At 37.3% G+C, this 288,358-nt stretch overlaps 1 protein-coding gene across 1 annotated transcript; it reads left to right on the top strand.

Moving 5' to 3' along the window:
- Positions 1-48,930: 48,930 nt before the first annotated feature.
- On the top strand, positions 48,931-264,540 carry LOC122838891 (neuroligin-1-like). Its single transcript, XM_044129921.1, has 6 exons — positions 48,931-49,396; positions 78,876-79,836; positions 80,536-80,595; positions 161,674-161,733; positions 173,904-174,056; positions 264,371-264,540. The coding sequence occupies exons 2-6, from the start codon at positions 79,302-79,304 to the stop codon at positions 264,538-264,540; spliced, it is 978 nt and encodes a 325-aa protein (XP_043985856.1). The 5' UTR covers positions 48,931-49,396; positions 78,876-79,301.
- The last annotated feature ends 23,818 nt before the right edge of the window (positions 264,541-288,358 follow it).

Here is a 288,358-nt window from a genome sequence, read left to right as displayed (position 1 = left end):
ATCTTATCCCCTAATCTTACTTTGTTAGCAACAGTTTAAAAATCTGTCTCTGTCCTCTTCTTTGCAGTGAGAGGTGTGATTGACAGATCGGCCCACCAGGTCAGGTCAGCACGTTAACAGTTAACAATATTCACCCCACTGTTGCCAGCTCAGTGATTTTCTTGCTATATTTAGCAACATTTCAGACAAAAGAAAATTAATTTTGGCAGGTCAGGCTTTTTAAATATCAGTGCAGCCCTACACACATATTCATGACATTCAATGATTAAATACATTTTTCTTAAGCTTTAGTCCAATGGCTAAAAATGTAATTTATACCAGGTAAGTCTTTCTCCCCTGAGAATGTGGATTGGTACCGGAACCGGTTTGATTCTGTGCCTTCAAATGATTTTAACAGAAGTTTTTCATAACTTAGAAGTTGTGTAAAATAATGTTCATTTTAGCCACAAAATGATTATGCTCAGCAGCAAACAACATATGCCTAACTGCAGCATAGAGTAGCCCATCTATGTAGCTGCTATGTAGCCTGATGGAAAAACATTTTGCTAGACAGTGTCAAACATTGAGAAGTTTTAATTATTGTTATCAAACACTGCATTTTGAAGCCAAAATGCATCAGAAATATACAGAGCCAACCATGAGAATCAGCTCATTGAAAGTTTAAACTCAGTTTTACACAAACACAAAGACCATAGCATAAGATACATTAAAACAAACCTTTATCCCGGCTTTTTTCTATTCTTCCTCTTTCTTTTCTCCCGCCCTGAAGGATAAGTCCTTTTTTGAGACAGTGTTTTGATAACTTAACTTCTGATCGGAGTTTTGGACATTTGGATGAGCTCTGCACATTGTACAGCAGCTCATGTTACTTGCGAAGTGTGTGGTGCCTACTTACCAGGGGCCCCCAAGAGCAATTTATTTTTCTTTTTATCCATAAAATAATGATTTCTACATGCATTATCAAATATGTTATGATAAAAACAAATCACTTCATAATGAAATTTTGTGTTTTTGATATTATAATTACATAGAAATTATTACTTAAAAAAAAAAAAAAAAAAAAAAGAATCAACTCCACTGAGGAGGCCCCTTAGTAGCTTTGGGGCCCTAAGCAGCTGCTTAGTTTGCTTAGGCCTTGGGCCGGCCCTGCCTGTATGTGTTCTGCACGTAGGTCAAGTAAGTTGCTCCCACCATGACATCAAGCGTAGTGATATATTTATTGTTTTCTCCTCTCTTCCAACATCAACATGGATGAGTACATTTTTACATTTAAATAGTTTTCTAATGTGGATTTTCAATTGAAGCAGGACATAAGAAGGCCAACACCCGAGCTGAAACATTTGGTTCCAACTATGAAACAGAAGGAAACCCACTCTGTTCAAATGGGAAGAAAAAACTGGCTTTGTGGAAGTCATGCTAGAAACTGTCTTTTCTACTTTCCTTGCCATCTTTTCTCAATTTGAGTCAAGGACAGACTTGGCTTTGGATGAACGGATATTTTTGTGCAGAATGCTGTGCTTAAATAATCCTTTGCACCACCCAGCAATGCAGATGCAGAAATACATACGTTTCCATACATCAACATTCTCCATTGTTTTTGTGGGTGGATGTATTGGCATTAGCAGGTTTCTAATGGGCAAACACTGACAGGATTGGAGACATGGTTCCTGAAATGACACCAGCCATCTTTTGTTGTGCTAACAGCTCCTTGGAGTCCCATTTGCTGGCTGAGTGGGTCTCCCATTACACAAGGCAATTGCCAGGTGGGATGTCAAAGTGAAAGTGGGTGAAGGGATTATTGTCAGAGTTGATAGAGAATAAAATGGATACAGTCCTGCTCAGAGTTATAGGCATACTTAAGTAACGGAAAAAAGATTTTCAGAATTCAGTTGTGAAATTATTTGTTTTCCATTATTTTAGAATATTTCAACATTTAAATTCCCCCATAAACTTTGGATTTTGGAAGTTTAAATTCAGAAAAATGACAAAATGTGGTCCATATTTAACCACCTGTTAGAACCCAGCTCAACCAGGAGGAAGGAAAAGTAACATTAAAGAAACCCAGATGTTAAGGGTTTAACAGTTTAAGATTTATTGCTAGCGTTTAACAAAACAAAAACAAAAAGGTGAAAATCAACAATAATTAAAAGTTATTGGCTTGCAACCAAAAGTACTAAATAAAACATAAAATCCACAAAACAATTTGTTTGTAAACCAAAGATCTTAACGAAATAAATCTGGACCAAATGTCTAAAGTTAAAAAAAACAATCAAACTACAAAACTCTAGGAGGCTACTAGAAGTTTACATACAAAACTCCAGAGAGACAAACTATAGTAGCTGTCAAGAAAGTTGACAATGCTATTTACAGTAGTGAAATGCCCAGCAAAGCGGCAAGATGTCTTAACCTCTAGAACCCGACGGACCCACCGGTGGGTCCGTCGGGTTCTAGAGGTTAATAAAGAACCAGCTGCGCCTTCTCCTAGGAAGTTTTGGATTTTAAAAGGGAGGCCTCATCAGGTGGAACCAATGAGCTCTGCTGTAGGCCTCAGGGAGGGACACAGGAGGAGGAGGGCTGCGTCTAGTTCCCAAGGGAGTCAAATGGCAGGAAAGCTGCAGCCATACAGAAAAAGAGAAAAAAACCCAAAACATACAAGACCACTGGCCTAATAAAGCCTTTCAGTTCTCATTAACTAACATGCTTCATTAAATTTCATCTCCATCATGCATCTCCTGAGTTCCTGTCTACTGATTGGTCCATCATAACAGTTTCAAGATAAAGTGGGCAACCAATTCTAGTTTCTTCTTGATAATGGTAGCAACAAGAAAAATATAATTGCTGCAGACAAACTTAAATTCAAAATGAGATGATGTGAATTAAAAACTCAACAGCTTTGAAATCCCGATTTCTAACAGCAATTTGGACAATAATCTTATTGAATAGTTTAGCATCTCCTTTGAGGACTTGGTACTAAGAAGAATGAACTCTCTGACACGAAGGTTAGTGCTGATTAAGAAAAGCACCAGATACAACATTGGAAAGCTTCAGACTGACCTGAAGCAATCTGGAATGGTATTTTCAGCCTGCATCATATGTCACATGCTGAACCTAAGCTCCACTTAGGTGGAGCAGAAAAGAAAAACTAACTGCCATTTTCACAGAGTAAGCTGTTGACAGACATTGTAACGACTCACTGGAATCTGTATTGTTCAGGATCTAGGAAGCCAAAGAATGAAAACATAATCACCCCTTTGTTTGGGAGATGCTCATTTCTATTGACTTTCCCTAGGGAATTAAACAAAAAGGAGAAAAAATAAATAGTTTCTCTTGTGTTATTATTATGCAATAACAGGTGATGTATTTCAGAAGCACATAAAGTACACATACAATCTTTGTTCATAAAATGTCATGTTATCTGTAAAAAGATTAGATGCCACATCCCAGACAACATACCAAGTGTGTCTGAGATTCAAGAGTCCTGCTCAGATTTACCTGTAGCTAAAACTACAGGCAAATCATCTGAAAAAGTTTTATTTTGAAATAAGTCAAGGAAAGGCAATATTATTGGTATAGCACATTGTCAGCAACATTTCAAAGTGTTTCACATAATTAAAAGAAGAATAAAACAAGACAGGCAAAAAACATTTTATTGTAGTGGCAGATTAAGAGAAATCAATTACAAGTTGAGACAAAGATTACGCTATGATGTCTCAGTAATTTATGACAAGACTTGACAGGAGCAATATTTTAATTCACCTCAAGTGTGTATTTTTCTTGTGCGTGCAAAAAATGTACTATGTGCGCACTACTCAGTGACCACACTGTACTTTGATAAAAAGCAGTCCATTATTTTGCGCTCAGAGGGTCTCGGCTCTCGGCTTCCTGGAGACGTGGACCTTGTTGACTTTCAAAATGTTATTCAGTTGCTGAAGTTTGCCTGTTACGTATGTAATTAGCCAGTTTGATGCTGTGAAACTTATTGGATATTCCCTGCGCTGTAAATAATCATCCTTCACAGTGGAAAAAGAGTCAAACGAAGCAGCTAATATTAATTCAATATTTGGAAGCGTGACCAACATGAACTGTTGGCTTCGTTCTCTCCCTCCGCTGCCATTGCTGAAACTACAGGGAGAGTACAATTCTGAAACAGCACAGAAAATCAACATCATGATTCCTAACTTTTTCTGTTTGCTGATTGGCCTATTCCTTTTTTTTTTTTTTTTTTTTTTTTTTTATACCATTGTTGCCATTTGCTGTCAGTAGGTGTCAGAAGGTGCTCACTCGTTTTCAAACCGCAATTTTGAATATTTAAATATCAACAATTATATAAAAAATGAAAAACAAAACTTGCGGCATTTGTATCCAAGAAGGCAGACTGGCCTGCACTTTGTGTTTGGAACTGCGTTTCTCTCTTGCTGAGGGCCTGCATTTGTAAAGCATCACAATTTTCCTTCTCAGCGCGTAGCAGACACTCAGGGAAACACTTGTCATCGTCCCTACTGTTTCTACGCTGACTCTTGAAAACCTCTTTGAAAAAGCACACTTTTTTCTTACAGCTGTATTTATTTTTTTCATTTTATTCTTTTTAAACATTGGCAGCCTGAAGCTATGAATGCACACTTAGACCTCAGAACTTCCATCAGTGTGTCCTTTCCTCAGTAAACAATGAGGAATAAAAGGAAGCTTAATGAAAGCCTCCCTGGTGAAGACAGTTGCCATCTGAGGCAAACCTTTGTTGTTTTCCATCTCTTCAAATTATCCCACACAATGTGAACTAAAGTAAGAGTCCAGCTCCTATAATTCAGACTGATTGTTATTTATTTTCAGCTCACATATGGGAAGTTGAATAGAAACGGTGTACAAATTTTAAGGTATTTCTAAAAATTGTACACAAAAGGTACAGACACACATTTGTACAGATGTATAATTGTATAATCTCAAACCAGTTAGATCAGTGGTTCCCAAAATGTGGGGCGCACCCTCTAAGGGGGGCACCGTGCCATTGCAGAGGTGTGGGGGGTGCAGGAAGCGGTATGGATGAATGAAAAAAAACAAAACAGGTACATAATAGTGTTTTGCCGCTAAAGATGGTTTAGTGTGTTTTGCTGCAACCTGAAGTGCGAAATAAACTTCAGTGGCATTTGAAAACAAAATATGTGTACAGGTTTATGTCTGGTTGAACAATGTATGTGCCCAGTTGATTTTTTTTTCTTTTTTTGGGGGGGGATTTTATTGAAATCCATAGGGGGGGCAGAAAATCTTAGGGAACCACTAAGTTAGAGGATATTAAAAGTACAGACATGCTAATAATGCCGATTGATCACTTAATTTCTGACCTCGCTGTCACTTTTCCACTGAGGTGGCCAGAGATCAATACACCCATTGCCTGATATAAGAAGAAAGTGATGAGGAAAGAGAAGGCTGATGTTATGTGGGTGAAGGAGATACCCAAGGCTGACATGGCATATCTCATATCAAGATAATAAGTCAAGTGACCTTCTGACAGCTGTATGAATGGAAAATACCTTGAGAGACCAGAGGAAAAGAAATAAGGTCGATGGAAAGAACAGGAAATACAGAGGCAATTAGATGAAGACAAGGAGACAGCCATGAGGGAACAGAAGGCAGAAAGATAACTCAGGACCCACTGCATAGGCTATGGTATAACTAGACTGTGTAAGTTTAGATTTCTGTGGAACAATTCATATTACAACATTACATAAAAATTATGATGGATTACCCCTAAACAAACTTCTTACTTAATGGCTTCTGACTATGTTTGCGGGGCAGTCCAATACCTGTTTGTATATTCATGTCAAATCATTATAGTAGAGCCACCACAGACTGGTGGAGAAAAAAGATGTGCACTGCAACAAAAGAATAAGAATACAAGAATACACACCAAAGTAATGCAAGAATAAGGTAAGATCAGGTAATTTTTTTTATATAGCACATTTTCAGCAACAAGATAATTCAAAGGGCTTTATATGAATTAAAAAGGAATTACAAACAAAATGACAAACCAAAGGACAGAGCAAAAAAAGAAAGATAATCTAATTTTGATAATTCATTCCTGTTCTGAGTTGCTGAAGTAGTTCTTCTCGTTTATAAGTTTGTTGTAATCCCTGTTTTGGGTTGCTGAAGTAAAAGTGAGTACAGTAGGTATCATTCTAGACTGTATAAGTATGTACTAATTTTGTAAAAGTAATAAGTACTCTACATTTTCTAAGTAGTAATAAAATCTAAATCTTCTAAATGTTCCTGTTCTGGAAGTAGTTTTCCTGGATTCAAAGTTTGTTCTAAATCCTTTTCTGTGCAGCAAAAATAGGAGTCTAATGCATAGACTTGTATGGTTATAATGCATAACCATACAAAAAAATAATCTAAAATGTAAAATAAATATTCTCTGGGCTCTGTTAACTATATTCTACATTTGTAAAAGTAGTGAGTACGCCACAAATTCTAAACAAAAATAAAGACTACATGTGCTAGAGGTTTTTCTCAATCCTAAATTCATTCTAATTCCTTGTCTGAGTTGCAAAAATAGGAGTCTCTTTGCATAATAATCTAAAAAGTAATCTAAAAAGTAATTGAATAAAAATAAAAATAAGTAGGATGAAAAGACAACACTGGGTAGGATATGGCACATAAAGCAAGACAAAATCAAAGACATGCTGGCAAAGGCATTGAGGTCAAGGAGTGTGTGTTTGTAATTATGACGTGCTTGCAGATTAGCCCATGTCTCTCACAGCCTGTTCTCCCAAATAAGTCTCTGATAAAGGTGGAAAAAATCAAGAGAAGTTCCTCGAGAGTTCAGCCATAAGATTCCATGGCTGAAATGGAGTTTGTTTACAAAAACTCCTGGAGATTTGAGTTAGCCACCAAGGCAACAGGGAGCCAAATTCAGAATAACCAGAGAGATGATGTCTGTCTCTCTGGTCTTTAACCGGTCTTTAATCTTATAGTTCATCCCAACTATTCAAATTAGTGTGGCTGTTCCACTGAACCGAAACTAGCAACTTCTCTAAGATTCGCATCCAACTTGCATCTCTGTCCCACAACATACAGTCTGAGTGTTTGCTATCTTGGTCAAATCTGTCATAAATTTGTTGATAAGCCAGGTATCGACAAGCTCCAAACAGTAGAAATCCTGTTATGAATAAATCCAGGGTGAATCTATCAGGTACAGGACAAGAGAGCTCTCCTGTTCCCAGTCTTCTCGTTGAGAAAATTGTATTGAGAGACCAGTTAACCAGATCCATAATTTGTAGTTTTGAAGGATATGCAAAGAAAGGCTCCAAAAAGGCAACTCAAAAACAGAGCAAGCAGGGTGATAATGGGTAGGGAGAGGAGCAGAGAAAAAAAAGCATTCGCCTTTACCGAGAGCTAAGGAAATTTTTATTAATACTTGATAAGACAGATTAAGTGAAGCCTAAAGACCTGCCTGCTTGGTTTCACTTAGCAGTGTGGAAATATTTTAAAAATAATTTCCCGTCATTAGCTCCCTGTTAAACCGAGAATAGGTTTAAAAATCTGGTAGAAAACCAACACTAACTCTAGTACTAGCACTTCCATGCTGCCTGAGAGACAACAGCTTGGCAACTCCAGTTAACAACCTCATTCTATGGATTCTCCACATGGTAACAAACCAACAATCGTATAGCTCAAATACAGAAATTGTGGGATTGTTCCAAACCATGTCTCCAGACTCAGAGGTCTGTTTAGGGTCCAGTCTCCTGGTCTGGACATCAATGGGTGACAGGAGTGGCACTGATACTTCGGCAGCAGAGCTCCGTTAGTTTATAAAGAGCACACTGGCAGTAGCTGGGCGTAGGCTCTTTGTGCTGCCGAAGTACCAGTGCCACTCCTGTCACCCACTGATGTCCAGACCAGGAGACCGGACCCTAAACAGATGTTGTTGGACTGGACACAGAACTATAGAGATACTTACCTGATCACAAAGTCCGACCAGATGTATGTGACTGTCGTTGTACCATTTATAAACCTGACAGTAGAAGCACCAGCTCCTATGACCAACTAGGTCCTCTTCCTCTGTTTGGTCCTCATTATCTTCATCACCTCTACATTCCCATCAATTTCAATGTGCTCTGCCTCAAATTAAAAAGGCTGAATGATACTCATTAAAAATAGTTTTCATAAAACATTTGTCTAACTCCAGGGTATCATGAAATTATATCAATATGAGCTCCATTCTCTTGTCTTTCTACACTTCAAAACAGCATTCTTCAGTTCAAAGTTCTCAGAAATATAAGCTGCCTAGGTTTGCAAGGCAAATCACTGGGAATAGGACTTTAAAGCAACATGAGTGACTAAAAATGGATTGATAAAGATTCCACACTTTAACCTTTTGTAAGTGCTTCAAAATATGGTTGATATTTACTAATGTTCCTTAAACAAACTTTTGCAATGCAGTTACACACTAATTAAAAAAAGGTGGTTGGGTTGAAGTGTGGTGATCTGGTCAGCTGGCAGGTTAATTGCAAACACAACATGACAGAATTTTTGACCTTGAGAAACAAACATACCAGCAATGATTCATGCAGTCAAGTGAAAAATGAATGACAAAATCACATACATCTCTGCTTAAAGGTTTTCCCTGGTATAGAGTGAAACTGAAGGACCATGAGAGGCTGATGTGTTTACTCGGCCATAATTGATTTAATCAATCCTCTACTCTTCTGTTGTAAATTTTGTGATCCTGAGTGTTTCAGTTCTGAAATATACATTTTGCTGAAACTAGTCTACTAAACTCAGAGATTAACAGTGGTGTTGTCAGTCAGCACAGTTTTCGTGCCTTTTGCAATGTCCCTATATTCCTAACATGTTGTCCTAAACAGACAACACTTTAGGATAGATTCATAGTTTACCGGCAAAAGATTTTAAAGAAGATCCCACTATTGAAAAATCCCAAATATAGTTCTGATAATAAAATATGAACAAACTGAACTGATTCAAAATTGATTCCTTAAAACAGAAAAAATGCTTAGTTTTTAAAATCGTGCTTTGTCATATTTCAGCACTCGTAGTTCAGTCTTCATTGTTTCATTGTTTTGTTTTTTTATAGCAAATGATTAGGGCCAAATGATTATTGAGGTTGATACAGTTTCAGTCACGTCTCTTTTGTTTCGTCTTCTCTTTTGTCTCTGTACTTTAGCATACACATCAGCGAAGGCTCCAAGATAACACTTTTTTTTCAGCAAATTGACTTCTTTCTCTAGAGTTTAATTACTTTCAGTTCTCATAATGATAAAGTGACACCAAAAGTCTTAATCTAGCTAACAAGGAAGAAAACAAAAGAATGGTGGCTCAGCCTGCAGAAGGCTCGATGGCCCACTTTAGCATTCAGATTAGACCTTAGTAGGATTCTAAACTACATTATCCAGTTAATGAACAAAAGTATTAGACACTACACATGGGAAGGGTACAAGAACATGTACATGCAGGGGATTACAGTTGCATGTTTTCAGGGGTGTAGCTAGAATTTATTTGCAGGCTGCTTTAATACAGCCTGCAAATAATACAGCAACATTGCATGTAAGCTGGACCGGTGGGTTGATATTCTAACTACTTTAAGCAGGGATCTTAAAGTATCCCTAACCCTATATGCCAAAAATGAGCAAAAAGCACATGTATGTAGAGAAGTGGCTGAATTCTGCTCCACTTCCCACCCAGCATCTGAAGCCACTCGTTGATGTGACCAGAAACGTCCAGGAGAGGCTGACATCATAGAAGACAATAGTAATGTAGTGTATTGTTCCACAATGGAAAAATTTCTGTGCAACAGGAGCAAAGTGACAAGCAATAACAACAAATAGACTCACACATAGATAAATGAAGATATGCACCCTATCTATCTATCTATCTATCTATCTATCTATCTATCTATCTATCTATCTATCTATCTATCTATCTATCTATCTATCTATCTATCTATCTATCTATCTATCTATCTATCTATCTATCTATCTATCTATCTATCTATCTATCTATCTATCTATCTATCTATCTATCTATCTATCTATCTATCTATCTATCTATCTATCTATCTATCTATCTATCTATCTATCTATCTATCTATCTATCTATCTATCTATCTATCTATCTATCTATCTATCTATCTATCTATCTATCTATCTATCTATCTATCTATCTATCTATCTATCTATCTATCTATCTATCTATCTATCTATGCAAATCATGGTCAGTATAATTTTCAAGTCGTGAACTATTACAGTATAAATCAAATTTTACTGATCAAAGCGAGAACATGAGAACAGTATTTTTTTCAAAAATAAAAAACTCAAAATGGACTGTACCAAATTATTATGCACAGCAGATCATTTTATGGATTATAAAGAACTGCAAACAATCATTCTATGAATATGCAGCATTAAGTGGTCACATGTACTAAAATCAAAAGCTATTTCAATAAAAAACATATTAACAGACTGAATTACATGTTAACATAGGACCTTCTTTGATATCACAGCACAATTCATGATCCATTGAACTTATGAGTTTGTGGAAGGTTTCTGCTTGAATTTCATTGCAGGATGTCAGAATACCTTCCCAGAGCTGCTATTTTGATATGAACTGCATTCCATCCTTAGATCTTCTGCTTGAGGAAACCCCAAAGGTTCGCAACAGGTTTGAGGTCAGAGGAGGATGGTGACCACTCCATGAGTTTCTCCCCTTTCATGCCCGTAGAAGCCAATGACACATTGGTATTCCTTGCAGCATGTGATGGTGCATTGTCATGCATGAAGATTATTTTGCTACGGAAGAAACGGCTCTTTTTTTGAACCATGAAAGAAAGTGATCAGTCAGAAAGTCCATATACTTTGTAGCGGTCATTTTCACACCTTCAGAGACTCTGTAGGGACCAGCCCGCTCTCTCCTCATAATTATGGTCTATAAAATGACTCCACCACCTTCTTGCTGACATCACAGCCGTGTTGGGATGAAGTGGCAATCCACCACCTATCCACTACTGAGTCCATCTGGACTGTCCAGGGTTGCATAGCAGTCATCAGTGAACAAGTCTGTTTGAAAATTCATCTTCATGTACAGCTGGGCCCACTGCGACCGTTCCTGCTTGTGACAACTGGTTAGGGATGGCCGAAGAGTAGGTTCATGTACCGCAACCTCTGGAACTTCAAGCTAGAGGTTCCAGAGGCACCAGCAGCTTCAAATAACTGTTTTAAACAGCTGCTCTCTTAATCCAATCAGTTTGTCTAACAGAAACCTTCCTCATTATGTCTTTATCTGTACAAACCCGTCTTTGTTCTGAATCCCCCAAAAATTTCTTCACAATACGATAACGCTTCAGTTTTAGTTAAATATCTAATGTTTTTATATCTTGTCACTATCTGATGGTCAGCAGAGAGATCCTTTCTCTTTCCCATATTGCTTGAAACCTGTGGCCTGCTTAATAATGTGGAACATCCTTCTTTAGTAGATTTCCTTTAATTCAGTTCACCAGACAAACTAATCAACCCAGCTTTCTGAAATTAATTATAGTGATTCAAAGAGCCCTGACACACAATACCATCTGTAAATTTAATAGCAAAACAAAATTTTTTATCTTTATGACACTTAAATCCAATTTGCATAATAATTTGGAACAGGATGTATAGAGAGATTGATTGAGTTTTAAAAACGAATTTATTCACTCAGTGGTAGGTCATAGGAACATTCAACACAAATTAACGCATTCATAAATGAAAGTTCAGAATTATTTACAGTAAATAAGACACCTTGAATAACTTTTAAATAATATCTATATTCTAACATCACTCTTGCTCTAACCATACTCTTTACGCAATCAGTATTTTGTTCATTATTAATTTAGCACTTTCTACTCAAATATATTGCAAGCTTTGCTTGACCGAGAACAAAATTGAAGAACCATCCAATTTTCTTCTTTCTTTTGCCATATAAAAAACCAAAAATAAAAGACTGTTCTGTAAAACTTTCTCCAAATGATTTCCAAATATCTCTTAGTAATGTAAATAAATTCATTAATCGCAAACATTGTACAAAAAAATAAAAAGTAGTTTCTCTTAATAAACAAAAGGGACATTTATCTGAAACAGCAGGATTAATAATAGAAACAAAAGCATTAACCGCAATAATACAATACAAAATTCTCCATTGTAAATCACCAACAGTTTTAGTCAATGGTGGCTTATAAAGTAATCCCCAGGTTTCACTTCAAAATCAACTTTAAAAAAAATCTCTCCAAGGAGTATCTTTTTTATCTTTTAATTTTACTTTGTTTAAAGCCTTAACACATTTCATATATGATATCTTTCCATTCACAGAATCCAAAAGTGTCCATTCATTTTTTTTCTTTCTCTAAAAAAATCCAGTAACACTCAAGGTCTTTAATTTGTGGCTTAAAACACAATTTAATGAAGGGATCTGCTTTATCAGGTGTTAGGAGTCCATCAAACCATCCTTTTATGAGTCTTTTGTCGTTTTATAACAGTCGCTTAAATGTTGACAACATAATGTCTACAGTTCTTAAAGAGTGAATCTCCAATCTTCAAGCCAAAGAAACATCATCCATTTCAGTTTCAACAAGTTCAAGCAGATGTTTAAATGTAACCCCCCCCCTTTTCATCAACAGTTCAGAAATCATAGCCATATTGTTTGATTGATTTGATCCAGTAGGAAAACAAACAAGTGGAAAATTATAAGGGTTGAGAATTTTGCATTCTGGCACATTATTTTGAGGATCTGGAGCTGAAAATACCAACTTCATGATTAGTGAGCAGTCTGCTGCATGCCCTGATCCACAGCCTTCCTCCCAGTGGATCTGTAGAAATCAGAGTGATTGATTTGGGTGTGCATTATTGAAACTCATAATGATGGATATAGAGCATAATTGTATCTTGTATTACAGCCATTGTGCGCATTTGGTGAACATGGTCACCAGGAGAACATTCTGTTATATTTATTATTGATTTGTTTGTTTTTGGACTGTTTCTACAAGCAGAAGATGCCCAAATAGAAGTAATGTGAGTTTTCCATAATAGTGGACCTTTAAAGTAAAGTACACTTTTATGATTTTAGATGAGTTGTATTTTGAACCTCAAAAAGAAGCAACCTGTGGATTTTTCTAAGAACAAATCCATATTGACAAAATCACAACCTTCGAAAAGCTTTAGTGAGAGAAAACCTACACTGTAGTTGTTGTCAGACAGCCTTTAAAGAATTTGGTTAAACTCAGATGATGACATAATGTCTTCACATAATGTCACAAAACTTCACAGGTACACTTGTGAAGCTTTATCAGCTTCACAAGTTTAACCAAAGTCACATTTGTGAATGTATTTTGAGACAACAACTGAGACACTTCTTCCTTGTGTGAAATAAGAAATCACCACAAACTAGCTTGGAAGAGAATGGAGGACCTCTACAAGTCTACTTAACCCTTGTGTCCAAGTTTCAGATTCCCAAAGCTGCTATGTCCATTTGTTGTTGTATGCACAGCCTCTGAACGTCCAAAGCATTCAGGAGAGAGACAAGCACTATCCCCAGTGATGAGCATGTTCTGGTGCAAAATCTGTAAATTTAAACCCAAAACTGAAACAAAAGACCTCATGAAGATGGCATCGTAAGAACAAGATTCAATTGGCTGCAGTTGGGATAAGGACAAAATATTTTGAAGACCCTTCCTGTTGTTTGATTAATCTAAAAGTTAAGGATTTGGCCATAATGACCATTGTTACATTTGAAGGAAAAAGAAGAAAGCTTGTCGGTTTGACAGCACTGTCCTGACTGTGGAGTATGTTCTGTTGTGAGTGTTGTGCTACTGGTGTACTTCATAAAAAATGACTTAGAGGAAAGAACATCATGTGTAAATATTGAAGCCACTTTGTAAGAGTGGCTTCAATATTTAAATATACTATTTTAATATATAGTATTAAATACTTAAATACTTGACTTATTTAAATACCTTCAGCCTTAGACAGAAACAGTTCAGGTTAATTAACTCGTGTTCTGACTGTGTTTGGATCAAGTATTCGTATGTTGGTGAGTTTTCAAAAGGTAGTTTTCTTTAGAAGTTCAAGGTATTGTTTCTGACTTGTACTGAAAGGAGTTAAAACTTCCAATGGTCATAGACATACAAGGGCACTGAAAATGCCAACAGCAAGATTCAAATTCATGTTAGATTATTATTTTTCCATTAACAAGACTCTTAACATCACTAAAACATATGGGTTAAAACTTATTCACAATATAGTCAAGTTTCTGAACAATCTGAACCCAAAACACATCTAACAACCAAAAGGAAGGTTGAAAAAATGTATTTACAAAAACAAAAAGAATACTGCACACATAATCTGCTGTCTCAGGTCCTGGGTCTCTCTGCAACAGATAGAACAGGTTGCAGAGTTTCAACTGATAATAAAGAAAGTAGGTAGAAGGGATGACCAGGAAGAGAAGGGCCTTGTCTCTCTTCTCTGTAGTCAGAGGGTTGTAAGGCAGCCTTAGCCCACATGACGAGGGAAAGCCAGAGCTACAGGTTACACAGAATTGGGAAGCATCACACAACGTGACACAAGGTCTGCAGTATCTAATGATAAGGACCTGATTGATTCTGAGGAGAGAGAAGGATTACTATGTCCTCAGTCCAAAGCCGACTAGTCAGAAAGCGATCCAGGGTCATGCATTTGCAACATATTGGGTTCATATTGGGACATTGAACACAGTACTGTATCCAAACCGCCCTGGGTTTTGAGTCTGAATTTATATTAGACAGCAAACAATGTTGCCCTTTTTTTAAAGATGCAATTATTGAAACACGATAATGCCAAGGCTACACCCAATGGAGTCAATTTGTGAAGGAGTTTGGAAAGAGGACAGGCATACACAGGCATACATGTGAGTTACTGTGCAACAGCTGTATTTAGCAGCATAAATTACAAGAAGCCCTCCTGCTAGACAAGAGCCAAGTGAAAAGATTGATGGAGAGTGTGAGAAAGTGTGGAGGTGGCAAAGAGAACAGAGACAGCACAGATTCAAAGAAACTACACTTCAACCACAATGGAGCAGGAAAGAAAAGGTGGCATGTCAGTGGTGGGAAGATGAATCTCCTTATCAGAGCCTGTCTGTTGTTTCTACTTTTTTATCACTTTATATCTGTTTCATAATCTGTTACATAGTCTAGAAGAGTTATCTGTGGAAAAGGAGACTTGACTTAAAGTTGGATGGATTCATATTGTCCAAACATGTTCTTTTGTTCAAAGATTTACAACTACCATTGTTAGAATAATTATGTTTTGGTATCATTCTTACATAAGTAGCTACCAGTTTGCTTTTCATTCATAGGTTTTAGTGATTCATCTTCAGAGGTAAATGGACAGAACTCAGATAAATTGTGCGTACCAAGGAGAGTCTGAGTGCTTGGCAGTTGCTCTGTGGGCCATACCAGAACCAAACATTACCAAGGTCCTCCACTTTAATATTTGAAAATACCTGGATTTCCTCACAGTCAAGAAAATACTTGCCTTTCTTATCCTCACAGGATACCCCAGGTTTATTAACTACATGATGCTACAAAACTTTATGATACATTCTACCCCTGTGTAAAGCACAGGTGTTAGGCTGAAGTCAAGTTCTCCAGAATCCTGCTAAGAACCTAATTATTTGATTTGAGTGTCTTGAAGCAGAGGTGAGTCTAAAAATTGCCAGACATTAGACTTAAAGCCATACAGTTTTAAATGCTTTTTTAAAAGTCATCTGTAACTGTATTTTAGCAACATCCACAAGGCTGATTTAGAAATGTCGTCCTGCGAAAGAATTATCCGTGACACAGTAGGATGTTCTTTCTGGATCACCTTGAGACTGACAAGACTTGGATGTCACTGGTATTTGTCCTTCACTTTCTGTCTCTTGGTTACCTACAGTTTTTTTTGCAGAAAACCCCATTTAGGTGACAGTGCCAACCTCTAAAAGCAGTGTAAATTCTTATACATGCGTTCCAACTGACATGATTAATAGGGTAAGCTGTTTAGTAAACTATATGCTAAAACGGAGCAGATGACAAACTTAAATATGGGGAAAAAGTCAGCTGATAGTGCCATCTAAATGTTGCCTGTCTTTTTATTAAGTAGGAAAAATATTTTGTTTCTATTTTAAAATTTTTCAAAATGAATAAAACTGAGAACTCTGATAAGACGTCCAACATAAGCACAAATGGCAAATACAGTTAACATAGCCTGAGATTTAGAGTTTTGAGTTTAAAAGTGTTTATGTTATATATCTCCAGCCTTGGAGCACTATATTAGTAGTGTTCAGTAAATGGTTACCCAGAATTCCTCTCAAATAGACTTCTTAAATATACTGAGGCACAAAGCTGCCTTTCTGATGCTCTGCAGTACAATTTATCTTAACTTATCTCAATTGGGTTTAGGCTGGGTGATAGTAGCAGGCAGCTATCACTCTCCTCCTGGGTGAGATAGCCTTGAGGTTTTTTGGGGGGTCATTATTCCTTCATTAACCCCAAATGTTTCTTTTGCAGTAAAGTATACATTGCTGGGCACTTTCCATTGAAGGTCGTTTCATTACAACTTTCACTTGTGTCAAAAAAGGAACCTGAAATATGTGGAAATCACTTCATAAATGCTGACATTCTTCACCCAAAATTCAGTCATTTAAAACAATATGAGTTTCAATTAATTGCTAGAGCTACATTGTTGAACACACATTGTTGTTCTTAATTTTTTTTATTTGCTTATCTTGCTGTAATGTCAATGCAAACTGCAGCCATAAAATCTGAATTTTTTCTTAACTACCAAAAAGTGAAAGATTATAAAAGTTTTACTTTATTTTTTTGTATGTGTTCCACATTGTGGATTGCTGCACTGCCTTTCAGTTTCATTAAGAAAATGGACAGTGCATATAGACTTACATATAGGTGTATGTAAGGTTGCACATATGGGGATCATTCAACAACTATTTAAAGTTTCAATAGCTAAGGAGGCGAAATGTGTCTAATCACAAGATGTACAGAAACAGCTGTGCAACAACAGGTTTAGCATATTTATGAATAAATATTAAGTGCATAAGAAATTATTAACAAAATTAGTAATTCAGATCAAAAATGCCAAGTCGGGGTACCACTTGATTAGTATGAAACAATAGCCAAATGGTATTTAGTCTCAATTATTTCTTTAGGAATACAAAGCTGGAGAGGTATTTCTATTACAGAACAATAGATGAAGGTGTGAACTGCACACATAAACAGAATAAACAAGCAACTTCACTCCAAAATATAACAATACCAGTTAAAATACTTTAGTCCACCTAATCACTAAACTAGACACAAACTAAAAAGTGAAATGAAATTAAAAGAATAATGAGAACAAACTATGAATATGAAATGCTGAAAAAACACAAATAAAAAATAAAATGATGCAGCGATACCACCATTCTGGTTGACCATATATTTAAGAACCAAGGTTTTGGAATGAGGCCCATTTAAACTGTTCTGTTTGGCCAGTAGGAGCCACTGTACATCCTGCTTCCAGCTTTGGGATTATGCATTTAAAACGAAAAGCAAACGACCACAGAACATAACATGTAAAAAAAATTCCCTGCATGCAGTTCATTTTTACTGTGTTTTTTCAAAATTAAACATTCTCTCCAATGTACAGTTTTTTTGTCTCTTAGTATCTCATACACAATCTAAAAGTCTTATCTGGAGGGAGTAGTTCATTGCATTGAGGGTGGAGGTTACTGTCTGTAATCCCAACCCTGATTCAATCTCCACCCCCAAACAAATGAAGGACTGAATGAGAACCAGAATGTAAAACTAAGTATTGACTCAATGCCTTTGATCATTACTCAGCATTCTCATCTTGACTTATTGCAGTGCTTAATCCCTTCCATAGGGCATCGTATTTATTCTCAGGTAAATCAGTGTATGGAATTAGTTTATGCTTGCCTATGTGTCTATATAGAAATAGACACATAGGCAAGTTAAATACAGATGAGAAAACGCTTCAGCAAAACACTGCAGGGACCCAGAGCTTTCAGTAGAAGTGTGTGGGCATGTGTGCGTGTGTGTGTATGGAGGAGAGATACTCCAGCAGTATAAAATAGCCACACTTAGAGACCCAAATATTTTTTGTACCTAAATTATGCTTTTGTGTTTCACAATAAGGGTGAGAAGAAGTGTGTATGATAATAATATAATACGTTGCATATTTTTTCTGAGTGTGTGATTCAGTGATAGAGTATAAATGGTGCTTAACTAAATTTAAGAGGTTATCTTACTTTTCCTATTCTGTTGTACTCTGAGACTGGGTGCATTGCTGAAATGATCAAAATTAAAGGCAAAAGGAATTGTACATTTTGGATATAATTTTTCAGAAGTACTCTAACATTTAAACACAGAACGATTTGGACCAGCATTCTGTGGTCAGCTATAGTCTGGTACAAAAGCATTTCTAGCCCTTCACTTTTGTCAAATTTTGTGATGCTACAATGAAAATGTTTGGAATTAGGATGTTATGTGATAGATCAACAAAATGAGGAGACATTTATACTCAGTCCCACTGAGTCTATAGTTTGTAGCACCACCATTGGCTGCAGAAGTATTTTGGTGTATGTGTCTAACAGTTTTTAACGTTCAACACTACCATTTTCACATCATCTGGCAGACTTTTACAATTTGAAAGTGTGTAGGAAGTATGTTTTGTCATCCTAAAGGTCACAGAGCATTACATTTCTGTGCATTCCTTTATACCTCACAGCTGATTTCATAGATGGTGTTCTGTGTACAAAGACTATGCAAAGTCTACTGAAATCAAAGCTTAGTCAACTAAGGAGGAGAAGTATCTGCATCTAAAAACCTGCAATAATCCTAGTCTAGCAATATCAGTCACAGTTTTTATGGTTTTGCCCCTTTTACAGATGACTTTTTAAAATCGCAGTCATGCAAATTTGAATTATTGAGCAAATATCTTCGAAATAAGACAGTCTTGGTTTTCACCTCTAGGTAAATTAAATGTGCTTCTGTTTTAAAATAATAAAGAAAAAATAACATGATGACATCAGAAACAGCACTGAAAAGTGTCCTGAAGTTTTTTCAGGTTTCTGAAATGGTGCATTTTTTAATCTTAGTGAAGTATCTGTCTGTCCATCACACCATCCATGCAGGATGCATGTCGATCCATTCACCATTGTTCTTTGGTAAAAAATAACTAACGCACTCAAACTTAGACCATAAGGATCATGTAGTGTAGTTTAACATGCTTCTGCCATATTCATTTTCACTTTGATAAAGGAACCACTTTTACTAGCTCATCAAGGACACGAAAAGTAAATATATTATTGTAATCCAGAAGTACTTTGAGCTTCAGAATTGAGGAACATAACCTGCTCTACAGCACACACAAGAGCTTTTCTAAGACAGACTGGAGGAAACAAACAGCAGTTAGAGGGAGACTTTGGGAAACTGGGAACAGATTATCAGAACAAACCTCCTCTCCACATCATATTTATGATCTGCCTATTTGTACCAAACATGCAGGTGAAAACTGTTGATGTTACATCAAACCTAATCCTAAAAACAAATTTAAGTACCCAACTTCTCAAGCTTTGTACTTGGCTCAACAGCACCTTGCCCACTGACACAAAAAAACAAATGAATGATTGTGCATCTTACAGAAAAAAAGTCTGATGGAGACATTGTGTAACTCTGAAAACAAGATCATCGAATCCAAATAGATTTAAGATTTTTTTTTCAGTACAAAGTATAACCTGCTCTCATTTATCCTCTCCAAAATGGATTCATCTTTATTCTTTGTCTGGAAATGCCTGTTATCTGCTCCTCTGTGCAACCAGCGTCAGTGTCAGATTTCTCTGATCTTGCTCTAAATATGGGCTTTTAACACCTTTGAATCTTTTTCCACAGGATGTCGTCTTCTCAATTTGTCCGTGTAAATCGCACATTGAAGGCCTGAGAAAAAGTCCAAATTAGATTTTAATCCCTCTTACATAGTGTTGATCAGATTAGCTGATGAAAATTGTTCTCAGGCATATATCAATGCATATCCTCTCAGACACTTGGCAGGAGTAGCTGTAGAGGTTGTTTTTTTATTCTTGGCTTGGCTTTCCTGGTAGATGACAAGGAGACACGTTGACAGAGCCTTCTGAGAAAAGTTGGCCTCCATGCTTTTTATCAGCAGAGGGACACAATGAGTTCATCAAAGGCTCTAAACCTCACAACACAAAATTAAGTCATGGCATTTTCTCTTGGGAAAGGTTTATGTGTAATACATGAGCGCTACTGATCAGAAGCAATAGTTTACATTTCATGTAGGGAAGATGAAGCTAGAATTAGTGAGAACTGGTATAATTTAGCAAAAATTTCATAAAATTTTTACCTGCATAAATCAGCAGGTAATCAAGCATGTTTCTTACTAGTGCCGGTTCCTTAAATTTAATCAAGCAAACTCTGGATTGCTGGGTAGATAATTCACTTATTATGATTTGTAGCATCATATTTTACCTTAACTTTGCAAATATTAATGTTTTGCATAGTAAATCATTTTGGTTTAACTTGGTTTAACCTGTCTTGATACAGCATGCTGCTCTAAAGAAGGATTGAAGCTTTACTGATGCTTTGATGAGATTAAATTCCTTTCAAGACACATTTCATTCATTGTAGCATTGAAATTTATATATCATCACCACTATAAGGACTGAAACACATATGAGTGTAATTAATCATTTTACACTGTTTCCATTATGACAGATGAATATAGTGTCAGACAAAATCCACATTAATGTCAGCCCTGACATCAGCATCAAGCATCCTGCTCTAAATGCACCATTCAGAGCAGATATTAAAATGCATTCACAGTGATCACATGGATCCTAACTAACTGTTCTGTACCCAAAGAAACACAGATGACAGCTAAGACTTTATTATGGAGATTTTCTTCTAATACATAGTTTTTGATATGAAAAGGATGAGGATGAGGAGCGCAAATATATAGAGCAGGGGACACCAACACGGTGCCCGCAAGCACCTGGTCGCCCGAGGGGACCTTGTCAGTCACCTGCTGAGCAAGTTCTAAAAATAGCCATTGTCATTAGGGAGCGAAATTATTTAATTAAATGTTTTTATATTGAATTAATATAATTCAATATAATAAGCAATAACACTTGCTTATATGTAGATTTTTTCAAAAAAAGTTCATTATAAAAAATGTTTTACAATAAATTGCTTCATGCATAAAACTCTTTTCTACGGTTAAAGTTCAGAACTGCGCAGATGCCTGCCATATTTTATCGGAGGGCAGCAGCGCCTGCAGCTGTACGGCTGCTCCAACTCAGCCTACCTCAAGTTTTTCCTTGATGTAAAAAAAGAAAAGAATAATCTCTGAAATTTTTATTATTGAACCCTCTTTACAATTAACAAAATTGTGGAGAAAAAAAAGATCTTATGTGCCAAAACATCTTGTACGCAGGGCACGTCTGAGTCTGTGGGGGTGTGCACACCAAAGCTCAAACTTTATTGGTCAGTTTTCTTTTGTTTATTTGGCAGCTTGGCGCTTTTTCTATAAACTAAAAATGAATGAGCAGAGTTTGAACTTCCCGTAGTTCTAAGAGTGGTTTGGATCCTGGCGGAACTTTTTACCGTGTGGCGGGTCGCCGGTTTATGAGCTTCTTTGACGTTTCTCAAACTGGACAGCTGATGGACCATCCGTTAACTTCCTGAGCGTCACGCTAAGAGTGTCGGTTAAACAATTTAATCTAGTTGCAAACGTTCCCCAAAAAAGTAAAAATTAAGCAAACATTGCTTCACCTTCTCCTCCTTTGGACGTCTGACACCACCTGAACCTGGGAATCAACATCCTCCTCTTTCTGTGGATATACCGGGTAGGATTTGCTTCCATGTCTTTATTATTTAGCATCGTTTGTGTAAAAAAAAAAAAAAAAGGTCAGGAGCAGTGATAGTTTTGTACATACCTTCTGATCTGTTGGACATTTTTTTGACATCTGCTGGTGTCAGCAAACAGGTGACCTGTCAGCTTTTAAGCTTGCGAGACCACCAAAAAAAGCTAGTAAACTGGCGACCCGCCAGAACCGCACACACTATAAAAAGCTTAGGCGGGATCTTAGAACTATGGGAGGTTCAAACTCCACTCATCATTTTTAGCTCACAGAAAAAGCAAACTGACCAATAAGATTTAGGCTTTCGCTGCCCTTTGACCACCGCAGACTCACACTGATGTGGCTATGTACAAGATGTTTTGGCACAAAAGATCTTTTTCTTCTCTCCACAATTTTGTTAATAGTAAAGAGTGTTGGATAATAAAAAGGCTGAGCCAAGAAAATTTATGTCAAACAAGTAGCCCTTCGTGTTACTCTGGACCCGTGAAGTAGCTCCCAGTCTCAAAAAGGTTGGTGACCCCTGATATAGAGGAAGGTGAGAAACGAGTGTACTTTACACAGTGCTCTTTATTCATCAGTTAGCCTACTAATAATTAATTATTAGCAGTTTTTTGGTGATTTTTTTGGTGTACTAATATGAATATTATTAATTATTAATTATTGAGTATTATTGTTTAAATTATTATTTGCACAGGAAAACTTCAATGAAGTCATGGAACTAATCTTTTTGTTTCAGTTACAGCAACAAGTTCTTATCTGTATGATAATGTTCTAGTTTTATGTATTTCTTTTCTCAGCAAAGAAATTAACGGTCATTCCAAAAAGAGATCAAGCAAGAATTGGAACAAACTGCTTACCTAGTTATGGAGAATGTCCAAAAGAGAGGCTTGATTACTTGATTACTTGAGATTTTGTGTTTCTGTCCTGCACATTACCAAAAAGAAAGGTTGCATGGTAATGACTTGGGGCTGTGAGTGTGACTCTTAAGACTTGCAAGCAGTTTTCAGCTGGTGTTGTTCAATTAATTTGCTAAATATTCCTTTATGTACTCAAAGGACTCTATAAAAGTTTTGATTCTACACTAAGAAATTGTCCTGAGCTGGAGTTATATGAATATAGTGTACCAGCAATTTGCAAAGCAAATGTTAATAAATGTCCACTTGCAATCTGTGTGTAATTAATGTCTGATTCATGAATCCAACAGTCTCTGATTATGTAATCAGAGACTAGCCGCCCTTCAGACACATTCTGAGAGCAAAGAAGAGCTCAACAACTTCTTTTAAGCATGCTCAACTGCAAAACTACCGTATTTATTTAAAAATTCATTACAGGCCTGAGAAAATTGTCTTTCTAATGAAATGGTAATGAGCTTTAGTTGAAATGCTGGGATAAAAGCAGTTGGAGTTGTTTAACAAATTTCTGTCACACAAATATGCTGAGATGAAAGAGATCCTCTAAGATAATCTCAGTGAACATCACCTTTCACCCTAAGTGACTTACTATCTCTTTGGTACCCTATGATGATTTAGCATTTACCATATGATAGTAAGGACAAGAGAGAGCAGGATAAGCTGTTCCTCCTTCAGATGCCATAGCTTCCATCTAACGTCTTAATGTGGGTCGCAGTCGAGTCAGAGGTTTGTTTACTGTTTTCTGTGGCCCGTGTGTCACTTTCTGGTTTGCTCCAACACGATTCAGAGAAGCTGGACAGGTGGCCGGCAGACAATTCACTTTACTTGTATTAAATAAAGTGAATTATTTAATTCACTTGTAAAGTAATTCATTGCCAAGAATAAATTACTGTAAAGTAAGCCAAGAAGCCCTGCTGCAGCATAAATACAGTGAGCCCGAGCCAGCAGCACTTATGAATAATCTGGAGATTATTTGCCACATTGTTGGCTCCAACATGCACAACTAAAATCTCAACGTCTGGCTGATCAGTGGTTAGAGAGAGACCTTAGACAGTTAAATCAGATACAGTGTCACCAAAAAAATAAATCCCCCTTGTTTCTTGGGTTATTTCTGAATAATCTAGAGATTATTCTGAAAATCTATCTTTGTGTGTAAGAAGTCTACATACAGTGTAATACAGATTAGCTCTTTTACACAATGATAACCAGTGAATATCTAAATGAGAGAAAAAGCACTGGTGGAAGATAAGTTAGAAAAATAATATTTCAAAAAAGGACCTATCCTGCAGGGAGAGAGAAAAGAAAGACGAAGAATAGAAAAAAGCCAAAATGAAGAAATGTCTTAAAGCGTCATTAAACAGGAGTTTGAAAATATTGACCATGATTTTTAAAGCAGCAAAAAATTGTCCCTTCTCCTCTAGCCTACCTTCATTCTTCTCTTTGCTTCAGCTGGTGAACTGATAAATGTTGTATGGGAGTTTCCAGGCAGCTCCATCTCCTAATCCTCTAGTCAATATAACATTTCTCCATTTGGTGTTTTATCCTCATGATCTCTTTCTTTCCACCCTGAAAAACACAGTAAGACTCTGAAGTGAAGTCCTTCAAACATGACTCGCTCCTCTTATAGCATGCAATTGCTTTAGAAAAAAAAATCCCAGCTACTATTGAACTCACCACATCAAAGTCACTACATCAAAAGCATGTAAAGATAAGAAGCTGCATGGTAACTTGATGTTAGTGTAATAATTTATATTCTAATATTTATTTTTATTCAGTCATATTGAATGACATCACTATTAGGGGCATATATATTTTATAACTTGATCTCTTATGATTATTATTAATTAATATATTAATGTATTAACTAATATATTAATGTATTGTCATTATTTATGTCTTAGTAATAATACAACATTAATAATGTGGAGTTGTCTGGGAACCCTGAACCTTAGTAGAATTAAACCATGTCTAAACACAATATGTTAGACCATGTTTCCTTTCAGCCCAATATTGATATTAGTTATATCAAAGAAAGTTCTATATAACTAGTTTTACTCCATCCATCATATTGCTCATATTACTCCATATCATCAAGTGATGCAAGTCTTGAAAACATTTAACAAAAAGAAAATATTTAATCCTATGTATTGTAATAGTGTTCTAAAAGAGATGAGAAACTGAAAAAGTATTCTTGCAGACTTCAGTGGATTCAATTATGTGTGTTTCCTGGTGTGTTTTCTTTTCACTAATGTCTTTCTGGTGAATGTTGTCAAGTAAGGATGTACAGTGTCAGCATCATAATGTCTAACTACTCATGTTCTGCTACTCTCTTAAAGAATCCACTAACACATGCTCTGGAGAAAGTGTTTTATCCCAAATGGAGAATGTTTTTCTCTAATAGCATTTATTGTCAGAGTTACAGATCTCCTCCATTCACCATCTGTGTCTTGAGGTGTTGTAGTAGCTTTAAATAGTCATGTGTTCCTTTCAAACATGTAGCTTTTTGGCCAAAACCAATAATAAAAGCATTTGAAAAGTGAAACAAAGCCAGTATGTCAATCAGCTGCATCCCTTCACTTCCGGGAGGCCACCAATTGGACATCTGCGTTGTCTTCTGGGAGGCAATCGGGGATGGGCACCAAACTCACTCATGTTTGCATGATTAAATTTATGAAGCCAGGCGTAGGAACTGGTATCCAGACAGTCATCCCAAAATTCTAGAAAAAAACATTGTAAACAAAAAAAATTAAAATATGAACAAGCACTGGGATCCTGTTTCCATAAAGCAAGCCAAAGTGGAGTGGCTCTCAGATAAAGTTTTTTTATTTTTTAATTTTACAATATTTATTCTACATTAATCTGATTAAAGACTATTAACTATTAAGAAAAGTTCATGTTTTAGGAGTTTCCTTTGACTAAAATGCAATGCAATCTGACCTTTTGTTCCAAGAAAATAGCATAGAATAAATTGTTCCTAAAAAACAATGTTCCCTCTTGGGCAGCACTGAAATGAATTGATTTAAATTTATTCCATTACAAGACTGACTATAGTATGAACAAAAGATGGGAAAAGAAGCACCTGGAAAATTGACTCTTTCTCAATATCTGTAGGTCTAATGTCTTTCTGTTAAACACAGAAACTCATCTTTCCCTCTCTGATTGATTTTTAAGGCTAAATGACTTCTTCAATGCGAGTCTGTAAAAATGTGTCTGACTGTATCTGCCATCAGAACAATGAGGCTGACGCACCACTGCTTATCGTTTCCTTGTGTTAGAACTGTTACATTCTGTTGTTATGTAAGTTATCTCCTAACATTAAGGGGAAGGACACTTCCATTGAGAGGAGTCATGACTGAAAATAAACAAGCATAAAACCATTTACTCTAGAAAGGATTCAACAAAGAAGCTCTTGGCTTCATAGATCATTATGGAAACCATTTAGAGAAAGAACGAGCTCAAGTGCAATTATATAAAAGACTGCTGGTCACCTATAGAACAAAGTTAAGATTCTTTTTTCATAGCTTGATCTTTTTTCACATGCTGAGAAACAAAAAAATTTCACACATCAGCTTTTCTCCTGATATAGACATTTCAAAGATATTTGTTAAAGCGGAAGTATTATGTAAAATCCACATTTCCGAGTTTTATGTAATGTTATAATGGCATTCCCTCATCAAAAACATACATTATATATATATATATATATATATATATATATATATATATATATATATATATATATATATATATATATATATATATATATATATATATATATATATATATATATATAGTATTTTTAGAACAACTGAAGTTAATATAGTTACTTGATTCTCCTATAACATGGTTCTACAGTATGTGATAGGAAAAGACATAATACTGGCCCTTTAACGACTTGGTTTGGGCTGAACTGTTTGCAGTGTGCTGCTTATAGATGAATTTCCACTTTAGCTCTTTTTTGTTCTGATCATTAGGTGTTAAGATCTTGTTTTTTATTTGTTTGTGCTTTGATCACATGTGATTTCTTAATACTTAAAAGGTCTTGCTATTTTCATTTCTTTTTTTCTGTGTTCACTATTGCTAGGAATGTGTTGCCACACTAGTTCATTACTCTCTATTTGCTTAGGTTAATAATATTTTAGGTTTTTGTGCATTTGGGTTTACTTCTCTTTGACCTGTACTACTATTTGCTTCTTGGTTTGTAGTTTCTTTGTGTGTACTTTGTGTCAATAATTCATCTTCTGTCAGTCTATCTGTTGGATCCCTCTTCTCAGCTGTTTCTAGATCTCTATGTTACTAACATGCAAACACTGTTTTTGTCCTCAGTAGTGACAGGAATTTCATCTCTGTTCAGAGACCCAGCTCATTTGTGACTCAGCTGCCAAAGGAGAGCTGGTGTCCTAACTACCTATGCTGCCCATCAATCCATCCTACCTTGTGGTAAAGCACATGTACACATAGCTACTACTTACACAGCAGATTTCTTATCCATGCGTCTTACCTGTGGAAGCTTTGTGTCATCTGTTTTACTTTTTTGAAGATTACAGAAAGCTTTAATTTATTTTATACCTGCCTTTCATTAAGCTGCTGTATTACTTCATGTTTTAAGTTTACAGAACAGGCAGCTTGTAAACATATTTGTAAACCTCTTTAGTTTGCCCTCTGCTATATGATACTACTGTAAACAAGTCATTGTTTCAACTACGTTAATCAGGACAAAATACATTGTTATGGTGGGCTATTTTGTCCCATACTTTAAAATAGTTTAGTTTAACAACATTTACTTTTTTATTAAATCGTGCTAAATAGAGCATGTTGGTAGTGATATTATGTGAGATTGAAGCTGTATACTAAAAGTGTAGTATTAGTGTATATCAAGCACATCCTATCCCTATCTTATTTATTTATTTATTTATTTATGTAGGGGAAAAGGCTGTCCCATTCCATTCGTAAGCATTCCTGCTACAATTTTCATAATGCACTCAGTAATATGTGATGATGATGATTGCAATTCAATATGTTGTGAAGAAACAGAGCATGAATTGAACAGCAAAAGAAAAGTATCCTGAGATTTCAGTTTTTGTAACTTGGAGCCACATAAATCCCACAGAATCAATTAAACATAGTCTGTCTGATAACATAAATCAGACAGGGAGAGATGGTCTGTGGAGTGATTAAAGCAAAAGTGAAACTTTTTCTGAAGAAATATGCTAAGAATACTGATTTATTACAATAAGTAAAATCTGGATTATTACTTTTGTTGTTTTAGCTACTTTTTTCTGCTGTTGGTTCCTGAAGAGTGCAGTTTAGCACAATAATTAGGAAAATTACTCCACAAACCTGGAGTGCTAAAGCAGTCTGTTCGATGAGAGAACATTTTGTTGTTACAGTATTTTTGCTTGTGGGGCTCTGACTGTAACCAGCTAACCAGATGTATTGTCTGAAATACAGTGATGGTCTTTTAATGGACTTTTATTTTCACTTATATCACTATGAAAATAAATGTCACAAATGATCACCATAAAATGTATCTACATCAGTCATCTGTAATGTCTGTTAATCCATATATGTTTGAAGCCACTCTGCTGTTTGACTTTGCCCATGATGACAGCCAGTGGCTCACGTAATATCCTCATTTAAACGAGGTGCTCTGCACCACTGCTGCACCTTTAATCAAATGCATGGCCAATCTTTGTAAATTGTGTGCAACATACTAATTTACTGCACATACATTTTTAAAAATATTTTATTTTGGAAACAATTATTTTTCCAACAATGGTTAGGCTCTATAATCATTGCTGCTCCCAAGACACTCAATACTTGTTTACATAATATCAATGAACAAGAACATCTGAAGATTTTGTCAGTGCTTCAATACTTCCCCCTCTATCATTACCCACTTTCCTGTCTGACTACTGCCAAAGGCCACTAGAGCCAATAAAACCTTTAAATTAACATGAAATTGTCTGACATGTTGATGCACCTGCTTCTGCTCTAAGCTTGCAAATATATTTATTTTAAAAAGTCTTGTAAACTGGGCTGTGTAGAGTGACAAATATGTCACATTTGTAATGAAAAAAACTATTGCAGACAAAATAAAATACTAACAAATATCTCAGGGCTATGTGCAGCCGGTTCTGGTGCTGCTAAGAACTTATGCAAGCCTGTGATAACCATTACCACACCCAGTGCTGTACACACTGCGATGAAGCCCACCATTCTGACAGCTTTGCAACTTTGTGTGAAAAACTCCCAAAACCAGCTACTACACCACACACACAATTTTACAGTGTGGCTACAAGTCCCACACAAGTTCCTGTCCCCTGTTGTTGCCTCTTCTGCCAAATCCAGTAATTATGATACCATCTCCAGACGTTCTTGTTGTGGAGCAACACTGCCTTGTGCAACTGTCACCAAAAGGTATGACTGAAACACCAGGACTGGTGGATCTTAATAAACAGCTGATTCATATTTGTGTATCCACTGAAAAATATTTTTCATACTGCTGAATAAAACCAGCCAATGAATCACAGTGCACATAGGTGCCATAATCATCAGCCAACTTCGCTTTGCTTTGTTGTGGGAAGATTTGGACAGTATACTATTCATTTTCTCTTGTGTCACTTTCCAAAAAGTAAAAGTTAAAATGTCTTACTCTTGAGCATGAGGGGTGATCACTAATGAGAAGCATGCACCACACTGTGATGTTTGTGCTATGGTGTATTCCAACTGTTTGCACATTACTGTGTCAAAAACCTTGTAGCTCAACTCAAGCTTCACACTGTGAACATAATTACATTCATGTCCCATATGAATTTGTGATTATAAATCTGGAAAAAGACTTTTATTCATGGTGTATGCCAATAGGACTCATACCTCTGACAGACTGAAATTCTAAATTATTTCCTTTTAGTTCAGAAGTTTTCTTCTGGTATGAAATGTGAGCATTTCTCATAAGATAAATACCAATTTAGAAACAAATCAACTTTTTATGGTTAGAAAGACATTAGGTTGTCAAAAGCTCTGTTTGCTCTACTTTGTACCCAATAGAAAAACCTTTATTACCATTTTTGCAATTAAAACCTTTACATAATCTTAATTTTCTGTGTAGATTCTCTAATGGATTGTATTCACGACTCTGGCTGAATAGCTCCAGCCCCAGAACACTATGAAGACTTCCAATCAGAAATAACATACTATGGAAATAAAATTAATTTAAATCTATCATTTTGTGGGGCAAAACAATGTCTTTAAAAACAAATTTCTAAAAATTTTGTTTTGTTCCCAAGATTGAATTGAATTTTATGATAAATTCAATATGTAAAGTTGACAGATCTGAAACATTAAATTGACATGTTTTCTTTATGCAAATTGCCTCAAGGTAATATATATTGTAATATATGTTGTACATTAGCCCTATAGAAGTACATTGAATTTAATTCACTTTTAGGTTAATTTGGGCTGGAATTAAAAATTGTTCTGGGACTGTTTAGTTTTTTGAGTGTGGTGGAATGTCTTAAAAATACATCTCAAATTTTCAGCTGATAATGTTAGAGCATGATTAGGAAAAAAACAAACAAACACATGAGGCAAACATATTAACCAAAACCTTGTCGTCAATTACCGGTACACTGAATCAAAATGACATATGATGATGCATTAAAATGTAGACTTTTCACAACCAGTACTCACTGATTTCACTCTCAAATATAAAAGCAACACTCAATTATAAACTATATCAAAAGAAATCAATATAATTAAAGAACAGCAATCAAAAGATATTGTCAACCTTGGCAGCATCATCTTGCAGTGCAAGACATACCTTATTTATTATGCAGGCAATGTCCAACCTTAACATGCCCATTGCCAGTATTGTACCCAGGGGACATACCGCTAACTCTAGGCTGCCCCAACATCACAGACTCCTTGTGAAATGGAGAAGTTGCAGAGGTCATAGCCTTGCTGTCAGGAGTCAGGGATGAGAGCAGGACAATGAAAGACAGAGAGAGAAGAGAGAAGAAAGAAGAAAGTACAAAGATGGCTGACTTAGTTCCACAGAAACCAGATATAATGTGTCAGAAGGGTAGATGTCTTCTCCTTCTTGGAAATACTGGAGACAAATGGAAAATTGAGAGAGTGACAGACAGACATGACAGAATTAAAGAACAATACATAAAAAGAAAACCAGAGAGAAGAAAGTTCAGTTCCATTAGCCTGGAGAATACATGAGTGTAACTGCTTCTCCTTTAGACAGGAAACAGAAGCAGAGGAAAAATAAAGCAAAGGCCACTCATCTGACTTTCCTGGTCATTACTTTCTGGAGTCAGTAGCAAACCGTGTGGGGGACATTAAAGCTTCTGTACTTAAAACTAAACATGATGAGAGGCCTCACAATTATCATCACCTAATGCCACTGCTGACCAGAAGTTGTTTTATGTGGTGCTGGTGAAGATCCTCCATGTTATAAAAATAGTTCATCAACATCAGGCTTCTTTAGAACATGTTAACAAACTGTTTTGGTAAACTGAGTGTGTTTGATAAGGGATTGTTGATGGAACTGATGATACTTTTAACCATTTGTTTTCTGATTATATCTGCTGTGTTTTTGTATTTCTACAAGATGTGTTTTTCCAATAAAGAAGTTTCCAGATAGTGCTTAGATGTTTCCACAGCTGTGATAGCAGAAGAAACCTGAAGACATCTTGAGTAAAATGCTTAACCTAGAAATTGTCTTAAAGAACTGACATGTATGAAATGTAGTTGTAACCTTGTTTGACCCTGCCCCCATGAGTAACTGACAAAGAAGAATTAGAACAGAGGTGGCCAATGTCGGGCCTCAAGGGCCAGCATCCTGCATGTTTTAATTCTCTCCCTCAGCATGTCAATGTTCATCATAGTCCTTCTAATGAGCCGTCATTTGATGCAGGTGCAACAGTTTTGCTAACCATAAAACTTTGATGATGGGTTTTATGGTTAGCAAAACCATAAAACTCATGGTTTTATGGTTTTATGATTTTTTGGACATGTCTGACAGAAATGACATTTCTGTCAGATATTTTAGAAATGTCTATCTGATTTATTTCAGACAGACATTTCACCAACAAAACATAATAATAATAAAGACTTTCATGTTTCTAAGTGTAAATACAATACCTTACTATCAAATTTACTTACTCACATACATGTAAATACACCACTTTGGTGACTGGAAGTATGAAAAGGAGTATGTTGAAATTTAACTTATTTAATCATGCCCCTTTTCCATTTATTAATTCATAGCATAAGTAGTCTTCCTTTACAAAGACTAGTAGACTGTACAAATTAAAAGTAAAAAAATCTTAAGTTAATAGAAACAAGGCAATTTTGAAAAAAACAAACAAACAAACAAACATGTTTTTAAATAAAACATTTTTGCTCTGGGATATTTTTTTTCTTTTAATCCATCAGAAGTAGATGTATTTCACAAAACTGCAATGGAACAGATTTTACCTCTTGGCAAAAATGACAAAGAAAACAGGAAGTGGTGGGAGGATGATGTTTTACTTTTGTTTTTTTCAGACTATATCCAGCTGGCTCCACCAAAGCTCTCACAGTTTATTACAGGTTGTGTCATTTGAATGGGTTGAATCCATTGCTCTTCTGTAAAATCTCTCACTACAATTTCTCCAAAATACCGCATATATAGCCGCTCCCAAGTAGGCAGGACTTGTTGCTCCTATGCCTGAAAAAGACGCAGACTTATCCTCTGATTGGCTGATAGAGGATTAGCACTAGCACCAGGGCTGAATTATGAATATATCTCATGTTACTGTTTACATTTGTCACTGCCATGCTTTTTAAAGAATTCTTGTTTGGACAAACTTATGTGCATGTGATTTTAATTTTATTTATTGCATAATGAAAATACAGTTATGGCAAAGTTGCTTTTTGAAAAATCAGGAGAACATAGACAAAGGCTTGTGCACATTTCTTATGGAGACACAGTTGATGTGTGTGCTATTTGGTTATTTCTGGTCTCTATGTTGACTACTGCTTTGTAAATATACAAATCAACCTGAGCAGAAGTTGCTAACCCTATTGCCCATTTTGTTTTTTGTTGTTTAACCTTTCCTGGGTTGTGATTGGTGTTCTGGGTCTGACTCACACTAAATTCTTTTCAATACCAGGTGGAACCACAGTCTGACTTCATCATCAGAGTCTTGGTTAAGAATATTTGAAAACAAACTAAGTTGGACATAATTCATAACTTTTCCTTTCTAAATGTTACCTTTGATATTATCATTGTGCTGTACACTGCAATCCCATCCTTGTCAATAAGCTCCATGAGGGAGTAAGAGAAGATGTCCAAGCTTATTTACTTTGACTCTCCATGAAGTTTCAGGGTCAACCATTAATATGCCTAAAAGTGGTTTAGCCCCCGGTGAAAAATATTGAAGTCAGTTACAACAAAAGCAGCAAAGAAAAGTCACAGCCAAGGACACACAGGCTGGAGCTCTGCACAGACGCAAGAGGAGAAAAATGTTAGATTATCTGTGAATGTGAATTGTAACTCTGACATTTGATAGAGACTAAAAACTGATCCATATTTTTGCTTGAGGGACTTGTGACACAAAATGATTAAAAGGTCCGGAAAATGATTAAATCAAAATTATTCTGCCGTATTCAGTCAAGTCCACATTTACACCTTCTTTCACACATGCCTACACAAGGTCACTTGCAGTTGTGCACACCTGTCCTTCTGCACAGCAATGCCGTGGGTTCAGAAAATGTGTGGGTGTTTAATGGCTCAAGAGTCAGAACAGTCTGGACAGTTGAAAAGAAGTAGTTTCTACCTGAGAAGGTTTTTAGTCAGTGAGGAGCAAATTACATCTCTGAAAAATGATCTTATCTTATAAGTTATATTTTATTTATGTATTAAAAGAGTGGCAAGAGAACATTTACAAGATGTTTTTTATAGTTAGATACATTATATAGTTAGATACATTTGATTAACATCAACAGCCGCTTTGGATTAACAACCAACATCAACAGTGTGGCTGTTGATTAATATCAACTGCCGCAATGTGCAACAGTGGCTTTTGCTCTTCTCGCTTCACAGTGGATGGTGACTGTTGACAGTGCATGCTATGTCTGGTAAGCTTGATTTTGATGCACCAGTTCAGCGTTGAGCTGGAGGAACAACTCCACAGTTGAGTGCATATGGAACATGCTGCTGGTGTATCAACTATGGTTTTAACTTGTAAATATGACAGTAGCAGTTATCTAAAGGTAGCTCTGACAGATAGACAAAGCTGTCTACACATGCTAACGAAGAAGCACAGATTGTCAAAACAATAGGCCAGACCATTGTACAAATGAGCAATAAATTTATCAACAATAACGGTGAATGGGACATCGCCATGGGATGAGCAGCAGTAAGTAGAAATGAATTATTTACCTGTGGAGAAGTTTAGGAAACTTAGGACAATGTTTGGAAGGTAAGGTGGGAGGAGGTGAACAACGACAGCTGTCATGGCTTTGGAAATGTTTGGGAGCTGAAAAGGGACAAGTCCTGATGCAGCAGAGGGGTAAAGTTACTGAGAAAACTGCTGCTATAAAAATTCATGCTTAGAAAGCAAGAACGTATATCCCAAAGAAAAAGAGACTTCATCTGAAGCTCAGTTAAGCATTTTCTATAAAATTACACAAGTAACTGATTTTTTATGGGCAATGTCTGTTATTGTTTTTTTTTTTTTTTTTTTTTTTTTTTTTTTTTGTTCTAGTATGAGAAAGTGTTATTAATTAATAATAATAGCAGCCTCCCAGATTTACGTTGTCTTATTCAGCTCATTAAAATGAACTAAGATGAGATGGCAACTAACCAGTCAAAAAAACTAATCTGTACAGTTGTGGTCAGCATTTAAACCATATTAACAGGCTGGAAGTCATTCAAATCTCCTCACTTATGACAACATTCTCCTTAGACAAACAGGTATACTTGTCCTGTTAGATCTTCATGCTACATTCGGCACTGCTCATCGCAATATTTTACAGAAGCTTGGTAATTCTACAGCTGGTAGATCACCTTTAAGACAGACTCCAGTTTGTTCATTCATGTTGACTTCTCTTTTTCTTTTTTTTCATGAAAATGTCCCATAACACAATAAGCCTACTTTGATGCTTTCTGTTCCAAGAATATGATTTTGACACTATTTAAACCGCAAATGTTTGGATAGTTACTGCATGAACAATTATGTTTCAGCTGCCAGCAATTTACGTAGCCTCTAAAGCCCCCTTCTTAACACTAGAACAGAATTCAGACCTGAGCCCTGCTCAGAACCTTTGGGATATTGGTAAAGGCTTTATGCAGTGGTCATCATCAGTTCAAGACCTTATATTGAAACACAGTTCTCAGGATGGAAATAAATCTGGTGATGCTGCAGAAGCTGGAAACAATGGGACAGCAAATTTGTGCAATAGTTAAAGCTAAAGGAGGTTTCATAAAATAATGTGTGATCTTTTTATCGTACTAATATACAATTTATTATGATAGTGTATGAATTGTGTGGCCACAATATACTTGAAGATGTCATAAAAAACAGATCCAAAAGCGCCGACTGGTCACTACAAGCCGACATGTTAAAAAGTAAACTGAAATAAGATGTTTAACAAAAAGGACTGATTTATGTTCTCCATTGTCCTGAACATCATTCAGCTTCCCATCAAGAGCCTGAAACACCAGCCACAAAAACAGCAGCAAAGCGAGGAGAATGAGTGAGAAAACTGCTGTTTTTTGATGTCTCACATTTTTTTTTAAAAACACTGAGAAACTATTTCTTTGTTGCATCACAGTTATGTCAATATTTTAACACACACTGTTTTAAACTCTGAGATTCACCAGCAGTTTCCCAAAGCATAAACAGCTGTTTAGTTTAGAAGAATTACAGGTGGAGAGTCCAGGCCTTAATCAGGATGACAGTCTAGTGGAGGGTAAGGTGTAGCGTTGTACTGCTCTGGGAGCCAAAAATTTAAAAATGACCAATATCCACGTTGTATGCACACCATGTCTTTAACATAGATAGTTATGTGACTCTAATGCCCAAATGCAATTTTATTGTTTTGGTTAACAGAGTGACTGCATTTACTAACATGCCACAGTGCACCATCTGGAAAGAATTCATAGCATTTAGCTTTTTCTACATTTTATATAATAAACTTTTCCACACTGAAATTTTATGGAGGCCTTAATCTTCAACAGGGTCATCACAGGTTCATGTCCCGGCCCAATGACGTTTGCTGCATGTCTTCCCCTCACAACTTGCCTTCCTGTGTGACAACATACTCCTCTTCGTCAAGGCTGAGAAGTGTTCATTACCTCTCTTGGGTTTGTGTTTGAGGGCTGTAAATGTTTTCTCTGCTGTAAATACCTTGAGGAGTAGCAACACTTCTACTGATAAATAATGCACCACAGACATGAAGCACTATCCATTTAATGAACATGAGTGCATATGTGGTGTGCGCAGGGCTGTGCAGAGACCTTTGGAGGGAGAGGGGCTCAAATTTTAAAAAGGGGCACATTGAACAAAAACATCGTACAACATAGCAACAACCCATATTAATCAAGAATCTAATCGAATCCTACTATATCATTGCCATCATGCGGGGAAATGCAAAGCAAATATAGTCTATATTTTCCCCAACAGGTAGAAAGTTTCTATTTCTGCTGCTGACAGTCCTGGAGGACTGAGTTGATCTGAGACTGTAGCTGTTAAACAGACCACAGATGTGGTATTTTTGAGGGCCATGCACATGACGTGCATATTGCCTGTATTTGTGTGCATTCTGGGAAATGATACAACTAAGGAACAGCTTATTCTCAAGAGCTGAGAAATCTATCTTTCCACCTTCCATCGTCCCCCCTGCAGATACACTCACACACATTTACTGCACCCTAACAACTGATACAGACTTTATTTATCTATATGTCACTGAGGGTACAGTTCCAATTTCATTATGTTCTACAAACATAATGCCAAATAAAAAAATGTATTTCTTATGTCTATACCCCATAGGTACTGGAGGGGCTGATCGAAGCGTCAGATAAAAATTATTAACATTTGAAAGGCCAAAAAAAGAACAGTGCACATGTCCTTGATGCTGTGACCATCAATAGAGCATAATTATGGAATAAGTGAGCTGGAATTGACAGGGCTACCTAACATACCTGAGTTAGTATCAGAACCTTCATTTTCCTGGTGCTCTAAGGAAAGAATTATGTCAAGGTTAATTAAGGGGGACAAAAGTCAGATGTTTAAAAAAACAATAATTTCCTTTCATTAGTCTAATGGCTGGTATGTAATTATACTGTTATTTGACTACAACAAATATCTTTCATTTAATAATTGTCAGACAGCAAATTCTAAGAATCAAAAAAGTCAATAGAGCTGAAAATAATTTGTAATATAAACCAACAACTTCATAATGATGACTGGACTGAGTTTTCTATTCAGTTTCAATAATACTGATAAAACAAGATGACAAACAACAAACAAACAGAACAAAATTGTTGTGTTTGTGTCATTAGAAGGCGAGAAGGCTGTTTCACAAAAGCCAGATTATGAAATCCAGTCTTAACATTTTGAGCAGGAGGGTATGTATTTTCAATCTTACAAGAAGCAGTTCTCTTTTTATGTTGAAGAAATCGAAGGCAGGTCTTGCTTTGTCTCAGAAGGATGTCCCAGACTTCTGTTGGTGGCTCCTCTTTATTAACATGATGTCGCATGATCACAGAGTCTTCCTGCTGAAGCTGAAGATGGTAAATGGTCTGTATTTGTAAAGGTCTTTATAAAGTCCAGAGGGCATTCAGTCATTCCCATTCAAACACTCCAAAATGAGCAGAAACAGATCACAGACACAGAAAAACGCGCATAAAGGAATTATACTGTATAGAAAATTTGTTAATTTCCTATGCTTTTCTTTTATAGGAAATAAGAATTTGTATAAAATTCTATTCTATGGAAAATAAAATTGTATGGAGAATTTATATTTACCTATTTTGTGTTCATGCGTGAACACAAGTGAGAAGGATCATGACTGAATTGGCATTAATAAATGAACTGAATTGAATTTGAACTGGAATTATATTTCGTAAATGAATTTGTGTTGACTTTGTAAGGATGTGCTACCACAGCTGACCTTGGTGGGCACTTAGTTGTATTTGACGATGAAATGAATTGTTTGCATTTAATTGTGAAAAAACTACTATGGGCATTATCATGGGATGTGGCAGACAGAGACAATTTAAGAGCCACTTATCTTTGGTTCCACACAGTAGAACGACACGCACCCTCACGCACGCACACGCAAGCACACACACACGCACACCCCCACCTGCACACCTACACACACAAAAGGTAAACTCAAAAACCTTACATTTTTTCTTGGTTGTTTGCAGATTGCTGGCTGCCTTAAGGGATGGCACTAAAGATGTGGTTCTGAAAGAGACTAAAAAGTTTTTGCAGTGCCACTGTTCTTTGAAGTGCAAGGTTTGTTCCACATTTTGTTTGCGGAAACAGAAACACACACACACACAAGCTTATGCATAAACTATTATATACACATTACAGGGCACCTGGATAATGAATTCATGCTGACAGCTCACACCCCCTCTTACTCGTTCAAAGAAATCCTCACACACAGCGGCATCAATCACAAATGGAAGCATTTTTATTTCCATTACGGTAATTTGGCGATGGATTAAAGCTGACCCATTTCTGCTAATGGGGCCTGCTTTGGACAGGAGAGAAGGGGGAATGAGGACAAACCGGATTAATAGTTATTATACACCTACATAACAGACCTGGGGACCAGCAGAGCTTCTCTGACAACAGGTTCATGCCTGTTTTTGTCTTTGTATTTCAAGATTACTCACTTATATAAACTGGAGCCAGCAGAAATTTATTTCACAAAATATTGGTAAACATTTTTGCATTTTAGGTAAGACAAATATGTCACAGAAACATGATGGTGAAAATGAAATGGTGTGCCATGTTTTAGCATTTATTTCCAAATTCAGTCTTTATTTTTTATTTCAGTGCCTATATTTAAAAGTGACCTGTCAGTGTCAGAGATCCACAGTATTTAAAGCAAGGATCAAATGGCACAGTGCAATTTTGGTGTCAGGGATTACAGGGATTTGTGATTGTCCCTGCAGCCGAGGCCTCATTTCTCTCTAGCAGTTCATATTGATTGTGGAATATTTTTTGGTCTACTTGCATGTATTTTTTTTTTTTTTTTTTTTTTTTGGAGGGTGATAGTGATTTTCACAGTGTTGAAATCAGAGGTTTCAAACACATGGATTTTCTACCTAGGTAAATCGTCATAGGGCCACCGGTTGCCCATGTTGCCCATATCAAACCACCACTGGAAACTGCGGATGTACCCATGTGGGACCCATATTGTTGCCTATATTTATCCCATATGGGGCCCACCTAGGTATGCTGCCTGGCTCAGTTGCAGTCTTTTCAGCAGATCTTCCTACAAATGTAGGAAGTTTGTTGTTTTTTAGGGCTTTAGAAGCATGTTGACATCCACTCCCATATGTAGTTTGTCGGTTAACTTTTTTTAAAAGGACTTTTTTGGCCAGCCAAGGATAGAGTTTACTACCAGCAGCAAGTATTAAAATAATGTTTACCATGTAAACCTGTTGTAGGAGACTGCGTATGACAATGGCAAATGTCACTCCTTGTCATATGCAAATGTTAGCTCAGCAGTTTTGAAAAGAGGGAGTTTTCTGTTGACGGAAAAAGAGAGGGAACTGTATTTTAAGGAAAGCGCGACTGATGATGTTTGTACATTTGAAGGTATAATGCAGCACTGTCCAACTCTCTCTGTATTGTTAAAACTTGACAGCTTGAAATAAAAATACAGTTAACAATCAACAAGACAGAGAAAGTCATTGGCTTCTGGAACACCAGTTGTGTGTTGTTCTGTGCCGGGAAGTGAAACGATAATTCATCCTCTCTCTTTCATGCTTGACTGTCAGCAGCATGCAACAAATAAATTGTGAAAACAACGTTGCTTCAGCACAACACAAATATAACCTGTAACAGGTGACTTTGATTCAAGACATAAGTTATTAGCCTTTTTTATTTAAATGATCCTGTAGTTATTTCTCAAAAGGCAAAGAACTAATAAACACTTAAGTTTTGAAAGCTTATGATGAAGTTTATGCATAAGTAAAGTTTGATATGGAATGAAAATAAATATCTGGGAGGAATTATGATGGATTGTGGCTTTAATTCTTCAATTCACCACTGAGTTGCCTGTTTCTCTCCTCTCCAAATGAATTTATGTATGAGTTAGAGTCTGAAGGAAAATGAGTTAGAGTGAAGGAAAAACACATCCTACCATCAGGTTTGTGTTTTATAGATGTGGCGACATCAAACAGTTCATTTTTCAACCACTTCACTTACTAAAGTCTCTGGTTCTTTAGCTTGGGGAGGACAGATGCAATCCAACTCTCAAACACAAATATTTACTAATACAATAATTTAGTATTTAATGACAATCAAGGCCAGCCAAGCCTGTTCTACTAACAATGTGGACTGGCTGCAATCAGCAGTCTGATCATTAGATCATTCATACACCTGCTATACATTCATGAAATGTAACTAAATATAGCAAGAAAGTCACTGAGTTGGCAACAGTGGGGTGAATATTGTTAACTGTAAACATTCAGACCTGACCTGTTGGGCTGATCTGTCTGTCAAACCTCTCACTGTAGAGCAGAAGAGGACAGAGACTGATTTTTAAACTTTTGCAGCAAATCATATCTTCATCAGATATGATATGGGCTTCACATGTAAGTATTGGCCAATCATGATCACCAAAATTAAGAAAATTGGCGCCCAGAAATCAGCTAGTCGGTAAATCAGTTGGCCGATAAATGTATACTATATTATACATGTACGCACACACTCATCTAGGGAGAATTTAGAGAGACCAGTTAACCTGACAGTCATGTTTTTGGACTGTGGAAGGAAGCTGGAGAACCCGGAGAGAACCCACCATGCACAAGGAGAACATGCAAAGACACCGGGCCGGGAATCGAACCCAGGACCTTCTTGCTGCAAGGCAACAGCTCTACCAATTGCGCCACTGTGCAGCCATGTTAGCTGAACTAGAGGGCCCGAAAACCAAATTTTGCTTAGGGCCCCATGGAGCCTTGGGCTGGCCCTGTTTGGACGTTTGGATGTGCACTGCACGTTACACGGCAGCTCATGATACCGAAGTGTGCGGTACCTACCGCGGCCACCATGGACCCCCAAGAGCAATTTATTTTTTTCTTTTTATCAATAAAATAATTTCTACATACATTATTGTAATTACATTTTATGTAATTACATAACTTCAGAGTGAAATTGTGTGTTTTTGATATTATAATGACATAGAAATTATTACAAAAAAAATAAAATCTCAGCTCCATTGAGGGGGCCCCTTAGTGGCCTTGGAACCCTAAACAGCTGCTTTGTTTGCTTGTGCCTTGGGCCGACAATGACAAAAACTAAACAGACCTCAGACAATACCCACAGTTTCCCCTTGCCAAAGGGAGGCAAAAAAAGCAACAACAAACAAACAAAAAACCAGTCCCGCAATTTTCCATTAAAAAGAAAGAAAGAAACCATAAAAAAATGCATTTATAGTCCCACTTGCTTATACAAACTAATACCCTTAAGCACATATAGACTCACACAATCCCAAAAATGTTTGCTAGTCCACCAAAGCAGCATGACCAGAATCCCTGCGTACATGCATCAGCAGCATCAGCAGCAACAGCAGAAGCAGAAGCAGCAGCAGAAAAAGCAGCAGCACAGCAAGAAAGGCTGCAACATCGAGGCAACTATGGCAAAACAGTTGTAGTTCAAAAGATCTCAGTCAACTAGTTGATCCAGTGTTACTGATCAGTCATCCCACATCCTATGACTCTCTGAGGCAGAATGTCCTTCCAATTTGAACAAGCTGAATGCCATCAGAACACCTGATCTAGGTTTAGTACGACTGGTGGGTCGCTGATACTGGCATTTCCAGTGTGTGCGTAGATAATTTGGGATTTAGATTAATAGTAACTAAACCCCAAATTATTATTTTTTTAAATAAACTGAAAAAATAAAGCAGTTTTGGTGCTATCCTTTTTTATTGTGCAAATTGGGACATTTTTTCCAAAAATGGATTCAACACTGCAATATTTAATCAAAAACCATCTTTGGGGTGAAAGGTGATTACTGCAGTTGAATTTTCCAAATGGTACAGCTTGGTCGAAGTTTATGTCAAACAGCTCCTGTTTGTGTCTAAAACATGCTCACTCAGACACGCCCTCATTTAGAGGTCGGAATTGCAATAGTGAAATTGATTAATTGTGTTTGCACAGGCGTGATTTTTTTTTGTAACGTGGTTCTCTTCTCTTTTCTGCTCTGCTGCTAACAACTGTGACACTGGCTACAGAGCTCAGTGTCTGTTGGCTCCAACCACTTTAGTAGAAATGTACTAATTTTATCTTGGGGTCGGTTATGCCTCACATTGGGTTTGGTTTATTGACATATGGTGAGGTTCCTTACTGATGAGGCACTGAATCAGCTTGTATCGCAGTTTTGACCTTAATTGAAACATTTAGTTATTTTAACTGCTTTTTTTTCTATGCCTTATTTTTCTTTGACTTATTTAGTATCACAATTAAGGCATAATTAATTTCATGCTGTATGGAATTAATAAAAGTATCCATACTGATGCTTTGATTCATACTGATAGTAAAAAGAGAAAAGAATATCTAAGGTCAAATTTTGATGTTTTAAAATAAAATCCCCCCCCCCCCTGGTTGATTTCTCTTTTCTTATTAAAATTGACGATATTTGATTTTCAAAAATTGCATCCTTGCTTTGTATATAAAGTCCATTCACCGATCCTAATGGATATCTCTGTCACTTTGTTGCCAAAGTGTGTTTATCTCATTTTCCATTTACTTTTAAAAGTCTGGCTGCTGTGATGTAGTTAACTGCCAGAGAGAGAATCAACCTGCAATAGTTATTTTGTGACTGTACTTTTTACTTGTCAGCCTTTTCAATGCGTTAGAAGATCAGCTATTACACATTTTGCTAATCAAGCTCAGTACTGTCACCTATTGGTGAAAGATTGTACTTTCTGCTTCACCATGCATATTTTTATTGCACATTTATGTCCAACCCTAAAGACTAAATAAGTTGCATACATCCAGGTAATATACTAAACAGACTATGTATAACTGGATCCTTTCTGCGTCGTGCTGGTTTTATTTAGTGATCAGCCCGTGACACGGTTTGTCTTTAAAAGGATGATTTCTTGATTTATCTGACAAGAACAACATACAGAAAACAGTCGTGTTATAAGCTGGCCGCTCCAAGTCCTCTCCCACAAGACAACATGACAAAAGGGCACGGGGGGAACCATGTCTCACAACTTTCAAATAAGCAAAATAAACCTTTTTATACAACATACCTGAGGAGAACAACATACAGAAAACAACCGTGTTAGAAGCTGCCCGCTCCAGGTCCTACACAAAACAAAGGTACATAACAAAAATTAACTCAATAGATTTATAAATAAACTGGATGTATTTAGATGAAAAATAAACAGCACACACCTCTCCCACAGGACAACATGAATAAAGTGGATGGTCTCAGGGTGCACACAATTTAAAGACAATACCACAGAAGAAGAAATAAAAAGGATCTTAAAGTAACATTGTTAAAACAATGACAGCTTTTTAGAGGGGTTTCAGTCAGGTAAAGAACAATACAAATGGGGCGCCCCCCCCCCAAAAAAAAAAAAAAAAAAAGACATTTTATGTAATTATAACAAAAGAGAAATACAACCAGGCTACATATGGAATGTCAGAATGCGTAGTACAAAGGTGATCAAGCATGTATGATGGGAATATAAAGAGAAAAAGCAACGGACATGGCCCAACAGTCTGCTTCATTTTCTCTGTGACACAGCGCCTCCTGCGGTAAGACTCGGCACTGCACTGCCTCATCTGGACTTCTATACTTAACAGGAAATGAGGAAATTCAGCAATTTTGGTCATAAAGAGATTGAAAAAATGCAAAATAAATGGATATATCAGAGAACAGTCAAATGGCCAGACTATTTTTCTCTTATCATTTTAAGCAATTACAATGTAAATTAAAAAAACAGTTTATTCATCCCATAGGGAAATTTATTAATAATAATAATAATAATAATAATAATAATAATAATAATAATAATAATAATAATAATAATAATAATAATAATAATAATAATTATTATTATTATTATTATTATTATTATTATTATTATTATTATTATTATTATTATAGAGGTGAGGTACTGACAGCACTTGACTAGTTGGCTCCTCTTTCAGTTCCCCAAGAAGAGTACCTGGAGAAACCTTACACAGTCACAGAAACTTTCCTTTTACATTTCCTTTCACATTATTCAACATAAAGTAATGTGTTAAATATTAGTTTGACACATTAAACTAATGTGTTCAATGTGTACAATTGTTTGAATTGTACAATCCAAACAATTCCACTGAATGGATTGTAGAATGAAAGAGTATGTTTTAGATCTCAGCACACCCACAAGAGAAAGACATAGACAGTTAAATCACAATTCTCTGGGTTCTGTTTTGCAATGTGAGGGAGTTAGGCCTACTGTTTGAATGTAGGAGTCAGAGCTCTGGTCCATCTGCCAAAGTGTGACATTCTAACTGTTTGTAGGTGTTGCAAGTATACTTACAGTGCCCTAAATGGTGTGTGTATGAGTTTTAGTTGTACAATTCATACTGTGCAAACTAACATATGTGTTAACGGCATGTGACTCATGGACAGAATGCCTTGAATGCCTTTAGAATGCATTGGTGTAATTGTGCATACTTCATTGAAACCTTTTTCTTTTAGTTTTAAACAAGTTATGTAGCCTGTGTGTTGCTGTTGGAACGTATCAGTATCATCTGAAATATTGCCTAAGTGCTTCCCTACAGAAGGTTTCTGTTTGGAAAGGACTAGTCACACATTACTTGCACTAATCCCCCCCAACACTTCAAGAAAAAAACAAAAAAACAACAATTCAGTTTAACTAATTTGGTAAAAAAAAAAATATCACTACATTTTATTAAGATAGAAAGAAGTTGATAAAGTACGTTTTCTTGCTCCAGATTAATAAAGACGATGAAAGGAGTAGTTTACTGTAAGAATAACAGCTACAGCACCCAATTACTGTGCACTCTGTTCCTTTAGCAACACTAGTTTATTTGCATAGCACAGCATCAAGATTATGAAAAGTGCTTTGCATGTTAAAAACAACAACAAAGACATCCCCAGGTCTCAATGGGAAAATTTTAAGACCATTCATCCCATGGTGACCCCCAAGCCTCAAGATCCTCCAGAACCAAGCTCCTCTGCCCTTCAGCCTCCAGACCAATAACATCGTCAAGAATCTGGGTCCCAACAGTCAAAAGGCTAACCTCCATATGGCCTTTGTGTGTCCTCTGGTCTCTTGGTCGACATCTATATTGTCTTTGTGGGTTTCATCAATTGACCTCCAAACTTCAGGATCTGTAATGGGGACATCCTCACTGTCTCATACTTCGTCGCCCGCTCCTTCATCGTTGTTAAAATAAAAACTACTTACTGCAGGTTTAGGGAATTGCAAAGCTATAATATCTGCTTAATACTTTTAATCTGATAAGATTAAAAGACCAGTCATATTCTAATTTATTGAATATGATAAATGCCTTTTTGTTTGAAGCACACTGTCTCTCCCAAAACTCTCAACAGCTCTAGTATTTTGTTGGACTGACTTAAGCATTGATTACAGAATGCAGTCATTCTAGCATCTTTTTGATGAAACTTCTAAAATGTTTCATCAAATGTTCAGTCTGGACTGAACATTTATTTCAGTCCAGACTCTCATTTATTTTTATGAAGCTCTTGTAAAGAAGATCGAAGAGACAGCACTGTGCAAATTCTTCTCCAGCACATCATAAAGATCCTTGATTGGTTTCATCCTGGATTATGTGTTGATCAAACCATGTATGAAAAAAATACCTTCAAGTTTTTCCATGTTGAAAATTTAACAATGGCTCGTCATGGATAGTCCATAATGAACACCATGTTCAGGCATAAAGTTGTCCATATGGCACCAGGACACCACAGGCCTCAGTTCGATGCTCAACTTTGTAGTTGTTTCATTTAAACTGCGACCACATGTCTTGGGCACTCGGGTGGAGCTGTCCACTGATCACTGGTGAGTTGGCTCTGGTGGTGGAGGAGGATTGCTGGTCAAACATGGCAGGTCCAAACGTGCTGTGAGGGTCTGCTGGGAACGCCTGGCAGAGACTCCTGTGAGTCGGCGCTTTAACTCACACCTCTGGGGGAGCTTTGAACATGTTCCAGGGGAGGTGGAGGACATTGAGTCTGAGTGGACCATGTACTGCACCTCCATTGTCAAGGCGGCTTATTGGAGCTGTGGCCGTAAAATTGTCAGTGGCTGTTGCAGCGGCATTCTTCAAACCTGTTGGTGGACACATTCAGTGAGGGATGCTGTCAGGTTGAAGAAGGATTCCTATCGGGCCTTTTTGGCCTGTGGGACCCCGGTACATGAGTACCGGCAGTCCAAGCGGCATGTGGCTCAGGTGGTTGCTGAGGCAAAAACTTGGGTGTGGAAGGAGTTCGGAGAGGCCAGGGAGAAAAACTTTCACTCAGATTCGATGTGAATCTGGTCCACTATCTGGCCTCTCAGAAGGGCGAAGCAGTGCAGCACCAACATTGTTCAAAGACTCTGGGGCAGGCTACCCAATCTCTGGGGATGAGGTCACCAAGGTGATTAAAGAGCTCCACAGTGGCAAGGCACAGTTGGTGGATGAGATCCACCTGGAGTTCCTTAAGGCTCTGGATTTTGTAGGGTTGTGTTGGTTAACAAGACTGCAATATTGCATAGACATTGGGAGAAGTATCCCCTGAATTAGCAGACTGGGGTGGTGGTCTCCCTGTTCAAAAGGGGGGCCAGAGGGGTCACGGTCTTAAGCTTCCCTCTTAAGGTCTATTTGGGGGTCCTCGAGAAGAGGGTCTGTTGGATAGTCGAACCGCGGATTCAAGAAGAACAGAGTGGTTTACGTCCTGGTCGTGAAACACTGGACCATCTCTACACCCTCAGCAGGATCCTGGAGGGTGCATGGGAGTTCACTCAACTGGTCTACATTTGTTTTGTGGACTTGGAGAGGGCATCCACAGGGCTCCCTTAGGGAACCCTGTGGGGAGTTCTCCGGGACTATGGGGTACCGGGCCATTTGATATGGGCTGTTAGGTCCCTGTATGACCAGTGTCAGAGCCTGGTCCGCATTGTTGGCAGTAAGTAGGACTCGATTCTGATGACAGTTGGACTCTGCCAAGGCTGCCCTTTGTCACCAATTCTAATTTTTAGCCACAACCACAGTGTTGAGTGGATCCTTTTTGGTGGCCTTAGGATTGCATCTCTTCTTTTTGTGGATGATGTGGTCTTGTTGGCTTCATCAGGTCCTGATCTACAGCTTTCAATGGAGCGGTATGCAGCCTCATGTGAGGAGGCTGGGATGAGGATCAGTGCCTCCAAATCCAAGGCCATGGTCTTGAGCCTGAAAAATATAGAGTGCCTTCTCTGGGTTGGGAAGGAATAAGAAGGGGTGTCCTGCCCCAAGTGGAGGAGTTTAAGTATCTCGAGATCTTGTTCATGATGAGGGACAGATAGGTACAGGGTCTACAGTGAAGCTGGTGTTGTACCGATCTATTGTGGTAAAAAGCAAAGCTCTAGATTTACCAGTTGATATATGTTCCTACCCTCATCTATGAATATGAGCTTTGGATCATAACCAAAAGAACAAGATATTAGATACAAACGGCCGAAATGAATTATATCCCAGGGTGTCTTGGCTCTCCCTTAGAGATAGGACGAGAAGCTCTACTCTCAGTCCCTGGGAAGGCATCTGGTCAGGATGGCTCCTGGACGCCTCCCTGGTGAGAAGTTCCAGGCACGTCCCACCGGGAGTCATAGAAAGTCATAGAACACATAGTCAATAACTGAAGCATTACATTTTGTGAAGGCCAGTTAGTTTTCATTTTTTCCTATTTTCATTGTGGATGGTGATGCTGTGGGCAAGTAGGGGTCTCCAGTAGCAGTCATGTGGTAAATGTTGTAACAAATGAGAAACCTCTGACTAAAGACACGGCTGCTGTCCTGACATGCTAACTGGTCAGTATTCAGTTTTCAGGCAGCATAGACAATATTGCTGGATGACACCACTATTTAATTTCCCTTTGGGATTGACTAAATATTTCCGAACTTGAATTTGAATCATTTGTTGGCTCTGCTAATCCACCTGATTTGCTTAGCCACTTCTCAAAGCCAGAAAGAAAGATTGTCCCAACATGCAACATTTTAAGCAGAAAAGAAAACAACATAATTAAAAAAACAAACAAACAAACAAAGCTGAACTAACATAATGGTGCTCCCCCATGCTACCACCATGAGCTGGAATGTTCATTCTGTTTTAATATGAGTTTTGCTCCTCTGAATAAATGTACTTGAATGAAGACTGAATTTGTGTCTGATTAATTTGTTTCATTAAGTTTTACCAACAAATCTGCCCACTGCTACATGATCGCAATTAGTTAAAAAAAATGCCATTAGATTGTGTCTGCCAGGCTTTATTCTTTTTAATAAATGTGTTTCTATGTAATCCACCTGAGCAAACTGAAAGTTTATTCACACGCTGTTAATCTATTCTTTTATTTTTTTTACTGCATAAACAATCTACTGCATATTTCGTTGCATATAATTTCTGTTTGGAAAAAAATAATAAATCTCCCACCTCCATGTTTCTTTAAGAGCGCGCTGAGGTGAGGGAGGAGGCGGAGGGAATCTCCTGGCCGTGGTGTTCCCTGAGAGGCCGCTAGGCGCGTCTTTGCTCCATGAAAGTCTGCAACAAAGACCGTGGAACTGGCGGAGAGATGGAGGGGAGGAGGGGGAGAGGAAGCGAGAGCGAGAGAGAGGGAGAGAGGACAGCGTTTTATCAGCCAAGTGCAGCCTGAATCGTGAGGAGCGGACGATGGGGAAAAAAATCCCTCTCCTGTTTCCTTTCCTCTAGCATCACCTTCATTAAGATGTAGACCGGTGCGCGTCCAGAAACCCGGAGCCTGCTGGTCACAGGAGAATCCTTCTTCCAACAGTTCTTAGTAAAGAACCAAACACATTTTGGATTTACGGCGCACTTGTTCTGAACTAAAAGGGGGCTCCTTAATTTCTTTCTATATGTTTGGAGGTGTTGGACCGCATCTGAGCTGAGTTTTACCTCTGGAAGGGCACCAATTTGATTTCCAAACGCTGGAACGTCAGGATTCTCTGTCCTTATGGGGCTTTTGGGAGGACCGGACCTTATCCTAACGGGACGTAACGCGAACAGGAATACAGTGTGAAGGAAGAAATAAAAGCGCAACGAATGGGATTCTTCTTTAACGGTAAATAAATGTCTAGACTCAATTCTGTAAGCTCTGTGAGGCGTTAAGTCATTTGGCTTTGGGGCTCTGCTCATTTCCAAGTGAAATCAAGCAACTACGATGGAGTGGGCTGATGTTTATTTCTTGATTTTTCACGGTAGAATTATCCCGGAGATGTGTTGGTGAGCGGTAAGTTCAGATGAACGCTGCCTGGCTTTACAACATGAAATGAAATCACATGTCTGTTTTATTGGTTTTTTGTTTTGACTTTCTTTTTTTTCATTGTGGGTGATGGAAAGGTGGAGGGGAACGGGAGTACGGGGGCCGGGGTTTCGTGGTGGTCCTTGTTGAGAAGCATAAAAAAGTCTTCTTTTTCCCTTTCTGTCAGCCACTTTATACTCCCTTTCTCTGCGCTCCGAGCGCATAGACGCACAGAGTCGCGCACTCTCGCAGAGCGAGCTGCGCTAAACAGCCGCGTTAGAAATCCTAGCGGGCGTCTGAAGAGGCTCTGCTGGGAGTTTGCGCCCACAAAAAGGATTTTACAGCGAACAGAACGCGGATAAATTAGCGTGTCCTTTACCACCTGCGGATCGGGAGTCTTCTGTCACTGACCTAAACTAATTTTTATCCACCCTTCTTGGAGTTTAATCTGTTTAACATTTGGGGTTCAGTGAAATATGTTTCTTTGCAATCTTGCTGTTATGCAGGATGTGTGTCTAGATGAAGGTAGAGCTCCCAGGGGGCTCAGTGTGAGATGTCAGGACGGAGAGGTTTCTGAGTAACTATAGAGGTCTCTCTATCTTCTTCCCGACTCAGAAGAGGGAGGCGGAGGAAAGTTGCGCCTGTTGGCCACTGCGGGGGCACCATCACCATATAAAACTGGATGAATGCGGTAGTTGTGAGAGTGCGTGTGCGCCTATCTGTGTGTGCGCACCTAACGACTTTTGTCACACACAAAAGAAGTGATGGTTCCGGGTGCTTGGATATCTGGTTGCCACATTCATTCTTTAAGGATAGAATCCCTTAAAAAAAGCTTTGTGTGACATTCAGAGTCTCAGTGGTTAGATATGTTTGCTGATGTGCAGGGCCGGCCCAAGACTCCTTGGGCCCTAAAGCAGAATTTGGGTTTGGGGGCCTCTATTTCTGCTAACAACGTTGATTGCTGCTATCAAAAGTCAGATACTTAGCTTACCCTAAGTATCTGGATGATACTTAGAATCATTCAGATACACCTATTATGAACTTATTGCATCTCTGATAGTGCTGTTTACATTATACACTGTATGCATGTATAATATAGGATGCATTTATTGGTTGGCCAATTTATCAAGGCTGATTACCTTAATTTTGGGAGATCGGTGAACGGCCGATACTTACATGTAAAGCCAATCTTATCCCCTAATCTCATCTCCCTCAGCAAAGGTTTAGAAATCAGTCTCTGTCCTCTTCTGCTCTGCAGTGAGAGATTTGACTGACAGAATGGCCCATCAGATCAGGTCTGCACATTTACAATAATAATAATCACCCCAATGTAGCCAGGTCTTCACATTTCTTTCTATATTTAGCAACATTTCAGACAAAAAAATAAAAATAAATAAAGAAATAAAATTGGCTAAAATCAAAATAGGCAGGACGGGCTTTTTAAAGATCGGAAACTGGCGATCGGCCAGAAAACTCAAATCCGTGCAGCCCTACTTAAGATGGAATACATACACACATATTCATGACATACATTGATTAAATGAATTTCTCGTAGGTGTAATTCCAGTATATAAAAATCTACTTTATACTGGGGGACTCTTTCTCCAACACATTCTCCAACACATTCTCACTCTTTACTCATCATATATTGACGACTTGGGATAATTTCTGACCATGCGTTACATGTTTATCAATCTGTAAACTTATAAACTTACAAGTTTACTTATTGACCCCCTCACATCAATAATTGACGATTTGAGAGGATTCCCTCAGCGTCACATGTTTTCCGTCAATTATTGACGTGAAGGGTTCTCTCAACCACTCCCTAAGCATGCAAAACCCACGAATTGGTTAGGTTTAGGGTCAAGGTTAGGGTTAGGCTTAGAGTTGAACCCCTTGGGTCAACTACTGACGCGAAGGGGGTCAACATGTAACGCTGAGGGACCTTCAAATGCTACAATATATGACGAGTAGGGAGTGAGAATGGGTTGCTTTCTCACCTGAGAATATATACCGGATCTGGGTTTATTCTGAGCCTTCAAATAATTTTGAAGGTATGTTGAAGAAGTTTAGAAGTTGATGTAAAAATAATGTTTATTTTAGCCACATAAATTATCATGCTCAGCAGCAAACAACATATCGCCAACTACAGCTCATAGCTCATTGATTTTATGCAGTCATGTAGGCCAATGTTAAAACATTTTTCTAGAAAATATCATTGTTTTAATTATTGTTGTCAAATCTTATCAAATATGCCATTTTGAATCCAAAAAGCATCAAAAATTTCTAGTTAACAGGGAGAATCAACTCATTTAAAGTAGGCTGGAGCCAGTTTTGGTGCCGACTAGAAAATAATTATTTTCCTAATGCCAATTACATTAATAGGTATTCCTGTATGTCAGCAGGTATTAATTGATGCATGCTAGGTTTAATAAATCCACTAGCCAATAACTCCATATTGTTCTTAAAGTAATCAATTAGAACTTCAGAATTTTCAAATATTTGAATATGTCAATTGTAGGGGTGCTGTGGTGGTGCAGGGGTAGAGCACAACTCACATAAGGAGACCTGAGTCCTCGATGCGGCTGTCGCAGGTTTGAGTCCAGGCCTGAAGACCTTGGCTGCATGTCTTCCCCCTCTTTCATTACCATCTTTTCTGTCTGAACACTCACAAATAAAGGCTGCTAGAGTCAGTAAAACCTTTGTAAAAAATATATGAATTGTTTACATTAAGAAAAATCCTAAAATAATACAACTCACATGATTTAGGTCTATGAATTTTATGTAAAGTGCAATGTTTGCAAAATACACATCCATAAAAAAACGAAAAAAGTTACCCTCTATGGCCCCCACCCCCGCTCCTCCCAAAAAAGGAAAAGAAGAATATTTTCCAACTCCTGCCACAAAAAAATAAAATAAATAAAATTGTCTCTCTGCTATCGCCCCTGTAAGGCCTTTCTCAAGTCTGTAGGTCTAAACTTTAGACTTCTAGAATTCTCATATTCTGCTAAATAAAGTATCACATTCATCTTCAGCAAATGTAAGAAACATTATTGAAATATTGCCCCTTTATCATGAGTTTACATGTAAAAGTATGCCCTGCAATGGACTGCAAGGTCCAGGGTGACCCCACCTCTCACCCGTTGACCGCTGAACATAGGCACCAGCAACCTTCAAAACTTTAATGGGATGAGCGTGTAAGGTAATGGATGGATGGATTTCTAAACTCAAACGCAGCATTATAAAAAACATTTGGTTTAAAAGCTCATTCTCAAACTGCCTCCCACAACCACAGTTAAAGAGAGTGAGTACTGAGTAGCTATTGAATATCCTCATGCTCATGAATAAGCAAGAGCATAGTGCAACTACAATTTTCAGAAGCAAAATGCATAGAAACTAAAAAAAGCATGTTATTACAATATCAGCTGCAGTCATTACATTTTCAAAAGATTTTTGTGTTTCATAATAATCAGCCAATTTCTTGCTACATTATTGGTGAAATGTTTATTTGTTTTAGGATATGCATTGCATAATAGAGGATTTGATTTATTTTTGGCTGGAATTTTTCAATATTTATGGGTTGGTGGTAAATATGGACGTACCCTACTTCTATGTTGTTGGGAGCTGTTGTCAGCTCATGGATCCAGTTTGTGTGGGGGAGCAGACCTGAGCAGAGCGGAACCTTCACATTACATAAAGAAATGCAGGATTTGAACCTGCATCTCTCTTGCTTAGAGGCAGAACTGCTGACCGTTGTAATGCTCCACTCTTTCAGAGATAAAATAGTCTGTTAAAAAAAAAGAAGAGCAAAAGCCTTGACACCATGTGACATGAATGCTATTCCTGGCGGTGTGATGAAGACGAGATCTGCCACTGACCTTTTTAATGAACTTTGATTTTTATGTTATTTCTTCTCCTTTTGTATTTGTCCTGTGTGGATGATCTTCGCTTGTTGGAGTGTGTGGAAGGAGGGCCCCGTGGGCTCTGATCTACATGTCTCAGAAAACCTCTGCTCTCCTCATCGATGTCTTCCTCATTTTTTCTCCCCATTCGGTAGCGCTCCCCTGATGCAAGAGCTCCCTCCTCTCCCCCTTCTCTAATCATTATCCACCGTTTCTATTCTTGGGATTGTGCCGCTTTGTAAATTATACACTTTCAGTTGGCTTATGGTAGTTTATTGTTATTTCTGAAGAACTCTTTCCTTTTTACTATTGTGTTATTGTTGTCATTGAAGCTGCTCTGTATTTATAGCTGGCTTGTGAAATTGCTGTTTTGATACATCATGCATGGGACCTTCTGGCTGTTTTCAACCAGTGACGCTTGCCGTAGCTTGGGTAAATCATTCCCTACTTGCCCTGCCAAAGAAGTATAAAGATGTGGCATTGCTAGCAGCCTGTCTCCTCCTGACTGAGACGATCATCGAGGATGATGTGGCCTCTTCCTGCAGACCTGAGGTGGCCATAAGCTTTATGCAGTGTCACTTAGTGCACGCTTTTACTTCCAGCTCATCACATACGGCTGCTCTGTCAGCTCCAGCAGCCCTCAAACTATAATACGCTGGCTTCTCTTTACTGCATTTTCAATGCGCAGCATTAACATTGTAATAGGCTGTATATTAAGCCAGACTATGATCTCCTCTCTCACTTATCCAACTAGTTTGGGCCATCCTCTCAAACCAAAAAGGTGATAACAAACAAATAAACAACAGTATTCTCACATAACCCTTCAACTGCAGCCTTAAGGCAAAACACTGGTCTTGGCCTCACAACTTAGCCCATCACCAGTCCATTTCCCTACTTATATAGACTCTGTAGTCTGTTTATAGCCTAGCAGCTCCTGCACATTGCCAGCATACTGGCTTCTGGTGTGAGTTGCTGCTGGCTCTTGTGTGTGATGGAAGGGCCGCCTCCCGCAAGCAAGGGGTTTGGGGTTCTTTGTGAAGTAAAATCAGGCATTTTGTGCCATAGACTGTATATTTGTTTACTTTTTTTGACAAAGATGTGACACTATACTCATAACCTTGTTACAGTTGGGGGATCAAGATTATCACTATTTTGACTTTTACCAAAGCATCCTATTTTGTTACACACAGGTTGAACTCAGGTGTTTTTACAACTTATAGGCATGTTTCCTACACTTCCCTGGAACCAGATGAGTTTTTGTTTGTTTCCTTTGTTTAGGATAAAGAAAGATTACCAGAATGAAAATTTACTGAGGAAAAGGTCCCTGTACTAACTCTATCAGATTCCTTTTGAACATGGTTGTCGTTATGCTTCGAGTTTGTAGCCATCACTCCTCTTTTGCCAGGGCTCATCAACTTCTTTAGACATTTTTCTCCTCGTTTCAGAGGCTGAAAAAATTTAAAGATTTTGCTAATTTCCCTTTTGACTAAAATTGTCTTTTGCTGAACCTTCTGTCCATTTTAGGCTAGTTTTAAATGTCCAGCAGTTGATATATTGGCTTTGACTCAATCCTAGGAAAAGGTTTTTAACTATTAACTCTTACCATAACTAAAAGGTGGTAAGTGATGGTTCAGTTAGGTTTAATAATTTACCCATCTTTGTATTTGTTTTCTTTAGGGTGTTGAAGCTGAAATTGTGCAGTTCTGGATCAGTGGTCTATAAACACTGCTGAATGCTCTTTATTTTAGGATCTAATTATACTGTAATCAGGCAGTGAGGAAACCATTACAGTAATTGAAATTTGCATCTTTCTTTACTGAGACAGCAAAAAATAAATTAGGTATTGATAGTAAGGACATAGATGTTTTTACTCAGCTACTCTGTCTTTGGTCTGAAGGGAAAAAAAGCTTCTTTCCTCTTTATTTTAGTTGCTGCTTAGATTCACTGGATGTTTTATCAGACACTAATCAGGATGAAGAAAACTCAAAGTCAAAATATATCCTGGTAAAGAAGACAAAACATATTAAAGTAGCCATAATATAAGACATAACCTGTCATATAATCAGGTTAGTTGTTACTTCCTGTTAGGTTAGGTACTCAGGCTCTCAGTCAGTTATCATTTTGTTGAGTTTGTAACAAGTGTTGCAAAACAAGTACATATAAATAATGCAAAAAGTCAACATAATGAAGGGGCAAGTTTAAAAATAGCAATTCCAAGAAGATCGCAAAATCTGCTTGGAATTGCTTTTTAAATCTTTCTAAACTCCTATGAAAATTAGTTTTAATTTTATGTTTACCTTCCAAGTCATTAAATCACAGTTTGCAGGATTTAAGTAACTGTTGCCAAACGATTATGGCACCTATTGTGTCTGTGTGAAACAAATAACTTTACTGTAGGTAATAGTGATTAAATGATTAATAATGTATAATCTGATGACTTACTGAACTTGTTTCTGCATAATCATTTTTCTGCTTTCATTCCGGTGGTTGCTCTTATTAATGACTTGTGAAGGTTAAAAAAATGCCAATTTCTCCTCATCAGGTTTTATATCTACAGCTGGACCTGCTAGGGCAGACACAGGCACCTCAATTTTACAACAATACAGAATTAAACCTTTTTGCAGAATCTCATTTCATCTTGCTTACCTTGCGTAGATATATATATATATATATATATATATAATTCCCTTCTCTCACCGCGGGTGGTCTTCTCTCTTTCTTACTCTGAGCTAGGGTCCTGGGAGAGGCCTGAGAGCTTGAGGGTTCTGGACAGTATCTTGGCTGTGATGAGGACTGCACATTTTTGGACTGAGATGTCTGATGTTGTTCCTGGGATCTGGAACAACATCAGATCCCAGATGTTGTTCCCAACGGCTTTCCTCTGTTGATTGTCCACTAAGACAATGTCCGGTTGGTTTGCCCTTACCATATATTGGTTGTTTTTTAAAACAACCTTTTCGTTTTATGTCCTCGACGCGGCTGTCACAGGTTTAAGTCCTGACCTGGTGACCTTAGCTGCATGTCTTCACCATGTTTCATTACCCACTTTCTTGTCTGACCACTCACAAACAAAGGCATCTAGAGTCAGTAAAACCTTTGTAAAAAACAATATGTTACTTATTACTGACATCGCTGCTGGTGGATATTTATAGGTTTTTCAGAATATGAACAGTTCATATAAGTGGTATTTTCACACAAATTTCGGTTAGATAATTCTGGGATAATTTAAAACACTTTACATGCATAATAATTATTGCAAGAGGTAAATCTCTCAACCAAATAATGACCTTGTAAACATTCTAGAAACTGTCAAAATATCGAACATGGACAGTTTCTGTGTAGACATACTTTCTTTCAAAAACTACTTCCTGTTCCATTACAGAATTTTGTTATTAAACATATTAGGTCCCACTAATACCATGTAACTTGGATATTGAAAAAGTGCACATTAAGGAGAAGCTTGGTTCTCAGCCTGGTCATGGTCCCATAACTTTACATGCATACTAAAATAGACGTTAGTATGTCCAGCATGCAGTAAAATAACCAGTTGCATGTTTTTACATTTTAAATAAAAATTATTTGTATGTTTTTCTTTCTTATATAAATAAGAAAAAAAACAAACATGTACTTTAAACCTCCCAGGTTTAGACAGTGGAAATTAAAACTTGTTTCAAATGCTTTGATGCTTAGAATGGAAAACCATCAAGCTTTTTGCTCTCCTTTGTGTCTATCTTTTTCCCCTGAGGGTTTTGCTTTTTAAAAGGGTTTAAATCTTTTCACACATATGAAGCCAAAAGGCCCAGATTGTTCTGGGAGGCTTCTATAAGCCTTCTGCATGGAGTTCTACAGCCCTATGGCTATAGAGGGTGGCTTTGTGTATTACAGGTTAGCATGACTCTGTGTTCTGTAAAATTAATAAAACTGTAATGTATGCATAAGACAATGTTAGTTATTAATTATTGAGATTGAGGGAGAAAAAGACTTCTAGGAATAACAATGTGGGGATGGGGAGGACAATAACCATAATTACTAGATTCTAGTATTATATAGTGGCTGCACAGTGGTGCAGATGGTAGAGCTGTTGCCTTGCAGCAAGAAGGTCCTTGGTTCGATTCCCGGCCCGGGGTCTTTCTGCATGGAGTTTGCATGTTCTCCCTGTGCATGGTGGGTTCTCTCCGGGTTCTCCGGCTTCCTCCAACAGACCAAAAACATGACTGTCAGGTTAATTGGTTTCTCTAAATTCTCCATAGGTGTGAGTGTGTGTGTGAATGTCCTGTCTGTTTCTGTGTTGCCCTGTGACAGACTGGCGACCTGTCCAGGGTGTACACCGCCTCTCGCCCGGAACGTAGCTGGAGATAGACACCAGCACCCTCCTGACCCCATTAGGGACAAGGGTGAACAGAAAATGGATGGATGGATAGTATTATATAAATCTATCTTTAAGCAAACAAAACATCCATCTCATTTTTCTTACTTATTTAATAAAAATAAAGCACAGCAGAAAAGCAGTGTGTGTAACACAATGAATCTGTGCAGCTCACTGGATGAATGATGGAAGTTAACCAGGTGGAGGCCAGTGGAATCCTGGGACGATTGTCCATGTGGTGGCTGATCTGATCTGAGGACGGAGCTGAAGATGGAAACGTAGGAGAGCAGACAGACAGGTCGCACAGAGGTGATTGCAATGAGAAGCGTGGCATTTATCAGCTGTAGAGCGATGACAGACAGACAGACAAACAAAGTGGACGCTGAGTGAGTTTCACTGAGTAGCTCTCAGGTGGTTCGTCCTCACTCGGCCTGGTATCTGTCCTGATGGACGCATCTCTCACTGAGGTGATGGTAGCGAGGAAAGCCATTTTCATGCTGACCTATGACTTCACTGGTGACCTTCCTGGTAACCAGGCGCAAAATATCTGCCAGGTGAAGTGAACAGAAGTAAACTTGGCTCATCCACCACCCACACGTCGGTCACTTTTCACTTTATGTAACAAGAGTGCTATTTAAACAAGCCTGCTTAATATGGACGCCTCCAGACTGTGGCACTGCTACAAAACATCCAGGCATTTAATCCACTCAGTACAGATGATGGCACAGAACAAAATACATGCAGTTTGGTGATTATTATACTCATCTTCTCCATCACATTAGGTAACTGCTTGTGCAAAGAATAAACATTTTAAACTAAATCAGCTCTTTAATAATCATGACCATACTATAGGTAGGTAGACTGGATAAAAATAGCATTTTCCTGCTACAAGGATGAAGAAGAAAAAGATGGGTAAACTTATGAGACAGCGACAGGAGTATGAGGAACAGAACATGCACATACTCTCAGCACACATTCAGTCTGTACTCATATACCTTACCATTCCCTAGGCTAGCTTGTGTGTATTTGTGTGTTTGTGTGCGTGGGCTTTGTGTGTGATGTGCCCTAGGCTCTGTGCTGGAGTTAAACTCTGCTTGTAGGAGCCAAGGGCCCAAAACACACTGATCCAGACTGACAGGCCAGAACACTGGCTGCGTTCCCCAGTCAATAGCCTGAACAACAGTCAGTCAGCCTCTTTCACGACACTGCTGCCTCAGGACCAACAGTCAGCAAACAGCCCGCAAAGAAGAATATTTGCTGCCAGAAAGTGTAAAAAAAATGACGGAGAACTCTACAAATATTTTATGCATTTTGTTTGTGCTTGGATCTTCTTCAGAGACGTTTTGTGAGAACCTCCTGCAAACCCAAAAACCACAGATAAGTTCATATATTACATTAAGAATACATTATACATGCAGTCATGCACAAGATGTTCAGATGACGAAAACACACATTTTTCGTAGAGAAATAACGTTGCTTTCTCTTGCAATAAATGTGTGTGATTTGAAAAAAAAGGATTCCTTGCAAAACATAGCAGTATGTATTTAAGGTAGTGTCATGGTTAGGTTTTACCAGGACTCGAACGCAAGCAACAACTACGGAGACACAACGCAGTTTAACAGATTTATTGAATTTGTTAAGAGCAATGGAGAGAGGCTGGAGAGCCGTTAATCAGCGGCAGCAGAGAGAAACCGGGTGAGAGGAGGAACTGAGAAAAGGTGAGCAGTTAAACCAACCCGTTCTCACTCCCAACTCGTCGTTGGTTAAACAGGGGAGTAAACAGAGAGAATTATGGTGTAATCTGGTGATGGCTTACAGTCTAAGGACTGGGATGAGCACAGGTGGATACATGGGTTTCCCAGCAGTTGGTGTGGTTGTGGGTGCTTCCAGATGGAGGAGTCCCAGCAGGAGACTGAGGGTGGACAGGCAGCAGTTGGGTGGTACTCGAGGAGGTATCCAGGGGCGAGACCTAGAGAAGTAGTACAGGTATCGAGTAGTACAGGTGGGTATTAGCACCAGGGACTGGTCAGAGCTGGTTCTATGAGGAAGGAATAGATGGGAGAGGAGTTAGAAACAAGTTTAAATGCTTTAAGCGCAGCACTGAGATCTAGAGTGTACCACTGTTGACGCAGAACCATTTGGCATCTACCTCAGGGAAGTTGCTCCTATTTAAGGCCCTTGTTGATTGGTGATGATGAGCACCAGCTGGATCCCATCATTACTGCCACCCTGTAGATGTAGAGAAATCGCAAAGCTACTCCCCTGCAGAACCCAATAGATAGGATTCCAAAAAAATTTAGTGGCACCTATAACTAAAAAGTTAGCTAATGGACAAATTATAAGACTCAAGTGCTATAGCAAAATGGTATTAATGCTAAAGTGCTAAGTTCAACCATTTCGACACCCAGCTAAGTTGTAGCTTGTAGCTATACAACGATTCATTTTGGGTACAGAATAAATCTCATTTGTTGCATTACATCACAAATGGGGAATGTGAGTACCGGAAAATACTGCATTTACAGTTTCACTCGATAGCATGACTATAAACATCTGACTATTTGAAAAATTAGCATGACCCGCACTCTGCTCCTATCAGGAAATAAAACAAACCTCTGACACACAAACTGTGTTACAATGGTAAAGATAGTGAAACTCCGCCTTGTGTCTTGTATGTTTTACTTATACAGTCTATAAATGCTGCCCCTCTAAAATGAGTCATGCATTTCTGGCTCATGAGCTGTTTAATATAATAAGTTATTAATTCTGTCATTTCATCAACGTGTTTTCATCAGATATAGTCCAAATTTTGATGCACAAACAATTTCAAGTGAGTTTTTTTTTATTGTGGTTTCATTATTTAGAAATAAAATTTGCGAGAAAAAAATACAACCACAAACTGCAAATCTTGGATCAAAAAAGGTCAAACTTCTGAGCTAGCACAAACTAAACTGAAGGGTTCTGTCCTTCTAGTTGAAAAACAAACATTAGTGGTAGCTTGTCCTTCAATGTCTGAGGAATCCCGAAGGTTCGATCAGAAGCCAACTTTGTTGGCTGCTTCATCCACACTATGAAAAACCTGAAAGTGAACTTCTGTGTCCATGAGAGTCACAAACTGAAACACATGTTCTGTCTGAGCATCCACACAAAAAATAATAAAGTCAGGAGTTATAGCACTATTTTCTAATAAATCTCCTAAATTTCAGCTCTCTGATAAACTGGTCATAGGTCGCCATCTTTGTCGCAGCTAGAGTAGATTCAAGCTATGAATAGTGTAATGCTAACCAACCAATAGGCAGACATTAAAGCCTTAAGATTCCAACCCACCTCATTTGCATAATGAAACATAGATATAAAAACAACAATGCATGTATAAGGAATAGCAATATATATATATATATATATATATATATATATATATATATATATATATATATATATATATATATATATATATATATATATATATATATTACTGCTCTTATTTTTAATGTCAGTTTTGGTTCTCCACAGAGACAGAGAGAAGGTACTGAAAGAACTGGTTTATATAAATGTCTTTGAATGAGTGGAACTGTTGGTGATGGGGAGGGATAGAGGTTTCTGTTCATTTCCTGTTTGACCATTTTTTCATTTTTTTTCACTGTAAAGCTCTACAGAGCATTTCTATTGTGTCAGCTCAATACAGACCTAAGTTAAACAAAAATAGTAAGAAAAAATATATTTTTAAAATGCTTTAAATAAATAATGTGGTGTCATTGTTTTTTTGGTTTCAGCATTGTACTGCTTTGCTGCATTGGATTCTCACAGCAGTCTTACTGACTGTAGACATGGTAACATTTATACCTGACCTTAAGCGTGGCAGATTTCTGAATTGCATAATGTCATATTAAGAAATGGCACTCTCGTTGGCAATGGCTCTTAATTAAGCATGCTAGGTGCTTTCCCCAAGATTTCAGAGCATTGCATCATTAAATAAGTACCAGCACTGTCCAAACTTTTCTTTTGCATTCTCTGCTAAACTATTCAGGCGATTATGAGGTGGCCTGTTTTTTTGCATGAATTCCATTTTACCACAGATTCTCTTTTCACATAAAGTCTGTTTTAGTATAAATCAGTTTTATACTTAACTGATTTATACTAAACTGCATTTTGATGATCCTTCAGGGCCACATTAGGATTCTTATTGTAGAACCTTGACCAAATGAATGGGGAAACTATGTTGTGTTACACATTTCACACTAAAGTAGTCAAGTATACCTTGTGTTGGACTGACCCATAACAGCAAACAACTATAAACACCTAACCCAAGCAAAATATATAGTTTCTCTAAAACTGACTCATGAGTAAATCAGCTAAAAGCTTCTGTTGCTCCATCTCTTCAGCAACTTTTAACATGGACCATAGTGAAATTTTCCACTGATCCATTCAACTACCAGCATTTTACACCTACTGCCTGATTGATATTCTAATGTGAATTGTTATGTAAATATGACATTTTCTTGTAAGAAACATCTGACTCTGTAAAGCATTTTGGCATTCTTCATCATTGTACAAAATTGCACAAATACAAAATATCACACGTGTACACTGCTCTTTCTGTTATTGTCATGGGGTGTGTTTGAAAGAAGGCATTATTAATATTAATGTGAATGTGTTTTCCCAAAACCAAAACACTGACATGAGAAAGTTGGGGAAATTAATAAAAGCCATTAAAGACAGTTTTTGTAAAGAATCAATAGTGGAAAAAAATCTAATTGATACCATGCCCTTTATGACACAAAGAGGAAAGAAATGGAAGTGTCAGGTTAGTTTAGCTCAAGCCGTTTTAATTCAGATACTGACTGGCAAAACTCTGTTTGCAATGTCAGCAACATGTTAGTAGAAAGTCCTGACAAACAGAAAATTCTCTCATTTCAAGTATAATACACTCAGACCAACTAGTTCTCAGAGCAGAAGAGTTGAATCCGGTTAGACCTGCAAGGCATCCCACCGAGGGTCACTATAAATCCCTTCTGTAATCCCTGGTGTGTATGTGCATGTGTATGGGTGTGTAAAAGAGTTTGTCATATTGTAGGCGGAGGTGAGATGAGATGCTTAAAACAGGGTAAGACAATTGGATGGAGTGATGGCAAAATGTGAGGATGGGGAGGTTTTATCACAGTGCAGCAGCTGGAGAAGAGCTGTATATAGATGGTTGATGGAAAAAAGAATATGGATATGGATGAGACCATCCACAGCACCGGCTGATAGCGTTTAGCTGAGTGACTGACTAAGCCATAAGTCTCCCATTTCTTTCCCTTTAACTGTTCTCTACTTCTCCCTTCCTGTGTTTCAAATAACAGCGTGTTCCATGTGTTGACGTGCCAGGAGGAAATGATTGGCTCATAGTTTTCCCTGACTGCCCTCTCAGACAATCACTGCACCATTGGATCCTGCCACATACTGACTCCACTTTATTAAATGCTATAATTCAGTCTATTTTGTGAGTGTGGGTGGGTGTTAAAGCTTTAGCGAGTGTTCACAAAATTTTACAAATGTGTAATTCATTAACTTTTCAAACCGTTTACATATCTCACTAACTTAAACGTGTTTGGAACGTAACTGAGTTGGTATGATGTCATTCAGAGATTCACGTTTTGAATTTATTTGGACATTTAACACAGTAGTGCTGATTGTTAGTTCACAGTCATTCATTTAAGTTCTGACTTGTTTTTTTTTTTGTTTGTTTTTTTTGACATTTTCTCCAATTTAAGCTTCTGATATGGCCAATATTAATGACTTCATTTAGGCTGCTGGCATATATTATCTCCATGTTTATATCCATCCATTAGCTAAACCCACTTATCCTTATAGGGTCCAGGACTTGGCCAGGTACCGTAAACTGGGTTAAATCTATATTTATATACCATATGCATTTTATGGATACATATGGCTGATGAGCTGGTAATGACAAATAAGCTAGAGAGAAATGGCTTTTGAAAATGTGGAATACATAGATTGTCATAGAATGTTAGTGTTTCAGTGGTCCTGACACCTAAACAGTCACAGAAACATTGGTGGACATTTGGGTTCAGAGTAACAATGTTTGCTTGATGTTTCAAATGCTTGTAAATTCTATGTAGTAAGACCAAATGATTTGAAACTGGGATATTCTTTCTGCAAGGTGATAGTGCTAACAGCTGTTCCAATGTAGCTTCTACATGCAGTGACTTCATCAATATAAATAGCAGGTTTATTGCACTAACAAAGGGAGAATTGTGCTTGAATTGATTTTCTTCTTTTGGAAGCTACGGTTACCTTCAAAGAAATAAGCCATCCCAATGATGTGTGGATTTTGCCTAGCAGCTGAGGGTGTTCACAGTACTTTCCAACTACACTACCATTAATAAAGAGCAACTACTAGTATTTTTCTCTAAAAATCTAGAAATAGCTTTGTAATCTGTAGTTTTTTTCAGCAAGAAGGAGCCATGTATTGTAAGGCAAAAGAGAAATTAGTGGCTCCCAAGTCTTAACACTATTGAGAACATGCAGTCAAGTCTCAAGGAGCAAGTGAAGAAGCAAAAGCCAACAAAGTAGGAGCAAGTGAATACTCTCAGCACATAAGAACATCTCCTCAGAGGAGATGGAATCCTGTGAGGGTCAGTGAGGTACCAAAGTTATGAAGAAACACGGTCAGAAGGGACCATTGATTCTTCTCCAGAAAGACAATTGATTATTGAATAGAAACCTTCTGCTCCTGTTGACCAAATAAGTAATGAACACATCTATATGCTAATTAATTCTTAGCAGATTCTGAGGTAGTATGCTTGGAGAAAGAAAGGTTCTAAACATCAATCCAGAAACACTATGCCAAAAGTGAAGTGTGGAACGCCATAGATAATAGCACATCTAATGAATTCAGGAAGTCTTTGTTAGATATAATCCATTCTGTCCTTTTTCATTTCTACATGATTTTTTCGTGTTTTTGAAATCCTTAGACGTATAATACAAAAGGTTATGTTAAACATTATGGTTCTTTCTGTGGAACAAAAAAAAATCTAGTTGTCATGGTGTCACATACCATGGTTTGATAATGAACAACAGCTGTTATTGTTCCATTACTCCTCACTTGCCATTCCCTGTCTACCAATAGGTGGTACTGAGTGGACAGGACGTCCCCTCTGTCTAAATAAACCCATCTATAAATCTGGGTGTTTCATAACTTAGCATTCTTTTGTCTGAAATGAAGCCTGTCCATGATGACACCTTTCATAATGGAATTCAATTACAGTCTACAAACACAAAAGTGTTCCTAATTGTTTTTCTGTAAATGCTTCAGACACATTTTTTTCTTTTCTGTCTAATATATGAAAACTATACCAGACATACAGTCTAACATAGTTAAATTAAAACTTTATTTTGAAAGATCTCCTTGAGTTGGTGAGGGGACATTTAATCTTTCCACTTTAAGTAGTTCTCAACGCTACTTCCCTACTCCAACACAACACACAGTCGTCATGGGGACTTGCTATTTGTCCCCACATGTCAGTGGGATTGTGTAAACAGAATTATAACCCCATGACACACACACGCACGCACAAGCACCCATACATGTCACTTTACCGACTGTCACTGAGCGTAATGAAATGGCAGCAGTGTGGCTGCGGGCCGCTGTGGCTGATCTTAGTTCATTAGAGCGGTGAGTCAGGCGGAGGCCATTCAGCAGGGATTTGTTACGCTGCTCCACCACTCCTGCCCCGGCCAGGAGTTGAAATTAGGAGAGATGAAGAGAATGATGAGAAGCTGTGAGGAGACAGACGTGAGGTTAGGGGAGCAGAGCATGAGGAAATTGAGAGCAAAGGGAAGAGCCTGATGAAAGAAAGGTGTCAAAGAAAAGGGAGGGTGGAGTTGACAATGTGGAGAAATTTAAACTTATTGGTCAAGAAGAGAAAAGTGGACATAGAAGAAATGGCAAGAAAGCAAAGTCAATAAAGAGCCAATCAACTTTAAATATGATAATCAAACTTTTTGAATAATGTGATAAAACAGAGAGAGCTGCAAAGTGAAGGAGTGAGGGTAAAAGGGTAAAGACCGTAAGGTCACACAGGATGTTAGAAAATGGGCAGCATCAGAAAGGACTGGAGAGTGGGAGCTACAAAACTGCACTGATTCCTCACCTGAACAAACAAAACAAAAAAAAAAACAACAACATAATGCACATGAATAGAAAGGACAATATGTGCAACTTACATTTTGTAAGCTTTGAATAGAAGCTTTGTAAATAAAGTAGATAATTCCAAAGATGAGTTACTACCATAAAAAGGGAGTTGGTGATCACTTGATAGGAAGCTGTCAAAAGGTTTTTTCTCCTTTTATACATTTCTTGATTTTTTTATTTCTCCACATTCAATTTTGGAGCTACATTCAAAAATGAATGTAGTTTTCAAGTTATAATTTCATAGATTAAGGGGAAAGGGCAAAGCAACGTAGTTCTAGGGCTTTGGGACTTCAGCTGACCACAGATTGTCAAACCAATAGAGTCAGGTTTGTTTGTATAGCAAATTTCAGCAACAAGGCAGTTCAAAGTGTTTTACACCATAAAAACCTAATATAATAACCGATTATGACGCAAGCATTAAGCATTACATTTTGACAAATGCCATCATCAAAATCATCGAGAATAAATATAAATCAAATATGGTAAAGAGGCAGTACCTTGTTAAAATGACTATTTTTGAGCTTTGTGTTATGTTATTCCCTCAAAAACATACATGGAGTATTGCCTTGAATCTCTCCTGCATGTTTGAGAAATCCTTTAATCTCCATAGCAACTATAACTAGCTGGACCTAGCACCACACACAGAGCAGTCATCACCTGTAAATCCCCCTCTCACCTCCTTCAGACTAACCAACAGCAATTAGCATACAGATGATGGAATTGCACATCTGCTGAGCTCTTTATGCAACCTACTTCTATGTGAAATGCTTATAAGAGATGTTGTGATGATTTCCTGAGTTTCAGAAAGAGCAGGAGTTTTTAAAGAGGCAGAAACCAAATATCAAGGTGTTAAATTATGATTTCCAATTTCTTGTCATATTTAATATAGCATTTTTATGATAACTGAAGGTAACATATTTACTTGAGTCCAGTATAAGATGACACAATGTGCCTGGAAAACACATAGTTATGCCACTTTAATCAATCTATACAGCTGATATGAATCAGATAACTCTAAATGTGAATTTTTTGCCTTGATTTAAAGGAAATGGATTTGAGAATAGAAGTTCACTTTATACAAACAATCAAACTTGGTGTGGTCATCTTACGGTGTGAGAATGCTTCACTGTTTCAGCACATGGATTGCTTTCACTGATGGGACCATGAACTTTGTCTTCTACTGACAAATCTGAAATTAGAATGCCCCATCATTCATTTTTGACCTTATACTCAAACACATTAACCTTTAAGGGAAATACTTTTCTACACAGACTTTGGTCAGTTTGGGAATCTTTTTCCCAAACTGAAATTTGCCTCATGTAAAAAAGCCATCTTTAAAAAGCTAACTTTCTTATTCAGCTATCTTTGAATTAGGTTGATGATCTGAATCATTTGCAGATCCTCAACGGGGTATATGTTGCTCGAGTTCAGGGAATAGGCTTCAGTTGATGTGAAATAACCTGCTCAAAGTTCCAGAGTTCTTTTGGTATAGAAGAGTTTACGAAGCTTTGTCATTGCCTTCTTTTGCTCAATTCTAACCACATTTCATTAATCTGTCTGGGCTTTCTCTCAATGAATGGGATTTCTCCAGTAAAGTTTCTACCAGGCTATTCAGCGAACAGAAGGAGAAGTTGTGAACAATGATGTTGATTCTCTGCATTGTTCTAGAATTATAGTCTTCCTTTAATATTGAATTAACTTTAACAGCTGTGTCCTTCAGTTTCCAAGACTTTGTGAACTATTTCCAAACAGCAGAATTAGTTTTTGTCAGGTAAAAGTGTTACAGCTCTCATTCAGTCAATGGGTGTTCCAAAGGCATTTCTGGCATCTTTACAATAAAACTTCACTTCATATAAAATGTATGATAGTTGTTTCAAAGTTGTAACTTTTTAAAAGTTCTGCTTTACATTGATAACCCTGATGCCAGACCCAGTCCTGGTGTACAGCAGCGCCTTTAATACTGGAGGAACTGCGTCAGATGTTCAGATTAAAAAGCAAACTCAGCAGGGTGCTAGAACGTTGAGTTCAAAATTAAAGCTTTGAAGGGAAGAAATAGCCAAGAAATAAGGAAATTCAGGTGAGGATGAAGAACAGAAAGGTGAGGAAATGGAGTGAAGATGGAAAGTGAAGATTGAGCAGGGATTTTCCAGCCAGTTCCCTGGTCCAGGCCACATGTGAAATTTGCCTCGCACACCCAGTGGCATTCAATCAGCAGTCAATTGAAGCAAGATCAGGGGAAGGGGAGAAGGAGTGGGGGATAGAGAGAGCAAGAAAATAATTAAAACATAGTATGCGCTAATAACAATATTTTAAATATAAAAATTTTAATCAAAATACAGCTTATAACTGAGTGCAGAAAATTTATGATAGATAGATAGATAGATAGATAGATAGATAGATAGATAGATAGATAGATAGATAGATAGATAGATAGATAGATAGATAGATAGATAGATAGATAGATAGATAGATAGATAGATAGATAGATAGATAGATAGATAGATAGATAGATAGATAGATAGATAGATAGATAGATAGATAGATAGATAGACTCATTGCCTTTTAGAGAGTAATCTGATAGGACAGAAAGGGAATGACGGGAGCAATTGGCAGCCACGCAAGTACTCACACAGCACAAAATCAGAGCAAAGTGCCGCAGACTGAAGCTACATTCTCCTCTAGCACTGACTAATCTGTGCTCCTCTCATGGAATTATAATCCAGCGCATTTTATTTAAATTTTGGCAGGAGGTGTGCTAGAATGATGCACTGCTAGTGTGACTGGGTGCAGTACGGTTGTGTCACCAAAACAGCAAAGGGCTCCACTTTTTATGGTAAATTACATTATCAAGCTAACCGTGTGATGTCAGCCTGGTCAGCTGCGTGGAAGTAATCTGTTCATGCTGTCCTCTCTTCTCTCCATTGCCTTCAGCATTCTGCAAAAAAAATAAAAACTGCAATATACTTACATAAATAGTTCCTGAATGTGCTTGTGTGCTCTGTTGAACAGCTGCTCATCAACCGTTTTTGCTGTTTTCTATACGGATGTATTGTTCCTTTGTATTGGTCTTTCATAGAACAATCTGGTGCAGTGATTTCACATGCATTGCCTACTCTAATCTTCACACAGACCCAGTGGCTATGTCTCATTTATGTCAATGTTGTACCCCAGCTAAAATGTCAACAAGTGAGAGTTTTGGTTCTCACTGGATGCTTAATACTGTTTTTTCCTCCTTACTTCACATGCAGACTGAAAACATACAAGGTATCTCTGATTGGTCTCTTCAGCCTAATGCTATTGAAGTGGGAAACTAACAGCAAGAGGTCTCAAATCACAACACATCACTGAATTTTAAGGGAATCTAATACCTGATACTCTGAAAGGATTTCATAAAATGCACATTCTTTATCAACTAATTTGGTCACTTCAGATATTACAACTTCTAACTATACTTATTACAAATTGGAAGGATAGGTTGTACAAAGGAAGATGCAAAAATTCAAGTATAGGAATTTTTACTTTATCCATCATGCATATCATAAATGTAAATTAAATGTAATATGCTTGTTTTGTACAGGTTAGGACCTGAATCTGTGCATTGTAATGTAAAAAGGTTTCTTCATGAAACCTTAACATGACAGATGAGGCTAAATCGTAGCAATACAACGAACTGAAGGAGTTCTGTGTTTTACATTATGTGAAGCAGAGCTACTTTCTGGAAGAGAGGTTTGATTTTTCTGCCTGTGCCTTGAATACTGGAGTAATCACAAGGCCCAGATAACCCATATCTGAACCCTATTTGTTTAGTCAATAAACAAAGCAAAAAAAAAAAAAAAGCATGCCATTGCAGTTTTGAATTGGAAAACACACTTGGAACTCAGATGGAAATATACCAAAAAAAAAAAGAAGCAATTATTGAGCTCTTGCTATGAAAAGTTTTTTAAAGCAATATCCTTTATTGCTCAGTCATTCCTTGTGCTAATTAGCAATTTAAATGTAGAATGCCACTACCTAATATGAATGGTTGATTTCTGGGTTAAACTAGGTTTCTAGTCACAGAGTTTGTTAACAAAACAGAGAAACACATTTTATGAAGGAGATTCAATTTGTCCAATATGTGACATGTAGAAGCAAATTCTTAAAAACCCCCCACTATATCCACGAAATTACTTAGTTTAGTAAATTTCAATTGTAGAACTTTAGAGTTCTGTAAAGCATCTTAGTTGTTCCCAGAATTACATTTTCTCTTTATTTGGACCCAGAATCTGCTGTAGTCAATTCTCCAGTTTGGGGGCTGCAACTCCATGTAACAGGACCACTGGCACCTCATCTCTCAATGTCTGTATTTCCTCTTTGAGGCCTTCGCATTTCTCAAATGTCTGCCTCTTCTTTTTGATATTGCTATCACATCAAATTGCAACATCTTTCTTTGCTGCATTCTTTTCTGCTTTGCTAGTTAGCCTTCACCAGCTTAGAGGCCTGGAAGCCCCTCAGGACTTTAGTTTATAATTCTCCATCACTGCTAATAGTTCTTTATGTTTTCTTTTCGAAGTGAGTCTTCTATTTTTAAAATAGAAGACTCACGTTTTGTGCAGTTTCCTCTTCCTTCTTAATGCTCTTCAGTCGATCTGTTTACTGTTGAGAGTGGTTCAGCAGTTGCCGATGATAATAAACTAAATTGCTATGGGCAGGCCCCAATGAACTATCATGCTCTGTAATGGAATGCACCGCTGTAACCATGGTTATTCAGTAAACCCTCATACAACTATTTATGACCAGCGATAAAAAAATGAGCAACATATGTCAGAATCCTCAACAATCACTCTCCATGATTTTTCCCTCTTTACCTGAGGGGACCTCTTCCCCATCCTCAATAGATGTTTACAATATGTCTAGATGTCTGGTTGCAGTGCACAGTTTTAGGGCCTTCTCTTGTTCCAGTCATTACTACTGCCTCTTCATATATATGAAGTGTCTGTAGTAAGTTTTTTTGTTCTTTATGAACATCATTTTATAGATTCTACTATAATTTATGATTTAGAAAATTCTGAATTCATCTGTGTTTAGAAATTACAAAGTCCTGCTTTTCAGTCCTCTTGATTTTTTAATAAAAAAAAATCAAGTCCTCTTGATTTAAAAAAATCAAGAGGACTCATTCGCTTGGAATGACCTTTAAAGATACATGCTTTTTTTGTTTGTTTTTGTTTGTTCAATTGAATCCATTTCTTCCATTTTTTGTTCAGTGAAACTTAGCAAATGTTATCTTTAAGAAATATTTTACCTGTAAGTGAAGTTATTCCAACAACCACTGAAGGATTGTTTTCTCAGAGAATTCAACTCTTTTATTGATTCTATTAGTACGGGAATTAAATGAAGGACAGAGATAGCAGGGCACCAATAATGAAGAAATACTAAGGAACAAATAATGCACAACCAATGCTTTAGTTCCTACTTTATGGCAACTGCAGTCCATTCATACACTAATCCTCTTTCTTGTTTTACTCTGTAAAACATTTGAAGGTGGTTTAACTTGAAAATGAAAGTCCACCTGATGCCTTGAAAAGGCAGCTTAAGTCAGCAAGAAAATTATATTGATCTAAACATTGTTCTGAATTCATTAATCTTGAATTGTCAGTTTGCACTTAATGCTGCAAGTAAAACCAAAATATTATTTCACAGTGTGCAAGAAAAAAAAACCTTCCCCCACTTAGCTAAATATGTGTTCTTTAGTTGAAGTGCACATATTTCTCTAATATCAAGTTGAAATAACTGCTTATTTTACTTAAGAGTAATTTAAATTCTTGTTTCAAATTGCAAGAACACAATTTCTGATCTGATATTTATTTTTAATAATAATGAATTAATGAATTCACATTGATTTCTGCTCAAAAACAAGTAGTGTGAACAGGACATTATACTCAAGCATTAAACTAAACATTTCTCTTAATAACACACAAAAGTTAGATCAATGAAACACACTTTTATCTCAGGATAGAAAAACATGGTGCTAAGCACTCTGGGAAATAGTTTTTGCTGCTGTCTTTTTCTTCTGTCAGTTTTTTAAAGTGCCAACCTAATAACTCCAGTTTATTCAACTCTTGGTGGTTTGACAAAATAAAAAAAAAAGTTATCACAACTTAACTTAAGTTTATCTTTCACAAACTGAGACATTTAGGGTCAAAATCTAAAATGCCCTAAATTTATTTGATTTAGAAAATAGCAGACACAACTAAATGTGCCTCAAATATTTTACAGTGTACTTGTGAGGTCCGTTTTCTGCATTTTGCTTCAGTGGCCATTGTCCATCCTCCACGTTTTCTTCAGTTTACCTCAGGAATTGACATTTTTAGGTTCTCATTTTTAACTTTTAATTATTTGTAAAAATTTGGGAGCCCCATTCTCTTTCTGCAGGGTAATCAGAGTAAAAAAAATACCAGTTGCAAAATTCTACAACAATAGCATATTAGTGTGCTCTAAGAAGGCCTATTTTTTATGGTTAGTTTCTAAATTGATAAATACTTTGCTTTATCAAAGTATTTATAAAGCAAAGTATTTGCTTTATAAATACTTTGCTTTATTTTTTTTTGACTAGCTCATGTGTGTTTTTGACTAGCTCATGTGTTCATAATGAGCATCATGTCATTTTATTTGCATCAGCATTGTTGTGGGACAAATGCTGCTATTTTTACAGGCTTATTAGCAAAATAACTGAACAATCAATGAAGATGGATTCCTTCACAGCACTCACGCTGCCTCTTTTCTGTCTGCTTGCTATTCTTTGGCAAGTGTTGAAGATGTTTTACATTTGTCAGTGCGTATGTCATTTTCTTTCAATAACTAGTGGTTTATGTAGAATTATGACTGTTTAGGAGGAAGAGGGTTTGTGGCTAACAGTGTGGCTGTTTAAGCAGGAGGGACTGAGAAGCCTCAGTTAGAACCTGTATTGCTCTGGTCGGACGAAATGCCTTACATCTGGAACTCGAATACATAATTTGATTAAACAGATGTTTCAAAGGGAAGGTAAGGTCTGGCAGACGGAAAACTGAAGTTGTTTGTTGACTTGATGGCTCACTTTTACTGGCGCATTGCTTCCTTTACCTGCTGCTGCATGCCTGTGATCAAGCTACAGTGAAAACAAACCCAAGAAGTGAATATAACACACATTAACTTATATTATATATATATATATAATATAAGTTATATATATATATATATATATATATATATATATATATATATATATATATATATATATATATATATATATATATATATATATATATATATATATATATATATATATATATATATATATATATATATTCAACTATTATTTTAATTTTATTTTAATGAAGAATGCTGTAATATTGTGGAATTGTAGACATTTTCCGACAATTCATTTGAAGATTTTCTTTCTTCAGCCACAACTAGTTAGGACCCTTTCTGTTCATTATTTACAGACTGTCTCAGGCTCATATTCATTAACTTTCACTGCTATGTTGATGACACCAAGATTTATAGTTCCCCTTAATCTAATTTCAGCCTTCCATCACTTGCTTTACTATCACTTGCTGATTAAACTGTGGTCCTCTTTCAGCTTTCTCAAACTTACAAGAAATAAAAAATGCTTTCAGTCTTTGACTAGCTTTCACATAGACCAAATCCCACAATCTTTCCATTGTCATTGACAGTTCCTCCATCCTTGCCTGCCCTTAGATGAGAAGTCTGGCTGTCATCCCTGTCAGTATTTTGGCCTCACACAAGTAATACCACCTACAGCATCAATCAACTCTGCCCTTTCCTCACTTCAAGCTGCTGCCATCTTTATCTGTAGTCTCGTCATGTCACAGACTGAGTACTGCAACTCTTTTCCTTTTGGTCTTTGATATTGGAAGCAAAGACTTTCTTTCCAGATTCAGTCAAAACTCTAAACTTGTCTGTTTAAACTTTCTGACCATCTTTGACAACAACTCTGGTTGTTGTCTGCTGCAGGATTGCCACATTGTTTAATTTTAATGATAGTTTATTGATTTATGTCAATAAACTAAAATGTGTTTATTGAAACCCAAAATGTGTTTGGGTTTCAGAAATGTGCCCTAGTTTTAGTTTTATGACATTAAAGCTGAACATTGAGACCAGATGAAGCTCAAGCATCATTTTCTCACCATAATCATAATTGGTTAACATCTTGAGAATTCAATTCTTTACATAATCATATAGAACCATGGCTTGGTTGTCCCCATATATCAAAGTAGTCAACTCATGATCTTGGTCAATTTTACAGCCATACTGATTAGAATGGCTATTACCAGTCATGGTTGTGGCCTCATATGATAATGCAGACACATCAGCTGCACCATTGACACAATTAACTGAAAAAAATGATTAAAGCCTCTTTAATTGCAAGGCTTGCTGTCAGATGAGAGATAACAAAGTTCTGCTCTGCTTACCTCTATTATTACTTGCTATCTTTATGTGAAAAATGTGTGAATTACACATTTCTGTCTTTGGCAGTTGCCTAAGGGACCATTTAGCATACATTAGTTTTCCTTAAAGTAAAAGGGCTTTAGTTAGCAATTCTCATGTCCCAGAACAAATAACAAAACTGCTGAGTTTTTAAAGGCAGCTAACAAAGGAGTTTATCCCCAAGCATCAAGATGGCAGTTACCATAATAATGCATTATATGATGAATTATACACAGCTCTCATATACAACAGTTTTATTGTTTCTTATTTTGTGTTCATTAGCACTATTGATACTTAACTATGAACTAAAGTAATGATCTTACATAATTCAATTAAAATTCAAATTGTTTATTTTTAAGACTGAAGTATAACAAATGTATGTATGATTTGTTTTAGTGTTTGCGTGTGTGTGTTTTGTGGTGTGTATGTACAGGTCACAAAAATGATTGATGAGAAGCCTGGAGAAATGAGACAAAGCACAGGAAATTAAAAGACTTGTAGTGGTTTATGGAGTTCAGTGCTGCTGTGTGTGGGTCCGTTAGCAGGTTTCAGATATTATGTTACTATTGAACCCTTCTCTCTACTCCTTATATATATTATGCAATTTCTTCTGTCTTACTGAGTCAGGAATCTGGCTGCATCTTAACACAGCTGACAGTGATGGATGTCTTTGATCCCTTTTCCTCATAACCAACTACTGGTTCATAATGAAGCCAACTGTTTCTCAATAGCCAAGAGTCACTAGTTTGGCCAAGTCTGTCACAGATTTGTCGATAAGCCAGGTATCTGGAAGTTCCAAACAACAAAAATGCTGTATCATGAATTATCCAGGGTGTATCCCGCCATGTGTGTCCCCGTAGAACAAGAGGTCTCTCCTGTGCCCAGTCTTCTTGTCGAGAAAATTTGATCAATTGCATTGAGAGACCGGTTGACTAGATCCATAATTTGTAGATTTGGAGGATGTGCAAAAAAGGCTCCAAAATTATAGAAAAAGACAGGACATAAACAGAGCAAGCAGGTGAGGCAAGGGCAGGGAGGGAGCAGAGGAAAAAAGTGTCCGCCTTTGCCGAGAGCAAGAGAGGAAACACAAATGATTCTAGTTAGGTTATTTCTATATTTAGTCCCTCTAGTTCCTTTTAGTCTGTGTTCTTTCATTGTTTCTCCTCATCTTTGGCTTTTTCTACTTTACTATGTTTTCTTTTAGCTTAGTTTTAGAATTATTTCCAGTTCCCTTATGCTACTTCCCTCAGTCTTTTATGTTTCCCTGTATATCTATGTAGTTTCTTTGTGCCACTTTCACCCTGCCCCTCAGCCCCTCATTCTCTGCCATTACTTGTCAGATCCTTATGTCTACTCACCTCAGACCTTTGTGTGTCCCTGTTTCTACCCCATGTCTCCTGACTGGAAGTTCTTTTGGTTTAATTTTTGCTGTTACCTTCGATGTTCTATTTTTTGTGTTCAGTGTCTTTTCATTAAATCATCTAACTCAGTTGCTGCCTCTGCCTCTATGTATTTGGGTCCACATTTCAACAATCAACATCATGACAGATATAGAAGAGCAAAGTCAGCAGCTTGGATTTATTGTCTCTATTGCATTTTTAAACACAAACTAAAAAGATCATGTATAGTGTTCTATTCACTTAGGAGAGATGTTGATTTCAAGCAAGTTTAAGAAGTGCTTTATATTGTTTTAGTTTATAGTATTTGTGGTCATTTGAAGGAAATGAAAAAGGTAAACTGTCCCAAATGGGGCCATGCCAAATGAGATGCTGGAAAATGGATGCTTAGGAATTTCAAAAGTGCACAGAATGTATGTACATAATTCATGTTCTTTGGTGTGCATCAGTTATTTATGTGGCAAAGGATGCTCAGAATACAAACACTGGTCTTCCTGTATCTCTGTAGGCACATGGTGGGTGTGCTCAATAACAAGATTCAGCTTTCTTACAGTGGTGAAAAGTTTTAATGTCATGATCAAAACACTTTTATCAACTCAAACAGGGGTTGAACTTCCTCTTTATGCTGCATGTGGTAGTTTGATCTTCATTTTCTTATTCACTTCTTTCTCATTACTATCCCACTGCTGCTAACATTTAACCCATGAAGGAAATTGTTCCATTTCCTTCTGCCATTTCCACCCAGCTCATCTGTTGGAATTTATTATTTTGTACGTGCAGCTTCTCCGGAAGCGAAAGTGATCTTTGTCCAGTTTTAAGGTTTTAATTCATCTTCAGATGGTTTAGCTTCTAAACTGAGTGAAAATGAGGGCCAAAATGTTTTACATTAGGGATCTAAATCAGACAGAAACACTTAAATGCATCAAACATAATTTCACTCATGTTGTCTGAATCATTCTATTGATCTGCTTTCCAGGTTCTTCATGGACTACTAAAGGGAAAAAAATATATATCTCTTTACTTTTTTTAGTTTTTGTGCCCAGCATTCAGCTTTAGATATTTGTATTAAGTATAGTTACTTTTATTGAAACATTTACATGCCATCTATTGTAAGCATCTTCACTGCTAGCTCCATGTCAGTTCCTTTCCAGAATGTAATAACACACTGGAAGCAGATTGCAGCAGTCAGCCATAACATCAGTTGTCTTCACATGTTTTGTGTTTGATCATCACTAACAGCCCTCTAGTCGATGTGAGTAAACAGTCAATTTTTCCAGAGTTGATCCTTTTTTCCCTAACATCAGTTAGGTCTGGGACCAATCCTGATTGATAGCATTCCATCTTTTCTTATTAGGGCTTAGAGTAGATCCTGGTTTGTAGGCTTATGTTCACTTTGCTCACTTGCTTTCTGAGAACTGACCACAGGGACTCAGTGAGATTCTGATCTGTAGGGTTTCATATACATGGGTCCAAAATGTAATTGTTTTGATCTCTGATCCTTTTTATGCTTTGTACCTTGTCACTTGGTGCTCTGTCATGCTGGAAAATGCAGATTATCACCACATTTTCTTTTCATGGCAGTTTCTTTTGAAGTATTTTTTGATATCACTCTGCAAATGTTCCTGGGAATAATTGAGAGTAAGACCACTCCTTTGGATAACATCAGGATTCGTATCTGTCAGTGATGGGGACCGCTAACGAATGAGTTAGTTGCATTAACACTAAAGCCCTAATCATAAACATTAGCTCTGATAATTCCAAAGCACTATGCCAGCATGTTATTTAGTAGAAGCTAAGGCTAAAGCGCTAACTTAAATTCAAGTGATATCTTGAGAGACTTTAACGCTCAAGCACCAATTCATTTTTATCATTATCATTTATATGCTCTATAATGCCCTGGTCTTCTCTAAAGGTCTTGGAGAAGCACAAAACCAAGTAACCACTTATGCACTGTTGCCAATTTAGTGACTTTTCAATGAGGGTCCAGCAACATTTTTTCAAAATACCATCATTTTTCATTTTCACTGGCAACAACACATACAGCATTACTGGAAACGCAGTTGCAGTGAGCAGTACAGCTGCTCCAAATAACTACTTTCCTTGCTGAGGAGTTGGCAATAGTGCACTCTTTCACAGTACCTTTTTTCAGGAATGAAATAATACATTGACAGTAGAGAATGAGATATGAGTAGAATATTTACAGTGTAAAGGCCAACAAAAAGTTATGGGTTTCATAATCAAGAGAAGCCTATCGACGGAGGAGAGAAGTCAGCTGATCATTTTATTCCATATCAAAATATCAGGATTATTTTTTGTCATAAAGGAATATTTTTAAAATTATACACCTCATTGTAGTTATTCTATCTTCTTTTCGTCAAAGCATGTTTATGTCACTACCGAGTCTTTTGGCCACGCCTGCAGGTTCTATGTGGGTTTCCAGAACAGCTTAGGTACTTTGTCTTGCCTGTTGTCTGGATTCTGGTGGATGAACCTTTGAGTCCTTGTCTCCTGGGATAATTCTCTCTGGATATCCTGCTGATAGTGGATCAAATCTTTATCCGTGTCTAAGCAAATTTTGTGGCGTAAAGAGGTGTGCATTCTGAAGTTACATACACCAGGTTTATAAGGACCAAGTGTTCCCAGGCGAAACAGTCATTAAAGCTGTCAATGGTTTAATGCTGTATTTGATTCATATAAAATTTAATTGTTGAACAAACTCTGCATACAGATAGACTATTTGCACTGTGAAGTTTAATCATGTGGCGATGTGCTATAAATAAAAGTCTCCTATTTATTTGATGGATGCCTATGCATTTGTGTATAAGATAAAAATTAATGTTAATGGTGTATTATTTAATGTCCTATAAAAGGTATAAATAAAAAGTGAGAATAAAGGGCACTGATCTGACAATGTGATTATCTTTCTTCCTACGTTTGCTGACTGGTGCTTTTTTCTCTCTCTTTTCCGTTGCAGAGGACAGACCTCTCGACATAATCAACCCTTAAACCACGATCGCCACCGCGCCGCTACTCCTGCATCTACAACTCAGAATGACAGACACTCTTCAGTGAATGGCAGCTCCACCCCCAAGAATTGATGTTTGAAAATGAAAGTGTTCATCTTTCCTTCAGAGGATGCTGACAGGACTTTTTTGTGGAGTGTTTTCCATCTAGTGAGGAATATTTCTCAGATGTACAGGAAGAAAATTAATGACTGCTACCGTTCCTCTGGATGGTTGGAGCTCACTGGGTTATAAAAAGGGCTCTTAGCAACTTCAGCCGTCATCTGCACAAGTCACCCTGGATTTTGTTTGTGTTTGCATCTGCATGGCATAAGTGGAAAAGCTTAACTGAACATATTTTCATTAAGGATAAAAAACTAAGCTGAGAACTGGCAATCATGTCTCAGTGGAGGCACCACTCAGAAACTTGGAGTGCTCTCTTTCAGACTGCCAGGAAAAGGGGCAGGAGGATGGGATGTGAGCTAAAGAGAAGATCACTGGGCATGGGCTTCTGGGTGTTTACACTAACATGGGTTGGACTGCTGCTTCTGCTGTGTCCGGTTGCCGTGTTGGCCGAGAAACTGGACGAGAATGACCCGGTGGTCACGACCGCCTACGGCAGGCTGCGCGGCATTAAGAAGGAGCTCAACAATGAGATCCTGGGGCCCGTCATCCAGTTTCTGGGCGTCCCCTATGCCACCCCGCCCACCGGCGAGCGCCGTTTCCAGCCTCCGGACATGCCGGCATCCTGGTCGGACATTCACAATGCCACACACTTTGCTCCGGTGTGTCCTCAGAGCATTGTGGAGGGCCGTCTGCCAGATGTTATGCTGCCAGTTTGGTTCACCAACAGCATCGATGTGGTGTCCACTTACGTTCAGGACCAGAGCGAGGACTGCCTCTATCTCAACATCTACGTTCCCACTGAGGATGGTGAGTAGGTCTGCAGGCCCAGCGGTCAGGCCAGTTGTGGAAGGGCTGAGAGAAATAAAGCCACAACCGTCGCTTAGAGAGCATCTGTGTTGTTGGGAAATGTTCAGTGTGAGAGTGCATCTCTGTCTGATAGTATACAAAAAGCATGACCTTTGCATGTTTAATGTGCATGCCGGTGTTTATCCAACCTGAGAATGTGGAAGTAATTTGTATAAGAGAAAGCAGTGTGCACATGTGTTGACAGAACTTTAATGTCCGTTCACAGCTTCTCCCATCCTGTCTTGTCTGACCTTCTCTACATTGTCCTCTAATTCCTCCATCCCATTTCTTGATCCTTTTTCTCCTTATTGCCTTCACTACACCCCCCATGTCTGTACCTCATCATAACGTATTGTGCTCTGCCACAAGGCCACAGTTCATTAAACAAGACAGTCGTTGTCATGATCATCACTGATTGATTTTGCTGACTGAATGACTGGCTGGCTGACTGATAGACTGAATGCTGCTCTGATTGAGCTGGTGTGATTCATTCTTTCTCTCCATTCCTTTGTTTTTCCTCTCCTTCCTCTCTTAGTCTCTTTCAGTCAATCAGCTCTGTGTGTTTGGGTGTGTGCGTATGTGTGTGTGCATGCTAGCTCCTGTGTGCTTTGCGCGTCCAGGAGCTCCATGTTATTCTTTAGTTTTCTATTCATTTTACAGTCAAAAGAATATCCAAGGAATGTGCCAGGAAACCGGGCAAGAAAATATGTAAACAAGGAGGTATGTATGATCTAAATGCAACCTTCACTATGTCACAGAGGGAAGAAGGAAAACTGTGGGACTACGAGGAAGAATTGTGTTGTATGGCACTCTGTATAGGGTGCAGCTATATAAGCCTGAGGTCTAAAAATCTTTCAGGGCATGACTCAGGGCGACCAGAGAGCGGGTCTTTACATAAGTTGGGAAGTCAAGAAGTCAAATTCAGTATATATTAAGGCTTATCAGAAAGTATTGTTAAAGATTCAAATAGACTATTTACTCCTGACTCGTCACGTCTGATGAGACCTAGTACTGGGTGATAAATCAGTTCTATCAATTTATCAAATTTTTGGTTTTTGAAGATTTTAGTTTTGGAAAATCTGGATTTCTGTCCAACAATGTACTTGAGTTTTAGAGTGAAGCCAGCTCATCCATGGCGATCATTTTGTTTAACAGACGTGTTTCACATCTTCTGTTTATTTGGACTTTAAATTCAGGTCGACTCAATGATAGAGTATTAGGGAAAAACAACAACTTTTTTTATTTTAATTAAAAGAGTAAAGTTGAAAATAAAGTCAATATAACACAGGAATTAAGTCCTTATATCACCAAAAAATAAATTCAGAATATTCAGAGAATGAAGTAGTAAAATATTGAGATCTCCAGCAAACAAAAAAACAAAAAAATTATCAGGAATATTAATCATCTGGAAGGTACACTTTGTTGTTGGTTTTACAGATAATACCTACTAGAAATATTTTATTTTCTAACACATTAGCAAATAAAATATAAAATATGTTCAAGAGCAGGAACAGTGAACCAATTGTGAATAAACACACAAACCGAGCTGCTCATGCCAGGTCTATCAAGTTTTTTTTTTTTTCTCATTACAAGAACTTTTTTATTGTAAATTAAAGACATTTTTATGGTAAAATTGAACCTTTATTTTGCCAATAGTATTATTGTTATTATTTCAACATTTTCACAACTGGCCCAAATACTCCATCGCACCACTTACAAAAGAGAGTGGTGTGACAAAAGGAACTTTGTATGGAAAAAATCTGAGATTTTATTTTGAAGCCATATCGCCCAGCCCTAATCAGACCCTAAAGCCCTGAGTCATGTGTTGAAGTTGTCGACCTTTATGATGGAATGACTGCAAGGCTCAGGAATGGACGGGAGATCTGATTGGCTGCCAGATTTGAGGTCAGGAGGTGTATGGTAACAGTGTGGTGGGATAGCAGCATATTACATGAAGGAGAGCTCAACAACAGCACGCACACCCATGCACCCCCCTCCCCCCCTCTACACACACACCCACACACGCACACACCCACACACACACAAAGATGTAGCTGTACACTGTATTGAACATGATGAGCTCAGGGTGGACCTTTAGTGTGTAATCTCCATTAAAAGAAAGCAGAGCTGTGTTCACGTTGGCTTGGCTCACTGTATCAAGCTCTGTTTCATCAAGATAATGCCCTGCACTGCCCTCTCTCTGTGTCTTTCTCTCTCTAGCTCTCTTTCTCTCTCTCTCCCCATCTCAGGCAGTCCCTCTCTCTGGATGTGAGGACATGTTGGAAGTGTGAGTGTGTGAGAGCAAAGAGATACCGACAGTGTCCTTGATTGGGTCTGGGTGTTAATGTCATTGTCTTGGCAGCAACTCATATTATCACTTATTTTATATCCTTTAGCTTTTTATTAGGCAAATACAAAGCAATCTGACTGGTCTCCTCAAATCCTAGCATCATTTATCTGCTCTAACGTAGCACACACACACACACACACACACACGCACACGCACAGAAGGATATTGACGTAAATTGGGAGATTACAGAAGCTTATGCTGGATATTAGTCACACAGCATGGAAATCACTTTTTAGAAACCAAGACCCATTCAACATCCTGTATCTTTTTACTTTAAGATGAAAGGAGATTAGGGTTGAAAACAATGTCTGAGACAGGAAAGGGACAGTAAGATGTCAGGCCTGCTGCTGAGGCTGTTTTTACTGTAAAGGCTATTTTTGTTGTTTCCTTGGATTAACTTCACCACCCACAGATGGCACAGAAAGACAAATGATCACTTGAAATTTCAATTTACCTCCAGAGATCCCACACTGTCATGGATGTGTCACAAACTAAGCTGTGTGCAGGTGTGCTGCTCTCCTCAGCTCTGTGTTTCTGAGCTCTCAGTTTTGAAACCACAAACAGAACAAATTGATCAACTCTGTGGGTTTAGAGCGAAGATGCTCAAAGAGTTGAGGGGGAGGTGTGTGTCGTGACCTGCACTCCTAAAAGTGCTCTGGTTCACACCAGAAGTTGAAGTTTGGAAAGAGATGAGGAAGCTCTGCTTCAGCAGGTCAGAACCAACAGAGGAGTTTCATATCTGCTCCGACTGCTTCAAATGGAGACGGTCAGGAGGAGAGTGCAGTACTCACCTCTTCTTTCATCGTCTTTCAGTGGCCTGTAGTTATTTTCACTGGTACCTCATGGTTGATATCAATCATCAGGTACAAATGAATCAAATTAATATCTGTTAGATGCAGTTCTTTTTTCAATTAATATATTTTTGTTGTCATTATACATAGTACAGTCAAAGTGTATGAGGCTGTCCCTCAGGAAAAAATACAATATAATCAAACAACAGACATTGTAGCTGCAGCAGAAAGGAAGAGCTTAAACATTTTAAATAGATTTATTCTTTGTGCTTTCTTAGTTTTAATTTTTCATAACCATGGTCATTGGGGGACAATTTTTATTTCATCCGTGTTTAACTTGTTTCTGAAAAGTTGTCAAAAGTTGTCCCTTCGCCCAAGTCCCATTTATATAAATTGCCATACTTACATAAATGAGACAGTGGTCAATGAAAAGTATTTTTGCTTGATAGAAAAAAAAAAATTAAATATGATTTTTAACTTAATAATAAACAATTTAAATTGATTATTATTAATGTTGCTGACATTTTTTGACACTCCCAGGCTGGGGTAATACAAACTTATGTATTGAAGCAATTTCTATTCATATGAGGGAGGGGGACAAAAGCTTTTGATTAAAGCTAAAAAAAATACTGTCATTAAAGGGTTAAAATATTCAATAATTTATGAGGATTGAGGCTAATTCTTGCAGATTTGTTTAAAAAAGAGAAAATGCATAATATTTGCGGTGGAGAACAAAATGAGCAGACCCAAAAACATGTTGTAATCAGAGCTGTTGTCCTCAGTGCCATGCTGCATGTGTTACTACTGGTTTCTGTTTACAGTCATTATAATCTGATGAAGGTTTGGACAGAAGGCTGAAGGTGACCGTTCCGGGCCAGGTTAAGGGTGTTAGGGGTGTGTTTAATCCTGATGAAACCATTTGTTCCTTAGTCTTTACTCTGGTAGCATAGATTGAGTGCAGAGACAGTGAGTTCCACCTCAACGATGTGTTTTGCCATGGTGACCTGCTGCGGGTGTTTCCTCTCTGCAGTGAAGTTGGCATTCCATGCTGCATTAGGATCGACTCCACTAGACTGCTGCAGATCATTAGCTCTAGTTTTTGAGTTTTTGGCTTGGTACAGGTTCATCATAATTACACTGGATCACTATATACAATATCATTTTCACATCACTTGGTTTGATGGTTCACCCTGTGTTTGTACAGTGATTTCCACTCTCCCAGCCTGAACAATGTCCGACTCGGTGTGTTTCACCAGACAACTCGGGAATAGAAACACAAATTGATATAGAAGTAGATAAGGGAAGAATAGCAGCTGTCCAAACTGACAGTATTGGGAAAGAGTGGTGTCAGACTAATAGAGCTGTTTCCCCTTAAACAAGCAGTTTCCAGACACTTCAGCAGTTCGTTCTCAAACTGCTGCTTTGTTGTCACTTCTCAGTCCTAAATGCACCTCACAGCATTCCAATTTCAGTCAGACTGAAACTGATGGGTGGTTCCAAACTCATTTCAGAAAGACAAAATGGTAAATAGAAATTCAAAAAGCATATAGCTTTGTACTGAAGACTTGAAATATTAATCGTTCACATTTTAGCAAAAACACTGGTAATTTTTAAAATATATTTAAAAAATTCAAATTTATCTATCTGAATTTATTTAACTCAGGTTAGCACGTCTCAGGTATCTGTGGTATCAGTTATCCACAGATACCTGGATAACTGATAATTGCAGGCTCCTCTAAAAAAAGCTTCCAGCAAACAGATAACGTTTTGTTTTTTATGTCTGTTGATGCTGAAGCTTTATGAGTTCCTTTCACAAGAATTTGACACGTTAAAAAAACAAACAACAACAAAAAAATATCCACACCATAAGAGTTCTAGCTTGGTATTAACCGGACACTTGTTCTATGCCCTGGTTTATTCAGTTCTTGTACAGCACTTTGGTGCAGTCTTACACCTGTTTGTAAAGTGCCATATAAATAAATTTGACATTGACATTGACAGAGGGTCCGGACCATCAACTATTGAGAAACAATTGCTTGCTGGAAGCGTGGACTCAGTTGAACTTTTAAATGATTGCATCTGATTTCACCCAATCACTACAATGTTTGACCATGATGTATGTAATGTGGCAGCTCGACTGTGGCAGAGGCTAAGCTCTGAATCTTATCAGAAATGACAATTCAAGCATGTAAACAGAACTTCTGCAGAAAAAACCCAGGGTTTATTATTGTGGCGGCAGCATCATGATGTGTTGGATTGAGCTTAATGGTGGCAGTGAATGACTTTACTCATGGTGACAGGGTGAGCATGTTTTTGTGGCTGCATCTTGAGAGGGCGATATTAGGAAAATTTAATATTGTGGGATCGTCATAGCAACCTGTTGAGTATTCAAAATACAGACTGAGGGTAATGGAGAATGTAGCGGCACATGTCTGCAATTTCAATTATTGAGGTTCTTTGAGTCCTGTAGAGCATAGTGAGGGCATCACAAAAGAAATAGTTTTAGACCTATTTGAATGTTCTGAAATTGCACTATTCCTTCTCCAGAGGTGCTTAAAATAATAGCTGTTCTGAAAATGATTTTTGTCCACTTTTGGACTGTGTCTTGTTGTTTCTACAAAATTTTGCTTCCCTTTTCTTTCATGTTAGTGTTCTTCCTGCCTCTGCTTCTTACATCTGTCTTGATCAGCCTTTGCACCAGTTGGCCTATTCTCAAGTGTTTCCTCTGGCTGTCCATTTTGACTTTTCACCCAACCATCTGAGTTTCTTCCCATGTGCCTTTGTCTTGCCTTTGTCTTTTTTCTTCCTCAGGCTTCGTCCTAGTTTTGCAGTTGTTGAAGGAGGTTCCGGTGGGAGGTGGCACACTCGTGTGCATACGCACTGACTTGGAGAGGGAAAAATGCAAGAAAGAGAGAGGCATGAACCTTCTTATGTTCAGGATCCCCTTGAGAAACACTGTCATGTCCTCTCCCTGCCCAACTTTTCCTCTGCTTATTCTTTTTTTCTGTGTGAACCTTTTATGAGTGTGTTTTTCTGAATGTTTTCATGAAATTTGAATAAGTGTGTTTCTATCAGGGGAATAATAAGCTCTCTTGTAGAACTTGTACAAAAAGGGGAAAACAAATCAATCTTAATAAATGGGGGGGGGGTTGGTATTAAAATGGTGATCCTACCTCTTTACCTCTTTCAGATGTTTGCAAGCTGTTTATACTGTGTGTACACATTGGGTTTTCTTTTTTGGTCAATGGGGTTGGATTCGTCAATTGAGTTCCACCCAACTGGGTTTCTTCTGAACATATTGGGATGAAAAAAAACAGGTTTGTGCAAGTTGTTAAAATTTGGGCTGCTTTTCAAAACACATGGTGGATTTTTTGAAAGTGTTCATAGAAAAATCTTGTCGAAATCATTGCCATTGTGTGGTGGGAATGTGAAAACTAAAACCTGTCTTGTGAGACACTGCCTTTGCCAGCCTAGATCTGGTCCTTGTTTGAGCATGTACATCCTTAATTAAAACGAATGCTCAAAGTTTTTTAAAACATAACACAGTTTAGAATAGTAGTTCCAAAAATTGGCGGTAAGTTTGTGGTCTTGGGATCCTCTTCAAAAATTAACCAAAGTGTACTTAGGTTAAAAGTAGAACTTTTGACCTAATATCATCTAGCTTTTTGACCTAGTGTAGCCCAATTATACCCCTTTGAAGTAGGTAAGGGCCCCTGAGTTAATTAACTCCATTAATTTACAAATAATAACACTCTCGTGTTTAAACTTTTAAGTTTCACTGTAGAGTAATAATACACTAGTACTTTTCTATTCTTTTCACCCAATAACATAGCTTTGACCAAGAATAATAAACTCCAAATACTATTCTACAATAAATAGTTAAGTCTTCTGTTAACCGAGTTACTTCACAGTACTCAGTGTCCATTCACTGTGACATATGACTTTCCACCTACTGTACAGTGAATTCCGGTCTGAAATTATCACAGTAGTTGGAAACAAGAGTGTAGAGTCGATATCTATTAACAGGCTATCGAGTTGAAATATCTGCAAAAACACTCAATTCTTAATAACTCCGCCATGTTTTTTCTGCGTGGTTCATCTCTTTCCTTTCTCATTTTTGTCTCTTTTTCTCCCTCCCTCCTGACCCTCAGCCAACCACCAGTCAAGTTGCTTTGCCCTACCCCTCTTCTTCTTACAAACAAAAGTCTTTCAAAATAAAATATGGTGAAGATTGCTTTCCTATAAAATGGTTTTTAGTACATTTCTTTTTGTTAATACTTATTTATAACAATTATAACATATTTAAGCAAAAATGCTTCACACATTCTAAATTATTATTCCTTCCATGAACTTAACTCAATAGAAAATACCTTTATTTTGGACTGGGTCACACCAGGTAAGAAAGCTTTTGGAAATGTAAAGGAAAATAACTTGAAAGTAAATAAAAGTAACATGTTGACTAATATGCTGGCTGCTAATACTGATTGTGTTGTATGCTCAGTTCATAACTCCCCACACTCAAAAAAGCCAATGATGTCTTGACAACGGTCCACTGCCAGCTCAGACATGTTACTGTTCCCCTCAGGTCAGTTGTTCTCTTGTTAAGATTCCAAACTTGTCACTGTGCTTTGATCAATCTGGATGAAATTTACACCTATTTGGAAAGTGGCAGGTGGAAATATCCAACGAGAGGAGTGCAAGTTTTGCCCTAAAAACTAAACGATATGTGGAAAACAAAGTTTCCCATAGCCTCTAATTCAATCTATATCTTTATACATGGGGAGCCTTTACAGAATGCGTGTACATGTCTGTAACGGTGGGTTTAAAAGGCAGTTAAGAACTATAATAAAACTATTATATTATCAATTACACAAACTCAATCAAAGGCAATAAATGAGTTATGATCTTGATTCTCTTACTGTACAGCACTTACTTTTAATTATTATAATAGAGTGGTTTCTGTAAATGTACAACTTATGCACAATTCTACTATTTAGAATAAACATTCACATTCCCCACTGAAATGACTCTCTGTGAGCGCTCTGCTGTTAAGGTGTTTGCACTATCTCTTTGCTGTCTTTTTTAATTTTGATTTTTATTTCTTTAAATTGTATTATTTTTATTTTTCTGAGGTGACATAATGTGCCCTGAAAGTACATTTTAAATAAAATGTATTATTATAATTATTAGAAATATTTATACTGCTACAAACAAGGACATTGCCATGGTTATTGCTTCACATGGTGGCAGCCTTCCAGGTATTTATACTAATTTACATATGTTTTTATGGGTGGTGACAGGGCGGACCAGCAGCTCTGCTCTACTTCCTGCAAATTGGGATGTATAAAGGAAAAGTGTGTAGGTATGTGCGTACGTACGGCTTTATACATTAGAATTTTTTTAGGCGCTGCACTTTTCTAAATTTGTCTGTATGCCAAGTTTTAGTGTGAAAACTTCACACTCTTTTATACATGAGGTCCCTGATCTTGCATGGAAAAACAGACCATCCATCCATCCATCCATCCATTATCTGAACACCCTTCTTCCCTAATGGGGTCGGGAGGGTTGCTGGTGCCTATCTCCAGCTGCGTCCCGGGCGAGAGGCGGGGTACACCCTGGACAGGTCGCCAGTCTGTCGCAGGGCAACACAAAGACATACAAGACAAACAACACACTCACACACACACTCACACCTAGGGAGAATTTAGAGAAACCAATTAACCTGACAGTCATGTTTTTGGACTGTGGGAGGAAGCCGGAGAACCCAGAGAGAACCCACGCATGCACAGGGAGAACATGCAAACTCCATGCAGAAAGATCCCCGGCCGGGAATCGAACCCAGGACCTTCTTGCTGCAAGGCAACAGCTCTACCAACTGCGCCACTGTGCAGCCCTGGAAAAACAGACATTAGGAGTAAATATGAGGTCATAATGTGGTGAAGATTGAGTATTAAATGCATACAGAAAAACAGCTTCCTCTTGGGAGAACCAGAGAGATAAAGCTTTATATTTTCTTCATGCACACAGTAAGTTTTAGGCTGAGGTTAAAATTTTTCAGAAATGTTCAGATAACCTGTGCTTCATTGTTTCCCCAAACCTTTTTTTTTTTTTTTTTTTTTTTGCCATACTAGAATTTTGAACATCCCAAAACCCCCTAAAGCCACCAGTGGGAGTCATGTTTAGCCTCCTGTGAGGGGAAATATTGTGAACAATTCATCTCACCAAGGTAAAATCCTAAAAAAGAAAATAAATCTAACAATTTCAGAAATTCAAAGAATTTTCCTAAAATCTTGTTAGTATAAGCAACTTTTAGTGTCAGGAATCTTGCAGAGAAGAGGCTCAGAGCTTTTTTTTTTTTATCACAATATGTAGTTCATCTTCTGATGACCCCTCCTTACGTTGAGACATTGCCAGGACGTCTTAGTTTTTGCTGTTGTGGACATGAGCTAGAGTCAGCTCTTTTCATTATTGGTTGCTTTAGTCTACAGTGTTAAAAAAAAAAAAAAAAAAAAACTACCAATGTACAATCTTTCCTAAGCATGAAGTGTATGTGTGAAAAGCCATGTTCAGTATTTTTCTAATCAGCCTTAACTTTAAAAAGCTTTTATACACAGTTTGAAATATGACATTAGCAGATGAGCCATTCCCTTTAGGACGGTTCCATTGCTGATAATCGGCTGCTGACCTTGTTGGTTTTAGGGGTTAATGAGAACTCTGTGGAGGGAGGCAACAAAACAGAACCTGCCTGCCAAGACAGGTGATTAGATTAGTCCCAATCAGTTGATAAGTGTTCAGAAGGGCTGCTATGTGAATGTTACGCACTGTCTTCAGTGTCTGACAGAGGGGAAATAACCAATGAGGTGACAACAAGACAACATTTCTGGAAATCCACAAATAGTTTGGATCATCAACAAATTTGAAAATTTGAATCGGATGACTGTATTTGCAAAGATGCAAGGCTCTTGGTTGATAGTATTTTAGGACAAACACCTGGCAGAAGTCACTAAGGAATTCAATCTTCTTATTGGCTCTGTCCTCCACTGGCATTAGGTGATGAACCCAACATAAAATATCGGCTTCTTCTTGGTAGCAGGTGTTTGCTGGCTACAGTGAAATTAATTTAGAGCAGGGGTCTCAAACTCCAGGGGAGTTAGTTTTGTGGAGTTATTCAATGACACTTTTAAAATCCCTCCAAGACATTGGTAAATTGCAGCAAACATGTGCACTGAAAGCCATTTGAGCAGTCAAGAAGAAGACAAAAACTTTTCTTTTTGACATTTTGTTGCATTCAATTGAAGTGAGATAGAAACCTAAAGAAACATGTTGCAAACTCAGACCAGGGCCTTTAAAAATAGCTAATTATTGTTTAAATGAACATTTACACATATCCTACTCTGGTGCTACATTTAGTTTTTCTTGTGTTTTATGTAATCCTGGTGCCCCCTTCAATAACCTCCAGACAAATACAAGATCGCTCCATTATATCTGAACTGCAGAGCTGCCAAGTCCTTAATTATGCTGTGGTATTTAATTGGGTGTGGATGAACAGAGCAAGTTGCACATTGGAAAGCTGGCCTTCTGCCCAGCTTCATTGTAATCATACATACAGATTTCTTTCTCCTATTGGTACATTCAGTACTTAGTTTTACAGCATAGAACTGTAAAAGTGTTGTGATACTTGTTTTTATGTCAGAACTAGTGTTATCACTGATTTATATGTGTAGAATTAATCTATCCCCTAGGCTAAAGGCTAAAGAATCCTTTTCCTATTTTCACACTGTAGCAAAAATTATTTGATTTTTTTTTTTTTTTTGAATACATTTTTTGGGTTTAGCAATGAACTAAAAACATGTTACCTAGTCTCATGCTATGCTTTGCAAACACTTTGTCTGCACCAATGAGGATTTACTTTCTTCAGCATGACAAATGTTTAAACTAAACCAACTTGGGGACATTCACACCTTAACCACACTCACCAACACACGTGCGCACACACACACTACTGCATCAAAGGCCAACACAGATATTTCAAAGTATGACAGCAGAATGTGATTCTACACAAAATAAACTTTATTTTTATTTATGTGGATGAGCTGTTTTGTAAACCCATGCACATGGCAAGAAATATATATTGTCAAATTTATTAAATTTTTAAGCTGCTCACAACTTAACCTTTTTTCCTGCAGACATGATGACAGCAGTACTTTCCATTGTGAAAGCGCAAAATTATAATTAAAATGTTTAAGATATGTCAGTGAATGAGAATAATTTTGAAATATCTGTAAAGTCCATGTGCAGATACCTGGCTGGTTTCTCTGTACAGCAAATATCTGATTCTCATTAAGTTCTAATCTGTCCTTACCTGATGAGACCTGCGTCATGGTCCTGCTGCCTCTGATGTCTCCTCCCTCACTTTTCTTTTTCTATTGTGACGACAGAAAAAAATTATTTTAAATATGTGGAAAGCAACAATAAGCACAACCTTTTTACAGAAATGAAAGGGTTTTAGGTTTATGCCTAGCTTTTAGGAACTAGGATAGATGCAGAATTGGTAACGACAACATATTGCTGGCCAGCTAAAAATGCTATTAATGAGTGAATGAATGAACTCTATTAATCTCAGATGGAAATTAACTTAGTGGATTGACTGAATGGGATGGCATAGGCTAACTTGTCATTTAGCTACCGTTATCTGCATGCAGCCATTGAACTTGTAAGTTCAGTGCCATTGCAATGCCCACTGAACTTACAAGTTGTTTGGAAGCAATGTCTCCAAAGTTTTTTGCATTTTAACTGGCTTATTGCTGAAAAATGACAAGGACTGTGATACCGACTGCAGCATGCATATATCTAACTTCAATGTTTTATATCGTAAAAAAAACAAAAGCTTTATTTTAATTGCATAGATGAGTTATTGAGCCATTAGAAATAATAAATATTAATTACATTTCTAAAAATCCAAACAAATCTAAAGCTAAATGATTTTCCTGCTCAAATTAAATATGTTTTACTTAGTTTTATAAATGTATGACATAGTTCTAATTAGTTATATTTTTTCCCCATTAACTACTGTTTCGATTTAATTCAGTCAAAGAAAAAAATTGTTTTCTCATTATAATATTTATCTATTTAATTCGTTTTAGGCAACCATTATAACCCTGGGCCAAATGCTAGCGACTGAGTAAAATTTAAAACCTCAACAGAGCCCATGACCCCAGGACGCAATAATTTCCCAAAAGCCAAGACTCCAGACTTTCTGAACAAAGTGAAGCATTGAACAAACAGTTTTTTACCTGGCAATAACTGGTATGGTGCAGTGAAACTGCTCCTCTAAGTGATTTGTTTCCTTCAAATGTTACTTATCACCCACCCCAGTGGAGTGATAAGAAAAAGTGGAGTATAAAATATTGAAAATAATAAACAAATAAGATATGTTGGGAATAAATTTAAGTGACTTTTGGTTCAGACTAAACATGTTTTTTGTATAATTTCAGAGTGAATATAAAGCAGATTGTCATCACTGGATGAGGCTGACCCTCCTGAACCCACTGATTTGCTGTCTTGACTTCATTTCTTTTACCTTGAGCTCCTTCTCCACTTCAGAAATAGCTACTGTGACTCTCATCTGTAAAATTTATGAGCTGTACTAACAAAAACAGCAGAAAGACTAAACACTTTATGGCATAATGGGAAGTAATTGGATCAAATGTGTAGTTGTACCTCAGCATAAATTATTCAAAGGTGTGCTACGACTTTCTCTGCAGCAGATGAGTCTAATTTAAGGAATCTCTTTCTTTATAGTAATCACAGCTTAAAATAGGTTTTTACATCTTGGGAAAGTTAGGATTTCATCTGTTTTCCTGGCATTTCTTTTTTAAATCATGTATGTGGGGAAAAAGTGTATATGTAAAAAAAAAAAAAAAGAAACATCTTTATAAATGGACATACTATTAAAAAAGGTGTATATATATATATATTTAACTTAAGATCAGTAAAATACTCTCTACGGAAGAGTATTAATAAGGCCATATAATAACCAACAACTCTCTCTTGTTCATTATTCCAGAATGAAGAATTTGTAACTGACTTTTGTTTCAAAATTAATTATCTCTGTTAGGCTATCTAATGTCTTGTCCAACTTAATTTAATTGGATAAAAAGAGAACTAATGGGAGAAGAAGCAGATAAACATAGAGTTTTAGTCTGAGCCGTTGCTCGGTAACAGCTGAAAGAAAAAAAAAAGTAGTGAGTGTACAGAATGTCTGAGAAGGTTTCAGAAATATTATTCTGCAGATGAGAGAAAGCCTTGAGTTAAGTACTTATAAGTAGAACCATATGAAGTAATGTCACAAGTTAGAAAATTTTGCATTCTGCTATCTTATCATTTCTATTAATTTTTCAATAGAAATGCCATTCAGAAGGAAACTATTGTAGATCTGTTTTACATGTTAGTGAATTCAGCTCAATGCAGAAATGCTTTAATGATCCCAACAGGAAATGAAATGTTGCTGTAATTCATATTAATCTAATATTTTTCAGTGTGATTGTAGACGCTGTATGCAAGAAAAACCTAGCGGTCTGTGTTACAGTGAATTTGAAGAATCCTCTGACTGAAGAAAATTTGTTTTTCTAAGACAGTCTCATTAAGAGGATTGTCAGGGTTGTCCATAATCTTCTTGATTTTATGAAGAATCTTTCTCCTGATCAGAACCAGAACAGAACCAGCCTTCTATATCAAGTTTCTGAGCCTTTTTAGGTCCCTGGTTCTGATGGTTTTCCCAACAGAAATTAAAGGTTAAATTATTGAAGAGTAGTTGTTTTAATTATTAAAGTATTAAAAAAACAATACATAAGTGTTCATGTAATAATGTAGGTCTGGACACACTCCATGTTTGGACCCCTATCTTGCAGCCACAGGGTTAATGGTGACCTGATGTCATGGATTTGATGAGAAAATGTTTATTCCAGTCATTAGAGACTTGAGACCATACTCTGACACAAAAGACTTGAGATTTGACTTGAAGTTGATGCATCTGATGCATTCATTCACTGAAATGCAGATTGTTAGGAAAGTTGAGGTTTGGTGCTTTGCCTAACGTCACATCAACTGCCTGTACAGGAAACTGGACTCAAAGCCCATATGTTCTAATTGCAAGAAGGTCATCACTACCACCGCCTGGCTGCACAATGCCTCTGTATGTGCGGCAGTGATGGCTGAAGCTATTGTATTTGTGTACTTCTACTCATTATTCTAAATCCAGTAATTGGTGCTTTTAGTCATTGTCTCTAATCAGACCATGAAAACTGATTCTACCTCATTCTGTCCTAAAGAAATGAACAGGACACAGACTTTTCAGCCTGTATGAAGCTCCATGTACTCTAACACACCCACCCACACTCCCCTACACACACCTTCACACGCACACACACAAGGAGGTTTAATACAGAATAACTGTGTGCTCAAAGATGATGCACTCAGTATCTACTAACTATAGACTTATAGACCACAACTGTTTTACTTGGGATGCTGTATTGGACATTAGATTAAAATTTCAGGGCAACTTGTCTGTTTGTGTATGTGTAGGTGGGGGTGTGTAGGCGTGTGTGTATCAGCACACAAGAGACACCAATAGATGCCTCAGCACCTTTAGATGCACAGCAGCTGTCAATAACTCATCACTTCCTTCATTAAGCTTATTGGCATTCCATCAACTCTACTGCTTGTGTGTTCCTCTGTTTTTGCTTGGTTTGTGATTTTTGTGCTATTTTTGTTTCTTCAAGGCCCATTTAACTTCCAGGCTGCTTTGTGTGTGTTTGATAAAGCTCACGCAAACAAAATCTAACACCCAGGGATAAGTCTTGGTTTGCAGCCAGTGTGGATGGGGTTTGGGGGTCCATGCTGACAGATAAAAGCAAAAGTGATGGATAGTATGGAGTTGATGGAGGCAGAGGAGACGGTTGATTAAGAGACCATCAGTGAACACTAAGAGAGAGGCGAGAGAGATGAGGGTGAAGAATGTATAGAACAAAGTAATGAAGAAGAAGCAGAATCATTGTGTAAGTGTAACTCAACAATCTTGATGAGTTACACTTCATCCCTCACCTCTAAACCTTACAGTTTTACTGATGGGCCTTGAGACCAGAGTGAGGGTATGATTGTGGTTTTATTTCCTTGATTTACAAGATTGCCTTGTTTTTCTTGTCAGTTTTGTCTTGGAATTTTGCTACGTCTTCTTTTAATTCTATGTTTTCTGTACTTAGGAGGAATTTGTCTACATCATTTTTATGTTTTGATTTATAAAGACAGAAAAGAATTTAGACATAATGATTAAAAACATCAGCTCCCCAGTCTGTCCAATCTTTGGTGGAACTGCTGTCCCAGAGTCATTTTGGTACCTCACAACTCACTGTATCTGCCCCAGCTGATCTCACTGGACACTTATATTCTCCACATTAAAGCAAAACTTTTCAGGCTGTTGCGTCATGACTCCAGCTCCAAGCATTTCTAGTTCTTGTGGATTCTTATGATTTATTCTCGAAATCATGTTATTTGCTGTATAAGCTAAACAAGCAATACAATAAGCCAAAAGACAGATAGTGTTAAATAACTGCTGCTATGCATCCAGTTGATTGGATAAATGGGATCTTTTTGTTATTCCTGGAATAAAGGCAGTGACATGTTTACCAGTGATCAAATTTACTTAATAACCTGACACCATTCATGTCTGTGCATTTTGGTACTGAACATGCATGAACCTAATTAGTTGTTGAATTTAGGGATGTGAAGCAGTCTATGCACCAGAAACCAACCCTTCTGCATCCTTGCATTTGCTCTTGCTTGCGCTGTTAAAATGAAGATCAAACAATGTGTAAAAAAAAGAAAACAGCTACGAGAGTCCAACACCCAACTCTCAGTGGATACAGATTGGTTTTGTGAAAATAGCCCTTGTAGTGGTATTGTTTGTAATCTCATTTGTCCAGTTTTTCTTGTGTAGTGACAAGGTCCTCCTTGGGCTACACAAGTCATATTATCAGGGGCCCAAACTCAGCAACTCAGGCCATTTTACAATGTCTAAAAAAATGCAGTCCCAACACAAGTCAAGGTTTTTCTTCATGGGTGAAAAGCTGACTCTTTCTAAGAGCTTTGAGAATTTGGGGATGAATCACATGGGGAATGGGCAGACACTCCAGGTACTACCAGCCTCCATGCACACAAATAAAGAAAGATAGATCAGAACATATTGATAAAAAAGTAAGAATGCAATACATGTATATGATTTGGTAAAGAAAAATAATTCAACTGTTTCTCTGTTAGCTTAATGTTGTTGGTCCATGTCCTGGACATGACCAAAGTTTATTTTATACATTTTATTTCACACTGAGATTTTTTGTACAGCTTTTATACAGCTACTGCCTGATGAAATTATGAAAAGATCAAATTGTGATTGACTAACCTTTCTGCCATATGTAGCTGTTGGAATGTCCAGGGCAGAGCTCTCTGTCAATTGGACTTGAGAAGGTTGCACAAGCATTAACTCGCCAACAAAGATGTTGCAATGAATTTCCCATGAAGATCTGTCTGCATTTGTCTCAAATAGTGCTGATACACACTGTGGTGATGGTGGAGGCTGCAGCAGTGTGTCTTTCCACTTCTCATTGAAACAGTCATGCAGATCTGAGTACGTTAGTGAACTAAAATTGTTGCTGAGGTAAGACCTACACTTCGATAAATCTGTTCTATTTTTTCTCTCTCTTTCCCAAAAATGTTATTTTAAACTAGAAACATGCGGGAACAAAATAAATCACAGACGATATAAAACAAGATATAAACACAAATACAGTATCTTAGGCATCATAGAACATCTCTAAACATGCCTAAATTAAATTAGTGCTTAGGGTAGTTGTCTTTCAAGAGCAGATATAATTTCAAATTAAGCTAGTGCTTCAGCATTAGTTTTCACTAAATACAGTGTTTGTGTAGTGCACTGCACAATGCAGTGCTAAACAGCAAACAGTAGCAGAACTAATGTTTGTTGTTAGTGCTTTAGGGTTAGTGTAACTAACATTTTAGTTAGTGGTGGCCAACGCTGGAAATAATCAACTTATTATACATGTTCACAAGCCCTGCTCGAGATTTGCAGTGGCATTTGTCCTTTTTAAAAGGTACAATGGCAAATTGAGATGTGTTGACCTGAAAGGCCTTAACAAATGATTCCCCTTTTTTTCCATGAATACTTTCAAAAGCCTGTGAAAATGTTAAAAATGTACTTTTTATCAAAACAATGTTATGCAATGCAAAGGCATACAGGGGGTAAATAGCTGTTTATGTTTCAGTCTAAAACATTTTGATGTTCAACAGAAGGTGAGTTGGAGACAGAGGAGACAAGACTCGAGGTAGAAAGAAAAAACGATAGAAGCAGATGAGTAGATGAGGAAGAAAAAGAGACAGACGAAAACCGTGAGTGGAATCCTGCCTCCCCCCACCTCCAGACCCCTCCCAGCACAGCTGGGCCTGCTGTCATATCTGCCTGTCACATGGGATTTGGCTAGAAATACTGGTTCTCTCTGTCTCCTCCAAACAGAAAAATAGGCCACATCCTCTTCAACACAGCCACTGCATCATACTCTTTCACAGAAGGACAAAATGTGGTGCGAAAACTTCATCACACAAAGTAAATAAGAATTATTCACATCAAATGAATGTAACCAGAAACCATTAAGTTGGATGTGGCTGCTCTTTATACACAGGAGTTCAAATAAATGGGGAATTTTTAGCAGTGAAATATTATGTAGATATCCTGCGAATAAAAAATATGATGAAATTTAGTTTTGATACAAGTTATTTAGCAAGCAAATGACAATGAGCCAATGAAAAAAATCCATATTTTATGGGGGTGGGGATTGTTTTTTATTGGGGGTGAATTTGGATAATCTCTGCTATTACCAGGGGTAAAATGGAACAGCTGCTCCCCAAGTTTTAGTTGTGAAAACACAATCAAGATTTTCTTTGCCAGTCTTTTGGACCCAGTGATTTTTTTTTCTCACTACAGACAAATTTCTAAATTCTGTAGGAATACTGATGTGTTTTTTAAACCATCAACTGAAAATGAAATATTATAAATAATTTCTAAATTTCATTCCTACCCTCCTTCATCTCTGATCAAACTTTCTTTAGGCAGGAATACCTGAAGCAACTGGAAAACCCAGTAGATTCGGCTCAATTGGGGACTAAAACTGCAACACAATTTTGTTTTCAGCTGACACGGTTCACTTTCTCATTGCACTGTGTCAAATGAACTAAACCCTTTTAACCACATGAATTCCATCTTTGCAGATGGATCAGAGTTCCACTATGAATTAGCACCTTCCCAAACAAACCAGACTTTCTAGGCTACCAAAGCAGAGTTTGATTAAAGCAGCCTAACCAGGCCTGGTGTGAACATGCTCTAAACCCTATTGATGGACGGTGAGAACACATGTAATGTTTTTAGGGACAGAAATGTCCTAGCACAAGAGCAGCACTAAAAGATCTGACATTATTGAATAATTGTAGTCATGAAATCCTCTGAATGTTAATCTCCTGCACCGTGGAAAGAGATTAACATGGGGTGCCGCATGTGTGCGTGCATTTGTGTGCAGTTGAGAGAGAGAATCTGATGAAGGAATGATGATTAACAAGGTAGCAGACCTTGAGAAAGAAAGGCAGCTATGGAGGACAGATGACAGGAGCTAGATGAATGAGAAGAGGATGGACAAAGTAGAGAGGTGGACAGCAGGCAACAGAGCATCTCATTCAGCCAAATGACACTTAGAAGCTCCCATTTTCTGATATTAATGTTTATTTATCTGCAGTGACCTGATTGATGGTGCACCAAGTCTTAATGGAAAGTTTGGTCAGAAGACGGTTTTAATGCTACTCATAAGGAATGCTGCCAGATATGGAGCAATTTAATCCCTTTCATCCTTTGACTATTGGCCACTTTTTATTACTTTATCATGTTTCATGTTTTCATCACTGTTTTTATCTAACTATTCTTCACCATCACTTTATAAAATTCCCAGAGCCAAATTTGATGAAACTTAGCAGGCAAATGATCAAATATGTGCAGAAAGACAAAGTTAGAAATCTACTTATTATATGAAGCTGTATATCTTCATATGCAGAAGAGACACAATGCAGTGGTATGACAAAGGTTCATACACATGGATTGTGAAAATTGGCATTATTAATCATCTTTTCATCTGTCAGGGTTCCTGCACAGAATCTGACTGAAGGATTTTCCAGGCCTTAATAAAAAAGGAAGCATTGAAATTATTTAGCTTTTCAAAGTTTATCCCCTGTTCTGTATGATTAAAGTTTCTATCCAACAACCCTTTAGTCAGTTTGTCAGTTAATCCATTGATCCATACAGCTGTAACAGAAGTCCTTTTTTGTTGTTTTTTAATCTTTTTTATTGTGAATCTTTTTCACTTACAACATAAAAAAGCCTGTCATATACTATTTGTACCTGTCAAATTATTCTCATATTAACATAGGCTATTCAGTCACATTTTAATGCTGTTTAGTTAATTGAACAATGAATCCAGATCCCATCGCACATAAAACAAATTAATGCATCTAACTTTTTGTCCGTGAGTAATTGTGACAAAAAGCACCGACTGTGGCCCCAATACCTTTAAATTAGACAACTTAAATTCCAAGCACTTCACCAGCTGGGGTCTGAACGCACAGCCTCACTTATTCCTCCTGATCTGCATCTGCATCTGCAGAGAAATCTGCGCGGGTTCATTAGTGATTTGGATCTGTCTGATCCAAACCGATCAATTGAATAATGGGAGCTTTTCACCTTGTATGCTGTCCGTGTGTGTGCTTTTACCAGGATTTTTTTTGTGTGTGTGGTTTTGCTTCCCCAAAACGGACAGATGTTATATCTGCCGTGCTCCTCCAGAGCACTGCTCTCCTTCTGGGTGCGGGAGGGTAATGTCCTCCAGCTCCGTGTGTCAAAACCGCAGAGTGAGTCAAGTTTAATTCTTTGCAGAAGAAAATAGAGGGTAATGGAACCAGTTTGATTCAGCCAATGGTTCCAGTTGGCGAACATCCTTCATGTGTCTTTCTGGCAGCAGTTCACATCCCTGGGAATTCTCTCAATGTCATGGTGACATGTGCATTTGTTTGGACTGGTGTGTCAGTCAGTTAACATGTAACAGTGTAGGAATAGGAGGTAGCAGCTGTGAATTTATGCGCTGTAATTGGCTGATGACAAATAAATAATTGAATGTATTGAAAGCCACAGTAGTGAAAAACCTCTGAGTGAAGGAGTTGCTCTGTATGAGACACTGTGATTCATTTTAGTGACTGTTTCCTTTCTCTCCTCATCCAGGAGAAGAAATATCCAAGCGAGACCTCCTGGATATGAAATTGAACCTGAAAAGTTTGTTTTCTTTATCTTATGTTTACATTTCTTTAGCTTATGATTTTACTCATCCTGTGGTAATGTTTTGCAGCACCAAGATACATAAAGTACGAGACATTAAATATGTTGCAGTGGACTGTGGTGAAATTTTCTTTATTATTCTGACAGCTCACGCTAACAGATGAACCATACACAAGGTATGGAAATACACAGAGAAGCACTTTCTACACAGCTTTTAAACATTTTGGTTGCTCTGGGTTGCATCTATCAATCAGTTGGCTTTGGGAAAAATAGAAATATACTCATCTTTTTGTTAATCTCAAGGTGTAAATGTCCTTAAGAGTTTTTAAAGTAGGCCTTTAATATAACCAGCAATTAAATAAATAACACTTATATTGTGTTCAGACGCGGTTTGAGAGTCAGAAGCGTCTCTCAGTGGATGTGTATCTAGAGCGAGTCGAAAAGTCTCAGCACATTTTGCACACAGAGAAGATGTGTGTTCATATGGTTCTCAACAGAGCCCTGACAATTTAGTTTCTCAGTGTAGTGTGTATTTAAAACAGCCATCAATTACACCGTACTGTGGATTATGCCCTGCATCAGTGACATATCTATTTAGGACAAGAAATAACTGTGTCTGATGCTATTCTAAGATGGAAAAATAAGATCTGAATGTAGGATCAGGGACTGCTTCCTGAGCTGGGACAGTGATGTAGAAAACATCATTTTGAGGTTCTTTAAGGACTAGAAGATCTAAAATATCTAATAGTTTTAAGCTGTGTGGGAACAGCAAGGTATATAGAATGAACGGCAAACCAATGGACACATAGCATAGTACTGGCTATGTATTATGCAAACAGCAACAATTATTGCCATGCTTACATTCACTCTTCTTATGATCAAAAGATGAATGAAGGGATATGATTTTCTTTATATATCAGTAGAAGACACTTCAAAGAACATATGTTCAAAATATTTTTTTATATTTGTTTATTTAAATATTTGTTCTAGAGCTTCCAGAAGTTAGAAAAAATGTCCGGCAACAATTGTTGCTGGTGGGAGTAATTGGGTTAAGAGTGGTAGATATATAATTATCACCATTATCATCACCTACCGTATTTAATTATGAAGTGCTTTAAAACCAAAGGACACCCAGAGTGTTGCACAGGCTAATAATAATAAAAAATTTGAAAGTAAATTAAAAAGTAAAACTTGAAATAACTATTCAATAAAAGAATGCATATTTTTAATAAAGTTTGCCCAACATTGCATTTGAATCTTTTAAATTTAAATTTGTTTTCCATTTTCTTGACAACAACTGACAATGCATTTAACTTCTTCTCAATCTCAGCAGATTTTATTGCTAGGAGAGATCATTGCCTGGAAAAGGTTGCCTGGATTCACTCAGGCTACTTAATCCATAGCTGTTCCTACCAGTGCTACAGAAAACAATGGAGCAGACTGAGTCATGTTTGAGCAATGACAACAGTGAATTGTGTGGGGAAAGAAGACTTGACCTATTGACAAAGTTATCAAAATAGACATAGAGATGGATTTGTTTTTTTCGGGTGAGCATCTAATAACTGATCCATGAAGGCTTCACTAGGCTTCAAAGGCGTACCTGGATCTTCTTGGATGAGTGAAATGGATAGATTTGGATAGATGACAGATGGATAGATGCTACGTAATTTAATAATTTCATTTTGCAAAGTTACTAGTAAATAGCCTGGTTGTCTAATTGATTAATTTTATGTAGTTACTCTTGAAGTTGACTGCACAGTTGTGCAGTTGGTAGAGCTGTTGCCTTGCAGCAAGAAGGTCCTGGGTTCGATTCCCGGCCGGGGATCTTTCTGCATGGAGTTTGCATGTTCTCCCTGTGCATGCGTGGGTTCTCTCTGGGTTCTCCGGCTTCCTCCCACAGTCCAAAAACATGACTGTCAGGTTAATTGGTTTCTCTAAATTCTCCCTAGGTGTGAGTGTGTGTGTGCATGGTTGTTTGTCTTGTGTGTCTCTGTGTTGCCCTGCGACAGACTGGCGACCTGTCCAGGGTGTACCCCGCCTCTCACCCGGGACGCAGCTGGAGATAGACACCAGCAACCCTCCCGACCCCATTTAGGGAAGAAGGGTGTAAAGAAAATGGATGGATGGATGGATGGATAGTCTTGAAGTTTATCCTTGATATTTGTAAGCGGATATGGAGTTCGAAAGTAGCTAGACTTTTCAATCTCAGTCCACAAAATGTCACTCTTTTCATTGATTACCTCAGGGAAGCTTTACAAAGGTCAAACTGAATGTACATTTAGGGCTTATATTCTGTATAACTGAGATTGTTACTGATAATCTTAAACTGAAAATCGTTTTTAGTTGTGTTATTTACTTTAATGAGAAACGTCCATGGTTACACAAATTGAAAAAAAGAAACCTGAAGTAGTGGTGTGTATTTCTAGAAATATGCATTGATTACTAGGTATATCTGTTATTAAAGTCTACATGTTATTGTAGAAAAGAATTATGTCATCCATCTATCCGTACTTATTCCCTTTGGGGTCATGGGGGCTGCTTCCCATTTCTATTGGAGGCAGGCAGTTACAGCCAGGAGAGGTCACCAGTTCATCACAGGAGAAACAACCAAGCCAGCACACACTCAGTAAGGCCTAACATATAGACTCCTAGCAGAAAGGATTTGAACCCACAACTTAGTACTAACAACCGTGTAACTTTGTAGCCCACTTCTTGGGGCATGTCATTCAAAAATAATTCCTATGTTTTCTGTCATATTACCATCTGTTTTCTTCCACTGAAAACAAAAAAGTGACTCATTTATATTGCTGCTGTTTATGGTCTTCCTTGCTGTGTGAGAAAAAAAAGAATCACAAAAAAGCAGTTTAGATTAAACTTTGTGAATATGCACAAATACAACAGTCAATTATCTCTCTTCTTTTCCTGTAGCCGTGTCCTTTCAGTTGGGTCAGAGGGACGAACTTGTTTCCATGTAACATCTGCTTTTCTGTCATCCATCTGTATCACTGCTTCTTAATGCTTGGTTAATTAAGAAGTTGTGGAACAGCAGACAACTCTCTATGTTGCTGCATCCAACCTCTCCAGCTATTTTGATCCTGAATACAAATGTCTTTGGAACCTAATTGTGTGTGTGCGTGTGTGTACATGTGTGCACTTCTCTTTAATATGGCTGCAGACTCAGGTAATTAGTAAGATCTCACTCTGCGAGTTCTCAGTCAAGAGTCAATTAGCCTGGTGGTTTGCGGACGTGGCAACGTCAAACCTGTGGTACAAGAAAATATTTGTTAATGATTGTGTGTGTGTGTGTTGGTTATAGGAAACATAACAATTGCATTCTGAGGTACTTGGTGAGTATTAATTGCCAAGTACCTCAGAGTGAGTGAAAATAATGGGAGACTGAATAGAGGAAATTTGAAGATAACATGTTATTATAGAATTAAAAACTATTATTTATATTACTGATATTGGTACATAAGTGATAACGTGCTTAATATCATAACTTTTGGAGCCCTGGGGTTTGAACTACATGAATTTGACAAGATGACCATTTCCGGGTATCAGCTGGGTCTGAACTGGGGTGGATTCATTCACTCACAGTAAAGCCTAGAAAGTGTTTATGGTTTCCTAAAGATATATTTGGCAACATATTTCTGTAGTTGATGATAAAAAGCCATAAAAGAGAAGAAAAGGCTAAAATGGGTAGAAATCTATGTTCATAAATTTATTACAATTAATGATTCTTGTTTTGTTGTTACAAATATACACAGTAGTGGAAGACTGTAGAATGAACACCTACTGATGCCTTTGTGTATGATATTTTCCAATGACGTCATCAAATGGAAAAAAATAGCTTGTTTTAAATTCAAAAAAATAATTTCAAGAATATAATGAAAGAAACATTTTTACAGAAGAAATTCCAGCAAAGCAGGCAACTTACCAAACTAATGTATGCAGTAGGTAATGTGTATGTACACTTCAACAGAATAAAATACTTTCATTCACAATACTCTTTACTGTATTGTAAAGAGTATTACAATACTGTGTTGTTTTAACACACAGTAAAGTGTGTTAAAACAACACTTTACTGTATTTAGTGTTGTTTTAATGTATTTAGTTACTCACAGTGAGTAGCCAGAAATTTCACTTTAAGATTAATGATATTTCATGATAATACTCAAGTAAAAGTAAAAAGTATGGTCCAGTGAAAGTATTCCTCAAAGTCCATCTTCCAGTTTGCTTGAGTAAATGTAACTAGTTTCTACCAAAAAGTACCTTTGTAAAGGTAACTAAGAAGAAATGACGGGCTGGTAGTGTACTAAAACAGTTAACCTGGAGAGTCTCTAATCATTTGAGGACATTTCTCTGCCTTTTCCTTATTATAACTTTAAACCATAAGACCATGAAAATTGAAGCTTTTAATACTTTTGGAACCATCCATCCATTCATTTTCTTACATCCTTGTCCTTAGTGGGGTCGGGAGGGGTGCTGGTGTCTATCTCCAGCTAATGTTCCAGGGTAGAGGTGGGGTACACGTTGCCAGTCTGTTGCAGACTTTTGTTCTTTCATAATTCTAGGCTGGCCATCAGCCCTCTGTGCTTAAATACTCATGTGTTTGTGACAGATGTGACAGTGAGTCAGTGCTTTCCATTAAGGCTTTAGGCTCATTGCATTTCTGACACTTGTCCATTTATAATTTTAGCCATTCAATAAGTTTAATAATGTTTGTAGAAAACTTTCCTTGTGGAAATATTGTCTCGCTCACCTCTTTCTCTGCTAAGGCTAACCTCATTAGTCTATGCTAACCTTAATGAGTCACAGATTAACCTTTCATGAGAATCTAAGTGATTACTCAGGGGATTGTTCACCTTGAAAGCGACAAACTTTTTTCATGGTATGTTTTGTGTGCGGTCAGGGTTTCAGAGGAAATTAGTTCTCCCAATTCAGAGATTTCTTTACAATGTGGTTTTAATTATCAATATTTTTATTGATAATTTTTTATTATCAATAGACATTTTTTATTATCAATAGACAATTTTTATTATCTAGCCTGGATTAGATTGATAGTCATTCTAATCCAGGCTAGGGCTAGTTTTTAACTGATTCTATTAAAGAACCTGTTTGACTTTCTCAACCAAGTCATTGTCATTTTAAATGCCTTTAAATTAACTGTTTGATCCTCCCCCTGTTTTCATTTAGGTTTTTGTAAAGAATTGTAGTACATGGAGACTACTTATTCAAACAAATAATATGGTTTATTGTAATATCTCTGCAAATAAATATTTAATTTCACCCTCTTTGTTTATTAACACTTAATTAACAAGCGGTGCTTAAGAAGACTTCACAAATGACATGATGTTCAGAATGTTCTGATTGACTGTTGTTCCCCTTGGATGTGGTTCTTTAGTGTGGTGCTGGGTTAACACTGGTTCACCAGAGCTAAAGCCAGAGTTTGTGTTGGTGGAAAGAAAAAGAATTGATGATTTATAAACCCTAGCAACAGCGCAAGTCTGTGGGGAAAGATTTGTGTTTGCTTTTACACATCAGTCTCACCTTCCTGTTGAAATTACAAACATTTCTCATCAGTTGTGAAAACTAAATAAATTAAACTCTAGAGGCGATATCTATTCCTGGCCTTCATTTGTTCTGTCCACTGCCTCTACCACCTGTAGCGGTGCCCTCTCGGTCCTTTCCGCCTTGGCAGCTGTCAGCCTTACTTCCGTGCCTCTGTAGGTGTTGCTAATGAGCAACTTCAAACCTCATTGCCCTTACATTGCAGCCAAGGCCCACTGAAAATTGCTTTTCCGTCCGTCTCTCCAGGATGTCACCATCAAAGAATTTGCTTGCTCACTGCAGGATGCAGGTAGACCTCTTAGGCCTTTTGTGACACATTTCTTTTTTTACTGGGAAGAAAAGACATGTAAGTGTGTTTGACTCCCCCATACCTTTTTTTTTTTTCAATTTATTCTAACTTATTTTCCCCAAAGATATCAAACACAATTTGGTCTTTAATATAAATGGTCATAAATTTCGTTAGGAAAGATAATAAATAAATAAAAAATAAGATTGAAATGTTGCAAATATCTCCTGTTTAATTAGTCAGGGATTCACACCAGTAAATTTGTCTTAGAACTCCTTACCTTCCTCTGTCTGGAACAGATTTCACTTTCAGTTTGCAGTTTGTCTATTGGACTCAAAACTGATCTCAGCTCAGTGGATAAAGTGAAATACAGGATAACCTAACACCACATTTGACTAGACCAATGCTATATATTTAATTACAAACAAAATCTTCTCTAAACCTCATGTTTGGTGAGTAGCTTCAAGAGTGGCTATCAAGTAAGAAGTTGTTCTTCATTCTCCTGCTGCTAATGTTAATTACATCATGACATAGTACTACTGTTTCAGAAGGATTTACATTGTTGCTCTTAAAAATCTACATCCCATTCCGATGTCTTAAATATATATGATTGTTATTTTTTGTATTCTCATACTTTATAACTATGTGCATCATTTGTGTCAGTAGCTGTTTCATGGGATACCATTTCTAGAGTTACACAGTCAAACATTAATAGCAATAATCTGTTTTTTTTTAGCCGGTCATAACAGAAAAAAGGGAGTAAATTTTTAAACTATATAATTGGGAACCCAAATATTTAGCTTCAAACTAAATGTTTAGCATGATAAATGCAAAGTTTGCAGACTATATATTTGTTTATTAACTTCCATTTTTTTTCTCTTGACAGGCTAAATAACCCAAATTAGTGCTGTTAATGTTTGACTGTGCAACTTTAAAAATTTAATCCCATATTGTTTTAAGGACCTTAAATACATTTGAATTTCCACACCTTTTCCATATAAAATGTGGCCTCGGTTCTGTATTTGGGTAAACAATTGCATTAGGTCTGTTTGATGAAAAAATAACGCTGAACATAAGTACATGAAATCCCATGCCTGAAGTGAAACATGGGGGTATTTGTCAAGGTGGAGAAAGCAGGAATACTTTTTAATACCACTCTGTTTTGAGACAAAACTGTTGAGGTTATTTGTGAAAAGCTATGCATTTCATTTTCCAGGATCACAGAGTTCTAGGACACATCCAACATCCACAGAAAAAAAATGATTTCATGACAGGAAAATGAAAGTATTAGAATCGACTCTCTGTAGTCTACAGCTAATTTGAAAAGAAAATCTGCGGAGTCATTTGAGAACTAGCATAACAAATGTCTTTACAATATGATATATTATAATAACAATTGTAAGGTAGACTGATTATCAGATCTATAATCTGACATTCTCGCTGGACAAAAATAAGAACACAGGGAGACAGTTAAATTTCTTACAATTGAACAGAGAACTCTGCCCAGGGACATCTCCCCATCTCTGTCTCCGGACCAGTTCTGATGTCCCCTTTTTCTTCTCCTCCTTTTATTGTAATTTGAGAACCCTGGTTACGTAGATTAGCAGCTGCTAATTAGGGGAGGGGCAAACAACAAACCCAGCTGCTAACACACATTTATCTATCTTTTCTATACAATGCAATATCCTATCTTCATGTGAAGTCTTAAGCGCAGTTTCAGTATCATCTCTGGGTCACAAACTTCGACCGTTAGCCTTTGGGTGTTTCTCTGTCAGGCCAGTGGCTGGCCTCTCCTTCCATTTTGACATGCTTATCTCCTCCTGCAAACATTACTAAAAGGCACACATTCTAGAATCAAACATAGATTCTCATAGTCCTTAGTATAATGATCTCTATTTATATAGTTTATTAAATTAATCCTATCACTGATATAAAATATTACAAAGATCAAGAGGTTCTTCAACAAAATGTCAGTTAAGTTCATCTACACTTATCTGAGCTGTCAATTGAATTATTGTTATTTTCCATGTTGAATTATACTAGACAAGCTACACACAATGACTGGAAAAGGTTTTGGAAAACGTACCACTGAATCATGTTTTACAATCTGGTATTTTAACAGGGTGTGTAGTTTAAAGCCACCATATTTGTGGCACATAGAGACATCCTGTTGTTTTTTGAACTGCTGACATTCAGGAATCCATCTGGATGCTCTTTTTGCTAAGTAACCATGTGATATATTCCCACCATGATGTATACGTATAATATGTTGTAGCTGAGGGACATTTGTTTTGCCCGTTTAACTACTCTTCACCTTCTCTCTCTAGAGATAATCCATCCTCCATGCAGCAGCTAGCTTATCCGTTGCCACAGGCCACTAAAGCTCAAGATTTTATTACCCTGAGAGGCCAAGCATTAGTGCCTCTGCCTCATTCTGTAGCTTACATTGGGGGCTAGTAGGACATCGCCATTATTACCGAGAGAGAGCACTGAACCTTGGAGAGACGCAATGGAAACCCTTATGTTTAAATTTAGCCCTCTGTTTTATCTCGGCTTTCTCATTAGCAGCGCTGGAGACTAATTGTTAATGGTTAAGTCTTTATTGCTGCAGGTCCTTTCACTTATTCTCTTGCTCTTCCTCCCTCTCTCATTCTGTCTTGCTGTTTTTCTCTCTGCTCCTTTCCAAATGACACAATGGTCGGGGCGTCTCTTTGTATGATGGTAATTAGCTTTTATGATGTTGCTATGAGCGGGTCCTTTTCACTGCCACTCTGCTCGCCTTGTCGCTTTATGACCCTGCCATCTTCTGGGCAATTAGTCTGCAGGGACGCTACTCTGCTCTACCCACAGTCACCACCCCCCCACCTACTGCCACCAACGTCCAGCAAAATTTGTTCAAATCTTCCCTCTGTCTCTGAACTTAAACAGCAAGAATAATACTCATCTGATTCTAAGCTATTTATGGGGACCTTAGTTTGTATAGTTTCCTAAGTTCTAAACTTTAATGGAATATATCTACAAACACAATTTTAACAAGGAAATTGTTCTTGCTAAGACGTGTGTTTCTGTTAAAGCTAGAGTGCTTGGAATCATCGTTTTTAGACAGCAAAATCCTCCCCACTGAACCTTTTCAGAGCATTAGTGAAGACCGACTGCCCACACACACCACATGCTCTCACCAAATGTTATACTTCATTTAGATAAATATAACAATAAAAAAACACCTCCAAAGAACAAATGGGAACAGGGAGTTTTATTGTTATTATTTTTTTATAGCAAAGGTGCTATATTACCTCCTTTCTTTCTACCTGTGGATTTTCCATGAATAGTGCACCCTATCACTGTCCACAGTCAGTTTTCTTTTATGTTAATAAACATTTTATTTCCAAAATTAAATAATTACACAAGTGGCAGGATGTTGCTTTAAATTAAAAGGCTTTCAGATCATGGTGGATGAAATATAAAAAACAAGAGCCACTTAGTTTCTCTTTAATGCCTCTAATTTTACTGACTGACCAGTATTCCTTAAAAGAACCTTTGTTATTTGGTAAAAGAGACAGTAAGTTGAGAGCTTTTCCAGCATGCTTTCATCATAAACGGATAGAAAAAATGTGTTATTTAGGAAAGTGTTATATAAAGTCAATAGTTTTGAGCTTTGCATCTTGTAATAGCGCAAATTCCTTATCAAAAACATATGTGTAGTGTGTTGCCTGATTTTTTCATGCATGTTTGAGAAATATGCATGAAAAAATCCTTTAATCTCCCATGGCAATCATTCAGCTGTGACAAACGGCTGGTTAGACCTAGACCAGCCTTTGAGATGCTGCTCCTCCTCAGAACTGCAGACAACTTTTTTTTGCTGCTGCATAAAAAGTTGATTGTGCTATGAAGGCTAGTCTCCCTTCAGACTAGCCATCAGGAATTAGCCAACACTGGGTGGAACTGTGCATTTCCTGAGCTCATTATAAGAGCTACTTCTCAGTGCAACACTGGTAAAACTGTTAAAGGGTTAATAGAAGAGCCATGTTGTGATGACTTCCTGAAGGTGGAGTTTCAGAAAGAGTAGGATTTTCTAAAGACACACAGGCATTTCAAGTCATTAAATTACCAAGTCAAATTACATATAAGTCATACACTGTGTGCACAATTAGACAAGTTCTAATTCATACCATATCATAGTTTTTATGCATATTTCCCAACTCCAAGCTGTACAAACCTCAATACCTATTGAATATAAACATAAAAGCAGATGTGTATTTGTTTAATTAGGGAGGGTGGGGGCTAAGGAGATCAACCCCCTATTGTAGGTGTAATAACTATGCCTCCTAAGTGTGCGTAGTTATTAGGCAGCTTCTTTTCATCAGGCAAAATGGGTCAAAAAGAGATTTAAGTGACCCTGAAAAATTCAAAATTATAAAAAGTCTTTCAGAGTGATGCATCTCTTTTGAAATTGCTAAGATATTGGGCTATGATCACAGAACCATCAAACGTTTTGCTGCAAATAGTCAACAAGGTCGCAAGAAAAAAAAAATCGTAAATTAACTGCCTAAGATTTAAGAAGAATCAAACCTGAAGCTACCAGGAACCCATTATCTTCCAGTGCTGTCATATTTCAGAACTGCAACCTGGAAGTGCAAGATGTTAAGAGAGATATGGCCAAGGTAAGGAAGGCTGAAACCTGACCACCACTGAACAAGACACATAAGTTGAAAGACTGGACCAAAACAGATCTGGGCTGGTATTATTAAAAATTAGGTAGTTGGACTTTTTCAGGTTGAAGATGGTTTCAATATCAACTCTTGAACCTATTGCAAAGTTTTAGAAGACACTTTCTTCAAGCACTGTTACAGAAAAAAGTCCTAATCCTTCAAGAAGACCATGATTTTTATACAGGACAATGCTCCATCACATCCATCAAAGTGCTCCTCTATGTGGCTAATAAATAAAGGCCTTCGAGATGAATAAATAATTAAATGGCTCCCTTTCTCACCAGACCTAAACCCCATTGAGAACTTGTGAGCTCTTCTTAATTGGGAGACTTACAGTGAAGAAGAACAGTTCACATTTCTGAACATTTCTGAACCACAAGGCTGTGGTTGCTGCTGCATAAAAAGTTGGTTCAAGAAACCAACAGAACTGTAATTGAAAAGATGGGTTGCTATATTGGTCACTGATGTATTTTTTAAATGTCAAAAATGTTTGTCAGTTTTGAGCTGCATGTTTATTATTGTCACTTTAACATATGAGATGAAACAAGTGAGATGGGAAAATTGTAAGTTTTAATTCAGTTGCATAATAATTCTGTACATTATTGGTTGCCCAATGACTATGTACACATAGATATTGTCCTAGGAAAGTCAAAATCTCACTTGGCTTTCTTAAATATTCAGGTTTAAGAGGTTATTAACATTTTTGGATTGACTGAGAGTGCTCCAATAACCTCCACAGTCACCACACCTCAAAACAAAGATGTTACTTTGGTGACATGTTGGACTCACATCGTGGATATAATCAGGTACCAGCTAGAAGTGTCATAAGAAGTGGATGGTGAGTGTCTGCACATAATAGTGATTCTTCTCCATTTCTTTTCCTCTCCCATAATTAAAACCTTCATGTTGGTTGCCTACAAACCCCATAAAGACATTTATAGCTTTTGCCAACTGTATCTATTTTTGCAATGCTTTGATTCAGAAGATGACATCATCATATCTGAAAGGCGTTGGTGCAGTCCTCAAAAAGCAGCTTTGTATTGAGGCTTATGTAATCATGAGAACAATTTCGAGATGCTGGTTGCCTGAATTGGTGACACCTGATGGAGCAGGAGCAGTGAGGGTTGAGCATGAAGAGTCTTTTTTTCATCAACTATTCTAACTTCCCTGCTTCTTTAAGAATGACAAATTTAAACCCAGGGGACGATTCAACCTCCTGGCAGCTATTGGTTCTTTCATCACAGAGCTTTAGTCTTTCCTTTTTAGCTGAGTTATTGATCTACAGCTTAGGCAATTAGTCTGAGCAGGCCCCGCGTACCCTGTCCTCCCCTGCACGCCTTCCTTCTAAAGCTCCTAGAAAGCACCAAAGGAGACGCTGCAAAGCTCCAAACTTTCCTGTGTCTCTCCATGCTGGTAACTTGTAGGGATACATTTCTTCAATGCAGCTTAATATTAAATTTAGATTCCATCTTCTATTCTGCAAACACAACCAAAATAATTATATAAAAAAAAGATAAATTTAACATTTTGCTATTTTTTTAAATTCTTTATTCTAAATTCAGTCACCTATTGCCAGTGAATAGTACATTAAAACAAAATCCAATTCAAACTCAAAATATCATGAAAAGTAAGGCATTTTTGTGAAATTGCAGCTTTCAGTTGTTTTTGGTTGTGTGCTTGTTTTTATTCACACACACGCACACGCCCACACACACGCACACTCAAACAAATCATGTCAGACCACTCAAGGCACTCTCCTGCCATCAGGAACAACTGGGGGTCTTGTGTGTGGACAAGACTAAGCGGTTATCAAACAACCCTGTGATTAGCAGCCACCTGCTTTGGCACCTGAGCCACAGACACCCCATTTATTTCTCCGGGCCCTTAACAAACACAGCAGACTCACATCCATTTTAGCTGTTTTGATCAAGATAGAAAGAAAAACATTGACTGAAGAAGATATAAACCATTTTTTATCTGTATATTTTCTCAAGCTTTTTATTTCGCAATTTTAACAGTGAATTACAGTTGGCCAGTACTCTGGGGTCAGCTCATATCACACAATTTTGTTTTTTTTCTCTTTTATGTTATTTTGGCTCTTTTTTTCTGGTAGACACAGTGAAGACTGAGCCTTCTACTATGATGAAATATTATGATATTCATCACTAGTATCGATGGAAAAAAAGACTGTTTTCTCCAGATATTGACATTGTCACAATATCAAACTTGACAGCATGGAGAAAACTGAGATTCAAATTTCAGTGGGATATATCCTTCTTTTTAGCGTGGTTTTGACAATATGTGGGAATCTAGATATTCATTGATTGTCCGGTTACTGGGTCACGCTCCAGAAGGTTGCAAAAAAAGTAATCCCCACATGACTGGTAACTAGAAAATCCTTCTTCTACCAAATCAGATGCTGTTAATACTAAGTCATGCTTGTAAGATTTCTGCCCTTTGTCTGGTTACGTTCACTCACTGCTCCAACTGAACGCCTGGTGCCTCAGCACCTGTCTGTAATACTGTCACATCAGCTGTGATGCCCCCACTCATTCCCTCGGGTGCTGTGCTAATGCTGCCAGTTCCTTGTAAATTCAGTCATTTACATACCCAGCTCTGGTCTGAATTTGTTTGAACATTTTTTTTCTTGGCCAAATCCCTTTGGGTGCTCAGTTTGCTGTGTATTTGTTTTTGTTAGTGGTAAAAGGGTAAACCTTAAACTGTCACACTCTGGCATGATTACTGTTGGGCCTGCACAATCAAGACGTCACTCAAAGGGAATCTCTTTGACAACATGAAGTGGGCTGAAAGATCTCAAAAAAAAACAACACGTTAGGCTTTGATCTAAAAATAGTGACATGTACCGGTTTGTTAAAAAAAAAAATAAAATCTTAGAAAGAAAGAAAGGCAAAAACAAAGAACAAAATGAAGAAAGAAAGAAATACATTTTTAAAGAAAACATTTTTAAGGGTATTTTATCACCTGATGGTTCGATAGTCTCTAGGGTTGCCGCCTTTCAAAAATTAAAGTAAGGGACGCCCACCACAGCCCATCTTCCCCCACTGTCATGGGGTGGGATGACTGTTGCAGTGATAGACATTTTTTTTATGGCAATGTATTTGTTAAGAAAAAAGTGTTAAGAAAATGAACGATTGTATGAAGAGCAATCGTTCATACATAGAGATGAGTTAGAATACCCCAAAACTATACTTCTGTTTTAAAGATCATTTTTTGCTTATTTGAACGATCTTCGTAGTAAAAAATAAGTCAGTTATTGGGTAAAGTTCGATTGTAATTATAGATAATCACAATGTATTTTTACTTCAATTCCCCTTCTCACCATTTGTCTCATAGTTTTCTCCATTTCCAAATCAAGCATATACGGTCAGAGTTGGAGTGAGGGACCGCACATTTTACTGTCAAGTTTATGTTTTATAAGTCAGAACAATTGTATGGAAAGTGACACATGCAAGTTTCAGGCCCTGTTTTGTGTGCATGCAAGCTTTATAAATGAAACCACACAAGGTCTAATCGCAGGTGAATTGATGTAGCTGAGGAAGGGAGCAGGTTGGGGCAAATGAGGAAATGAGAAAGAAATACAAAGAAAGAATACAAAGAAAATATATAAACTCACATCAGAAACAAACTGAAATGGAAGATCTAGGTAAATAATAAAGAAATGATCACAAACCAGAAGCACAAAGTCCAAACAACTACAGATCATAACACAATTTAACCTACTATTTTTTCTCTTTACTGTCACTGAAAGTAAATTATATTCTGTTTTTTTAATATTTGGTTGCTGATGTAACTTTATCCCTTACCTAATCAAATTGACACAATTTAAAGCTGAAGGCCTCTTTAGCACTCCACTTATTATTACTAAGTTAAACAGTACCAGAGCAGAAAAAAATCTTTGAAAATAGTCCACTAATGAAGCCTTTGCAGTGATGATTGTTTTCCTGCTCGGAGCAGAGTTGCTGAAACTAATTGTGTCTAAGCGATAATGAATTGATTCTTGGTCACCTGAATAAGCAGAGCTTTAATAAGAAGCGACAAGGACGACGGGTCGTGATTGAACTGTTCCTTCAATGCAAGCAGGGATACGTCATCAGTAAACACAACTTAGAACAAAATGCTGCTTTGAGGATGCCTGATTTCAGTTTATTATATTGAAGATGGAGACACTTCAGGAAACCTTCCATTTGAATTACACTGCACCTCAAAGGAAATGCTGTTATTGAGGACCTGTTGTTAATTGTACATCTGGCGATGGGACTGAGTAAACCTATGTTTTTCTATATGTTGCTCTCTTGTGTATCTTTCCAAGGCACTTATGGTACAGTTAAATGTGGTTTCTCCTGCTCACAGGCTTCATATTTACTGTAGATCCATCACACATGTGCCTTCTGGTCTGAAAAAAGCCACTAAAGTCTACATCAGGAGACTCATAAAGAAGTGCCACAAAACTTCATTGAAAACTGTGTCTGTCAGTGGAATGGTCGCTTATATAGCTGAGCGTCAAGATGTAGAGCTTATACCAAAGCCTCTTCAGTGCACATTATAAAAGAAAAGGTAAAAGTTTCCTAAACAGCCCAGGCTTGAGACAACAAGGACTATCAGGAGCATAGAGCTTTAGAGACATAGCTGAGAGGAAGACACCTGTTTAGTGTTCGGCACAGAGCCTGTCATACTGTTTGTTAGCCGACGCAATTCCCTCAAGGCCCAAAGAGCTCTTATCTACTACTTTGAAGATGATTCCTCTTTGTGCTTGTTTCTCTAAGAACATGAACATTGCTCCTCTCGATATGTTGTTCAGTTTAACGTCTGTTTGCCACATACGCTATACACTATCACCTTAGTTACCATTAGATTTTCAGCAGTTTCATATCAAAGGACTTTAAACTTGAGTGAGCAAAAATGTCGCTGTTGTACATGATATAGTTCCATTCAATTCTGGTTCCTAATATAGTCCATGATCACAATAAAAATCACCTCCAGCCATTCAATAAAACAAGACAGGCCCAGTTCAATATGAATTCTTTCATTTCAGATTGAAAGAATTTTAGTCTTAAGCAAAAAATAATCCAGTTAGACAAAGATGCTTTTCTACCAAATCTTTACTCCAAACTGCTTACAGACAATTCAGTTCCATCAAAATGACAATAATATTAGATTTAATCATTCATAAAATGCTAGAAAAAAAAATTGTTATACTGAATATCTGGATTGACATCCTGAGTAGGTATGGTATGACTGAGACCTTTAGAAGCACCAGAACAATGATTACTGAAATATCTGCCTCCCATTGAACCTTTAGACACCCTGGGATCCTAACATAAGCCCTAATTGATGTAATTTAAAATGATTCATTTAATCTGTCTTGGTCCTGGATATTTTTATGTTTTACTTTTTATTCGCACAATTTTGATGTACATAATATTTATAGAATTTATTCAGACTTTGTATTTACTTCTTGGGGGATTTTGGTGGGGTGTCTTTGTTAAGGAAATAAATAAGTTTTACCTAAGGTGAAACACTGACTCAATCAAGAACGAATCAAAATGCATTTTGATCATTATTTTATTAAGAAATTAAGTAAAGAATATGAGCAATGACTCCCTCGGCTGGTCCAGGGAAGTGAAGAAAAGATGAAGGTACATCACTTTTAATATTTACCAGCCCTCTTACAAAGATCGGAGCCAAAGGGTTTACTTCACAACTCTGGTATTTGCACCTGCAGACTGTGACCCTGCAGGTGCAGGTCAGAAATACCCTTTAAGATGTGTTTCCAGCGAGCTGCCTCCAACATGAAGGGTGCTTTATAGGTCAAATTCATTGCTTGCTTAATTGATTGATTGAAAATAAAACAATGTTTGACATAACAGTCTTTCAAGTGCTTAGCAATCTGTGTCTTTTTACCATGTTGTGTGCTATTGACTTGCATCAATAGCACAATAAAACAAATAATTAACCAATTTTGTAATTTATTAATTGTTAACTGGAACCATTTATTGAAAGACCAACATACTCAGAATACATGCACTTTCCTTTCAAGATGAAAACTTTCTTTATCTCTAAATCTGTTCAACCCAGAAGTCTTCAACTTAATTCTGTAAAATGAATAAATAATAACACCCAGTAAGCACCTCTTACTATCCAATTAATAATTGATTAATCAGAAAATAATCAACAATAATCGTGTTAGTAAGTTTTTTTTAACCTCATATACATCCTTTGCTACAAATGATCAAGTGTTCACTAAAGGAATACTAGTGCAGCATTTTTGCATGTTCTTTTATATTTCTAATATTGCATAAAATAAGCTTAAATTGTTAAAAAAAGATGTGCCAATTTTTTTATTCGATCTTTCAGGTGTCTGAATAATCAACTCATTTAAAAAAAAATATCAACTGAAGCCCTACTTGCATTTAAAATGCACCTCCTGAAAGCTCTGCTATTGAAATCTTATAAATAATAAATAATACTTCTATTCTCTTTTGTGGTAATCTGCTCTTAATTTTTGTTTCTGAATGGACTCTAATGTAGTGGGAACAAATTAGCACCCATTTGATTGAAGATTCATTGTGTTAGCACAGCTGTATGTAACTGTTTTACTCTTAAGTTTGCAATATGTGCCAACATAACTGAATATGACACTGTAGAATCAGCAAATGACAGCATTTTCTGTCACCTTCATGACATTGGTTTGCTACGATGAAATGCTTGAAGTGTAGCCAACTACCTCAAAGCTAATTACCATGCTAAGCTCTGTAGCTGCGTCCCTTGGCAGCTCATAAACATACTAGTGGTGGGTTAACTCATCTCAACTCCATCCTTCCGTTCGTCACAATAAGACGTAAATACCTTCCAGCTTGCTTTATTGTCCACTTGATCGCAGTGTTTGTGGTGTAAATTTCATAATCGGCACTACCCTGGCCCGAGATTATTCTGAACTCACTGGCTGATTGCACAGACAGCGACCATACAACTGCCATTCAGAGGGGGCTCCAAACACATATCATACTAAGGAAACAACAGACCAGGATCAAAAAAGCTCTGTTTGAATGAAAGCTGCTGGCTGATACTCCATCTCTCAGGAACCACAATAATAAAAAAAAAAAAAAAAAAAAAAAAAAAACTACAAGAGAGACTAAAGACATCCCTTTAGTCTTTATCCAGCTGTTAGTTGTTGTCATGTATGAGTAGAGACCTGCTACCTTGTAGTAGGTAGAACTAACAAATGGTGTAGCAATATTTGTTGGTCAAGTAGCCCATACTATGAAATTTTTACCACTGTTATTCTATAGATGTCTTCAGGCTGCTTGTTTAATGTAGCCATCATCTAACACACTGAAAAGTGGGTGTTTAATCTGCTGCTGTCACCTTAAAAGATACGTGGGTTGTACACTTTTCGAACTCCAAACGATCCGCCTCCGATATGTCAACTTGTCTGGCTCAGCACTTAAGACAAATTAGTGTTTAAATGCAAAATGATGCATTCCATCTAATGCAATCAATAATTATGGCACAACGTCGGGAGGAAAATCTGACAATACACAAGCAGGGAGGACTATGAATATTAAACAGCATCTATCTATCTATCTATCTATCTATCTATCTATCTATCTATCTATCTATCTATCTATCTATCTATCTATCTATCTATCTATCTATCTATCTATCTATCTATCTATCTATCTATCTATCTATCTATCTATCTATCTATCTATCTATCTATCTATCTATCTATCTATCTATCTATCTATCTATCTATCTATCTATCTATCTATCTATCTATCTATCTATCTAATCATTAAGTTGACCTGCATAACAGGTTTGCTTAAGGTTGTTGTGTGGGGATTCTCTGGGGGATTCAGGAGGGTTCTTCAGGGTAACTAATGGTGGTGTGTGTCTAAGTGTGTGTGCATAAATGCTTGCATTCTACACTGTGGTGGCAGCAGGGACCCAGCATTCCCATGCATGACACGTCCTAGGGCAATCGCTGTGGCGATTTACCCTCTGCTCTGTTGCCGTGGTGACTGAGTCACTAAGAAGGAGGAAGTGTGTGTGTAAGGGAAGGGATAAGACAAGAACCCTTGTTACTAAAAGATGATGGCTCTCTCCGTCTCTCCATTCCGTGTCTCATTTTCATCTTCTTCTGCATCCAATCACATCTTCCCTGCTTCTTTTTTCCTTTTCTCCAATATTTTACCTCCCCCTTTTACTCTTACTTTTTCTCTTTTTTTTTTTTTTATCTTGAACCTGCTGTTGCAATTTTCCCTTCCTTCCCTTCACAGTTGTTAGCACTGAGAGTAACTTTCAGTTTGTGTGACATGCATCTGTGCTCTTTACCTCTTTGCTCCCGTGAGCACTATGATCCATTTTAAGGTTTGCACAGACAGAGCCACGCAGCATTAACGGCATTATGGTCGGATACCGCATGCCGGTTATTGTCTCCTTCACATGTTGAGGTTTTTGTCTGCCTCGACATAAGGCACAAAAAATTAAAAGCTGGATAGCACTCTGACACCAGCTTTTAACTGCATGGATGAAACCTAATACACTGCTTAGTGCTTTATTAAAGGTTTGAATTAGGAGCTGGAGAAAAGAGAATTGTGCTTTAAATCCACGAGGCTTGGGAAGCTTAAGGTGTGAAGGGAGAGGTTTGAAATGAATGCAAGTGAAGGTGTGTGTACATGAGTCAGAAACCGCACTGAGAATAGAACTGGCAGAGGAGATATGACTAGAATAATTCTTTGAAATATGTCTGCTGTTGTTTTGTTGAGTAGATTTTCTAATTAATATTCAACATTAAGTTGTAACATCATGTGCCTATGTGCCTATATTAAAAAAAATGTTGGTATGAGGCTCAAACAGTCACTTCCCTATGAGCTTACATATGGTAATTCAGCACCAGAGAGTGACTTATTTCACACCAAGAGGAATTTCTGAAATACCTTATTATAAACCTTTATATATGCATTTCACAGTTCACATTGAGGCAGCTTAGAAAAAACTGAAATCAATCATTATGTCCGAGTCTGGCCTAGAAACCAGGAAGCATCTTTTGGAGCAATTCCCATCCAAATCTGAATGTTGTGAAAGGGAAACATTCAAGTACACAAGAATCATGATGCAAACAAATATCGAAAATATTAAATGCTTACCAAAAGAAATAAAAAACAAGAACATAGAATAAGAAGTGAATGCTGGGACAGCAGGGTGTGGTGATGAATCCGGAATCTTCATTGGTCAAGGAAATAATGCTGGAACATTTGTTGGACACCATACCAATTAAACATATGGAGAAATCTTCCCGAAGAACACAAATTAAAAGGCAGTACCTTTGCAAGAAACACACCTGGACAGCCACATTTTTGACCAGTTTCTCAATCCATCAATTGAAAGTAGATCTGTTGATGATTGTCTTTTGTGAGTGAAATTATCAATCCCTCCCATTTATTCCGAAATCAACAGATCCTTGCATTTTTTAAATTAATGTATAATTGTGAAATTATAGCAACGTTTCCTCAGAAATTGTCACCTATTGTCTTAAGTGACTATTAACTCTCACCTGCACGTGGTAGCGTTTCTTCTACTCAACCTTGAAGTCAAGTTGTAGGCCCAGTCCCAATACTTGGCTGCACCCTTCGCTTCTCAATGAAGTGTGGACTCAGTCGAAGTGAACATACGGGTTTGAATGCGCAGGTTACAAGCATGCAAAAATTTGAGAATTGGGACTGAACGCCTCTGTGTTGAAACTTTGACATCCAAATTAGTGGAACTGGTCACTAGGCATCTGTGCTAAAGTACAACTAGAACAAAAAATATTGATTTTAAATGTACAGTAAAGGTATTCTTGCTATCCAAGATCATTGCTGGAGATATTTGACTGTTCAAATGTGTTTTGTTATGACTTGTTGAATACAGAGCAAAAATCCACTTTACTTTTTTAAATTTTTACTTTTGAAAATCAATTTTTTTCTTTGTTTTGCAATAGATTTCCATATTTCCAAGATGACAAAAATACACATTAAAATGTACTAATTTTGAATTTAACAGTCTGTGAGTTGACTAATTTTAGACATGAATACATATTCAGCTGTTACTCAAAAAAACCAAACAAACAACAAAAAAAACATCTCTTATGTAGCTAAAAGTTAGTTTAGTATAAAGTGGAGCTAATGTGCTTACAAAGAAGTTAAGGACAAACATATGGCAAACATATAACATAAGATATGCTCCAAATCTGAAAATAATGAACAACACTTGAAGCCAATGCACATTCCAGAAGACGTGAATGTCTGGCAGTCATGTTTGGTGTTTTAAGCATAAAAGATCATGTATAACAGCATGCACAAAAATCCATCTCTTTATCTGTAGCATACATTAAAGAATTAAGATGTGAAACAACTTACCCAGAGTTAATGATTAAATATACACATTAACTGCCAATGGATTCGACCCTTGGAGAGGATGAGGACACAGATGAGATAAGAGGACATCTTGTCCATAATTACACTAATAGAATTGTAAGCCTAACAAAGTCAGTGAATAAAGGTGATACTTTAGAAAGGTTAACATAATGAGGCTATTGCAATCAGCCGCAACGCCTCCTCTGCCTTTGTTCACCGGTGATTATTGTGACAAGGCAGGTATAAAAATGAGATGCATGAGTCTGCAGACATGCACAGAAAGTGACACTGGCCTTCAGCTCCATAGGGAGGTGGCCTAAGATAAGACGGTCTGAGATTCAGTTATTCAGTATGGGCAGAGGCCAGGAAGGTCAACAAGTTTAGGGCAACAGTATTTTAGTAGCCTGTCCTTTGCAAGCCTGGCTGAGTGAGAAAACTGAGACTAAACTGAGCTTCAGTAAAAATGAATGTCAGAAAAAGTATCAGAAAGGATCAAAGGATCAAAGGATCAAATTGCAGAAGTAATGCTGCAATTTGCATTGTGCGGAAATCAAAGCATTTGGCTATCCTAGCTATTACCACTCTACGCAAATTCAGTTCAGTTCTCATCTCCCTTCAGTGCTCCATCTGGGATTTCTCCCATTGAACCCAATTCCCCAGATTAATTTCATCCTTACCAATCAATGGTCAATTCTTTGTTTGATTCACTTCCAAATATTGAGCAATTCAAGCCAAAGCAAGAGGAATGCTTTAGACCTTTATTGCTGGCAAAGATGTTGTGGTTCTAGTCTGTACAGGTCTGTTTACAGCACATGTCATCTCCAGTAAGCCTCATCAAACTGGTGTTTTGCGTACATCACAGCCAAATGTTACCAATTAGGTAAAATCATATCCAGTCACTTGCCTCCAGCAACCAACTCTTTCTGAATGCTGAGGGTCCAGACCCTCTGACGGAAGCAAATTCGAAGAACACAGAGTTAGATTTTACCAGACCAGATTTTTGCATATATAGTTCTATAATGATTACCATATTTAGAAATTTTTTTATGATGGGTAACTGTGAGAATGGTGTTGAAATTCTTACAGAAGTCTCAAGTCATCAGGCGTAGCATGAGATTCCCATGTTTTGTATCCATAGGTGAAAATACTACAGTTTCACAGGATTTCACATAGAACTCAGGATCTTAATATCCATTTGAACTGTAAGATCTGTAAGATATAAAATTTTGGTGTTATTAAAACCACAGAGTTTAAAAACATCTGTAAACCTTTTCACTGCTAACTGGCCCATTTCATCATACTGTATATTCATCATATATTTTACAAAATGCTTTAGAGTGGTTTTTAGTAATAAACATTTTTAGAGCTGTTTATACTTTCAGGAGCCTATCTATAGTTCAGCTGTTAAACAACCCTTAAATAAACAAGCATCATATATATATATATATATATATATATATATATATATATATATATATATATATATATATATATATATATATATATATATATATATATATATATATATATATATATAGGGCAGGCTGTCTATATAACATATATATATATATATATATATATATATATATATATATATATATATATATATATATATATATATATATATATATATATATATTCTTACTCTCACTCTCATAAGCGAGAGTGCATGCTCCCACTTACTTTTGCTGTGCTGCTGTTGAACCCAAATTTCCATATTTCCATCTTCAATTTCTAAATTTAGTTTTGCAAGCTGAATACATGCTGTAAATTTTAGAGCAGGTCTGGTAGGTTTCAGCTTCTTGGTTCCCTGGCATGTGGCAAACAACATCATAGGCAATGCATCTACACCAGGTATAATAATTTAGTTTTTATAGCAATGTCTATCACTTACTTGAATAATATTTTACTGTTTTTATAGTGCTGATTACAACAAATGTGGATATATTTATATTTAATTACACACTTTTCAATTTAATACTTCTAATTCAATACTACTTATAATGCGAAACCATTCTATTTAGTTAATAGGGCTGAAATGTATTCTAACAACGGAAACCCAGTCATCACTGACATGGTGCATTCATCGTCCTATTTAAATCCTTGGTGACAGTGGAAAGGAAGATGACCTTTTTAACAGAAAGAATTTGTGGTGGGACTCAATTCAGGTTTTTTTATTGAGTTAATCTCAGGGCTTGTAGTTTACCACAATCTAATCAAAAAATGCATATTGATAAAATAAGCAGCAATTTTATTTCAATTTTAGTTGTTGTATAAATCAGACATATAAGATAAAAAAAAAAAAGAAAAAAAAAAGATATGTATTGTTTTTAGTCTGTTCTTCAGATTGTTCAAGATTAGCACAAAGTTCTATTCTATCCATTCAGATTCAGGAACGCCTCATCATTCATGAAGCTTCTTTAGAAATGTGGACTGTAGACGCTGACATTCACGTCGATAACATCTCTGCTGATGCTACATGTTTAGCACTGATATGCTATTTTAGGCTTGAATAGCTTAATCTGCAGTCGGCCAAGAAAAACAGCTTTGTCATACATCACTGTTGCTTGTGCATCAGATTTACAGGAGTACTAGAGAAAAACAGAGGGAACATAAGGTGAATGGTGGAATATATACATAAACAACTGGAGAGTAGCAGGAGAAACTAAGAGTAAGCACAATAAGGCAATGTATGATCCAACAACCTAAATCTTTAATGGCATAACTATAGAGACAGCTCAGGATTACCTCAACAACTCTAACTTCGAGCTTCATCAAAATGAAAACTTTTACCTCAAAGCAGAGTCTGAAAAGTAGGGCAGGCTGTCTGCCTTTGACAAAAAGACAGGCAAAATGGATAAATAGTTGGAGATGGTTTCAGAGGAGAAGAGCCTGATAGCTAGACGGTCTGACTCCTGTTCTACTTTTAAAAAGAGTCCATGAGCAGGATGTCCTGATCTGATCCCAATTACTGATCAGAAAATCTCCAACAGAAACTCTTTAATGGGAACCAATTGTACTTTTTCACCACTAGACAAGCTCTTTCAACTTCAGATTTTAAACTTTTAGACTGTTCTTTTTTGCACTGTGGACCAAACTGAGTTGGGTATTCACAGTTTTAAGATTCCAGTTATGATTTCTTTCTATATCTGAACAAAAAATTATCCACTCCTGATTCTTCTCTTCCTTGTTTAGATTTCCATCCAAGCACCAAGACATCTTGGGACCATTAAGACAATGTTATTTCTCACATATTAATGTATTGCTCACTGACAGGGACGATCCTCTTGCACAAAGTCTGCATTAATTGGCTCTGTCCCTTAAAAATTGGAGTTGTGAACAAAAAAGACAAACAATTAGTGTTCCGGAGGGACTCTTCTTCTGATGTCTATTTCTGGTCCAGATCTTTAGTAAATGTATCCTGACACAATCTATTTTCCTCAAACCAGCTTCTTATTATTCAGAAGCTTAAATGTGTCCACCTGCCGTGATGTAAAAGTTGTTCATTTCTGCTTTTAAACTTTGAACTAAATAAATAGAGTTGTATAATGCCATTCTCAGACAGCTATGTGCTAAACATAGCTCTGTTTCCTTTGCCATAGTTTCATAATTCTACAGTATGTTTGTGCAGCTTAGCTTAATGATGATTAACTTCTGGACCAAAGTTGCATATCAAGTCAGTTGTAGAGATTCTTCCTTGTAAATCGATGGCCTGTGCTTAGCTTCAGAGGGAGAATGCTGATAAACTTGCCTTTTTGTCTCTTTTTTTTTTTTCTATGCCAAATCTAACGCCACCATCCAGGAGGTGTTAGATTTGGCATTCGCTTATATAAATGGACCCTGTCTTTGTTTTCGCAGACATATTTACACACTGATGATCACATCAGGGGTTATTGTGAGACTCAGTTTTTGCCCAAGGACACTCCTCACATGGGGTGGCTGGGAATTGAATTGCTTACCTTCGAATTGGTTCTCTAACTCCTAGATCCATGAGGACACCTATATAATTATTTGTGTATGTAAGCTTTATTTAACCAGGTATGTTTCACTGAGATTAAAAATATCCTTCTCAAAAGCGACATGGCCAAAATTGGCAGTAGTACACTGACAATTACAAGTAATAGATACCAAAAACAAATTAATATGCAATATTTCAAATAAAAAGAACTATAAAAAAAATCAAACACAACCATAAAAGTAAAAATAGGACTAAAGCATTTACACAAAAATACCTTATTTACCAACTGATAAAGAGTGGCCTTAAATACATTAAAAACATTTTCCTTCAACTGGAAGGTTTTCAGCAGTTGATTCCCATCTGGAGGACCAGCAAACAGGAAGGATTTTATTTTTTTTTGTCATAATCAGTGTGATATACAGTGCAGGGTTTTAGGCCTATAGAGATTATGCAAGCAGTTGTGGTAGAATAAATGGCATTGTGACCCTCACTGGGTGGTTATAATCATACTTAGAATCAATATCAGTCCCTCCAGCTTTTAGCCATTCTGCTATAGTGAAAATGAAAAAAACTTCCTGATCTGCACCTTTTTTTTTTAAATACCAATTCATATTTTGCAGTTTATTCCAAATCTTCTACAAAAATACTCAAAATAATTGGGTTTCAGTGACCGCAGGTGACAGTATTTCTTAATTCTATTCCAATGCTGCGTCAGCCTAACTTGATGTGATTTCATAGTCAGTGATCGTGAGTGCACAAATACTGCACAATTTCCTGCAAATATTTCTAAAGTAGGAAAACAAAATCTGTGATATTGATTACAAAAAAAATCACAAAAACCATTGTGAAATCCTGGAACGACTGCAAAGTGTAAAAGTTCCTAGCTGTTGTTTCCTTTGTTTTAGTGTCCGTTTGGAGTGTAGATGTGATTTCCTCAGGGACTCAAGTCATAACCCTGTTAGCCCTGAATCCTAAGGCGTGCGGCCCATTTTAGGATTACACCCTGTTCCCGTCTCCTTGGCCCTCTGCCTTTGTGTTTGAGTTAGCTTCTTCCTCCTTAAAGATATTTGATAGGCCTGCCCATCAAAAATATTGGGTAAGTCTCATATGCTGTTTGGAGATGTGTCCACTTTAATTATTCAACTGCTTAAATGCACAAATTGTATGGCTAACACAGAACTGCATAAAGGATGCATAGGATGTTATGTGATAGATTTTCCTTAAAAAAGAGCAGCTACTGTATATAAATGTTGCTTTAAGTAACACTAAACTGTTACAAACTGCAGTAAAAAAAATCCCCAACACATTCAGGAGCCTCCATCATCAGTCTTGATTTTATGTGTGTGATGCCTCGTATGTGTTGAGCAAGGCTCTTGGGGTTGCCACCCTCAACACACAGGCACAAAAAGATGCAACAGAGATCAATTGAAGCAGAGAAGCTCGCAGTCTATCTGTAGTGCGGTGCATTCTGCAACGATTTCCTGCCGACATTTTAATGTATCTATAGGACAGGTCGATGAGCACGCTGGGAAGAATTCTATATTTCTGCCTGATGAACTACTTAATCATCTAAGGGATGGTTGGCTGAGTGAGAAAAATCCATACCCATTTTACCTTTTGTCTTTCATTGGCCACTGCCTCTCAGGTCATCAAAAAAGAGACAGACAAATAGGAGAAAAAAGAAGGAGGGAGAGAAGGAGGATGGGGTAAGAATCTGAGGTTCACAACATTACAAGTCAGAGCAAATGAATTAGAAAAGTAACACCGGAGATTTTTAAGCAAATAATTTACACAGGCAAGCAAGAGTAAAAACAGCAACACATTCACGCTCATTTTTTGTTTCTAAACTGTCTTGATATTGAACTCTAATTTAATATTCTGGAACTGTCTGGAATCAGCACCAACTCTGATTCTGATCAGTTGTTTTTAATGTGAAGTAATTTGAAAAGAATTCACTGTGTGAGCAGAAAAAAATTCAATTGCTTGTCAAAAAGGTATGAGACTTTAAACTTGCGCCCTCATCACAAACACAATTGTCCATGTATTTTATGAATTTATTATCTTCTTATCTATTTATTTTACCAAAAATGCAAAATTCAATGTATATACATGTATATGTTTATTTTCCTGTCCCAATTATACAAATGTACTTTCTTTTTAATTGAAAGTGAGTTTTACATGATTATTTAAATGTAAAAATGTGGTAGGAACTGGTTTCTGTTTATTTTTTTTGGCTATAGATCATAAAACATTTTTTCCCCATTTACCATTGCCTACATTCAAACTGAAAGATGGATTAACATTAGAAAACACAAGATTAAATTTGGAAGAAATTTCAACAATATTGAATGGGGAAGAATGAAAAACAGAAATCAATTACAAATGGTAATGTGTTTTAAAACAAATGTTTTAAATTTATGTGAACAGCAGAAAGATCTGGACAAATAGAAGAATGAAAATTCCCCAAAAGAACAAAATCTGTGTAGCACTCAGTCTTTCCACTTTCAATTAATAACCACAAATTTAGAAAAAAAAATATTTGATTGCACCACACTTTTGAATGCAGAAGGTTTCTGGAGTCACCTAGATCACCTAATGTCACCTGAAGTAATAAAATATTAAAATAAAATTCTATCTTCATATTTTTTGGTCAAAAACTATATAACTATATAACTATATATATATATATATATATATACATATATATATATATATATATATATATATATATATATATATATAACTATATAACTATATATATATATATATATATATACATATATATATATACATACACATTTTTCAGCAAAAAAAAGGGCTTTTCATTTTTTACTGTTTGAAAATGGAAAAAGAAAAAAAAAATGTTTGTTTGAAAATGGAAAGAGGGAATGATACAATTTAATACCATACTGTATTCCTATACAGTATCGGATACAGTATACAGTATTAATAATTATTCTACATTATTAATGTATAATAATCATTAAGGTATCAACAGTTAAAAGTGTAGTTAATTTTATACAGTAGATCATTTTTAACAATTTTATATTCATAAAAATTTAATTTGGCTTCCAAATTTATTAGAGGATTTTACCTTAAATAAAAAGCTGCTGTTGACACAACATGGTGTGGATGAGAAGAATGCAGCTCCATGGTCTGAAGAAAACACTGCATTACAGCAGCAGAGCATTAGCCCATCAGTGAAAAAAGTGCTGCTGCTAAAATAGTTTGGCCCTATTTAAGACGGCCTATTATAATTAATAGACCAATGAATTCTGAATTATATCAGTGAATTAGAAATGAAAATATCTGTACAGTGAACCCTCACTGTAACGCGGTTCATCTTTCACAGCCTCGCTGCTTTGCAGTTTTTTTGTGCAGTTTTTTTTTTTTTTTTTCACAGTGCATTGTGTTGTGCGTCCTGATTGGCTAAACAGTCTCCGCGCTTCTTCTCTACCTGTGTACCAATAACGTTACGGTATTTGAATATACATAATACAGCTTGGCACATTTTGGCAAATATTTTTGCCCAGATGATAAAAGAGCGACAACAACTACCGAGAACTATGTTCTGATCTTGTAAAAACACACCTGCACCACAGGCTTCAGGAGGAAAAGACACTAGAGAGCGGAGTGAGGCCACAGCGGCACAGTTAGAGGAACAATTTGTCTTACTGTACTTTATATTGATGATTAAAATTATTATTTTCCTGTAGTTATTTGTAAGAAAGTGTTCTATTTGTTTAAAAAATGCTTAGGCCTGAAATCAGTTTTTGTTCTTTGGTTTCAATGAACAAAAATAAAGGTAACTACCTCACAGATTTTGCCTTTCACGGGTTCTTTTTGGAACCTAACCCCTGCGAAAAACGAGGGTTCACTGTGCATCTGTTTATTGATAGAATCAAAAGATGAAACTGACTACTGAAAGCAGGCATTAAATGGCCCAGTCAAAGTCGGATTAGATTAGGCTGAAAAAAAAAAAAAAAGAGAAATCTTCATCACACGACTTCAACTATGTGATGTTAACGCTCAACCCTTTTCCTACCAAGGCTAAAATGACTCTAGTCCAGGTCCAGGTCCATTCCTAGAGTGCTACCATCTGCAGTCCTTCTCAAACACACCTGAATCAAATCAATGACTTGTTAGTAGGACTCTGCAGAGCTGAGAGACTGTGGGAAGTCAGCTTTTTGACTCAGGCATGTTGGAGGCAGTTGCAGGGTCCTATGACCCCTGTTCTAATCCCTCCAGTGTTAACAGTCCCCTTTGGTATCATTCTGCAGACTCTGATGAAATAAAACTCATTAAAACAGTTTGAAATGAGTTTTTGAATGTTTAACAAGAATGGTGGGACTACAGTCTATTTTGAAATTTGTAGTTCCTTTGTTTCTTGAGGTATAATCTTTGACATCTGATCATCTCCTGAATGACTTGTTGAAGCTTTAATTGATCCTTTAATAGTCTGCCTGCTTTACAGTGTGGTGTGTGTCATCATATAAGTCTATGATTACAGTTCATTGCTCCATTTGATGACGTCTAGAATGAAAAACCTCAAAGATGAGATCAGGACTCAAGCAAGGGTTGTGGATGTTTATATATATATATATATATATATATATATATATATATATATATATATATATATATATATATATATATATATATATATATATATATATATATATATATATATATATATATATATATATATATATATATATCTATATATATGTTCCCTTTTAACACCCTTTAGCCACCAATACCTCTGAATTGAACTGCTTTTATAAACCAAAACGGCAGGCAGGCGCAGCCAGCTTTCCATTAGGTTGGCTGCTGCCTTTGTCTACTCCACTCTGATTCTCTGTAATCTTCTTCACTTCAGTCTGCCGAGTGCTCACCTTGTCATTTCTCACTTCCTCACCCTCATTGTTTCACAACCTTCCTCTCTTTTCTCCCATCTTCACCTTCTTTATCACCACCTCTCTTTCCCTCCTACCTGTATCTTCCTCTCTCTCACTCTTTCTCCCTCTTTCTTACAGACATTGTTTTTCTTGCCTCCATGTGCCAAATGTCTTTTTATCTCTCTCAACAGAGTTTGTATGTCCAGGGAGCGTTCAGAGTACATATTGGTAAGGAGACAAGACAAACACCAAAGTGCCTGTAAATGGAGCTGACAGGGGAAAGAAAGTGTGTCATTTTGCTGTTTTGTTGTTGTAGTCATCATGCTTATCCTTACACAGATATTTCACTTACAAATGTATGTTGCCTTTGGTGGAAAGGTTTTTTTTTTTGCTATTGTTGTTTTTTTGTCAACAAGGGAATGTGAAGGAAAAAAGTCTTTTGTAGCCTATGTGTGCCTGAGTGGAAATGAGACTCAATAAGAAATCGATTTTTGAACAACAGGTTTGTTATGCTAAATTCACTTTAGAATATATTTTTTGTCTGCACTTATTTTATTTTTTATAAATTCGCAATATAAAATACATTATAGCTTGTTGTTTTCACGTCACAGTGAATATATGACTGGTGGCAGAAGTGTGTGTGAAATACTGGTACCTGCCTCTTATGGGCCTGGCACACAGGGGGCAATGTAACTCCCTCTACATTCATTTCTTAAGGAACTTGTACCATGAGGTGACTGTCGCCTTGCAGCAAAAGCCCGGCATGTGAAATTTTGAGCTTGTAGACACAGACGTGCGCACACCCGCTAATGACACCACACAAGACATTTGAAAAATCTTTAAATCTTATGATTTGCCACGGTGTCCTGTGTGTTGGGTTTCTCCTCAGCTGGCAGAAAACTTTCTCCTTTTGCTGTTGCTGTTTACTCAGCCTATTGACCTTGTCAGTGTAGTTCAATGCTGAAGGTAAACTGCTATGCAGTGATTTGTATTTCTTCACAGGCAGTCTTTCTTTTAAAGCAGCTTTCTGTTTATAAATATGACCAAACTGAGTGGTTCTAATTCTTCTATTTTGAGGCACGTGTTAATTAATAAAAACATGGTTTCTTTTGTACCATTTGCAATAACTAAATCAAGGTTAATAAAAATTACAAATTATGTTGTCAGACTTGAGTTCAGTTTCTTAGTAATAAAGATCAATTTGAAGTCAAAACATTCTCCTTTTATATGTTGTAGATTAATGAAAAACAACTTGGAGAACAATTTGATGGTATAGCTTGTTTTTTGATGTGATCATTTAGAACACATTAGCACTTTTCACAATAACCAGTAAAGCTAATCCACTGACACAAGCTGATTTTCTGTCAAGCAGTCTGCCTTTAATTTTCTGCCATATTAAAGTGTAAAAGTTGTACTTGATTGATGAGGTATTGTTGCTATAACTGTGCTCACTGACCCTGCAAGTCGCTGTAGAAGAAAAGAGATGAATTAGTCAGACCTTCCTGCTGACGCTATTGACTGAAGTACAAACAACAGGCAGAGATTAGGTTTCAGGCTGCACTGAAACCTTTTCCACCCAAGCAAAGATTTTCTCACTAAATTGCCAGAATGAGCAGCTCCAACCATTAGTCACAAAGAAGGAAAAACGACACAGGAGAAAGCTGGAAGCAAAATGAATGCCTCTGATGTATGGGTAAGAGTAAAAATCACATCCAATTAGTGAAGCTGATCACAGTTATGAAAGGTGTTCAATGACTGCAACTTCTGAAAATATTTCTAAACTATGGAAAAAGCCTGACTGGTATGTTAGCCTCCCCACTGTGCCTACTGAGACAGCTGCTCACTTCAAGGATATTGTCTGGCTTAAGCTAAGGAATCAAAATCATTTTCATAGAAACAAATATTTTTGGTTCACTTGTACAAATTAAATTTAGAAACTGGTAGCAGGAAAATGTGAATCTATTTTAAAGTTACATTTGCATTATGAATCACTAATTCACAAAAATAAAGCATATTCGTTCATTCATTCATTCATTCATTCATTCATTCATTCCAATACATGCAAAATAAATTAATATCTTCCATATTTTGACCCGACAAGCTAAAATTTCTGTTCATGGTTGGTTTGCGGTTTGATCATGACAGTGTGAAAGGTTCCTCTGCACACACTTGGAGCCATTAAAGAAGCAATATTTATAACTACAAACTGATTATTCTTCTTCAGTTCAACTAGAATGCCATCCAATGATAAAGGCTGCCCTTCATGTAAAGCATAGGCTACCATCATATTGCAGGTACTAAGATGGTTTTCCTTAGCTCTGATGTTTTTTGGTTGTCCACATTATAACTTGAATGCGAACGCTATTAGATAATCTGAAACTGAGAACTGACCTGAATGTGGAGAGGATGATGACATCACCTGCAGCATGCTGAGTTTAGGGAAGTAAATGTGAATGCTACACATGTTAATGTGTGTCTATCAACAAAGAATGTTGCTTTGTAGGAGACTGATTCTACTGACAGGGAACAGTATGCAGTACATGGATTTATTTACCCCGACAGTTTGATTAGCTTGATACAGATGTACCTTCATATACTTCTTTTCCACATGTGATGTCTTGATATTACACTTGTAACATTTTACTGGATGGACAGGGAATCAGGACTTTGATTTAGCTTGAACATGCTAAAGATGTGACAACAATCAATAGGTTGTTACTGGGTCAGACAGCTGAGCGCATCAGAGAAAACAGCTTTTAGAAAACAGAAGTTGGTATAAGCATGTAATGCAAACGTTGTGGATAAAAGTGTTGCTGTATTTGTCTAAGCATTTAACAACTAATAAATCCAACAGATTTCCTGCCCTGAATTAGCAAAAAGATGACATTAGGCCTGAAGGCATTTCAAGCTCTGACCTCTGGAGACACACTTAATATTTAGTATGATCAGCATGTTTAATGGTCTTAAATAGAATTGTATTATTAAATACAGAAATAAAAATGGTACCCTGACAATGGTGATGGTTTTAAGTTGTCAGACAAATGTGCAACATTTCCTTTTCTAATCTAACTGTTCAGATTTGGAGTTGAAATCACTTGATAATAGAAAAAGAAACCCATCTGATTCATAGACACTTCCTGTTCTATCTGCAGATCAGTGGAGGAACTGCTGAGCTGCCAAGACTGAAGACTGATGAGAAAGATTTGTCATCCAGCCAGTGCTCCAATAATCATTTTGGCTACAAACTGAAATTAATGACTTAACAATAAGCACACTTGTGAACACGTAGATCCATTTCACAGGTGCTTCACGTTTAACCAGCAGCTAATTAGATGTGGGACACATTTTTCTGAACAAAGCCTACGCTTTGAACACAACTCCTCAGATAAGAAGTCTTTTGAAGGCATCTATCCGTGAGCATGCAGTGAGAAAAGTGATACTATAGCTGCTGCTACAAGAAATGCAAAAAGTGATAAAACCTGTTAAACTGCAATGAAGAAGTCAGTGGTGTAAAATAGTATTTAATTTATTTAGATTTTGTGTGTCTCTTTTAAATGTGGCAGACCGTCAAATATAATAGAAGAAAAACAACCTGAGGAAATACGAAGAGAAAATATTTTGAAATGACTCTTCTACATTACTCCCTCATTCATCAGTAATTATTTTTTTCTTAAAATCCAATCAAATTGGTGTGTATTTGCATGGAAAAGCTGTTTAAAAATACACCATGTTGAAATGAAATGTTGCCAATGTATATAGCACGTATTGTACATTAGCATTGGTACAGGTCTCAAATTGATGACCATACATAGATCAGACATATTCAATTATGGGTTAGAATGCAATAAAATGTACAATGAAAATTTTCTCTCTGGGAAACACCAATATGTTTGAATATGAATAGTGCTTCTGGATCGGTTGCTTTGCAACCACCATCCAGTAGATATGTGTCTTAGTATTTCAATTTCCTGAGCTGTATTTTCTTTTAAATGCCTTAAATGTTTGCAAATTTGCAAATAAACACATTTTGTACAAATAATTTGCAGCTACATCACCAAGGAAAATCTTCAAATAGGTGAATCTGCAAGTACTGAACCTCTAGTAGGCGGCAGTCCTCTGTACTGAATTCGCCTGCACTAATCTTTAACACAGACCTTAACTGCTGAGCTCTAAGTCTTGTTCTGGATTTCTTTGTTGTTGATGCACTTTTTAGAGTAAGTTTGGTTGACGAACAACTGTTATATGCTTTCTGAATTGGTAACTTAAAGGCAACTCTTTTTGTTTTGCTGAGGCCCCAATGCCTCTAATGGCTTAACAACCATTTCCAGACTGTTGTATTTAAACTACTATTCCTGAGTCTTTTGGATGAAACCATTAAGTGTTGCTTTTTGAGATATTTTGACTTACTTACGTTTTCTGTATGAGAGTCTAACAAATGGACAGCTAATTTAAAATTCATCGTCATAAAATCCCAGTCAATTGTCTTTTAAAAAATCCATATTTGTATTTATTTAGGACATCATTTTGTTATACTAACAATTAGTGATAGACAAAAAAAAAAAAAAAAAAAAACTAAATATGAGAGAGAGAAAGCAAAAAATAATGAAATTTGTAAGGGGCAAATCCTTTTTAACATGCCTGTGGGGACAGTGTTGTGGCATATGGCTTCTCTGTGTGGAGCCATGCCACAGAATGTAGCAATTTGTCTCATTTTATCTCTAAGTTTGTGTTTGTGATCAGACTCTGGGAGAAATATGGGCTGCAAGCTGACATGAATAAACCAAAAAGTGCTCCGATTTTGGAATAACTCTTTGAAGACTGACTTTGTCACATTGTTTCTCGACATATTGTTTTGTTTACCCTTCAGCAGTCTGTAAAAACTTCTGCCTCAGTTCTTTCAAAATCTATTTGTGCAGTCAATTACACAGCAACTCTTTACCATGAAGCAGCAGTTTGAGCTTTTTTCCATGTGAATGCGACTGACTGTTCCATCCTTCCCATTAGACGTGGAATTGTGTGTCTTCTGAAGTCAAAAAAAAATCCTCCACTGAGATTAAATGAGTTTAATTTATTTTCATATTTTTTATTTTTACTTTGATCTGTCAGATTGCTCCTTAATTATGTTAATACTTTTAAGTTGAATCACATTTATACTAGATTCCAGATAAAAAGTTTGCACACATAATATATTTAAAAGTTGATAAGTTTTCAACCTGGGCTTCACATTGGTGTAGTTGGTAATACTGCTGTCTTGCAGCAAGAAGGTCCTGGGTTTGAATCCCATACAAGTCAACAGGTGAGAGGCGGGGTCACCCTGGACAGGTCGCCTGTCTAACGCAGGGCAACACAGAGACAAACAGGATAAACAATCCCACACCGGGATTTGAACCCAGGACCTTCTTGTTACCACTTGAGAACCAAAGTGTGTCACAAATAATCTGAGACAATACTAAGAGATAATTGTAAATCATGGAGTTACCTTCCACCATCTTAAAAATATGAAATATCCCCACCATCTCTGCACAAATGAGAATTGTTCTCTTCTGAATTACGAACACTGACTTTTTCCTATGCTTTATGATGCATGTATTAACAGAGTAAACTCATGTAAATGTGTAAAGCTACAAATCATTTGAGGTTTATTTATTTTACCACTTTCTGACCCACTGCCATTCTCAAAAAAAGCAGTCAGGAGTGCAAAGCACAATCCATATAGGAAATATGTAACATTAAATCACCCAAAATGATGTGGTGAAGTGTAGGGTGAGAATTAGAAAAACAGCAACTGTTTTTGCTGTTTTGTATTTGACTTTTGTTGTAAAAAAAAAAAAAAAAGTGTCTCCCTCTTGTTAAAATTCTCAATCTGTATCTGTTTTGCAGTCTCCCTTATTACACCTTTGTCCTCTTTCTTGTTAGAACATCCTTGTTAAAAAAGGCTTGTGTGCTCCACTTTAAATTGGTAGCACCTCCTTCCTCTGCTCGTTCAAAGTGAGCTGCAGAGGAAAGGGAATTAACCAGAAACAATTCAGTGTCTTCTTTTTATCTAAAGTAACAGGTTCTTCTCAGGTTTATTTAAAAGAAGAGTATGTTGGTACTGTTGGCAAAACTCACCTAAACAAGCTTATGTTATTAAAGAAGAATTAGATCTTGTACTGAAACTGTAAAAAAAAAAAAAAAAAAAAAGAAATCAAATTAAACTAAAAAGTGTGAGTGTTTATGGTGACTTTACTAAAGTTTGAATCAAATCTAAAAAATCTGAAACTTTTCTGGCTTTCTTCCCCCACATTTTCATTTACACTGTCTGTGTCTTGTATTCATCTACATTTCTGAAATGTCACTTTGTACCTGCAGTGAAAGGTACATTGGAACTGTGCATGAATCATCAGAAGAAAGTAGTGAACGGTTGTATAATTTTACAACCCCCCCCCCAAAAAAAAACAGAAAAGTGTGACGTGTAGACATGCTCAGCACATAAACATTGTAATACTGTATTTCCATAAAATTATTCTGAAAACACTGTGTTGTAGAATAACACTGTTATTGAATGAGACATTATAATAAAAGGCAAAGTATTTTTTCTTTGGTTTCAACTGATCAGAGTTATTAGACGTTATTACGATAAAAGAGAATATTGTTGTTTTTATGCCATTTTCAAGTAACATCATAGTAAATAGTAGTAATTCATAGTAATTCATGAACACTTTCTCAACGATCAATACACTTTAAATTCTAATGAGCATTTAAGACTATAACTGGAAGGCATTTTAAACATGCAAAAAATAAATAAATAAACAAAACAACAGACACAACAAATAAAATAAATTATGAAGTCAGGTTCTGTAAACAAAATTGTCCTTAAAATAGGTCTAGCTGAGACTAAAGCATCAGATTGAAGACTTTTATCAACCAGTTTTTGGTAGAAAGTGAGAAAAAGAGAAAACCATAAATCATGCAAATGAAAAGTATTGGGGCCATTTTAATTTATAATGCAACTAATTTATTTATTGCTTATTGAAACAGGCCTACCTACCTCTATGTGGATTTGAGCTAAAACAAAATTACCTATTGACCTGCTGTGTCCCACTTTGTCAGGTTGTTTAAGGATCCTACATATCAGTCTGCAGCCCTAATCCAGCTTTCATAAGCAAAAGGTTTGACCTCAGCCTGCTTTGGTTTTCCTCACTCTTCTGAGTCAAATGTCTTCCAACATCCCTGAGCTTCCCTCCATGATTTACTGAGCTAGAAAGAGCATAGCCAAGGATGGATAGATGAAATATTGATGAAAAGCTAAATGTGTGATTTGTAGCATGGCATCAAAGGCATCTGCTTCACTGGTGCAGAGAGAGAGAAAGATAGAGAGAGAGGAAGAGAGGAAGAGAGAGAGAGAACGGAGGAGCCAGAGGGTAGAGCAAAAGTAGAGATATACAGTATAGATGTTTCCAAACATATGCAGATAATAGCGAGATGAGATAAATTCAGTAATGGAATCAGAAAAATGCCTCCAGTTTAAAGCAGCTAAAAATTGACAGTGGACTGAGATCTGCTTTATTCGAATAAAAATACATCAATCAGCTTACATGTACTGTAAATTCTACAGCATAATAGAACCAGATAGTTGTTGACTTTACTCAATTTATCATAGAACAGCTTCTGCACTCACAGAAGTTTTAACATTTGGATCACTTGCGCTCATTTTTTATTGTCGAGATAAATTATTTGCACCCTTTATGATTCCCTCCCCCCAGGCTTTAGAATTTCAATGTGTGTTATTTAAAGTCATATCTAAAGCTTCATCTACACAGGTGAATTGATGGCCACACAGGGATCTTAAATTGAACCTGTTGAGACTTTTAAGATTGCATTGCCTGCTGAACCTCTCTGAAGCCAAATGTTTCACTTCCTCCTGGAGCATAAACTGTCTTACTCTTAGTATTTAATTTGACTTTCTAAGGTGCCTTAAAAAGAAAAACCTAAATAATTGGTTGGAAATTCTACCACTATTGCATAACATATAGCATGGAAGTGTTACGACCCATATAGGGGTGGCTAGATCATAACATGAAAGGTCCCTCCTCGTCCCATCCCAAGCAGCCAACACACACAAAGTTAAACATTTTATAGTGATATTTATTAATATATATGTATATATCTTTTATTTACATAAGAAAAAATGAAGCATATAACTTCAGAATGAGCTAGTGCCAAAACAACAAACAAAAGAAACTTAGTAATAATCAACTTACCTAACTGAAAATAAATAAACCAAATGACAAAAACTTACCTCCCTAACTAAAAAAAAAAAAAAAAAAAAAAAAACAGGAAAGAACTAAGGTAACATAAATGGCAGCTCACTCCTACAAACTCCAAACCAAGATGTTTAACAAACAAAACAAACAGTGTGGCCGGTTGAGATGAGCAGAGGTGGGATCCCCAGGAAGGCCACGTCAGCAGCCTTTATACTCATCACATCCGGGAAGTCACCAATCGGACGTCCCACGTTGTCCTCCAGGCACCAATCAAAAACAGGCACCTGCACACTCGTTTGCATGATCAGATTAAATGACCCCAGTCGTAACAGAACAGAAAGATGATATTGACTTAAATTCAAAGCCAGGTTAAGAAAGGTCAGCACAAAGGCATCAGAAGGGTAGAAAATAATGCAAGACATCTCATTGTTCAAATATTTTACAGTCAGGTCAGTGATTATTACTGTGACTTTGCGGAGGAGAGGATGGAGAGACCTGAAGACATATTCTGATTTAAGAGGGACTTCTCTGTGTCTTATCTCTTGATAGATTTCATACCTAAATGTTCTCTTCCAGAGCAGAATATATTCAAACGAACCAGGCAGCCTGATCCACTGAGCTCTGCATATTTCATTGTCATTTTATGTCCTACCTATTGCTGAAAAAGCAGATATTTTAAATGTGTCCTTGACATGCATAAGGCACAGTGCTTCCTCTGTTAATTTAGGATGTTGGATGAAAATATGTGGTCAAGTGATACCATTTGTGCTTCATTAATGTAACCTAAATATGGTTGACTGCATGACCAGGACAAAGGCTACAGCAAGGTCTCATTTAGTTTGACAAAAACAGATGTTGTAGTTTATGTGTCAGACTTGTGACGATTCCTTTTATTTATATGATCATAGCAGTAAGAACTTGATTCCTAGTAACTGATGTCACATTTCTGATGTGGTCAGGTCTACATGCTTACATCTCTAATCTAATTTGCACGGCTCTTTTCTTAATTCAGCAACTCTTGCTAAATCCACTTCAGTTTAGTTTAGTTATATACAACCAATTCACCTTTGAAGTACTTTACAAAAGAACTCATTTCAGTTCAATTACACATACATTCCATTTGATCTTACTTAGTTACATTAAGCTCAGTTAATTTTTCAAAATAGTTTATAAAGTTTATATCTAAAGAAATCCATCAGATTGGATTTAATCATTGACTTCCAACATTCACTTTTCTTAGACGAGGGCAAAGCAACAGCAGAAAAACTCTCATACTGAGCCTACATGTAACAACAGTGGAGAGGAAAACCTCCCCTTTAACATGGAGGAAGCTCCAGCAGAATCAGAACCTAGCTCAATACAAACGGCCATCTGCCATGACCGACTGCAGCAATACAAAGAGAAACAGATGACCTGACACAGAAGCACTTTCTATGTATGTTAATGAAAAGTAAAAGGTTATTAGCAGGAGATGGGGAATGATTCATTGTTAGCAGCATTATCTCAACCAATGCCCCTGTTCAGGACGGAATCACAGCCAACAGAATGCCAAATGAGATGTAGCTTCTATGGAGAGATAACAAAATGGGGAGACTAACCTTTTTAAATCAGTGTGATGAATTGCAGAAGCAGAACTTGTCATTCTCAATGTCAGGATTTTGATTTGTGACCATGTGCTAATAGGCCTGGTCTAGTAATTAAATCAGTTGTAATAATGATCAATATAGAGAACCACACTCTGTATCCTGAGGTTATCTGGCTCCCTTTGAAAGCAAACACTTGCCAAAGTATCATCATATCCTTCAAACAGGAATGGATCCGACCTATCAACTGAACTTCCATCAGTTGCAGTTTTCTGGTAAATTCTTGTGACAGAGAGTTGTTGCTGCAGGCAAATATTGTACTGGACATTCCACGTCACAGAAAGTGAAATAAATCTGAGCTCTTTCTCTGTCAGATCATAAACTACCCAAGCATGTGCGTACAAGGAAGAATGAGAGCATTCCTTGCCTGGATATTTTCCTCTGTAACTAATTTTAAAAATGCCAATGAAAAAAAAAATGCCAGTATCAGTACATAAAGTACAGATTTTACATTGTTTGCTTTACTTTCCCTTGCTATTTCTTTCTCTACCCTTCCGCCCTTCACTAACTTTTCTTTTATCCCAGTCGAATGCAAATGTAGCCAGAAGGGTCTTTGAAATTGAAATGATGTGAAAATAGAATTGCAGTGGCAAATGAGCTGGGTTTGCTGGTACCGCTGGGGCCAACCAAGCCCCTTTGAACATGCCTCTCCCACTGCAAGAAGGCCTTGTTCAGGGGCCTGGTCTCACTGGCACTCCCCTCCCCTGTTTTTAAGTGTCAGCTCCCAGTGCAGGAGAAATCAAGCTGAAGCTGATTGGATTGGAGGTTTAGTTTTCACATGTGTGCATTTGTACATTTTCACCCAGACATCTTGCTATAACCATAAGTGTCAACACTCACACAAACTCAGGTCGCATTCCAGATTTCATAAATATAAAGGTGAGAAATCCCAGAAGATATTTACTTTGTAAATTTGAATCAGAATCAAACCAAGTCACTGGTTTAAAGTGCCAACCTGTGGATGGGTGAGCATGCCTTTGTCACAGTGATTAGGGTTACTTTTCAGCAAAGTTTGGCAATGTATGATATGAAGCTAATAAAACAGTTTTTTGTTGTTTTTTGTTGGGGTTTTTTCACAAGAGCTCATTGCAAGACAACCCAAAGCTAAATATTAGGAGTTTAATGGGCCATGCATGATGCAGGAATTTTGGTTTCATCCATGTGTTCTTGGGTGGATGAAACCTCATTACTGGATTACTTCAGATCTAAGGACTGTGGAATTTTCCACTCCCAAGCTGAACCAGGACAAGATGCCTCTGGCCGACTCTGAGGACATCAGCAATATTATACAGTTGGTAGAAATAAAGATTTATGATGCAGCAAGGATTCAACTCTACTAATTACTCAAAACAATGACCAGCTCTGTATTATACTGTGTATCTTCAGTGTTTGCAAGTGAAGCAACTGGAGGTAAATATTGAGATAAATGCTGGTTATTTTGGAAATTAATCTCTTCTTCAGCACAACGGAGAGATCACATTCACCTCACCAAACAGTTCACCTTGAAACTTAAGCCGAAGAAAAGTCTGACACTTTGAATCTGACGAGACAACTAAGAGGAAGAACTCATCACTTAGATGAGTTATTGTGTCCAGCTTTGAGCCAAAATATCCCTCCATCATCGACATCTGCTCCACATTTAACTCCACACCCGCTGCACCAAACAAAAATAAACCACTAGCTGAAACTGAAATAATTCTGCTGGCCTCACTTCTAAGGACAAAGTGACCAGCCTAAGCCATAGCACATTCTGACTTCATGAAAGATTCTCTGCACAGGCAGCTGATGTGGCTGCTGCTTCTGCACTTTCTGGAAGCAACAGAGGACACACTGCTGAACCTGAAGATCCTGTAATCGCAGAGATCTGAGCTGTATCCAGGCAGAAATACTCCAAAAATCACAGGCAGACAGAACAGACAGAACTGCATCCATCTTCTTACACCCTTGTACCTAGTGGAGTCGAGAGGGGTGCTGGTGCCTATCTTCTTCGAACATTTTGGGTGAAAAGAGGGGTAGAGCCTGGACAGGTCGACAGTCATGTTTTTGTACTGTGGGAGGAAGCCGTAGTACCCGGAGAGAACCCACACATGCACAGGGATAACAGGCAGACAGATTCCAGGCCCGGAATCGAATCCAGGCAACAGCAGTACCAACTGCGCCACTGTGCAGCCCTCCCACCAAATTTGTGTAGTAAAACTCTACATTTCTCAATTTTAGAAGTACATGATGGGTCTGTGGAGCTACAATGATGAGGAATTCAAATCAAAGCATTGCAATTTTACTTTGAATAGACCCTAATAATTATTTGCATGTGAAGAGGAAGGATTTAAAAGCATGATATGTCCACTTTAAGGTTTTTTAAAAATCATTACCATTTATGTCAGAAATTAGTAACATGCAAGGAAAACACAGCTTTTCATACAAGGACCTTAATCAAGTAAACAATGGCTGTTAAGATGAATGTGAAACCAGGTCCATATTTCATTTTGACAATAAATTAGAGGAAATGAGACTGAAGGACAGAAAGAGTTAAGCAGATTGGATTAGATGCGAGATGTGGAGTGATGTAACTGAATGTCAGCAAATGTTGTTTTTAATGCAAACACCTGTGTTTTTTTTTAGCCCACATGTAGGTCCACGTCTAAACCAGGAAACATCTGAAAATAAAAGAAAAAAATGTGACCTCCAATGACCTCGCAGTCAGTGGATGGATGTTAATGGAAGAGCAGCAGGGACTGAAGGCAGCAGTTCCTGTGCTTCTGCTGCTGCTCCAGGATTACTTCTTGGCCCTATTCCCAGAATGGAAATCCCCCTCTGCCTTAATGGACATTTCATTTAATAATCAGTGATTGATCACTGCTGGTAATGATGTATAAGCAGTAAGATTGTAGAATGAAGAATATTTGCAGTCAATAATTGGAAAATGTAGGGCACAGCAGAAAGACAGGCAACAGTGTCACCAATAGCAGCACGTCTCTTTAACTCTCCACTTGTCAATATGGCATCACTTTATTTGCCAGGGGCAATTAGCACTGTGGAGTCATGTTGTTGAGTCACATCAACCTCACAGAGCTAATTAGACACACTTGACCTTTTCGACATGAGGATAATTTTAGTGATGGTACTTCACTCAAAGCTTTAAAATCAGGGGACATTTTACCTCTTAATTGTGAGTTCAGTTCGCAGTTTGTTTTGTTGACTTGGAAAATATTCGATCCAGAATGGAGGTCCGAAAAAGGGGTGTGAATATTTTTCTATGTTCCACTTTAAAAGGACAGCAATATGTGACTCAGTGGTTTAGATAGGACAGATAACCTTGCACTCAGGTGATCTCCATTCCACTCATCATGAGACTATCAGCACCATTTGGCTGGACCTCTGCTGAATTAGGGCAGTCCCTTTAAAGGTGTTGAATATTTAATTGTCATTATTTTGTACGAATCAGTTTTTACTTTGAGATGAGAGAGTTTTGTTCTTTATTTTTATGTCAAAAAGCCAAATGTTGTTGATCATCACTGATTTGTAAAAGCAATGAAAAGAGTAAAGCCTTCAGTGAGGGGAATTCATTTTATAGACAGTCTAGTTGTTGCAAATAGGACATATGTTTTTAACACGAGTTTGTGGAACGTAAGACCTTATAAAAAATAATCAGTAACAATCAGTTTTTATTACATAATTATTACATGTCATTTAATAAGTAATTAAGTACCGGTAATCATTATCAAATGACAAGTGATAATCAGTTAATTCATTTTATAGACAGTCTAGTTGTTGCAAATAGGACATATGTTTTTAACACGAGTTTGTGGAACGTAAGACCTTATAAAAAATAATCAGTAACAATCAGTTTTTATTACATAATTATTACATGTCATTTAATATGTAATTAAGTACCGGTAATCATTATCAAATGACAAGTGATAATCAGTTAATAGTTATTAACTGATTATAATACTGATAATTTTAATCAGTTAATTATAATTATTAACTGGTAATAATTAGCTTATTATATTTATCTTTATCTTTTGCAAGATAAAGATAATATCTTTGTCTTACAATAAAGATATTTATCTTACAATAAAGATAATAAAGATTGTCTTTAAAAGATAAAAGGTTATATTTAATTGTGCAATAAAAGATTATCTTCTGCAACTGTAAAATATTGAATATAAATTCTTAAAAATCTTGAAAAAATGCTTTTGCAAGATGCACAAATATGAACATCTGGTATATTTCTCGTCATACCCAGTAGCACATTTCTTCTAATCTGAGTATGCCATGTTTATTTTTTCTACAATATGATATATTTCCTATATAGTAGAACAGTTTATTTTTCTTACTTTTCTGTTTTTATATTTTTGTCCCAGTTTGAATTTAATAATTTAATAATCATCACATGGTGGAACATGAAGAGATGCTTTTTTTTTCTTTTGGTTATGTGGTTGTTTTTTTTTTACAAAGTAACAGAACCAAACCTTAAGCTGTGGTTTGTTCCTTGGTCAGTATTATAAAATCTTCTCAGTGAATAATTCATCAGTAAATCTTATTTACTCCACTATATTTTACTCCTCCTTTGTTGCTAATGAGCTTATAGTGACGGGTTTCATTGATAGTTTTCCCTCCTTTGGTTCACTGCACATACAACTCCTGGACAGAATGATCAATCAAACACCACACACATACACACACACACACACACACGCACCCACCCCCACATGCCCACACATGCGCACACCCACACATAAAAAGGAAAAACAAACAAAAAAACTATAATCTTGTAAGATGTTTGAAAGTAAGCCATGTTAGTGACATTTTGTGTCATTTAATATTCATGAAGGTGCAAGTAGCCTTTAGGCCTTCCTGCATGGCTGCAGGAAAAACAAATAGTTTGTAGCTCTTAGGTTGGATTAAAGTCATCTACAAGCAGTGAAGTTGTTATCAACCTTATGGTTTAAATAAATGAGCTCTGATTTTCTTAACAAAGCCAGTACATATGTTAATAAAATATTCAGCTGTATTTCCTCCATAATATTGTTACGAAGATCTTCTTAGGATATTTACTAATTTTCCACTCATTTTCAATCCAGTAGATGACAACTTTTAGAGTAGAATCAAAAAGATCTTGCACATATTTCAGGCATAGCATGCCTCCAAAACTCAAAGGATTCATCAGTTGTGTCACCACTGGCACAGACAACTTTCATCTGGAATTATTGAGAATTTAATAGATTCAAATAAACCAATTTGCTACAGTTTCAGAATGTAGAAGATGTATTGAAGATTTTTCTTAGTTAGAAAGACATAAATTTATGTCTTTCTAACACAAATTAGAAAGACACAAATTCTAAATTCTAAGAAGGTTTAAACCTGGTTTAAACCTTGTTAAGCAAGGTTTAACAAGTCTAACCTTGTTAAACAACGTCTTGCTTAACAAACAAGGTCATTTCCAAAGAGTTATCAAGCTCACAACCCCAAAACCTCAATCAACTGCATCTGTCAACTTCTTTATACAGATAGGTTTAGAAGGTTTTATTAATTATTATTTAAAGAGCCCTCTTTGGGACATTGTTACTTCGGGGTGTTACTGACAGGAGTGATTACCTATCTTTTGTCCTTCAAATTTTTGAACTACATGTATTCATGTTTAAGTACAAGAACCAGACAGTGAAAAGACTAAAACCGAAGTCAATAAACAAAACATAAAAGGTCAAAAATGCTGTCTCATGCTTCCCAAAAAACGTCTGTATTGAAACAAGCTGCCTGAAAGCTTTCATGTTTAAGTTCTATACCAGATATCTATTGAAACAAACTAATGTTCTTAACATGTTTACTACATTAGCTAGAGCTAACACCATTAACAGGCGCTAATGCAAATAAAATGAATTATAATGAATGGAAGTTTGAAGTGGCAGTGAAGCATCTTGTGGTCACAGTTTACTAATGTCTTTTTTTTTATGATTGACTGATGAACAAGCCTCCGGTCACTAGGTGGCAGCAGGGTTCAAACTAATGAATAGGCTTCCTGTTAAAACCAGTGGAACTAGCCTGCACAGACATGCTAGTCTGCAGGGGTGGGCAATCCTGGTCCTGGAGCTCTTAGATGTCTCCCTGGTTCAACACACCTGAATCCAATGGCTGAATCACATCCTAACTGCAGTCAGGTTCTCCAGAGTCCTGCTAATGATCTCATTATTTAACTCAGGTGTGTTGAAGTAGAGATACATCTAAAAGTTGCAGGAGACCGTCCCTCGAGGCCTGGAGTTGCCCACCACTGTGCTAGTGTAAACAAAGCTCACGGAGGAGGATGGATTCAAGTGTCGATGTTTTAAGTATTATTTACCTCCATAGAGAAGAGATGGAGAAGTGGCAGTGAAAAGAATAATGGAAGCAGAGGTTAGTAAAGCAAATTTGATGAAATGACAGGGCCATACAAAGAGATTTTTCCTTTTTTTCTTTACAAGAAGGAAATCTTACTATTATCTGAAGAAAGTTATTATGAGAATGATTATGCTATTGGCAAAATAAAGACAAAATATTGCCGGAAGAAAGTTTTAAATTATAAAGAAAAAAAAACAAATTTAATGAGAAAACAGACTTTCAAAAACGGGTATCAAAAGCTGATTTAACCAGCTCATCAAACGTGTGATTCTTTGTTTGAAATCGACATTCAATCCTAATCTATACATTATCTGATCTCATTTATTAATACAGGATTGTGAGGAGGAGGGTGGAGCAAAATGACCATGTTGGCTGTATGGATGGAGCTAGCATGTTGCATAATGTCACCTACCCAGGTTGCAATACAGCATAAACAATGTGGCGATGTCCATGTGACAATATTTTATTTAAATTTATAAAAACAAAACAGTCTGCGGTATTTTTACTGGATTGTTTTTACACCTGAAATTAATGTTTCTTATTTACAATCTGTTGTTGCAACTAGTCATGGATCCTTTGAAGTAACCATGAACTATCAATGAAGACCCCTTGAAATGTTACCGGAAAATTGGTCTTATACTAACATAAATAAGGATATACTTACTATGGAAACTTATTAAAATTAGATCACCTTTGTTAAAATGCAACAGTATAAAAAACACTAGCATGCCAATAAAAGGATTCTGAGCCATCAGTATGATTCGTTATTTTTCAGAGTCATTTACCACTTTGAAACCTTTGGATAATTGTACATCTACCTATTTTCCACTGTACTATAAGAAGGTAACAGCTGAAACAAGATTATGGTCTACAGTCCTTCCATTAGAGGATCCAGACAGCTGCCATAAAGTTTCACAATACTCATTTAACAACGCAGTGTCCCACAGCATGACATTTTTTTTAAGAACTTCTATTAGATAGCTTGTAATTTTGAGACAGAAGAAAAGAAAGACAGCTCAGACAACAGAAAATGAGCTGGGATTCATTAAAATGCAGCTGCATGTTCATGTTTTTTACACTAATTGGTTTTGTCACCATGAAGCCCTGGGCTTCCTTTTAAAAATCACTTTTACGTCACACACACTCGCATCACTTAAACAACACCATCTTACACTTAGATGTGACTTCAAAATGTCATGGTAACTTACCAGACCAAGTCAAATGCACAGTTTGTATCTACTAACTCTCTTCCCATTTCATGTTTCCCTTTTAATCTGTGGGGGGTTTTTTTGCCTGTCACCATAGAGAAACGTCTGTGTGGCATCAACAGTATGCTTCTTTTATTTTCAGATAAAAAGCCAAGCAAAAAATGTGTGAGAATGCTGTACATTATTTTAGTACATCACTGATTCTTCATTTTATAGGACAACATTAGAGCAGAGATGAAAAGGTCATCAACTAAAAGCATGAGTGAGTGCTCTCCACTGTATTGGCATTTAGAAACCCACCGGGATTACAGAGCTCTTCTGATTCTCTTTGATGGTGTGATAATCCTGCAGATTTCACGCATCCTTTTGCAAGAATACAAAAAATTAACTAAAAATCTTTTAGAACACAGAACATTGTTAACATTTCCCATGTTCAGTGCAACATTACTTTTCATATACATATATGACAGTAATTACTATTCATATAACTATTTATTATTTATTAATAACTTTCAACATCAATGGATGTGCTGCGGTGGCGCAGGGGTTGAGCACAACCCACATAAGGAGGCCTTAGTCCTCGACGTGGCCGTCACAGGTTCGATTCCCGGCCTGGCGACCTTTGCCGCATGTCTTCCCCCTTCTCTCATTACCCACTTTCCTGTCAATTAACTATCAAATAAAGGCCACAAGAGCCAATAAAACCTTAAAAAAAAAGAAGAAAACTTTCAACCCCAATAACTAATCATATATCAATATCAAATTTTGTTTCAATTTATTTCTGGAGATCAAAGTAACCTTTAATATCTCTTATAAGGAAGGTTTGTCCCCCTTCTTACTTTTAAGCCCGTCTTAAGTCACACCACAGCTTCAAGATTTGGACTTTTACTGAACCCAGAAATTTCTATTCCTTAATTGTCTACCATTTGTTGGTGGTAGTCATTGTCATGTTACAGGGTCCATTTCAGCTTAAGTTTTAATTAGGGATGCACTGATTGAAATGTTTTGGCCAATCAAAATCTTTAAAAAGCCTGACCTTCCAAATCAAATTTTGGCCAATACAGATTATTTTTTTGTCTGAAAAATTGCTGAAAATAGTGATAATGTTAAGTTGGCATCAGTCGCTCCTCTCTTAGGACCGGCTTAGTACAGAAGACAGGATGTTTTTCAGGCCTTTGTTGATACATATAAGATTGGCTTCTCATGTATTGGCTGATCGTCAATCTCCCTAAATTAACAAAATAGGTGCCATTTTGTCAGTTCACTACTTGTTTTAATCCAAATTGTTCAATATTTCATACATAATGTGTTAAAAAACATAATCTGCAATCAATTTTTACTGTTTATATATATCACTAGAATTTTTCTGCATGGTCAGCATTGATTTTATATATATATTTGTCACATGGTCCATTTTTATTTGGTGACAAATTAAAACAATCATGTTTTTGAAGCGAAACATGAAAGCAGTTGAGCATGAACAGGACCGACCTTCTGACCAGCCTTTCCTTCTCTGGAGCCATTTCTTATGCAGAGTTACACAAACATCTTTTCTGCCGAGTTTTGCCTCAAAGCCTGAAGTCAGAATCCATATTTCTTTCTTGTGTAAGTAGGGTCACAAACTGGGGCTTAAAACCTCTGCAGTTGCTGTCATGCCGTATTTCACAGTGCAGTGTGTGAACACAGAGCAGAGCTGACAAGTCTCTGCGTGAGGAGAGGAGGCTCAGTTCAAAAACAGCTTGACTCCCTGATAAATGGACTGGCCACTGGCCCATTAGCTGACAAACGTGGTCAAAATGAGTCAGTTTACCAAAAGAAACAAAAAGAAAAAAAAAAAAAAAGATGAAGAAATGTTTTCTTTTTTTTTATTTTTTTATTTTTTGTTAGCTGAGAGACGTGCTGCCATGACACATCCAGAGATGGATTTGGTGAGACTGGACAGTGACTACTGAACCAATGAGGCTTCAATCTTCCATCCATTTTAAAATCAGCTCCTCTAAATCCTACAACATTGTACAGCCCATAGTTTGTCCTACGTTTAGCTTGTATGTGCTTTTATGATTGGTAATTAGAAGTCCTTTAATATGTGTCATTAACAATGAATAACAGTTTAATCTCAACTCCCAGTAGAATCTAGTACAAAATGTCTGCAGGAATTTCCTAGAGAAGTGTTGATTTCAGCTTCTTTAAAAAAAACCACAAAAAAACCCCCAAATATAACAATGTGCAATAAAAATTGTTTGAGTTTAAAAAACTCGAAAGCAAAACAGAAACCAGCAAATATTTTACTAGTCAATTACTCTATTGATTATTCAAAAGATTAAACTGACACAAATCTAGCACATTCTGCAAATTTATCATCGAAACAGTTAAGCCTTTCTTATGCAAATGAATTGAATGATGCAAATATGCAAATAATTCAGTTCCAAAAATGCTGTAACACAAAAGTCCTTGAGTGAGCAAAGATTCATTTGTAGTAAAGAATGAATCTGCAGCTAAAAACTCCTTCTAATGTCAACATGTGAAAAGCTCAGTCCTTTCTGTTGGACTGAACATAAATGCAGTGTGGAGCTGATTTGGTGATTAGTTTCCCATTAACACAAAAATAATTGGATAGAAAAAGGGAGATATTAATTTGAGCCAGGTGAATCTAAAACTGCCACTCAAGGAGTTCGGGGTTGAACATATTTACAGTCAGAAGGTTTTCATCAGAAAAACAAAATGTTTATATTTTTGAACAGTTTTGGCTTCGTTTCTCGGAGCGTGTTGTTCTTTTAACAAATATAATCTTTTTGAGTGTCTAATTAAGTTAACAATTTATCAACTACTTAATATTATTTTTAAAAAATGATTCATCATAATTAATCTGATCAGTTGTTTAACCCTTGGGAAAGAACACTTCAAACTATTTTTCTCTTTTATCAATTTATTTCGAGACTGCTCTCCTGGTTAACGATTTTCTCTCTGCTCCTTCCACTCATGCAGTGGACACCATGAAAACACAATTACAAATACAGGTCATAAAAAAAAGAAGACATGCGGAACGAGAGGGTTAGATTTGGACTCTGTTTGTGGAAATCTGCCTCACTTCATCTCTATCTCCCCCTCATAGTTTTATTAATAGTCAGGTAGTTTTTGACACATCAATATTTTTGATTAGTTGCTGTCATGGACAGAGTGGAGCTATTTGTTATTGTTATAGCATGTTAGAAATTATGAAACACTTGCTCACTATATGGTTTTGGGGGACAATAAACCTTTTGGTTAAGAGTAAACATTACTAAATCCACAATGAATGATAGAGTTCAACAAAAATTATGTTAGCAAGTTTTTCATAACTTCCATTTTATCATAACTTGCATTGAGGCTTTTGCATCTTGTTGATTCTTATGGGCCACGGTAGGACGGAGCGGAAATACATTCTTCACCAGCATTAAAGTAAAGGAGTACCACAATGAAATGAAAAGGGATGGCAAGTAGATTCATATTGTGGAAATAAAACAACAGTTTTGCAGATATATCTTATTCAGTTTAGCGCAGTTAACCTTGAAGGCCATGTTGTTAGTCTGTTAGGAGACAGTTCAGAGCTGAGCCTCCTCTGGAACAGTATCCTCTTCCTAATGCATTTTCAGTGTGTTTGTTTAGTGTTCATTTGTACAAATGAGATGGAAAACAAAAAGCTCACTCCGTGTAAACGCAGCAAATCAAGTTAAATCAAAAAGCTGTGGAAGTGCCCTTGAATACTGAAGAACTCATTACAGTACATAAAAGCTCACGGTTTGATCTGCAGCTGTAATGTCTGAATCATGACTTGAACTGAGGTTTCTCTTTAAATGTTCTTGAAGATTTCAGGTGAGTTCATCCCTTTTTTCACAAGTAGAGCTCCCTGAAGGAAGAAAAAATATCTCTCTTTAACATTGAATTTTGTAAAAAAGTAAAAAATAATCAAGAGATTTTGATATGATTTTTTGCTCTTTTTAACTATGCACACGTTCTTGTCTGCACAATAGTCAGGCGTTTTTATTAATGAATTAGATCAGTTTAGCTTATTGTTATAGATCCAAATCACAAAACATGGCATCTCGAGCACTTTCCAAAACAAAGTAGAATTTAGTTGAATCATAAAGACGGATTCCAAGTTAAGTATACATTTCAACTGATCCTAGTGATCAAATAATCTAGTCAAGATCAGCTTAATATTTAAATCAGTTAGAAACTCAGCAGAGTTTCTAACTCTAGAAACTAAATAATTAATATGTGTTGCTGCCAGGTGTTAGATTTATTGGACAAATAAAAAAATGCATTTTCTATTTACTCAGGTTGTCTTTGTATGAGATTAAAATCTGACTGATGAACTGCTACTTTTAAGTGTGACAGAAATAGACAAATTTGTCAGAGGTGCTTTTGCATGACAGGTCTAAAAGTCTAAGTGTGTGATTTTGTGTTGCTCACATCAGAGAGATTTAAATTTATTTATGCAGCTTTGGTGTGGGGTCATGCCTTCCCTTTTAGAAGCAAAGGCTAAACCCCACGACTTACCTAAATAAATTCTAGACTTAGTCTCATAATGCAGTTAGTTAAGATGTCTGAAAAGAGTGGTTGCAAAAAAGAAAATGGGTAAAAAAAAAGAGAAATGAGGAATTCTCAGTTCAGGTAGGTAAATCACCCCCTCCTTCTTTGGCTGCCTCCTGCTGCTTGTAAGCAGGAAAACATTTTTTCTGTGGTTTATTCCCCTTCTTTTCTGAAACGATAAACATAAACAGTGCATCTAAATGCAGGTCATCACATGCTAAAGACATGTGCCTGTTTAAAGTCTAGCACTGCCTCAGTTGGTTGACTTATTTAGTCTTCATAAGTTGTGTTCCCTTTCGTCACAGACCTAAAATCAGAGGCCGGTATGCAGATTTATGCAACATTTCTTCTCATTTAGTTCTGTTCTGCTGGCGGGGAGTCAAAGTGATTAAGTAATTCTCAATCCTGTCTGTCTCCTCTGACTAATCTTACTTTATATGCTACAGGCAACGTGCCTGGTGATGATCTGGAAAATTAATGCATCATCCCCCATGTGCAGACTACCTTTTAGGATTGTATAATCTTAAGATCTTCTGAGTTAGGACCGATTTTCCCCTTTAAATGACATATTTTAGTCGTTCTCCTGACACCCCATTCATCATGTTTCAATGTCATCTTCACAAATGACAGCTTGATTATGTTCTCTGCTGTACAGCTGTTTTGATGGATGGCTTAAGTATTAAGTATCATTTTTTGGAAACATGTTAAAGTTTAGATCCAGCCAGATTGTGTCTGTATGTGTCAGGAGTATATTTCATAAAGCAATATTCTGCTTTTTGAAATGGCTGTTAAGGATTTATTTGGCAGATTGTGAATAAGACTGACATGACGCCGTCATATACATGACATAAACCTGTCATGAACATGAATAAGTCTTCATGATTATTTATAACTGTTGTCATAAAGTATCATTCGGTAAATCATGACACTTTCAATACAAAGTTGACAATATTCAAAATGTCTTCATTATGACAACTTGACATTAACCAAGAAATCATGATCTGACAAAAATTTGTTTTAAAAGTATTACTGATTAAACTTTAGCTTTAATAACATAATGCTACATAATTTTTAACAGTCATAAATATTCATGAAGACTTACTCATGTTCATGACAGGTGTTATGTAACAGCACAAAAGAAAATCTAGTTGTGTGTATCGGCTTGTTTTTATGAGTATAAATTGCCATGCAAAAAATTACTTCAACAAGATGAGATGAGTAAGAAATTTATTAATCCATGGAAGGTGAGAACAAAAATACAGAATCCAAGGAATCTGTCAAGTCTTCTCTGACTAATAGATGATTCTGGTTTCCGTTGTTCAAGTTCTGGTCAGAGAAGAGAGGCTTGATTGCTATGCAACAAGGTTTCAACACTGCTGGTCTTGTCAACAGTTTAGGAAAGAGGGTTGCATTTGATGTTAAACAGGACAGCTTTGATCCTGATTAGTTCTGGGTCAGGAACATAACACTTAGATAGTCCAGAGCACTGGTATCAGGCCAATACCAATGCCAATACCAATACCAGTATCAACATCAGTGTCATTATCATCAATTAGACCTTATCAAAGAAAGAAAGAAAAATATTTTCAAATTCTTTTCTATCCAGATATTTTAACTATAGGAATGCATCTAAAAATGTATGGATCTGCACATATAGGCTTACTGTAGAAAACACTTTACTGACAACAAGTGGGGAGTTCACACAGAGCACAGATGGTTTAAAGAAATGCTTACCAGTGGAGTACTTGAGACAAATATCAGGACATTAGTCAACTACCAAAATAATCATAAAGGAAAGTGAGGCCTAATGCAAACCTGCAATATGATTGCCATCAATATTTTTCAAGTATCTGAAGCTTCTTCAATATCTGGTGATCCACTGCTTTGACTTATTCAGATTATTTGCTAACTGGATGTAGCCTTATCACTTCTCTAGTCATGCCAGCACCCATGTCTGGTACATTTCTTTATGCGACAGCTCTGTCCAAACCAAACCTTTTACATTCCTATCACTGGACCAAATTATTTCAAGGTAATCCAGACACTCCTACAGAATGTGTCATTTATTTGCTTGCAGATGACTTAATTCACATCAGAATTTTTTGCTCAATTACAACTCCTGCTTTTACAGTGGGGAATGGATTCTATGTTTGTAGTTTAAATCCTGTGAGGATTTTATCTTTGGTTACTTGCAGATTACCTCTTTTGCTAGTTGTATATGTGATTGATGAAAGTTGTGTGTCTCCGTGCCAAAGATGGCCTTGACTGATGCATACATGGACCAATATATAGATATGGACAGCTCTTGTGTGGAGTGTGAATCAATGCATAGACTCTTTATGAAATAATTACCTAGAAGAAGGCTAGTCTGAGGGTTCAGCTTGGATGTTTGAGATAATTTTTGTAGGTGTTTGTCTGTATCACTCTTACTTCCCAGGTGGCTTTGGAGTGGTTCGTTCTTGGTCTGTCAAAAAGCATGAAAGTCCACTTTAACAGTCATCCATTTATGTGGTCTGCATGAACAGACATACAAAGACAGTGAACCAGTGGGCAAACATTGGTAGCATTTTGTTTTCAGGACTCATAGTTTTACTTGTCATGCTCTAAGTTATTCACCTCTAACATCAAGTGTGGGAGAAACATCCAATGTCATTATTTATTTCATATATTTAGAGCAAATGGAAACGTTTAAGAAAGACTAATGTTTGCATTTAGGCAGGTTTAGCTCTAAAGCCAGGGCAAACCTGCCACAAGAGCCACCGTTGTGTTCTTCACTGTTTTCTCTAGTGAATGCTGAAAGCTGACTAAAACCTTTTGTGAGAGTTTTTGGGAAACAGTGTCCAACCTCCATCTGGACCTTCAACAGCAATAAGTTGGGATTTAATTTCATACCTCCTTCGTCTTTCATTCAAAGTCTTCAATGCTTACCTTTGCTTTTAGACCTTGCCAAGTGAGCAAACACCCCTTCCCTTATGTGCTCTTCCTAAAGTCCTCACGACTTTCTAAAGGTTCACTGTGATGTTTAAACTATGCATAATTGATTGGCAGGCAGTATCAACATGCAGTGGCTGCTTTTGGAATAGCATTTTACAAAGAATATCTATTTCTGTTGGTCTAAACAAAGTCTTTCTTACTGAAGACACTCTTGGGCTCTTTAAAGTCCTTCTCACTACTTCTAACATTTTGTTGTGTTAGGAGATCTATTCTTATCTTATCTCACTGGAATTCTAAGATTTTTCCCAATTTTTTTACATGTATTTTTTACTCCTCTGATCATGATTATACCTTAAATAATACAACTGGCTTGATTTTCATCCAAATAAAAGCTTGCTTATATCACTCCAGTCTAGCCAGATTGTTCAGTCTGTATGCAACCTGTTTAAAAGACATAGTGCTGCCAAAAGCAGATGAAGAAATGAGGGGAAGAGTGTATGATAGCAGTGAGAGAAAATATAAATAAAGCTGTAATGATAACACACACAAGGACAGATAGATGAAAGTCCTATGTTCCCTATCAGAACCGATGTCAGCTGAGACCTCACCAGTATCTGTGGACGTGTCTCTCTGATATTCCACAGTGGCAGGTAGGGGGCTAAAGGCCAGTATCAGGACCTGCTTGTCACTTGATGATTTAGAAATGACACTTGATTGTAGGAGGACATGTTTCTCTCTCTCACCTTTTCTTGGTTTCTGTGATAAGAGCTGTCATGCAGCTGTCGTGTCTGCTCTGATCCCCACTAACCCCTTGATTCAAGAAAGATGCCATAGTAATTACAGCACATGTGCAATTCCAATGGCAGACACATCAGTCATGGGTTTTTATGTCTCTCAAGTTTTTGTTTGATCTTTTTTTTCCTAATTATTTTAGATTATTTATTGGAGAGTACATAGTGGTTTCAGGATTCAAATCTCAGAAACTCTCAGGTTACTTTGTGAACTTAATCCTCCTCTTAGGTTGCGGGACAAATTGACCCATTTTAAAGTTTAATTTTTTTTTATTTTTAAATACAGTATTTTTATTTTATTTTTATTTTTTTTTTGCATAAAACGTTTTTTATTTGTCTTAATAGAAACAGAGTGACAAATTGTAGAGTGACAAATTTGTGTATTTGTCACTGCATATAAATTGAAAATTTATTCATTTTACACATTTGAAACTCCCCCTGCATCTACTTTTTACATATATTCTGTTTGGGTCAATTTGACCCTGCAGTCAAGTTGAAAGGTAAAAAAGAACACAAAATCTCCAATGTTTCTTTGTAGCTATGAACCATATTTCACCACACAACACACGTTCATGCATATGTGCACTCATACAAGCCCACGTTCCCACTGTTCTCTATATTTCACTAGGAAACTGCGAGAAAGCAGGTGTTCATGCAACTTTTGATGGGAACCTTTTCTGCTCCCGTGAGCAAACTCCACCCACACTGAGAAGACAGCAATACCCAGTAGAAGTGGATGAAAACATAAATACTCTCTGCATGACTCATTTGTCTTGATTTTAATCACCGGGTCAATTTGACCCTGATCAGTATACATGTCTCAAGTTCAATTATAAAGATCACCCCTTGAAAAAAAAAAAGTAACATAAATTTTTTTTTACAAAAGAACAATTTCAAGAAAATTATTGTTTTTTTTCGTTTACTCATTTTTTATGTACAAATGAGTAAATGAGTAAGTTGTCGTCATTGATCCTTCATTTGTGAGAAATAAAAATAACATCATTGCACAAATATTGATTGAAATGGTTAGTATTTCAATCAAAAATGTTTTGGAGGATTTTTTTGGTTTCTGACACTATTGCATGATTAAACACTCCCTGGATCAAGTTGATCCACGAACATTACCTCAGAAACGAACATAACAGGAGGGTTAAGTTAAGGAATTTAGAATCTTGATTTTTTTAAATTAATCATCTTGATCTAATTGTTTTGGTTGCTACGCTTATCTACACCAATCATGTGTAGCATTATGACAATTTGTTCAGTAGCCAGGCAGCATTATACTCTAACCACTGCGATATGCGGTGTGTTTAGGAGCCTTTCCCTCAAAACCAGCTTTAATTTGGACAAATTCAGTAGCAGGGCCTCAAGTATAGGATTTGACCACATACTTCCCCATTGCATTAGTAAACATCATCAATTTTCTGTGGTCAACAAATTATGACAGACAACTGACAATAAATTATTGTTTTCTTTGAACTGAGTTGAACTATTTTGTCTACATATAATTTTGTGTTTCCGCCCAGCTACAGTTAAAAGCATACTTATGGAAGTCGGTCTCTACAAGACATTCCTGTGTTGTATTCATGAAACTGCGGTAAGTGCATCTTTACCGACACGTTTCAGTGTCCCTGTAAAGAAGCCGGATCCTTTCAGGAACAGGAAAAGGATGCAAAACCTTTGTTGTTTTATGGAATAACTACAGACATGGCCATTAAATTGGAATTTGTTTTTAATCGATTGATTTATTCAACAGACTCCTGGTCAGCATATACATCAAACGGAGACATGATTCACAACAATCTCAGGTGTATATTTTGACAATAACATATAAGCAGATACTAAATAAGATTTTCATTAAGCCCACAGTTCTGTAGTAAAATGTTTTTTTTTTTTTTACTGCTATAGTGTAATAAAATAATCTTAAATCTTGTGCTTCAGTTTTGACTGTAAGCAAAAAATCATCACAATGAAGATAAATATAGGCCTGAAAACATCAGTCAGCATGGAATAATTGATATAATGTGCTTTACTCAGTGAGTTGACTTAGTGGGAAAAAAAACTTTTTAATCATCCTGAATAGAATAGAATATACTTTATTGATAGGGGGAATTGCATATCCATTGACAAGCTACTCCATCTAAGGTGTTAATTATTAATAATACAAATATAACCATAAGAGATAATAAAAAAAAAAAATACATCTAAGAGTAGTTCAATAAATAAAGAAAAAATAAATAGCAAGCATGCACATGCAAATACGTTAATATAAAATGAGTGCAGAGAAAATTAGATTTAAATTAGTCATTGTTGGGTATTGTAAAGTCTAATGTCTACAGGCTGAAGTGATTTTCTGTGTCGCTCTGTGGTTCACTTTGGTAAAGTGAGTCAGTGGCTGGAGGTGCTCTTGAGTTCATCCAGCATTTCAGGAAGTGGATGAGACTCATTGTGAAAGACAACCTGCATTTTGGACAGGATGCTTCTCTCCGACACGATGGTCAGAGAGCCCAGCTTCACTCCAACGATGTTGCTGGCCTTCCGGATCAGTTTTTTCAGTCTGTTGATGTCCTCCACCTTCACCCTGCTGCCCCAGCATGACTGTTTATCAGAACCATTAATCAGTGACCAACTTCAGCCTTAGAAGACAAAGCTGCTCTGGGGGTGGAAGTTATGTTGCCTGTATCAAAAGCAACTGGTGAAGTGCTGGAATGGGCTGATAGTGTCAGATGGAGCTTGAGTGAGGCACTTCTGAGTTTTTGATATAAGCAGCACTGAAGGTGTTTACTCTAACTGTGGCTGGGTCTATTTTTCTTTAAAATAGACTGTTTGGGAGATTGTCTTTTATTTCTGTTTGTCCCATTTTATTTCTTTGCAATACTCTGCACCTAAAGAGAAAAAATGCATTAGTCTTTGGGGATATTGTAAATTACATCATGGGGGAAGACATTTTTATGACCAAACCCTGATGGTAAAAAGACCTGAAGTAGAATAGAGAGATGGGTGGTGCTGTTGTTTTCCCAGAAACTCATCTCTGATGATCAGAGGACTGAGGGAGCCAGGAAACATGTCAAGAGTTTAATCAGAGAGAGAACAGCATTAACCGGCTTTAATCCGGATTACAGACCAGTGAAGACACAATATCTGATTTTGTTCTCCATAATATCGTATTATCACTCAGCGTAATGCTAAAAGGTCACCATAAATGACCCACAGCATCCATAAAGTTCTGTTTTTAGAACAGGCCACACATCTCCAGGCAGCAGTCCAGCCGTTCGTCTTAAGCGTTCCACATTTTGAAAGAAGTGACTTTTGTGTCTAGTGCTCATTCAGCACTTCTAGGAAGCACACTCAGCTTTTGCTTATCAAATCACTTGTCAGATTCACAAAGGCAAGCTGAGAGAATGCTGTGGGACAAAATTATATGCAGGGAAACTTCTTCCACTTAAAGTTATTAGAAAGAAGTACTCGCATAGCTGAGAAGGTCTGGCTCATGAACATGAGCTACTGATGCAATTGTAAATCTACCCCACTGGGTTTACCTTTGTACTCTTTTTATGTGACTTTTTGTTTACATTTACTTTAATAGAGACTATGTGGATATAAAGTCAGACTGTTGCAGAGGATGCAGGTTGCAGTGCTGGCTGGTAATTGTAGTTGGTCAGATGAGCATTGGTGTTTCCTGGCTAAGCCAGTTCAAGGCCTGGTGGCATCACATGTTCTGAGTTCATGTCGCATAAATTGTTTCCTGCATGCCACACATCTTACAATCTTACTTCAGCATGTTTTTGATGTTATAAAGTTTACATGTCAGCATGTCGGTATGTTTGTACTTGTGTTTGTGTGTCTGTGTATGTTTCTGAAGGAGGTACATGTTTATGATTCTGTGTGAATAAAAAACCTTAAAGTGACAACATGTTGGATGGTTAAAGAAGCATCTGACCACTCCCCTGGCTGAGATTCAGTGATAGACCACAACAAAAAGAAAGTAATCAAAATAAAGTGCATCATTCAGCTAGTGAACGTTGAAGAATCATCCGTTGTCCATGCTGAGGTCTTGATGTGTGAGACTAGCTGACTTTAAAAGTCGACCTCTGTTCGAAGGTCAAATTAAAATGTATTTTAAATGTATTTAAAATGCATTGCTAAATACATTAAAATGTATTTAGCAATGTATTGCTAAGATATTCAAAAATTTCAAAATACATTGCGAGGGAAGAAATCCATTTCAGGATCACAACATAACGAGCATCTTATTCAAGAGTGAATGCTATAGAAGTCCATAAAATTCCATGTGTTTCAGTTTTACTTTCATTACTGTAGAATTACTGTCAGTTTCTTTCACAAATAAATAATAAGCTGCATTTTATATAATAATCCGTAGACAGCGTTACTGCCTCTGCATTAAGGCATAAACATTTAGTTAGAAATTAGGAATCATGTTCAACAATTTCAAGGCAATACTTAGATAAATATGAATTTTGTTTTGAGATACACATAATCCAAATTTTTGAAAGTCATGCATACACAAGTTAATGTTACATCAGTGTGACGCGCCTACTTTGATGCTGGACGCAGTCTGGATTCAATCACCCATTTAGGATGCATCCTTAGATCTCCTTTTTATACAGCGAATCTTCCCTGACATGTCAGCTTCAAGTCTGACCTGCCAAAGATAGCACATGGAAAAAAATAAAATAAATCCTGTTATTAGTACAGAAGTGTCAACTCACTCTCCTCATTTTGGGCCACATCAAGATCATGAGTGTTTTCAAAGAACCAGTCGTGGCAGAATGTATTTCTCAGTTTTTGTGCTAACCTAGCTAAGCCAAGCTAAGCAACCAGCTTGGTTTCGTCACAAAAAAGTAAATTCTCCTTTTAATGTTTTTCTTTCCTTTGTTATTTTGGATTTATCAATTGTCTAACAAGCCACATAGATTGATATTATAAATTTTTCCTACATATGTTGTTTTTCTAATCTATTAATCAGAATTCAATGTAGAAATAGAAAAAACAAACTATCAAATTGAAAGTTAATATGAACAAGAAATTGCTTTTAATTGTTTACGGTTTGTTTTTTTTCTTTTACAGTGTGTGCTTGTGTATTATTTAACACAAGATGAACTCTGAATGAACAACAGGTGGAGCTGGTCATGTGCTTCTGTAGCGTGTTATGCTCTTAAAGATACTGCTTCTTTTATTGTCTGTTTCTTTTGCAGCTATGCAGATAATTTTCAATTGTTCTGATAATACGTCAGAAATGTTGAATATACGCTAATATATGCCTAATGTCTTTTGATCCCATGGGTTCATCGTCAGTTAATTCTTCATTTTTACCAAAGAACTAATTTTTTTTGCTTCTTTTTTAAATTCCCTCTTTTTTGCTCTGTAACTATCTTAAAGCAAACTTTTCTGCACCAAATTCCGACTGTAAACATGTGAAACTGACAATGAGGTGACGTTTCTGCAGTCGGAGGGAGAATTTTTCTTTAAAGAAGTGATAAAAGACAATATTCACTGAGAACCTTTCTTATCTTTTGAGAACATCTTTTAAAGGCTGTGTGTGTTCTTGATGACCTTGTTTTCCTCCATTTTCTCCTTCTTGGTCCTATAGGTCCCCTTACAAAGAAACACACTGATGATTTAAGTGATAGTGACCGCACGGATGATGAAGGTATTTTTTCCCCCAAATGCCAATCTGATTTGCATGACAAGGGAAACCAGACTTACCCTTTCTCCTCCAATTTTTATCTTCTTTGATTTTCTTACATTTCTTGTCCTTTTTTTGAAAGTAATGGACATTTTCTTTTTGCTCTTTACTTGTAAACTCTTTTTGGGCTGAATGTGTTTTGTCCTTTTCAGCTTGATGTCTTGAAGTTTACATGTGTCCCACCATTCTTTGATATTAATACTGTAACATAAATTCTCTGCTTGGATTTGGTGTTTCCTTTACATTTTCTTTGTTTCTCTATGTTGCATCCCACCAGCAGATATAGAACCTATTAACCCCTCAGCCAGCTGTTGCCACATTTTTGCATGTTTTTTCCTTTAATTTGCCTAAACGTGGTTGTGTTGAGGGAACTCAGCCACTGGCTAATTTACTAACACTTAGACTTGTTCATGTTTCAGGCATCAAATCAAATGTTTCTATACAGTTTTGAGTGCTGTCTAGTTATAGAATCGGTACTCCAGTTGCATCTATTAACGTCTTGATTTTAAAATTATGCAATACTTAAACCAAAAAAAACAAAGAACAAAAAAAACATGAAACATTACCACCTAATATAACAAAATGCAAATGAAGAGAAAAACTGAAAAAAACCTTAAACTAATATCAAATAAAAATTATATTAAGTAACAATATTTTGAACCCTCTAACATATTTCCTGTGTACCATGTGTGCAAAAGGTAAAAGAGGAGAAGCTGCAGTATTTACTAAAGGTGAACCAAACCACTTTGACCACCAACTCACACAATATATATTCCTCCAGTTCTTTCCGTGCTACAATGTTTTTAAGGAATTTCTGACTCCCTTGGTGCCACAATCTCGCCAAAGGCTTCCTGTCCAATTTCAATTTCCAACCTGAAAAAGCAATCTAAGATTGAAACAACCTGAAATGTCAACACAGCATCAGGGCATGAGCAGAACTATTGTTGAAGCTAGACATTTACATACATGAAATAAAGAGACACACACATGCCCACGCCTGCACACGCACAGCCATACCCACACACCTTTTTTCCCCCTGTCATTCTGAAGTTATATCAGACCACACTTCTCCTGGTTAGATCACCTAGAATTAGCAAAACAATATCCATTTGCTAAATTACACAACAATGACAGAAAGATAATGTCAGATATTTATTCATTAATGTCTTCAAAATCAGAGGTTTATATGCAGGATAATTACTGTCTCTTTAAACAATGAGGGAAAGATTAGATGATGATGTCATGGCTTTGGAAACTTCTGATAGGTTAACTGATCCATGTAAGTTAATAGTATGCTAACCAGTGGAAGGACTTTAAGGTCTCACCTGGAACTCACTGCTCTTTGATGGGAAAGTCAGCAGAAATCATCCAAGATATCAGGAAGAGAATCATGGAGCTCCTGCAGTCTGGTTCATCCTGGGAAGAATTTATCAATTCCTGAAGGCACCGTTTTCATCTGCTCAATTATATGCAAATACAGACCTGATGGGAATGTCCAACCAGCACACTGCTCAGGAGGGGGAAAGGTAGCAAGGCGACATACAAACATGATGCCAGCCAGTTCATTCTGGAGGAATGGGCCAGAACTTCAGTAAACTAACTTCAGCCAGTCAGAAAAAAATGTTGGATGTGTCTTTTTTTTTTTTTTTTTTTGGTGTACGTTAACATCTGGTTTCAGCTGTATATATCTCTGGAACATATGCAATGCTTTACTCTTTGGTGAGTTCATGCATTCATTATCTGATTCTGCCAAGCTAATTTAATGTTTCCAGGTAAAAACTGGTGCAGTAAAATATCTGCTCTGTACAGGATTTTCAATCGCATCTGAAATGCATTTACATTTCATCCAAGCTGTTAATGCTGTAAAGGCACTGAGTCCAACATCAACACCTTCTATAAATTATGACAAACATGAGTTTAAGACTTTAGCAGTTCTCTTCTTGGTATTTGAATTGAGAGTAAAGCTCTGGCTGTGTGTTTCAGTTTCATATTCTCAATAAAAAAGAAATGGATAAGTTTTGCTTGATTGCTGCAGATAGTAACTCTGTTGTAAAATCACATCAGAAAAAAATGTCCTTGATAAAATCAGAGGAGAGTGTCATATCCCCTGAAGACTGCTGCAGTGCAGCTCTAATGACAGACAGAAGGTCTTAATAAGTCAGTTCTGCTGTATAATATCACGAGGCAAACAGAAGTTTCACCCAAATAAGACTCACAACCATCCGGATCCTTTTGATGTGTGCCACCATGTTTTTTTTTCTGGGAACTAGCATACATACCGAGTCTCCCAAACCCTTTCACACACACACTAACGAGATTAGTGAGAACCACACAGATTTATGCAGTAAATCCCAACAAGCCTCAAGTATTATCTTGATAAAGGATGCATGCAGGAAAACTAATCCAGTTTAACATAGAGGAAAATATGGCTGGGAAAACACATAGAACCAAAGTCTGTCAGGCCTGCTCTGATCTATTCCCAACCCCTCCACCCATTTCTCTCTACACATAATGTCTGAATACTCTTAACCTTTGACCCAATGTTGCCTTGTAGCGCTGTCAGAGAATATCCCCTGACCTCATCGCCCCTCGTGACCAGTAAATCTTGCATTTCCCTCTGTAGACTGTGAAGTTGGTGTTTGTAATCCTTTTTATGTCGAGAATAGAGATGTAACTGAGAAAGTCTCTAAAAGCTAGAGATTTGCCTCAAGCTCAAGATTTTCTCCATATAATGCTGAAGTAGTTAAAAATATAGATGTCATGAACTGTAGAATTCACAAGAGCTTATGCAGCTCAGAAACCTCATCATACCTCATATTCATCTTTTTTGGGTATCATATCTTGAATGGGCAAGATTTGCAAGTAGCTAATGCAAGGCCAACGGGGCCCTGAAGCCAAACCAGTGGTCATCAGGTTCAGGCCTGGAAAGCTGACAGATTTAGCTGATTAAAATCACACGCTGTATTATAAACCACCTTCTCAAAAGCACATCATCACAAACTTTTGATCAGTTTTAGATGAAGAAACAAAGCTCAGATTACCTGTTAAGATCAAACTAGGTGAGACCAAAAGTTTCTGTCATCTAGAAATGACTCTAAACCAAAACGTTCCATCATGGCTAATGCAAAGGCTTGTTTCAGTTCTTTAAACCAGCTTCACCTTTAACCTTACAGCATTGATTACAGACATTGTTTACGTTCCAGTAAAGACTCTCATGGTCGATTGTCTGTAACCGTGGAAAAGCTTCTCAGTCCTCCAGCAGACTACAATGCTCAGAGCTTAAACAGAAAACACCCAGACTTGTTTTTGATTCTTGAACACAGTTCACCCAAATGTTTACTTCACTTCTGATCATGGGTCAAGTGAATTATACTTATCACATTAATAGAGCAGTTATAGATCACTAATATAGTCACTGTAATTGCTACCTGGAACAAGTAAAATGTCTTCAAAAAATCCATTTAGTTTGAGTTTCATTATTGGCCTTCTCAACTGACACCCATCTCAAAACAGGATGTGTTCAAAATAATTTGTCTACATTGTCTTATTGTTCCACAGAGCCTCACTTCATCAGCTACCATTTTACATAACTGTACCATACAAAGAAATTAATACCAAAGTAATTCACAAAGAACAAATAAGCATTTGTTGAATTTCAATAGAATATATACACTCCATCAAACCTTAAAAAGAGTCCATGTTTTCACAGCATCTGAAAATCATAACCAGTCTTCAAGTAAAGCTTCAAAATGAGGAGCAAGAGCCAAAGCAACAGCGGAAGGTATTTTACTGAAAACATGTTAACTAGCACAGTTTACAGTTTCAGATTTTGGCTAATAAAACCCAAAATGAACGTCAAAATGGATGTATGAAAAGAACCACCATTATTCCTGTTTAAAATTAGTTTCACAATGCTTGATGGAAATCTTCCTACAGACTTGTAGGAAATTCTTCCACTTACTGAAGAGAGCATCTTAAACGAGGAGCATCCGAGTTCTGGATCTCTTGGCTCTTGGCTTTATCAAGCTTCTCTTTCCATCTAGCCCCAAACGTTAAATAGGAAAATGTTTTTAATGTTGAAGGAAATGTGGCATCTGTTCATTAAACTCTTCTCTCACAGACACTGGCTCTGCAGTAAGTAGAATTAGAGCCTTAATTTAGGCTGAGTATCTGCCAGTGCATTCATGAAAGCCCACCGGATCCCCCGGCTCTGTGCAGGTGAAATTGCTTTGAGTCTACCACTTGAGTTATTTGTCCCATGAATCTCGCGATATTTTAAGAGATTTAAAACGACTGCCTCCCTGTGTCCACCTCTGCAGCGATAGCGTGTAGCTGGATGTGCAGCTCAGCACTCCTGGCAGGTTCAAAGGCAGAACGCCGCTCTAGCCCGCTGGGGCTTATGATTGTGAATGCCTGGCAGAAAATGTAATGAAAGCCAGATTTATGCTCTGAATTTTAAGGCTAACAGCCTTAAGACTTTGATCAGCTGTTTCAGTCCAAATACATTTCTTTAAAAGTTTCACGCTTAACTTGTTGCTCTTGTGCCTTCTTTTGAAGCACCACTTATAACCTTTTCATGATCCAGGAGTATGAATAACAAATTCTTCTAAATTCTGTCCCAGTTTTTCAGATTGAGATAAGGAGTGCATGTTATCCAAACTCTGAAACAGGCCAGTTGCAGCTTCAGTATGTGACGTTACAGTAGAATTCATTAGTTATTGAGAACCTCAGCCACAGCCAGAAGACAGGATCATGGAAAGAAAAAAAAAAGAAAAAAAACAACTACTGCTTGTTAGTCTTGTTGGTTTGATAAGTCTTCAACATGAGCAGATGAAGAGGATACTAAAGTTGTTGCCGCAGCCTGCGGGCATCTCTCAGGGTTTGCTTTGAGAAATCTAAAGCTCCTGAATCTCTTTGATCATATCCTCATACCTGAGAAAGAAAAAAATGCAGACTAGCTATTCTCAGTAGAGAGAGAGAGACATTCCTTATTTCAGGAATGAAACACTCCAAGATCGTGTCTTATTTTCACATGTTTTTCTGTTTTTTTGGCTCACCTTAAAACAATCCAGGTTGGAACGACACTGATTTGTTTTCTCACTTATTCCTAGTTAGCTTAATCCAAAAGTAACACTCGGTGAATAAGAAGTAGATACTAAAGGAAAATTCAGTTAAAACCAAGAGCAGGCGATTGTAGTATTACAATAAGTAATCAATATTTATATGATTAGCAGTGGTTCTGGTAATCACTTTAAATACATCATTAAGTCATGTTATTAAAGATGATGAAACCCTCCACTAGATGAATGAAGATTAATTGAAAGGTTCTGAGAATGAAGAGGCTTTAGAGGATTGTTTTTGGCTCTCTGAAAGCCAATCAAAGCACTCCAGGAAGCATATAGTGAATAAAAAAAAACTGAAGATCTTATGGCTGCAATTTTAAATTACATTGTGTACTGGAACTTCTTTCACTTTGTAAATCCAGGTAAATGCAGGTAAATCCATCAAATTCCCACACAAAGCCGCTGCAGTTTTCCTTTAACCTCACCTCATTACCACTGACCTTCAAAGCAGAACAAAGGGAGGTCGGTAGAATAGCGATGCTGGATGTACAGTATCTCTCCAAGGCAGACTTTCATTTATTTTTTCAAGCAGTACTTGAGAGCTCATATCTACCAAACAGAGCAGGAGGACTGCTTACATTATCCATACCTGATCAAAAGTTCAGCATATTTACAGGAAACTTACTGAAGACCAAAAGTATTGTTTTGATTATCAAAATCCAAGACATGACAAATTGCTAAATATTTCAATCTGCGTGGGATCAATTAAGTTTTAATACCCACCTTATTTCTGTAACCCTTGATGCTGTCTGGACACTTGTCTGGAGCGTGCAAGGTCTCTTGCAGAAGAGATGTGAAAATATTCACTTTTACACTTTAAAATGAATAGCATAGTCATATTTGCATACTCTAAGCACATATACTAGAATATGTATTTGCTTCTCAAATCTCAATGCTTTGAACAAGGTGAAAAGGAAATTCAATTAAAATTGATGTGGCATTTTCTATGCTTTTAAATCTTCTAATTGGCAACTTTACCTTGTAGTTTGAGAATGTGGTCCACAATGGAAAGACGGGAATCTCGTGGCCTTATGAATTATGATACCAAACATAAAATGACACGCACAAAGCCAGGTTCACCATTTTTCCCCTGGGCTTTTTGTGAACAAAATGAATGGAGGCTACATTCATACAGCAGGCAAATATGTCCCATACCTAGGATTTTTTTTCCATCATCATCTGACCATGATACAATGTTTCCAAATCATTCAGAGGCCATTTCCATATGTGGTCCTAAATCAGATAGGTACAATATTGAAAGGTGATGTCACACATTATCCATGGTTTACGTCACAGTGTTTTGTACAGGAGGAGGTGAAAATCAGGAGACTCAAAACTAAATAACGGGTGACAGCAGAATGACTCATGTTGTGTTTGCTGCTCTAATTTTGCGCTCATGTCCACTGTTGCCTGTTTCAGATGCATCTCTACACACCTGCAGAGCAATAAGTACATCAAGCTACACAAGAACAAAAGTCTTGTGACAACAGTATTAACAATTCTTATAAACACTGAATGCAAGTCAGAAAGCTGTTGGGTGTAGTTGTACACAAGTAGTAGTGTTGCACCGATTGCACTTCTCTGGCAGATCACTGATCTTTAAAAAGCCTGATCTGCTAGTCCACGTTTTGCCCAATACTGTTTTTTTGGGGGTTTTTTGTCTGAAAAGTTGCTAAACATTGTTTCAAATTGCTGACATTGGAGTGACTATTGTTAACCATTTACATGCAGAAGTGACCTGGTGTGAGGGTCAGTGAGTCCTCTCTCACAGCAAAGCAACAGGACAGGATCTGAGTGGATTCTGATTGGATGCCGATTTATCACCCAGCCTTTTTATTGCTGCACACCTAGTATGAGGTGGGATATATGTTTACTTTTATAAAGACAGAATCCTGCATTTGATGTCCCTTTTTCTCTGTTCTTGTTCTTCGGATCTGCTGGTGATCACATTAAAACTATAATGCAAAGAACCAATAAAATCTCAGCAGAAATGTAGATTTCAATATTAAATTCAGGATGTGATGTTAGCTTCATGTACTGCAGATGCCACATTGGTCTTGATTTCTTTATCCGTATCTAGAAAAGACATCTCTCCTTGCAGAAATAACCCTGATGTGTATAATCCTTTAAAGGTGTAATTAGTAACAATATTTTATTATAATGTGATAATGATGCACCAGCTGTTTAAACATCATTGTTAATTTGGTACTTCAGCATGATTACAATGGTTATCACTACCATCAGCACCAACAGCCACCAGTCTCAGAATAATAATCACAGACATATATAATCTTGACTTCTATAAAGCAGCATGATTATCACTATCAGCTTTGACTTAAAGCTCAAAATCATGGGTCTAATTAAGTTGTCCTACAATTTCACATCATTCTATCATCATTGTCTATAAAATCACCATCTATAGCAGGTAACTAAAGTAACCACACTTGTGACACAACAAATGGTTATCATTTGAAGAGAGTTGGTTGTAGTTATTGTTACAATCACTGCTGCCATTGACATCAACATCAGTGTCTGTCTTGTTTGCTGCCATCTTCACTGTCAACATTGTAATGACTAAATTCATTTGTATAATGGCTTTAATTACGCTTATCATCACCACCATAACAGCTATTATCATCCTCATTACTGTCACTCATCACTTTCATCATCAAGGCTTCTCGATTTTGTTACTGAGGCTCATTGTGGCCAATATATAAAATTGGAGTTACACTTACCATGTTATATTATCAGCGCGCCAGCTATACATTTCGATTAATATTATGACATTAGCACTCTGAGTGACATGAAAATCACCATAGTGACTCACATAAATAATGTCAGTATTTTAATTGTAGAGTATAAACATTTAACCGTTTTCTATTGCACGTTTTTGGAATAATTTGGTGAGCTCTGTGACAAGATGCTGTTATTGTAGAGAAGAAAAAAACTACAGAGATTGATATCTGCTATGTTTATAGAAAATGTTAAAAAAGACAAATAAAATACTAACCAAGGTCACCCTTTTATCCTCTGTTGATTCCTCATTTCCTTTTGAAATGAAATCTTTATTTATTTAGAACATAAAAAAATAAACAATGCAAGAGAGAAAAAAAGAAATTGAAAAAGAAGAATGAATATACGACAACACACAACAAAAGGAGCAGGAAGAAGCTAATGCTTCGTAAATCCTTTCCCCAGTTGACTCGTCCAGTATAAACAATGTGCATTTCTCAATGTAGTCCATATGGTATATTTTTCCTCTACGTTACTGTACAACAATTTTTTTTTTCTGTTTTTATGATGCAGTCCCCACCATGCTAGGAGAATATATATTTCTGATGCTCTTCAATAAAAATTTCATAGAATTAAACACCCTTGGTATCAATCAGTTCTACAGCTTTTGAGTCACCTTAATGGCAGATGTATAAGGACGCCAAATGTGCTCCTTTCCACAATTCTCCTTCCATATTTAGTGTGGACGCTTTAATCACATGGTGTAGGAAAACTTTCCTAAACTTAAAATCTCTTTTTATTTTCACTGTAGTAACAGGTTTTCTTGAATGGTTAATTTTTAATTCCTCATGGACTCACTGATCTCCCCCTAGCCCAAAGTTCCTCAGTGATAACACATCCGCAGCATAAACAAAGTATGTTGCTGCATGCACCAATGAAGAGAGTCAGAAAGCAAGATGAGTCGCTCATTTCTGGGCAGCAGAAGATGAAAGTGACTCCATGTTTTGAACGTCACTTTTTCAGGACTTTGAACTCCACAAATCATGTCATCCTTTCTGCTTGCAACATGGTTTATATCAGAGCCTTGTCAGGGACTCCAACTTCCCATTACAAACACTTCTGCTTTTAATATTTTGATGATTTGTGTCTGTTAGAAACTGAAAATTGCAAAACTTATGATGACTCAATAAATACCGGTAGCAGTATATTGGTTTCCTTTCAGTCTGAACTCAATTAAAAAAAATTTTAACCTTCAAAAGCTTGTACCAGCGATTCACACCTACTGTTTCACCATGTCACTTTGCTTACTTTGTGGAACAAGCCATTGTAAAAATGTTTTATTTTATTTAAGAAGTAAAAAACAAAAACTATCAACAAATCAAAGTCCATCTATCCATTTTCTAACACCCTTGTCCCTTGTGGAGTCGGGAGATGCTGGTGCTTATCTCCAGCTCACGTTCCAGGCGAGAGGCGGGGTACACCCAGGACAGGTCGCCAGTCTGTCGCAGGACAGGACACACAACCATGCACACACACACTCCAGGAGAATTGAGAAAGACCAATTCACCTGACAGTCATGTTTTTGGACTGTGGGAGGAAGCCGGAGAGAACCCACGCATGCATAGGGAGAACATACAAACTCTGTGCAGTAAGACCCAGGGTCAGGAATCCAACCCAGGACGTTCTTGCTGCAAGTGGCACAGTTGTGCCACTGTACAGCTCAAATCAGAGTCATATTCAATAAATTACACTAGTACTGAAAGTTTATTTATTTCAGTAACTCATTACATAAATTCAATAAGCACAGGAAGGTGTTTTCAAGCTTTTATTTTTGTTAGTTATGATGATGTTATGAAAACACAACATTTAACATAAGAATATTACATCACAGCCTTAAAAAAAAAACATTTTATTACAGAAATATGAGATTAAAAATTATGGTTAATAACTGATTAAGAGTGTTTAAGATATACTTATTATCTTCCAAATGATCCTCATCAATAGCATCTTCTAATTTAATGAATATGAATGTATTTAGGGAGGTGCAACAAGTTTTTTAAACAAGTACAGTTAAAAATAAACAATAAATATAAACTGCAGGTCTGGGCACCACTTATTAAAAGCCTAGTTAGCACTAAGCTTAAAGCACTACTATTAAACACTAATTCTGCTAATGCTAAATCACTACACCAACGAGGTTTTGGTGGATTAGCTGCATCATATCTGCCCTTGACAGACTATGATGGTCAAAATCAAATTTGGTTTTGACACCATAATTAGCATGTTCTGTAATGTCCTTAGATGTTGTATTCATGTTTATATCTTGTTCTTTAGTGTCCGTGTTTTATTTTGTTCCAGCATGTTTCTTGTTTGAAATGAAGCTCAAGCGAGTAAAAGGAACTGCTGCGTCATCACCCACTTCAAAATAAGCGCATGACTATAAACATCCAACTACTTGAAGAATTAGGTGATAACCAAAACTTCAACATAGATAATGAACTTCATTCAACTGAAAGTTTACAAAACAGCCAAATATATTAACTTTTTAAAATCTACTTGGAGCAATTAATTATTATGTGTTCTAAATATGTTGAAAGTTAGCAAAAACACTAAAGTGGAAACAAAAAATTACTGCATGTTAATACACATCAAGTCATTGTAATTATATCAAAGTTCAGAAAGCCACAATTTCAAAGTCAAAGTCATAAAATAAGATTTAAATGATTGCCATGGAAATAGGGTAGCATATTCTGATTTAGCTCACTGATAAAAACTAAAACACTGACTGACACTCAAAAAGATCCCTTGGAGGAATGGTCAAGTTTGGCCACAATGTTATATATAAGGAAAGGAAAAATATAGTATATATCATGCTTTTATTAGAAACTCAAAACTGAGATCAAGCGGTGCAGGCAGTCATACACATCCTGTAAATTTCTTGCAAAAGATAAATCCAACCTGCTTAATCTGCACAGGCTGAACATGCTACTGGTTCACCTGTGAAAAAATGATGTCATTGCTTACTTGTTGACTGTTTGAAGTTGAAATTCAGTCATGACGAATAGATCATGTTGTTTTCAAGGCCAACAAATACTTGTATGGTAGAAATTTGCATATTTTCCATAAGCCTACAATTCTATGGTCAGCTCTAAACTTCCCTACTGGCTTAATTTGTTTTTATATCTTTGTTTATAACACGTGTAGTTTTCTACATTTGCATTTGGATGTAAATATTTTTAGAACATAGGACAGACCATTTATACCATAACCAACCAGCATACGTTCTTTTTAACATGACTGTACATAACTATTGTTGTGCTGCAGTAAGCAAATTATGTCCATATAGAACCATTTCTTTTGGGTTCTTAATTATTATTTATTTATTGTTTTTTATTGAGATAAGATTTTAATAATGATTTTTTTTTTTGGTAAGATAAGGAAAGTAAGAGGGTAACTACTTAAATGCAGGTCAAGGATTGCAGGTTTTTTTTGTTTTTAGTGTCGTTTGAACAAACATGCAGATGGAGCTGCAATTTATTTATTTTAGTTTCATACAATCTGTATTTTATGACATAAATGACAACCAAATCATTCTAGAAATTATTTAACTCTAAATAAACTTCCAGACTTATGTTTTGTCATATTAGCAAAACCTTTGATTTATTTAAACAGAAAGGTGTCTTATTTAACTTCTAATTAGTCCTGTTTGCTACTTTTGTGTTTCAGAACTGTAACTTAAAGGCAATTTCTCTACAGCTAAATAGATAAATAAAGCAATTACCTAATGGCAAATTTACATCTCAATGACCTGAAAGACATTTTAGAAAAGGCCAAACCTATCGTTGTATTTACTAGCAGATTTTTCTGCAGATTAATTGCTCAGTTTCTGCATCAGCTTGATATGACAGGTCAGATTGCCACTCCTGCCTGTTGACAGCTGATTTCCTGGAGTATAATCAAGACTCCTCACTTTAAGTATTTTGTTTCATTAACACAGAGAGTGTGTGAAATTTAAAATGGTTCACAAAATAAATCCCCATATACCAGTCAACACTGTCCAATTCTTTGAATGGAAAAAAAGAAAAAAAATCAATTTGATGCCTGAAGCTAACAAGGTCTCCATATTAAAAAGCCAGTGTGCCAGGACAATTCTGGAAAAAACAAAAACAAACTAAGAGGTAGCCAAAGTCTACTAGAGAATTAAAATTTCATCACTGTCTGTCACCTTCAATCTGTCATCTAATCCTTCGCCTGTTCCACCTCCTCTTCTTCCTCCAGATATAAGGGAGAGTGGAAGCCCCAAGCCGGTGATGGTTTTTATCCATGGGGGTTCTTACATGGAAGGAACTGGAAATATGTTTGATGGCAGCATCCTAGCCAGCTATGGGAACGTCATCGTTATTACAGTCAACTACCGCCTGGGCGTCCTAGGTAAGGATCCTTCTGTTTCATATGTTGCAAGCAACGGGACTTTATTTGTTTCTTTGCTTCTTTGTTTTCTTCTGTTTTTCTTTCTTTCCTTTGTTCTTTCTTTGTATCTTTCTTTCGTGGTTGAACAAACACAACGTTGCTTTCTGGCTTGAACTGGGAGTATTCAGGCAGGTTTTGCTCCACTCTGCTGTAATCTGATCTGTGTGCTGGTCAGATCTGTGGCTTTTCCTTTCCCATTGTGAAGAAGACTCTGAAGGTTGCTTTAAGACAGTTGCTATGTTGAGGTATTTCATCTGACAGACCAAAACCGCAGAAGATTGTCAAGCATCTTTGTGGTTGTATGAGTCCACACCATTGAAAGTTTTGTGGGCATGAGGCCATCAGGGCATGTTTTCCGTTGATTCAGTTTGAAAACATTCCTGGGTTTCTGATCCCCTGCAGATGATGATTAGACCAAGCTTAGTCATACACACATAGAGAGTAAAGTTGATGCTGATTTGTGTTACTCTGTGTTGGATGCACGTTTTTATTTTCACTCTGATAGACATAAATGTGACATATGTGATTCAGTGTAAATATTGAAGGGTTTGAAAAATATGGACTCGCAGAGTAAATCATCTCACGTTTCATGACCCTCTCTTTTGTTCTCCAGTCAACAGTGCTTGATCACTACGGGACAAACAATTATTACTTTTCTCTGCTCTCCATTGTATCTTGTCATCAGTTGTATTCATAATTCCTTCTTTTTCCAGAAGGCAGGTATGTATCGCATAGATGATGAAAACACAACTTTCACAGACTCTAAAGCAGATCATACTGCAGTTTGTTTGAATGAGAGGAAATTAGATCATTTTCATATTGTTTGGTTACTGCGGTTTCAGGTTTTTCTGATTAAACCAGACTGGATTAGTGATTGAGGGCAATACTCACCTTTAATTCCAATAAAAATCTGTCTCTGCATATTTGTTTCTATTTGTAGATGTATGTGTGAATGTGAAGAATGCACATAGACATGGCCCATTCCTTTCAAAGCAAATAAGCAAAATATGAGTCAAATATTAATGCTGTCTGCAGTGGTCTACACTGTCTAGTGTTATTTGAATCATTCAGACTGATTGCTTTTATATGATTTATTTATTCTTTCTGCCAACATACTCTAATCAGAACTGATAGGAATACTGTTGCTACACATATAGGCCAATAAAAAAGATAATTCACTGGCATTAAGTTTATAAAATGTATAGGATTTTGTTTTTGTTCATATTTTTTAGTTATTCAAGTTAGAGTATTTTATGTTCCTTAGTCCATATTAGATCAGTTTTGTTTCTGTTCAGTTCTTTTATGGTTTCTCCTTATGTCTTTTACTCTATAGTTTATTTTACTTTAGTGTTAGAATTATTTCCTCCTCCCCTGTGTAATCTTCCCTGTGCCCCCCAGTTTACCTAATTGTCCTCCAACTACTCTCACCTGCAACCTCATAATAGAATTGTAGCCTGGGTTTATCAGAATTACAGTGCTTAACAGAAGCAGTTTCCTACTGTATTAACATCATGGGCTATCATTGACGTTATATAATTGAAACTTTGCCAGAATAAGCCATTGAGAAACTATTTTAAAAGCTTTAAAGAGAAGTACTTCATGGAAACCATCCATACAGAATGTACTGATGTTCATATAACTTTCCACTTGGAAGTGAAAGTTCCAAGTGAGAAGTTCCTTGGACGTTCTTCCAAGGAACCTCCTCAGTTCCTTGAGTAAAACTAGTCAAAACATTAACCTTTCACATTTTATTTCCAACCTGCTTTCCTTCCACTCCACCCTTAATTATCTTCCCATTTTCTTTTTGCTCTGATGTCCAAGTTGGAAATGGCTGCAAGCCTAACAGTGTTGGAGAAAACTGTCTTCTTGCTGGTTAACATGGTTTGTCTCTCTTTTGATTAGACTGTGTGCATGTTTACCCTCTTGGCAGTGGAAGAAGAGTGTGTTACTTTATCTTACCAAACCTTCTATCTTGCGTGTGTGTGTGAAAGGTGTTGTGTGGAAGTTATTAAAGGCAGTCTTTCAACTTTGTCATGCATTTAAGAAGTACATCAGTCATTTTGTGGGGTTGCTCTTTTAAGACATACATATAAGTGTGAAATTAAGAAGTTCTGAGCCTGTGTTTTATGTTCTGTTTATTTTGCCTTAAAAATGTTTGAAGTAACATCAAGGAATTAAATCTTGCCCATCGTAATCAAATTTCAGTTTATTTCAATGGTGGCCATATAAGAGTGGCCACAGTGAAGGTTTACCTTGTTGGCCAGAATAAAGCAGTTTCTCTGATCTGTGGCAGTAGTTCAGGTGGTCACAGCATTGAGTTGGAAGACAAATCCAAAAATATCTTTGGCATTTTTAGCTCTAATATGCTCATTTATTTGTGAGTTAAAGAAAAAGTTAACATGAAGGCTATAACAATTCATCAAATGTTTGAGTACCTTGATTATTAAAATTCCTCAAGGCAAATTATCTGCCTCCAAACTATGTTAAATTATATTTAGCACCATTTGCTCTGGATGGATAAATATTTGTGCTGCGCAGTGCTCTCACTGCCGCTAATGGTTTGTTAAAGAATGCTAATGCCATTAACACAATATAGAGTAACTAAACGTTCTCCTTTTTTCACCCCCAGACATCTCTGGGTTCTCATCCTAAATCTCAGTCATACTGTTTCACCAAACTTGCGGCATCAGCAAACACCTGGTGACACTGAACATCTGCTGAGCTCCTAAGAACCATTGTAAATGGCATCACAGAGAAGCATTGCTATGATGACATACTGAAGGGGATGTCAGAGCTTCTTAAAGAGACAGATGCCATTTTCAAGGTTTCAAACTTTAAAGTAAAATTTATTTTAAGTTCTCTTTTGTACATATAACATTTTTGAAACAACTGAAGGTAACATAGTTACTTGATTGTGCTATGAAATTAGACTTTGTGCCTGGAAGATGCATAGTTCCCTTTGGTTGAAATGGTTTATAAAACATGCTGTCCTAAACTCCATGAGAAAATACATTGACTAGAAGGTATGTCTAAACCACAGGATCATATAAAGTTTTTGTGGACCTCAAAAGGACACAATTGAGGCACAAACTATGAGATGTACATTTGACCTTTCCTGGCCCACTCCAGTCACACCTGTTTGCTGAAGTCTGCTGCTTTGCTGACAGACCAGCCTCCTTTCCTCACACCAGTGGTTTTTCTGCTCCTCCTTGTGGGTTTGTGTGCAAGAGTGAGCACTTTCCAGAAGCCATTAATGTCTTTAAATATGTAGAGCTGCTGACACAAAGCTGTATTTATTAGTAAAGAGCCTTGGCTACAATGGATTTGGCCATGGGGCACATATATATTATTTTACAGTTGGTGTGTGAGTGTGTGTGTGCAGAAGCACGTTTCTTCAGGAGTTTCTCTGTTGCGCCGATCGGGTGTTAATGAAACACATGCTGTATTGCTGTCAAAGTGCCATTAAAAAGTGGCAAGTATTTATTGTTCATGTCATCTCCATCACTTTCGGTCTGGTCTCAGCTGGAGGCTTACATTCATCTGGTTTAGACAAATAATCAGGTACTAACCACATTCAGGCTGCATTAACTACAAACAAATGAAATTGTTTATTATTTATGCCCAACCAGAATGAAAATTGCCAGAAAACTGACTTTGCTTGTGGTATAAATGAAGGGTTTCTCCATGGTGATTTGATGCAGGGCATCTAGAAAGCGAGACTGTGCCTTTAAGACTGGGCCCTTGCAGTGTTGAGTTTGTTTTAGCCCGGCCAAAACCTTTAATCATGCTGATTGATGAGGTGCATTTCCCTGACTCAAACCTTCTCCAAATACCTCTTCCATTCCAGCCATACATCAGCCTTTGAGCCAATTCATCAAGCCTTTGATTGTTTTAAGATATACCTGGCCAGTAAAATATCCATTTCTCTGCATGGCATGGCTCCTCTAGCTCTGCCCTCTTCACAGCCCTGCGATCGCCATAGAAACTATGCAGGAGATGGGGGGGGGATGCAGTTGGAGATGAATGTTTTTAAGAGAATTTTATGAATTACTCTAAAGTAATTGTTAATGTTTAATGAGAGGAAAACAATATCTAGTTATGAGTCTTTGTTTTAAGAAGACTTGGTAGAAAGAAATTTAAAACACATTGAGTGAAAATGAATTCCAAAAACATCCTATTTTTAAAGACCAGCATTGTGTGTGACATAAGACTTATATATAGCTACTAAAGGCAGTTGTGTTAAACCCTGGGGGTTCCCAACAACCACCTTTGGGATCAACAACCACCCACCCACCTATGGCTGAATTCTACCAAGACTTGAGACCCCCTCATCAGATGCCTATAATTGGCTTTTGTCACAGTTCAAACACCAAATATGCCTCAATCTGCATTAATCCAAACAGGGCAGACTGTCATTACGCTACAGCAAAAGCTAATATTCCAGCTTTTTCTTATCTCTGCTGTGGTACACCCAAGGGACGGGTGTTTCTGGATTGGGTGCTTCAGAAACAACATCCAATAGCATTTCCAGAAGCATTGCTCCTATATTTTACCTCACCAAGCTACATTTTCTTTCAGATGTTTTCTGAAAGATGTTTGCTCTCAGATGGTTTATGATTTATGCTCTACTAAAATCATCTGGCAAGCTGTTCATGAATAATATAGTTAGCTTCCACTAAAAGATATCTGCAAATAGGTGAATCCACAAATAGTAAGCCACAAACAGGGGCCGTTCCACTGTGGTTTGTCAATTTACTTATAGACCTATTTAATGAATTAGAATATTTCTGAAAAGCAAATTTATTTCCGGAACTTTGTCACTAAGTGAAACACATATATTAATTACACATAGATGGACACCTGAAAGCCTTCATTTCTGTTAATTAAGAGTATTTTCCACTTAGAAGATTTTGATTTTTACACTTGACCAATAAAACTAATATTTAATACAGAAATACAGCCTTTACACCTGCTTAAAGGTAATTCTCAAAAAGTATATTTTTATTTGGACAAACAAAACTCATCAAGAAATATTCTAATTTATTAAATATCACTGTAAATGCTGTCTGAAATCTGATATACAAGATAAACGTAAAGATAAAAAAAAAAAAAAAAAAAACCTTTCTGACTTAATATAAGTAAAGTCAGGCAGTGAGGAGTTAGTTAAATAATGCTTCAGGTTTTCATGTATTGAGTCCTGGCACTCACAGTGATAAAACATTTTTTTTCTTCTATTATGGTGCTCACTTTGGCCTGCTGTGTCAAATTTAAATCGTAACTGGAGGACAGCCATCAGCTATCTGACGAAAACAAAGTACTCACACCTGTACCATTTGATGGACCAGATTGCACTAGCATGTAACCGGGACTTTCAGACAGAGACCAGACAGCTGACATAAAACATGTGCTAAAACTACATGGAATGCGATGTTAACGGATGGTTCAAATGTAATAAGTTGTCTCACAGTGCATGCTTCATGTCCTCATAGCAGAAAGCTAGTCTGAGTGCAATTTCTCCATTTGAGTACTATTTGTAACAGTTTCCTGCTCCCCCTGCCCTTTGAGTGCGATAAACAGTAAAAACAAAATTTTCATTATTTAACTCGCATTGTTTTCTGCTTGTGTACTCACAATCTTTTCTAAATTATGAATGCGTGTGCTTGTTTGAGGAGCATTACCTCTGACACAGGCCTTATCCTCATTACTTTCTTTTTGAAAATATTACTCACTTCCTGGCTTACTGTCATATATTTTCCTTCCATTTCTCTCTACTCTTTAATTGTGTTTCCTATTTTGTGCTTGCTTTGACCTGCTGCTTGGATGTTTGGGGCTGTTACTTTCATGCTGATTAATTCCTTTCTTCCTGAAACAAATACCCTAATGATTTACTTTCATTGCTCTGTGCTCATAACTGTTCCCCCTCTTTACTTACTTGCAAAGTGCTGCATGAAACCCCCCCCCCAAAAAAAAACCCCAAAATAAACATTTAGAAATAATGAATTTAACAACTATTTGAGGAGGCCAGCGACGCCACTGAGGCACCAGTGTATATTTACAAATAACAATACAAAAATTGCACAATGATTATGACTAATCATTATTTTTGGATTTGAGTATTTGGATGATTAATTTATTAATTACACATAAATGCTGGTGTGTTTTGCGGATTTTTCATTTACCCATTTTAGCCTTTTCATGCAATATTAGAAATACATAAAAATATGCAAATAAATAATTCAATTTCTTTTCTTTTAGTCTTTATACACTAGTTCAGTGATTCCCAAAACTGGTCCTCAAGGCACACTGACCTGCCTTGCTTCAACACACCTCATTCAGATGACTGCAATTCACCAAAACCCTGTTAATCAGCCATCAACTGAAACCATGTGTGCTGAAGAAGGGGAATACCTAAAACATGCAGGGCAGTGTGCCCTCAGGGCCAACGTTAAAAACTCTTCTTTAGTTAACAATTAACCAATTGACGATTATTTCAATGATTCACCTTGATTAATCTGATTAATTGTTTCAGCCCTGTAGTACCTTGTTTGTTTTAAGCAGATGAGCTAATATTTCTGGCCATATTTTGTCTGAGGTCTGGTATTTTTCTGAGTTTGGTTGTTTTTCTTTTGTGCATCAAAGGACAGAGGCCAAACAAGATAATGTCTGAATAGTCCAAAGAACTCCAATCAGGCTGTTCCTATGGTAAACAGCCACATAGTAGGAGCTCGTTTAGAACTATACATAGAACTAGGAAACAGCTTAATCAAAATTTTTCCATCAGCTTGTGTTGAATTTCTAATATTGTCTCAAACATGAGAACATTTAGAATATCTACAGAATTTCAGTTATGTGGTTATAAAGTTATTGCTATGCATGGCGACAGACTGGCTAAATAAGCAATTTATAGCTACTTTCTATTCTTTTTCCTGCATCCTCTGTTGGGGAAATGGCAGACATCTTCCTGGCTCAACTGTGCCATCCTGCCATTCTCTACTGAACCAAACCTTTTCCCTCTATCCTCATTTTTTAATTTGGCATTTAACTTACAACATAATCATCTATTCAGTGAGTGGGTGGGTAAGCAAGAGGACGTTAACCACACTAATGGTGATCTGGCAACGGGACGATTGGCAGCGTTGGGCTACCTGCAACTCTGCCGACTGGATTCATCTGGCAACAGCTGACTATCTGGACATGCTGGCCAAAACCTTTTCACATCAGAACTTAGTCCACAATTATGCATAAAGACTCTTGTTTATTTAGAATATTAATATTAATACCCAGAGTCACTCTGAGCTTCCAACACCAAAGCTTTTAAAGAAGCTGTTCAAAGATTGATCAAATTCTACATCTTTCTGGTTTTATTCAGATACTTTTGTCTGGACACCTTAATTCAGGGCTTCAAAAATATTTAGTTTGAGATTAAAGCCTTTTATATTGAGTTGTTACATTTAATGTACCCACAATCAAATAACATACTTACACTTGATAGTGGGTATAGGGAGATTATGTAAGTTAAATTTTTGTCAGCTGTTGTAATGCCATTTCGTCATTAAATCCATGATTAGTTGAAACATAATATTTGAAAAATATTTATTTTAGATATAAAAACTATACTATAAAAATGTTGTAGATGCTTCAGTTTTTGTAAATTGAAATAATATATTGTCATGACGCACATAGGCATGTTGCTTACAATGCAATGCATTCTGGGTAAATTATGTATGCTAGGTCCTGCTGCGCTAGTTCCATCCAGCCAAAATAGCGATGAGTAATGCTAAGCTTTTTCAATTTGAATCAGAACATGTTGAAATTGATGGCAATATAGATATCACAAGGGGCCAAAAAGATGAGTACTAAACGGAGGAAAGAGTTTGTGCTGCTGCTGCAACTTTCAGCTTTGTGAATGAAACAGGTTGGACTGTGTAGTCCGTAAGTAGCTAACATGCCTGTGTCAGGTCATCTCTTCAGTTTGATGTTGGGTTCATGTCTTCACTTAAAGTAGTAGCAAAAGCTTTGCTATCATTTCAAAGAGCTTCCAGTGCTGCCTATCTCTGATGTTTTTTTTTGTTGTGGTTTTGTTTTTTTATTGCAGCCAACAGCAATGTAGTGTGGCACTGTCTAACTTTACACCAGTAAAATGGAATTTGAAGACAAATAATCCAGGTAAAGTTAGCTTTCCTGTGCTGACTCTGTAGCTTCCAGTACAGAATGGACCCATCAACTTACCATGCATTAAACAGGTGAAAAAATGGTCTACTCCATGAGCGAAAAATTTAACAAAAGACATTAAATTTTTGAGGTAATTATGGATTCACAAAGTGCAACTTTTTAGTTAGTAGGAAAATTACAACATAATTAGGCCAACATGTTTAACTAATTGTGCATCCCTTTAACACCTCCTCATTTAAAGCACTGCTTATTACCACAAAGTTCCTCATTATATCTGCAGTCTGCAAATGAGTATCTGACTCACAGAACACCCCTCTGGCACCTCTCCCTCTCAGCTCCTTCAGACTAGCGGCAGAAACAATTAGCAAACACCTGGTGGAACTGTCCATCTGCTGGGCTCCTAAGAACCGTTGGAAACAGCATCACAGAGAACCATCATTGTTATAAAGTGTTGAAGGGACAGTGTCCCTATCAATAGGACGTTCTTAAAGAGACAGAGGCCAATTTCAAGTTAAATTCCTTTCAAGTGTATATGATATACACAGCATTTTCATAAATGGTACTATGTGTCTAGAAAATACATAATACTGCCCCATTTCATTTTAAAATCTATTTGAATTTATAATCAATGCAGCTATTCTCAAAACTGGCATCCTGCTAACACTGGGGTTCAGTTAATGTTGTTATGGTTGCATCAAAAATCCTGTCCTGTACTTTCAAACTGGTGGGGTTCTGAGAGGCCAACTGATTGCAAGAGCCTGGAACAGAGCTTATTATCCTGGTGGGAGGCCAGAGGGGCACGTGGAAAGATGGGTTAAGAGACAAAAAAATAACTTCCATCCCCCTAAATCCAACTGTAGACACCTCGATGTAAACAGAGTGAGCAGATACCCATTTGCAGAACCCCTGGTGATGTTGTTATTTATTGATCAAAGCCTTTCCTTTGGCTTGCTTCTGACTGGAAGCTTGAGCCAAGGGTTGTAAGCTTATGTTCATGTCTGCATGTGTGTATTGAGGCTAGTATAGCAGACGTACATATGCGAACGCAATCAAAGTGTGTGGTGTAGTTCCCACCCCAGCATACTGCATACACAGAGGTGTATGCAGTATGCCAGTAAGTCACAGTACCATTGCCTTGTAATAGTTATTCATTCCCTTGTAATTTCCAAAGCCATTTTTTAGATTTTTGCATGTTCTGAGGCATTTGCTGTAAGTGTGGTGCAGACGTCTTCAGCCTCTCAGGTTGTCAGTCTTTCCACAGTCCTGAGGGAACTCCACAGACTATCTACCAGCACTGAATAAAACCATCGCCAACAAGCTATAAAGAAGACAAAGGGACCGAGGGACAGAACGATGAAGAGAAAATGTGATTTAAGACACAATGGGGGTTGTCCGCCCGGCACGACAAAAGCCATCTGATTGGTTATCAGTGTGAGTCACAAATCTGCCAATGCCATATTTTTAGAGGTCAGACATCAGGCAACAGGAGAGGGAAGAGGGAACAGCATGACGCTTCATGTAGCTGAGAACATGTCAGAATTCTGCTGTCATCTTGGTCAATAACTGGCTAATAATATATACCGACATCCTGTTTAACCCGTAGTTTGCTTTCATTCTAGTTAACATTTTCTCATAGATTTTCCTGTCTGTTATTTGAGACATTTTTGTCTGAGGAGTGGATGTCCTGGCATCAGTTTTAATGAGCAGTTCTGTTGATTTCAACAATGTGTCAGCTTTAGGTGCCATCCTGCTGAGCAGTGTCCTTTATTTTGTATCCCTGAAAGCGCACGTTGCCGAGGTCGATGTGATGGATGAGCATGAAGCAAGCACATCTGACTTTCACAAAGGAGACTGAACATGCAATAAATATTTGCCTTGTAAAATGCTGCGGTACTTACTCCAACCTTACCCAAAAGGCATTTTTAATGCAAAGCTACTGCTGTCAAAACATTGTTTTAGTGTATTCCTTATTTGACTTTGAACATGCATAATAACATATGCTGATATCAGAAACAGGAGGGATTTTTTGAATCATCTCTTCAGCAATAAAAAAAAAAAAAAAAACATATAATAAAATGCAAATATGTAATTTATTCACATCACAGTTATCTTTTCAAAATCAAAAAGAAAAAAAAAAAATATTAGAGTGCTTAATTAGTATAAATCCTAGTTCACAGGGCAGGATTTTTGGTCCCAATATTCCCCTTCCGACAATCATAGAAGATTCAGCGTTTTAAGATTATTGCTTAAGAGAATTATAACTGATCATCCTGCTGTGTGTGGAGTGTTAAGACTGGTCTGGTCAGTAAAATCTAAAATCTGGGATATTCAACATGTTCGTCTTGGCCCAATATGGCAGCACGTGTGGAGTCCCCTGACTGTGAAGGGAAACGTATCCTGTTTAATGTGTTGAAGTCTGTGTTTTCCTCTATCTCTTTTAGCTATTTGCATGCTCGCATATACACACGCACACACACTAGAGCGCATGTGCACAAAGCTACAGTTAAAGGAAATGACACTATGAAACACCCTCTTTAGGGCGTAGCTTGTATAGAGGCTAACAAAGAGAACTAGAAACTGTTGTCTGATGTCATTTTGCTCTGTTAGCCCCTAAGGATAGGATGAACAAATGGACTAGCACTGTATTTTAGTCTCAGTAAATGGAATTCATGAATACAACTCATTGACTCTCCTTTAGCCTCATACATCAAGAACCTAAATAGAGAAATGACAAAGAGAGGTGTAGGAGTGAAATTGCTAACGCAGTTGATATTCAGCTATCCATCGTTAACATGACATAGGTTAGTTATAATGGTAACTTTATTCATTCTGCCAGGGCTTGACACAAGCTACTTGCATTTCAAGTAGATTGCAGTTGTGCTAGTAAAACATTTACTAATGCCTAGTTTTAATATTTAACTGAACTTATATCTTTCATTTTGTGCCCATTGTTCTTAATGTAATTGTAAACATCAAAACAGAACAACTTACCTCCATCTCCATATCATAGTACAGCAAATAGAGCTGCTGTCTCCACTCCTTTATCCAACATCTTTTGTTTTTGTTATGTCTGTTATCGCTTAAAATAAATCCACAAACTATTGCCATTGCATCCTCGGCCATGTTCGTCTACTCCAAATTCACAAATCTCAATGTTGGGAAGTGAAATGAGTTTGCGTGTGATGTGTTGCTCCTGCCCTGTGACACATGGTACTATCCAACCTCTTATACATAACAGTTTTTATTGGCAGCTGTGTGGTCTTTGAGGTTTTTAAAATCCTGCCATGTGAACTAGGCATAACTGAAGCAAACAATAAAATATAAGAAGATCAACAGAGTGACAAGTTTTACTATAATATATCTGTCATGAAAGTGTGAGCTAACACTTTGATGTCTTCTTCACATAAGCAAACATCAACTTTACTTTCCCCCCTAAAACTCCCAACAGAACAGTTTAAAATAATTTTCCTATCCATGAAGTTATAGCTCACAGACAGCCTCTGAACAGAAACTAGTCTTATCTTTTCAGCAGTGTAACTTTGGGTGAACTGCTATTCATAGAAGCAACTCTGTGATCAGACCTTTGCATTAACTTGTTGTTCCTATCTCCTTTTTGTCTTTCACTCGCTTTGCCATTCCTGCCATCTCACTGCAGCAATAGTCTATTTTCCAGAATCCATCTGCCATATTGCCTTCTCGCTTTGTTCTGAAACAAATCCCATAATCCTCTCAAAGGTCAGCCTTCTCTTTTCTTGCCTGTACAGCTCTCAGCACTTGCCATGTATTCATTTGTTTTTCCCCAATGGAAACAATAGAACAATATGGGAGATAAAAGGGAACGAGGAGGTGGATGAGACGGTGGGAGATCCTGTTGTTTCCCTTCGTCTCCCTTGTGCACCGCTGTTCGCTCCGGTTTTGGCTTTTTTTTTTTGTTTTCAGTCATTTGGATACAGCAGAATTATTTATTGGCATAAGAAGCGTTGTCAGAAGCCAATAATTAGCAGTTCCTACACTGTCAGTGTACTGGCTTACTTATTGGTTGGTTCCAAAATTAATTCATTTTGCTGAATGATTATTATCATCATTTACTATGATGTGGGCCTGGTTTGTAAAGCCAGAAATCTTTATGTTCTGGGTTTTGGCAAATTCAAAGAAAGTTTGTGAAGAGACCTGTGGCTGTTTTTCATTCCTCAAGTAGTAACATACACTCTGCACTTGGAACATATATTAGTCTCAACAGACGTCATCAGGGCCACACACCCTGGAGCCTGTTGTGCCAGTAAACACAGAAACAGTGGCTAAATTACAGGGAACCAGGGAACAGGGGACAGTGTGATCATTGAAAACTAAGTGGCTGATTTACATGTGCAACATTCATCTGCAGCATATTGCATCTAGCTAATGCTAATTACACAAACTATCAGCCACTTAATCATTAATCAATATTAATATGCATGATTATTAATATTTCTGTTTTCCCTCTAATGCTACAGCACTGCAGGGCCCCACTTACTTGTGTTTACATCTGCATCAATCTTCATTATACATCTTCTATTAATTAACTGTCTCCTCTTTCCACTCTCCATCTCTCGGCAGACTCTCATCTCTTTACCTTTCACTCACTGTATGTGGTTGTCACTCAAATTTGAACCGTCTCCCTTGATTATACTTTTGAATGCAAATATTGGCTAGTCCATTTGATGCAACTCAATTAGGAATGCATAAATTATCATTATGATATGAAGTCTGAGACATTAATCCAAAAAAGTGCAACACCAATTTAAAGTGCCTGTAAAAAGTATTTACCTCCTTCTGTGTTTTATCAATTTTAATCCTTCCGCAAATTGATTATGATTAACATAATTTTGATCTTTTTGGAAAAAAAAAGTCTTTGTCCCAGTGAAAAGTGATTTCTATGAAATGATGACAAATAAAAATGCATCAAACATAAAATGAGAGACTGCATAAATATTCTCTTTCCAGTTCTCAAAAACAGTGACTATACAGAAACACAGAGGAGCAAAGCAGCAAAACCTGAAGACATCTGTTAGGAAGTAAATCATTTTCATGGCACTGCACATGATCGTAGAACACACCATCACATTTTGTCTTGTCATTCTGTGAAAGGAGACTACACGGTGGTACAGTTGGTAAACATTGGGTGTTTCTGCATGGAGTGTGCATGTTCTCCCCATGCCTTCATGGGTTCCCTGTGTACTCCGACTTCATTGATGTAATTAACCTGCAGGTGTGCATGTGTGTGCATGGTTGTTTGTTTTGTCTGTCTCTATGTTGCCCTGTGATCTACTGGCAACTTGTCCACAGTTTACCCCACCTCTCACTCAATGAATGCTGGAGATTGGCACCCCCGCATAACCCTGCATGACCAATATAATACAGACAAGGCTTGATGGACAGATTCTGTTAAATATTTTCATCATGTTGTTCAGCCTGAGTCTCCATCAGCCAGATGCCTGACCCCTAAAGATTGACTTAACTTATGTCCCCATACTCAACCTATTGCGTAATGTGTAGCTCTGCAGGTATTGATTTTAAAGGACAGCATTGTCTAATTTTAAATAACATCAAGAAAATCCTTATTCCAGTTGTTGCTGCACTTCATCTTCTTTATCTTGCTTCCCTTTTATTGCAATCTCCACTAATAAACTTAGTGCTGTTTCATGGAAAAGAATGAAAACATTTTTTAGATAGCTCTCCTTTTACAGACCTTCAGGTCCAACCAGGAAGCAGAGCAAACAGGAAGCCCAATTACTCTTCGTTGTTTGTGATTGTGTGGAGGCGTGTGTGTCCGTGTGTGTTTGTGGGGAGTAGTGAAGATCTATAAATGCTGGCCTTGTGGCTTCATAACACATCCTAGGGGAGTTGTGAACTGGTCACAGTGTTGACAAGTTTGTGCGTCTGTGTGTTTCATTTACTGCCCCACAGAGACCTTTCCTCGACCATACATTTAGTGACATTCACACTTTAACTGCTGCTGACCAAGCTGTTATTTCCTGTGGTGAGCTGACCTCTGCTTTCAATCTCCAACCCCGTTTCACTAATTTGGACCCCAGCCTGTATTGTCGCCGCTAATCACATAGTCTTAGAAAGATGGATGTTTTTTGCCTTTGGCAACCAAAAAGAGGCTGAAAATACAAAAAGAACTTCTGCGAAGGCTAATGTAAAATCCATGTCCAATTTAACAACAAAATGTAATCACTTTGACCATGACACTCTTTTTGTTAAAAAATAGAATTCATGCAAATCTGTTTACATGAATATTGTTTGTTGGTTAGCCACCAATTCCTACACAGTCCTGCAGTCAGATGGGGGTTGCAGTCTCAGGTCGGAGTGGTGTTTGTTTGGCTGACAGCAGGTAGTTTCTTTTTCTATAGACAAGGGGTAAGACAGAGAGGATTTACCTTGTGTAGACATTTTGGGTCCTGTATTACTCAACGGGCCACACTATCTTGGGTCACTGAACCAACTGCATGGTGATATTTTATCTTCTCTGCTGCCATGAAGTTATGTGCAAACTCCTTTTGGTGGCTTCTCTGATACTACCATCAACATTATTGTTCAACAATAATGTTGTCCAACAACATTATTGTTGGACAACATACAGCTGTCAATAAAATGCTGTTTTGTTTAACATTTCTTGTTGCTATCATTAACTAACTCTGACTTTCTGATAGATATTTCAGTTTTGTTTTGTTTCACAAGGCTGTTGATATTTGCCTTATTAGTTCTTCTCATTTTGTTGTCCAGTCTGCTGCCAGGGTGTTATTCATACCAAACAAGCTAATGTGGAGACAAACAAGACTAAACCAGTAGATGTAACATTCTTAAAGGTAGAAATATCTGCCCAGTCAACCAACCTCCATAAGCTTTTTGGATAAGATACAATTTCTGTGCAATAGGTTAAATGATTACTTCACTTTTTAAATTTTTTTTGCTCTCAATATATCATCACATGTGGGTTTATATGCACATATAAATGCCTGTGCACAGTTCTGTGTAACAGAGCAGCATCTGTTGTGCCTGAGGTGCCAAAAAGAGCCTCAGCCAGGGGACTTTACCACAAAAACATACACAGGCATGCACCCCCACACACACGCAACACACACACACACACACAAATATTGCTTATTGAGGTTGCTAGCATCATCTCCAACAGTGTGGATGTTATCTTCCTCACTTCATCAATTAAAGGACTCTGCTGTGCGCTTGGGATTTGGCAAATGGTCCCAAAGCCCCAGAAGAGCAGCACACACTCACTGTTCATGTTCATGTCAGCATTTACATGCCGACATGAACAGAGGAAGATGTTCCTGTAGTGCACACATGCCAACCAAATTCACAAAAATGGTGTTGATGACGGTGCAATATTCCAAAGCTTTAAGGAAAAGTCTGAACACACCAAGCCATTTTAAAAAAACTTCACTGCTATGAGTCTGTGACATTTTGTAGGTCTGTGTTACTCAGATGAGCTTCATGTCGTTCTGCAACTCCAAACTGTTGAAATAAGTAAATGTGTGGGTTTGTTTCTGTACATGGAGCTGTGTGATTCATACTGTTAAAGACATTACAAGTGACACATTGTATTAATCACAGTAATCCAATTCTCTTTATCAGTAGCTGCTGCTGCGCTTTAATGAGCAATTCACATAGAGACACTCTCTCAAAAACAGGGTGCTGTGGCAAGATAACCAACCCACAAACTGTTCCTCTGAACCACTCACGTTCCTGTCAGTTTCACATCAAGGGAAGAAAAATATGTTTTTATTTGATGAAAAAAGCTTAAATATATGGCTGACATATTATTTTCTTTCAAAATGAAGAAAAAGTAATATAAATAAACTATCCTTGCACCAAGAAGCTTTATGATTGCGTACCTTGTGTTGTCCTTTGGGTGCTTCCTCAGAAAGGGACCAGAGCCTTTAACTATAGGCCATTTTGTTCCTGTTCCACTGGAGGGAGAGTTTGTTTTGCATTGTCAGCTGTAAGTCTGGTTAGTTCCCAGTGGGTGTTGCACTCTGCTAAACTTTTGTTTCTGTTTTCACTCCAGTGGTTTAATAATTTGTAGCTGCAGTAAAGATATGGAGGGATTCTAGTTTGAGCAACCTACAGTTGTATCATTCTGTTAGACAGCGTGTATAACTTTCCTACCATCACCAAACATAGACATGAAACATTGGGATGTCTGCAGGAACTAGGATTCCTTGCCACTTATGAGAAAAGTGGCACAGTATAAATGGACAAACTGCTGAATTGGTGTGTTCTGTTCAAGACAGAGCTTTGCCAAGACACAAATTTCTACTTTCATCAGTCCACTGACAAGCATGATAAAGTCTAGCCCCTTGTTCTACGCTTTGCTTCGTCCAGAGGGACCGGACCCTCAACTATTGATAAACAGTTGCTTTCTTGAGCCATGGACTCTGTTGATGTTTTAAACTACATGATCTTAATGAAGTTTACCGGAAATGTCTTATGCTGTAAACACCCATTCCCCACTGCAAAATGCCGAGACAAATGACATATGTGCCAGCAATAAAATGTATTAAACATTCCTCTTGCTTCAATGTTAATTGCTCAGTATTTGGAAGTGTGGAGAACATGGAGTGAATTGGTTTGTTCACTTCCTCCACTGCCATTACCAAAGTACAACCACAGGTAAACTGCAATTCTAAAACAGCCAGACAATCAATGTGATTATTCACAACTCCTTCGTTCTGATTGGCTAAGAGGAAATTAAATGGAGAAATCAAACTCAATGGGAGAAATCCCAGAAGGAGTACTGAAGAGAGATGAGAATAGTGTGGAATTGCTAAGGCAGGCAATGACCAGCCTAATTTTACACTGATGCTTTACAGATGGTACCTTGTGGCAGTTTTCTGGGAATGGATGGATGGATGGATGGATGGATGGATGGATGGATGGATGGATGGATGGATGGATGGATGGATGGATGGATGGATGGACAAATTGACAAATTTTGGCTTCCCAATTGAAGCCTTGCTCTCACTGCTGTAAGTGGGTCAGGAACAAATGAGAGTAAACTACATTATGCAGCTATGTCACTCAAATGAGTGCAAAAAATTCTCAGAGTATCACTAATTAAATTAGATCATGCTGTTTTATATCATTAATAAAAATATGCCATGGCCTCGGCGCAATCTGCATTCTGCTAATGTTAACAACCTTAGTACTCAGAGCAAATTAGCTTTAACTGTTATATTACTTGACAGTAGTCAAAGACGAAGATAAAATATAATCAAAAGTGCTGGACTCTTATAGAAGCTGTCATGAATTATGCATGTAAATTTTAATCAGCTGGGAAGGCCAACCTGCAGTAGAACCTACTTTGTCTTCCTGGAAGCAATAGTGATCACTGACCAAATGAGTGGGAGTCGCTTTGGCACTGCAACCTTATGCTGGGGGAGCTGCAGTCACGTTCAAGTGATTGTGATTGGCCTGGCTTGACGGAAATTGATTTAGTGGCTTGAGGCTGGATATGAAGTGTTTCTGTGATATCACTGCTTTGGAGAGCAGCAAAATGAGCGAACAACAGGGTTGTCTGGAGAGAAGGACTCAGCAGTAGTTTACTTCTTAAGTTACTCTGTGGCCTGATGTAATCTCAATAAGTTTCACTGGCTCTATGTCACACAGCACTGTTCACAGAGCTTCACTGTAGAATAGTTGGATAGAAAAAACAAGGGAAAAAAGGAGACTATAGAACAAGAGAGAGTCCCATTTTTCTCTGTTCAGTGTGTTGAAGTTCAGTCTAAAGCTGGACTGACTTTTCAGACAACGGCTCTAGCAGAGGTTTCTGATACTAAATGAAAGAGTTGTGATCATTAATGGTATACCTGCAGCAGCCGTGGGGAATATTTTACCTAACATATTAATGAGCTGGGCAGTTGTTGGTAATCCCATGCTCACTCAATGTCCACACGTTCCTCCTGTATGCATTTTTTCCTGTTTTTAATCTAATAGATGTTTTTTTTTGAAAATATTGGGTATATTGGAATGTTCAAAAACATGTATGATTTTGTGCATGAAAAATCTATACATGGGGTACAAAAGTTTTTCAAAGGATTTTGTTGGTTTGATACAGTGCAGTGTGGAAGTGAACAGCAGCAGCTGGAAATGTATCAATGTTGCACTTTTGGTCCAAAGCTGAGTCTACTGGATTATCAGGTGTGAACATACGCTAGGAATACAAGAAGTTGGATCAGCCAATATTGTGACATAGCAATGCTGTATTTAACATGTCTAACTTGAGTGTCTAAATTCAAAATCTCTACTTTACATAGTGGAACTTTGGTGTTGCAATTAGTCTTACCAGTTTCACTTTTTGAAACTCTAGCCAGCCTAAACAATAAAACATTTATCTTTATTTCTCACTTCTAGGAATTGTGTCTTTTCTTTTACAACATGGAAGGGTTTCCCTGGGTTCCAGTAGCTGCAGCTTATGGTGACATACATTGGCTCCAAACCAAAAGGTCAGCTGTTATGCTGCTAATTCAGGGGGAGCATCAGCATTGTGTAATATCTGCCATAGCATGATCATCTGTGTTAAAATCAATACTTCTTGGACGGTCAGACAACTTGGCACAGTCTGTGGCAAAGTGCCATCAATTTGTCACTGCTGATGCTCCATTCATTAGGCTGCACCAAGTGCTACACAGCCCCTTCAGATATATCGACGGCGTTCTTTAATGAGGCAGAATGGAACGCTTAAAATTTATTTATGCAATGTTTCAAATGACCCTGGAGAGTTTTTTCTTTGCACTTATGAGTCCATTTGACCTAAAACAATACATATTATTTTACTTTAAATCAAAACATCATGAAGCAGGAATCTTTCAAAGTCTCAGTCTCCAAAGCATGTTTGTGGAAGAGTGTTATGGTACCAACGAGGGTGATGATAAAAATATGTTGCTACCAGCAGGTATGCTTTTATAGTGCTCTTCATGTGAACCTCCAATTTTTTGTCTGGATCCTATTTTTTATGTCTATTAGCCACAAAATTGTGGTATTTTGACCCATAACTGGCAATATCTGAACTTCTGCAGCTTGATAAACCTAAGCAATAAAGTAATAAAACATGGCAGTGTTAAATTACTTTAATTTATGCTCGACGCGTTGAAGTTGTTAGGTAAATATTTCAATAATTTTGTGTGATGCTTCTAAGGAATTGCAAAAATCCCTTAGGTCTCCACATAGCATTCCATCAGCAGAGTCTGAGGAATATTTGTTTCCATGAAGTGGTAAGGTTAAGGTCGGTACTTTGTTATATGGTCTGGCATTTAAAGGAGAGAGTTTCCACAACCAATTGGACTCTCTCTGGTCCAACTGGTGAGAGCTGGTCCAGTGGACCAACTCTGCCAGGCAGGGTTAAACCAACACAGCCAACATTCATCATACTTGTGTATGACCATGTAACATATTAGCATGTATTGTGCTAGTTGCAAGCAGTAATGTTTACTCCCCAGTCAACGGACTATACTGTGTGACTTCAATAGTGCTGCCCGATAAAAGATTGACCCCCCCTTGCGCTTTCCAGCATGCCATTTAGTGACACATATCATTGTTCTGAATGACTGGTTGGAAGATTTGCGGTCAGAATTTTGCTGAGGATGACCTTTTGTTTTCTATTTTAATGCTCCTTTTATAATACTTGTTTTTTGGCATAAAAAAATGTTAAACTTGATATCTATTGTAGAAAAAAAAAAGATCATAAGACAGAGCCAAGCTGTGAATGTGCCACAGTCACACATGGCCTTTAGGTTTGCATCCTAAAGCATTTTTAGGACATTGAAAGAGGATGCTCTTTGTTTTCTGAATTCCTCAAATAATACCAACAGAAGACTCATTAGATCACTGAAAATAGACCAGAATGATAATGATTTGTTAACCATATTAGTTGTGCTTCACTAAATACATAGCCATTGCTATGGCAGACTAACGGATAGCAAGCATGTTAGAAAATGCAGGGAATCATTTTGGATCTTCAGACAGATCAAGCAGTTTATGCTGTATGCTGATCACACTGTTTATTTATTCTTTCTGAAGCTAGAACGAATGAAAGAGTTGGACTAATTCAATCTATGTTCTGTTTATCCAACTGCTTAGTCAGTAATGCAAGTGAGATTGGACAACCAAGACTGAGTGAACCGTCACTCTGACTGACAGTGAATGTTTACTGATTTGCAGAAGCTGTTAACAGAGTCATATGGAAACATGAGTGTGGTATTGCTTAGCTTTGTATTTACTTAAGAAGGCAAACCGGATACTTTTAATATGTGCCTCTGCAGATGACATTGACATAATTACAAACATAAATTGCATACTACTCTCTACATTTCACCTTCAAAATAATATAATTATTAAATGAAAAAGTAGGACAAACTGCCTTCAAGTGTTTTGTAAGCTGCCTAAATACAATCAGAGTGTTGTGAAATCTGTCTCAAATCTATCATGACTCTGTTCATTGGCATCTCTAACTTGTATCATGTCAAGCACAGGCCTGTCTAACTCGTTAGTGCAGCTGAAGCAAACGTGAAACTGCAGCTATGCTAACAGGAAGCTGTTGGTAATTTTCCTAAAATAAACTTGACTGAAAGATTTCTATGCATTAATCAGAGAAAATCAAGTGGTTAAAATCCTTTTGGGACTGTGGCCAATGTTTTCATTTGCTCAAGATTGTATGCTTTGTGTTGAAAACCAATGTGAAGTAAATTCAATGAGAAAAGCTTCCTGAACAGCTATAATGTGTTTTGGTCCCTACACCACTGCTATATGTTTTTACACCTGATTGGTCAGTAGACAAACTTGCCACAATATTACATGGTAAGCTGTTGTTTTTCACTTTCACACTTCATTGTGTCAGACGAACTAAACCTTTAGAGCCAGTTGTGTACCCCTTCACCTGTGGTGGCGCTGCACCAAGAACCACTGAAGGAAACAAAACAAAAACCTAAGAAGAAAAGCACAACTTCCTTCCTCACAAAATGCAAACAAAAATGGAGTGGAGATTTCAGCAGTTGCAAGATTTCTCTTTAGTCTTTCCCACAAGACCACAAGTCATTTCTCCCACTAGCTCTAAACTTGTGTGTTTGTTATGAATGCAGTGGACTGTCCACTGCCTGCTTCTGGAGCGGTCTTTGGTCCACGTGGCATTTGAACGTGCAGTCAGACCAGAGACCCAGGTTTTTATTTTATTTTATTTTTTTCACTTTTATTTAAGATCAATAAACAAGCAGTGTGCATACATAAGAACCATCGTCAACAGTGGGTGTTTTAACATCTTAAGTTATTGAGTCACTAGACTACATCTTTGTAGAAAGGTGTCCATTTTCAGTTGGACCTTGACCTTTGAAGACAGGTGTTCCATAATGACCAGTTTAAGTCATTATGAAACACTTAATGTTCCATAACACTAAGTAACAGTTCATAACTCAATGTTATTCTCTTTTGATTGGAGTAACTGATTTTCTCCAGCACGCAGTAATAGTTTTCCTTTCAAGCAGCAAAATAAAGTGTAATCTTTGTGAATCAGGGTTTCAGAAGGTACTCCCAGAGTAAATTGCACAGGGTCCTTTGGGATTTCAACTGAAAGTATTTTTTGTGTCTCAATATATTTTCCCAGCATTTTTTGTAGAAGATGACAGTACCAAAAGATGTGGAAGTGCTCGGCCATTATAGCACAATTTTCTGACAGTGGCCTTATATTTTTTTAAATAAAATTTGGCAGTAACCAGGGGGGAAACCTTGGTTTTCAGGCAGACCTAAGTTTGATTTTAAGTAGACATCAGAGTTCAACCAGATGAACCAAACTTTTTTGGCAAAGCAAGCTATCGTTCAATTGAAGCAGACAAAACAGGACTTATCTTTTATTTACCCATACTGCCTTGGATAACTGCCCATATGATTCACACACCCACTCTTGTAAGTGACGTCTTGGTTGATTAATGTTGAGGCAAAAACAGGCACAGAGTGAAAGTTTTATATCATTAAGAGAATGGAGTGAATGATTTTCACTTCACTGAGATTGCATTAGTCATAATATGAAACTGCATCACAGTGCAACTCAATGACAATGACTCAGACAGAAGTGACAGTTGGTTTCACATTCACTTCCTTTTGGAAGATTTTATGCAGAGAGATCAAAGGTAAATGTTGAGGTGAGAAAACAGACGCTGCGATAGCAAAATGCAACTTTTCTATACCTTCTATGGACAAACTTTGGGTTTTTGTTGCTGTTTGCGTGCTCTCTGGGTGTTTTGCTGTCTAGCTTTGATGCATGAGACAGGTTGTTTGATAGAGACATGACAACTTCACACACTTTTGTGTATGTGTGTGCGTGTGTGTGTGTGTGTGTGTTTGTGTGCTTATTGACAGCTTCAGATTACTGTGAAACGCACAGAGAGAGCAGTCTATTCCCTTTTCAGTCTGAGGCACAGGCAACATCCATCACCACTGTCAGAGAGAGGAGGAAGAAGAGGGAGGGAGGGAGGAGTGACAGGTGAAGGAATGATCTTAATTCTGAGGGGATTTTTATGTTTAAGGGTTGAATACACATCAAGTTCCATTAGAAAGCAAAATGGAGTGGTGGAGGCATTCGAAGACGAGACAAATCTGGTTTCCTTTTTGCTTTCCTTCGTTGTGTTTGATGTTTCCCTTTTCACATTTTTTTTCCTTTGTAACTTCATATACCATAGTAAACAAACATATAATTTATTTTACAGGCACAGCTGCCAAGCTAAAGCAGAATAACAGGAAACTTTGAAGACTTTCTTTTCTTTCTGTCCTTCGAAGCTAAACATTTTACAATTCTCCTTTTCTGATTCTGTTTTACATCATATTAACTCCTCTCAGATATTCCTTCTCTTTTTTATTCCATCAATTTATTTACCTGATTATAGATATACAGTGAAGGTGTGGTGCATAGTGTGTAGAGGAAGAGCAGCTCCTGATAGTCCTCAGCTGTCCAGGGTTTGATTCCCTCTGTTTTTTCTACTTACTTCCTGTTTGATTTGCTGTAAATCAAAGCCACTAGTGTCAGAAAAGTCACTCACATCTTCCACTGGCACACAGTTGTTAAGAGTTTGAGACCTTGAGGTCAAATATGCTTCATTAAACAACAAAATAAATGAATAAAGATTGAGGAAGCCATCTATATTGGGACCTGAGACTTTTGATCCTTAATTAAGGTTCTTTTTTTATCTTCAGGGTTTGATTCCTGCCCTTGGGATCTTTACTTCATGTCTTCTCCCGTTCTCTCTCTGCCCATTTCCTGTCTTACTAGCTTGAATAAAGGTCACTAGTTCCACAAAAGAAGTGGCAAGGCAGGAACACAAATACATCTGTTTTGAAGCCACCTGTGAATAGCTAAAATATGCAGATACCAGAGATCCTCTCTAAAAACACTTCCTGGGTTTGATAGTTCAAACACTAAACTTACTTTATATGCATTAATACACTCAATAGAAACAGTCTTAGCACCATCAGAAAATCTAATACCTTGTGAATAGGCAGGAGTGCACTGTACTGATGTCTAAATTGTTGGCTTTGGACAGAATATGAGTCATTTTTTCTGGATTTAATAAAGACGATAACCGGCCAACCCAACCCCGTCAGGCAACATCTTATTCGGTTGAGACTTGAAGGATGTTGATTTTCTGCACTGTTTATAATTGTAACCTGCATATAGTTTTACTAATTGCAGCGGAGAAAGTGAAGGAAGCGGTTCAATTCTTGTTGGCCAATTACTGAATTAACATTAACAGTCATCTTGTTCAGATAGGCACTTCTCTCTTTGCAGTGAAGGATGATTGTTTACATTATTGGCAACTTCCAATGAGCTTCATGGTTTCGCACTGCGTATGTTGCATGTATCAAAGCCAAACATTTATCAGAGTCATAGCCTTCAGGAAATAATCTCAAATATTGTTAAACAAGGACATAGTTTTTTTAAATAATAGTATTCTTTTCATTCTTTTTATTCATGAAAATGTGGAATATTATTTTTGTCATACTCAAAGGGGATTAAACTGTTGCTTGTTCTGTATGCTACCTTTACCTAAGAAACATCTCCACTCAATGGAGCTCATGAATCTATACAATCTGACCAGATGTATCTTCTCTGTCCTCATAATTTGGTCCTTTGGAATGGAAGCTTGCTTTGAAGCTCTTTAGCTGTCCGATATCAACCTGCTTATCCACCTCTCCCCTGCAGTTAGAGGAGCAGAACGAGAGCTATGTGATTACACTGTAATTGTGTTCTTGACTTGAGGAGATCACTCAATCACAATTGCAGAGGCTTTGCTTGTGACAAATCACGCTTAACACACCAGGCTTAGATGATGCTTTTTAACATAACCTGCCCTGTTCCTGCAGACGTTTTATTTTCTCAGTGCAGATTCTGAAATGACCTCAAGTTAAGTAACTTTAAAGGAGAAATGTCAAGTATGATGAGCTCATACAGAAACAGTATCACTCAATTTCTCTAATGCATATAATTTATTCTCTAAAGGATTCATGAGACACATTTGAAGAAGTTCCACTTGTACATCATAAAACCAAAACTGAAGTCATGTATAAAATAATTGGCTTTGACTTTGGGCAAAAAAAAAAAAAAAAAAAAAAAAAGAAATTGGGAAATCCACCCCATGTTATTTATCATATATTTCCCAGAACGGAATCTGATCTAATAGGGTACTGCATTAAATTTTACAATTCAGTGGCATGTAAATAAAGATTCACAAGAAACAAAAATAACAACCTACATGTCATTATAATAACCTGTGTCAGAAAACATGACCAGCTAGTGGTGTGACTGACAAAAATCCATCAAGCACTGCAATACTTTTCATTCAAAAATGCCTTGACTGGATCAGGTTAAAGTCAAGTTAAAATTGCTCAGGAACGTAGGGAAAAAATACAATCTATATGTGACTGTGTCACAGAAATGTGTTAGCCTTTCCTCTGTCTAACTGCATGTTTGTGTGTGCTTGTGTATCTACAACTGTCAGTGAGTTCCAATTTTTGCACCATAATGCTCCTTTAAATTTTTCTTTGGAGTAGATTCTAGCCACAGTAGGGAAAACACAAATGAGTCCTGCTAGGAGAGATTTGTCCCCCAGAAATGTGACCACATGTCATTTTAATCCTTCCTCTATAATACATAGTCCATCCTAAATCCTTTGATGAACTATTCTTTGCCCCCCAAGAACAAATTAAACCATAGATTAGCTTCTTTCAAACTAGGTGGGAAGAGATAACCCTTACATTCACTAACAAGATAAATCTCCTATGACCCACTTCCTGTCTCAGACACATAATTATCTATAATTGTCTGAGCTGTGAAATCCCTAATGCTCAATATTGTCAAGCAAGGAATTCTCTTATTGTGTTTTTACTTTCTGTATATCTCCCAGGTTTACCCTTGTGTTTATAGGGCTTTCCATTACACTGTTTAATTGTGTGTGCTAATTATTTAGCCATCATAATTTCACAGTGTGTTAATGCTCAGTGGTAATGTTCCTGTTTTGCCAAGTTTTTGCTGAATTGTGACAAAACATTGTGATCCAGCAAGGTCCTTGACTCGTCTGCTTCAAGCTAAATTTCTAGATGTAAAATGCAGCACTGACAGTGAGGGCAGTGGTTCTTAAAAGGTTGAAATGTAAAATCTTAAACTCTTTAGAGAACCAATGATAGCCCTCTGCTTTGAGACTAAATTCAGTTTGTATACTATTGATACTGATGAGAATAAAACAGGATCAAGAACGAATAATAAATACACCACATCTAACATATTATATGACAAGTGTAAATGTTTAAAAACTTAGTAAGACTTATTTCTACATAATTGATGGAAGTTAAGATTAATCTTCACTGAGATGGATTACTGTGAATCTCTGGTATCCACAAGGGTTAGTGATCACAATTTCCTGTGGAAATGTAAAATCTGTGAATCAAATATTCTATTTTTAGAAGGAAGTTCTAAAAATAATTAGAACTGCCTATATTTATAGTTGACACTTTATATCCCTTAATAAAGTGTCCACACAGTGGAAACCATATTTTTTTCTGCTGTTGGGTCTAACGCCAATAAGCACCAAAAACAGTAAATTGCACTCCTGGAGTGGCTGCTTTGCAAATATCAACTAATAGTGTTGGAGTATTTCCAGCACTAAGTATTTCCGTTTCCCCAGCTGCTTTTTATTTTGAATATTTTGCTGTATGAAAAAAAAATCTAGGAATAGGTATATTTTCCACAAATAATTTTGAGTTATGTTCTGAGAAAAATGCTCAAATTGGGCACAATAGGGGTCCACTGTACGGCAAATGTTGATTCTCTTGTAGCCTTCTTTTCAGTACTGGTTTTTGGCTTGTTATAGATGTTGGGCTTCATGTTTGCAGACCTTGTGATAAACTGATTACTTTTATGTGATTCAATGTGAGTTGTCTACCAATGAAAAGACTGGAAATCTCATTCCTGGTACTCCCATCATGTGCTGAAGTTGACTTGAAGATACAAATGTGTATTTTACTTTACAATTATCAGAAAAAAAAAAAAAACACAAAAAAAAAACCATGTTTCTCAAATTTATTTATTTTATCACATGCATTTCATTTCTTTCTAATAGTTGCCCCTTTATATTTATACCCCCTCTTTATTAATATAAAAGGAAATCTGCCTTTTAAAAATGCCCAACACTAAACATGAAAATATCTGTCATGGATCTCCAGTGAAGTAATATCTGTCAGTGTTTTGATTTTTAGCTGTCATGGTCCCCCAACTGCAACCACACCCCGTCACCCACTTCCATAAAATCATTCTGATATTCCCTCAGCTGTGATGAAATTTAATGTCATTAGCCAGTTTTCGGGTGAGACGCTTCATTACCCAAAAACCTACCAGTTTTGACTTCCTCCCTTTCCCCCAATAAATGCCATATATTTTTATCCCCTTTAGAATAAGAAGAACATGATTTTGAGAGATGAATCAGTAGATTTGTTTGCCTACCACTATCCTTGTTCTGCTATGAGTCTTTGGTGTTATCACAGAAAACACACATGGCTACAGAGACCTGGGTAGAGATATAATGCTGTGCTTGAAGATCAAAATTCTGCACAAAGTACATATTGTGTAGAAACCCTACGTTATTAGTGAATAGTAGTAAATAGGTGGTGTTTTTTTTTTTTCTGCCAGGGTGGACCCTAACACCTCCTTCTGGCTATGTGTTCATGCCAGCTCAAAACTTCCCATAGCGGACTGAGCAATGACCTGTCTGTCTACGAGCCTCTCAGCTCAGCTGCATCTATCAGCCTCTGCCCCCACAGCTCCCTGCCTGCTTCTGTCTGTCCAATGTATTCTTTTTTCTGCTGCCCCAGGTTCACGTCACACCATAACAGGATTCATCCAAGTCAAGGGTTAGATAAAGAGCAGTAGGAGGAACTGAAATGAACTGGGAAAGAATCCTCCTTTTCATCTCTCAGTCTCTTACTGTCTCACAGTCCCTACAAGGCTTTGCAGACTGTGATGGAGCGCTGCGTCTGTGCTACAGGTCTCTGCCCTCACCCAACCACTGCTCTAATCCTGTTTCCTCTCTCATAGTCTCCGTGATAGACTATTTTGAGGTGCATTCATGCTTTGAAATAGTTTGTATGAGCTATTTCATGCATATTGCATAGATGGGGAGCCTGCTGCATCTTGGTCTTCAGGGCCAGGATATGTGAGTTTGTTGGTCAGCGAGTCCGCAGAGATGGATAGTGATGATATATAATGGAACACACACCCCAGAGGTCATTCTGGGAGCATGGTGCATTACAGTGATTGAAGCCAATAATGCACCAACAGACTCCATGCTATGTCCCTTTTAACCCAATCACAACTTTGCTGATGGCGTACCTCGCCATCTGTGCTCCTTTGATTGGATGGAGGAATGATTGATGCACACTTGAACCCATTCCAGTGACTTATTGTATCCTGCTGTAGTCTTTAAGACAAGGCTACCTGCCCATTTTTCAGATGGGTACATAAGATAGTTTCCTACCTCATCCTTCTATCAGGAGCTCTTTGATACAAAGCTGAAATACAATTACAGCTTTTTACAACTCCAAGGCATGACATTATATCTCTACTGATGTGAATTCCAATCTTTTAACAAAACCGGAGGATTGAAAACTTTTTGTCTGTGCTATTTGGAGCTGGGTGGTTTCCACATAAAAAAAATGTGGTTAAGGTGTAGAAATGAGCCTTTTTGGGCAACACTCAAACATATCAATCAATTTAAAAGGTACAGCTCTAGAGCAAAGCATATCATCCTGTTTATATAACAACTCAGGGACCCACAACCATAAAAATAAGTTTGGAGTCGTCATTAGAGAGGACATGCATGTGTTTGAACTATGGTAGGAAACTGATGAACCTTTATCTTTACATATAATATACTTAATGAATCTAACTCACAAATAAATTCAAGGGACGTCACATTTAATTCATAAAGAATTTATAACATGAGTCAAATCTTGCCACTTTAAAAGCTTTACCTCTTTAGGGAACGTTTTAAGGAGTGTGGTTATAAGACATTTTTTTTCTTCCAAAAATGGATTTGTTAGATCAGATACTTATGTAGGGTGAGAAAGCTTTTGCAGTCTTTACAAAGTTTCATTCAGTTTTATTCACACCAAACATATTGATCCATATCTTTACAGCCTTTGCTTTGCGGGAAGTCTTATTGGAACTGAAAGGGTTGACCAACATAGATGGGAGCCCACAGGACTCTACTGAAGACTTTCTCTGGAACAAGGAGACCAAGTAGTCTCACACCACAATCTTTCCTGTGCCAAACTTCTTGACAAATGGCTAACTGACCAGTACTGCTCTCTTTTCAACAGCCAGACCCAAACTCATCAAATGGATAAACAGGTGGGATTCATCACTCTAGAGAGCAACTCTCCACTGAATTAGTAAGTGCCCTTTGGGCAGCAGGCCTAACTAATACATACTGAGGTGATTCACTTTGTTAGTGAGGTGTGAACTTGCCTCCATTAGTATTTTTTTTTTTTTTGCACTTTCTCTTTAGGTAATCTATTTTTACACGTGTGCTCCAAAATGCTCTCTCACTCAATAAGAAGTTTGCTGAAATCCACAGTATAAGAGAAGATTAAACATGAGTAGCAATAGGCAGTATAATTTTCTACAAAGAATCTAGCAGAAGGATGAATATATGATTTAAAAAGATTGAACATGAGCTGATCCCCTTTAATCAATTTGTGGATCACCAGTCTTCAAAGTAAATTAGAGCACCGCTGCAATATTTGAGAGATCCTCCTTAACTTGAGTGTTTGCTTTGCTCTGTTCCCTTTGGTAAGCCTGTTTTCTCCAAACTGTATTTAACTGACTTTTCTGTCTTTATTATGGAGCATGATCCTAAATATTGACTTCCCAAAAGTCAATAAAGTATCACCGCAAGATCTGCTTAGCTGTTCCAGGCAGGGCTAAATGATAATACTGGTCGTGCTCATTCTTTCACAATCAGCCTCTCTAAATGACACCACACAAGATAAAGGAACATAAGATGACAGCCTCTTAATAAAACAGCTATTTTTATGAAGAATTCTTGATTTGAAGGAGGAGAAACAAAGAATGATTGTACTTTATATGGATCACATTGAATGGACTTACATGTGCTGCATGTCAGCATTGTGATGCAAGCAAAATGCATGTTTACAAAATGCTGTCATTAATACTGTCTATTATCTTGTTAATACAGCATTTCATTATGTTTTGCCACCAACAGGACTAAAACAGCCGTAAAAATTATTTTCTTTTCCCATTTGGTGTCAGTGCATGTCAGCGTTCCTCCTACCCTCCGGTGCTCCCACTGTGTTGGAGTCTCAGTGTAATACAGATTCTTCAGAGAACAGCTGAAATGTTGCTCCAGTAACTTGGTGCATAATTCCCTGTGCCTGGGGAGCAGCTTCACTTCTGCAGAATGTTGTCTCCCGGTGGTGGAAGAGGCCAAAATAGAATAAAGTAAAGCGTGTCAGGGTAATAACAGATGAATAAATAACTAAATGGAAAAAAAAAATCTCCTTTCCTACCATGGCACTGCAAAGCAACATCTTTACATATCTTTACACTTGACTTTTTCACAGCCTCCAGAAAAACCTACTAGCTATCAACTACTATAACTAAAAAACTTAGGACTTTGATTATTGTAGTGTAAATATCTGTTCAAATAAGTGTTATTGATATCTCTAGTTAAAAAATCAATACCAAAGAAAAGCCAAATTCAGATGAGAGCATTATGACTACCATGACTTGTTTATGGAAGAGGATTGGGCCACCAAAAAAATCTGCATTTGTGATATCTAAGTAGTTTTAAGTAGTTTTCTATGACCGGAACATTTTTTTTCACATATGTTTGACTGTAAAAAACCACGTATCAGTGCAGTTCTAAGTGTGCATCAACTGATATGGAAGTGTCCTTTTAAGGTTTTGACCTTTTTCTACATGACGGGTAACATTTAGAACGCACTGTCTTGGCTCAATATATGGGGGCCAAGAATAAGAGGAACAGCCTGCATTGAAACATGCAGATTTTGCAAGTAAAATTGGTCAGTGTTCTTTAAATAAACACATCCTCTCTAGTAATTCACTGCCATAAATTCCACTGAAATGACATGCTGACTCTACAAAAACTTCATAGGAAACCCATGTAGGGGATATGTTGATTCACGCAGACTTTCTCAGGTTGCTATGGAAATGTTAATTTCAAATTACTATTATTTCATCCAAACAAATACACTGATATGGTTGAAATTAATCCATTAACCTTGTTTATTAAATATTTGAGACAAGTTACTCTGAAAACTAGGCAGGCATGAAATTAGCTCATTTTGCCTTTTAGCTTTCATGTTATGTTGTGGGTCAAATTGAACCGTTTTAAAGTTTGTTGGGGTTTTTTTTGTTTGTTTTTTTTTAATAGTTGGAAGTAAGACAAACTTTTATATTTGTCTCAATAGGTGTACTCTACATATAAATTGAAAATGTATTCATTTTACACATTTTTAACTCACCCTGTGTCTATACATTACATAGATTCTGTAACAAATTGTACAGACAATTTGAAGGGTAAACAAGGTAAAAAAAAATGTCCAAATCTATTTGTTTCCTTGCAACTATAAGACATATTTCACCACACACACACACACACACACACCCACGCATACATTCACATGTGCACGCACACAAGCCCACTTTCTCACTATTCTCTTTACCTCAATAGGAAACTGCGAGAAAGAAATTTCATGGTATTTATACAACTTTTGACGGAAAAAATTTCTGTTCTTGTGGGCAAACTCCACCTACACTGAGTGGACACTCAGCAGAAGCGGGGGCAAGTTCAATTATAAAGATCACCCCTTGAAAAAAAACTTCAAAAGGTAATAAATAAATAAATATTAAACACTCCACGAGTGGAATTGACCCAGCAACATTATTGCTGTCCCTCATAAATGAAGAGGAGAGTCAAAAAGAAATTCATGGTATTGGCACATCTCATGAGGACATTGCAAGTTTTATGTGGAAAGAGACCCAGTCAGGTCTGTCCCATGAAACCACCGCACTAAGATAAGGTTTTCCAAGAAGATCCACTTGACATAAGCCAGCCAGAATTGTACCAGAATATTGTTAATAAGAAGTAGCGTAATATTCCTGGGATGGTATGTGCCGTATATATTCTAGCCTGTGTTAGCCAAAGAAATTGTATTTTTTTATTTATTTATTTTTTAATTTTATTTTACAAAAAGATTTTTCTTTTGAAATGTACTGAAGTTGTTTGTTATATGGCCATTAACCTCAGAATAAAAACATGCAAATCTGTGGAGACCCAAATTTATGGATGACCAAGAGGGACGAATGAAATCCAAAAATACATAATTAAAGCATCTATTATATGTATCATAAAATTAATAATATTAAATCCAGTGTTAATTAATGTATTTAATAATAATAATTTGTAATAAAATATAACTGGAGTTCAATGCTTCACCCCTCAAATTTGATGGATGAATCTGACAGATATATGCAACCCGTTCTCACTCCCAACTCGTCATATATTGGCTTCCGCGTCACATTTTGACGCGCGGGGTACCCCTTTCGCGTTAATATGTGACGCGAGGGGTTTTACCTTATGCCTTACCGTAATTTTTTCCCTAAACCTAACCAATTTGAGGGTTTTGAAGTTTCGGCAGTGTTTGCGAGGACCCTTCGCATGAATAATCCATGTAAAACATGCGACCTTCCGAAATTGTCAAATACGTCAACATTTTACGGTGAAGGAACCTGGCCAAGTCGTCACATATTGACGCGAAGGGGCTACCCTTAGCGTCAATATGTGACGCATGGTCAGACGGCGTCCCGACTCGTCAATATATGACGAGTCGGGTGTGAGAATGTGTTGATATATGGTGATGCTGCAGGAACAGGAACCAATAAAAAAAAAATGCATTGCTTTGTAGCCACAGTTAGATTAAATGCTATTTAATTAATGAAAAAGAAAAAAAAACAAAAAAACAATCCAAACTAATGCAGCTCCATGTAAAAAAAATATAATTACCCCTTGTTAGACATATCATGAACTATTGTGAGCGACATAATGTTTTGGTCAAAACAGGCATCTATTTTACTCTGCTGACAAAATAGCTCAAAGGAAACAAACAAAACAATGAAGGTAATGGAATGACTTAGTCAAAACATGTGTCTAAATTTAGATTCCTTGGAGTTGCCTTATTTTAGCTACTAATATCTGTATCCCTTAACAGGGCTGAAATAAAACAAGAAGACAAAAAGTGGAATAAAATCCCTCCAAGACAATTTAAGTCTAGTTGATGCAAATACTTGATGCTAGTTGTTGAGACAAAAAGTGGCACAGCTTTTTCTCACAGGCCCATGCTAGTTTGGATTGCTTTTTCCATTAATATCAATCTCAAATATTTAAATATGACAAAAAAGCAAAAAAACAAAATCAAAAATGTGTAAGGGGAAAATACTTTTTTCATGACACTACATGCCATGAAAAAATGGCTTTAAAATTGGCAACTTCTGTTGAGTCATTTTTTTTTTTTTTTTTACATTATGCTCATTCTTTTCACATTTTAAATAGTCAGTTTTATATATACTGTATGTCCATTCCTAAGCAGAGTATAAGAAATCTTACCAGGACAGATGTGGTTTGTACTTCATTGCTCTTAGCTCCTGCAGTACAAGACAAGCTACAAGGGCGAATGACAAACTAGCCTACTGATGACCTCCGCAGGCTTCATTGTTCACTCAATCGTTGCCTTACAGGTCGCAGCAGTCTGCCAAGTCTCTCAGCAGGAAGTAGATATAAATATAGTGCCTGGAAAGCTTTATGCATGATTACATCTGCTATTCACAGTCACGAAGGAACTCACCTCAGTTCATGACTTCACTGTCAGCTTAGTGGCATTAGGCCACCGTCATGATGGAATGATGTTTGCACCTTAAGGTGACCATTACCATTACTTAACGGTTCCAGTTCCATGTAGAGCTTGTGTTTAAAAGCTGGTAGATGACACTGAAGGTCAGAGGAGTGCCTTTGCTTTTTCTATCTGGTTGGAAGGAAAAGTCAGGAAGAAAAATGGTTCTTAGTGCTTAAATTGGATTTGAATGAAACATGACTATTTGTGAACCACATGCTGCATCCAAAGTGCCAAAATCGTCTCTCAGAAGCTGCCTCTCCAATGACCATAAAATGACACAAGGTGGGATTACAAAAGTAATTATTTTATTATGATTTTTCAATACAAAATGTGTTAGAACTAGTACTACATGATTTTTCAACAGTATCAAAATTTGTGGATTTCACAAAACTGTAATGGAAAACCTTTTATTGCATCACATGAGATGCAATAAAAGTAGTTTGGATGCAGCAATAGCTACTTCCTTATTTGTAGGCGGTAGCTTCCTTGGACAATGTGAAGTTGGCTCCACCAAAGCTCTCACAGCATTGCACATTTCATCTCATCAAAAGTATCATTTGACAATTTAGAATCTATAGCTCTTCTATAAAATTGCCCTCCAGAGTTTCCCCAAAACGCAGCATACATAGTTTAAGGGTTCACAAGTTTAAGGGGCTTGTCGCTCCAATGCCTCAGGAAGATGCTGACGTCTCCTCTGACGATGAGCTTTAGAGCCGTGACTGAAATATGAATATATCTCCTGCTTACACGCATGACTGACGTGATTTTTAGTGACATTGCATGAAAAAATTAATCAATTATTTTAATTGCATTTTTTTATTTAATGGAAATATCACAACAATTAAATTGTGTTTTGTTTTGTTTTTTTTCCAAAGAAATTGCTTGATGAAAATGTAATTTTTTTCTCTCAAAGAAGCCGCCTCCTCCTCTTCACAACACCCGCACACAGTTCTGTGCAAGGTATTGTGTGATTGGTCAGAGGTTTTAGGCATTTTATGCAAAGCATCCTCAAACAACCATATTGATATTTCACTGTCCATTTTGTGTATCTAAAGGAGATCTGAAGCCTCTTTCAGAATGTTTACTTGATGCAGTTAAATGTGTACTTATATTTGTAGAATTCTTCACAAAAAGAAAGAATGTGAAATGGCTAAAAACTCAGGGATGGAAATTGCAATATCGTTGTCCATAGAGGAGCCTGTCTTTATGAAGGTCTGTCGCTCCCTTCGTGAGCATTTTGTAAAATTAGAGTGAGAGTTTCATGTATTCTGAACTGGAAACTATGTGATTACGCCTTGACTATTCAACTTTGAATGGAGTACATGAGAACCTTTAGTGTCAGATTATTCAGTTTTTATTATGTTCATAGACCACAGACAGAAGTGTGAGTCGTTTGCCTGTGCAATGTAAAAAATCACTGGGTTCTGTTGGACTCTTTTATCAGTAATCTCTTGATATTTGCTTTCAGCTTGCAGACCCAGTCTTTTAACAAGGGCCAAGGGTGTGGACTGTATTTCCTTTAATATCCACTCTACACTCAGTGAATTTCATCTGAGTGAATTTCAGTGAGTTTATAGAAATGGGAAAAAGAGCAAGAAAACCCAGACTAGGTAAAAAAGTGAAAGGTTAGGATTTATGAGGGGAAAGAAGAAAAAGAGTGTTAGGGTTGGGATGGTAACAAGTATGGTTGCCAGGGATACGGTCAGGGCTGCGACCCCTTATATCAATCTGTCCATTTGGAGCATATTGCAGACTAAGAGGATTGAGTTTTATGGAGATGGATTTCATTTGCTGAAACACTTTGTTTCTCTGACGTGATCACACTCTGCCTCCCACCACTTTCCTACTCTGGAAATTGCTCTGGCTTTTTACTCATCTTTTGTCATTGTGGTTTATGTTGAGTTTCGTGGCCATCTCTGTGGATTTCATAATCTTCCTTCTTTTTTCGCTTGATTTCCTTTTCCTCTCTGTCTCTTGTCTCTCCCCTTCAGGATCAACATGACACTCATTTGCATGAAGTCAATTTGACTTAAGTCACACAAGAAAGATTGCAGTTTGTGCGGTGTGTGTCGTTCTTTTTCTCTGTGTGTCCGTCGGAAATGAGGAGAAGTCTGTCACAGAACGGGTTAAATTGGTTCAGACTTCTTGTGTCTCACTTAATCTGCAGCACAGTGCATTGCTGATTTAGTTTGTGGCTCATGTAATCCACTCAAGTGTGCACAATTTATCATTTACAGTAGTTTTCAAAAACAGATATGAAATATTAAGTTACAACAACTCTAAGGTGAACAGACATATTAGAACATAATAGAAATATTTCTAAAGTATAAAGTGAAGAGGAAATCTGAATGTGATTGGTTATAACATAGCATAGCTGAGTGAATGAATGAATGAATAAATGAATGAATGAATTCAGTACTAAAGTTGAAACACAGAACAAATATTAGCACTGATATAAAGCAACAGTCAGGATTCTACCCTAGGAATTTTTATTAAAGAAATTTACACAATTGATACTCTGAGTTGATGAAAGCTTTAACCAGTGCTATTGATGATACTCCTGACTGCTGATGGTTTGAGATTGGTGAAGAGTCTGCTGTCTCGATAGAATGTGTTTAATACCAACTATTCTTGTTAAAAAAATAGTATAATGTTGGATCTGCTGCATCTAATGTGTGCCTGGCACTAAATGTTTAGGAAGCACTACACAAAATATATATGAATGCTTTCAATCCCATTGTCCCATTGGAGGATTTGGGGGTGGGGGAGTTGTGGAAAATAATTATCGAGTAAAGCATCCCTCTTCAATCAACTCTTTTCATTATGCTGAGGAGGGATAGCTGCAAAATCAGTTCCTCTTTGCAATCAGAAAATTTGACTGCATTGTGTATTTTTCTGTTGGCATGTATGGATTGAATTAACTTTACATAGATGGAATCGTTAAATGGTCTGGATACATATATTGCAAACTGGTGATATAGAAACCAAATGGAATTTAATTCAATTCAGTTAGACGATTTCAAAATAACTACGGTAACAATGTAAAATCACTACCTTCTCTTAGGGCCTCAATATACTTCATACCCATGATTGAGTTTGCAGGTTCTTACAAACCTACCTTATTTTTTTGTGTTTTCAATGACCTGGAATTGTCCAAAAAGTAGCAGCCTTCAATAGCTTAGAGAGTCTGAATCATTAAATGGAGCGAAAAGCAAAAGTGCTGTGATTAACAGGATTAACAATGGTGATGGTCAGATGGCTGCAGTTGACAGAACCAACAGAACCAGTTAAGTTGAAGGTATTGATTTTATTTTGTACTTATACTAATTTAATACTGAATTTTCAGAATATGGACAAGCCAGATGTGAATGATTCTTGTTTTTAGCCTTTTTCATATGAATACTGTGATTCACTTAAATAAAAGCACACACACAATATTGTTGTCAAGCACTTTGATAATAAACAGTTTCCGGACCTACCATGTTCTGCATCTGTCCAACACTATACCAACTGTACTTGTAAATAAAAACTTTCATAAATCAAGGCAGAACATATTTAGAAACAAAACAAAACAAAAAAAACAAACAAACATTGAGGCCCTGTAGGATGAATAATCAGAGATCACATCAACTGAATATTTTCTGTATTTGACCGGTTGTTTCGGTTGTTTTTTTTTTTAAATGACGGGAAATAAGCCCTTTGACAGGTTATTATTAACACCCTTGACTGGTGCACATGGACAGATATTTTTGACTTTACGCAAAGAATTCATCATAGAGGCAACTAAAATCAATCAATAAAAGAATCATTTCTGAAAATCATCTCATGGACACTGAACTAAATGTGTCTTTCTGACCGGGAGCTGACAGCGTGTTAAAGAGTTGTGGACCGGACATTTTAGAGCAGTGGTCCCCAACCAATTGGTACCGGGCCGTGCAAGAAATAATTAAATATGTCCGTTCTTTGTATTGAGTCTGGAGGAGCTTTTATTTTGAAAATCCTAAACCGGATGCTGTCGGTTACGTCTTGCGGATCAACATGCAGCAGAATAAGAACAACAGCGTCGGTTGTTCTAACTCCAGCATTCTGGAGGAGCACTGTAGACGTAACATTTGTCCGTTTCGGGAAAGCGAAACCACGCAAAAAGATCCTCGTAAAAGCGCACGCCTCAACCGCTCTGGGTAAAAACTTGCAGAGTTTTCAATTAATCAGATTGGATCGGAAAGATCCAACTAACTGATGGAATACCGCAGATTTCTCTGAAGATGCGATCCAGGAGGGCTGCACAGTGGTGCAGTTGGTAGAGCTGTTGCCTTGCAGCAAGAAGGTCCTGGGTTCGATTCCCACCCGGGGTCTTTCTGCATGGAGTTTGCATGTTCTCCCTGTGCATGGATGGGTTCTCTCCGGGTTCTCCGGCTTCCTCCCACAATCCAAAAACATGACTGTCAGGTTAATTGGTCTCTCTAAATTCTCCCTAGGTGTGAGTGTGTGTGTGTGAATGGTTGTGTGTCCTGTATGTCTCTGTGTTGCCCTGCGACCTGTCCAGGGTGACCCCGCCTCTCGCCCAGAACATAGCTGGAGATAGACACCAGCAACCCTCTTGACTTCATTAGGGACAAGGGTGAACAGAAAATGGATGGATGGATGCGAACCAGGAGGAATTTGTGAGACTGTGCATTCAGACCCCAGCGGGTGAAGTGACCGTAATTTAAGTGGAGTCTTTAATTTCATGTATTATAAGTTATTGGGGCCACTGTCAGTGGTTTTTGGCTCTACGGAGAAAACGTTAGATGCATTTATTAGCTTTATGTGTGATGGGATCTGGATTCAGGTTCAACTATGTGAATATTAACTAAACCTCATAAAAATGTGGTTCAATAGCCTATGTTAATATGATTATAGTTTTGCTAGTAAAAATAGTACATGACCGTTTTTTTAATGCTGTCTGTCAAGATGAGGGAGAACAAAAAATTCTAGTGTGATGTTAGACACAGGTCTAACATACCAAATATACTCTGCAACTTAACAAGGGAGAAAATACTAAATGTATCTGTGTTGAATGTGCAGCTTGCCTGCTTTATTGTTCCTCTGTGTGTGTACTTAGAAACTCATGTCAATTTATACGTGTGCAAATGTGTGTGTAAGCAGAATCCTGCACCAAGCCCCTCAATGTTAGCATCCTGCCTAAGCTTACATGCTGTGGGTAAAAACAGTTTGTGTGTGTGTGTGTGCGTGGGTGGGCATGTGCGTGCGCGTGTTTGTGAGAGTACCAGGTTAATATGTCACTCAGTTGGGGGCCGTGGTAACAGCTGACTTTTGGTGACACCCACACTGATCCGGCAGCATCGCTCGCTGTGTTGGAGTATATTTCTGTGTGAGAGCCAGTGCAAGTCACTGTGGAAATAGCCTCTCACTGCTGAACGAGCCCATCCGTCAGAGACGGACCCATCGTCTGCATAATGTCTCCACTGTAGGGGCCCCACACAAACACATGGCAAACACACTCTAAACAGACAGTTTGGGGTCATTAATCTCTGTAAGTCTCACTCCCTTAGCCACCCTACCCTTGCTCCCCTGTCCTTACTCCCTCTGGCAAAGTCATGGCTATCCTCCTTGACAAACACACTCTTCCACTGATGTGTGTTTGTGTGTTTTCTATTTTGTGTGTACTTCATGTGGGTGTAAGTGCTCTATAAGTGAGGTAGATTGTCTTTGGGTTGGGACAGAGCAGCAGAAAACAAGCAGAAGCAGAGATGTCTGACAGAAACAGACAGATCTATAATTGTTAGTTGACTGCAGCAGGCCAACCAGTTGAAGTCATTGGTGATGTAGTCTTCATTTAAACCAAGCTGTGTATGTGGCTGAGTTTTTGATATGGCGAGTCCTAGACAAAGTCTGGAGTTAAATCCAATTAAAATACATTAGTCATGACCTTAAACATCTTGTTCATACACTAAACCCTCCATCATAGCTCACTTAAAACAAAGGGAAGTTTATACTTCTGAAGGTGTCACAGACACTTCTTCGGTGGTTCTCACCTTTTGTCCACAGAACCAGTTCAGTTAGTTTTTTCCCTTTCATAAATGAAATCATCTTTCTTGATTAGAGCACAAACTGCCTTGTACACTGACTCAGGCTATCTTTATCAAATGTGAAAATAAGTGTATTTTCACATTTGATGAATGTGAAAATACACATTTATGTATATTTTCACATTATATATATATAATACTATATTATATGTATATTATATTATTATATATCAATATAATATATTATATTAGATTATTTTCACTTAATATGTGAAAATAAGTGTATTTTCACATCTGATAAAGATAGCCTGAATGCAGTGATCTGAAACATTTGAGCGCTGTATACTTTGGAAGAAAGGATATTGTACTTTGAACAAATAATGATATTTGGGATAATCATGGAAAATCCCTGGCTCCAAACATTTCCCTGCATGTGATAAATTCAACAGCACAATTTATTTAGACTTCAGACTCGTTCTTCTGTCTGGAAGGAGATTTAGAGAGGAAACCAGGGCAAAAGAGAAAAGAAAACTCTCCAAAGCACAATTTTCTGCTCCAGCTTCCTTCCATTTACTCTGACATTTCCACTTTAATGTGTGGTCGATGTGGTTGCTATGGATGGTACAGAAGTTGGGGACAAAAAGGCTTTAAAATTTGTGTCAGAAGAAGAAAGAGAGCCCTGGGTAATCACATATGCAGCGTTACCAGCGCTTTCCCTTATTTTATGCTCCAGCGTGATGAGAGTGATTTTTTTCAAGCTGCTTTTGGAGTTATGTAATACACAGATGGCATTAGATTTACCTCAACATACTGTTCCAGTGTTGTACCTCTGCTTTTCTCCAGCCTGCAGCAACAGCAGAGACTTCTCAGACTGGAGCCGATGTAGACAGTCGAGCCTATTCTCCATCATTATCTGTAAGGAAAAGAACTGAAAATATATGCATTTAAGTTTCCAAAAAAGTGCAGGTTTTCGCAATGCTCAATGGCTGTAAGAGCTTCAAAGGTTTTAAACCTACAGAAACAAAGCCAGTGCTAGCTTCGTATCTCCTAATGTAATGGGAACATCTATATTTAATACCTTGTAATTGTGTAATTACAAATCCATTACGTACCTGTTTCAAATAGTTTAATGCAACAGTTTAGATAAAGACCAGGCATTCTGAGAGAGGTGTCTTGTCGAGACGTAATCCTTGCTCTGTGAGGCCAGAAGCCCTCATTCTTCTCCCATGACACTATCAGCCAGCAGCCACAGAGGCAAATCCCACTGTTGCTGGAGGAAGACAAGGAATTACCTCCTGTGTCAGATTAGGTTTATCTTAGCTGGGCTGAGAGTTATTATTATTGTGAATCATATAGGTGCTTATACACACATGCACACACACGCAGTGGAAGATAAAAACCTACAGTAGCATTATGATGTTGGATAATCTGCACTTGGGGGCAGATTCTTTATGGGGAATTGGTGTTGCTGAGAATTCCACTTGGCAAATCCATGGTAACATTACTTGGAGAAATTAATACGCACAAATACATATACGGGAGCCAAAGATGTTCACAAAGAAATTAAAAGAATCAAAGTGTCCAATAAGTGAATGAATGAATGAATGAATGAATGCATGAGTGAATGAATGAATCAATGAATGAATGAATCAATCAGGCAGTTCAAATTGCTTTACACCATTAAATCATAAAAATATAAAGTCTCAAAAACAACAAACATTACTTTTTGCCTTTTGTCGAATGTTGTCATCAAATTCATCAATACTTGTTGAATATTTTGCTCATTGTTTTTTTTTTTTTTGTTGTTGTTTTGTTATGGTTCAACGGCAACGCTAAACATCTGGGTTTTTAACCTGGATTTAAAGGAACTCGGTGTTACAAATGTTTCGCAATTCTCTTAAAATTTGTTTAAAATTTCAAACAAATTTGAAATTTGTTTTCAATTTCTATGTGCTGACTCTAGATTATTCCTCTTCAGGTCCAAAGGTTGTAACTTAAGTTTTGTTTCTGTTCATTTGGGTAAAGTTGTCACATCCACATATTTATCTGCTCTAAGCTGTTCAGTGTTTGGGTGGGTTATTGTGGTAACATTGTAATGTAGAGCTATATATCGTCTGTGTAGTTATGATATGTAATCTTTCTATTGAGAGGTTGCCAGGCGAAGGTACTTTTTTGCTCCAGGAGAGAGCAGAAAAGAATTTGCAAGCGAGCAGAGAAGTATGCAAGAGATTTGATCAGAGCACACAGAAATTTTGAACTCGAGGAGAAAGGTTTGAGAAAGCACAGTGAATAATTGAAAGAGAGCAGATGTTTTGAGTACAAACATTACAGGTTTTGAGACGAAAGACATGAAATCTTGCTTTCATAGTGAAAATATGTACTCTCTATATATGGCAGAAAAATCCTCCCATAATCATAAGCCCCTCTGTCTTACAAGGTAAAAGTGTCCATATTAGAGCTTAGTGTCCCAAGAACCTGTAGTGTGTTATTAGTTGATCCTCTGAGAAACCATGAGGGTTTCATTTCTCATATTTACTACAACCCCTCCTGCTATCTTTCATGTTGGCGTGTCTTTTTTAAAACATTGCTAATAACTTGTGAATTTGTTGCTGCAGCTGCTATTCAGATGGCCGAAACAGCTTGTTGTTGAATCAATAATAATTACACAGCGAAAGCTCTTTTCGCTAATGATTTTACACAGCAGAGCAATGTTAGAGGAGTCAGGGTTATAAACACTGGACTCTTGTATATAGTGAATAGAAAAATGAATCAGGATAAAGCCACGGTGTAAACAAAGTGCAATGGTGTGAAGGAAGTTTCTGAAAAAATATAGTGATAGAAGGAAACAAGATGATATATTTTTTTTTATGCATTTATGCAGCGTACATGTCATTTTGTAATTGTCATTAAATTACCTAAACTAATTAATATCCTGCTATGATATATATGTTATATGATATATAACAGAAGAGATTGCAATATACCGGTATATTAAACAAAATTCAAAGCAGGGAAAAGGTGCAAAATACATAAAAATAATATTAATCAGATCATTTTTCCACTTTACACATCTTTGCCACACAAAGAAAAAATATGCAAAGTGCAGATTTGACAAGGTGATTGGCCCTTCTTTTCACAAGCTCTGTGAGATTTTTTTCTGTCTTAGAAGCTTTCAAAAAGTCTATTTCCCTTTTTCTAATATTTAAAATAATGACTGTGCTCTTAATAATTAATACCACCTTTGGGCCAAGATGGGTGGAAGAATAAGAATAAAGGGCTTGTAATAGAGACACATTAGGATACACTCATACTCTGGGGAGAGAGGATAATTGAAGCAAATGGTGCAAACATTCACTTTGATTCAGAAAGGCTTTGCAAAGCTTTTCACCCAAACTGGTCTCGTCAAACAGGATTTGAGTAACCATGGAAGTCAGGTCAGCTGTTATTACATACATTTTATTCTTTTGCATCCCTTTTCTTCTTCATCTAAAAAGATCTCAGAACTTTCCCCACAGCGCTGGTCACAGAACTCTTTTTGAAGAGCTATTTGTCACTACGCAACCTTTTGGTCAACACCATTACAGAATATCTCACCAGGGAGTTAAATAAAGAGTTGTGTATATATATATATATATATATATATATATATATATATATATATATATATATATATATATATATATATATATATATATATATATATATATATATATATATATAAAGTGTACTCTCAGTGGCAGGGGAATAACAAGGCTGGAGACCCACCAAGGCTGGAGACAGAACAATACTGGAAAAGCATATGGGAAAGGGAGGCGTCCCACAACAGCAATGCAAAGTGGCTGATCTCTCTACGAGATGACCACAGCAAACTCCCTGAGCAAAATCCGGTAACTGTGGTAGATGTCCAAGAAAGAGTCTCAGGTATGAAAAACTGGACAGCAGGGGCAGACAAGATCCATGCCTACTGGCTAAAGAAACTGACTGCCCTACATGAGCGACTGGCAGACCAAATGAACCAGCTGCTACAGAACGGGAACCACCCTGAATGGTTAACTGAAGGGCGCACAATCCTGATCCAGAAGGATCCAACAAAGGGCCCGGTCCCATCTAACTACCGACCAATAACCTGTCTCTCCACAACCTGGAAGCTCATGTCCGGCATCATAGCGACTAAGATTTGATGCAAGTATCCATCAAATGTGGCATATACCAAGGAGATGCGCTGTCCCCGCTACTGTTCTGCATAGGCCTGAACCCCCCTCAGCCAAATCATCAACAAGACTGGTTACGGATACCGACTCAAGAATGGAGCCAACATCAGCCACCTCCTCTACATGGATGACATCAAGTTGTATGCCAAGAGCGAGCGAGACATAGACTCACTGATCCACACCACCAGGATATACAGCACGGACATTGGGATGTCATTCGGACTAGAGAAGTGTGGTCGGATGGTTACAAAGAGAGGGAAGGTCATCCCCACAGAAGGGATCTCACTCCCAGAAGGAACAATAGCAGACATAGAGGAAGGTTACAAATACCTGGGAATATCACAAGCAAATGGCAACCTTGATGAGATCACAAGAAAAAGAGCCACAACCAAATACCTCCAACGAATAAGACAAGTACTGAGAAGCCAGCTCAATTGCAAGAACAAGATCCGTGCAATAAACAGCTATGCCCTACCAGTAATCAGATACCCTGCAGGAATAATTAGCTGGCCAAAGGAGGAGATACAGGCCACAGATGTTAAGACCCGGAAACTACTAACAATGCATGGAGGGTTCCACCCCAAATCCAGCACCCTGAGACTCTACACGAACCGCAAAGAAGGAGGCAGAGGACTAGTGAGTGTGAGAACCACTATCCAAGACGAGACATCCAAGATCCATAGATACATCAGGGACAAAGCCTCAACAGACAATGTGCTCAGTGAATGTCTCAAACAATGGGGAACAGAAGCTGAGGTGCCGGAGGAACCATCATGGGAGGACAAGCCCCTGCATGGGATGTACCACCGCAACAAATCAAGTGGCTGACATCAGAAAGTCCTACCAATGGCTGGAAAAAGCTGGACTGAAGGACAGCACAGAGGCCCTCATCATGGCCGCCCAGGAACAGGCCCTAAACACCAGAGCAATTGAGGCCCAGATCTACCACACCAGACAAGACCCAAGGTGTAGGTTGTGCAAGGAGGCCCCTGAGACAGTCCAACACATAACAGCAGGGTGCAAGATACTGGCAGGGAAAGAATACATGGAACGACACAACCAAGTGGCAGGCATAGTGTACAGAAACATCTGTGCAGAATATGGACTGGAACCCCCAAGATCAAAGTGGGAAACACCCCCGAAGGTAGTGGAGAATGACCGAGCTAAGATCCTGTGGGACTTCCAGATCCAGACAGACAAAATGGTGAGGGCAAACCAACCAGACATAGTCGTGGTGGATAAACAACAAAGGAAAGCCGTTGTGGTGGATGTGGCAATACCAAGTGACTGCAACATCAGGAAAAAGGAGCATGAAAAACTAGAGAAATACCAGGGCCTAAGGGAGGAACTGGAGAGGGCCTGGAAGGTGAAGACCACAGTGGTGCCTGTGGTCATCGGGACACTCGGGGCAGTCACCCCCAAACTGGAACAGTGGCTACAACAGATCCCAGGAACAACATCAGACATCTCAGTTCAGAAATGTGCAGTTCTAGGCACAGCCAAGATACTGCGCAGAACCCTCAAGCTCTTAGGCCTCTGGTCGAGGACCCGAGCTAAGAGGACGAAGAATCACCACCCGCGGGGGGTGAGAAGGGCATTTTATATATATATATATATATATATATATATATATATATATATATATATATATATATATATATATATATATATATATATATATATGTTATACATCAATTAAGTTCTGAGACTTTAATAAACTTTATTAGAAAACATTTTGAATCTACAGTTTTGATGTGTAATTTAAATGTGTTTAAAGAAGATCAGCTTTCTTACTTATGTTTATACATAGGCTGTTACATTGCTGTAACAGTAGAAGAAAGGTAAAGACAAACTGTTTTCAAAGATGTTTTTCCTCTGAACTTATTAGTGAACAATCCAACAGTGTCTCAAGTCCTCAGAAAGGTGCAACGTATGTCAAGATCTGGGTATCTGTATCAACTGATTAATCTGCAGTCGTTTCGGCTTCACACATTACATTTAGAGTATAACCTATAGTCTTATTATATTTTCCCACATGACAAATGTGGGCAAAAAAATCCCAGATATGTTAAAACTACACCTTCCCTTAATCTAGCCCTAAATCACACTGTATACCTTTAGCGTACTTGGAGTGTCAGCCTCTGCTTCCTTATCTATTATCCCATGAAATATATTACTCTTATCCACCCGATATTGGCTTTTTATTGAAATTGTGATCTCTGCCTTTCCCCCAGTCAATAAAATGCAAGTGAATGTATGTTTGTGCAGCGTGCCTTGCAGGCTACAAATCTGCTAGAGGCAGCAGTGAGAGCTTCCTCACAGCGGCACAAAGACCTGGTAACCCAACAGAAAACAGTTTAGCTTGTCACTATGAAAGTGTCATATTTTCTAACATTTTCATCATTTTGGAAAAGTCTTTGTCACCTGCTTTGAAACTGTTGCAATGGTGAATCTGTGAAATTAGCCTGAGCACACCAGGTTCTCTTTGTTAGGTCAAATTGTCTCTCTCTGTCTCCCTTAGACTCCTGCTGTCTCTCACACACACGTGGTGTGTTAAATCATACGTGTTTTCAAGTCAATCAACTCCAGTGACAAGTCACTGGGTTGAAAGTTCATGATTTTTGGTGATTTTATCAAGTTGAGTGTAAAATCTTTAAATTGGTTATTCAAGTCTGATTTTGTTTTAAGTGACATGACTTGTCCGCTTCCTCTGCTAACACCAGTTTAAAAAAACAAAGACAAGTCCTCAACCATGACAACAATTTCATAAGCAATGAGATTATTTATGACTAATACAGTTAGTGTTACGTGGATCCAAATTTTTGTCAAACATATTTATTTTAATACTTGCTTTACTTGCTCAGAAACAAAAAAACATTAAAGAGAACTTTTGGGTGAAGCGAGTCATTCAACATGTTTAGTCATACAATAATTATTCTATTCTCCTCTGAAATCCATTTGTCAAATATGTCTAAATCTAGTGTCCATGTCGTCAGTATAAGCCTGGAAAGAAATTCACAGTACTATTATATTCTTCCTGTAAAACCAGGAACCCCATTTTATTAAACTTTTCTTTCATAAAATAATAGATTATGGAACTTTTATGAAAACAGTCTGCACAGTTTTTTTATGGATCACATAAGGGGACTTGAATAAAAAAAATTAAAAATGGGCTTCTCATGTGCACCAGATATATTCTTGTGTGCACCACCACACTCTCACAGTAAATCAAGCACACCACAAAGTATGTGTACCAAATACTATGGACAGCCAACAAAGTGATGTCCACAAACTCAGTCTAGATTATACTGCCTGAAAACACATTATCTCTGATAATGTCACCCAAAAACTGAAGAAAGAAAAGTCTAAAGTACTAGAATGTACCTGATGCCCTCAAGAAATCTTTTTTTAACATGTGTCCCCTTAGGGGAGCCATAGTTATGCTATTTTATGTTTCTCAGAATTGACATTTAATACTTATGTTGGCTTACTTAACACTTAAATTGCAATATGTCTCAAACTGTTTTGCAAAACTCTAAGAAATTGATTTTAATATAAAAAAGAAGCATCTTCAAAAAGCTGATAATAAAATTAATAACTTAAATTACTTATTGTCCAGCTTAAATACCTTGTGCTCTGTGATGGATAAAATATCCCAGTGGGATTCATTTTCAAAAACTGCTGCTAACTATGCTACTACAATTGTAAGCAACATAAAACCAGTAATCTTTTGAAATCGGAAATTTGGGATAAAGTTTGTGAAGCTGAAGGAAAAGAGTCATCAATATGTTCCTTCACAATCTAATATTGATGTCTACTTCCTGAAAGACCTAATCTGAGGCAATCAAACAAACATTTTACCACTGTAAACAACTCCTTCCATTGCCGCCTGCAGCCTGACAGGAGAAACAGCAGGACTTTACTCATTATGAACTAAGTACCTCCCTACAACATCTGCTAAAAGGGTTTGTCTCCTGAAATGAAGAAAAAACTAAATAGTTTTTCTGTGAGAAAAACGCTATTACATGCTCACTGTTTCTCTGAACATAAAGCACTGACTCTGAGTTAATCAAATTAATCCTGACGGGAAGAATAGTTTTCAGATTCACTTCATTTAAAAAATTGATTCTTCCCCAATAACTCACTACCTATATACGCTGGAGTGCAGCATATATAAATACTGTTTGCTCTTCTCATGAGTTCTAAGTTGGACCAGAAGCTCTCAGCTGTAGAAATGGTTCTCACCACAGAATAGCTCAACATTTGTAGTTTTCTGCATTGTTGGTTTCCTCCCAGATATTTTAGATCACTTTGAGAATGAACAGAGGAAGAGATATACCAACAAGTTAAAGTGGAACACAGAAAAAGGACTGTAACCCCATTTCTACAGAATTTATGTTAATCCTAGTATAAAAAAATTTTACTAACTCAGTAAATCCAGTTTACAATTCTAAAATGTTCATCTTAAATACTTGGTTCTGTTCGGTCTGCTTTACTGTAGTGAGGTGAGCTCTGCAGCGACAAACATGACAGAACCATGTCTGCTGTTTCTTCTATTTTTACATTGTGCGATTTAAGGTTTTAGTTGTTGCTCCTATTGGTCTAGACAAAATCCATCCTGAATGCTCACAAAGAATGCTAGTAGCAAAAGTCTTAATTTTATCTCCCAACTTGGATTGTTGTACACCAAAGCTGTTTCATTGCATGCTGTGTGCATCTCTGAAGCCTTATTTGACAATAGTTATGGGTAAACTGATGAATTTTCTACCACTGGCACTTAAAGCAGATGAAGAATCTTTTCATACTGAAGCAGATTTTGTCTGCAGAGCATAATCTCAAGAGATCACAGCTAACTCTTCTTTCCTTTTTTGTAGAGGAAATGCCTGCAAGACTTACATAACACACACATACGCAGAGAGAAAGACACCATCAAAAAATTCTCAGATTGCTTTGACAAATCGCACATGCAAATGCTTTGGGAACAGGAGCCAAGGGTGTCATCTGCCTGTCTGCCCAAGAGCACTTCTACATAACTGAGCATCCAAAATGGCCAAGTTATTGTTGTTGTCATGCAGAAGAAAGCAGAGACTGAATGGACAGATTTGGGTTTTATGGCACAGCATTTAATGTGTCAGCAGACACCAGTTGCTGGAAGGAGAAATCAGTGTTTTCTATGGGTGGGTGTGTGTGTGTGTGTGTGTGTGCATGTTGACAGCCCAGACATCAATGTAATGGAGTCTGTGTTGATTGAGCGGCTTTGTGGAGGAGATTGGGGACTAATAACTATTATGAAATTGATAACCTTGGCAGGCTTTAGATCAATTTGCACCTGCTACTGTTTCCAATAAAGCGAGTGCAAAGCAAAATCATTAAGTATTATGCCCCAAATATGAACCCACTCCATTTTATTCTTCTGTGTCCTGTTTGTTACGACAATGGAAAGCAGTGTAAAGGGGGAGGAGAGTGGAGGGAGTGGATTGGTTGTGACAGGTCAGCTTGTCACTGACAGCGCACTGATCTGAGCAGCCTAAGCTTTTCTGTTTAGGACAAGGAAGGCTGTTTAGTCTGATTGTCCGGTTGACTCGGTTTGATTGGGTCTGAAATTGCAACAGTTGTTCCATTTTTAGCTGCTTTGGTTCTCTTTCACATTGGACTGAGTCAAACGTACCAAACCCTTTGATCAACCAGTTCCACTCCTTACCCGTGGGGGCACTGTACCAAAGGAAATTACACAAAAAACTATGAAGAAGAGAAAGTAATGGAAATTTCTGAAAATAGAGTGGTCTGAGAGCGTTTGTACAATTTCTCTTTGGTCTTCTGGAAATGTGTCACACAGACGCTGAACAATGGGATCAACATAAGCTATTTCTCCCACTAGCGTTGTTTTGGTTGCATTTACCCAGAAGGCCTTAGTCCAGGTCCTGCTATTGGGGCAATCTCCGGTCCACTCACTGATAGATGAGTTTACATAATGCATTCAAACAGCACCAAAGTTCACTTCAACCAAACCAAGGCCTATGTTGGAATATCTATTTATGAATTTGCTCATTTCTACAAACAAATGAGGCAATTAGTCCATTTTTTTGTTGTTGTTTTGTTTTTTTAATTTTAGAAATTACAGTGGCTGCAGTGTGCCACAACAAAAGAAAAATAATGCATAAAACAGGCAAAGAACAACTTCAAACCACTCGCATCGTGCATGCAGACCTGTTGCTATGGCAACCAATAAAGTTAATATATTTGGACCGTATTATCTAGCCCTCATATTGTTGGCAATTAGCAGATTCTTTGTGTTATTGTGTCATTTCCCCAATCACAGATATTCCTGACTGAGTGCATTTGTGCCGCAGCATTGTCACGTGATGCACAAAGCAGTAGTCAATGGTCAGAACATCTGGAGTCGGTGTCAGTGTGTTACATTCATGAGAACTTTGTCAGAAGTTCTTATTAAGTGATTTGCCATAACTATTTACTGAATTCATAGTCACCAGCTAGGGTAGCAATGGGGGTAGCAAAGCTGTGACAACTTCTAATAAAATGTCTTTCCAGCTAACTTGTAAATGTTGATGTAAGCACTGTAATGTGTATTTTAGGTATTTGTATTTCTAAAATACCTTGGTTGCTATTGCATTACTCTTTTGTGTCATTACATTCTGTTACCCTTTGCTGATAAAATCAAGGCCTTACAGAACAATCATTACCTTAGGAGAGGGCAATGGACAGAGAAACAGAGAAAAACGTCTCCCATGCTTTCTATGTTAATTGAGGTGACGCTCCGACACGCTGTAAGCATCCTGAAAGCAGCAGCAAAACACAAAAGTCAAGGTGAACGAAGAGTGAAGCACACTTGTGATGGCTGATGGAACGCAGCCTCAACAGAGACTATCATATCCTCTCATGTACTGTGTGCTCTGTCTGTTGGACTTTTCCCTGTCAAATGTTTAATTGCATCATCATTTCATCAACTGTTTGATCTGTAGCCTATAATTTCATAATAAATAGACAAGGTAATCCAGGTGTAGATTTTGATAATGTCACAGCTCTGAATTTAAAATTATGCTGAATCATGCTGATGTTTATACATTGACACATTCTGGATCAACGAACTTAACAGCTGTATATGATAACTTAAAGCAGATGTATGTGGTTTAACATTCAGCAATGGAATGTTATTTTACTGACTGTTTTAGTGTATTTAATTTTAAACAAGCAAAAAGCAATGGAAAACTTTTTAAGTCAACATTAAAAAAGTGGGACAATAGACCTAGAGGCTGACTTTCTGAGCAGCGATTGAAACATAAATCATTAAAGTTTCCTGTTTGTTCAGGATAGTCAATACACCTGAAATGATAAAAAAAGAAAAAATAAATAAATAAATAAATAAATCAAATTGGAAATTGGAGCTTACAGTCCCATTTTACAACAAAAAACATGATATTTAAAGTATATATAAAATATATATAAAGTACACTGGTTGCCCTGCAGTAACAAGATTCTGGGATCAAATCCTAGCTGGAGGCGAATGGTTTGTAATGAAAGCTGTATGTGTTTTTGTTCAGTAACTTTTTGAGGTTATGTATTGCATGTCTGCCTCATATTACATCAATGGTAAATATTTTTTGCTGATCAAGTAGCCAGAGTGATACTGATCCACAGTCCACATTTCTAAAGAAATTCCATGAATGACCAGGAGTTCCTTAAACTCTGGAAAGATGAATGGATGGAATAGAACTTTATTCCAATAAGATGTTTGAAGAATCTGAAAAACAGACTAAAAATAAATATCTTGTTGTTGAGCTCATATACCTATTCCATAGTTTAGTAGCAAAAATAATTTTTGAATCGACAATGTTGCTTATTTTGTTAATATATAGTTTTAAATTAAAATGCAATTAATTTTAATTAATTAATTACAGACCATGCAATTAACTCAATAAGATTTTTAATGAAGTCTCACCACTAGTTGTGATGTATAATATCTTCATCTATTTTATTTTATCTTATCACTTTTTGAGACATGCTTCTCCTCAGCTGCTGTATTGCTTTTAGATAAGTAGACATAAGAAAAAGCACTGCAGAAAGGCAAAATGGAGTCGGAAAGACGGAAGAGAAAGTAGGAGTGAAGCAGGACAGAATGTGAGGGGAATCTTTAGTGCCAGTGGGCTTATTTATCATTGCTCCCCTGTTACCATGGGAACCAGTATTCTGAGTCAGTCATTGCAGTTTCTGCACTAAAGAAAAAAAACAAAAATTATTATATTTTTTTTTTTGGTTTTGTTTTGTTTTTAAGAAAATTATATGTTTGAGATCTGGTATCCTAATTCTATAGATGTACAGCAGTTTATGTGAAACAGTTCACTGCTTCATTTAAAAAAAACAACAAAAAAACACCTACTTTAGCACTACTGTAGTAGTTGTAGGTAGTCTTCAATAAATCTTGGTCGAAATAAATATTTCATTTTCAGCACAAAGAAAACAGATTTGAAATTATAAAAAAATATTTTTGAGGCTGATGACTGAGAAATTTGAGAAATGTTGCTCCTTTTTGACTGGTTTCATCTTTCTTAGAATTTGAGAAATAATGTGAGTAATGGAGGAGCATTCAACAGTGTGCAAGTATACTGAATAGAGCAAACAAAGACTCAGATATGAGAGAAAACAAGAAACTCAGTAAAGTCGACAAAACACCACAGAAGGAACCTGAAGTTGATTCTATTGCTTTCAAGGAGAAATGTAGCTATAGATTAAGGTTTTGGTATTGTTCTGTACAGAATTTATTTTGAAACTTTAACAAGATTATATAAATGAGACATGGATGATTCTAAGGAACCTCAACAAAGAGACATGTCAGCCATCACTACTGACTGGCATTCCTCATTCTCACCGTTTCAAAAAAGTGTGGAACATTGTATTCTCTGTATGGGGAGCGTTCATCATGTGTAGAGAGAGGAGGCTATTATTATCAGGCCTCTTAGCATCTCAGATCTGGCTATTACAATGTCATTATTACAAATGTCATTTTCCTCTCACCGTGTCACTTGTTCTTTGAGCCTGACTTTGCTGCAGTGACATTTGCTGTCAGTAACTACTCACATAGAACAGAAAACTAATACTTGCTGAATACAAAGTGTTAAAAATACAGACAGAGAAAAAGAGTCATTGTGGTATCTATAGGAGGCCTTCATAATGAAGCAATACATTTCAAACACAGCCACCTATTGATTGGTCTTCACAAAACACACAACCAGTATAAAACCGTCCAATTAAGCTGAATTATGAATATATCTCAGGGAAGTGTTTACATCTGTCACTGCTGTGATTTTTAATGACTTATTGTGTCAACAAGCTTTTTTCGTGTGTGATTTTAATTTAATTTAATTTCCCATTTAGTGGATATGTTGCAATAGGGTGCAAAATTTAGTTTTTTCAACATTAGGAGAAAATAGACAAAGATTTGTGCAAACTGTAATGGAAGCAGTTAGTTTGGCATATGGATAAATCTCCACAGAGTTCAGACCTGAACACAGGAGAAGGCTTTGACTGTTGGATTACATATTTTGAAATTTGGTGTTCCCCTTAAGTTGTGCCCACCCTCAATTTCATAAAACATTTTCTGAAGATGTTTCACTAACAGATTATAACCGACATTATACATAAACAGTATAGTTTGATATTTTTTACAATGTCCTGCAAGTCTGATGAATTATACCTGAAAAATAAGGGATTTGCATGTGTAAAAAAACGCACATTCTATAAATAGTGCATCCATTCTGAGATGTTTTTATAGGTTAAATAGCTTAGAAGAAGATTGATACACAATCTAAAGACATTCACTGTAGTCTAGACATTTAAACACAAATAAATTCTATTTGGAATGATTTTTTTTTAGGCTGATAACCCTGACAGTATATGTTCTTCCCTCCATTTTCAACTTTTTCTGTTATTGAAAATGATTCGATGAATAAATCTATTTGGTCCATTTTCTACATTTTTCACTCTTGATAAAAAGTGCCACAAAGTGTCTCAGAACACCAACACACTGAAAAACAAGATAATGGCTGGTTTAATATTTACCCTTGAGAAAATCAGCATAATTCTGAGATTATACTCAATAAAGCTCCACCTGTAATGTAAAACAATCTATTTATGTCATTAAACCTCGTTGAATCAGTTAAGAATATCAGCAGTGACCTAGCCATATCTTTGTGTTGCATGATGATTTTGTTGTTGTTCTTTTTTGACTTTCAATGCAGGAGATTATGAAAAAGCACCCTGCTGTGTTCCCTTTTCTAAACTCCATCCCCTTCGAATTACAGTAGGAGGGAGGAAAACATGTTTACTGTGCTTCCTTATTCTCTTTCTCTCTCCCCACAAGTTGACAGCGCATCATAAATCCATCTCAGCCTGGAGGAAGAGCGTTTCAAGGCTGCTGCATCTACCCCCCCTTAAAAAAAATTCTTATTAGAAAAAATCCTCTAGAGTAGAGGGAGGATAGGAAAGGGGAAGAAGGGATGGAGGAGGAGTAGAAGAGAGGAAGAGGAGGCGGCTCAAAGAGAATTATTCATCTTGTGTTTGGAGAGCAAGTTTGGTTTAAATGAGGCTTGGCGAGCTGCTATAGCAACAAACTGGTTCTCACTGCTAAATGCACACTGATCCGGTCTCTTTCTGTCAGGACCTTCACTGTTCTAACAACCCTTGACTCACTTGGATTGTAAACACCGAAATGAGTAGGAACAAGTTTCCTATTTACGCCCATGACAAAGTATCAGGTTAACCAGTAAGCTAGCAATTTAGCTGATTTGTTTGAGGCAGTTTGTCCATTCAGTGTACACTGACACAATTCTCCGCTTGCTTTTTGACTCTGGGTAGTTAATCCCTGGTTGGCTGTTAATCCCTGGTGCAAGAAGTACTGGAACATGTTAATGCTAGAGGTTGTACTCAGTTCACATTTTAAGCAAGCCAATTGAAGTGTTACAAATATTACATACAATGAAACGCATTTTGATCTAAAACCATATATTGACAAAATGTCCAGTTTCTTTATTCCTTTTTACTGTCCTTCCCTCAGCCTGCCTGCTTGGTCTCCCCTCCCAGCTGAACCCTATTCTCCATCAGCCACCTTGCACTTACCAGTAATCAAACTCCTTCTTTTTCACTCACTGCTGGATTCTTCTATTATCCACCCTCAGTCTGCCTGAGAGGCTGCCCATGTCCTAGCAGACCAAGATAGGTTACTTTGAAAAGCTTTGGAGGTTAGCTACTTTGTACCTAATCTGCAAAGTACCTGGTGTATTAAGTTCATTTGTTAAGTATATATGTCCAATATATAAGTAAATTGTAATTGTAAATTACAGATATTTCCACCGTATAAGAGAATTCACCTTTTCATTTTTCACCGTCTCACTGAGAGAGATTAATTGCTATTAATTTCCTCCATTTCTGTTGAATATGGCAAATCTTATTTTCCTATTTCCACAGGATTAATTGAGCTGTTGAATGAAACAGTGTCAATGTCACTGCTGTTTCTCCATTTGCTTCCCAGTCACTCTCCAAGGCTCTTCAGTTCTTCCTTCCTTGGTTGAGTGTCCCTGCGTTAACCTCACTCAGCCGCTCTTCACCATGTCATTTCCAAAGAAGCCAACCTTTAAGTTTGAGAGCGCTGCTTAAGTAAGTCCTGAGTAGCAAACCATACAGCACACTTTTTTATATATATATATTTGCAAAATATAGAACTCTTAAGGCCCCATTAATGTAAGAAAGCATTCTTGAACACAGTTGTGGTGACTTTGACAGAGTTGTGTGTACTTGTGTGTTGCAGAACTTTTTTCTAGAAGTTTAGGTGTTTAAAACAAAATTATGAATGTACATAAACTTTAATGTTAGGATAGTCATTCTGGGTGGTTGAAGTGTTGCAGTGCTGTTTATCACATCTGCTCAAGAGACAAAAGAGTTACAAACTTCCAGACATTCCTACTAAGATAAATTACTAATTTCATCCATTTTCAAAGTCACTTGGTTGTCTGCCAAAAGCATTTTTTCATAATTTAGCAAATGTTATAGATGCAACTGGCATGGGACGTACTGTTATTGTTTCCCATCTTATAATCTATGATGCACCAGTAGAGAATAAATAATTTGCTTTTTGCACTCTTAGACACTAAAAGTATGCATAATACCGTATTTAAGGGCTAAAAACAGGATTTGCATGATATGTCCCTTTTAAAAGAGAAATGTTTTTGTAGTCTCAGTGTATTTTTAATCTTGTATAAAATAAGCTTGGTCAAATGAAAAATCTGCAAAGTGAGGCAATCTGTTTTATTCAATTAACCAAATAAATGATAACCTAATTGTGTGTATTTACCAAGTGACATATTTCTGGCTTATTTAAAGAGATTAAGAAACACTCTTGTGTTAGTGGTTTTATTTTTGGAGTAACTGACATTTGGTATGAATCTTTCTGACTGCTTTGACATTTAAATGGAACATTTTAGCTGCTTCAGATGAAGTTAACATGAATAATACTCAGATGTCTTCATTAGGTTGATAGTTTACATGTATGTGTCAACCATACCACAACCTGAATATTGCATGCATTCACTTTTACTCTAAGAAAATGAAACTTTTAGTCGTCCCATAATTTCTCAACTGGGTAAAGATTAACCCAGTCTTTACCCTTTAAACTATGAAGCATCTGTCAACCTTGAAGCATTGGACAAACCCTGCAGGTAGATCTCCTTTAATGGTCTGAAATCAAAGTAGGCCAGCTATTTCTGACTCATTTTCATTATTGGTATAAGTCAGAATCAAGTTAGGGAAAAAGGGTGTAACAGCCAGAGTGTCTCTATGGATGTGCAGAGAGCTGTGAGACAGCTGAGAAAGTCTCATTGGTTCATTGAGAGGCCAGCTAGTTACATTGCATCACTGCGGAGGAGACAAGAAACACATAATGTCCTCCTACAATCTCCCCTCGTGACTGTAGTCTGAATATCTTAGGCGGCGAGGGGGAGAGAAGCAACGTGAGGGAGAACTAGAGTTAGAGGGAAACAAAGTGGCAGAGATGTATAGACTTTAACACTTTCCAGCAATCATCTCTGCTGACCAGAACGGTTGATGTTGTGTGTTTTGAGTCAGTGGCAGCAGTGTGCAACACTGCCGCCGTACGTACTCGCCATGTCTGATTCTGCCAATAAACTTCACCATATGCTTAGACAGCTGGCTTGAGATGAAACCTGCATGGCAAAGTGTTTTGATGATATGAGGGTAGTGCATCAATCTGAAAAAAAAAATTCACCCAATAAAGTGCATATGCCAAATGTGGTGGCCAATCTCGTTAATGATGGTTTATGCAGAGTCTTTATTATAATTTCTGTGCACTTGTTTGTCTGGCTACAAGCAAAATAAACCCTTTAGGTACAACATTATGCACTTTTGCCCAGTATCAAGTAGGTTCCTCTTTTTCACTGCCAAAGCAGCTCTTACTCATCTGGGCACTGGTTCTAACAGACTTCTAGGGGATTGCAGTGCTATCTGCTGCTAATCCTTTTAATGCAGTAAGGTAGTCCAGGAATGTTTGGATTTTTTGTCAAGTTTGCATGTTCAGTCTGTGACTGTGCAGGCTCTCTCCAACCTACTCTGACTTCCTTCCACAATCCAAGCAAATTCACACTGAAGTAGTGTGTTTCTCTTAATTACATTTAGGCATGAGTGTGTATGTCTGTCTGTCTGGTATTGGACAGGTTGCCAGCAGTACGGGACCATAGTCCCAACACATTTGTAAAGTTACACATTAAAAGACTGACTATAATCTGGGGTATTTAGTTTGTTATAAAATAAAAACACACAGGGGTTCCTTTTTAAAAACTCAAACTTCCATGCTAAAACTTTAGCTTTTCACTTTAACCTAATATTAACCAAATATTTGCCCTTTAGCTAAATAATTAGGTTCCACCTGATTTAAATATTGAGGTAACATGCAAATTTACTTTTTGATAACCAATCACTTTCCCCAAAAGATTTGCTTAATTTTTTTTGCAAGACCCTACTTATAAACTCCTCCTTACAAATTGCTTCATGTCACTTCTTTATCATTTTTTCTTTTCCTCTTTCCTTGAACAAAATTTCAGCTTTAATCAGAGAATGAATCATTTTCTGACATGTACCAATGGCGCTAAAACAACAGTGACTGCATCGGTTTTTAAGGAAGACCACACTTTTATCTTAAATTTCCACTTCTGCTTACAGGCAAGCAAATTTTTGTAGTAGCTGAACATTTAGTGTTGAGCCAGCTAAAAATGTTGATAGCTAAATATTGAGCAAGCTCAGAATCAATCTTTAGTTTGGAGCTAAATTGTTAGCTTGCTCACAAAATATTTAGCATTATGATAAATATTTAGCTTGCTTACTAAATATTTAGTTTGATGCTAGTTGGTAGTTGATAGGGTCCAAATCCTAGATGTTTCTCATAGGAGAAATAAATGTATACTTAGTGCAATTATGCAATTGATGGTTATTAATCATGTTTCTCATAACAAAAACTCCACATTGCGCTTTAGCAAGCAAGTACGATATGGTGGAGTTAGTCAATAATCTAATGAATCACTCCACCATTCCTTTTCAGTGATAACAATCCCATTTTTCCTGGTGGTAAATTGAAAAAGTTATTTTCTTTCCTCTCCACCAATGGTTGAAATATGGAGAAAAGATTTAACCAAAAGAGATTTACAGATGTCCATTGAAAGAACATGAGCTATGACTGCATTCACTGTCAGAAGAAAGAGAGCTGGAAGGAGAAGTAACACCACAGGCTACAGAACATGTGGAGGAAGGAAAGAAGTGTTTTCCAGAAGAAACTACACTTTGTGAACCCATAGAACTCAGATTGTTAGGCTGGCTATTTCATAAATGTTAATCCTGCATCCAGCAGCTGACAAATCCGAAGGCATCGTTGCAGCTCAATTAGTCTTTTCCTCCTTACTTTCCTTAACAGGTGCATCTCCTCTGTGAGAAGCTTGTCCTTTGTGTTCATCAGTGAGTATACGGCGCAGACTCTGTTGTCTTTTATCTCTATTTTCATTCAGACTTCTTGGGGGAAAGAGGAGAAGCAAAAATAAGAGTGCTTTATTTCAGTTTCCTGCAAACTCCAACCAATTAACGGAGAGCTTGTTAGTTCACAGCTCAGCGGTTACAGCCAGTGACACTTGAGTCAAACTGCACACCCACACTCATGTGCACTCATGCAGATAGAACCATGCACACAGTCACATGGAAATAAACAAGTCATTCTCATTTGTAGGCTGTTGCATTATTACAATATATTAGGTTAAAACAAGTTAGATTTGTAAGGTTAGTAAAAGATTAATCCACATCAGGATTTAGGTGCAAACACTAGCTGGTTAGGTTTATCATGGTGGTTAATAATAAAGACTTACACTGTTATACCATCATGGTAGTGCTGTATGCATGAAAGTACATTATTATCCAAAAGAGATTTGCTCACTGTGAAGCAAATCTCAAGAGGCTGATTGTATTCAGGTTAAAGTTCCACTAAATACTGTGCTGTTGTCCTTTTAATTGAGGAATTTTTTCAATTGCAAAATTTTGGCAGATACATTTATATCTACTGCCAAAATAAAATTACTTCAAAGTGAAACACAAACTCTATTTTCTTCCCTTAATTCAGTAAACAATTTACAACAATTCCTCCTCTCCCTTTAATGAATCGGCGTGCAGAGCTTTGGAATCTATTCGTTCAATTTTCTGATTTGCATGCAAAGATTTGCCATTACCTATTTGAATAGAGTGGGACAATTTCTTCCTTGTAATAAGTTCTGAACATTTGATTAAATGTGAGGAAGAAAGTGGACTAATCCACTCCTGCCACGGATGTCCAAATAAGAATTTATTTCACCTGATGTCGATTTAGTAGGCATTTGTTCATTCCCAGAATGCTACATCATTAAAAGCTATGCCTTGGCCAGTAAATGTTGTTCTACATTTCATCAGTATTGCAATATAAACTATCCTATACTCTCACCAGTGACTACATGAGCTCCATACTAACTGATCCTTTGAGCAATTACATATATGTTGTAAATTTTTACAGATTTTAAACTAATGTCTTCTTCCTGCTTTTATTTTTGCATATGACATGTTGAAGATTTTGAATGGACAGAACTTACAGAGAAAACTTTGCTTTGCATCAAACATCATAAAATTTAATAACTGAAACTTTAGCTGCTCTTTGCACAACATTTTCCTATTACAACAGCTATCTCTGGCACAGAGGCAAGATGTATGCCATTGTAAACAATGAAAAACTCATTCCTACCCAAAGTAAATTAAATTCCTAAATACTTTATTAACTCCAGAGGGACATTAAATCCTGTTGTAAGTTACACCATTTTCTTCAGAGCTGAAAAGGCTGATGACTCTTGGCTGGAAAGATCTCCAGCAGAATATTGTAGAATTCATCTTTTTAGTTTTCTTTTTTACTTTTTTTGTTTTTGCTACAAGGTTCTTTTGCCATGAGCTAAACTAATCCATGACAGCCTCTATCATGTAAGTTACACAAACTAACTGTACGGTCAGAGCATGTCTGAATTGTTCCATGCAGATGAGCTAGATACTGTGAAGCAGAAAAAGTATGCCTTTACTCCAGACATGGTGGTAGTGAGGCAATCTGCCCACTGATTCTAGGATCCATTTCAGCCATCAAGTGTTATTTTTGGGAGACAGATACTCGCATAATAAAATATAATCTGTACATTTCTGAGCTGGAATGTTGCTCCCGTCACTGAGAAGGCTGCAGTTTGGAAAAAGATGGATCATAACAGGTCACTTATAGTACCTCAGATTTGCTGCTAAGTTAGCATTAGGTGTGCTCCATCCATATGTAATGTCAGATATGCTTTACGTTGATAAAAAACATATAATATGCTTTATTTATTCATCTTTGCAACATTTTAATATTTCAAACTTTACATAACAATTGGGTGGAAACGTTGCTAATGTTGTCCTAGCACAGGTGTATTAAAAATAGTGGTGATTTACATATTTTTTACAACAATAAGATCATTTTTTGAAAAGACTGTTTTAAGTGTTGCAGATTAGAGGAGAAAGCTGGAAACAGCTTTTGACTAGTTGTTTCATGACATCATAGCTCATTCTGCTTTTAACTTGTGATCGATTTCCATCCTAAGACAAGAAAACCCCTAAAGAATGAAAATAAGCATGCAGTATTATAAAAGGCTGGATTCTAGTTAATCAATTTCCACTTGAAATGTTTGCTCCTCCAGCTGCTGAAGATTTTCCAGTCCAACCGGCTTCTGAGGCAGGATAGTGTAAGAGAAAACAGGAAGCAGAATCAGAAGGAGCAGCCTGTTGACACTGGCTGGCTGCTGCTTTAATAAAGCTGCATGATGGCAAACAGCAAGACACAATTTATGCTCAGCTATGGAAAATAAAGCTGTGTAATGACAGCGGAGATGTAATCTGTACACTGTGCAGTAGGATTGGAGGAGACATTGGCAGGGGGAGAGAGTCATTTGTTGCAAATCAATAAGAGCCAAAAAAAAAAAAAAAAACTGTTAACGATTCAGTTTTGGTGACAGAAGAGCGTTGGTACCGTCGCCTTTTTCTGCCAGAATGCACAAAGCCTCTCACTGGTTTTTACTTTTCATATTAAACACAGTTACCTGTTTCTTAATACTCACTTTATTATATAGATACGTATATATTTCTTGGAATAAAAGAGATTTTGCTTTTGTGAGATTGTCATTGATTTCAATTTGTTCTCTGAAATCAAACATAAAACTTATTTTTTTATATAGGAACATAATCGAAACATTCTTCTTTTTTTTTTTTTCTAATTCAAACATGAAAACAAAACTCCTATTCTGGATAATAGTTTTAACGCAAAATGTCCTAAGCTTCAGACAATACTCTTTGTTTTAAAGAAAAACTGTCCAAATGTTCCAAAGAACTTATATAAGACATATTCTATATTTGGTTTCTGACAAGCTTGCATTTGAGCATGTTTTGTATTAAATAAGCAATAATACTGTGCGATATTCCCAGTGATGTTTTCCATCCATCCATCATCTGCTTATCTGGGGTCGGGTGGCAAGAGCAGCAGAGAGCCTAGGTCTCCATGTCCCCTCCTGCTCCTCTGAGGGAATCCCAAGGCTTTGCCAGGCCAGACATGCCCTGGTCTTCTTCTGAGTTTCCTACTTGCAGGAGGAGCCCTGAACACCTCACCAGGGAGGCGTTCAGGAAGCCTGTTTAATCTAGTTTGTTAGAATCCAGTGTTAATTTGGTCCTGAATCGTAAAAAAACTTGAACAAGTTTAAGAAGAGAATCATCACTATGCCTGAAGAATTTTTGTTGTTCTGCAGTTCAAGTACAAACTACATCATTTCCAATAGAACCAGCTTAGTGGGTGTTAAATGGAAATAGACTCTGATCTGCTCCCTGTCACAATTGTCATCCTCCTGATGTAACGACAGATATTTTGCGAGTGGTTTGGATAAATTTCATTGTCTGCTACCATATTGCGTCGCACAGCTTGCTTCATTACTTGCCTTCCTGCCTCCATCCATTATGTTTTCCACCATTCCTCTGCACTCTTCCCACGTTTTTTGCTCCTCGTGTTTTGTGTTGCTGGGGTTTTCTTCATAACATTATATAGGTCACAGAACAATGATGAATTAAAGTTGTCTGTGCATGTGTGAGGGCATGTGTGTGTGTGTAATGTTTGTGTGATATATTACTGGATTGTGTGTGAGTTTGATATATTAAAACAGTTTGTGTTCTGCATCTGTCTAAGGCAGTCATTTTGAGGCCGATATTTATCTTCATCAGTTTCACCATCACATCCAGGAAACTTGACAGGACATCCAACACTCCCCACGCCAGCACCAAGACATGCAGCATCATTTTGTCTGCGAGTGTCTCAGGTCTGGGGGGAGAGGGGTAACAGCAGCTGCTATGCTATCATGTGGTAAGGCTGATTGATACAGAAGAAAAAATTAGGCCCTGCTCATTTTCTTCTAGCTCCAACATAGAGAGAGACTAAAGAGACCATCTTTAAATGTATATCAGAAATTCGTTCAAAATATACATTAAAATTATTTCATCCATTCATCCATCCATCTTCTTCTCCTTATCTGGGGTTGGGTCGTGGGGGTAGCAGCTTCAGAAGGGAGGTCCAGACTTCCCTCTCCCCAGCCACTTCTTCCAGCTCCTCCGGAGGAATCCCAAGGCGTTCCCAGGCCAGGCGAGAGACATAGTCCCTCCAGCGTGTCCTGGGTCTTCCCTGGGGCCTCCTCCCGGTCCGGAACACCTCACCAAGGAGGCGTCCAGGATTCAAATTATTTGACATTGGCATTGTGGCATTGGCAACCAACTTAAAGAAGAATTTCCACCAAACTTTAATTTGTCAAATAATCAATTAAAATTATAGGACAAATAAAAGTTTGGTGGAAATTCTTCTTTAAGTTGGTTGCCAATGCCACAAAAACCTAAAGGAGAAGAAAAGATTAAAATGTAAGAGCCTACACTTACAATAATTTTGTTTTGATGATTTTATATTAGGGTTTTTTGCAGGTTCCATGAAATCAAAATTTAAGATAATTTTAAAACCGTTAAGATTTAAATTTAAGACCTAAGAATTTTCAGTGATGGTGGTTTGTATGTATTTCGGTTTGTGGATGAAAACCTGGAAATCTTACAGGTGTCCATACTGTAAAAATTATGTCCCTTATACCATCTTTCTTGTGAGTGGCATATTAAAAAGATGACCAAACAACGATATGAAGGCATAAAGGAGGGCAGTAATCCAAGCTTTAGTATATAGATTGTACAAAACAGACCAAAGACATAACCTAATTTGAGAATGGCTTTCAAATTCAGAAAAGGAGGTTTTAGTGTTATTCCATTGTGAAAACATAGTCTCTCTTTTTCTCTCACACAAACACACCCACCCACTCACAAACCCACATTAGAATAACTCAACACCTGGTTTGTATACAATGGCAATTGGTCACAGATGTGACCATCTGGCATCCACTTTGACTGTGATTGTGTTTAGCTGTGTGTTCAAACAGAACTCTGAGTCTTAGAGCAGTGCACTTTCAAAATAATTTTAAATACAAAAAAAATATATCCAGCAGCAACCCTGGGGTTGGACAAGTGCAAGCATTTAACTGATGAAAATAGAAAACCTGTGTTGGAGAATCTGTTTTAGTAAGTATTACGATGTTTTCAGTGTATGGTAATGTAGATAAGGGATGTCCAGACAGCAACACATTTACACACACTGGAAGAAAAGGATGGGAAGTCTATTTTGTGAGATACAGGAGATAAAGTGTCTTTTGCATTTTTATTGAGATGCACTTCTTAAAATTCTTCAGGGGATAAAGATTTCCAGCAGTTTTACCAAACTTAAAGACTGGTCATTGTTAATGACTGTTGGAATCCATTGTTATTCACAGATTGAACAGCTCTAATTCCAAAGCATTTCTTGTGCTGGAGGTGCCATCACTGGAAACATCACTACCAAACTCCCTCTAAAATAAAACTCAGAGCTGATCAGATAAGAACTGATCCTCACTAGAAAAGCAAGGCCTGAATCTCAAAGCCTTCTATGAGCTTAGAATTCTTTTCTTCTAACCTGCTGGCAAGGAAGAAAAATTGTTTCAAAACCTTCAAAGGTTTCACTGGAGAACATGTAGTAAGCATTCTGCATACCCCGTGATTCTGCGTTTCCCTTGACATGTTAGAAGTTTCTTGATGTGTCTGCTTGTAGAGACCTCCCCATTCCTTCACCAGAACTTGTCTTGGTTTTCCAACCCATTTCCAGTTTATACTCTCATGTGAATACGGTGGTCTGTCAGAGTTCACATAGCTTTATTTTTAAGAACATTTCTATCCAGAATTAAAAGTACAAAAAATAATGAACATAAATTAAGGCTAATATTTCAGTGACAATATTATATATCATCTTTGCACTTTAATGTTGTAGTTAGATCCACTGCCTAAGTAAATCTCACTCCAGAATTGCCTTGCTATGCAGCTGACTCTGTAACATGTCACTGTACCTTGATCTCCAGCCAAGCCTGACAGCCATTCTTTGGATATGTCAGAAAAAGATCCATAACTTGTTCTGCTCTCCATATTTACTACAGACTGGCTGAGATACACTCATTTGTCTGAGCATAAATGCTTTGCTACATGTTTGCTGCCAACTGAAACCAACCTGTAGCTGAAAACATCAGAGCATAGTTGTGGTTCCATAATGCTACAGTGACAGGTAGCTGTGCTGCTACACGGTGCTCCCAGCAGGCCTCCTTCTTGATTCCATTTGAAGTGGAGTGGTGTAGCTTGTAGGCTTTAAGATAATCCAGCTACCTGCTGCTCAGCTTTGTCTAACAGGTGACAGGAGTCAGTGACAGAGAGCTGAGTAAGCAGCAACCTGCTGGACAGCATATTGGATCCAGCAACCGGTTTCTAGCTTAAGTTACCATGTTGCTTTTAGCTCAGCTAAATGTTTGGAGAGCAAGGATCTGCTGTCCAGCTGCTGCTGATCCCCCTGCCTCCTCCAAGTCAAGCATTAAAGATCCTTACCACCATATGAGCAGCTCCGTTATTTTTACTCCCATTTCCCTTTCCACCCCATCAGGCCTGTGCAACGTTGCTTCCCTTTTGTTAGCCAAACATAACCAGTTCTCCTCTTATCTCCTCTTTGTTTTATCATTGTGTTATTTTCAGGCGCATGTTCTTTTGTTGTATCTCCTCCATGTTCGCCCTCCATCCATTTTCTCCTCGGCTGTCATGTTTTCTTTGAAGCGCTCATCTGTTTCTGACCACGTATAGAAGAAGGACGAGACAAAGGGAGGAAGGTGGCACTGACTCACCCTCCTTCTCTCCTTATCTCATTAAAATGGCTGTCAGAGCAAACTGCAGTTACCAAAGTAACTATACCACCACTCAGTGCTTGCTTCCCTTCATCCAGAAAGTGTGAGTGCGTATGCATCCAGTATGCGTCTGCCTCTGAGGGTGAAGTGGAGAGAGTTTTAATTGTTTGGTGAGGTGCACGTTCTCGTTTCCGACAACCCACGGAGACCTGTCATGACCTGTCTGCTACATAATGAACTGTTCTACGCATCCTGATGAAGCATCCTGTCTGGTTGCCCTTCTCCTTGTTGCTTCACGTGACACTGGTTTCATGAGACAGGTGATTATAGTATCTTGAATTAAAATCCATGTGTATGAAGCAATTTTGGTTACTTTTGAAAAGAAACTCCAGTAACTTTTGACAAACTGTTTTATGCTCGACATAAGTTTATTTGATCTATTCATTATTTTAAAAACACAAACTGTTGTGCTGTTCATGTGCTCTCTGCACAGACTAGCCAGGTTTTTTTCTTGCAAATTTATGTGAAACAATATTTTACCATGATGTCTGTCAATAAAATAAAACTGTCACATTTCCTGTGAAGAAAAAAAATGTTAAAGAAAGCAGAAATAACTGGAACCACAAACTTCCCACCTCACCACACACTGTACAGCCAAAACTGTTAAAGCAGTGCGTGATTTTTTTGATCATGATGTGTAACTTCTCTCAGGTTTCAAACATCATCTAAAGATTTTAAAATGTTGGTGTGTGAACTAGGCATAAGTCACACACTTTCTGAAGGCAGTACACAAGTACAAAATGCAAACTTTACAAACAAATACAGAGCTATATTCATACTTTTAGCAAGTCGGGTGTCCCCAGAGGACAAACCACAACACTGTGTGATGTGTATCCAATCAGAAAGCAGGTGATGGAACCGCAGAGGGAAGTACAGAAGACAAACAACAGTCATGGCACATCAGAAGGTCTGGTGGATGTTAGTGGATCACAAATTTCTACTATTGCTTTTTCTTTGTTGGCCACATTTGCTTACTCTGAAATCACAAGATTTGTGAGATTTTCTGTCTGACAGCAGAAGTTTCTGATATGGGTGACATGAGCAACTTCCCAGGGCAGCATCTTGTCAGGGCACGTCATTGTCAGACATCGCCGATGTAGTTGTTTGTCCAAAACCCCAAACAGTCTAGGATCGCCTTTGCCTGTGTGGTCTCAGGTTTTGAAAACTAGCCAAGAATTTTAAAATCTTGCTTCAGTTAAAGAGTTTTTACTTGAGCCTCATGGAGGGCAACATTGCTCTGATAGAAAGCCTGTCTGCTCAGCAAAGAAGAAGAAATATCTCTAAAAGATTAAACCCATTCAGTTTTGTATCTTTGTTGTCCTTGAGGGCTAAATTACACAAAAAATAAAATATTAAATCAACACATGAAAGAGTGTTTCAGTGTTTCAGTGAATTCCCAGAGTTAAGTAGAACTTCATGACACCCTCACTTCTGTTTCAGTGAGGATGTTAATTAGTATCCACTCTTCATACCAGTGACCAAAACTTAAAACAAACTGGAACAACAACTACTACAACTACAATATGTTGTCTTCCTACTGGAATCCCATTAAATCCATCATATGATTGGTTCACAATTATGTGTAAGCAAATTATGTTCCACTATAATTACACAGCAGTTGTTACAGGTAATACATTGGTAAGCATATAATAACAGCATATAATTAAAATACACATTTTTACATTTCATGAGAATTTATTACTTCAAAGATTGATTTGTATTGATGCAACATATCAAACGTAAAAACAGTATCTTAAAAAAAATTTATAAAAGCATAATTTAAAATTACGGCAAATTTTTCATGTCAGGCTTTAGTGGGAGAGATAATTCCGCACTTTTGGATTTAAAGCCATAGCCATGACTGAGTCAGCGCTTCATTGCAGGCCTGATCGGGTTATACAGAGTATATAGGTGGCTTAGAAAAAAAAAGCGTCAGAGAAAGAATGAGGTGAAGAGCTTGATGAAAGAGATTTATTTTGGGTCTAGATTTGATAACCTGTATTCAATCTTTTCTGCAATGTCCTCGACCAGGCTCTGCAGATGCTGTGTGCCTCTTTTTTCTCTCCTCTTTCATAATTTCTTTTCAATCAGTTCCACCTGCCTTCTGTGATGGTGCTGAGATAAAATATTGGGCCAGCCTCAGGTTCTGAAGTGGTTTATTGCCATAGAGACATGCTGCAGTATGGCGGTGAAACTGTCACACATTCAAATCTTTAATTTTGTGATTTACAATTTTATGGCTGGACACTTTAGAGACACAAACGTGACGTGAGGAGACAAGTCGACCTGTCAGCGCCGTCAGCGGCTAATTACGGTGCTGCGCAGTTCTCTTTTGTTTCCACTCTGATGTGAGTTATCTCAAAAACTTCAGCCGCAGTTATCAGGCGCTAAATTGGCGAGAAGGTGACTGCGGCCTCTCAACTACGGCCTCTAAGTGAAAATGAAAGATTCCATGAATAAATAATGCTTGGAGAGTTGATTCATCCATCATTTTTAATGATGAATTTACACCATTAATGTCATTTACATGATTTGCAGTCAACTCATCAAAATGACAAAGTGTTTGAAGGGAAATAAAGCAGCAATAAAAATTGATTTAATCCGTAAATTGCAGCTGATTTGTAAGGTGTTTTGAAGGGGCAAACGTCTGCATTTTCCCTCCACTAAGCTGCACAGGAAGCCGTGTTGGGATCGTCAAGTACAGCAGGGGACAAACGGGCTTAGGCTCTGTCAGGAAGTGGGGAAATAATGATGGTGCAAAGAGCAGCTACCACTTCTGTAGAAGCTCAAATCCTGAAATGCCAAGTGCACCGAAACGTATATTTTGTGTCAGATTTATCGCTGGTTTATTTATATCCAATTTTCCCCGGGTCACATGGGTAATAAGTGTTAGAGCCCAAATAATTCACCAACAGGTGCAAGTGTCTCCTCCTGATAGGGACTCATCTGTGCTTGTCTATGCACCTCGCTAAATCAGCCTGAAGGCAGGAGCAAAGGTCAGTGGAAGGAAAAGAGAACATCCAATCAACAGTATAAGAAGACATAAAATCCAAACTATTAAATTCAGTCCACCTCTTTATTTACTGGTAGGAAGTATTTGTCCCAAAGAAATACAGGAAATACATCACTGGAACGCTGAAGGCACCTTGTCCTCAGACAAAGACAGACTTCCTCCTAATAAAACTAGAAAATGTTATGCATTGTCCATGAGCTCACGGGGATTAATTCGGAGAAAAAAAAAATAAATATTCATATTAAACACTGATGGTAAACCATTTAACAGGAAATGTAATAGAGAGCCTACCTACTAAAATAAAAGAGCAGTTGATGCTTTCTGTAGTAACAGAGCAAATCTAAAAAACATTTTCTAGATTTGAAATTTTCTTTTTCTCATTGATGTGATTTGAGAACGATTTATAGTTTATTCGTTTATTTCATTTGCTTACAGTTTAAAATGAACATGGCACATGTTAACACAAATGTTCTGAATAAAAAGAAGTAGTTTGAAGACAAACATCTTATATAGTTTACCTCAATTTACAACACAAGCAACCAACCATCATCAACCATCCACATAGACACACCCTCCATCCATCCATCCATCCATCCATCCATCCATCCATCCATCCATTTTCTAGACACACCCTTAAACACAAAAAAAGAAAATCTATATATAAAGATAATAAAGAAAAAAAGTAACATCAAATTTCCAAATTAGGTATTGATTTCACTAATCTCATGTCTATATCTAAATATTAAGTCAATGTGTACGGCTTTAGCGGTATAAATGATTTCTTCTGTTTCTCCTTTGGAAATAAATATGGTGTTGAAATTATTCTTAATATTTTTGTAATCAACTTTTGTTTTGGGAATGTCTGCTGCAAGGCTTGGATCGACATTCACAATAAAATTATTGAACTAATCTGCTTTTCTCTTTCTATTTGAAACTTTGGAGCTTTCTTTAAAAATATAATGAGGAAAACATGTTTGTCTTTTATCATGCTTTATCACATAGTTTATTAAACACTACTGAGCCCTAATGTTATTTCCATTTTTACTAAATAGCTGACTGTAGCACTCTATTTTATGCTTTTTTTTTATCCATACTAACTTGTATTCATATTTCTTATTTTTCTCTTTAGATTTTTTGTTTTAATTATCCATATTTTTCCCTACTGTAGGTTCTTCTTTATATCTTTTTTGTCATCCATAGTTTGTTAATAACTTTAGTAAAGAGCAGCACAAATTGGCAATTTGCAATTTTTATCATTAAGTCTTTGCAGTGTGATCCTACATGTCAAATACCTTGTTTAGATCATATACATATGAAGACAATGTATATGATATAAACAAGGCAATTGTATCCCAATTTTGTTTTCTTAAGTCATCTTTCAACAATTCTTCTTCTCTTTAATTGATCTATTTCTTGTCTTTTTTCCACAGTAGCGTTGCCCCATTTACTGAAATAATAGTCACTGTAAACTGTAAAAACAGGTAAATGGTCACATCTCTTAAAGACCACACTCCTTTATATTTTGCCCATTACATTAGTAAAAGTATTTTTAATGAAAGTTGCACTCTGTGATGTAATTCTTGGCTTATCAATCAGTGGAACAAATTAATTAAATCATTGACACATTTAGGTCTTTAAGATTTCCAATGTCTATATTGAAATGTCCACAAAGGAACATTTGCTTATTTTATTTTTTTCTATCAAATAATTTCAGCAATTTATCAGTGTAGTCTAAGCATAAAATGAGAAGAAAAACCAGCAAACAGACTAAGCAATCGCCTGCTGGGTTTCCATGGTGACTAGTTCAACATACACTTTGCCAAAACTGTTTAGTTTATTTGCATCACAAGCAGATCTCCAAGTGTTGTGTTTTCACTCAGCATGCACACAGAGCTGTGTTTGTATGTGTGTTGAGACGACTGACAACTTTAGCCTGATGGAGGAACTTCATGGTTAGTGGAAACCCATGCTGACCCATTCACTGAGAGCTGGGTTTTGGCTTTGTCTTCGTTAGAAAAGGAGACTGTGTCCACATTTTCTTGAATCCCAGCAGCAACATTGACCTATTCCATATTTTGAAAAATTGTTGGAAATGTACATCTTCATTAATACAACCAACTGGAGAAATGTAAAATATTGTGTGACACTATGTGAACAGATGAAGCACATTTTCTTCTTCATGTTGATCCTAAATAAAACATTTAATTAAAAAAAAACTAAACACCTCAACCCAAGAGAGTTAATGCGTAAAAGGAGAGATGGAAACACATTTGTCAAATAATTTCTGATGTAGCAAACATTTACCTTACATGAATGATCAGCTGTTTCTGGTGTAGGCATATCTGTTTTCCCAGATATTCCAATAGTGTGCAACAACATGGCTGGAAGCAACAACAAGTACAACAAAGAAACCAAAGCCAGTGCGACTTGCACAATTGCAACTCAGGGAAACATCAAGAAACTCTCTTGATGTTTCTGAGATGAGTGGTCTATAATACATTGCACATGTATAATAAACTATACATGTGCAACATGTATAGTTTATTCCAACATTTGATGGAATCACGCTTTACATATTTGGTTAATTCACTCCAAATTTTTTATTTTTTAAATTTTTTTATTATTATTTTTTTTTTCTGTTTTGCAACATTTTAAAGTTTGCCAAGAAATTTCATGACCAAACAGCTATAACAGAGTGGGTGTACTTCATCCAGAAGGTAAACACTATATCTAGTGCAAATTCTTTGTTAAATAACTGTAATGAGATCACCATTTAGTAGAAACATGATTCAGTGCTGGACAGCTAATCCAGCATTTTTTCCCTCCCGAAATCCATCATTCTCAGAGTACAGCTTTTCTCCAGCAAGACATTTTGGAGTTTGTTTACATTGAATCTGCATTATTCATGCTCTGTTCCTCCAGCTGGCTGGAGGTGTGGCTCCAGGTAATAATGTGAATCTGCTTGTGCTGCATTTTTGCCAAAAGTTATTTTTCCTATTCCCCTGAAGATTTGATACCATGGCTAGCTGTCCATGAAGTGGAGTGGGAACGTGAACGGAAAAGGAATAAAACCTATTTTCCAGTCACGTAATGTCTCAGCACGATGTAATTAAACATCGGTGTTGATTCTTTGATTTCATGATTTTATTGAGGTGAACAAACAGTGACATGATCTCAGTCAGCACAGGCATATAAAAAAAGTCCAAGTAAAATCAACATTCTTTGTTTTTACTTGGACTAAATCCTCACACCAATCTTCTGATTTTTTTCTGTGACTCTTGACATTTGGTGAGAATTTCAGGTTTCATTAGAAATATTAAAATGTACAAATGTTAGTCTATAAATGTATGGACTTAAAGAAAAATATAAAGATAAATGTTCTGTGCAAGTTTTCTATGCATTCCTGAAAAGTCTAGAAAGGTTTTGAAATTGATTTGATGATTTCCCAAGGATTAGTATAGGAAATAAAAAAAAAAAATGTATGGAACAAAGTTAGAATTTTAAGACTCTACATTTAATTTTATCTGTAATCTCTATTCACCACCAGGAGGAGAGGCAAATTCAATATCTTGCCCAAGAACAGAACTACAAGCAATTTTGTCATTAAAAAAAAGATGACATAGCCGTTTATTACACCGCATAATCTGAAATCAGATTCAGTGCTCTAATCTTTAATGAATTGCCAAAAATAATTATATAAAATAAAATCCAAATTATGAATTGCACAAAAAAATCCCCACAGTCTGGAAAAGTGTGGAATTTCTAAATGTAAAATTTGTAGGATCTCTGACTACTCCTTGTTAGCACAGTGCTTTTACTGGCAAGAGACACACAACCACAAAGGGAGGCAAGAAAATGGGAATGAGAGACATGCGAGTGTAAAATACAACAGAGACAATGCCTCATGTCCTCTTGAAAACAACCCTGTGCTATGAAGCAAATGGAGGCTGATGTGGTGAAAAAGATGTCAGGAATCAAAAAAAAAAAAAAAAAAAAACAAGCCAGAAAATATACAGTACTGAATGAGAGGGAGGAAAGAGTGTGTAGAGGAGAGACCCTAAGAAGTGACAACAGAGAAAATAAGGAGAGAGAGAGTTATCTATACAAGGCAGAGATGATAGAGAGAGTATCATTGCTTATTTATAATCTCTGTTAGTCCCTGCCTTGATCCCCACTCACATCTTACATTAGATATTTCCGGGGAAAAAAATGTCTATCTTTAGCTGCCATCTCTACACCAAACAGAATTTTTTGGGGGGGTGCGGGGGGCTTTTTTGTTGTTCCCAAGGAACGCAACATGAGGAAGAGGATAAAAATACAGAACAACAGTGTACAGATAATCTGTACATCATGGGTAAAGCTTTTATCTTAAAAGCCTTTACTTTCTACAGATAAAGTCGATTTCCTTTTTTTATTGCCTTCTGGAAAATTTGCCTTGGAAGAAAACTGATTTTTGGAGTTACGGAACAAGCTGAGCAGTAGCAGTTGTAAGGGCAGTCATGAAGTTCTACTTAACTCTGGGAATTCAGCTCTTGACTCGACTTTGCAGGTCTATTCTGCATTCATTACTGAAGTATCTCTGGTGAAGCTTAATGTATCCAGATTTTTGGCCTATACGCTTCATTATCTCTTCATCAGCACACTGGGACTTCCCTATTGATGGCAAAAACAAAGCAGTACCTCCTAAATCTTTCATTGTTCTCCGGATGTGTGTCTGCAGGTTTGTCTTCAGAGGTAGTTGTAGTGCAGGTGTCAGCAGCCATCTGGTGGCTGCCATGCTAGAGTGAAGGTTAAATATTCTCTTTGTGCTCCCAACCTCTCTCACATGTGCAAAGACAGATTCTCCTATAGTGGATGTCTGATACTTATTAGACATTGAAGAGGAAAGAAAAGACTTTTATTCTATATATGTAAATATATATATATATATATCAAATACAGTGTCTCTTGAGACCTGCATGTTACTGGATTAAAAGGAATTATTCAGTTTCTGGAGAAAGTGATGCTGCTTGTCATGGGTATTAACAAGAAAATGAAAGAGAATGAGTTAGAAAAAAGCTACTAGCTGTTTTTTTTTGTTGTATTTTTTCTTTTTTTTTGCTAGAAACTGCTGGAAGTTTTTTGATAGCTTAATTTTTATTTTTTATATTCTTTTCTTCTTTTTTTTTTTACACATCCTCCATAATCTGCTCCTTTGTAGTATACAGGATGTGTAAAATTCCTTTTATTAGTTCTGTAATCTCCACAATGGCCTATTTATTAGTTTGCTGGGTTTCGTGAGCTTTCTTTAAGTGGCTGCTTGATCGACCATTTTGACGTTGCAGCTTAATCAGATGCTTCCGAAGGAAATGTGGAAATGTTGCTCTCTAGTACAGAATTTTTTTGAAAGACGTATTTTGTTGCAAACATTGAGGAGGCCAATGACCTGTCAGGATTTTTTTTTTTTTATATATATTTCTTATAGTTAACTTACACCCATGTGAAACCATGACTACGCCCTCAGTCACATTTTGAAAAATGTCACTGAAGTGGGCAGAGCCAATATACACTTGGGGGTGTGGTTAGGATGAGGTAAAGCACTTTGACCAACATACTCACTTTGGCTTTATATTTATTAACTTTTCAGATCCTGCAGGGATTTTTTTTTTCTGTATTACTGGAGACTTATGACAAGGTGTGAAAGCATCAATAGTTCTGCAGCTGCAAAGCTAAGAAAAGTTGCTTTGTAAATTGAGTAAGAAATAATGAACAAATTAGCTTTAAGGAATTTAGAGTGAAAGAACATTCTAACACTACATTTTCTTTTTTTTCATTTTGTATCGTTTTATATTTGTTGAAACATTCATTTTCGTCTTTCCTTTTCGCTTTTGGCATCTTCAGCCCTCCAAATAGAATCCATTGGATTTTTCAAAACCATCCTGAAACATTGAACATGGATATCACCTAAAATCAATACAGCAAAGCTTCCACCCAACGCTTTGTAGAGAGTTCACTCCCATATCTCTGTATTTCTATCTGTCTTGCTTCTCTACTGCTATCTTTCCGTCTATCCCTCTTCCTCCATAGCTCGTCGATCTTGCCTTGGGTGAAGTCTGTTGCTTAGGAACGGCTGGAGGAGCCAGTGTATGTATTAGATATGGTTTCTTTCTTCTTTTTTCTGAGTCCCTACGACGAGTTCAGAACTTTTTCAGTGGGAAATGTCAAAGAAAATCAATCCCTTCCGCTCTCCTCAACTTCATTTTACTCCCTCTCTATCCTGATATGTTCTTGCTCCTTTACTTTCTCTTTCTTTCTTTGCACTCACTGCTACAACGACATATATGTCTGTCTGTGTGTGCTTAGTTTTATGACTGTACTGGAAGAACATGCTGTTTTTGTTGACTGCTTATACATTTAGATATTGCCCATTTCTGGATCTCCCTGTTGTTGATTTTGAAAGGAAAAAAAGAAACATTTACTGAGTTAAAGCTATAATTTATCCAGGACCCTCAATCATCAATGAAACTGTTATTTTATGTAATTTATGTTCAGAACAAGAACCTAAATAATTATTCTCTGTGGCTTTCAAGATTTGGTTTGATGATATGAGTATTATCCCTCTGATTATTGAAACACAGTCTTAAACAGTCTTTCATATGGATTTATGGACAAGCAATAATTCCATTTTTCACCATTAGATATTAACATCCAGCTAGCTGAAAGTCTGCTCACATTTTAAGGCCTGAAAGAAGTTTATATTTGACCTTCAAACATTAACTCTAAAATCTTTGACATTCTTAAGTGTTGTGAGCAAACCCAGTAACAGGCAATTGTCACAATATAATTACAAATGACAGCTATTCAAGGGAAAGTAAAAGTGCTTGTTTTTGCTACTGACAGCCTTTAGCAATCATAATTAATGTATCTGTTTCAGCATGAGACTATTTCCTTAATATAATTAGGGCTTACCAGATTTTGATGACCATATTAGACAAGTAGGACAAGTATCTAAGCTTTTGAGTTAAAAATATAAACAGTTTGATGACTGACTCTCAAACAAAGTGTCCTTTGACACTGATGGCTCAGCCCAATGGCTGCTGCAAAATTATACATTAATTTTGCCTGCAACTTTTGCTCATGAACAGCTGAAAAGATTCTTCTAAAGCATGGTAGGTGGTCATTCTTCTCCCTTCATATTTATTTGCTTTTATGCAGAGGAGCACCACTAGGATGCTCCTCTGTTAAACAGACTCATCCTCCTTCACCGCAGTTATGACAAACTCTGCTGTGGTCTTCTACACTTTCTTTATTTCTTTGGGCTGGTAAACCGTTCACACAGAACTCTGATCCCCAAAGCACTTCCAATCCCACCTTGACCTATGCTACCATTCCTACAGCACACCTCACCGCTGTCTGGGTCTCACTTCTTTTCTGTGAGATGTCTGGCATTCCCAAGCAGCACTTCAGCTCCTCTCTTAGCATCCCGTCACATGTATTCCGTAGGTCCACATACACAGAGCATCTCCTACTGACCATGCCCCGATGTAATCAGAAATGTAAAATTTTATGTGCAACAGTTCTGGCACTAAACCTGTTTAAAGCTTTTTCCTGGATTAATCATAAGAGTCAGAATTTCCCAATCAAAATATGCTTAATCAGTTACAAAATCAACCTTTAAATTACCAGTATGAATAATACTGAGCATACTGATGCATCAATATGAATATTTGGGCTGATCTACTCTTCTCTCTTTGCAATGGAGGATTGTTGTTTACGGAGCAGTCAGTATCCAGGAAGCTTCTAAGCATTGAAATGATGCATCTCATATGTCACAAGCAAATGTTAGCTTTGGGGTAAAATGTAAAACCTCAACAGAATCCATGCCTCCAGGAAGACATCATTTCCTCAGACCCTCTGGACGAAGCCAAGCGAAGAACAAGAAGCTGGGTTTTACCGGGCTAATATTTACCTATATTTTCAACACTATGTTAGGGCAACCACACACCCCACATTGCTTCTCTGCTTCAATTAAACAACATACAATCCTATCACTCTCACATGACTGAATAGATCCCACATGACCAACCCACCACATTCCTTTCCTGAAACACAAACCAAATAGATATAAACATTTGTTGTTAATATCGGGGCAGTTGTACTTATTAAACTGATACTGATATGCAGAATAATGTCTAAAATTGGTCAATACCAATGTTTATGCAGATATTTTGTGTATCCACAGAAAAAATACATCACATCTGTTATTCAAATTGTTTCAGAGGGTTTATGATAAAAGAGAGATGTGGCTTTCTTAAAAGCTAAGATGTTTTTTTACAATGTATGATATTATCATTAGTTATCGATGATGAACATAAAGACAGCAAAGAATTTGTGTCATTTTCAAAAATCTACTATTCTGTTTTTTTACAATGACAACAGTCTCAGTACTATCTAGACTGATGTATTAAATGGTTATGTTTGGTAATAAATTGTTTAAGAAGATTGGAAGTTTCTGTGGATGTATATCTGAACATTTGTAAACTGCAGTACTCATCTGAAAAAAGATCAGTAACAATGAATGCTCTCATATTTTGAAATATAAACATTTCATCCTCTAACTCATAAATAACAGCGACTCCTTCATGATAATATAACATCCTGGATGTGTTTGTCCCTGTTTGTTTGCATGGATGTCCTCTCCATAAGCATCAAGTCACATTCAGATTTTTTTCGCTCCTGGCTCTGGAGCCTCCCTGAATGTGCGACATGTGCATGCAGGAGCTTTAACTTTCCCACACATTAGCTCTCAGGAATGAGCCCAGAGACAACACACTCATGCTCTCTGTCGGTTTATTTTCTGCAGCTAGTCTTTGTATAGTTAATGAGCTGTAAAATGTAGGTCAGAGCTTTTTCTCTGGACTCTGTAGAGGAGGAGGATGTATGGACCACTGCTTCTCAGATTGCAGGCCCTTTGGGGTTCCTGCACCCAGGCAGCACTTTACAATCATAAGCCCACTTTACGTACTTTATATTAGATTGCATTTAAAATATTGCAATTTATTATCTCATAGTGTTATCACATGTTTCCTCACACAATGCTATAAATTATGTGCTGCCTGAACCCAGGTTTCTCAAACTGGAAGAAAACATACGGGAATAGAAAGCAAAATGGCGGCTTTACAGTAGAGGTAAAATTTGCATTTGCCCAAAGGCCCTCGGATTGGTTTGCCTCCATGTGCAGCTGATTAAATTTGGCTGTGCTTGATTTGTGCCAGCAGGCAGCTGTGTGCTGGTTGAGAGATGACCGCTGTCAGAGTGTGAAGAGACATGCAGTCATCAGAGAAGTGCTTATTTGCTCCAGCCTTCTGCTGGACGGCAGCAGAGCTCAAATTCATGAATTTATGTTGTTCTGATCCAAAACGGAAATTACAGCAACAGCTCCCATCTGCCTCCCTGCATAATGACTTTATTGACTGTCATACCAGGACACATTTGTATCTTACTGTGATTTATGGCTGCAATGAAGCCAATTAAAGGAAGCTCAAAATGTTAATTCTCTTTTTGTGAAACGGAACAGTTGATGCACAGATTGATTTTTGTTTTGATGGAATGTCTGAGGGGAGTGTGTCTTAGCTCACAGGCGTTCCTACACACGTGGAAATGCTGCAAATGACAGGAAGCGATTAGCCAGTGTCTGGCCAGAAGCCAGCATGACAGAACGTGTTAACACATGACACAAAGTAAGGGAGGCAGTGGCACAGTCTGGCCATCAGGCAGACACAAGCAGATATACAAACAGGCCCTTCAGCAATATTATTTTTACTTATTATTGCTGATACTTGTCTTCTATTTGGGACAAAATGCCTCTCCACGGGGCTGCACAATGGCACAGTTGGTAGAGCTGTTGCCTTGAAGCAAGAAGGTCCTGGGTTCAATTCCCGGCCCGTGGTCTTTCTGCATGGAGTTTGCATGTTCTCCCTGTGAGTGTGTGTGGTTGTGTGTCCTGTATGATGATGCGGCTTCCAGTGAAAGTGGAAATACTTGAGTGTTTATGTGCTAATAAGTGTTAGCCAACTGAGTTAGCATCTTGGTAATTCTTCACCTTGTAGCTCCATAAAGATGATTTATCAGAGACTGGTTCTTTGTGCTGAGGGATCCATGAGTATTCATGAGTATTCACTGCAGCACCACCTGGTTGGCATTTGTCAGTTGTACAAGTTTAGCTCTGATTAAAGCCAAGGCACATTGAACACATTTTCTCAGTAGGAAATCCGAAAAGGAGGACAACTGGTCTGTTGTTACAGAGAACTCAGAGAATTCTCCTCAATCACTAACACTAATCCTGCCGAAGAGGCTCGTTTCACTGGGATGCATTTCAGTCATTTCCTGTTTGATTTGTCAGTGTTGTTTGAAGAAAAGCTGACCTTACCACACTCTGATTATCTGTCATGAAAGGGATTACAGTCTTCCCTGGATTACATAGTTCCAATCCCATTTTAGACATACACTTATTTGTATTATTCTGACAACTGAATATGTTAGCTGCCTGTCTCACAGAGAGGACGGCAACTTTTAGCTTCTATATTCAGCACGAATAAAGTTTGAAAACTATGCCCTCATAATTTGACATAATCTATGGGACCCTCATTAAATAAGCAGATTTGAGCTAGAATGTTCTCTCACTGTACCTGAGTATCTCTGAACAAAAACAAAAGGATATTTTCAGTTTTGTGTATGGACATATACTATATTGCCAAAAGTATTTGCTCTCCTTCCTTGGTTCACATATGAGCTTAAGTGACATTCCATTCCTAATCCATACGGTTCAATCTAATGTTGATTTGCAGCTATAGCAGCTTCAACTCTTCTGGGAAGACTGTCCACAACGTTTAGGAGAGTTTATGGGAATTTCTGACCATTCCTTCAGAAGTGCATTTGTGAGGTCACATGATGATGTTGGACCAGTAGAAGGCCTGACTCTCAGTCTCCACTCTAATTCATCCCAAAGGTGTATAATTTGGTTGAGGTAAGGACTCTACAGTCAACTTCATCCACACCAGACTCTCCATCTATGTCTTTATGAACTTTGCTTTTTGATTTAAAGATGGATATGAATGTAAAACTTCATCTGTTTACTTCTCAGTCCAAATCCCTTTCAGACTTAGAAAATAGAAATAGAAATCTAAGCTGGAGTCTGATCCTGACAGAGTTCTACCTCTGTCTTTAGAGTATTAAATAGTTTGCTTTCCATGGTATGAAATGTCCCTCTGAAGCATGTCTGATGCTAAGCACCCCACAGCATGACGATGAACCTGTAAAACCAAAAGCATTTACCTTTCAGCATCCTCAAAGAAATCACATTTTTTTTTTTTTCTTTATTAGCTTCCCTGAAAATAAAATGCCAGAGATTTAGATAGTCATGAGATCATCTTTGTAATTCACTTATTTGTTTCTCACTGTGCCTTTGTGTAAGGAGATTAAGTTGGAAATTGTGTCTTTAAATGAGCTTATAGTCAGTCGACTCCCAATGAGCTGGAGTGTATAAAGCTAAATAAATAAGGATTTAAAAGTGGATCAGCAAATTTGGACAAATGCTCCATTTTCTTAATTCTCACAGGTTAGAGCTGTTTGAATGTTCTTAAGAGAAACGAATAATGAGAAAAAATAAAAAAACACTATATTACTCCTCTGTAATATTTTTTCCTCTACTACAGCATAATAAAAGGGATTTAGAGGGTAAAAGAAATCCAATAAAATCCACTAAAGAATAGCTCTGTTACACAAACACTATATTCTCCTCAATGGCTTGAACATGTATTGTTGTGGAGCTGCTCATTAGTCAGAAATGCTTCTGACCCTGAGTAAATAATAGAATGGAAGCTGCAGATGGATCTGCCTGGAGGCTTACCGTTTGCCATTTCTCCAGCGCACAGAAAGTCATGAAGGAAAGTTTATCCTGACTGACTTGATTATTATTTACATGTTCCATTTTGGACATAAAAGGAGAGAGTTGTCACCTGGCAAAAGACAAAGAAGACTGACCGGTACATCAGGCTCTTTTGTTTGCTGCTTTTGACAGGAATCTGGCCGTTCCCAGTGTCCTTCAACAGTGTGTTAAACACATTGATTCCTTCAAAGAATTTAGCTCTATAATTTTCTTCATAGGTACACAACAACTGAGAGAAAATCTAAAAAAAAAAACATAAATCCATAAAATCATACATGATTTTTAATTAAATAGAACTCCTAAAGGCTGAGTTATAGTCAAAGTTTAGTTGTGCCAAGCCAGTGGTATAATGTTGATAGCTGGTGTGAAGGTTGGAGACATATTCTCCTAAAGTGAATCTTATGTAAATGCCAGTCTAGGGGAACTTGATCTGCAAGAACACCTTTCAAATTGTCCAGTTTGTGTGAAAGTTTACAAAAATTCAGAGCTACATGACCAGGTGCCATGACTTTGTCTGATATTAGAATTCATTTGATGATATGAAACATTTAAGTATGGAAAAAAAAAGCAAAAAGAAGGAATTTCTGAGAGGGCAAATAGTTTGTAAACCTACCTATAGAGACCAGACTGAACCAGAGTGAAGCCTTGTTACAGCTGCACCCATCCATCCAGGAGGAGCCTGCTTAGGGCAAAGTCTTCCCACTACCCCACCTTTTTATGGGGTAGTAGGAAATATCAGCTGTTAAAGCTGGTGTTTCCAGAAGTTGTTATGGTTTCATGATACATTGTGAGACATAATCATCCTCACTATCAACCCATATATGAAGCTATTTCAGAGGTAGCACTCTTGTGCTAGTCACACAAGAGTACATAAAATTATGAAGAAAATTTAAATGATAGATTAATAAATTAGACAATAATTAGTCTTAGTGACATACTGCTTAATGTAAAATCCCAGATAAATAAAACAAAATAGCCACCTCTTTTCATTCGTCGACTTTTTGTTCCTTTCAACCTGCAGATAATTAAAAGAATCCAGATGGATTCACATGTAGTGGCTCCTACCTGAGACCCGGGGAGTGTGCAGTGAATGGACATGAGGTTCTAATGAGGCAGAAAGAGAAAGGATTGGGTTTGTCTGGACTAATTTTATTATGTCCTCCTGTTTCAGTCATTGTAGAGGAGATTTCATAAGGTTTTGCATAGTTCAGTAGCCAGCACAACACTCAAGAAACACAGTGGATTCAACATCACTGGGGTGAGTGGAAGTCAGTTAAAAGTTTTCTAATCTTGTAAGAGGTTATAAAACATGCTAAATGTTTACATGTCAGAAGACCGGCTGTAACCCTGAGCTTTGCTTATGACTAAGATGGAATTCAACATTTGCATTAATGTTTGGTTCATGTAATTATATTATTATTAATGGTAATTATTTATAAAGTTAAAGTTTATTTGAGTTGGGGCTCTGTCAGTCAGACTTGTTAATCTCTCAGGAACGAATTAATTCAAAAATATCAGAAAGAAGAAACTCCTCAGACAACAACAAATGATCACTGATTTATTTACAATTAAGTCTGAGAATTTAACAATATAACCCAACTTTACAGCTGAATGATATCGGAAATAACTTCATTCTCTAGCTTACGACATCCAAAATGTATTTTCGATTTGTTAGATGATCGGCTGACTCAGGTCTGAGATGACTGCTCCTACTGGTGGTCTGGGGTGCCATGTCATCTGATGGGATAGTTCTCAAAGTCTGGTTTGAAATCATTTTATTACTTTTTATAAATAGCTGTGTAGACATGCTACATGGTGCTGTAGTACTTCTGACAGTCTCTGGTGGAAGGCTGATGACGTTGGAAGACATTATCTAGATGTGAATCTGGTGTAGAAGGAACAGAGTGTCTACATTTTCTAAAGTTTCATGTTCAGCACATTTTGTTGTTATACCTATCTTGGAATCTCATGAATGCCATCGTATTATTTATGTATAATGTTCATGTGTCTGTTGTATAAGATAGCTATCTATCGTACACAAAGATAAGACAGATAAGATAGAAGAGGCAGATTTTTAATGTTTAATTCCCTCTCAATTTTGTCCTGCCGTGGGACTGAATTCTTGAATCATTTGCTTCTCTGAGTACTGAAAAGAAATGTAGTTTTTTTATACAATTCTTTCTTCATTCAAATACTCTAGTGTTTCTGCATTAATACAGATTTATATTTTTATACTCAAGGCATAACACATAAGGCGCAATAATGATCCCAAAGCAGCTGCCAACTGATTTATTGATGAGTTCACTAGTGAGAAGAAAAATTCTGCGCAGAGCAGTAAACTGATGTCGTTTGATTAAACTGAGCTCAATTTCATTCCTACAGTTTGATATGAATGAGTGATTCTATAAATGCTAAACTGAACATTGTAGGAGAAGCAGGAATATCCCTCTCTCTCTCTCTGTCTTTCTCTGCTTCCTTCTCTCAAGGTGCCATAAAAGAAATCCCCAATTACTCCTAATAATGATGTAATCAACCACGGCTGACGTGCCAGCAAGCTTTAATTAAGTTATTAATTAGCTGAATAATGGGGTTTTTATTCACAGGGACATAAGCCACAGTCTCCCACGGCAGGAAAATGTATGTGTGAGTATGTGTAGGTGAGGTACCACAGAACAGGGTGTGTGTGAACAAGACTCAAAGACTGAATGCAAGAGAGACCTAAAGAATAGAGTGAGGATGAAAATGGCTGCACGTCTCTAAAATATAAACAGCATGCATGTGTGTCACGGGTGTAATTGTGTACTCATAATGTCACAAACGGAAGTCGTCTAACATATTCCATGTTTTTTTCTTTCTTCCTGGCTGAAATTGGAGTGCGGTAACCCGGCGCTTGGCCTGCTCCTCCTGCTGCTCCAGGCCACGTTAACCTCCTCACATGTTCAGCTCAGTTCAGACTTTAGAGAGCAGGCTGACAAAGAGACATCCACGCAATACATAATTACCTGAATATGAATAATATGAGCTGACCTCTGTGACTCCAAAGGTGTACCGCAGGTTGATCCAATTAACTTTAAACTAAGAGCCTCAATTTATCTGCAAATGGCTGTGCATCTCCAGGGGAGCTGATAATGTCAAGCTTCTCTTTCACAAAATGACTCTTTATTCATTTTTGTCGCCGTGGCGAACGCTCGTTAAGTTGCTTTCTGCTCCAGCTAACCCGAGCTAAATTATACCAATTACAATTTTCCATTACATGCATTCTACAGGATTTTATTCAGGCCATTTCTCCTTCTTTTATTACCATTTGTTTCAGTATTGGAATGCACATGTATGACAGATATGGCCTTTCAGAAAGTCAACATTCCTCTGGTGTTTTTTGGCTCCTCGGTTATTGTATGGCTCATAAAATATGTACGATGATCACAAGGTGCTCTATACCCCAGTTATTGCTTTATTTTGGGGTGGGGGGGTGGGGGGGCACTAATGATACTACATTTGTGTGATATGCTGCATATTTTATTGATTGTAAGAGAAGGATTATATTTATAACACATAAACTCCAATTCTTTTAATTTTTGTGTTTCCAAACCTGAAACTTTGAGGAGAAATTTTTGTCTTTTAATTCCAATAATCTGTAAATGTGGAATGTTTAATGGTTTTTGTGGCATTAGATCTGCTTCCACATTTACACATATGGTTGAAACCAGAAGTTTACATACACAAACTTCTCTTGTTTTATGTCAGTAAGAATTATTAAAATAATTTATATTTACCACAATGAGAGAAACGAGCCAGAGATTTACTTATTGATGTCTTCAAAACCATAAGTTTAAATACACAGTGATTAGTGCTTATTAAAACAAGGAGGAAAGTTAATAGTATGCTAACCAGTGGAAGGACTTTAAGGTCTCACCTGGAACTCACTGCTCTTTGATGGGAAAGTCAGCAGAAATCATCCAAGATATCAGGAAGCGAATCATGGAGCTGCTGCAGTCTGGTTCATCCTGGGAACAATTTATCAATGCCTGAAGGCGCCTCATTCATCTGCTCAATTATATGCAAATACAGACCTGATGGGAATGTCCTGCTATCATACTGCTGAGGATCTGGTTCCAGAGATGAAGGTATTTTGGTCCAGGCTTTCCATTGGATTTCTGGTGAGTTCTCATTCACCAATCAGAACTTCTTCTGTTCTGTGAAAGTAGGTTTTCATTGTGTTTTCATATCAGTAATGAAAAAATCTGACAATTTTACATTTAAAAACCTTTTCGATTCAAACTGAAGTTCTAAGCAGCAGTCCCACTTTATTCCCCTTTATTGCTTTTCACACACTGTTTATGACATGTGAAACTCCTGATGGGTCCTAAAGGCTGCAGCAGAGCTATTAGATGATGTGGGCTTTCTCAAAGCCTGTTTGGTTATCATTAAATGGGAAAGCTAATATGAGGGCAGGGGGAACGGCTTTAATAGAGATCTGGAGATTCTTGTGTCTCTTTTTATCGGTTGTGTGTTTGACCTTGGCCATGTACAGCCTCAGTGCTGCAGTGACCCAAACGATTGTGCATTCAGTGAGCCGCCTTCGCCTGATTGTTTTTAATAACATCAGGGCATAAATGGAGGAAAACTAGTGTGAAAGCTCCTGTTCACTCTCTCCTCATTCAACCCCTTTGTCTTTGTCATATTCCCTCTTTCCCCCCCTGATCTTTTGTCCTCTCTCACTTCGCCCTCGCATACATTGTCTCAGCTATCAGCCGGTCCAGCAGCGGCTCCTATTCTTCAATAAGTGGAGGTGATCCTGGCCCTGAGAGACCGTGGAAGCCCGGTGAATACAGAAAGACCTTTTATCTCTTCCTCTCTATATTTTATTCAGTCTCACTTGTGTTTCCATTCCTTTACTCCTCCTCTTTATCTCTCCACCACCCTCTCAAGCTCTTTGTTTCTATCTCAGGAGATTGCTCTGAAAGCCAGGTGCATGCAGAGCGCTGCACCGCTCCTGCTGTAGCTGAGCAAGCTAACAGAATTATCAACTTGGCTGCAGACTTGGTTGCCAGCTTGACTCACCTTCAACCTGCTCTGCACACTGTCCAGTGTCTGTCAGCTAGCACTGTGCTGGCCTTGGCTGCAGAGCAAAAGGCATGCTGGATAAAGATAGAAGTTGGAGTTTAAGTCTTTAGTACTTACTCATGTAGGAAGCACTTCAAGTTGCCAAGAAGAAGAAAATAGGCAAACTTTAGTAGGAGAATATTAGAAATTTGATAATGAGATGTACAGAAAAAAAAACAAAAAACAAAAAAATTCAAAGAAAACCCAAACTGATTTTGCTTTCTTGTTTAATAGTAGCATCAGTTTATACCACAGGAGACAAATAACACCACAGCTTCCAAAAAAATCACAGAAACAAAAATTTAATTATTAAAAATATATTCTGATAACAATATGATTATTCATCAGATTTCTACATTTCTAAAGCCTGTCCTGCACAGGGAAAAGCCTGGACAGGTTGTCAGTTCAAAACCCGAATCTCACTTCTGCCAGGCTAATGGTACAGCTGAGCATTTCTCTGAACAGACAAAGCAAAGACGGCCGAGAGACAAACTCCACCCAGTTCAGGTCTCCAGTCCATCACAGCAAAACAAACAAACTCGCAGGACGACCAACCACACACATGCCCACACACACCTACACCCCCCACACGCATACACCCCCTCCACACACACACACACACACACACCTATACTCACAGTAGCCCAGAGCAATGAGGACTGAGGGTGGAAGCCAGAGCACACAGACGCACAGGAAAAGGAAAGTCCATGCAGAAAGTCTTGAGGCAGGGACTCTGCATCAGGACGAAGTAAATGAACCCCCATGATAAACTGGCAACTCCTCTGAGAAGCCAATAAATGTCCAGCTGTAGAAAGTTCTTTGCACATGAATATGTCAATTTGCCCACATATGGCATGTAAACAATCTGACGGTCAAGCAACTATTGCACTATGTCTTAAGGTCTTTACAAAGAAAAGAGTAGTTTCTTTGAAAACATCCGAGACTTTTTCCATCCTATTCTACATAAATTTGTTCATAACCATCTGATGTATAAGTGGGTCTGTTTTGACCTGGTGAGATAATTTTATTTGCAATATCTATTTTATGAAAAGTCAGCATTATAGCCAGCATTATAGTCAATATCAATACGTCTATTCATCATGTCGTCCACACAGACTTTCACCTTGTCTCTCCATTAGTTGCTGAACGGTCAAATGCAGCTCTCGCCTTCAAACACCCTCCCACATATTTCCCATGTTCACTGCTGCTGCTGCTGCTGCTGTACCTTGACAGGCAGGCAGATATTAATCTGTTTATATTACTCAGCCTAATTATCTGTCAGCTATTGATTTAGGCTGCCAGCATCATCAGTGGGCTTAAGTCTTAAACCAGCCTCATTACCAAAGCTCCCATCAGTTCTAATTGCCAGGACAGGGGTTTGGGGTTTGTGTACTTCTGCACAGTGCTGCATTCTACAGAGAGGCTATGGAACAAATAAGACTATGGAGACGCATCGGCTGGTTTGTGCCATGAAAGATACTTTTGATATCATTTTTATCTTGTATTTCATTTGTCTGTGAAATAAAAACAGTGTTATCTTTTGTCCAATTAAACTGGGTTTTTCTTGGCACAGCAATTCCCCCAGGACTGGATTATGTGGCACAATTACACCATTATTTAAGTAAATCTAATTTTCTTGTTTGCAGAAAATGGGGTTGTATGAAGCTGACCTATTAAAAACTTTAATGCAATTGGTGTTTTTGTCCCTTGGCTGTTGCCATCGCCAAATCAGTTCCAAAGAAAAAAATAACCAAATATATATGATATTTTATTATAAGGCTTTTATCTTCATCTCTATTTTTGCTTCATACTTCTGAATGATAATTAGAAAAGTAGATCAGGTTACATCAAGTTCCTAATTTTAAATTTTTTTTTTAAATAATCTGATTAAAAAAATCCTCTATAAATGAATACACACATTTTCAAACTTTGAAAAATGAGTCCCTGTCCAGTAATTTTTCTTTAAAAGTCCAGCCGCCTTTCCTTTTCTACCCTATAGATGGCGTACCGTTCCACTGTGCAAGCTGCAGCTTCTCTGACTGGTCTGCTGAGTCTGCCTCACTGTGCCATTGACAATAGATTATAGTCAGAGCTGCTAGTGTTTGTGTGAATATTTGCCTGTGTGTGTGTGATTGGATGTGAATGGGGAAACACTGATCCGCCAGACTCTGATAGTTTGTTCTGTTGCGCTTTGGTTGGGTTCCACTCACCATCGTCCCCGTGCCGCAGGGCAGCGGCTGTTGTTGTGTCACCCAGAGGGTGTTTGTGTTTGTGGAGTGTGTGTGGCTGGGCAAAGTTCAGACGTGATCCACTGGCCTGCTGGCTTGGTGTTTTGTCCCAAACGAGCCACTGGGAGTTAGATGTTGGAGCTGAACATTGTTCTTTTTAGCAGCTAGCTGCCCTTCTTTCTCCCTTCACTAAATCACATAAGATACACTAAAATGCTAAGACTGTATGCACACTGGTAAACGTAAAGGTGAACAATAAAGCACAAAATAGAGCAAAACATTCACGAGAACCTGGTTCATGCTTTGATGAAACCACTTCTGATTTCACCACTACACAAGGAAGGTTTCATTTCTTTTTTTTTCAAAAAAAAAAAAAATCCTTTACAGCTAGCTTCAGCTGTCTTAGTTTGTCCAACACGTTATCAGAAGAAAAAGAAAAAGACTTTAATCAGAAATACAGTATTTCCAATGAAAAATGTTTCTGTCAGCAGAAATTTGCCAGGTTCATTCCTTTTTCTGGTGATAAGTTCAAATGAGGAAAAAAAAAAAAAATTGTTATGGGGAAAGTTCATCCAGTCATGAGCCACGTTTGACTACCTTAAAATTGTAACAATCAGGAATGTTGCTGTGAGTGTTTAGTAATGCAAAAACACTGTAATGTGTTTACAGAATAAAGTCAAACATTAATGGAGAGGCACTGGGGAACACCAGGAGCTGAAGTCTGTCTCCTTCAGGATCATGTCACTGATTTAGACAACAGTTGGGCTCAGTCAGAAATCACATGATCAAATAAAAATGTCACTGAAGGTATGTAAGAGTAATGTAGCTTAGCAAATGGAAAATATGGCAAACATAAATACAGTGGATTTCTCCTTCAGTCTATTTAGATTTGACAACACAAGACTGTAAATAGAAATGGTCAAAATGTTTTGTTCAGGGTCATCAAGTTTGTTGCAAACCAGTTCAAACTGAATCCTTCTGATCAACTTTAATCAATTTAAAGATAATTTAATTCAGCCTAAGCAGTTAGCAACCAATTAAATCCCATCAAATCTAAATTATTCTAATTCATTTACTATAATTTATTATGATAGTATTTTTAAAATGCAAAGAAGTTTTAAGTAGGAGGGCCAACAGGGAAAGCATTGGCTTCGAATCAAGCATGCAGTGTGCATGCGCTGCTGCTTTAAGATGAATCCATACTGGGACACAGCCAAATTAATTATTTAATTACCAATTATTTAGCATGCTATCGTGTTAGAAAAGCCTTGGTAATGAGCCAGTCTTTTGATCATTCATGTTGGAGCAGGGATGGTAACTCTTTTGGACTGAAATAGTGCCTCATTTTAATGAGTGAAACAGGTCTATATTTTGTTTGCTTTCACTGTAAAAGCAGCCCACACATATGCGTTTGCATAATGCATTCAAACCCTGTCATAGTTTGCTTTAACCAAACCCAGACCTAGGACCTGGAAATCCAAATTTTAGGATTTCCTGTTAGGTTAAATGGGTAACAATTTTTTGCATAATTGATATTTATTCCCTCTTGGCCATTGGAGAATAGATTAAAACTTTGATCTTTATCTTTTTAGTTCAAAACAGAGAGGAAAGAAAGCTGTATGTTGTGTTCTTGGGCAGAAAAAAAAAAGACTGGCTGGAGCAATATTACAAAGGACACTGATGAGGGCAAGAAAGTAAGAAAGAGAAGTAAAAAAAAAAAGTAAGAACATGATATAAAAAAAAAGAAAAGTCTCCTACAGAAGACTCTTTGGTCTTGTTTTGGTTGCTTTGTGTCTTTAAGGTTGATCATCGAGAGCAGAATAACTTGAAGATCCAGGCTTCCCCCTGAACACATCCTCACATCTGTCTCTCTCTGTCACCTCATTTATTTTAAAGGACAGATTCCCATTTGTCTGAAAGCTTTTTATGATGGTCCAGACTTGCTATGGGAGCACAGCAGCTCCTGTGAGTGAGAGGTGTGTGTTAGAGAGGAAAAAGAAAGCTGGATTCATGCAGCCACAGTGCACAGGGTCTCTATTCTGCAGGTGTTATTTATGCATCAACCTCTCTCCATGTCTGATTCATTATCCTGAAGGAGAGACGGGCGAGGTGGAAGGGAGCGCGGGCGGCCCGCTGCTGCTGCTCTTCATCCCTGCCTCTCTGTCCCCGTCCTCTTCATCACATGGATCTCCCCTGAGCAGACGCTGTGAGTGCATAGTGCCAGCGCAGCAGGCTTTTATTGTGATTGAGTCTGCTGCTTACTAGGAATGATGCAGGGGAGGCCGTCTCTGTCTTGCAGACAGACGGATAGCTCAATCTCCAGCAGCCCTGTTCTGCATCCAGGGAAGAAGCCGCACATGCACAGAAAAACTGCTGAGTGCACACAGCTGTGGGAGGAAATATGTGGCTCTCGAGAAATTCTAATACCAGCATTCATGACACTTCTGGTCTTTGCTGTGCAGAAAAATATCTTATATCTTATCTTATTTCACTTTTTTAAATAAATAAATAAGCTTTATAAACAACTTACAAACTAATGATCAAAATAATAAAGTTGAAATAATGAAGCAGTACAAGAAGATTCCATGTAAATCAAATTATTCAGAAGCTTCTGGAACTCCTTTTTTCCAGCTGTCTTGAAATAATCATTATTTATAAGACCTGGTCAGTTTCTCAAATTTTTGTGGGGAACTTCTGGCCCACATTTTTTGTTGTTGTTGTTTTTATAATTTTACTTCTGTCTTCAGGTTTTGTAAACATATGTTCAAACTCCACCCTCTAATTGGGCCATTCCTACATCATGTTGAGCTTTTGCTGCTGTGTTTGAGATTATTAGTTTTTTTTTGTTTTGTTTTGTTTTGTTTTTTTTGGGGGGGGTTATTTTTTTTTTTTTTTTTTTTTTTTTTTTTTTTTTTTTCAGATATATTTTTTCAAATTTCATTAAAGTTTCAGGTGGCCTAAGATTTGATCCAGAATAGTTTTGCATACATATAACTAGGTGTTGCAGAGCTACAAGCCTAGATAATGAACCTGAGAGACATCTCTAAATGTATTGTTATGCATAATAAACACAGACCTTTAACACATCTTTACTTTGATTTTCCATAGCTTAATCCCAATAAAAAGAGCTAAGCTATATTTCATGCCTTTAGAGGAACATGGCAACCTTTCCAAATTCGCATCAAGTTCTTCAAGAGAATAACTTGAAGAACTTGCTAGGATGCTTGAAGAAATCCAAGGAGTCTGAAAAACAAAACAAAACAAAAAAAAACAACCTTAGAGTGTTTTCACACCTGATGGTCCAGTAGAGTCAGTTCAATTAGGGACCAAAGTTGCAACATTTGTTCAATTTTCAGCTGCTATGGTCAGATTTCTCACGGATCTGAGTCAAACCAACTTGTTCCCAGGAGCGCAACTACATACTTAGGTGTATGCGAACATGCCCCCATGACATAAACTTATACAACTCATCTTTAATTAAAGTATCAAAGTATCAATAATAATAAAAGGACATAAATATGAATAAATTGCTACCTACAGGGCAATTAAAAATGAATTAAACAAAAATCATAGCAATATTTCATCATTTAATATGTTTGAGCCAAAAAAACACTTCTGTTAGCCTGTGTCTAGAACAGCCTAAGGGCTGCAGGTCTGAGGCTTTTTGTTATCATGTTTCCTATCATTCTTAAAGCTTGATAGGAAGCCTGATCCAAACTGGCAACCCACATTAATAAAATGATGAAATAATATTGATCACAAAACACTGTATTTAAAAAAGATATCAACATTCTTCGTACACAATCCTAACATTTAACGTTCTCTTCACAATATTTATTTATTTATTTACTGTTAATCTATTTGTATGATTTGTTCTTTAAATTTCCGTTTATATTACTTTTCAGTCTCAGGAAATGACTGAGGAATAAAGAGACTGATGTCTGGTTCTTTAGGTTCTGACGCGTCTGCGGTGTTCCTCTCCTGACCCATTCTGTCTGATATCAAACAACACACTGTGTTTAATAGGGGCATTTTTTTTAATGCCCCTATTAAACGTCACTGTGATTGGTTAGCCTGGAATGTCCGTGTTCCCACTCATTTTTGCCAGAGGTTTTACTTACCTACTGTCTTTCAACCACTTTGAACAACTTTTTTTTGTCTCTCCAACATCTTTATCCCCCCCTCTACATCCTTTAAAAAAAAAAAAAAAGTTTTTACGGTGCCAGTAATGCCAGGATTAATAGCAAATAATAAAGACTTTGTTCTATTCTCATTTAGTAATATAATTATATTAGTTGTGTTACCACCCCTACGTCACTAGAGGCAGTAATAGACCCAAAAAGAAAGAGCAGAAGTATGCCGAAAGCTAAAGAATTTCTTAAGCTGTCAGCTGTGCTGAAGTAAAAAAAAGAGGAAAAAGTTCAAATACATGCTGAAAGTGAAACTCCTTCCTAAAGAAGAAGATATATTACATATTTCAAAAGAAACAAAAATGGTAGACCACAGCTAATATAGGAAATAGCGCCCCCTTCACCCCTTCATAGGTCCATTGCCCAGAGTGCAATAGACCTATTTCCATAAAGTATGAGACTGCCATGAGGTCCGTCCCTGCCCCTTTCTGTTTGCTGCAGCAATCTGTACATGATTTGTTTTGGTTGTATTTGCCCAAAATGCTTCATGATGTAGTCCATTTTCTTCTTTTGGAGTAGTCTCCGGTATGCTTGGCATTTGAACCTTTCACATGATGGACAGCAAAAGAACAGTCTCACTGATCAATAAGTATAATTAATTTCTTAGATAGCTTGCCATTTTATGTTTGTTACTTTTAACAAATGTTGCATAATAGAGAAAGAGAGAAACAACTTTCTTCTCCATATTCCACTTGTGAATCTGCTTATCTGCAGAATGCTGAACTCCAAGCTGTTTGGTTGTTTCCTCATAACTGTTCTTAGGTTGACGGGGAGAGACAGTTGCTTATGTAAGACCATTGTAGCTCTCCTCCTTCCTGCTATTGAAGGCTTTGGAGCAACAAATTGAGAGAAAAAATGTGTTTCTGAAGAATTCTCACATTCATTCATGATAAATTATGCTTGCTCACCTGAATTTTGCCTGAATAAAATAGAAGCACTACATGTAGCAGGAGTTGAAGTTGAAATAGTGAAGCAGTACTAGCATCAGTGACTGTTAGCTCCTAGAATTAGCAATCCGGTTTCCCTAAGAAACCATATAAAAACTCATAAAATGTCAATATTATTTTAAAAGCACTTTAAAAACAGATATTAACTGCACCAAAGTGATGAACAGTATTCATAAAACATAGATAACACACAAATTAAAACAGAAGGGGGAAGGAAATTACAATGTCAGGCTTTATGAAAAAACTAAAGAATGAAAATAAATTTTAAGAAGTTATATAAAGTGTTCTAGACCAGGGGTCACCAACCTTTTTGAGACTGGGAGCTACTTCATGGACACAGAGTAACATGAAGGACAACTTTTTTGATACGAACATACATTTTCTTGGTTCAGCCTTTATAACAATAACACATTTATGTATATTTAAGATTACATGCTGCCTGATCATATGATAGGAACTACTCACAATAGTTATCAGTAATGCTTTACCATAGCAGAAATGGTTAATTGCTATTATGTGATCAGAACTTTTTTGTTCACAGAGTTTTAGGTTTGATTCCCTTTTGGAGCTCTTCTGTGTGATTCTAAATTGCCCACAAGTGGCTAAGATTATAGATTGGTGCAGTAACGCCTTGAAATTTACCTTTAAATAAACAACAAAAAGAAAAGTTATTGTATGTTTTTTTTTGTTTTGTTTTTTATTTTTTGTTTTATTTTTTTTTCATCAAACCCTCATTACTATTTGCAAAATTGTGGAGAAAAAAATATATTTTGTACTGTGTGTACAATATCTTTGGATATTGTACACACAGAGCTGTGTCAGTCTGTGAGGAGTGAAGTACGCCAAAGCCTAAATCTTATTGGTCAGTTTGCTTTCGTTTATTTCACAGCTTGGCATTTTTCTGTAAGCTAAAAATGAATGAGTGGAGTTTGAACCTCCCTAGTTTGAAGATCCCGCCTGAGCTTCTTACAGTGTGCGCGGATCTGGAGGGGTCGCTGGTTTATTAGCTTTTTTGTGGTTTTGCAAACTGAAAAGCTGACGGGTCACCAGCAGATGTCGAAAAAAACATAGCACAAAACTATCACTGCACCTGACCTGCAAGAGCACAACCATCTATCAAATGCGCAAAAATCAGTACAAATCTAAACCACAAAAGCAGCAGACTTTTTTGTTTCTTTTCTTTTTTTTTAACAAGTGATGTTAAGTAATAAAGACATGGAAGTGAAGCCTACCCGTGTGGTTCACGAAAAGAGGAGGGAGTTGATTGCAAGTTCAGGTGGTGTCAGACATCCGTAGGACGAGAAGTCGAAGCAACAATATTTGCTTAATTTCTACTATTTTTGCTAGATTAAATTCAACTAGATTAAATTCTTTAACTCACAGCCTTACTGCGAAATTCAGGAAAAGCGGTAGATGTCAGCTGACAGGTGACCCATCAGCTCTACAGGTCAGGAAACATGAAAGAAGCTCATAAACCAATAATCCGCCAGAACCGCACACAAAAAGCTCCGCTGGGATCCAAATGATTGCTCTTAGAACTACGGGAGGTTCAAACTCCTGTCATTCATTGTTACAGAAAAAGTGGCAAGCTGCCAAATAAGCAAAAGTAAACTGACCAAAAATATTTTGGCTTTGGGTGCTCCCCCCCAGAGACTCACACAGATGTGCACTATGTACAAGATGTTTTGGCACAAAATATATTTTTTCTTCTAAATTTTGTTAATAGTAAGGAGGGTTAAATAACCAAAAATCTGTTTAATTATTGTTCTCTTTTTTTTTACTTAAAGAAAAATCTCAATGTACGCAGAGTGTGTACAGTTGCAGGCGCTGCTGCCCTCTGATAATATCTGCGTCTGTGCATAGTTCTGAACTTTAACCATAGGAAAACGTTTTATACAGCCAATGCAGAGAAGCCATTACTGGTGTTATGTGCTCTAGTTTCAGGGTTCCTGTTAAAAGTCTCGCTGCAACATTTTGAAAATAGCATATAGCTTTTTCTTTTTTATTCCCCCCAGGGGGCCGTTTTGTGGGCTCTAGTGTCCCTTATATGACTGTAGGCTGACAGGAAAGGGGGAAGGAGAGGGGGGAAGACATGCGGCAAATGTGAGTCGGGTCCGGGAATCGAACCCGCAACGGCCACGTTGAGGACTGAAGAACATGGCCACGTGTAATGTGGGTCGCGCTATCCCCTACGCCACCACAGCAAGCCCGAATATAGCTTTTTCTAACAGTCAAAGAGAAATTACTAAGGATTGACAAATACAACTATCCACAGGAAAGTGCTCAACACAAATTTACATTCTGGTAACTCCTCTGTCCCTAGCTCATGGCCATCTGTCCAGGGTTGGGAGCAGTGTTAAAGACCAAGACGTCCTTGCTGCTTGTGCAATCAGTTTCTTCTAAGTCAGACTCTCCTGCAACTCCTTCCTCCCTCTTTCCATCCGTTGCATTAATTAAGTCGATTCCTTTCGCTTCTCTAACCTCTTTCTCCTCCTTCTTCTTTTCTGTCGTACGTCTCGCTCCCCTCTCTCAGTTCATTTGGCTGTGGGCACACAGAGGTTAAGAAAAGACGGAAAGAGTGATTGAACATTTACAACTATCCAGGAAATCTCATTGCCAAGGCCTTGTCACTGTGACAGCCTTTATTGCCTTCTACCAGGAATCTTTGGATTGGAGAGAGCTCTTTATCTCTCCAGACTCGGACATTAGAGCATCTCTGTCTGTACCCACGACATCTACCTCAACAGTCAAACGTGTTTGGTGAGAGCACTGTGCAAACAGCAGACATCAGGCAGACATATACACATTACTCATACAAAGCTTGTGGTTCTGTACAACAAATTGGATGTTGTAAAGATGAAAGAGATGGAAAGCGAGACAGAACGACTGAAGGCAAGGCCTGGCAGTAAAGCGGGTGCTTACGTCCACATCTTTCATCGCCACCCTCAACGAATAAAAGGCAGAAGGACAAAAGGGAGAAGTGAGATGAAATTAAATGAAACCGATGGGAAGAAATAGGAAAGGAGGGGCAGCAAAATGAAAATGTTAGCGGAATAAAATATGATAGTAGAATCAATCAAGAATTCCTCCTGCTGAGTGTGTCCTTGGACGTCTGATTTGTGCGTGCAGTATTTCCTGTCCTGTATGTTCGTTGCATCGTGTGCTGCAGTGTTGGACTCTGTGGTCATTCAAAAGGGCTGTAATCCAGTGGGATGTAACATCTGCCTGGAAATGAACTCTAGAGGCTCTTAAAGACGATTAAGCTGGACTGACAGGCTTTACCAGCAGCGGACCTCCACTTCACCTGATGAACAGTAGGGTGAATTTGGGGGTCAAATCGATTTAAATTACAAACACTGCCTCACCGACAATAACGTCCTGGTCTTATATCTGCCACAGTCGGCCACGTGTAATCATTTAAAACACAAAGTAATTCCCAACCCAAGCATCGATGTAACTGGAGAATGTGGAACAGAAAGGTATCACCTGTCCTCCGTCATCTGCTGTGGTTCTGACCAAGTCCAATTTTACACCTACATAATTCACAGACAGCAAACACCAATGGCTGTTGATGAACATGTCTTCACTGCAGACAGTTGCTGCAGTGAAGATATGTTCAGAAAGGGATTTGTTTATCTTTATAAAAAGGAACGAAAGAAGAGAAAGACCAGGTAAACAGATCTAATGTTACAGTTTCTCCAGCCCCTCCTCTCGAAAGTCATAAAGGTGCTTTTGGAGAGAAATTAGAAATTTCTAATTTGGTTGAGGAATATATCCCTAATGAGAAAATAACCGAGCAATTTGAGGCTGGAGAAGTTTAAGTAACTGGGACAGAACATGTGTTCATGAGTTCAGTTACTTAGACATTCATGACAAGAGGGTTAAAATTTTCTGGGATACACGGGTAAAAAGATTTGACAGGTTTCCTGTCTGCAGGTTTCTCTCCGGGCGCTTCGGCTTCCTGCCACAGTCTAAAATTCTGACTGTTTGGTTAATTGGCCTCTAAATTCTCCTTAGATGTGAATAAAAATGTATTTTGTGAACAAAATGGTTGTACAGTGGCTCAGTTGGGAGCACTGTTGTCTTGCAGCAACAAAGTCCTGGGTTTGAGTCCCCTCTCTCATTACCCACTATCCTGTCTACTACTATGAAATAAAGGCCACTAGAAATATTTAAAGGTATTTCTGACATTTAATTACAAAATTTCATAAATACATTTTTTAATTACATTTCATAAATAAATTTGCAAGTTTCTCTCCTGGCGCTCCGGCTTCCTGCTACAGTCTAAAATAATGGCTATATATATATCACTTTTCATGCATTAACAGTGACGGAAGAAAAATATATAAAGAGACATTCAATTAGGTGTAGAATAATAAGTGCCGGCCATGCATTCCATGCAAGTCAGTCACTGCCGTTCCGATGCATTACCATGGGCAGCTCCCAACTTTTAGCTCAAAAATTTGTGTAATATAATTTGTGTTATTCTTTTGAATATAATAGTGTGCATCACTTTACCTTGTTAACTGAATGTTTTGTCACACCCCTGCAAAATACACAAACATAATGTCTTGTCCCATTGCAAACAGTGCAAGTCATGCAGGTATCCTTAAACCTGTATGTATGGAAGCAGGAATCCGAAAGTGGTCAGTGCATGCATTAAACATTTTGTTTCTAGATTTCATTACTGCCAAAAGCCCTGTGTAAGCACAGCATGCCAGCAAGGACAGGAGAGAATTTACAAGCTTTGCATACTCAGAGTAGCTTTACTTACTCCACACAGGCTGTACATGGCATAAACAGCACAGATTTAATCAAATAAAGACCCCATGTTTATAAGAAGCCCAAAATGGTGTTGCTGTAAGTTCCTATGCACCGCTATAATGCAGATATTTTTCACTTGAATTCAGGTGCAAAGCACTTGAGATTTGTGGCCTATTTATTTAAGTAGCAGATGGTAATTTTACATCTGCAGAGAAGCCAAAATATTTCTGGTTATGTTCGACCCTGAGGAATGCCAGGTACTTCTCAATCTGATACACATTACTGGAATCACAGATTCTTGGAGGCTCCTCTTTTTGCAGCACTTACATCGTTCCCCTGTTGGCTGGTGCATTTGTCCACCCTTTGGCTTGTAGTTCAGAATAGTCAAGTGATTACTGCTCTGCATCCACTTGCCCTCGACAGACAAGATCATTTGATTGAAGCAGATAATAGAATCGGCTTGCTGTTGGTAGTAACCCAGCATAGGACATGAGGAAAATCAATGCTCCAAGTCAAATTATTCAAGCCCTGCTAACCAAAAGTAACAGAATTATTAAAATCTTCAGCCTGGCAAAAGTTGTAAAAATACTCACCTTCGGGAGCCAAATCTGTTTATCATCTGTTTGCATGTAGATGATAGGTGCTCCTGCAAAGGAAAAAATAAAAAAATGTTTTTCATATATGGCCTTACATAGGGAAAACATAATAAACATCACTGATCACAATGATGGGCAGAATGAATAGTTGAGAACAAGTTAAGCATCAATAAACCATGGGAATATTTGCGTGATTCACTCAAATGAGGTCATGGGAAGAAATTATGTCTCAGCTGCCTGAAGCGAGTGAGAAAAAAAAAAAAAAAAAATATAGTGTGTTACTTAGTTCTGTTGTAAGGACAGGTTGGCCAAGGGAACTTCTCATAAGATATACCCATACAATGTTTTTCATCTTACTGGCATTCTTGCAAGGAAATCATGTGTATACTGAATGGTACGTGGTCAGCACTTTTACAAAGCTTTATCAAGTCATTGAACTCCAAATCCTTCACAGTACATTCAGTCATTCACACATTCACACACTGATGGTAGTCAGACAGCTACATTGTAGCCACAGTTGCTCTGGGACAGAGTGCCACTCAATCAGCGCCACTGAGGCTTTGACCTCCACCAGCAGGCAAGGTGGGAGAAATGTCCTTGAGCGCACTGAGACAGACTGATCCTTACAAAAAAATCACATGAAAATCACATGTGACCACATGAAAACCACACATGTGGTTCACACAAATTTTTCCATGTGAATGATGTGTGAAGGCACATGTATACTTGTGATTTTGGAACGTTTTGTGGTAAAATCACATGTGATTCCCATGTGATCACATGGAAAATACATGTGTTACACACATTTCCACACGTGGAAATGTGTGATATGCATATACATACATACAATTATAAAATAATGGGACCACCATTTTTACCATGAAAATGTCCAATTTCTTCATATTATTCACTTTTCACAATAAATATGAGGTCACATGTCAATGTCAAATAATTTTCTAAGACATAACTGTATACTAAAGTAAACTTGTAGTTAGGAATCAAGACTTCCAAGACAAGTATATATGTACACAAAACAACAATTTATTTACTTCTGTTTGAAACTGTTGTGAACCAGAAACAACTTTTAACATCTGAGTATGACACCATACATATTTGCCCAAAATTAGGCCCAGATGAAAAATGTGTCGAAACCAGATATGTAGAAACGGGCTTAATACCATCAGTGCCAGTCCAGATAGGGAAAACAAAACCTCAGGTAAAACCTCTTCTGCACAGATATCTTGCAGACCTTAGTGTGAGGATACAGCTGATAGATAGACATTATGCAGGCTTTGTGGTTGTGCGGGGAGTAGCTCTGGTAGTTGAGGATTGACATTGATTTCTTCCTTCTGAAACTCCTTTGAAAAGGTCTAAGGGGCTTAACAAAGAAGAGTGTGTCTATCAGTAAATTCAACAATGTGCAAGGATGTTATGAGGCAGAGTCATAAAACTGTGAAAATCATTTCCAACTTTGGGCTTTCTATGTGCGTACTATCATATTACAATCTCTAAAGTCAGACTAAGGCATATGTTGGTGACTTGCATTTTGAACCTTTCGGACAGATTGGGATCTTTGGTTCTGTCATTCTCATCCAGAGAATTGTTTTATTCTCATCCAGCCTCATGAAAGAAAGGCTCTTTTCCTGCCTCTGTCTCTGAGGTAAAGGTAATTGGGCTTGGCAAGAAATCTGGACACCATGGTGCTCTTGCTCACTCTTTCTGTTCTATTCATGTCCAAAAATATACCCTTACCGCCATTTTTTCCTCAGGATATGTCTGGTATTTTCTTGTACTCTCTTCTTCTCTGCCTTTGACCTCTATTTTCTGCACAAAGTCTATTGCATCAGAAGTTAGAAACATTACAAATTTCACAGCTAAAGCAGAATTGATCTTACTATGATTCAAGAGTTTCAGATATACTTCTGACATAAGTGTAACAGCAATCATTCTTTTAAATTAAAATGGAATCATAAAGTTTTATAATTTTGTGGACATTGACAACTGATTATGAATGAGACAAAGTTTTAGGACGACTCTAGTGATGGATGACACCCACTTCATTGTTGAGATTGCTTTTTGTTCCAGAAAACTGCAAGATTAGAGACATTTTTAAAAGATTTACTTGGATGGAAAGGTAAAATATTTGAATTTAATTTTATGTTCTTCCTCTTAACTTTCTGAGATCAAAACTGTAATCATTACTGCCACCTACTGACAAGGCATAGGAATTTCATTATATTAGAATTCCAGATTACGGTAATTGTACTGTAGATTAATATTTACAGTACAATATTAAAAAAATCATAAGGACAACAAAAGACCAGACTGCCAGTCACTGCCATCTGGAGTTGGTTGTATTGTTTACTGTTACTGTGGCAACTTCCTGCCATAAGTTTAATATTAAAGGGATGAATAATGTGGTTCGGTATCAAAATGCTTTGAATTTCTTGTAACTAAACATAATAATCTGGTGAGTGACATCAAAACAATACTATGAGCTCCAGTAAAAATATGGAACTAATTAGTTCGACACCACCTGGCTTTATTACAACTTAATTGACAGATAATGATTTTGGTTATGAAAATTAGGGTCAGTTAGCTTTGCTGTCTTTGTCTTTTTACACAGATTATTGTAGAACTTAGCTGTAGGTTTTAAGACCTAACCACTGAGAGTCCACATTTCTCATCCTCTCACTCTGTTTTCCAATGTGTTTTGGAGTAATTTTGTCTTTAAGGAGCAAAGTGTAAAATGGTCCAAAGCAGGACGAGGCAGCGTCTGAATCTCTGCCCAATAACGGGCCCACTGGAGCTCAAAATGGCTGCCAGACAGACAGCTCAGATAACTGACCATCAGCTGGATGTCCGGACGATGAGCTGCTCTGTTCCCCAGCCAGACTAATGGAGCTCTGCGTTCACAATGGACTTGTTAGTGAAAAGACCTGTGGGTAATCATGAGGCCTAACTAAGCCAATCTAGTGTTCACTCGAGACACTCCGTTTTCTCCACTTGGAAGACTGAAAGGAGAAGAGATGGGCCGGCTTTCTGTGATGCCTCATATAAAATATACTCTATGTTTCATACAACTGCTGTGGAGTGATGCTGAGTCATTCAAGCTAAATATTTCCACTAACATTTATGACATCTCCATCAGTCCAGCTGATCATAAGCAAGCCTTTGGTGGATATGAACACATGCCACCATTTTTACTCACAGTAAAGTTCAAATCTTAAAATGGAATTTGCTGGGGGGAAAGTGGAAGAAAAAAATGTTAATGTACTTCAGTACTTTCCACAGTGAGTTTGGGTTATTTTATTTTCTAATGAGCATGGTTAGTTTTTTATGTCCTATAACTGAGGTGAAGGCTGGTAAAGCAGCACTTCAGAACCCTGCATTTAGTTCTTATTTAGTTCTACTCTGTAAGAACTAAATTCAATTGACCAACAAAACTCTGTATTTGCAGAACAATGTGCATAACTTTAAAATCTGACCTTAGCATTTGACACTTTTATTGCATCAATTGATGGCCAAGCTTTACCTGACTAAAATTGGGAGAGCATCACAAGGAATGGGCAGAGGCTGGAGATAGGAGAAAAAACTGCAGTGTACAATGATCTAGAGTTTTTTTTTTTTTTTTTTTTTTTTTTTTTTTTTTTTTTAAAGTACTCTTCAGATTTCATATGGAAACTTGAACTTGAGCTTACTCCCAAGCACAAGTTAAAGTTTATTCTAATAGTACATTTCAGCAACAAGGCAGTTTACGGTGCTCTACATCATAACATCACAAAAATATAGTCAGAACACACAGTCAGCAACTGAAGCATTTCATTTTGTCAAGGGCCATCATTACATGTGAGATTGTTGATTAATGTTTCATTGATTATGTTTTAAAAGCAAATCTGAACAGGTGGGGTTTTAATCTATTTTAAAGGAACTCAGTGTTTCAGATGATTTGCAATTTTCTGGAAGTTTGTTCCAGATTTGTGGTGCTTAGAAGCTGAATGCTTCTATGTTCTGTTGGTGCAAAGCAGAACCTCAGGAAGTGAACCAGAAGACCTGAGAGGTCTGGAAGGTTGATCCAAAAACACCAAAACTTTAACCCTCCTGTTATGTTCATTTCTGAGGTACAGGAATAATGTCTGTGGGTCAAAGATTCCCATCAAATGTTGCATGTACACCTGCTTTCTCTCAGTTTCCTAGTAAAGAGAGTAGTGAGAAAGTGGGTTTGTGTGCGTGCACGTGCGCAAGTATGAATGTGGTGTGCTGTGTGTGTGGTGAAATATGGTTCACAGCTGCAAGAAAACATATAGAATTGGACATTTTTTTATCTTTTTTTGCACTTTATCTTGACCTGAACAGTATCTATGTAAAAAGTAGACCCAGAGGACGGTGCAAATGTGTAAAATTAATAAATTTTTAACCTATATGTCGAGTGCACCTATTAAGAAAAATAGAAAAAGTTTTATGCAAAAAAAAAAAAAAAAATACTATTTAAAAAAAAAATTAAACTTTAAAATGAGTCAATTAGACCTGGAACAAAAAAGGAGGGTTAATGTATTTTGATTGTGATGCTAAACCATTCAGTGATATATAAACTAACAGAATGTGGAAGCACTTTAAAAATGGGGTGAGTCTGGAGGATGAGGAGAGATGCAGATGATCCACAGGGCTTGAAGTCAATTCAGTGATGGTTCAGGATACCATGTGGATGCCATATTGCAGGATGGTTCATGATGTTGTGTATACATAAAGCATTACTAATGCTTGCAAATTATTGGTGTCTCTGCTGTTTCTATTTTTTATTTTATTTAATATTATTTGCTTGACCCAAATGATTTAAATTCTTAATGGTCAGCACTGTCAAACAAAGTGGTAAAAACCCAAGAATTACTTATCTGTCCTGCTGCAAAGCACGTCTCGGACATGAGACAGTGTCAAGTTTAAACCCACTGAATGTACTTTACTTATCAACGTAAACATTTTACTTTGACAAGAAATATTGTGGTGTTTAAATTTCTCAATATTTTGTGACATGTGAGTTGTTTCCTCCTCAGTTCCCTTGTCATTAGGCAGGATGGTCGTCTGTTCAGCGGTTTGCTGCATCCGCCGGCATCTTCAAGCTCTGAAATGTCTTGGTTTTAAAAGCCTACACACATTTTCAGATCTTCTGCAACCAGTAATTCCAGTCCCTGTTGAAAATGAAAATAAAAATTCCATGTTAAACCTTAAGCGGTTAAGGTCTGGGTTATTACATTGTGTTGGATATCAAAGGAATTCAAGTTGTAATTATGCTTCATGATGAGTTTTTAGAACAACAACAAAAAATAATTTCTATAGAGAACATTTTAAATCTTAGGGGGGGTTAAGTGATGACAAGGGATGAATTTGAATTTGGAGCCAAACAATCCTGTTCAGAACATTATCCACTCAACTAAACAGGACCAAATCACCTTTATTTTCCTAATGCATTCAAACCATCCAGAAGTAATGAGGTACTTTGAAAAAATGAAACAAACACACAAGTGTGTGCGGTATAATACTATGCATGAGTTCTGCTTGCTGCCTCTCCATATGTGATATGAGATTGGGTGTGAAAGTGAGGCATTTGATTTGACTCCTGATAAATCTTTCTCTGGTGCTGCATCAGAATGTATTACTGAGCCAACAGCCGGGGCCAAATCCATTTTTATCTGAGTGCAATTGATGTCACTCCAACTTCTCACAAAAGTGCCTCCACTAAGGCAACAGATATGCGTTTTTCCCCTATTGTACTTGCACGTAGAAATCAGTGTGTTTGAGTGTCACTGTGCGTGCGTGGGCGTGCGTGTGCATGTGTTTATGAGGTGAAAGGTGAATCGATTTCCTCAGGATGGCTTCAGGAAGGAGAAGGTCTCACAACTGCCCACAACTGTGTGCAGAGAAATAATTGTGCTGTATGGCAGCGTGCACATACACAGATCCTGTTTTGACAGTCGTTTTTAGCACAGCTTGACCTTAATTTCGGGACCGCACCAAGAGAGACAGCGAATCACATATTTGACAAGGTGGCTTGTTCCTGCCAGAGTGTTACACACACCCCACCCGGCAGGCAGAAGCAACCGTCGCCTCTGATAACATCATCATGGACTGTGCCGGCGCTGAGCAGCCATCCAACATTACGTCATGTTGTAGTGCTTACTGGTGGCAAATGATGAGAATTCATCAATCCAGAAGTCCTCATGCTACATCGCCCGTGTCTGGAATAGTAGGAGCAAGATGAATTTTCAATGACTGGCATGAATATTTCAGTTGCCTTCCATCAGCTATTCTTCTCTTCCTTTTATTTGTGATTTTGAAGAATTCTGCTGTATGGTTTCTTCTGTACATCGTAAAGCCTCAGGAAGTGACTTTTCACTTCCTGAAGATTTCTATGACATGAATGAATGAATGAATGACTTTACTGTCACTATGCTCATGTACAGTAAGATTATAGTTCCGAAGGCAGTGCAGTGTAAGAAACACAATATAAATACAAAATTAACATAAAAATGGTGATATCCACAACATACACAAACACACGCACCCCCGCACACACACACATCTATAACCACCATAAAATCAGTGCATATTGGACATCAGAATTTTGAGAAGAAACTGTTTTGCAGTCTGTTTGCATCTGTAGCGCCTCCATGAGGGCAGCAGGTCAAACAGGTTGAAACCAGGTTAGGTTCTGACTTTGGTGATGACCCTGGCTCTGATGAGGCAGCAGGAGGTCTAAATGTCCACCAGAGAGGAGAAGACAGCCATGGATCCTCTGATCAGCCTTTATGACCCTCCGCAGCCTCAGCCTGTCTGTAACAGTGCAGTTGCCGTACCATACTGTGATGCAGTATTTTAGCAGGCTCTCGATGGATGAACAGTTGAAGGTGGGCTGGACTGTAGTCTTGGGTGTAGAGGCAATACAGGAGGGGGCTCAGCACACAGCCCTGTTGGGAGCCGATGCTCAGTGTACAGGTAGAGAAGAGATGAAAGCCAAGTCACACAGTCTGCAGCTGGTTGCAGAGGAAGTCCTTTATTCATGCACATGTGAGAGGAAGAAAGCAGAGAGTGACCATTTTTGATATGAATCTGTTCAGGATTATGGTGTTGAGTGGAGAGGTACAGCAATGGAGTCTTCTATTGATGTGTTAGTACGATGTGTAAACTGGTGAGTATCATAGTCTTGGGGCAGATAGTATTTGATGTGCTGCAGAGCTAGTCTCTCAAAGCACTTCATAATTACAGGAGTCAGGGCCACCGGACGATAATTGTTCAGGCTGATGATGGGAGACTAGTCTGTACACGGATTATTATTGTTAATAATTTGTCCTGTTACACACAACACACAAAGCAGAGAAGAGGTCTGTAATGCTCTGGGTCGGGAAAGTAAGTATTACTTTATAAAGTCGGCTTATAAAGAATTATAAAGTAATACTTACTTTCCCAGCCCAGAATTTTGTCATATTGTTGCCACATTTTTGAAGTATTTTGTTAGTTATTTGAAACTTTGTTTTTCTGCTATAGGTACATTAGTAACTTTAAACACCTCAACAAACCACATGCCTGCAAAAAATATTCAATATATATATATTTTTTATTCATTTATAGTTGAGTGAAATTAAGTTTATTGACATGGCACGAATTCCCAACAAATATTTTTGAGGCACTTTACAAAAAGCGTTCATTCAAACTAAGTCTATAAATTCCACATCAAGTTCATTTTAATTTAATCTTATTTTGTTTGATAACAATGTCTTACATCTAAATAAAAGCAGGTATTGTCTGCAGCATTTGGCACATGTGAATGTATTTATCCCTTCTGTTGTCATGTGGGTCAAAAGTGAACAACTAGCATATTTAGCTACACAAAAAATACCCTAAATTATTTTTTTCCAACTTGAAATTTTATGACTTTTCCTAAATTAACCCTGTCGTTAGAAAAAGTGATACTTTGTTTTTGTTTATGTTTCCATGTGGACTGTACATCATTATGGTACAAGGATTGTCTTATGGCTCATTTCTGACCATTGAATTAGAAAACCATTTAAACACCAGAAAAAATTTCAAAGGTCACACAGAAACTGTCTCTAATACATACACACTTGCATATGCACGCCTACACACACACACACACACATGCACACACAAATCAAATAAACTGGATTGATGCATGAATTGAACTAGTATTTGACCTGCACCTACAGCTGACCCCTCACATCACACAAGCTCCCAAACACAACAAAAAAACTATCTCAGACATAATAAAACAATTTCAGTATAGAGGATAAAAAGGTGCCCTAAATCAAAGTACCCCTAGTTTATTCCTTGCTGAAGCTGTGAGTACGTAGATGTTTCACTGTCCAACAGGTCATAGTTCACACATACTGTCCTACACAAGATCCTACAGGATCTTATGGTGAAGATATTCAAAATCTTCACCATAAGAATTTGAACATTTTGATCTACAAGATGAACAGAAATCCTGCAAAACTATTTAACATCCAGCAAAATAATTTTGCAAGATGCTAAACATAAGATTTTGAACATCTTTTGGTCAACATCTTATGTTGTAGATATTCTTATGTTGAATATCTTCAAGATTTCATTTTGAAGGATGGTGTACGAGAGAAGTATTTTCATAATTGACGTCCTAGACAGTATAAAAGAATAAACTGTTGACAAAACAGTTACCGATTGTTGACTTTTTTTTCCTTTCAGTATATTTAATTAAGAAGTAATTACTTTACATTCATACAATTACAATAATAAGCCTTTACTGTGTAGAAGCAAACTTATGACAGTTGGTTTGTCGTAAAAAGAAAAGTGCAATACTGCTGATTGTCTTCTTGTTTTCTGTAACAGATAAATACATGATAAAAATGAGTTGAATTGAGTTGAATTGATAAATAATAGATTGTTTCACGGGGGTTAAATGATTCAACAGCAATGTCAAACGTGAACACACCAACAAATAATAGAAACCGCATCAACTACTCTTTGTATGTGGGTGAGTGTGTGCGTGTTTGTGGAACCCAACTGGGAATGTTGTGGTCTTAGCTTGAAGTATGAAGTGGATGTCATGATGGTGATGTTCACTGAGCTGAAAATTAATATTTGGATGGGTGTAATAGAAAGAAATAACCGTCAGAGTAGTGGTAATACAAAGAAATCCCATGGTTCATACGAGCCCACGCACACACACTAATAGTCATTTTCACAGCAATAAAATTTCAACATGATGAAATTGCTGCTATATCTGCAGCTGTACTAGAGCTCACACAGAGTAAATAGTGTAAAAGAAATATATAGACACTATTTTTTAGCCTGTAGATTAGGTTTTCTGTGCAGTGACAGCCACTGCTTCCCTTGTAACCACTTCCACTCTCTGTGTCAACTCACCTGGCACAATAGCTGTGAGCAGAGTGCATCAGCATCCTCAGCTATTAGCCACAGACAACCATTTGAGTGGATTTTCAGTCCAGACATGGTGGGCTGTCCATCTAATAGCACCTCTGCCCTCCCCTATATGCCACATAAGGACTGAAGTTACATCACAGGTTTGAGAAAGCAATAACCTTCCCTGGCCCTGCCCAGATGATCTCCAAAGCTGGCTCTGCTGCAGACAGTAAAGACATACAACAAAAAAAACAAGGCAGGAAAAGACTCTTCTAAAAACAAAACTATAAACCAGACCAGTGACCTTTAAAAACTGCTTTGAAGCCTTGTGTGTTTCAAGTCTGATATGCTCTGGACCAGCTTTAAATGAAATATCTCAGGCAGGCCCTGAGCTTTAGATCTTGTGGATAAAAACAAGTAGCATCTGAAAAAATAACATACAGTTGAAACCAGAAGTTTACATACACCAACTAAAAAGACACATACAGTTATTTTTTCCCCTACCGTCTGAAGTTAGATAAAATCAAGCTCCTCTTGTTTCAGGTCAGTCAGAATTAACAGAATAATTGATATTTGTTAAATGCCACAACACTGAGAGAAAAAAAATATGAAAAAGAGATTTAATGTATTTTCTGAACTGTAAGTCACAGTTTTTTCCATAGTTTTGCCAATCGTCTAAATGATTCTTTCCTCTTCATGACACATTTTTTGACAGATGTGTTAAATATTCATTCTTAGAGATGGACATAAACCAAGGATTAAACATTACTGTTTGCTGTCATGGGGAAGGCTAATGACAGACTGATATCTAGAAGGCCAGACTTGGAGGAACGACTCTAGCTCCTCTGGGAATAGTGCAAAACCTTTGGGATAGCTGCAAGTTACAAAAGACAAGCAAAGTCTCCGAACCAAATTTTAAAATATATCTAAATTATTAGTTCCAGACAAGAAAGAATCAAGGTGAAAGAAGCTCTTACAATTACAGAAGAGATCCATGTGAGAGGCAGGCGGGGGATAGTGAGTGAGTCAAACAAGCACTGGAGGAGAGAATGAGTGAGGAGTGGGAGTGTGTGGATGAGTGGGATTATCCGGAAAGTGACATATTAGGAATTCTGAAAGAGGTTCTGTCACTGAAGGCAGAGAGGCCAGGATCAGTACGCTAGCTAGCGGACAGCTGGAAGGGTTCCGCTGCTGGATTCTGAACTCAGATAGCAGAGGGCCTCCAACAGGAAGAACCAGGAAGCACTGAGGCCTGCTGGGAAATTTAGACGTTCTGCTGCTAGGACAGATGGACTCTCTGGGCCCACAGTGTCGCTCTGCGCTGCTGGCTCAAAGGAAGATTCAGGATAATTCAGGATGAGAGTACTGCCCAGAACCTACTGTTGGTTTGTTATTACACTGGGTCAGACTAGGCCAACTTCCATACTGTCAGCTTTTTATATGCAGCTGAAAGCTGAAATATGCGGAACCATTTTTTTTCTCTATCCGAAAAAAATATATACATACCAAACCTTTCCTGTCTGTAATGGTGTGGAAAACAAGACACGTTCTTGAATTACAGAGGAGTTCCATGTGAGAGGAAGAGGGGAAACAGTGAGCGAGTCAGATAAAACGAGCACTGGAGGAGAGAACAGGTGAGGAGTGGTAGTGTGTAGATGAATGAGATTATCTGGAAAGTGACAGATTAGGAGGTCTGAAGGAACCTCTGTGCATTTATTTAACGTAGCACAAAAAATACAAACTAATCGAATTAGCACAATGCTGTTATACTTTGTAACATCGTCTCTTACTCTTCCTACCATTTCTCATTTATTCTTGTCAGCGGCTCCACCTAATGGCGTGGAGTGGTAATTCACAGCACGACATAAGAATTAGAGGTATTGACAATAAATAAAAAGAAAGCCTTGCTACATGTTTTGAAATTTACATACATTTTTTAGTTCTTTATAGTTGTCTCATTAATTCTATGACTCGGGTCAAATGGAAGTGTGTTCTGCTGCCACGTTTACTGGGGGGAAAAATTATTTAAACAAAAAAAAGCCTAACCAAGTTTGCAACTTAATGAATAGGAAAAAAATATATATATATATATATATTGAAATTTGTTATTCTTTTGTGAAAGTTAATGTAAAATTTATTCTGTACAATTATTTATTTTGTGTTCTGCATGAATTTTTTTTTTTTTCAATTATTGACTCTGGACTTTTATGATTAAGAGTCATTGTGGAAAGTCCAAAGATGTGACAGAACCCCGTTTTATGCTTTCTGACATATTGGTCCTTTTGATTTTTTAATGGCTGCATTTGAAGCTGAAATTTAAGGTGTGTTTGAGGTTTTGTTTAAAGATTCAGTTACCTAAAATCAGAAGCTTAAACATTATCCTCTGACCTTGAATTAATTGTTTAAACTTCTTAAACAAATCTTCTGTCAGCTTTGACTCATATGTTATGATGACAGAAAATCAGGCAGCAGTCATTGAGGCTGAATCTGTGAAATTAACTGCAGCTCTGATGTCGGATTGAAACCTTCTGTCATGATAGTATCATAACGAGATGCCTGTGGGTATGAGATGTTTAACGTTGGTGCAAACAAAAAGGTGGAATCAGAATCTTTGGTGTATTTTTACAGATAATTTTCTAGTCACTCCACATCAAGATAAAAGGCATAGAGGCGATGGAGTGCATGGTATCTCTGCGGTATAAATAGTCTTATTTTTGGGTTCCCTGTGGTATCTTCACAGAAATACGATGAATAATTCTGAAGTTCGTGTTGCAGTCATTGCACCAACAAGCGGGACACACGTACACACACACACACCCACACACACACACACACATGTTTCCATGCTCTGAATACATCTCTGCAAGATGTGCATAAAACGCTGTGTATCGGAGCAAAGACTGCACGCTGTAATGGCCGCCCACTGATGTCTGGGGCTGTGAAATTTCACAAGTTGCTCATCAGAATGAAAACTCTCAGAAGTTATTTGACGTAACTTTTCTTCAAAGGCCCATTTGGTGATGTTTAAGTTTGCAGATGGGGGAGCAAGAGAGTCAGAGAGTCAGAGAGGAGAGAGTATAACTGCAACGAGAAAAAGGCACTTGTTCAGTCAGGGGTCATCTCTGACACCGCGCAACATCTGTGGGTCGGTGTGATTATCGTTCATGATGAACCAGACTCTTAGTAAGCCATTACATTCTTTAAAATTCAATATTAATTGGGAAATCAGTTAGATGTTGTGTCATGGTGAGCAACATTGAGAACTGTCACAAAACTCATGAATGTTGCATGTCCCACGTTGCAATGTGTGCCATGTTTACGATTGAAAGCCAGAGGTGCCATGTCAGGTATGCTGATGTTTTCATTTTCATGTCAGTATCTGTCTGGAACATTGATTTTTGGCTCCGTTCCGCCAATGAAATGGAGAGAGCACATACAGTCGTCTTTGGTTGCATGTTTTTTGGTAAAATCCTCTTGCTTACAAGCTTGTATCCAGCGCTGATATTCTTCAGCATTCCTTTGGGATTTTGGAAATAAAATAAAGAAAATATCCTTTCAGTTTCTCCCCATCACCATATCTAAAGTCACTACAGCAGACACCAAAGCAATGATGGTTTAACTAGGATTGTCTTATTCACCACACAGGCGACCGCTACAGTTTGTCTGAAACTAATATGGCCGCAACACATGCACAGTGCACTGTTCTAAATTTTCTATTTTGATATTTCCGATCAGTGCCACTGTTTCTTTATTCTTGGACAGCATTAACTGCCCCATCCACTGTAATTTTTTAAAAATATTTTCAGATTTCCTGTGCTATATTGCCAGGCAGGTTAATAACATGGATCAGTCTTCGAGTTGCATTTTACAACAGAATGCAGGACTGAAGCAGACCAAAATGCAGCTGCAGTGAGAAAGGTGTCCTACATTGCTCTCATCCAGAAGAAATTGCGCAGGGATGTTCAATATTTCAGCTACTGCATACACACACACACACCCGAGCACACCCATCTTTGGGGCTCAGGTGATGTCAGTGCAGGTGTCGTCAGAAAGCTTTAGGCTCACTAAGTGCACTGGAGGATGAAACGATATGGATACAGATCATGCACACATGTGCTCACAAGCTTGCCAGCACACACACTGTTGATTTCACTTTGTGTACTTTCAAAAAAAAAAAAAGTCAAAAAAAAAAAAAAAACAACACGTTGGAAAAGATTTTTTCCTAAATGACCGACCGCATGAAAAGCTGAGGGAGATTTTGTCTTTAATCTGTTAATAACGTGTCAACTCAACATGTTTTTCTGAGCATTTATTTATTTATTTAGCAGGGATTAGAAGCAGAAATCAACATCAGTTGCATTAATTTCTTCCTTATGGTACTTTTTTGTGTTCTCAGTGATTCTCATGCCCGTCTCCTTTTTTCCGGCGCTCCAACTCTTTAAATTAAAGAGGCTTTTAGCTCTCCAAAGAGAGAGCTGTCGGCCCAGCTGTCCACTTCAGCATTAAACAAATTGTCAGAACACACACCCACATGGAGACATGTGTGTGCGCTTGCAAAGTCGTCCCTTCCCTCACAGCGGCCCAGTTATTTGAGAAGGTCAAGTATGCGTTGTGCCAGCCTCGCATATGCCGAGGGATCCGTAAATTGCAGCGGTCCAGGAGGGAGCCCAGTCACCCAATCAGACAATTAACTCGGCTCCATAAAGGCCAATGCAATTTCATCTTCCACACGCACGCGGTCATGCACTTTTGTGTGCACACTACTTGTTCAGACCTTATATTGATTAGATTCATTCCAAAATCTACAGTACAAACTTAATAGTGATTCTAAGCTTCAGTTTGAGTTTGCACGTGGCTTCATAGTGGCTATCCTCCACCAATGTTGGTGTCTGAGGTCCTGAACTAATGGACGTTGAGAGCTGGTGAAAAAAGTGACTACTGCATCCAACATGTTCTAGCAGACTGTTCATAGTCATGCATTTATTAGGTTTTTGACTTATTTTAAGAAATCAATGCAGATTCAAAGTGTCTTGGTGTTCTAACCTGGGACTTTTCCCCTGATTAATATCCATAAATACAGACAGTTTCCAAACAACCATATTGTGTAGTCATAGCCTTCAGCTGCTTTAGCCAATTCAGAACCAGGGATTAGTGCCTTGTTGTAGCAACAAATCTATGAATGCTTTAGCCATCACTTGATTTCAGGAGAATTATAAGAATTTGTAACTAGACCTTGTTATTCCATTAGTTAGTACTGGTGTAATGCAGTAGTATTACCAGGAGTGAAACAAACCCTCAACATGATGCTAACATTTTTGTGTTTGACAACCTTTTTTTCTTGGAAAGGCCAGCCTTAACTCCTCCAACCAGTCTTTATGTGATTTTGGCTTCACAGCTCAGTTGTCTTGTCTTATGCAAACATCTTTCCCCAAAAGGTATTCAGTTGTCATGACACCATTGCACCAATCTCAGATGAGATGCTTGTTTCTTGGTCTGCACTGCCTCAGTTGATGTTGTAATACTGGCTTCACTGTATAACATCATCGACTGTATAGACTAGTTTATGATAATAAAAAAGCAATGGTGAAAATTCTATTGGAGATGTATACATATTTTTGTAGTCTATGTGTAATGTTATTGTATCCATATGTAATGAACAACATCTGCAATAAATTTATAATATTTAAATGTATCATTTAAAGCCAAAAAAAAAAAATAAATAAATCATCTTCATGTTTCTTGCTGACAAAACAAAAGCCTAAATATAACATTTTATGGTAATAAAGAAGCACCTAGTTACTTTTTGCATTGGAACTAAGATATTTCATTTACCTGGAAAGTTTTCTGTCAGCAACAAAAATATGATCAAAAGAATATTTTAACGTTCTTCAGTTCTTGATCTTGTTGCTCTTATTCTTTAGAAAGTTAATAAATGACAGCAGTTGAGCTAGCTTTGTATGTTGTGAATTGTGAGACTTTAATTGCTGCATCAGACAGGTGCCGACAGAGCAAAGGGAGATGAAAGGAAAAAAGACAGCGATGACGCTTTTCTGGAGTGACATGGCAGGAAGTTGAACAAATCTCCTATTTTGGGAAACGTCTGATTACAGTCTTCACGTTGAGTTTGAAAACAACTGTTCGCTTGAATGGTTTTTCAAGGAGGTGAGTAAGAAAC

This window comes from Gambusia affinis, linkage group LG10, assembly GCF_019740435.1.
Source record: "Gambusia affinis linkage group LG10, SWU_Gaff_1.0, whole genome shotgun sequence".
Taxonomy (NCBI): domain Eukaryota; kingdom Metazoa; phylum Chordata; class Actinopteri; order Cyprinodontiformes; family Poeciliidae; genus Gambusia; species Gambusia affinis.
This window is presented reverse-complemented; position numbering and strand designations above follow the sequence as displayed.

Coding starts and splice junctions, on each gene's coding strand:
- LOC122838891 (XM_044129921.1), top strand. CDS start 79,302: ATGTCTCAGTGGAGGCACCACTCAGAAACTTGGAGTGCTCTCTTTCAG. Junction 161,734..173,903: donor TGACCGCACGGATGATGAAG/GTATTTTTTCCC, acceptor TTCTTCCTCCAG/ATATAAGGGAGAGTGGAAGC. Junction 174,057..264,370: donor CTACCGCCTGGGCGTCCTAG/GTAAGGATCCTT, acceptor ATTATCCTGAAG/GAGAGACGGGCGAGGTGGAA.